Source organism: Alnus glutinosa, chromosome 1 (genome assembly GCF_958979055.1).
Source record: "Alnus glutinosa chromosome 1, dhAlnGlut1.1, whole genome shotgun sequence".
NCBI lineage: Eukaryota > Viridiplantae > Streptophyta > Magnoliopsida > Fagales > Betulaceae > Alnus > Alnus glutinosa.
This window is the reverse complement of record NC_084886.1, coordinates 16,180,059-16,468,416: the sequence shown is the minus strand read 5'-3', so window position 1 is coordinate 16,468,416 and position 288,358 is coordinate 16,180,059. Positions and strand designations below refer to the sequence as shown.

General features: G+C 37.1%; 14 protein-coding genes, 2 long non-coding RNA genes and 2 pseudogenes across 26 annotated transcripts; 7 read left to right on the top strand and 11 right to left on the bottom strand.

The window, feature by feature from the left end:
* Positions 1 to 3,622: 3,622 nt before the first annotated feature.
* Positions 3,623 to 7,679, top strand: LOC133874839 (armadillo repeat-containing protein LFR). The gene is made up of 8 exons (XM_062312726.1): positions 3,623 to 3,884; positions 5,406 to 5,575; positions 5,655 to 5,797; positions 5,931 to 6,187; positions 6,430 to 6,535; positions 6,634 to 6,772; positions 6,862 to 6,989; positions 7,125 to 7,679. Exons 1-8 carry the CDS (start codon positions 3,698 to 3,700, stop codon positions 7,378 to 7,380), a joined length of 1,386 nt encoding a protein of 461 aa, XP_062168710.1. The 5' UTR covers positions 3,623 to 3,697; the 3' UTR covers positions 7,381 to 7,679.
* A 9,682-nt stretch (positions 7,680 to 17,361) lies between these two features.
* Positions 17,362 to 31,418, top strand: LOC133874825 (uncharacterized). Its single transcript, XR_009901392.1, has 3 exons — positions 17,362 to 18,010; positions 19,023 to 19,051; positions 31,105 to 31,418. It is a non-coding gene; the product is annotated as an uncharacterized LOC133874825 (long non-coding RNA).
* Positions 19,758 to 22,422, bottom strand: LOC133874828 (uncharacterized). Of its 2 annotated transcripts, XR_009901394.1 has the most exons (3): positions 21,266 to 22,422; positions 20,253 to 20,281; positions 19,758 to 19,767 (listed from the first exon to the last, which is right to left on the bottom strand). It is a non-coding gene; the product is annotated as an uncharacterized LOC133874828 (long non-coding RNA). The 2 variants fall into 2 exon arrangements; XR_009901393.1 differs by lacking the exon at positions 19,758 to 19,767 and having other exon boundaries at positions 19,903 to 20,281.
* Positions 31,419 to 32,409: 991 nt separating the features above from the next.
* LOC133874808 (3-ketoacyl-CoA synthase 11-like) lies at positions 32,410 to 35,148 on the bottom strand. Its single transcript, XM_062312671.1, has 2 exons — positions 34,161 to 35,148; positions 32,410 to 33,392 (listed from the first exon to the last, which is right to left on the bottom strand). Exons 1-2 carry the CDS (start codon positions 34,947 to 34,949, stop codon positions 32,604 to 32,606), a joined length of 1,578 nt encoding a protein of 525 aa, XP_062168655.1. The 5' UTR covers positions 34,950 to 35,148; the 3' UTR covers positions 32,410 to 32,603.
* Positions 35,149 to 50,304: 15,156 nt separating this feature from the next.
* On the bottom strand, positions 50,305 to 56,282 carry LOC133874800 (U-box domain-containing protein 44-like). Its single transcript, XM_062312660.1, has 4 exons — positions 55,955 to 56,282; positions 53,904 to 55,314; positions 52,953 to 53,271; positions 50,305 to 52,028 (listed from the first exon to the last, which is right to left on the bottom strand). The coding sequence occupies exons 2-4, from the start codon at positions 55,134 to 55,136 to the stop codon at positions 50,536 to 50,538; spliced, it is 3,045 nt and encodes a 1,014-aa protein (XP_062168644.1). The 5' UTR covers positions 55,137 to 55,314; positions 55,955 to 56,282; the 3' UTR covers positions 50,305 to 50,535.
* Positions 56,283 to 57,712: 1,430 nt separating this feature from the next.
* Positions 57,713 to 59,209, bottom strand: LOC133858596 (uncharacterized). Its single transcript, XM_062294075.1, has 2 exons — positions 58,853 to 59,209; positions 57,713 to 57,986 (listed from the first exon to the last, which is right to left on the bottom strand). The coding sequence occupies exons 1-2, from the start codon at positions 58,979 to 58,981 to the stop codon at positions 57,882 to 57,884; spliced, it is 234 nt and encodes a 77-aa protein (XP_062150059.1). The 5' UTR covers positions 58,982 to 59,209; the 3' UTR covers positions 57,713 to 57,881.
* A 9,103-nt stretch (positions 59,210 to 68,312) lies between these two features.
* LOC133874779 (CBL-interacting serine/threonine-protein kinase 7) lies at positions 68,313 to 69,836 on the top strand. The gene has a single exon (XM_062312647.1). The coding sequence runs from the start codon at positions 68,362 to 68,364 to the stop codon at positions 69,652 to 69,654; it is 1,293 nt and encodes a 430-aa protein (XP_062168631.1). The 5' UTR covers positions 68,313 to 68,361; the 3' UTR covers positions 69,655 to 69,836.
* A 307-nt stretch (positions 69,837 to 70,143) lies between these two features.
* On the bottom strand, positions 70,144 to 73,736 carry LOC133874767 (pentatricopeptide repeat-containing protein At3g23020). Its single transcript, XM_062312639.1, has one exon. The coding sequence runs from the start codon at positions 73,544 to 73,546 to the stop codon at positions 70,949 to 70,951; it is 2,598 nt and encodes an 865-aa protein (XP_062168623.1). The 5' UTR covers positions 73,547 to 73,736; the 3' UTR covers positions 70,144 to 70,948.
* A 4,037-nt stretch (positions 73,737 to 77,773) lies between these two features.
* Positions 77,774 to 87,904, bottom strand: LOC133874748 (acylamino-acid-releasing enzyme-like). 2 transcript variants are annotated; one of them, XM_062312627.1, is made up of 10 exons: positions 87,749 to 87,904; positions 87,568 to 87,650; positions 86,919 to 86,997; positions 85,663 to 85,840; positions 80,046 to 80,106; positions 79,776 to 79,898; positions 79,178 to 79,375; positions 78,611 to 78,679; positions 78,294 to 78,370; positions 77,774 to 78,162 (listed from the first exon to the last, which is right to left on the bottom strand). In XM_062312627.1, exons 3-10 carry the CDS (start codon positions 86,959 to 86,961, stop codon positions 78,099 to 78,101), a joined length of 813 nt encoding a protein of 270 aa, XP_062168611.1. In that variant the 5' UTR covers positions 86,962 to 86,997; positions 87,568 to 87,650; positions 87,749 to 87,904; the 3' UTR covers positions 77,774 to 78,098. The 2 variants fall into 2 exon arrangements, with proteins under 2 accessions (XP_062168611.1, XP_062168617.1); XM_062312633.1 differs by lacking the exons at positions 85,663 to 85,840; positions 86,919 to 86,997; positions 87,568 to 87,650; positions 87,749 to 87,904 and adding an exon at positions 81,061 to 82,181.
* A 6,282-nt stretch (positions 87,905 to 94,186) lies between these two features.
* LOC133874723 (1-aminocyclopropane-1-carboxylate oxidase homolog 1-like) lies at positions 94,187 to 97,600 on the bottom strand. 2 transcript variants are annotated; one of them, XM_062312604.1, is made up of 3 exons: positions 96,635 to 97,600; positions 95,414 to 95,735; positions 94,187 to 94,582 (listed from the first exon to the last, which is right to left on the bottom strand). In XM_062312604.1, the coding sequence occupies exons 1-3, from the start codon at positions 97,174 to 97,176 to the stop codon at positions 94,331 to 94,333; spliced, it is 1,116 nt and encodes a 371-aa protein (XP_062168588.1). In that variant the 5' UTR covers positions 97,177 to 97,600; the 3' UTR covers positions 94,187 to 94,330. The 2 variants fall into 2 exon arrangements, with proteins under 2 accessions (XP_062168588.1, XP_062168595.1); XM_062312611.1 differs by having other exon boundaries at positions 94,425 to 94,616; positions 96,635 to 97,599.
* Positions 97,601 to 99,801: 2,201 nt separating this feature from the next.
* Positions 99,802 to 114,631, bottom strand: LOC133878933 (1-aminocyclopropane-1-carboxylate oxidase homolog 1-like; annotated as a pseudogene).
* Positions 114,632 to 123,776: 9,145 nt separating this feature from the next.
* On the bottom strand, positions 123,777 to 128,635 carry LOC133874737 (1-aminocyclopropane-1-carboxylate oxidase homolog 1-like; annotated as a pseudogene).
* Positions 128,636 to 145,642: 17,007 nt separating this feature from the next.
* Positions 145,643 to 149,094, top strand: LOC133874714 (1-aminocyclopropane-1-carboxylate oxidase homolog 1-like). The gene is made up of 3 exons (XM_062312596.1): positions 145,643 to 146,573; positions 147,486 to 147,807; positions 148,592 to 149,094. The coding sequence occupies exons 1-3, from the start codon at positions 146,032 to 146,034 to the stop codon at positions 148,841 to 148,843; spliced, it is 1,116 nt and encodes a 371-aa protein (XP_062168580.1). The 5' UTR covers positions 145,643 to 146,031; the 3' UTR covers positions 148,844 to 149,094.
* A 5,811-nt stretch (positions 149,095 to 154,905) lies between these two features.
* On the bottom strand, positions 154,906 to 199,581 carry LOC133874687 (acylamino-acid-releasing enzyme-like). Of its 4 annotated transcripts, XM_062312563.1 has the most exons (19): positions 199,350 to 199,581; positions 197,951 to 198,064; positions 189,954 to 190,129; positions 189,523 to 189,832; positions 189,065 to 189,286; positions 188,763 to 188,981; positions 188,552 to 188,626; positions 181,985 to 182,123; positions 181,273 to 181,424; positions 181,091 to 181,173; positions 180,871 to 180,992; positions 180,692 to 180,770; positions 175,938 to 176,115; positions 157,273 to 157,333; positions 157,005 to 157,127; positions 156,252 to 156,449; positions 155,687 to 155,755; positions 155,351 to 155,427; positions 154,906 to 155,192 (listed from the first exon to the last, which is right to left on the bottom strand). In XM_062312563.1, the coding sequence occupies exons 3-19, from the start codon at positions 190,102 to 190,104 to the stop codon at positions 155,129 to 155,131; spliced, it is 2,322 nt and encodes a 773-aa protein (XP_062168547.1). In that variant the 5' UTR covers positions 190,105 to 190,129; positions 197,951 to 198,064; positions 199,350 to 199,581; the 3' UTR covers positions 154,906 to 155,128. The 4 variants fall into 4 exon arrangements, with proteins under 4 accessions (XP_062168547.1, XP_062168562.1, XP_062168570.1 ...); XM_062312578.1 differs by lacking the exon at positions 199,350 to 199,581 and having other exon boundaries at positions 189,954 to 190,123; positions 197,951 to 198,156; XM_062312586.1 differs by lacking the exon at positions 199,350 to 199,581 and having other exon boundaries at positions 189,954 to 190,115; positions 197,951 to 198,156.
* Positions 199,582 to 199,853: 272 nt separating this feature from the next.
* Positions 199,854 to 215,628, bottom strand: LOC133874665 (acylamino-acid-releasing enzyme-like). Of its 3 annotated transcripts, none has more exons than XM_062312549.1 (18): positions 215,419 to 215,628; positions 213,435 to 213,604; positions 213,003 to 213,312; positions 212,546 to 212,767; positions 212,245 to 212,463; positions 212,034 to 212,108; positions 209,991 to 210,129; positions 209,236 to 209,387; positions 209,054 to 209,136; positions 208,843 to 208,955; positions 208,662 to 208,740; positions 202,956 to 203,133; positions 202,074 to 202,134; positions 201,805 to 201,927; positions 201,171 to 201,368; positions 200,606 to 200,674; positions 200,271 to 200,347; positions 199,854 to 200,136 (listed from the first exon to the last, which is right to left on the bottom strand). In XM_062312549.1, the coding sequence occupies exons 1-18, from the start codon at positions 215,553 to 215,555 to the stop codon at positions 200,073 to 200,075; spliced, it is 2,469 nt and encodes an 822-aa protein (XP_062168533.1). In that variant the 5' UTR covers positions 215,556 to 215,628; the 3' UTR covers positions 199,854 to 200,072. The 3 variants fall into 3 exon arrangements, with proteins under 3 accessions (XP_062168533.1, XP_062168527.1, XP_062168538.1); XM_062312543.1 differs by having other exon boundaries at positions 213,435 to 213,610; positions 215,419 to 215,627; XM_062312554.1 differs by having other exon boundaries at positions 213,435 to 213,596; positions 215,419 to 215,550.
* Positions 215,629 to 222,721: 7,093 nt separating this feature from the next.
* LOC133874649 (photosynthetic NDH subunit of subcomplex B 5, chloroplastic) lies at positions 222,722 to 231,603 on the top strand. Of its 2 annotated transcripts, none has more exons than XM_062312533.1 (6): positions 222,722 to 223,001; positions 223,111 to 223,171; positions 224,551 to 224,613; positions 224,700 to 224,758; positions 224,880 to 225,161; positions 231,198 to 231,603. In XM_062312533.1, the coding sequence occupies exons 1-5, from the start codon at positions 222,753 to 222,755 to the stop codon at positions 225,108 to 225,110; spliced, it is 663 nt and encodes a 220-aa protein (XP_062168517.1). In that variant the 5' UTR covers positions 222,722 to 222,752; the 3' UTR covers positions 225,111 to 225,161; positions 231,198 to 231,603. The 2 variants fall into 2 exon arrangements, with proteins under 2 accessions (XP_062168517.1, XP_062168510.1); XM_062312526.1 differs by having other exon boundaries at positions 231,161 to 231,603.
* A 2,175-nt stretch (positions 231,604 to 233,778) lies between these two features.
* On the top strand, positions 233,779 to 238,664 carry LOC133874640 (serine/threonine receptor-like kinase NFP). Its single transcript, XM_062312518.1, has 2 exons — positions 233,779 to 235,033; positions 237,341 to 238,664. The coding sequence occupies exons 1-2, from the start codon at positions 233,888 to 233,890 to the stop codon at positions 238,073 to 238,075; spliced, it is 1,881 nt and encodes a 626-aa protein (XP_062168502.1). The 5' UTR covers positions 233,779 to 233,887; the 3' UTR covers positions 238,076 to 238,664.
* A 14,348-nt stretch (positions 238,665 to 253,012) lies between these two features.
* LOC133874624 (putative ion channel POLLUX-like 2) lies at positions 253,013 to 273,666 on the top strand. Of its 2 annotated transcripts, XM_062312506.1 has the most exons (25): positions 253,013 to 253,301; positions 254,455 to 254,531; positions 260,251 to 260,360; positions 262,484 to 262,770; positions 263,492 to 263,563; positions 263,691 to 263,766; positions 263,892 to 263,990; positions 264,062 to 264,216; positions 264,310 to 264,414; positions 265,558 to 265,644; positions 266,851 to 266,935; positions 267,028 to 267,175; positions 267,708 to 267,784; positions 267,874 to 267,954; positions 269,650 to 269,844; positions 269,930 to 270,043; positions 271,029 to 271,121; positions 271,235 to 271,361; positions 271,424 to 271,500; positions 271,652 to 271,699; positions 271,804 to 271,873; positions 271,964 to 272,037; positions 272,880 to 272,990; positions 273,058 to 273,155; positions 273,244 to 273,666. In XM_062312506.1, the coding sequence occupies exons 1-25, from the start codon at positions 253,216 to 253,218 to the stop codon at positions 273,245 to 273,247; spliced, it is 2,556 nt and encodes an 851-aa protein (XP_062168490.1). In that variant the 5' UTR covers positions 253,013 to 253,215; the 3' UTR covers positions 273,248 to 273,666. The 2 variants fall into 2 exon arrangements, with proteins under 2 accessions (XP_062168490.1, XP_062168483.1); XM_062312499.1 differs by having other exon boundaries at positions 273,058 to 273,666.
* The last annotated feature ends 14,692 nt before the right edge of the window (positions 273,667 to 288,358 follow it).

Sequence of the window (288,358 nt, the reverse complement as noted above, 5' to 3'; positions counted from 1 at the left end):
TGGTGGGTCGGGATGCGACGGTGACATGGAATCCGGCCGGTCTTTGGTTTCTCTCTCTTTTTCTGTTGCACGATGGATTCTTGGTCGGATCTCTCAAACCCACGCCAGTGTGCGTGGGTTTTCGGCCGGAAATCAACGCACCCACGCACACCGGCGTGGGTTTGAGAGATCCGACCGGATCTCCCGAAAATAATCCCGAGACCGGCCGAATTCCATGTCGCCGTCTCTGTCAGAGGGTCGCCGATCGTCGAGGGGTTGGGGTCGTGGCTGGATGACCGGCCGAAGTGCTGTCCAGTTTTTCCACGTTGCTGGTCGGAGTAGATTGACGAGATCGGCATTTTTTGACTGTAGCTTTGTTTTGGATTTAAAGGGCATTTTTGTCTTATGGAGAATGCCACGTCAGTTTGTAAAGGTCTCTTTGTAAAAGTTTTGGTACACCTAGCATTTCTCATTAAACTTACCTGACAGGATAAATGGTTGGACAACTCAATTTTTAAGATAATGCTAAAAATACAACTTTAACACAATTATTACACAACTCCAAGACATATTGGGGTGTGACCCATTGTGAGTCTCATCCCAATGTGCCTTGGAGTTGTGCAATAATTGTGTTCCAGTTGTATATAAATCAGGACTTCAAATTTTATTTGGTTAGATAGGTCCCATAAATGGTCTCTCATAATCACTTATCCGAATTTAAAAAAAATCGAAAAAAAATAATTAAAAATAATCATAATCGGAAATGACTCATTTTGTCACACTCACATTATATGCATTACCTATTTTGCCCTTTCACTTGCTCGAAAGACCAAAAATATATATATATATATATTTTGCATTATAAAAATTGGAGAAACCAGCACCGGATGCTATGAATGTGATGACTGTCTTTTGGGACACCCAACACAACTCCTCGGACATTTGTTTCTTTTTCTCACGTGGTGTTTCGGTAATGAGTGTCTTTTTTTTGAGAAATGCTTGGTTGTACACTCTCATTCCACTCCTATCCCACCCTTGTGTACTTGGACCAATAATGTGAGAGATAGTAGAGAGAGTATAGTGGGACCCTATTTTTTTAACAACATTATTGGTCCACGTAGACAATGGTAGGATAAGAGTGGGATAAGAGTGTATAATCAAGCATTTCTCCTTTTTTTTACGCGTCCTTTGGCCTTTAATTTGGACTCACGTGCCGTGCAGACAGGAATGGGACATGAGAAGGACAGACGAAAGAGATTGTGGAGCAGCCACGAGGCCCACGAACACTGCGCAAAGTTTGAAGGTGGACCGTGGAAGCAACGTGGAAAGATCATTTATAATTTCCAGAATTCTTTCTTGAGGACAAAAAAAAAAAATTTAGAGCGAGGGAAATAAAGTAATCAAATCATAAATCCTCGGTTATTAAACCTTATCACTGTTTGTTCTAAAAATTTAAATCGATAAGAAAAAATAAATTTAATTATTTAATTATTACTTTAACATTTCATCACATATAAACTCAAACTATATTTTTAATCGGTAAAATCCAACATATGAAATATTTAATTAAAATGAGAAGTAAATGATGAAATTAAGGTTTGAAGCTCAAAACCTTTAACTTTGTAACCATATAAGATCCTTCGATGTATTGTTTAATCAGCCAAATGGATTAATTGGGTGTTTGTTGAATATATAATGAATTAATTTACAAGATGAACTCAATAAATAATGAATTAGTTACAATATTTGAACTTTACTTTTTTATTGTTTGCGATCTATCAAGAACGTAGAATTAGAGATAACTATTGTGTTCAGGGGCGGAGCTACATCTTTGGCTTGGGGGCCCAAGCCAAAGGTTTCCCCCCTCTAAAAAAAAATAAAAAAATAAATAAATTTTACTCCTAATTTTTTTAGTTTTGGCCCTTCAATTTTTATTTTTTTTAATTTGGCCCCTCAAAATCTAAAAGCTGGCTCCGCTCCTAATTATGTTGTTTAGTATAAATAAGTATGTATGTCAAGAAATAGCAGTAGTGAGACTGTAGAAAGAAGTTCCAAAGGGATACCTCAATCGGCTGGAGACCATACTTCGTGAAGCGGAGGTCATTAGTTTGAATTCTTCCTCCCCTTTTGTGTAAATACGTAGTAAAAAAAAAAAAAAAAAACATGAGAGCAGTTTATTTAAATAAAACTGATATTTGTCCTCTCAAATTGAAAGGTCCTTCTTTCCTACAAGTTTTTTTTTTTTTTTAATAGATAAGTGCTCTCATGTTGAGTGTAGTAATTATCTGTCTGTAACAGCTGTTTACGTTAGTAAGCGATGGTTATTGATGAAATAAACAAAGTTGGCTATTATTTTCCTGTATTTTTTTACTAGTTAATTCATATCACCTTGCTCACACATGTTATCAATTTAACTCATTTTAGTTTTTTTTTTTTGCTTTATTTTTAATGTTTACGTAACTTAATCCAAACGGTTTTATTTTGAATCAACTAGTTGAGTTGGAGGTATTATATAGAAATCCCTAAAATTCTCTAAAATTGCAGGATTTCAATACTATCCTATTTGCAATAAAAACAATTTTTTTTTTTTTAAACACAGTGCCTTCATATTCTTTATTTTTGAGAAATACTCCCCAAAAGGGTTACATAATCAGAGAAAAACGATACAAGAACAAAGCACAAAATACAATCACAACGCCCAAAGGCGAGAAACAGGACCCGAAGGCCATCTTAGTGAACTAGAGATAAAGAACCTCTACCTACAAAACTAGAAAAAACTTGACTTAAAGCAGCTACCAAACGGTAAACTGTGAACACAAGCAAGAATATATAACCAAAAAAACAAACAGAAAACCCAGCATACAGGCTACGGGAAAGAAACGACAACCGAAGTCAGTGCATGTAAAGCATGTGCCTTCTCCGAGAACCCCCTTAGCGATGAGCGATCTTCACGAGCTTAGATCGGTACTTTCTGAGATCGGAGAAAATAGCTGTAGCTTACACGCACATAAAACATAAGATCTAAATCGCCGGCTCGTGCAGGCCACACATCGACTAGAGATGAACCACACGACCTCATTAAGTGACTATCTTGACCAAAAAAGGCCGGCTACCGCAATTGGACAATTCTTGTTGGAGAAAATCCAGCCGAGAATAAAAGTTATGACTTTGAACATATCTCCACCGGAAATCTACCAACACCCACCGTTCTTCACAGGACAACACTTGAAAATCACTACTTGCAACAAGAAAACTACAGAAAAAAAAAAGAAAAAAGAAAAAGAAAAACCTAACAACCTCCACCGGTTCAAGCACCGAAAGGATCAAGAACTCTAACAGCCTAAAGGCTTGGAGACAAAAGCCACCCTTGCCCTATATGCCTGAGGGAAAACACTAGCACCGTGAGTCTCCCCCTCCCCTCTCCTTTTCACTTATGATACCACAAGTGTAATTCTCATTTGAAAATAAAAAGATAGCTAGCAATCCAACGATGAGACGGAGTTAAAGGAAGTGTACGTAGCATTACTCTTTTGTTTTAGAAGGCCCAAGAAGGAGACAAATCCAACAAAATTTTTGAGAACCCAGCACAGACTGACTTGGGCCCAAACGCTTCCAACCCCAGAGAAGTAGATCACAGATCGCTAATACTACCTACCAAATTCGCCATAAGCCGAAGCCGAAGCCGAACCCGAGAGAGAGAGAGAGAGCTGAGAGCGCAATGCAGAAGAGAGAGCAAGGCAAGTCGGCTGGAGCGGCTGGCGGGGCCACCGCTCCCGCGCCGAAGAGAGGCCGCCCATTCGGCAGCAGCAACAGCAACGCCGCCGCCGCCGCAGCCGCCGCAGCTGAAACCGTGGCTCCGTCGAACCTCCTCGGCCCGTCTCTCCACGTTCACAGCTCCTTCGCCGGTCAGTTTTTCAAAACCCTAACTCTCTGCTCTGTTTCACTCCTACAGTTAAAATTTAGTCAATCTTCTAGTTGTTGTGATCCCTAATACTTGAATTAAGCTCTAAGAAGATATTAATTTAAGAGCTAGAAACTGAACAAGTTACTGGTATTATGTAATTTTTATAAACATAAAGCTTACGATTTCGCTTAAATGCTATAAAATACTCTAGAAATTTCAAGAGTGTATCATTAGGACGCAACAATATATTAAATGCGCTTTAAACCCTAATGCATGAATTAAGTCATAAGGAACATTAATTTTAGAGCTAGAAGCTGAGTTTGCTACTGGTGTGATGTAATATTTATAAAAGTAAACTTTAGGATTTCGCTTAAATGGTGTAAAATATGCTAGGGATTTCAAGAGTGTATCATTAGGAGGCAAATAAATGTTCAATCTGCTTTAAACGCTATAGTAGTATGCTACTAATTCCGAGAGTTATTCATCTATGCATATATGTATGTCTTGATTAGGGTTGCAATTGTGATAGACCTAGATTTGACATGGTGGAGTGTAGGAGGGTCAGATCAATGCAATACCTTTTCTGTTGTATGATCGAGTTGGCATTTACATTGTTTTGCATCAAAGCCTAGCAGACTCGCATGGTGAATTGATTTATGGTTTTAGCATTCTCCTTGGGGACTGTTTAGTTTGAGTTGAATATGTTGTCGGTATTGTAACATGCATCCATTTCGAGAGGCTATGTTGAGATGAATGCATTTGCAGAGCATTTATTGGTTATTGTTGGGCACTGGTTAAGTAGCCTACACTGCATGTTTTTGCCTAATGCCAGTAAGGGTGATATGGCATAATAAAAGAATAACCACGGTGACAGGGTGGGAAGCTGAAGCAGGAGTGATTAAGTGTGTTTGAACTATGAAATGGAAGCAAGAAAAGGCAAATAGAATTTTGTGTGAGTGAGATAAAGTGGGAAATTGAATTGAAATGTCACAAGTACACTTCGGTGCAACAGATGGGAATTGTCAAGAAAGTTTATGTGGCAGACCACAATAGGAATTGTAGGAGAAGATGTAAAGAAATAAGTGTAGAATTTACATGAGTCCTATAAGGTTTGGGAAGCGAAGCATAATAAAAGAATAACATGCTTCGAGATCATTTATACTGAGTTCAATGTTATCTGTTCTGCTATTTCATTCATGCTTCCCAAGTGGTTTCAGTCTTTCTCTGAGATTTTTTTTATTTTATTTTTTGATATGTCTTTCTCTGAGATTTTCTGGGAGGTGTTCCCTCATGCTTCTGACATTCCCCTGACTTTCCCCAAAGGTTTTGTTTTCTTCATAAACCAGTTTGGACTAAATTTGCAGGTGGTTATGATTCTGATACGTTCTGCTGCATCTCTTCATTTTCTTCATTTCTCTTATCCATACACTGTCTTTCCAAGATCTTCACAATTTTTTTTTTTTTTGTCTATTTTCTATTTTAGATTGTTTTTGACCCCTTCTGAGTGTTATGCTCTTTCTAGATCAAAACAATAAAAGGATTGTTCTAGCTCTTCAAAGTGGATTAAAGAGTGAGCTGACCTGGGCATTAAATACTCTTACCTTGCTCTCATTCAAGGAAAAGGATGACATGCGCAAAGATGCAACCCCTCTTGCAAAAATACCTGGTTTGCTGGATGCCCTTCTCCAAGTTGTATGTGTTTTTGTTCGTATATCCCATGCTTACTTTTGTCATTATGACATAAGTACTCACTGCATATAAAATGGAACAGATTGATGACTGGCGTGATATAGCGCTTCCAAAAGAACACACAAGGGCACCGAGGGTCAGAACACTAGGTGTGAATTCCCTTGTAACAGGATTTGGGAATGAGTTTCAGGCATTGGGCTCAAATGGCGCTCACCTGCATCCTGGGTAAATATGACATTTTTTTTTTCCTTTTTTCTGTTTATATATGTATAAATTTCTGTGTGATCCAAGTGTTGAATACATTAAATTCACTTTTGAGTAATTGGAACCTGATTATGGGATAGTGTTCTTATGGCAGTCTAGGATCTGGTTCTTCTGTTACAGAAGCAGTAGTGCAGAACAATATGTCCAAATCTCGTTCTTCAAATTGGTGGTTTGATGAAGATGGTCTCTTTAATCTAGATGAAGAAGGGCGAGCAGAAAAACAGCAGTGTGCTGTTGCTGCTTCAAATATCATCCGGAACTTCTCTTTCATGCCAGAAAATGAACTTATTATGGCCCAGCATCGACATTGTTTCGAAACGGTGTTCCAGTGCATAGAAGATCACATCACAGGTGAGAAGTTCTGTTGTTTAAAGCTTAAGAATTTCTTTTGTGTCATCAATTTTGAGTACATAATGTCTCATCTAAAATGAGAAGTATAATTGCATTTAAAATGTATGCTTAAAAGTACAATATCAGTATCTCCTAGTATATATATATATTTTTTTAAAAAAGAAAAAAGAAAAAAATCCTTTTAATGTTTCTGTCATTATATTTTGGTGTATAATGTCTCTAAAAGTTCCCATTGTTAACAGAGGATGAGGAACTTGTCACAAATGCCCTTGAGACAATTGTAAATTTGGCTCCATTGCTTGATCTTCGAATATTTAGCTCATCAAAGCCATCCTACATCAAAATAACGTGAGAAATCTGACCAGTTTTTTCTTTGCTTTATCTCATGCTACTTTTTGATTTCTAAATTCTGGTTGATAAGTTCATTAATTATTTCCACAAAACAGAGAGAAACGTGCAGTTCAAGCCATCATGGGAGTGCTGGGATCTGCTGTCAAAGCATGGCATTGTGCGGCTGCTGAATTACTTGGACGTTTGATAATAAATCCTGATAACGAGCCTTTCCTTCTTCCCTTTGTTCCACAGGTTGTTTAATTATAATTTTCACATACAATTAGATTGAACAAGAATCTTATGGGCTACGAATATAATGACGGGTGAATGGAAAACTGCAGATACACAGGCGTTTAGTTGATCTTATGAGCTTACCAGCCCTAGATGCACAAGCAGCTGCTGTTGGTGCACTCTATAACCTTGCAGAAGTTAATATGGACTGCAGATTGAAGCTTGCCAGCGAGCGATGGTGATTTTATTTTTGTTCTTTCAAATGACTAACAGTTTGCTATTTAAGTATTCTTTTCTCTTTTAAATATTTTAAAATGGAAAATTTTCTTGCTGAAATCCATAATAGTTTCTCTTTACAATTCACTAAATTCAGGGCAATTGATCGACTGCTGAAAGTGATCAAGACACCACATCCTGTTCCAGAAATTTGCAGGAAAGCTGCAATGATACTTGAGAGCCTCGTCTCTGAACCACAGAACAGAACCTTGCTGCTAGCTTATGAGAATGCCTTTGCGGAGATACTTTTCTCAGAGGGTAGATATTCTGATACATTTGCGAGGATATTGTATGAACTGACATCTAGACCAAACAACAAAGTGGCAACAGCTCGCGGTGTTTGGGGCATGTAACTGGAAACCAGACATCTTTTGGTTATTTGGCTCTGCTTTCCAAGAATATTGGATTCATGTTGACCTATTGACGACACCTGGGATCACTGTATATATCTGCTGACATGAGTATCAATCAGAAGAACTTTTTACTTGGTCCAAATTTGATGCCTTTAGTTATTGCTTATGTTTATACTCTTTTTCAGCATCACAGGCTGTATTCCTGTGCATCTGTAATCCGTTTTTGTTGTAATTTTGATGTAAATGGAAGACGATATATATGGCTTGTACTTGTAGTTCTTTCTTGGTTGCTGCTGTTATATCTCCTCCCTCTTTGTTTTTGTTTTTATATTGCTGTTGTGCAGATCCTTGAAGAAGAAAATGTTAAAGTTGAATCACTTTCTGATCTTTCTCTGGATAAAGTTGTTGGGTCTACAATACTCAAATCATTAGTGAAATATACAGATATCAGCAATTTGTTCAAGAGATTTGGCTTGTGTATGGGAAATCTAGTTTGAGATGGGGAAGTTGTTTTTGTTGAATTTTCTTTACCGCTTTCAGTTTGCATTTATGTTTCACTTTTTTAATTAAGAGCGGGTGTAATAAGTGTAATAAATAGATGTGAAAGAGGAAAATAGAGAGTGCCGCACCTCAGTTTTGTGCCACCGAATAGAAGTAAAGAGATCAAGACCAGCTGCCACTTATTCTTAGCAAAAGAGAATTTTGTTCCTTTGTTTTGTTCCTTTTAGAAAGAATCTCTTTTATCTCATAGTGAGATGTAAGTGTATTGCGACTTTTGGTTTTGAGTAATTTTTTTTTTTAACTATTTTTATGTTTAAATTTTGGTAATGAATTTTTTCATGATTGCCTCGATCTATATGTGAACATACCTTACATAGAGAGTAAGAGAGATTCATGTAAATATTGTTGAATATTGATTGTTTTGTCTAATTTACCGTGATTGTGATATTTTGCACGACAATATTCTTTGTAGCGCCCCAGATTTTAAGTAATTAAATAAATGTCTTAAATTAGAATTTAAGACTGAATGAAATAGACTGACGGAATTATTCAGTAGACTAATTAGCATAATAATATTAATGTGTAATATTCACTGCGTATAATATTACTGTGCAATATATATTTGGTTTATAATTTATGATGTTAAAATATTATTAAGATAATAATATTATTTATGAAACGAACCCGATTAATAATTTTAATAAGGCAGACTGTAGTAAAAAGACTATGTATAAAATACCCACAGATTATATTAAATCGCAGAAGATTTGATACATTATTTCTCCTAAACAATTCGGTCCACTCATCGCCATTCCATTTTTGATATTAACTCATTCTCTTCCACTCATCATCTTCACAGTTTTAAAATGACTCAGTGTCTTCAATATACCGCATCTTCTTCAATAACACACATATATATATATATAATGACAATTAGTCTACGTTTATATTCCTTTTTATTATAAAAATTCATATGTAGTAGCCAACTTGTTAGACATCATTATATTATTCCTTTTCCTTATTTTATCTATTCTATTTCCAGCATCTTCCATCGAGCACCTTCCTTCTCCCTTTCTTATTATTATATATTTATCATAGTGGCCAACTTGCATCATAAGGTTAGGTTTCTTTCTTTTATTTTAACTCTTCTTTCCAGCACCTCTTTCCTCTTTTACTATTTTTTTTAGTTCCTTTTCTCATCTATATTCGTTCCCCTCCTTTCTTATTGTTTCTACCAATCTCTCTTGCCAAAAGCTGAGACAACCCGAGAGAGAAAAGTGGACTGATGCTGGTGCTGTCCCATGCGTGTCCAAGTGCTGCATTGTTTTAGAATTTCTGCTTTTGACCGAGTGGAATGCTGCAGGTGCTGCTTTGGACGCATCACTCATCATTCTCCCACTCACCCTCATTATTTAACTGATCGCCATTCCCTGCAAACCACGCATCTCACTCTCTTGTATGCTTTTATTTCTTTATTCTTTTCTCCTTCCCCTGTGCTCCTTCTTTCCTCTTCTCTTTAGGACTAAGTGTCAGTGACAGAATGTGAGTCTGAAAGAGAGATAAGATAGAGACTCGATTCTACCATGATCCACGGCACCGAACCCGTAGCCAGCCGTGACTTGTGCTCACTTGATCCTCCCTTAGCCGATTTCCAGCAGCAAACCGTCCAGCCCACTGACCCACCAAACAGAAGAAACCAGACCCAGCAATCCGGCATGAACCCAGCTCTACCCATTAACCCGTGAACCCCGAAACCCATGCCGCACCATTCCAGCAACCTGTAGCTCAGCAAACTCAGAAGAAACCCGTGACCCAGCCGAGCTCGACTCGTGGACGTGTGCCGGAGGTGAGACCCAGACTCTCCTGTTTGCATACTTATATAAATATATAGAATATACACTCGGTGCATATATATATATATATATATATAGATCCAAACCCTTCTCTATATAGATATATGCATACAGGTCTATATATATATATATATATACATATATTCAGTACATATATATATTATCTTATAATACTATATATATATATATATATATATATATATATATATATATATATATATATATATATATATATATATATATATATATATATATATATATATCAAAACACCGTACTGTTATATATATATATATATATATACCAAAAACCATGTTATGCCATTATATATAGTTAATATATATATGTCGTTATTCTACTTAATTTAATAAGGAACAAAGTTATTTTAAATTATTTATATTTTGGTGGTTGCTAAATCTATATAGTCTAAACTTGATTATTTTCCTAACTCTAGTTACTGCCACGAGATTAAGTTTAAGGTTCTTTTATTGACTGTGTGATATCTTAGACAATACCTCGATCAATTATGAGATATTGTGAGAAATACTATGTATTGGGTATTGACCGTAGTTTTAGGTTTGATTAAATGAGCTTGTGTCTTATTATTGACGATTGATAAGTATCATTGAAACCTAGAGTTGTATAATACTCTAAGGTATTGATTGTGTTTGATTATTAATAATTAATGAGCGATGTTGTTTAAACTAAGGGCTTGATTAATTGTAAAACTCTATAATTAAAGAATGATTTCATGAGTTTAATCATGTAATGCATTGTTTTAGGACTCGAGTGATTACTTAAGACCTAGATTAGATGTTATTCCAAAGTATTGAATTGCTAATTGATTAAGTAAACATTAAGTTTTAACCATGTTAAGTGTTCATAAATGTAAGTGATTTTCCAATTAAAAGATGATCGCTTCTATGTATGTGTCTATGTATAAAAATAGAATTCTTGTTTAGGCATGAGTTTCTAGAAAGTAATGATATTGACCTTGTATGCACATGTATATGTATTTGATGCAGATGATGAATTGAGACAGCACAAAAGGACTGTAAGTATAAATTACTTACTGAGGGTAGCACTGGATTTCAGTAATATTGTGTTTATGTTTTATTTTAATTGGATGCGTGTGACTGATTATTGCATACTGTTAATAATCAACCTATTAATATTGGGCGCGACGTCTCCCAAAGGTTCAGGATGGTAAGTATGCCTGAAACCGGAAACCATAATAATCATATTGATTGGGACGGCTTTCAAAGTACTAGAGGAGGGAGGTCTCCAATAGTGCGAAAATCAGTTAATTAAAATGTAATGTAGAGGGGACGGCCTCGAGAAAGACGTTAACCGGGGGGACGGCCCTTACAAGAGAGGAGTGTAATCACTATATGAACTGTTAAACTTTGCATGAAAACTATCACCTCATCATTATGTCATATCTGTGCCTTAAAATAACGCATAAATCATGATGTTGTTGAATGACAGTTAGCTCACTTATGAAACTATGGGATTGTGGCGGTAACCACCTTCTCATAGATGTTTGCGCAGGTACTGAAGATTATGGAATTGATTAACTGCTAGCTTAAGAGATTTAAAGCTGTGTAGTTAGGATTTTAGTACTTGTACTCATAGATGTTTGTACTATTTGCTTGTAATATGTTTAGACATTTACTTGTAATTAATAAGTTCCATGCATGCTTTAGTGTCACATGTGACATATGTTCCTTTATAAATAGTGTAAAGATTTTTAATGTATTTTCTAGAAGATGTCAGTTAAAGCTCTGAATATATCGTAAGGGAATTGTCCCTATCGGTGATGTTTTAAAAAAAAAAAGATATTCGTATTTTTCCGCTGCCAGATTTATCAACTCTGAATGGTTAATGACACGTGATTATCCAGATATAATTACTTACGCTTTTTTGTAAAAAGCGGGTCGTTACAGTATGGTATCAGAGCGGTCGGCTCTGAGTGCCTTAAAGACCTTAGGAGTCTAGGAATTACCAAAACTTGGAAATATGAAACTACCTTTGTTTGAAATTATAAATAAGTTACTAACTCAACTTGTATGATGGTTGATAAATGAAGAACAAATATAATGATAACTTAAGGATAGAATTGTTAAATCTCCCTTATTTGAAGCATATGAGATAAACATTGATACAGATTCTTTTAGATGCTATTGGTCCAAACTTATCATGTATATAGATAATGAATGTTTTAGTAAACAGCATCATGGACCCAAGACGACAACTTCCGTGCAATCGCGATCATGAGGCAAATCGTCACGATGCTGAGGATAGAGAGTTTCCACCTCCGCCACTTTATGATGGAATTCCTCAAGCCTTGGCGCAATTCATGGCTGAAACTACTAGACAGCTCACTGAAGCAATTTCAAGAATTCCACGGCCTATGGAGCGAATTGAACGCCAGGGGTGCTCCATCAAAGACTTCTCAAGCCATCACTTTCGATCATTTAATGGTAATGAAGGACCCGATGCAGCGGAAGCATGGCTTACGGACATCGATACGCTATTTGACACTCTTGGCTGCACGAGTGAACAAAAAGTACAGTACATAGCGCTGAATTTGACAGGCGAAGCAGGACGATGGTGGACTTCGAAGAAGTTATTATTGGCAGGACCGAGAAATGAAATTATTATTACTTGGGAAATGTTCAAAACAGAATATAATAGGCGCTTTTTCCCAAGGGCTCAGAGGCAACTTCGGGCCATCGAATTCCAAAACCTTGTCCAAGGCAACATGTCGGTGGAACAATATTCTGCAAGGTTCATGGAATTAGCTAGGTTTGCTCTCAATCTGATTCCAGATGAAGAATCCAAGGCGGAGCGCTTTGAGAACGGCCTGACCCCTCGAGTCAAAGAACGAGTTATTTGCCATGAAATTAAAGATTTTGCTAGACTGGTGGAAGTTGCATCTCTCGCTGAGAGAGGAATCCGCGAATCGGCAGCAGCCTACGACATGAAGAAGCGGTCAAAACAACAGATCTCATACCCTGCAAAGAGGTCAGCAGTGGGAAGTGGCTCTAGGCCTCTCGTAGAGAAGAGTTTTCCACCTGCGCGTAGGAATCAAACGACCCCATGTATCAAATGTGGTAGGCAACACGGAGGAGTCTGTAGAATGGGAAGCACAAGTTGTTTCAAATGCGGGAAGACGGGACACTACCTCAAAGATTGCCCTATGAACACTGCCGGAGGATCAAAGCAACAAGGAGGCGGATCTCAGCAACAAAACCCTGCACAAGCTCGGGTGTATTCACTTACACCTGGAGGAGTCAATGATGATGAAGGATTTACAGATGTGGTGACAGGTACCGTCCCTTTATTCGGTAGACTTGCATGTACTCTTTTTGACTCAGGAGCTACGCGGTCATTCATATCATCAACATATGTTAAGCTTTGTAGTATTAACACTCAACCCCTAGAACAAAACATAAATGTGGTTACCCCTACTGGTGATGTGATAACCTGTAGGAAGTCAGTAAATAATTGCTCAATAAGGATAGGGGAGAGGATCTTACCTGCAAACTTAGCTGTATTTCAAATGCTAGGATTTGATATCATTCTTGGAATGGATTGGTTGTCAAAGTATTATGCTAGTATTGATTGTAGGAAGAAGGAGATCATTTTCCGACCCCCTCATGAAGAGGAGTTCATATTTCATGAATCTCGAGTACGAGCTACTCCACCCCTTCTCTCCGCAATTCAAGCAAGTAGAAGTGTTAGGAAAGGTGCACCAGCATTTCTAGCTTACGTGAAAGCTAAACCAGAAGTGGAGAAAAAGCTAGAAGATATACCTATTGCGAGCGGCTACCCTGACGTCTTTGCTGAAATCTCATCAGGGTTACCACCTGAACGTGAAATTGAATTCGCTATTGACGTGTTACCGGGAACCCAACCCATTCACAAGGCTCCTTACCGAATGGCACCAGCAGAATTAAAAGAACTGAAGCAGCAGCTGCAAGAGTTATTAGACCGGGGTTTCATTCGCCCTAGTGTCTCACCATGGGGAGCACCAGTACTGTTTGTACGGAAAAAGGATGGTTCGATGCGTCTATGTATAGACTATCGTGAATTGAATCGAGTGACGGTCAAGAACAAGTATCCCTTGCCTAGGATTGACGATCTCTTTGACCAACTCAAAGAAGCCACAGTTTTCTCCAAAATTGATTTACGATCAGGGTACCATCAACTCAAGGTGAAAGAAGAAGATATCCAAAAGACGGCAATACGCACACGATATGGCCATTTTGAATTTTTGGTTATGCCATTTGGGGTGACTAACGCGCCATCTGTGTTCATGGATTTAATGAACCGAGTATTTCACATGTACCTCGACCGGTTCGTAGTCGTGTTCATAGATGACATTTTAGTTTATTCCACTAATCATCAAGATCATGGAGAGCATCTGAAAACAGTATTGGGGATTCTGAAAGAGAAGAAGCTTTATGCCAAACTCAAGAAATGTGAGTTTTGGTTGGAAGAAGTCTCATTTCTAGGCCATGTAATATCAAAGGATGGGATAGCTGTGGATCCAAGCAAAATTGAAGCGGTAACAAATTGGGAGCGGCCAACAAATGTCCACGAAATCAGAAGTTTCTTGGGACTGGCTGGATACTATCGGAAATTTGTGGAAGGGTTCTCTAAACTGTCAGGCCCCTTGACTGCTCTAACAAAGAAGAACGCTCACTTTGTCTGGAGTGAAGAATGTGAAACAAGCTTCCAAGAACTTAAGCAGAGGTTAGTGTCAGCACCTGTCCTTACTCTTCCTGTGGAATCTGAGAAATTTGTCATTTATAGCGATGCGTCTCTCAAGGGACTGGGCTGCGTGCTCATGCAACAAGGCAAGGTAATTGCCTATGCATCCAGGCAATTGAAGAATCATGAACGAAACTATCCAACTCACGATTCTAGAACTTGCAGCAATAGTGTATGCCCTGAAAATCTGGAGGCACTACCTGTTTCAAGAGAAAGTAGAAATCTACACCGACCATAAGAGCTTGAAGTACATTTTTACACAGAAGGAGTTAAATATGAGGCAGCGGAGGTGGCTAGAGCTTATAAAAGACTACAATTGCTACATCCTGTACCACTCGGGGAAAGCGAATGTAGTTGCCGATGCCTTGAGTAGGAAGTCTCAGAGTGGCACCCTTAATACCTTATATGCCTCTGATCAGCTTGCGCAACAGTTAGGAATGATTCAGTTAGATGTTACTCCAACTAAGGAGCAGGCCGCCAATGCAACGCTTGTAATTCAACCATTAATCTCAAATAGGATTAAGGTTGCTCAAGAAAACGATCTGGAACTACAAGAACTCATGGAGAAAGTTAAACGCGGTGAAGCCCCTGGATTCCACTTCACGAATGATGATTTGTTGAGAACTGGAGATGCCAGGACAGTTGTACCTAATGATGCAGAGCTAAAGAGGGATATTCTAGACGAAGCCCATAAGACTAAGTACACCATACACCCGGGGAGTACGAAGATGTACCAAGATCTAAGGAAGAAATTCTGGTGGCGCGGCATGAAACGTGATATTGCTGAATATATGGCTCAATGCCATGTATGTCAACAAGTAAAAGCTGAACATCAAAGGCCTGCAGGACTTCTACAACCCCTCAGTATTCCAGAGTGGAAGTGGGATCAGATCGCCATGGACTTTGTAGTAGGCCTACCAAAGGCACCCACAGGCCAAGATTCTATTTGGGTGATAGTTGATAGACTAACTAAGAGTGCTCATTTTATTCCATTTCATATCACAGATTCAGTGTCGAAACTGACTGAATTGTACGTAAAGGAGATTGTCAGGTTACATGGGATCCCTACCTCTATTGTGTCAGACAGAGACCCGAGATTCACTTCTCGATTTTGGACAGGCTTACATGAAGCAATGGGAACGAAGTTGAACATCAGCACTGCTTATCACCCCCAGACAGATGGGCAGACCGAAAGAACCATTCAAACCCTGGAAGATATGTTAAGATTGTGCGTACTCGACTTTAAAGGTAAATGGATTAGATATCTACCTTTAGTTGAGTTTGCCTATAACAATAGTTATCAATCGACTATTGGTATGGCCCCATATGAGGCTCTCTATGGACGTAAGTGTAGATCCCCGTTGTATTGGGATGAGGTCGGGGAAAGACAACTTGTTGGGCCAGAATTCATACAAGAGATGAAGGACAAAGTCACTCTTATTCGGAAGAGGATGTTGACAGCTCAGAGCAGACAGAAAAGCTACGCAGACAAGCATCGTCGTAAGTTGGAATTTGAAGTTGGTGACCTTGTATACTTGAAAGTTTCACCAATGAGAGGAGTGATGCGTTTTGGCAAGAAGGGAAAACTAAGCCCGAGATTTATTGGACCTTTTGAAGTAACTGAGATAGTTGGCCCAGTGGCATACAAAATCCGTTTACCTCCTGCTTTATCAGATGTGCATGATGTATTTCACATATCCACCCTCAGGAAGCATGTGCACGATCCGTTGCATATTATTGATTTTGAACCATTGCAAATACAAAAAGATCTTCAGTATGAAGAAATGCCAGTCCAAATTCTTGACCACAAGGAACAAAAGCTCAGAACGAAGACCATTCCTTTAGTTAAGGTCCTTTGGCGAAATCACAACGTAGAGGAAGCGTCATGGGAGCTTGAACAAGATATGCGAAATAAATATCCGTATTTGTTTTGAGATGCACCATGAGTTCGGGTGGGGCGGTTCAGTGGATTATCCTCCTCCCGAGCAAATTTTTAGTGATACGGAAAAACGATTAGGTAAGTATTTATGAATTTTAAATAAGTAGGATTGTTTTCCATGCATACATGTCAGAATTTAAATTTCGGGGACGAAATTCTGTTAAGGGGGGAGGGATGTAGCGCCCCAGATTTTAAGTAATTAAATAAATGTCTTAAATTAGAATTTAAGACTGAATGAAATAGACTGACGGAATTATTCAGTAGACTAATTAGCATAATAATATTAATGTGTAATATTCACTGTGTATAATATTACTGTGCAATATATATTTGGTTTATAATTTATGATGTTAAAATATTATTAAGATAATAATATTATTTATGAAACGAACCCGATTAATAATTTTAATAAGGCAGACTGTAGTAAAAAGACTATGTATAAAATACCCACAGATTATATTAAATCGCAGAAGATTTGATACATTATTTCTCCTAAACAATTCGGTCCACTCATCGCCATTCCATTTTTGATATTAACTCATTCTCTTCCACTCATCATCTTCACAGTTTTAAAATGACTCAGTGTCTTCAATATACCGCATCTTCTTCAATAACACACACACACATATATATATATATAATGACAATTAGTCTACGTTTATATTCCTTTTTATTATAAAAATTCATATGTAGTAGCCAACTTGTTAGACATCATTATATTATTCCTTTTCCTTATTTTATCTATTCTATTTCCAGCATCTTCCATCGAGCACCTTCCTTCTCCCTTTCTTATTATTATATATTTATCATAGTGGCCAACTTGCATCATAAGGTTAGGTTTCTTTCTTTTATTTTAACTCTTCTTTCCAGCACCTCTTTCCTCTTTTACTATTTTTTTTAGTTCCTTTTCTCATCTATATTCGTTCCCCTCCTTTCTTATTGTTTCTACCAATCTCTCTTGCCAAAAGCTGAGACAACCCGAGAGAGAAAAGTGGACTGATGCTGGTGCTGTCCCATGCGTGTCCAAGTGCTGCATTGTTTTAGAATTTCTGCTTTTGACCGAGTGGAATGCTGCAGGTGCTGCTTTGGACGCATCACTCATCATTCTCCCACTCACCCTCATTATTTAACTGATCGCCATTCCCTGCAAACCACGCATCTCACTCTCTTGTATGCTTTTATTTCTTTATTCTTTTCTCCTTCCCCTGTGCTCCTTCTTTCCTCTTCTCTTTAGGACTAAGTGTCAGTGACAGAATGTGAGTCTGAAAGAGAGATAAGATAGAGACTCGATTCTACCATGATCCACGGCACCGAACCCGTAGCCAGCCGTGACTTGTGCTCACTTGATCCTCCCTTAGCCGATTTCCAGCAGCAAACCGTCCAGCCCACTGACCCACCAAACAGAAGAAACCAGACCCAGCAATCCGGCATGAACCCAGCTCTACCCATTAACCCGTGAACCCCGAAACCCATGCCGCACCATTCCAGCAACCTGTAGCTCAGCAAACTCAGAAGAAACCCGTGACCCAGCCGAGCTCGACTCGTGGACGTGTGCCGGAGGTGAGACCCAGACTCTCCTGTTTGCATACTTATATAAATATATAGAATATACACTCGGTGCATATATATATATATATATATATATAGATCCAAACCCTTCTCTATATAGATATATGCATACAGGTCTATATATATATATATATATACATATATTCAGTACATATATATATTATCTTATAATACTATATATATATATATATATATATATATATATATATATATATATATATATATATATATATATATATATATCAAAACACCGTACTGTTATATATATATATATATATATACCAAAAACCATGTTATGCCATTATATATAGTTAATATATATATGTCGTTATTCTACTTAATTTAATAAGGAACAAAGTTATTTTAAATTATTTATATTTTGGTGGTTGCTAAATCTATATAGTCTAAACTTGATTATTTTCCTAACTCTAGTTACTGCCACGAGATTAAGTTTAAGGTTCTTTTATTGACTGTGTGATATCTTAGACAATACCTCGATCAATTATGAGATATTGTGAGAAATACTATGTATTGGGTATTGACCGTAGTTTTAGGTTTGATTAAATGAGCTTGTGTCTTATTATTGACGATTGATAAGTATCATTGAAACCTAGAGTTGTATAATACTCTAAGGTATTGATTGTGTTTGATTATTAATAATTAATGAGCGATGTTGTTTAAACTAAGGGGTTGATTAATTGTAAAACTCTATAATTAAAGAATGATTTCATGAGTTTAATCATGTAATGCATTGTTTTAGGACTCGAGTGATTACTTAAGACCTAGATTAGATGTTATTCCAAAGTATTGAATTGCTAATTGATTAAGTAAACATTAAGTTTTAACCATGTTAAGTGTTCATAAATGTAAGTGATTTTCCAATTAAAAGATGATCGCTTCTATGTATGTGTCTATGTATAAAAATAGAATTCTTGTTTAGGCATGAGTTTCTAGAAAGTAATGATATTGACCTTGTATGCACATGTATATGTATTTGATGCAGATGATGAATTGAGACAGCACAAAAGGACTGTAAGTATAAATTACTTACTGAGGGTAGCACTGGATTTCAGTAATATTGTGTTTATGTTTTATTTTAATTGGATGCGTGTGACTGATTATTGCATACTGTTAATAATCAACCTATTAATATTGGGCGCGACGTCTCCCAAAGGTTCAGGATGGTAAGTATGCCTGAAACCGGAAACCATAATAATCATATTGATTGGGACGGCTTTCAAAGTACTAGAGGAGGGAGGTCTCCAATAGTGCGAAAATCAGTTAATTAAAATGTAATGTAGAGGGGACGGCCTCGAGAAAGACGTTAACCGGGGGGACGGCTGTAACGACACGCTTTTTACAAAAAAGCGTAAGTAATTATATCTGGATAATCACGTGTCATTAACCATTCAGAGTTGATAAATCTGGCAGCGGAAAAATACGAATATCTTTTTTTTTTTTAAAACATCACCGATAGGGACAATTCCCTTACGATATATTCAGAGCTTTAACTGACATCTTCTAGAAAATACATTAAAAATCTTTACACTATTTATAAAGGAACATATGTCACATGTGACACTAAAGCATGCATGGAACTTATTAATTACAAGTAAATGTCTAAACATATTACAAGCAAATAGTACAAACATCTATGAGTACAAGTACTAAAATCCTAACTACACAGCTTTAAATCTCTTAAGCTAGCAGTTAATCAATTCCATAATCTTCAGTACTTGCGCAAACATCTATGAGAAGGTGGTTACCGCCACAATCCCATAGTTTCATAAGTGAGCTAACTGTCATTCAACAACATCATGATTTATGCGTTATTTTAAGGCACAGATATGACATAATGATGAGGTGATAGTTTTCATGCAAAGTTTAACAGTTCATATAGTGATTACACTCCTCTCTTGTAAGGGCCGTCCCCCCGGTTAACGTCTTTCTCGAGGCCGTCCCCTCTACATTACATTTTAATTAACTGATTTTCGCACTATTGGAGACCTCCCTCCTCTAGTACTTTGAAAGCCGTCCCAATCAATATGATTATTATGGTTTCCGGTTTCAGGCATACTTACCATCCTGAACCTTTGGGAGACGTCGCGCCCAATATTAATAGGTTGATTATTAACAGTATGCAATAATCAGTCACACGCATCCAATTAAAATAAAACATAAACACAATATTACTGAAATCCAGTGCTACCCTCAGTAAGTAATTTATACTTACAGTCCTTTTGTGCTGTCTCAATTCATCATCTGCATCAAATACATATACATGTGCATACAAGGTCAATATCATTACTTTCTAGAAACTCATGCCTAAACAAGAATTCTATTTTTATACATAGACACATACATAGAAGCGATCATCTTTTAATTGGAAAATCACTTACATTTATGAACACTTAACATGGTTAAAACTTAATGTTTACTTAATCAATTAGCAATTCAATACTTTGGAATAACATCTAATCTAGGTCTTAAGTAATCACTCGAGTCCTAAAACAATGCATTACATGATTAAACTCATGAAATCATTCTTTAATTATAGAGTTTTACAATTAATCAACCCCTTAGTTTAAACAACATCGCTCATTAATTATTAATAATCAAACACAATCAATACCTTAGAGTATTATACAACTCTAGGTTTCAATGATACTTATCAATCGTCAATAATAAGACACAAGCTCATTTAATCAAACCTAAAACTACGGTCAATACCCAATACATAGTATTTCTCACAATATCTCATAATTGATCGAGGTATTGTCTAAGATATCACACAGTCAATAAAAGAACCTTAAACTTAATCTCGTGGCAGTAACTAGAGTTAGGAAAATAATCAAGTTTAGACTATATAGATTTAGCAACCACCAAAATATAAATAATTTAAAATAACTTTGTTCCTTATTAAATTAAGTAGAATAACGACATATATATATTAACTATATATAATGGCATAACATGGTTTTTGGTATATATATATATATATATAACAGTACGGTGTTTTGATATATATATATATATATATATATATATATATATATATATATAGTATTATAAGATAATATATATATGTACTGAATATATGTATATATATATATATATATAGACCTGTATGCATATATCTATATAGAGAAGGGTTTGGATCTATATATATATATATATATATATATGCACCGAGTGTATATTCTATATATTTATATAAGTATGCAAACAGGAGAGTCTGGGTCTCACCTCCGGCACACGTCCACGAGTCGAGCTCGGCTGGGTCACGGGTTTCTTCTGAGTTTGCTGAGCTACAGGTTGCTGGAATGGTGCGGCATGGGTTTCGGGGTTCACGGGTTAATGGGTAGAGCTGGGTTCATGCCGGATTGCTGGGTCTGGTTTCTTCTGTTTGGTGGGTCAGTGGGCTGGACGGTTTGCTGCTGGAAATCGGCTAAGGGAGGATCAAGTGAGCACAAGTCACGGCTGGCTACGGGTTCGGTGCCGTGGATCATGGTAGAATCGAGTCTCTATCTTATCTCTCTTTCAGACTCACATTCTGTCACTGACACTTAGTCCTAAAGAGAAGAGGAAAGAAGGAGCACAGGGGAAGGAGAAAAGAATAAAGAAATAAAAGCATACAAGAGAGTGAGATGCGTGGTTTGCAGGGAATGGCGATCAGTTAAATAATGAGGGTGAGTGGGAGAATGATGAGTGATGCGTCCAAAGCAGCACCTGCAGCATTCCACTCGGTCAAAAGCAGAAATTCTAAAACAATGCAGCACTTGGACACGCATGGGACAGCACCAGCATCAGTCCACTTTTCTCTCTCGGGTTGTCTCAGCTTTTGGCAAGAGAGATTGGTAGAAACAATAAGAAAGGAGGGGAACGAATATAGATGAGAAAAGGAACTAAAAAAAATAGTAAAAGAGGAAAGAGGTGCTGGAAAGAAGAGTTAAAATAAAAGAAAGAAACCTAACCTTATGATGCAAGTTGGCCACTATGATAAATATATAATAATAAGAAAGGGAGAAGGAAGGTGCTCGATGGAAGATGCTGGAAATAGAATAGATAAAATAAGGAAAAGGAATAATATAATGATGTCTAACAAGTTGGCTACTACATATGAATTTTTATAATAAAAAGGAATATAAACGTAGACTAATTGTCATTATATATATATATATGTGTGTGTGTGTTATTGAAGAAGATGCGGTATATTGAAGACACTGAGTCATTTTAAAACTGTGAAGATGATGAGTGGAAGAGAATGAGTTAATATCAAAAATGGAATGGCGATGAGTGGACCGAATTGTTTAGGAGAAATAATGTATCAAATCTTCTGCGATTTAATATAATCTGTGGGTATTTTATACATAGTCTTTTTACTACAGTCTGCCTTATTAAAATTATTAATCGGGTTCGTTTCATAAATAATATTATTATCTTAATAATAATTTAACATCATAAATTATAAACCAAATATATATTGCACAGTAATATTATACACAGTGAATATTACACATTAATATTATTATGCTAATTAGTCTACTGAATAATTCCGTCAGTCTATTTCATTCAGTCTTAAATTCTAATTTAAGACATTTATTTAATTACTTAAAATCTGGGGCGCTACATCCCTCCCCCCTTAACAGAATTTCGTCCCTGAAATTTAAATTCTGACATGTATGCATGGAAAACAATCCTACTTATTTAAAATTCATAAATACTTACCTAATCGTTTTTCCGTATCACTAAAAATTTGCTCGGGAGGAGGATAATCCACTGAACCGCCCCACCCGAACTCATGGTGCATCTCAAAACAAATACGGATATTTATTTCGCATATCTTGTTCAAGCTCCCATGACGCTTCCTCTACGTTGTGATTTCGCCAAAGGACCTTAACTAAAGGAATGGTCTTCGTTCTGAGCTTTTGTTCCTTGTGGTCAAGAATTTGGACTGGCATTTCTTCATACTGAAGATCTTTTTGTATTTGCAATGGTTCAAAATCAATAATATGCAACGGATCGTGCACATGCTTCCTGAGGGTGGATATGTGGAATACATCATGCACATCTGATAAAGCAGGAGGTAAACGGATTTTGTATGCCACTGGGCCAACTATCTCAGTTACTTCAAAAGGTCCAATAAATCTCGGGCTTAGTTTTCCCTTCTTGCCAAAACGCATCACTCCTCTCATTGGTGAAACTTTCAAGTATACAAGGTCACCAACTTCAAATTCCAACTTACGACGATGCTTGTCTGCGTAGCTTTTCTGTCTGCTCTGAGCTGTCAACATCCTCTTCCGAATAAGAGTGACTTTGTCCTTCATCTCTTGTATGAATTCTGGCCCAACAAGTTGTCTTTCCCCGACCTCATCCCAATACAACGGGGATCTACACTTACGTCCATAGAGAGCCTCATATGGGGCCATACCAATAGTCGATTGATAACTATTGTTATAGGCAAACTCAACTAAAGGTAGATATCTAATCCATTTACCTTTAAAGTCGAGTACGCACAATCTTAACATATCTTCCAGGGTTTGAATGGTTCTTTCGGTCTGCCCATCTGTCTGGGGGTGATAAGCAGTGCTGATGTTCAACTTCGTTCCCATTGCTTCATGTAAGCCTGTCCAAAATCGAGAAGTGAATCTCGGGTCTCTGTCTGACACAATAGAGGTAGGGATCCCATGTAACCTGACAATCTCCTTTACGTACAATTCAGTCAGTTTCGACACTGAATCTGTGATATGAAATGGAATAAAATGAGCACTCTTAGTTAGTCTATCAACTATCACCCAAATAGAATCTTGGCCTGTGGGTGCCTTTGGTAGGCCTACTACAAAGTCCATGGCGATCTGATCCCACTTCCACTCTGGAATACTGAGGGGTTGTAGAAGTCCTGCAGGCCTTTGATGTTCAGCTTTTACTTGTTGACATACATGGCATTGAGCCATATATTCAGCAATATCACGTTTCATGCCGCGCCACCAGAATTTCTTCCTTAGATCTTGGTACATCTTCGTACTCCCCGGGTGTATGGTGTACTTAGTCTTATGGGCTTCGTCTAGAATATCCCTCTTTAGCTCTGCATCATTAGGTACAACTGTCCTGGCATCTCCAGTTCTCAACAAATCATCATTCGTGAAGTGGAATCCAGGGGCTTCACCGCGTTTAACTTTCTCCATGAGTTCTTGTAGTTCCAGATCGTTTTCTTGAGCAACCTTAATCCTATTTGAGATTAATGGTTGAATTACAAGCGTTGCATTGGCGGCCTGCTCCTTAGTTGGAGTAACATCTAACTGAATCATTCCTAACTGTTGCGCAAGCTGATCAGAGGCATATAAGGTATTAAGGGTGCCACTCTGAGACTTCCTACTCAAGGCATCGGCAACTACATTCGCTTTCCCCGAGTGGTACAGGATGTAGCAATTGTAGTCTTTTATAAGCTCTAGCCACCTCCGCTGCCTCATATTTAACTCCTTCTGTGTAAAAATGTACTTCAAGCTCTTATGGTCGGTGTAGATTTCTACTTTCTCTTGAAACAGGTAGTGCCTCCAGATTTTCAGGGCATACACTATTGCTGCAAGTTCTAGAATCGTGAGTTGGATAGTTTCGTTCATGATTCTTCAATTGCCTGGATGCATAGGCAATTACCTTGCCTTGTTGCATGAGCACGCAGCCCAGTCCCTTGAGAGACGCATCGCTATAAATGACAAATTTCTCAGATTCCACAGGAAGAGTAAGGACAGGTGCTGACACTAACCTCTGCTTAAGTTCTTGGAAGCTTGTTTCACATTCTTCACTCCAGACAAAGTGAGCGTTCTTCTTTGTTAGAGCAGTCAAGGGGCCTGACAGTTTAGAGAACCCTTCCACAAATTTCCGATAGTATCCAGCCAGTCCCAAGAAACTTCTGATTTCGTGGACATTTGTTGGCCGCTCCCAATTTGTTACCGCTTCAATTTTGCTTGGATCCACAGCTATCCCATCCTTTGATATTACATGGCCTAGAAATGAGACTTCTTCCAACCAAAACTCACATTTCTTGAGTTTGGCATAAAGCTTCTTCTCTTTCAGAATCCCCAATACTGTTTTCAGATGCTCTCCATGATCTTGATGATTAGTGGAATAAACTAAAATGTCATCTATGAACACGACTACGAACCGGTCGAGGTACATGTGAAATACTCGGTTCATTAAATCCATGAACACAGATGGCGCGTTAGTCACCCCAAATGGCATAACCAAAAATTCAAAATGGCCATATCGTGTGCGTATTGCCGTCTTTTGGATATCTTCTTCTTTCACCTTGAGTTGATGGTACCCTGATCGTAAATCAATTTTGGAGAAAACTGTGGCTTCTTTGAGTTGGTCAAAGAGATCGTCAATCCTAGGCAAGGGATACTTGTTCTTGACCGTCACTCGATTCAATTCACGATAGTCTATACATAGACGCATCGAACCATCCTTTTTCCGTACAAACAGTACTGGTGCTCCCCATGGTGAGACACTAGGGCGAATGAAACCCCGGTCTAATAACTCTTGCAGCTGCTGCTTCAGTTCTTTTAATTCTGCTGGTGCCATTCGGTAAGGAGCCTTGTGAATGGGTTGGGTTCCCGGTAACACGTCAATAGCGAATTCAATTTCACGTTCAGGTGGTAACCCTGATGAGATTTCAGCAAAGACGTCAGGGTAGCCGCTCGCAATAGGTATATCTTCTAGCTTTTTCTCCACTTCTGGTTTAGCTTTCACGTAAGCTAGAAATGCTGGTGCACCTTTCCTAACACTTCTACTTGCTTGAATTGCGGAGAGAAGGGGTGGAGTAGCTCGTACTCGAGATTCATGAAATATGAACTCCTCTTCATGAGGGGGTCGGAAAATGATCTCCTTCTTCCTACAATCAATACTAGCATAATACTTTGACAACCAATCCATTCCAAGAATGATATCAAATCCTAGCATTTGAAATACAGCTAAGTTTGCAGGTAAGATCCTCTCCCCTATCCTTATTGAGCAATTATTTACTGACTTCCTACAGGTTATCACATCACCAGTAGGGGTAACCACATTTATGTTTTGTTCTAGGGGTTGAGTGTTAATACTACAAAGCTTAACATATGTTGATGATATGAATGACCGCGTAGCTCCTGAGTCAAAAAGAGTACATGCAAGTCTACCGAATAAAGGGACGGTACCTGTCACCACATCTGTAAATCCTTCATCATCATTGACTCCTCCAGGTGTAAGTGAATACACCCGAGCTTGTGCAGGGTTTTGTTGCTGAGATCCGCCTCCTTGTTGCTTTGATCCTCCGGCAGTGTTCATAGGGCAATCTTTGAGGTAGTGTCCCGTCTTCCCGCATTTGAAACAACTTGTGCTTCCCATTCTACAGACTCCTCCGTGTTGCCTACCACATTTGATACATGGGGTCGTTTGATTCCTACGCGCAGGTGGAAAACTCTTCTCTACGAGAGGCCTAGAGCCACTTCCCACTGCTGACCTCTTTGCAGGGTATGAGATCTGTTGTTTTGACCGCTTCTTCATGTCGTAGGCTGCTGCCGATTCGCGGATTCCTCTCTCAGCGAGAGATGCAACTTCCACCAGTCTAGCAAAATCTTTAATTTCATGGCAAATAACTCGTTCTTTGACTCGAGGGGTCAGGCCGTTCTCAAAGCGCTCCGCCTTGGATTCTTCATCTGGAATCAGATTGAGAGCAAACCTAGCTAATTCCATGAACCTTGCAGAATATTGTTCCACCGACATGTTGCCTTGGACAAGGTTTTGGAATTCGATGGCCCGAAGTTGCCTCTGAGCCCTTGGGAAAAAGCGCCTATTATATTCTGTTTTGAACATTTCCCAAGTAATAATAATTTCATTTCTCGGTCCTGCCAATAATAACTTCTTCGAAGTCCACCATCGTCCTGCTTCGCCTGTCAAATTCAGCGCTATGTACTGTACTTTTTGTTCACTCGTGCAGCCAAGAGTGTCAAATAGCGTATCGATGTCCGTAAGCCATGCTTCCGCTGCATCGGGTCCTTCATTACCATTAAATGATCGAAAGTGATGGCTTGAGAAGTCTTTGATGGAGCACCCCTGGCGTTCAATTCGCTCCATAGGCCGTGGAATTCTTGAAATTGCTTCAGTGAGCTGTCTAGTAGTTTTCAGCCATGAATTGCGCCAAGGCTTGAGGAATTCCATCATAAAGTGGCGGAGGTGGAAACTCTCTATCCTCAGCATCGTGACGATTTGCCTCATGATCGCGATTGCACGGAAGTTGTCGTCTTGGGTCCATGATGCTGTTTACTAAAACATTCATTATCTATATACATGATAAGTTTGGACCAATAGCATCTAAAAGAATCTGTATCAATGTTTATCTCATATGCTTCAAATAAGGGAGATTTAACAATTCTATCCTTAAGTTATCATTATATTTGTTCTTCATTTATCAACCATCATACAAGTTGAGTTAGTAACTTATTTATAATTTCAAACAAAGGTAGTTTCATATTTCCAAGTTTTGGTAATTCCTAGACTCCTAAGGTCTTTAAGGCACTCAGAGCCGACCGCTCTGATACCATACTGTAACGACCCGCTTTTTACAAAAAAGCGTAAGTAATTATATCTGGATAATCACGTGTCATTAACCATTCAGAGTTGATAAATCTGGCAGCGGAAAAATACGAATATCTTTTTTTTTTTAAAACATCACCGATAGGGACAATTCCCTTACGATATATTCAGAGCTTTAACTGACATCTTCTAGAAAATACATTAAAAATCTTTACACTATTTATAAAGGAACATATGTCACATGTGACACTAAAGCATGCATGGAACTTATTAATTACAAGTAAATGTCTAAACATATTACAAGCAAATAGTACAAACATCTATGAGTACAAGTACTAAAATCCTAACTACACAGCTTTAAATCTCTTAAGCTAGCAGTTAATCAATTCCATAATCTTCAGTACCTGCGCAAACATCTATGAGAAGGTGGTTACCGCCACAATCCCATAGTTTCATAAGTGAGCTAACTGTCATTCAACAACATCATGATTTATGCGTTATTTTAAGGCACAGATATGACATAATGATGAGGTGATAGTTTTCATGCAAAGTTTAACAGTTCATATAGTGATTACACTCCTCTCTTGTAAGGGCCGTCCCCCCGGTTAACGTCTTTCTCGAGGCCGTCCCCTCTACATTACATTTTAATTAACTGATTTTCGCACTATTGGAGACCTCCCTCCTCTAGTACTTTGAAAGCCGTCCCAATCAATATGATTATTATGGTTTCCGGTTTCAGGCATACTTACCATCCTGAACCTTTGGGAGACGTCGCGCCCAATATTAATAGGTTGATTATTAACAGTATGCAATAATCAGTCACACGCATCCAATTAAAATAAAACATAAACACAATATTACTGAAATCCAGTGCTACCCTCAGTAAGTAATTTATACTTACAGTCCTTTTGTGCTGTCTCAATTCATCATCTGCATCAAATACATATACATGTGCATACAAGGTCAATATCATTACTTTCTAGAAACTCATGCCTAAACAAGAATTCTATTTTTATACATAGACACATACATAGAAGCGATCATCTTTTAATTGGAAAATCACTTACATTTATGAACACTTAACATGGTTAAAACTTAATGTTTACTTAATCAATTAGCAATTCAATACTTTGGAATAACATCTAATCTAGGTCTTAAGTAATCACTCGAGTCCTAAAACAATGCATTACATGATTAAACTCATGAAATCATTCTTTAATTATAGAGTTTTACAATTAATCAACCCCTTAGTTTAAACAACATCGCTCATTAATTATTAATAATCAAACACAATCAATACCTTAGAGTATTATACAACTCTAGGTTTCAATGATACTTATCAATCGTCAATAATAAGACACAAGCTCATTTAATCAAACCTAAAACTACGGTCAATACCCAATACATAGTATTTCTCACAATATCTCATAATTGATCGAGGTATTGTCTAAGATATCACACAGTCAATAAAAGAACCTTAAACTTAATCTCGTGGCAGTAACTAGAGTTAGGAAAATAATCAAGTTTAGACTATATAGATTTAGCAACCACCAAAATATAAATAATTTAAAATAACTTTGTTCCTTATTAAATTAAGTAGAATAACGACATATATATATTAACTATATATAATGGCATAACATGGTTTTTGGTATATATATATATATATATAACAGTACGGTGTTTTGATATATATATATATATATATATATATATATATATAGTATTATAAGATAATATATATATGTACTGAATATATGTATATATATATATATATATATATATATATATATAGACCTGTATGCATATATCTATATAGAGAAGGGTTTGGATCTATATATATATATATATATATATATATATATATATATATATATATATATATATATATGCACCGAGTGTATATTCTATATATTTATATAAGTATGCAAACAGGAGAGTCTGGGTCTCACCTCCGGCACACGTCCACGAGTCGAGCTCGGCTGGGTCACGGGTTTCTTCTGAGTTTGCTGAGCTACAGGTTGCTGGAATGGTGCGGCATGGGTTTCGGGGTTCACGGGTTAATGGGTAGAGCTGGGTTCATGCCGGATTGCTGGGTCTGGTTTCTTCTGTTTGGTGGGTCAGTGGGCTGGACGGTTTGCTGCTGGAAATCGGCTAAGGGAGGATCAAGTGAGCACAAGTCACGGCTGGCTACGGGTTCGGTGCCGTGGATCATGGTAGAATCGAGTCTCTATCTTATCTCTCTTTCAGACTCACATTCTGTCACTGACACTTAGTCCTAAAGAGAAGAGGAAAGAAGGAGCACAGGGGAAGGAGAAAAGAATAAAGAAATAAAAGCATACAAGAGAGTGAGATGCGTGGTTTGCAGGGAATGGCGATCAGTTAAATAATGAGGGTGAGTGGGAGAATGATGAGTGATGCGTCCAAAGCAGCACCTGCAGCATTCCACTCGGTCAAAAGCAGAAATTCTAAAACAATGCAGCACTTGGACACGCATGGGACAGCACCAGCATCAGTCCACTTTTCTCTCTCGGGTTGTCTCAGCTTTTGGCAAGAGAGATTGGTAGAAACAATAAGAAAGGAGGGGAACGAATATAGATGAGAAAAGGAACTAAAAAAAATAGTAAAAGAGGAAAGAGGTGCTGGAAAGAAGAGTTAAAATAAAAGAAAGAAACCTAACCTTATGATGCAAGTTGGCCACTATGATAAATATATAATAATAAGAAAGGGAGAAGGAAGGTGCTCGATGGAAGATGCTGGAAATAGAATAGATAAAATAAGGAAAAGGAATAATATAATGATGTCTAACAAGTTGGCTACTACATATGAATTTTTATAATAAAAAGGAATATAAACGTAGACTAATTGTCATTATATATATATATATATGTGTGTTATTGAAGAAGATGCGGTATATTGAAGACACTGAGTCATTTTAAAACTGTGAAGATGATGAGTGGAAGAGAATGAGTTAATATCAAAAATGGAATGGCGATGAGTGGACCGAATTGTTTAGGAGAAATAATGTATCAAATCTTCTGCGATTTAATATAATCTGTGGGTATTTTATACATAGTCTTTTTACTACAGTCTGCCTTATTAAAATTATTAATCGGGTTCGTTTCATCAAATCTTATTATTATCTTAATAATATTTTAACATCATAAATTATAAACCAAATATATATTGCACAGTAATATTATACGCAGTGAATATTACACATTAATATTATTATGCTAATTAGTCTACTGAATAATTCCGTCAGTCTATTTTATTCAGTCTTAAATTCTAATTTAAGACATTTATTTAATTACTTAAAATCTGGGGCGCTACAACGGCCCTTACAAGAGAGGAGTGTAATCACTATATGAACTGTTAAACTTTGCATGAAAACTATCACCTCATCATTATGTCATATCTGTGCCTTAAAATAACGCATAAATCATGATGTTGTTGAATTACAGTTAGCTCACTTATGAAACTATGGGATTGTGGCGGTAACCACCTTCTCATAGATGTTTGCGCAGGTACTGAAGATTATGGAATGGATTAACTGCTAGCTTAAAAGATTTAAAGCTGTGTAGTTAGGATTTTAGTACTTGTACTCATAGATGTTTGTACTATTTGCTTGTAATATGTTTAGACATTTACTTGTAATTAATAAGTTCCATGCATGCTTTAGTGTCACATGTGACATATGTTCCTTTATAAATAGTGTAAAGATTTTTAATGTATTTTCTAGAAGATGTCAGTTAAAGCTCTGAATATATCGTAAGGGAATTGTCCCTATCGGTGATGTTTTAAAAAAAAAAAGATATTCGTATTTTTCCGCTGCCAGATTTATCAACTCTGAATGGTTAATGACACGTGATTATCCAGATATAATTACTTACGCTTTTTTGTAAAAAGCGGGTCGTTACATTCTTAGAAGACTTAAAAATAACCTTTAGGACCCCTTCATTTAATTTCTCAACCATGGAGAGAATATCTGCTACTGCTAAGATGATTAATTAAGAGTAGGTCTCGTTTGGTTCGCAGAACAGACCCTTGGAATGGAATGGCTATTCCTATGGAATAGTCATTCTTTTGTTTGGTAGGGGTCTATTCCTTGAAATAGGTATTCCCACCTATTCTTTTACGAAGAGGAATACATATTCTTCTAAAAAAATGAGAGGAATAGCTATTCCTTGGAGTAAATGCAATATTTTCCAGAAAAAAATACTATTTTATATTTTATTATTATTTTTTAAAAAAAAACCAAAAAATTAAAAAATCAAAAAACAAAACCCTAAATGGGTGGCTGGCCAGCCAGTATATGGATCCGGGGGTGGTCGCACCACCCCCGGAACGCCTCGCGGTGGACCCCCGAGGTCTTTCGGGGGTGGTGCGACCACCCCCGGCGCTTTTGGGGGTGGCCTGTGCCACCCCTGATTCTCATCAGGGGTGGTTGCAGCCACCCCCGAAGTGAATCGGTGGGCGGCCGACCACCCCAATGGGTGGTCAGCCACCCATGGGTTTTCTTCTTCTTTTTTATTCCTTTTTTTTGTTTTGTTTTGTTTTTTTAATAGTTTATTTTCTTTTTAATTTTTTTTAAAAAAATGTGGGGGTTTTTTAGTAATTTTAATTGAATTACAATTAAAATATATGTATTCTTACCAAACTAAATATTAGGAATATCCATTCCATTCCGCTACCTTCTATTCCTAGGAATGACTATTCATTTTCCTAATGGAATAGTCATTCCGCAAATCAAATGAGGCCCGTGAATGGTTGACGAGTGGGCGCCACTAATTAATCAACAAGTCAGATTTGCAGGTATATAGGTATTAAAAATAGAAGGATTTCATTAAGACATGAAAACTATAAGAGCCATTCAATATTTATGCAACAGATTTTGGGTATAAATCACATACTCTTAACCAAGACAGTCTTACCAGAAAAAAAAAAAAAAACAATAATAATAATTCAGCCAACATGAAAAACTTAGGGACCGGACTGGCGCTAGCAAGAAATTTCAAGAATTAACATTGATGGATACGATTTTTGGCACATGAACTGGAAACTCGTGAATTTCATCCATCCAAGGATTCTTCTCCTTAGCTGGATCGATGGTCTTGAGTGCACGCCATACAGCACTGTTACACTTGAATCCAGAACCGAAAGCAATCTGCCACGTCCGATCACCCTTCCTGATCCTCCCTTTGGCCTCAGTGTAAGCCAATTCATACCACAAAGAGCTGCTAGAAGTGTTTCCAAACCTATTAAGAGTCATTCTAGAGGGCTCCATATGCCAATCAGTGAGCTCAAGGTTCTTCTCTAGCTCATCCAGCACTGCTCTCCCTCCTGCGTGAATGCAAAAGTGTTCGAAAGCCAGCTTAAAATCTGGAATATAGGGTTTTATCTTCATCTTGAGGATTTTTCTTCCCACCAAAGTTGCGAAAAATAGTAGTTGTTCAGACATGGGAAGCACTATTGGCCCGAGCGTGGTAATGTTTGTTTTGAGGGCTTCTCCGGCGACTGCCATTAGGTCCTTCGACAGCGCGACCCCGATTTTTTTGTTGTCGTCCTCTCTTTGTAACACACAGTTGTAGCACTTGTCATCGGCACCCTTGTGGGTGCGCACGGTGTGGATGAGCTGATACTTTGAGCGGCGGCGGTCAGAGGATCGGTTCGATAGGAGGATGGCCGCCCCACCCATGCGGAAGAGACAGTTTGAGACAAGCATTGAGCGGTCGTTGCCGAAGTACCAGTTGAGAGTGATGTTCTCCATGCTCACCACTAGGGCATATGAGTTTGGGTGCACCTAGTAAATAAATTAAGTGGTAAAAAGTTAGGTTAACCATATTTATCTAGCCGTTGTCACATCAACTTTTTACTATAATTTTTTTTTTCTTTCATTTTTTTTATTCTTTTTTTACGATTTATAGTTAGAGAATAGACACTTGAAAAGTATAAAAGAGGAATTTAATTGCATTTATCTTTCAGGGGTGGAAATCAATTTAGCCGTAGGCTGGAGCATTTATTGGGCGGGTAGGGTTGGAGGTGGGAGGCTAGCTGTTTAATGTTTTGCCGACGTAACATCATTTAACAGGCCACAACAAAACAGCTGGAAATGTAGACCCCAGACCAGCTAGACATGTGGCAATTAAACATCCACACGACAATTAACAAAAGAGTAACGATTGTCGTATGATTCATTTTTTTTCTTTCATCATTCTATTTTTAAAAAAGTTCATTAGATTTGTGGAGTATATGTTATATATCTCATATAGTCTCTATATATCTAATAGTAATTTTAAAAAATAAGAAAATAAAAATTTAATATAAGGAGAATATTATGTTGTGGCAATTAAAATTAATTATTAATTTTTTCTTTTACAAACTTTTTGTTAATTAATAGTTAATTTTTACTACAATATCATTCTAAGTATGACAGTTTTATTATTATTATTATTATTATTATTATTATCATTATTTTATAGATAAGTATGACAGCTTGTTAAATAGTCCATAATTTGTTTGTTTTAAAGATGAGAAAAAGAAAAAAAAAAGAAAAAGTAATGTGACCAACCTGTAATAGCTGCTTAGCAAGGTCTATGGAAATGAGGCCAGCACTGCAACCCATACCACCAAGATTATAGCTTAAAATGTTTCCTCTGAGGTTGTAATGATTCACAATCATGGCGGAGAGGGACGGGGTTGGATTGAACAAGCTACAGTTCACCACAAGAATCCCTATATCCTTAGCCTTCACTCCAGTCTTTCCCAACAGCTCATCGATGGCGCCGAACATCACAGTCTCAGCCTCCTTCCTTGCCTCCGCCATGCACGGGTTCGGAGGGACTCGCAAGACGGCCTCCGGCAAGTACGTCTTCTGCCCCAACCCCGACCTCTCTACAATCTTCTTTTGAAAGGCCAAGTTTTCGTCGGAGAAACTCCCCGTCAGGCCCGATCTTTCCATGAAAATCTCCCGAGTGCACATTCGCTCCTTCTCCGGTTTGTAACACGCGAAGTTCACCAAGTAAACTTTTCTCGGGCGGCTCGTGAAGTAAAGGGTGGCCAGGAAAACCATCAGGCTCAAGCATAGAGTCACCGAAACGAGATCAAACTGTAGCGTTTGCCATAGCTGGACGAAATCTGTGACGGTGAATGTTGAAAGATGAGCTGAAGCCATGCCGAGAAGCGGCACGAGCAAGAGGTACATGGCGTTGGAGATTAAGACGTGGTACCCAAGCTTCACGTATTTGAGTCTAACAGATAAGAGAAAGTTAGGAAGGTTAGCTTTGGTTTCCCTTCTCTCCGGCGGAGTTTCAACCGAAATCGACTCGGTTTCCGGGGACTGTTTCCTCCCGTCCGCCATAGCTAGCCGATCAAAACAACAAGTAAAACAAGCTTTTGGACAAAGGATGAGCAATACGGCAATATACCCAAGAGACAAAAGCTATGTCGTTTAGGTTGAAGACTTGGATACGAAAAGCAAAACCCAAATCAGAATTTTAGAGGAAATCTAATATCTATCATGTGCTATGCATGTGAGTAATGCTTTGCAAATGATGCACGAGCTTGGAACGAGATTTAAAGGGCACGAAGAGAGAGAGAGAGAGAGAGAGAGAGAGAGAGAGAGAGAGAGGGAGGGAGGGAGGATACAACTACCCCAACGAACTTTTGATTGTTAACCCGCGGGGGCATTGAATATGCCAACCAGGAGAATAGGCTCCATACATTTGACCTAATTCCACCAATTAATTGCTACTTTGCCACTTCTAGGATATATACCCTCCTCATTTAGTATTACGGTACCCCGGCCGGTAACCCCCAGATGAGGTTGAATAGTGGACTATGCTCTCATAACTCATAAAGTCGTAAAAAGTAAATAATTAGAATTCAATTGGATTGCAATATTTGCAGCGACAAACTTCAAACTGAAGACAATATTTTATTTTACTGTATGTAATGGTATACGTAACGACGGTAACGTACGTGATGTCATTTTTAATATTACTTTGTGCACAAGCAGGGAGTCGCACATGAGATGTCTAGATGCATGGTAGGAATTGCATGCGCCCGTTTAAGTCCGATTGAGTCATCATTTAACTTAGTTTCATAGGGCATCAGTGATCGAGACCTAAAACGCATCTTACATAAAATTCATTCCCTTTTTTATATGTCGGGAAATTTTTTAAAAAATTCATTAAATTAGATTTATTTGTTGTTTCCTAAACTAAAGAAACATTAAGGGAACCAAAAATTGTATCCTACATTTAGAGAAGCAAAAATGATTTCCTTAACATAATTTTAATATAAAAAAATTTCAATTTCCTATCTCATTAATTAATTCCTATAGCATTTATTTGAAGCAATATTTAAATGATTTATCTTAATTTCTTCTAACATTTAATTTAAAGACTATTTAAATGATAGAAGAAGCTATTGTCGAGTCCAGTTAAATAGAAAATCAAAAAGGGATTTGGTTCTCTAAATTGAAAAAAAGTTTAAAAGGAAAGCAACTCCTAGCTAGTGCTCTAATAGGATCAAGGATTCCCATTTAGGGGGAATCAAACTCTTTCTTACCCTATTATATGGCCATCCACTTTAAGAATTTTCTTAAAGCTACTGAACCAACGCTAATTAATTAAAAAAGAAGAGTAAGAATTAAGTCGATTGAGAAGGGACGGTTCGGAAGGTGGTGGCATTGATGGGAGCAAAAGGTCAATAGATATCATTTAAAGTGTTGTTTGGAGTTGGATGGCTTCAATACATGCATGTACAAGTACTCATTCTTCAGTCTCTGTCCCCACACTCCCCGTCTCCCCTTATGAGTCTGTTCAAAGCGGGAAAAAATAGTTGGATTCACACTGCAGGGGCGGCTCATTCTTAATTAAGGGAATAAAATTCCAAATAATAGTAGATGTGTATAATCAAGTTTCTTTATTGAACTTTTAAGGCCTTAATTATGATAATTAAAGAGGTTGGCTAGTCAATTCTCTTTAATTAAGGTTCAAATTATTGTAACAAATTATATTAAAAATTATTTATTTAATTTAATATATATATAAACAAGGTTCTACTTAAATTTATCCTATTAAGTCTCAAAATCTATGGAGCTTTTTTATTTTTTTAGACAGGTTGTAAGATTTTATCACAATATCCCTTTAATTAATAATTATGATAGAAATTAATAACGAAGAAAACACTCTTAATATAAAGGAAAATGGGAAAATGGGAGGGGTGGGGGTGATTAGTTAATAAAACTTTTAACTTTACTTGTGTGTACCAAATTGAGCAAGGCTTACTTGCTCTGTGACATTTTTATGGCAATCAAACGTGACTTTGAATATGTTTCTTTGTCAGAAGATGTGTTGGACTTAGTAGTGAACTTGAAATATATATATATATATATATATATATATATATATATATATATATATATATATATATATATTTTAAATGGTGATTATGTAAAAATATAACTCTAGACACGGGAGGAGACACCTAAACTAGGTAAGTCCCATACGTCTCCCCCTCATGGGGTGAGTGGCAGCCACTCCTCTAGGCATGCACATAATCTTTCTATGGACACCACTCATCTAGAAAATGTAGTCTATTTTTTTAAGAATAGTTATTTCTTTTTGTAAGGAAATAAACTTTTACCAAATAAAGTAATGAATATTCTGTATGAATAGTTATTCCATTTTAGGGGTCTAATCCACAAACCAAACGAGGCCGAAGATTCCCTTCTCTTTGTCTGGTTTCCTAAAACTCAAACTAGGACTAGATTCCTTAGCAATAATAGGAGGCACAAACACAGTCATCCCTTGTGAATTAGGTGGGTTTTGTGAAGTTGGTGCTTCTTTTTCAAAATCAACTCCACACTTATCCCCGTAGAATTTTTGAAAACTCAAAATTTTATCTAGTTTAACACTAGATTCATGTTGCACATCATGTTGAGAGCCAACCAAACAATCAATCTCATTAACAAGTTTAGAGTTTCTATTCGTAATGGATCAAAAAACATTAGTCAAATTAACAAATTTTGTACTTAAGGATTCATTTTCATATTAACAGATGCTTGGGAGTGCATCTCTTACTTAGGTTGTCTCCTAAGGAATTATCTTTGAAACATCAACCTTAGGGTTCTTAGAACCTCGTTGAATTTAACGAACTTCTTGAACTTTTTAAAATGCAAAGGTTCAACCTCTTCATCAGAGGAATTACCAATGTCACCATATTTTATCATGAGACGTTTAACTTTATCAATCAACCAGTTGTTTTTGGCTCGCATAGCATGATTGACCTTAATCAAATTCTCCAACTCATGGTTTAAGCGACCATGATCCCATTCAAGCTCCTCGAGTTTTTTTTTTTTTTTTTTTTGTTAAAAAAAAAAAAACTCTTTTACCAAGAGTTAACCAAAACTCAATGAGATTGTCTCCTACAAAGACAGTATCATAAAATACTGAGGGATAATTCCCACCCACCGAGGAAACCTCATTGTCCTCATTAGACAATTCACAACCTAGGAGTGAATCGATAATAACAAGGGTCAAGGATCACATGAAAAAATTAAGATTTTCCTACATAGTGTGTACCGACTTTGATACCAATTGAAATAGGAAAAAAAGAAAAAGAGTTGAATACAACTCTTAAACTTTATACCACAAACAAATAATAGAATAAATAAACACATAGTAGTGATAATATTGCAAAATATAAACTACTGCAAACAAACCAACAAAAATAAACATACACCGCCAATTTTTGTTGACAAAGAGGAAAACCTTGTACCAAGAAAAAACCTCCCTAGTACAGCAAAATCCATGATTCTACTCAATCAATGAAGAACTAACTACATGCAATAGTAAAACTTATATCCCTGTAAATTTACCAAGACCATCTGTAGGATGACACGCTCTTCAGGAGTCTCTACTCCTACTCCCAATTGGCGATTCTTCACCGAGCAAACTCTTTACCGATCCCCACTGATAGACTACTGTTGTAGCTTTAGTTGTGCAGTGACATCATATTGGCTTGAATAAACTTCTAAGTATCTCCACACACAAGACTTCTTGGACTCAACACTCAAGAGGCTTGTATAGTAACATACCAAGCTCTTAGGATAGGTCTCTCAAAACTCCTACAGAGGCTCTGAAAATGGTATGACTAAGAGATGTGTACAATTGACATAAAACATGCTTTAAATAGTAATCTGTGTAAACTGTGTGGCGGTGTCTATACGAATAAGTAGGGCATTTGGACGCAGCTAGGGTTTACTAATCCTTATCGAATCTGTCGTTCGGATGTACCTTACGAAGTCCGGACACACTCGGCCCCAATTTGCACTATCTACAACGACATTCAGACATCCCTGCAAACATGATGTTTCTGGAACACTTGCCATCCAGACATATTAATGTCTCGTTTGGACATCATTTAGGCCAAACTAGCTTGTTCGCTAGTTCATTTGGACTCCTCAAGGGACGGCCATTTTCTTTCACAAACACTATCCGAACACCTTTTGTCCTGTCCAGGCACTCAATTTTGTGCTCTTCTTCTTCTTCTTTTTTCAGCATTTTCTTCAAGATCCTTCAATTGCAGGCCTAAGAACACGCTACCCAAATTTCAAAAATATAAAATAAAGTTTTGGACAACAAATAAGCTAATTATAAAACCTAACACATTCAATTAATGGAGATTTCTAAATTTTAAAACCCCTTTCAACATCTTTTGTCAACCATTTTCACATGGGTGTAAATGTATATAAATTTTAGGGAAATTTCAAAACTTGAATAGTTTAAAAATATATAAAAGTTTTTTTTTTTGGTGATTTGTGATATGATATTTATATTAAATAATTGCCAAGTAATTATATATGGTGTTACAGCCGTTATCAATCAAAATTATTTGGGTTGTGTAAGTGGCCACCACCATTACATCATCATGGGGGTGCTATACCTCGGCCACATCCTCCTCAGTGAAAGTTATCAGCTCCTGCACCCGCTTTAGGGTCTTAGGAGGACTCCGCAAGGCATTTACTTTCTCAATGCAACCACATTGCATGTAATGCTTTCTTGAGGTGCTAGAGGCGAATCTAGAAATGGTGTGGATTTCCCCAACACGAGCTGCTTGTTGGGTTGTCTTGGGTTCTTCTTGGTTCGCCCTCTGTCCTCAGTTTCCCCGAAGGCTCTCGCGGTCGTTGAGCCCGCTTCACAAATGTCAAGAGCGCACCCTCTAAATAAGTTTTTCCAACTGGTTACGGAGTTTGTGGCATTCTTCTGTGTCATGCCCATGGTCCCGGTGGAAGCGACAATACTTGTCCCTCAGTCTGGACTCCAGAGGAAACACCATCCTCGGTGGCCATCTGAGTATTTTATTATTGTTTTAGATCTACATCAAAACTTCGATCATCGATGTGTTCATATGTGTGTAGCCAGTCTGCCCTGGGTAGGCAGGCTCCAGTCGGCGTAGTTGGAGCCTAGGCTAGTTATCTACCCTCCTAGGTTAAGGGTTGGAAGCTGGGGGCCTGCCTCACCGAGGGACATCCTTTTATCTTTCCTTCTAAGCAGGCCCTGCTTGCTCAGATGCTCTTCTAGTTGAATGCATGTGTGGTATCTTCGATATCAATGTGTTCATAGACTTTATCCATAAAATGTTGGAGCAAAGTGGTAGTTCGCATTGCAACCTTCTTCATCATGGGGCTTTGTGGCAGAATTCCCCCAAGTAAGGTCGCTAAGACCATCCTCTCGTATTGGTCATCCACCATCAATTTCTCTTTATTGAACAACCCCATGGAATCCTTTAAGGACTTTTTTGCCCTCTACTTCAGGGGGAGTAGGCATGTAGCCGATTTTTTCTCCTCCTCCTTCTCCCATTGATAAATAATGATAGAAACTGCTTTTCAAGGTTTTTAAATGAACCGACCAATGTGTAGGTCTTTATGTGTTCTTGGGGGCAAAGGGAATTCCACTACCTTGGTAGTGAAGGTAAAATTAGTCCCTTTGGAATTCTAGTAGGTTCTTGAATGTCGAGCTTCTTTCACCGTTAATTGCCTTTGCCATGGAGTCAAGCTTTTCGTAGAGGTCCTTGTAACGTGCGTCGACGTGGACATCCTACCCATGGGCTTCATCTCTCTCGAGCTCTCTATGTGCCTCTTCCCTCTCCATGGTATGGCTATATATGCCGATCCTCACCCTCCGCCTCCTCCTCTTGAGGATGGGTCTGATGTCGCTCTCCCTCGTGGGTGGAGATATTTTGTGGCCGCTCTAGACATTGCTTAAGTTTGTCATTTTGCTGTTGAACTTAGGCCATATTTTGGGCAAGGGTTTGTAGCTGCTCCTCCAATGTTGCTAATTGTTGGTCCTGGGGGACCTAACAGCTTCTGCTGTGATGTGTTGTGATCGGGTTCACAACATGGGTATTTTGTATAGTAACGATTTGAATCTTTACATTTTCACAGACGGCGCCAAACTGTTTATACAGTTGATCGCACCTCCGGAACCTTACCTAGTGAACCTGCAAAGACAATGAAAATAGCTATTGAAAGAAGTTGATGGTGGACACTTTGATGCCTAAGTCAGTAGGGCAATTTGGTGAAGGGTAATAGGCTAAGAGAAAGAGTGGTAAATTGTATGCATACCTTAGACTTAGGGCCTTCGTCTTCCTTTATAAGGCTACAACCAATACGATAAGTAGGTCAGATCGAGACGGTACTAGAGGTCAATGGTCTGATATGAAAGGCAGTGGATCATGGTGAAGATATTTCCTCCCAGGTCTTCCTTGTTGATCTCCTACCTTATGGGGTAGATATTTTCTTCTAGGTTCCAAGTCCAAAATAGGCAGGAAATCAATGGGTGTGGTAGTTTTTCATATGTGGCCGGATTCCCATATATGGACCATGTCGGTCATGCAGCCCCTTGATTATGTTAGCATCGGCTCGAGGGCCTTCAGGTAGGACCCTAGGGCACCGAGGGTGTATGGCCCCTTGTCCATTCTAGGGAGCGCCCTCTGGCAACCAATTGCCAGTAGGGGAATCGTTGGTCCATCAGGCTCCTTGAAAGCCTTATACTTTCAAGGGTTTGGTAGTCCGCATTCCCTTGGAGTGTGTAGTCTGTTAGTTTATTTCCTACCCTCAGTCAACCTGAAGCTCGTGGGATGCTTGGCTCGTTCTGCTAGTGCTGGGCCCCTCGGTTGCGATACCCTCGTGGGATCGTGGGACTCTTATTGAGGGACTGGGAACATCCCTGAGCCTTGGGCCCAGGGACCCGAGGACTAGTGGACCTTAACGAGCTCGAATCGTACTTTAGTATTTCGTATCACCAATAATCATCTAACTTCTAATATTCTATCAAGTTATAGCATGTAGCATAATAAGAATTTAGGTAAAGTCCCTACTAAATAGATAGTGAAGATGGTTTTCTTTTCTTGCATCTTAAAATTATAGAGAAATTACACTTATCCCCATCAATCTACCACTCCATTTGCAATGGCTCCCCAATCTTTTAATGGGTTTAATGTGCTCTACCGATCTAATAAAGGGGTGCAATGCTCTCATTTTGCATTCTCAAAGACGGTAGGGCACATTAAGCCAATTAAAATATTAATAGGATACTACAAATTAATTGGTAAATTGATGCGGTAATTGTAGTTTTATCTGAAATTTTACAATTATAGCCTATTGAAGAAAGGTAAGAAAAGGGTAACCTTAATAATAAGTGGTAGCTTAAAATTATGTCATTGAGAATTCATTGAGAAACAGATATATGTGTGTGTGTGTGTGTGTGTGTGTGTGTGTGTGAGAGAGAGAGAGAGAGAGAGAGAGAGAGAGAGAGAGAGAGAGAGAGAGAGAGAGTTCATTGAGCTAGTTTGGAAATAACCGGATTAGCAGGAGGAAGGATAGCCCCACCCTGAAACATACAAAGGTGTACGTTGTTGCCTTTAGTTAGTGATAGTGGGCGAGAACTGAAATTTCTTACAAACCGGTTTGTTGGAAATTTTCTACAACTCACATATAAATATGACATGTCCTTCAAACATGTGATAAACACATGTTTTTTTTTTTTTTTTTTTTATTTTTATTATTATTAATGCTATTAAAAAAGCATGTGAAAAAAACATGCTATTAAAACAACATGTGATTTTCACATGTCAATCTTATATGTGGGTTGTAAAAAATTTCCTACAAATTAATTTGTAAAAAATTTCTGTACATGGGGGAGTTCAAAAAAGAACCACAGTATGTAGCACAGGAGTATACCCCGAATGAAGCCAAATTCTAGAAAAGAGAGAAGCTACAAAGACAAAATACAAGGAATAGATTCACAACAATTAATTGTACGTTTAAATTTTTAGTAATTTAAATAACTAATATGAGAGAATCCATATAAAAGAAAACTCGTCTGTTTTTGAATTTTTTGAGTAGGCTGTTTCAGTAGCTATTTTAATTTTATTTTTATGCTAATTAAGCAGTACTTCAATATATCTATCCTAATTAGTAATTAGTTTGTTGTTTATATATGAAATACCCATAAATAAGTCGTCAAGTTAGGCGAATTCAGATTAATTATAATTTATAGTCTCTCCCTCTCCCTCTCTCTCTCTCTCTCTCTCTCTCTCTCTTAATGTTGGATAAACTTGAAAGAAGAAAAAGGCATGTGGGGGCCTTGGAATTTCTGGAATATCCGAACCGACGTGTGAACGGAGAGTATGGAAACTAACATGACTGGCTCATGGCTGCGCTGTGATGGATTGGGGGCCTTGGGGCTTGGCTGGTGACAGGTATGGAAAAAAGTTATTGCTGGCTTTGACCTTTCAATCAAGTCATCCACCAATCACCATTAAAGACTAAAGAGGGTCAAAATAAGGGATGCGTTAGGCTTGAGGCTTTTGCATTTCCACGATACGTTTCATTCAACAGACTCCCAACCATTCCTCTCTTTAAATGCGTAAACTTCCAACCAAATCTCCAACAATCTCACACCGACTCATCCGATCCGGTTCGTCATTCGTGTTTTGTTTTTGTTCGAACCCGGCCGACACGTACGAACGGTCGATTGGATGTTGGATATTGGATATCGTCACAACTCACATGCATGCCCTCAAAAACAATAGAATAGAATATCGATCACCGATTTGGCGATTCAGCAGCGTGCAAGAAAACATTTTTTAAGATTTAGGAAATGGTAGACAAGAAATTACGCGACACACGAAAGCCTATTTGCTTTGTTTCTTTTATTGGGTATCGCCAATTTTGTGGGAAACCTAAACTACTTTTTGTTGTTTGTCCTTACTGATTGATGCTTTAGTCTTACCAATCAATTTTATTTGGATAGATTTCTGGGTTAACATGCTCCATAAGTAATTGGGGACTTTTTGGAGCTTTCCCCTTTCCCCAGTTTCAATAGTAAATGTTGGTGCAATTTTTGGGACACTTCTCCCACCAAGATCCACAGGTGTACTTACTACTCAACATTCAACAATTTGGGGAACAACAAGATTGAGACGGACCTGTTCTTGCACTACTCATACTGCTCTTTGGCAGGAATCAAAGAAGACATTCCGATGTTTAAGTTAGCATGTTTTTTTTTTTTTTTGAGAATATCAATGATATAGAGCTCGTATGGTAAGTGAAGTTGTACCCAAATCAGCGATCGGCCTTGAAAGACCGGGCATGGGGCTGGGGCCTCGATACCTCAATGGGACCAAGCAGTACGTACTGGGTTATATTGATCATGTGGGCCGAGTTGGTGGCCCATTTCCCAACAGAAATAAATAAATTGGGGATATTTTTGGCCGGAGTTGGTAACAAGTTTTGTCCAAGCCATTCTACGAAATCCTACAGCCTGTTTTTGAGAAAAAAAAAATTAGAAGAAAACACTAGTATGGGTGCTCGAATTCGTACTTACTCTTATAATTCCTAAAGGTTCAGAGTGTTAATTATTTGCTGCGTTTTATTTGGCATATGTTAGTCTATAAAGGTCAGAGATAGAGAATGGAAGAGGCAAGAAGATCAAGTACTCGATCTACTTGATGATTTGATTGTTTACTTGCGTACATCAACATTTATACACAAATTCTATGAATCAATTAAGGAATTTACGTAAATGAGAATCTCAATCACGGTAGGTGGCGCGGTAATTGAGTGTTTGATGATTTGGAACAGATAGTAGTCAACTAATTATATTATTAAGGTGATTATATATTCATATCTAATGCAATGGGATTTTTTGTTTTCTACAAGCCAAGTGATGGGCAATATTTTGTCTTACTATCGTCATGCATGATGTTCAGGCGGTCTTAGCTAGAATCTATAAGAACGCTTAATAATTTAAAGAAATCAAAGTATGAAAGCAAGGCATAGAGATTTAAGGTGATTCGGCCTATGACTTACGTCCACACGTTAAAGCCTTTTTTGTTACGTTTTTCCTCGATAATTTGATTGTATATAAGACTCTGTTAATAGAAAAAGAATATATCTGAACGTTACACGTCTCTTCTACTTTTACATTAACAATAATAAATTTAATTTACGCAAATCATCTTTATAATTCTTCAGTTCTTATAATTCTTGTTTCAATAGAATCAAAGCATAGACTTGGTTCATACTAACTGTTCATTTGGCATGGATATGGGAGCATCATGGCAAGTTCACTTCTTATTTTTTGGATCCCTTTCGTGTCTTTAGTTCATTTGGTGCTCTTTACGATACATGGTTTGTGGACTATCATTGCAAACTTAATTCCCTGCTGCTGGATTGGATTCCGGCCGGAATCCATGGCATGGGGAAGAGTTTACCAATGGGTTTTCTTTGAATGATGACTCTCATCTAAACCTTGATCTCAAATAATTAGAGTTTTCAATCCATCCAAATTAAGGTGTACGTGTGTTGATACGATTTTTGTCATGATGACGTGGCAGCCTCCGATTCGCCTCTTCGCCTGTAACCTGCAACAAGGGAAAGACCCGCCGAGGGTTGGCCGGTGGTGCCTCCTCCGACGCCCAAGTTAGTAGGGAGAGTAAGAGAGGGTGATCATCTTAGATAGATTTTATACCTCTTAGTTGATAGGCATATATATAGACTCCTTTTTTTACTGTTGATGCATAGCAAAAGTCTTGTTATTGTACAGTGTGAACAGTGACAAGTAAGGTGTGAAGATATTAGGCATGGTGCAACATGCTGATTTCTGACCTGATTTGACCAGTACTAAGATCCTAATAAATTCTAAGGATCCTGGTGACTCCCGACCAACCATATGTCCCCGAGACCTTGGTCACTCCCGACCAAGCATACATCCCCGACCAACCATATGTTCCCGAGACCTTGGTCACTCTCGACCAAGCATACATCCCCGACCAAGCATATAATCCGAGTGGTCATTACCGACATGGCACATAATCTCGACCAACCACATATCCGAGTCCTTGGTCATTCCCGACCAAGCATACATCCCCGACCAAGCATATAATCCGAGTGGTCATTACTGACATGTCACATAATCCTGACCAACCACATATCCGAGTCCTTGGTCATTCCCGACCAAGCATACATCCGAGTGGTCATTCTCGACAGAGCATATAATCCGACACGTGCACTACCCGAGTGGGGAATAATAATTCCCCAACAACGTGCATGGGTGCCATCACTTCCACTTTGTAATGTGCATGCATATGAAGAGCCATATATAAGATAGATGCCATTGTTAATTCTCTTATGAATGCTATTCAGGCTACATGGTGACGAATCTGTGTTGTATGTCCATGATTTGGAAAGGTATCATTTCTTTGATTAACAGTTCTATTTTGCTATGCTTCTGCCGATATATATATCTTTCCCTAAGATTAAAACATAAAACATAGCGGCCTCATGACACCCAACCACCTCGGGAGTGGCTCGCAGGCCACACCCTGTCTTTTTTTTTTTTTTTAAAAAAAAAAAATTTAGTTTTTTAAGTTTTTAATTTATTGATTTTTTAAATTTTTTTATTTTTTAAAAAAGAGTGACACGTGTCATTATTCTATTAGTTATGACATGGCACAATGGAATCCGTCAAATGTTTTGACTGAATTTGATTGCATGGACTAAATTATTATTTTGGTCTACCCTGAATCGGGGTCCCCGATGACTACTCAATTATTTTTTATACCGCATGGAGCGATTTACAATTTAGGCTAACCATAAGGACTGATTTGCATTTATCCCTATAAAATATTATAAGATAACATGAATAAACCCCACAAAGAAATATAATAAAGAAGAATATAAGATATCTAACACTAAAGATATAGTTTGGTATATATAGACATCACTTTTCTTTCATTTCAAGATAAACAGTTGTTGCTATCAATTTTTTAATTTCAAAAGTTTCTTGCTACATAGTACATACCCGGCCATATAGTTAATTAGCATACACTATTGTTCATTAATAAGAAAAGAACATTGCATCTATTAAAATAATAAAAATAAAAAATAAAAAGAAGAAGAAGAAGAAGAAAAGAACATTTAGAATATGTGTGTTTTAGGCTAGCTATATTTGGAAACCATTTATGTTTTCAAATAAAAGACACTTTTCTCAAAATTATTAATAAATAATTCAAAATACAAAATCATTTTTAGAAAAGATTTCACACCTTACAGAAATATCTTTGACAAAATGTTGCTTAATTTTTGTAGGGGTAAATGCTAACTTATTGCTTAAAAAATTAAAAAACTTACAAAAAAAAAAAAAAACATATGGCTATCTTCAGTGGAGGAGAGGGATGGCCACACGACCACCTTTGTCCTAGTAAGAGGTGGCTGTGCGACCACCACAACAGGTTAGGGGTGACCTGTCCTCCACTGAGGGTGGCCATACGATCCCTCTCTTAAAAAATAAATAAATAAATTGAAAATGTTATATACCACATAAATATTCTATAAATATCCCACAAAGTTTACATAGCAAGGTCTAGTAGCCATTGGATATATATATTTTTTTTAAAACAACGGATAATCCAAAGGCTACTAAACCTTGTCACGTCAGCTTTATGTGATAGTTGTGCAGTATGTAGCATTACTTTTAAATTTTTTATAAGAAATCAACTCTACATTTGTGTTTTCTTAAAATAAGCATGTTTAATATTTGTTTCTTTTAAAATACGATCAAACAATTTTTTAAACTGGATGCCACTAAAAAGCACTTCTCACTTTTATATCACATCAAAATTCTTTTTAAAACTAAAAACAAAAGAAACTTTGCAAATTCATTATCAAACATGCAAACTCTTGCATTTTCAATTTTTTTTTTTTTTTTAAAAGAAAATACTCTTTTTATTCTTTTAAAATTAAAATTTTACCTCTCAAATATTTTTATTTTTTAGTTTTAACCCCAAACTCCAAACGCAATTATGCAAGTTCCGCCCCTGACAGCAAGCATGCTCCTTCCTTTTGCATTTTCAGATACGTACGACTAACCAAATTTTATGGAGCATTACTCTGTTAGCATAGAACGTAGAACACATGCATCACAGTCGGCTCAGCCTCCTTCCTTGGAAGGTCTAAAGAAATAAACAAAAAGGTTTATTTAAAATTACTCTTGAAAATTATTTCATAAAATTTAAGTTTGTCTCAAATTTCAAAATTTCAAGTACTTTCTCCATATTTTTTTATTTTACACTTGGTCCCGCGTTGAAAAGTTATGAGATTTATGTGTGTTTTATTAGGGTTAATCTTAATCTTATTTTAGAATAAATGTTGGGGACACACATACTAATTCTTTCACCTAGTGCGAAGCACTGACCGCTCGCACCCACGTGCGTCGCACAGTCACTTTAGATGTACTTAGCACAAGCCAGTGCTTACTATTTACGTGTGCATTTTTTTTTTGATGTGTACAACTGTTATTCTAACAAACATATATATTTTTCATTCAAATATTTTCATAAATAACTGTTTTTTCAACAGCCATTTTTTAATTGTTAAAAAAAAAAAAAAAAAAAAAAAAAAAACTGTTGTTTCAATAGTCATTTTTTTTTTAAAGTACTTAACTATTTTTTCAACGGTAATCAACTGTTTTTCAATAGTAAGAAATTGTTATTTCAATAGTAATAAACTGCTTTTGTAATTCTATAAAATATAACTTTCAGCAAATTTCACAGTACATTCTTCCTTATCTTCTTCTTCTCTACTGTTACAGAATTTCTTGTTTAGAATAATGTTAAGAATTTGCAATTTACGCACTACATTCGGACAGTATTATATCTTGATGACAAAATTGTTGTATTCCCTATTTCAAAACTTATTATATAAGTGGGAAGCAATATTTGTCCAAAAGACAAATTTATATTTGCCTTACTATCTAAAAGTTCAGTGATTTCCAACCAGTTTTATTTTATTTTCATTAATTTCCCACGTATTTATTTTTCTAACAATTACAGGTTAAGTAATGTGTTTCTTATTGGTAAATGAGTGGTCTGAAGGAGACGGAAATATAAAAAGAATAAATTTATGAATTAAATGGCTTAAACAAATCCATGACTTCCCAGCACAAGGAAAGATCTGAAGGCCCATCGTAATGACTTTAGCTTGAGTGTTTGTAAGGATCTGTACACTGAACTCACGAGTTTTAGAGTGCAAAAATTAGGGATGTAAATAAGCCAGTCCGTTCGACAGCCCGCTCGATACCCATTCGGTTTAGCCAGATCCGAACTCGAGCTCGATACTGTTGAAACTCGATCGTTACTGTTGAAACCCGCTCGATTAGTAAGTGATACATACCTGACTCGCTCGACAAAACTCGATAGGGGTTCGTGAGCTCAACTCGTTTAAAGCTCGACCGACTCGTTAGTTCGACTCGTTAGCTCGTTCATATCTTACATATATATTAGTAAATAGTAAATATAGTATAATATATATAGTATTACATATTAATTATAATACTTTGATAACAATATTTAGTATGTTAAATTAACATATTAAGTTATTAATAGTTAGTATATAACAATATAACAATATTACATATTTAGCATATATATATAAACACATATATCACATCACACACGGTTAACAATAGTTATATATTATACTTATATTATAGTTACTTAGTTATATAGAATATATTAGACTTACTATTTGTTCACATTATACATATACCATTGTTTATACTCTGTAGTTATGTATAATAACATATTATTAATTTGTTACTTATAAACTATAGTTATGTAATATATTTTATAATATGCCTTATATACTTACATATTATATATTTATGTTATTAATAAATGCATAGAAGTTGTTCATAACCTTAGGTTTGAATTCTGCTTTGATCACTCATTGAAAAATTTAATAGTTTACATCGAGTTCTAGTTGAGCCGAGCTTGTCCAGTAACCCGGCTCGGCTCGAATGTCATTTTCAACGAATTCGAGCTTGAGCTCGAGCTCGCCCGAGTTTTAAACGAGCCGAGCTCGAACATGTAATTTATAGCTCGGCTCGAATTCGAGCTCGACTATTTAGGCTCGACTCATAAACGAGCCAGTCTTGAAATCTTCAAACTCGACTCGGCTCAACTCGATTACATCCCTAGCAAAAATTCATGTGCTCTAATAAATTTCTGATAGGTTAATACATGAAGGGAGAAAGAAACTATAACATAACAAAGGCAAACAACATAAAAGTTCAAAGGACAGATTAGGAGCATGAGGTCCCATAATTGAACCAAAGGAGACAAGCAAGCTATGCGAGCCATAATGATGTTAAAAAGAATAATGTTATTTAGTAGACTGCTATACGACTAGTATACAATTTGATGGTGTAATATTGAAAATCAGTTATTGGATCAACATTTGAGAAAAAAAAAAAAAGTGCTGATATTTACGGCGATGTCATCCCAGATGTATGACAATGTTTACCAATATCCAACTCCTTGCAAAAGCCAATAGCTCAAGAAAAATTGAAGCAATCTCCCAATAACCAAAATTTTCACCCATGTAGTCCTGGAAGAAGAGATGTCGACGATCTTGAATAGCGTTCAAGTAGAGACAAGACTTTGGCAGCCTTCCTCCCAATATGGCCATTTTCATGAACAGACCTGCCAGTCACCCCAACAAGAAGTAATCTGGCTGCTGATCCATAGTTCTCAACCATTTCTTTTGACACAAAAATTTTCTCCAAGAGTCCCAAAGCCTCCTCCTTTAATTCATCTGTTCCCCACGTCAAAGTCTCTAATATGGGTTTTATGGCATCAGCCTTATGCAAGACATTGGCCCCTCTCTGAGGAGACGCTTCCAGAAGAGTGGAAAGCGTCTGAATTGCTTCATAAGCAGTAGCATGAACCTCTCCATGTAAGAGCTTTACCAAGGCAGGCAAAGCATGTGCCTCCAATAGACAGAATGTAGCAGTCACGCTACAGATACCACCGTGTGCTAAGCATAAAGGATCACGTGATGCCCGGAAGCACCAGCAACTGGATGATTTGGAGACAACAGTGAGCTTCGGGCTGCTGGTGGAAAGATTACCAATGAGTGCTGCTGCTCTTGCCTTTGCTGTTATTGAACCAGCCTTGAGAAAGTTTACAAGCAAAGGGTACGCTCCTCCTCCCACCAAAATACGCTGCGACTCAGGGTTTGTGGGATCTGAGAACCTGAAGAGTGCACTTAGAGCATTTTCTTTTGCTTCCATGGTCCCATTTCGTAAAATGTTTAAAATTGCATCAATTCCATTCAATTCAATCAACTTCATGGTGAGTGCTCTTTCTGATTTTGGTAGGTTGGCTAATAAACCAGCAGCAGCCATCTGTACATCACCCTTATCATCATTCTCAAGAAATCCCACTAAGGCCTCCAGCCTTCTTGGCTTGAGAAGGTACTCCACAACTCCTTGTGGCTCATGCTGCGAGAACAGGAAGAGCAAACTGATAGCAATCTCCCTGATTTCGGAGTCAGAGTCATCAAGAAGCGGAAGCACTAGCGATAAACCATTAGCAGTGAGAACCGCCTTCTTAACCAACCCTGCTTCAAACCTGCAAATACCAAGAAGTGCATGCAAGGCAGGCCTCCGGACATTATGGGCTGAGTAAGGTTTCTGTTGCAAAGCTAACAAATTGGTGATGATGGGTTCTAACTCAAGTTGGGTCCCTTCTTCATCAACAAAGAATTTAATTCCATCATCTTCAGAAGAAAGTTTCTCAAGGATTTCAGAGCATTTCACAACAATAAATGGGCGAGCTTGGGGAGAGAACATTAGTTTCAGAACAAGTGGAACTCCACCAGCAGCAGCCATGAGCTCTTTATTGGCATGGCAACCTGATAATTTAACCAGAGCTGATAAGGATAACTCTTTGGATTCAATATTCCCAGATACCATCTCAAGCAAAGGAGGTATAACCCCTTCCTCGCCAAGGAGCTTCAAGTTCAAATCAACTAATTCCATATTAACAATTGTTTTCACCATTGATATCCTTGAAGACTCTGGCCCTGAAAAAATTAGAATGATTAAATTAGATGACTAACCTTGCATTCAAAGGATTACAGTCAATCAGGCACAACAGCTTTATTGTGCTGACGGCTGAATAGAACAGTCTCATATAGAGATGACACAATGGTCAAACCATTTATGTATACACACACAGAAAATAAGACAACCAGTGGCATATCTGGATATTTCATGATAATGAAATCAATCAACAGTGTCCTGCGTAGGATTTCAAACCAGACGTTTATATTCTATATCATAGTTGTGCAGTGCCTCTTACTTGTTCGTTCATCAGGACACGTAATGGTGTTTGATGCTATGGGAAGCATGAAACAATGTTGTGAGGATCGATTACCACCAAATGCATTGAGAACGATGAATAATATTGCATGGATTATGTGGTAATCTGCTGATTTAGCTAATGACACATTCCCTATTATTTCTTTATACAACTGATTGAATCATCACAACGACGAATCACAAACTTTTTTTTCTAGTCAACAACGAATCACAAACTTGACATCAAAAGCTTTTTCTTTTTGATAAAGTAACATACTGTTGGAATATTAATTATATGAATAAATTTACTATTTCTTATCAGTTTAAGCTTTTGAAATAAGTGATGATTTAACATGGTATCAGAACAAAGGTTTTTGAGATAAGTGGTGATTTAATATGGTATCAGAATAAAGGTCTTGAGTTCGTACTGTATCACCATAACTCACCTCTATTCCAATTAAATATTCCACGTGTTGAGCCTCACTTACTAAGGGGGAGTTTTTAAGCCCGCATGTGAGGAGAAATGTTAGAATATTAATTAAATGATAAATTTACATTTTCCTATTAACTTAAGATGTTTGGATAATGGTGATTTAAACAAACAAAGACATGTCATCTTTAAGCCTAAAGGAAATAGATCCTCTTACCTTGGATTATGTGATCAATAAGTGGTTTATACCAGCCAGACATAGCAGCACGAGAAATGTTCTCCTCATCTATCTCAAACAGCTTCATCAAGATTTTTTCTGCAGTCTCAGCTGACTCCCTCAGAGGACCCTTTAACAGTGTCACAAGGAAAAGAATCGCACTGCATTGCTGAGAGAATTTCCTGCAAACAGACACGTTCCAACCAGATCTCTCTTGCAACAACTCATATAGCAATTCAACTGCGGCCTTTGAAGTGCTTGCATCACGGCCCAAGCAACGGATAATGTGATCCCATCCCTCAAATTCGATCACTCTTTCCTATGAAGTTGATCCAATTGTTCAACTTAGAATGAGTGTCTTGTTTTTAAAATTACGCAGTATTTCATGACAAGGGTAAACTAACAACAAATTTGACTTGCTCAGGATCAAAAATCTATGCAGTACCACATGTGATTCAGTCCAGAATGAGAGTTAATCAAACTCAAAAAGTATATCCTAGATCCAAAGCTAGCAAATTCACATTAATATTCATCAACCAAACACTAAGAATTGTCGGAGATATACTATTAACAGTGCATTACAAGCTGTAAAGAAAACTTTACTCGCATATAGAGATTCTATCCATATATGTTGTACAAATTTTTTGTTATGTGAATTAATAGAAGGCAATGGATATAAAACTCATCCATATTTGAGATACTATACTGAATGCTCTACCCAATAACAAACCAAAAAAAAAAAAAGAAAAAAAAACAGAAGAAGAAATGAAAATAATCAAGAGCATTCTTTTCTATTGCCCTAGACGATTGGTTAGTCGAACATTGGAAAATTTAAAACTTAACTGGGATTTTTATTAAAACCTCTTCTTACCTCTTTGTGAACTATGAAATACTAATTTACCTTTTTTGTTTCTACAATTCCTTTTCAATCCACAAGATTTATGAAAGTACCTTATTTCTTGCGTGCCCTTCTACAACATCCTTCAAGGTAATTAAAATCTTTCTCTTCACGTCTTTGTTGTGTGAGCTCCCTAGGATAGAGATAATGATATCAGTGAGCCCTCCAATGGAAATCCAGTCCTTGTTAATAGAATTCTCTCTCATGAGAACCTGCATTTGGCTCAGGGCCTCTTCCACAGAAGAGTCCACACCTGACAACAACTTTGCCTTGGAAGATCGTATATTGAGGCAGTAATTAAGTTCTCGCCACTCCTCTATTGATTGTCTCAGTGGAAGGTTAGACCTTAAAGAAGTATCTTCAAGAACCTCACCTGTTTCAGGGTCAGTTCTTATCCCACTGTCTAACCAATCTTCAATGGCAGCTCGCTCACATGTAGTACCAGTGCAAAGGCTGACGGGATCAACCATCACATCTTCACAGATACGACAAAGAAAAGAATTAAGTGGTGGGATACACTCTTCCTTCTCATCATATAGCTCTATGACCTGGACCCTTTGGAGATACTGCTTCTTGACTTCTTCGTAATCCCTTGCAGCATCAGCTCGAGAGAGCAGCTCAATAATCTGCTCCAAGAAGAAAACTTCAGCCCTTTCTTTCCGGTTGGCAGCTTCTTCTTTTTCCCTTCTGAAGCTCGCCAGCTCTTTGCTTATCTCTGAGGGCTCAACAGGCACCCCAACTGCCCTCGCTATTTCTTCAAGCATGTCATTTGCAAAACCCTGGTCAAGTTTCTGGTCCCTAAGACCTTGGTTTAACTTGTCAACAATTTGGAGCTGAGAATTGGAAGCCTCAAATTCCACTCTCTGCATCTCATTCTGTAACCTATTCACCTGATCAGATATCCTAGATAGAACTTCTGTATTTGCAAGGGATAATGCAGCCAAAGACCTTCCAATATCCCTTGTGACATCTTGTACCTCCTTGACAATGTAGCGGCACTTGACCAGCAAGTAGAAGCGGGCTCGGTTTTTGTACTTCTCGACCAAATTATTAGCCTTTTTAACATCTGCTTCAAGAGATTCCAGAGCAAGCCTCGCAGCTTGAGAATCATTTAATTCTTGAAGCTGCAATTCCTTTAGGACTGGTTCAATGTCAAACAAGTGCTTTGACAAGACCCTGAAACTGTCCTTCTCAATGAGAACATCCTTTGCCGCATTAGCTGTTTTGATGACCTGGTTCGTTAGTACGGCTAAGATGGTGCCTACAGGTATAAGCTCCATAGCCATTAATTAACTCTAGCAAGTCTATGCCAGATCCACTATCAAAACCAAAGAATGTAAGTTGCGTCCATGGCCTCAAAATTGAAGATCAAATCCCACGGTGCATATCCTTCCCCTTCAAGCAACTTCCTCCATTTCATCCCTCCTCCTGAGCATCAGAACTATTCCGTGTTTTCCTATTCAACTATAAAAAAAATAAATAAATAAATAAAGACCTAGAAGAAGCTTTGACCCAGAAAAGGGGGAAATAAATTAAACAACAAAAAAAAAGAAGAGGAAAGAACGAATACGAATATCAATCAAGTGCAACTTATGAATTGAGGACATTGTCAATAGGAAATAAAAAGTTGTAGAAGTGTACTCACATATTGGTGCAAAATTCAGGAGGAAAGGATGATATTTTCAAATTAAACAGGTACAAAAAAGAAAATAGCGAGTCAACTAGATGACATAACTAGACCTTTCAGACTTCAAATAAAAACATAACTTTCAGGAAAACCATAATGCTCCGTTTTGTTCCTGAGAAAGGGGTCTAATAGAATTCAGAAGAAATTAAGTGGTATAAAGTCCATAAGCAGTCCAACTTGGCGTAAAACAACCATTTTTGGCTTTTGAACCTTCCATTTCCAAGACACGAGAACTGGATTTTCAATTCTTTCCCTCAGGTTTCTCGGCTGCCAAACAGAGCGTAATCTTCACCAATATTACGTAAAAGAAAAACACAACAAAGTCCATACTTAACTATCTTCAATTCCTTCCTAGAAAGAAACATAAGAAAGCGAAAAAAAAAAAAAAAAAGTTGAAACATGGATGAGAAAATTTACCTCTTCAAGTCTTCTTTTCTTTGTATCTTTGCCACTTTGGATTTGAAACCTTGGCTCCGGTGGTAGCTGCCGACCTTAGTATAATACAGATGTTGTTGTGTGCAGTGTACGGAAGGAGACGACTTGAGCAAGTCAAGGTTCCAACGTTAAAACCCGAGACGAATATAAAAGCCTGTAATTGTGTATATTATTTTACCACGCGGTGTGGAAAAAGAAACTGAGAAGAGATTGTGAGGATGTTTCTGAGAAATTCCATCCCATTTTGTGACTTCTTCTTTCCATTCTCAGGTTTTCTCCCGCAAAATTTCGGCTTCTTTTCCTGGAAGACACGGTTGATTGGACCGTTAGTTTTTTTCTCTGTTTCAAGTTTCCTTTTTTTACCGTAAAGGTCGGGTTTTTTTTTTTTAAACTCCCCTCATTCGTTGTATAATATTTTGGAGTTCTGTTTTTCATTTGGTCAATTTAATATCCAATTTATGGAGGTTTTAAATATAAGACTTCATTTCAGTTCTTTCTCAAAAATGACATGAACTACTACTGTACCCTTCCCTTTTAACAAATTTATTGAGGAAAAAAAAAAAAGAAAAAAAAGGAAGGTGTGGCTCGAGATTTGCAAAGAGCAACCCCTCTCTCTCTTGGGGGCAGCTCATAAGTGTAACATTAAAATTTTTATGGAGTCTCTCCAAAAATTGAGATTCTATCAACATTTTATTAGGCTCAGAAGCTTTTTAATACCGCTCAAGTTCTCTTCACGGACCGAATCGTTTATTTAAACCATTTTCAATAATTCTAGATTTTATCGCATTGTCTCTAATTGTTTAGGGGCTTTTATAAGGGTTGCCCACCCATTGCTTGTTTTCTTTTATTGTAATTTCCCTTCTCTCCTTTTTTTAAAAAATAAAATAAAATAATCCAGTGAAACAACTTGAAGACGTTTATCCAAAATAAGAGGAAAAACAACAAAAAAAAGATTGGATACAGAAAATATGATCCAATGTGACAAACCTTGAATTGCAGCTTTTGGAGGCAATGGCTCTCTCGAGCCTTCCCAGTTCCCAATAGATCAGGATCCTCTCCTATTGAGAGGAACTGGAGAGGAGCCAGTCCTTTATATATAAAGGCATTTTTGTAATTTCATATGGTGTGAAATTACAAAAATGCCTATGTATAAAGGACCGGCTCCTCTCCAGTTGAAAAAAAGATCCTGATGCTCAAACAAATCGGCTTTTGGCAATGTAACAAATGTTAAATACAATGGTTCCACTTCCACTTCACATTCAATTTTCCAGTAAAAAATGCTGAATAACTTGCAAATCTTGTCCAATGAATAGCCTAATAAGAAGCACTGCATACCGCTTCAAAATGTTTTTCAGCTTCCTAGCAGAACCAAGCCAGAAGTTTACCTCATTTTGTCACTCCCAAGAATCTTACCAGCTAAAGGATTGCAAAGAGGTCCATATTTCATATGGCTTCTGTATGGAATTGCCATGAGATTATGTAGATCTCTGATGCATACAAATTTGAACGGTAGGTTCCAAACAGGGTATTGTTTAGTTTATGTTTTGTGTTAGTGTGCAGAGCATAATGGAGAACTATATTCTGCAAACAAAGAAGGCAATGATGTAACTTTGACAGCAATTCTTCCGACTGGAACTGTATATAAATATCTCCAAACATCATTGCATTATTTAAGAAGCATTCCACTAAGTCCATTAGCTTTACTAATTAAATAGATATGCATCTCCCAAGCCAAAAACAAAAAAGAAAACAGATGTATATATATATTAGTCAAACCAACCAAGTTATTTGATTTTGGAAATCAATTTGGTGATGTTCACTTCTGCATATTACACATCTCTTCATTTCTCACAGGCCCTGGTAAATACAACTGAAAAGCTACAACTTTCACTTGCAATCCAAAAGAACATCAACTGCTGTTGTTCCTCTTGCGAGCTAGTTCGCGAGCCATCTCCCTCATTTCTTCGGGTGATGGAGGCCTTGGCCCCTCTGGGGGATACACTACATAAGAACGCTTCACACCAAAAGAAAAGGTAACAATGATTCAGAACTTTGACTTTAGATCAAGACAATGATCCCACCACACCCAAAAGAAAAGGTAAAAGTAAAACTCTATAACATAGTAATTTAATTTAGCAGAAAAAGATTAGCAGTCATAATCACAGGATCAGATAATGATTAGGCATAACGAAGAGAAATGGTTCCAAACAATTCCAACTGCACTAGGAATCAGTAAATCGAATTCCAACACATGAGCCAACATCTTGGGGGCAGTTGAGGTACTGCAATATCCTCTACCACCCCAAGATGATGAAAATTGATATTCTTTGCGAAGCCTAAACAAAGGTTTAGTTGGGGAATTAAAACAATAAGCTCATTAGCTAAATGAGTATAACCCTATAACCTCTTTCTGACATGTCACGAAAGACTATCATTTTCTTTTCTAGGAATATTAACTCAAAGCTAATCAACAAATTATGCAAAACAAAAATTATGTCATACAAGCTAATCTACTAGTTGCTAACGTTGACACGGCAATTCTACTGCTACTCTGAAGCAATCATGAACAAACTCCACAAACTGCAAATAACACAAAACAATTGGTACACATTCCTCACTAACAAAAGATGTGCTTTACATTGCACTTTAAATCAAATTCTTGGAAACCCAAAACAGAAATTGTTAATTTGGAAAACTAAACAGTGCCGTCTGCCATCAATTCCCTAATAATGTTACAAATCTAAGCCAACATTTACTTCCAAACGCGTGAAAAATTCACAACAAAATTAAACAAATCCTGGTCCATATATTAGAAAAAGGAACTTTCCAAAGCAAACCCATATGCAAAAAGAACAGAGAGAGAGAGAGAGAGAGCGTTACATTTCCCATGAATTTCTGGAGATTCTTAGTATTGTTAGCGAAGGCGTACATGAGAACGATGGGAACGGACACATAGAGCCCGAACTTCGCGATCTCCAAGATTCCTTTAGATGTTCCCACAGACGACATTCTTCCCCAACTCAAATTCTTATTTCGAAACTAAACCAAAATGTCTGAGAGAGAGAGAGAGAGACCTGCGAGTATTTGTTGCTCTGAGGATGGAAACGAAGCCTTTGAAACGTGGGAGCTTCGGATTGTTACGAGTGTAATTATGAACTGGGCCGGCTGAGAAGGCCCAACCAAAGATCTGCCTAGGCTTCAAAGGTTGCGGGCTGACGTTTAGGTGGGCTAGCTTAAGAACCCGACCATTCCAAAAGTTAATAGAATATCTTAATTAAAATAAGCGTAAGTTTGTAGAGACAGATTCAAACTCGAGATTTTTGTTCTGATCGATGTTAGTGTACCATATACTAAACCCCCTTGGCAGCATGCCTTCCCTAATCATTTTGATATGACCTTAAGCCATGCCCCCAAGCAATGAAGATTACAAGCTGATCGACCGTCACTTATATTAGGCCGACCAATTTTGAGTTAATTTAGACCAGCCGGCGGCCAGACTTAACTCACTTAGGTCGATTTGTTCGAATTTGTTATAAATGAGCAAATGCATGAAGCATAAAGAGAAACTTCATCTACAGTATTTTGGCCTTGACTACTTGGATTACAAACATTCTGATACTAACAGAAAAATGACGGAAGCGTGAGCAAAGAGAGTGGGGGACACATAATCAAATTATGAGAGTCACAAGCCTCTCCATCAATCTACTATGCGTGGCAAACACTCCATAAAAGGAAATGGGTTGAATCATTGAGAGGTGAATCACTTTGATCTTTCTCTCCTCTTTACCTTAGGGGCACCATTGACTCAAATACTTGGCATGCGATCAACTGATATCTTCAACGTGTTAAATTCTCAACCTTTAAAGTTGAGCTCCACAGATCCATTGGGCTTGGGAACACAGGGTCCATATTGAGAGTATATGTCTAACACTAGTGGAACCTGAATAGGGCCGGACAAGTGTATTGTGATTGAATAAAGCCATAAAGTGTCAGTTTAATTTATAAAGATCACGGCTTCTGGTTATACGAAAAGCTATCCTTGCTTTAAAAAGTAACATTAAAAAACACCCTCTAACTATCAAAAGAAACCACACATGAATCTTGGTAGCTTTCCAGCAAACGGTTTTGCTTCAAAGCTCCATGTGACCATGTCTGTGGGTCACATTAGAATATAAAATTCCCACTTGTATTCATATGATACTATTACCATTTCTGATATTTTTGCCATAATAATTAAGTTGTCACGAGGTGAACAATAAACTTCCAAAAATATCTCTTCATCTATCAATAAATTATATTTCAATTTGCTTTCTTCATCTAACTAATTGGCCATTAGTGGAAGTGGAATCATTGACCAGCAATTAATTAGAGTATTTAAGCATCATGCATTGTCTATATTAGATTTTCAACATCTAATGATATATATACATATAATAGTACTTTTTTCTGAAATTTATTCAGAAAAAATGCTCTTCTATGGCACATTTGTAATTTAATGTATTATGAATAATTACAAATGTGTGTAACATTTTTTATAGATCAATTTCAAATAAAGTGATGCTCCTTATTGTTAGTCAAAATAGTAAGTTTTATTTGGATGATTTGGTCTAATCGTCGTAATTTGTAAATGAATATTTGGCGTCTTTTGTAGGAATGACGCTCAAGTCAATGGCATTAAAAGAGGATTACTAACGTGTATATATTATAGGAAAATGACTCTAACGTGTATATATTAGAGACATGTGATGGGTCTCATGTGATGCGTTCCACCACATAAATTCCACGTGAAACCTATCCGATATTTCTAGAATGGTGCATTGTTGTGCACCAATCACTCTTCTATATTATACGACTAATTCCAAGGAGCATCACACATTTATACTATTTTACGTTCCAAATCAAAGATAGTGATATGATATCGACGTCAAATCAAAGTCCCTCCATGTAGTGGCCTAAATGGCCCCCTCCACCAATTATTAACTAAATTTGGGTCTCAAACACAAAGGCCTCATGTTTATGGAGAAGAAGACGACAATTCCATTAAATTCAAGATTATAAGATGCATAGATTTGAGATCCAACTTCAGCATACATGTATAGTCATGGTTATATATCTTGCCCCTTTGCTTATATCAAGCAACGGAAACGTGTATAGTCATGGTTCATTCACCTTTAAAGTTCATCTCTCTAGATTCATTGGGTTTGGGAAGGCAGTGTAACAATTAATACCAAACAATCCACATTTTACGTTTTGTTTAAAAATATACATTTGGCCTGCAAAATTACAAGGCCAAATGCACATGAAAATCTACAGTTGTCTTAAGTAGCAGCTCTAGGCCTAAACAGATTAAGATGCTTTACAATTTTAAAGAAATTTTAGATTCTTAAATTATGTGAATTCATACCATTTTTTACATCGAACGGCTAAAAAAATGTTACATATTAAAGATATGACATCTTATCGAGTCAACCAAAAAAAAAAAAAAATCATTCCAAAAGACCCTTTCTTTTTTTTTTTTACTTTTAAATAGACTCTTTATTTACTAAACCAAAAGATAGTTTTTTGGTCAAAACTTTTATACAACATAAAGTGTAAGAACCTAATAAAAGTATACTCAATTATCATTGTTAACATGTCACATTTTTAATAGGTATCATTTTTTCATGTCGTTCGATGCATGAAACGACTTAAATTCACATAATTTGATAACCTGCAATTTTAAATAAATTGTAAGGGATCTTGATCCAGCCTAAACCACCTAAAAACTCAAGCAGCTTTAATAAAATTTGCAAGAAACTAGAAAGGCATATTCCTGAAAACGTATCATGACCTATCAAAAAGGAAATAGGATTCACTTCATTTTAAATGAAATTGATAGTGTCTTCATAGTTAAAATTTAAAGTTTATGCATCTAATGTTATATATAAAGTTAATATTAACACATTTTTTTAAAAAAAACTTAAATAATGTAGAATCTCTATACCATTAAATTATATACACCAACTCTATATATCATTTGAAATGGAAAGAGTCTTGTCAAAATAGAGAGAGAGAGAGTTGAAGTTCCTATCTTCTATTTTGCAGCAAACGGTTTTAGTACCTGAAGTTTCTTTTGCTTGAATTGTACAAAAACTAAGCACACATATTTGATCTTACATACTGTGAAATTGATAAGTACGTCCAATCAATCCAACTAAAATATTGAGAAATTGATGAGTGCGTCCAATCAATCCAACTAAAACGACAAGATCTATGACTCAAAATTAGAATATAAAATTCCCCCTTGTATTTTACGATACTCCACTGATCTGAGATATTGTTAGTATATAATTAATAACATCATTTTCAGTAGGTAAACATTAACTTCCAAAACCATCTCTTATTAATATATCACTACATTATTAGAGCTTACTTTTTTGCTTTCTTTATTATCTGACTAGTGGAAGAGGAATCAATCGAATATCCAAACAACATGTATGGTATATGCTTCTACAGGAACCCTCAACCCTGCCGACCTAAATAATATAAAAATAATATAAAATTTAATGTGAAAAATAGCATTATTCTTTCAATATAGGTTCAACTCATTGATTTGGCTCCTTGTTAAGGTCGGAGTTAATCCTTTGTTATCAAGTAGTGTTATTTAGTAGACTCTTATGCAATTATTATATAATTTGATGACGTGATAGTAAAAATCAGTCATTTGGATCAGCACTCAAATACTAAGTTTTTACTGTCATATTTATACGATAATTTACTAAATAAAATTAGTCTTTGTTACCTAAAAACATTCTTTTTAAACAAAGACATACATTCGAATAATGCTACACATCTCTCTCCCTCGAAATTAGAAAAAACGATAATGATGTCTACGTCAAATCTAATTCAATGGGATCGAGCACATCTAATTGGTCAAAAGGTCCATCCTCTTGCACCTATCGACTAAAGCATGAAACCAAAAGAACATATTCACACACTACTAATGGTGGTGGTTAAGTGATTTCAATAGAATTTCCATGAGGTTTAGCAAGCACTAGAAAGTAAGATCGAATCACGTAATGGGAATCACTCATTCTTGATTACTGTTAATCATTTTGGATTTCTATGGTTCAATTGGTCTTGAAGGAATAGTTACAGTTGATAGCCCATTTTACCTTTTTTAATTAAAAAATAAAATAAAATAAAAGTCATTAGGCTCATTTGTGAGTTTACACCTGATGGGTCCATTCGGCTCATTAGTCATTAGGGATGTATGTTGCGTGGGGCCGTGGGCTAATAACATGACAAAGACATGTTATTAATTTTGATAATAATTTAAATGATGTAATAAATTTTACAAATTAATCAAACAAATTTAAATATTGCATATAATAATAATAATAAAAAAGATCTGAAAGTGTATGACCTCCGAACTTCTCTGTAAACGGGATGACATTGTGGAGAATGGAGTTGAGTTCTCGAGGGAAAAATGATTGTAAGCTATCTTATTTCGTCTGGTTTGAAGTGCTTCAATCTATAATTTATGGAAGGAAAATAATAACATTAGACATGACAACTAGATACATACTGATAAGTAACTCGTTCAGCAAATTTTTAAGGATGTTAGAATGAAAATTATGGATAGATGTAGATTTTTGAGAAGTAAGGGGAATGAAGAAATATGCAGAAGATGAAATTTGCTTGAGAGTATCTCTCGATGATTTGAGAAGAGTTTAGGCTCTCTGATATGTCAGTTTCTCGCCTTTGATGGTGAAGAAATGTTTGTGCCTGTTTGTTGGTAATAGCCTAAAGCAGAGATTGTTGAGTTTGGTTGATCTAGTGATGCTCTGTTCTTTTTTTTTTTTTTGATTAAATTTGTTGTAGTTTGTTTCTGCAAAATTTGTTTAGATGCAAATGGTTTCTGCTTAGACTTTGTTGAGTGCAAGAACACTAGCAGCATGTTAAAACAATTTTCGGTTTGATTGCACAGGCCTATGAAAATTCGCTTTTGTCCTTTCCTGCAAAACAGTAAGCTCGGTAAGGATGCTTGCTTGGGGTGCCAGCTGGTCCCACTCCGATGCTTAAGTTAGTTCTTTTGATAATATGTATGAATGTCTCAATAACAATAATTTCAGTTAGAGGAATAACTGATGGTAGGTTTGTATTTATAGTGAAGGGAGAGTTGGTTTTCCCCAAAAATGGTAGGAACCAGCTCTCTGACCGTGGGTCTCCACTTTCGAAACGTGGGCAATCACGCAGTTCGAAACATGGGTTTTCATGTCTTCGAGACACGGGCTTCCACGTGTCGAGTGGGCGTGTCTCTTGTATCCAGATTATGTGCGTCCACATTCTGAGGCATGATCGACCAGGACGTGGGTCGGGACATGTTTGAGTCACGTCCCGAATATCTCAGGATTTCGATCTTCTCATGGCTTTCCATGGGTTGTGTCCGATTGGGCTTGGTTGGATCAAGCGATGGATCATATGGCTAGGCCCATGAGTTCGGGCGAGGGGCTCGATAGATGGGCCCTTACATGGCTCAACCCATGGGCCCAAAGCATGTGGCTCTGTCGATTGGCCTGGTTAATGGTCGAGCGGGCCAAGTTAGGCTTTTGGGCCCATTCACTAACTTGTGGGAATATTTCCCAACACAGCAGACACCCAATTATTTTTCTTTAATTTATGAAATAAAAGTACTTTTTATTTCTCTATCTAAAAACACTTCATAATAGCTTCTCTTAATTTTTTCCTAAACCATTAAAATATTATTTTTTTACTTTTACTTAATTTTTTTCTTTCATTTTATTATTATAACTAGAAGAGATGTGAGATGTGAGAGAAGAGAGAATCGAGTTTATGATTATAATAATTATTGAGAATGCTACAATGCTTTCCAATGTATTGGGAAGCACTGTAACATTCTCAATACTTAAGAAATCTGTAAGAAATCTCCTACTGGTGATTTTTTTTTTTTTTTTTTTTTTTTACATTTTTATTATATTTAAAGAAGAAAATTACATATAAAGTATCTGCTACTAGTGCTCTCTAATGATTGGTTGGGGAGTGAAGGGTTAACTCTTTTGAGTTAAGCTGTTGTTTGCATATTGTAACTTGGGGGGGCCATAATAGTTAGAGTGTATTGTTTTTTTGAATTTTTTTTATATGAAATGCTTATTTATAATAATAATAATAATAATAATAATAATAATAATTAAAAAAAAAAACCCTTCCTACCCCAAATTATTAGTTTTCATACGTGCATAGAGGCTATAGAGCATGTCACCACTCAATTATTTATGGTCATGCGTGCTTACTCTCTGAGTCCACAGAACCGACTACTTCGGGGGCACCAGTCATTTAACAAATAGGAAACCGGTTGACCACGTGGCAAGTTTCCTGCCGTCAACTCATTCCAATTGAAACACAGCCACTTCCTAACAATTTAACACAAACAAACAGCAACCTCGTATGTCACCACTTGCGAGTTTCGAACTCCAACATAGCCACGTTGGCAGCACAAAATTACGTAGCAACCCTTGGGCTTACTTGCTCCAAATGACTGAAAACACCATGCTCCTGATATTTGACCATGGAGAAAAAAAAAGAAGCACGTGACTTTACAACAAGGAGAAAAGTGTTTCATAAAGGGCTGTTAATTTGACTGAATTGGCCATGGGGGTCCAGATTGCTGGCTAGGTTAGTGGCAGCCAGTTAATCCCCGATGTAGAGATGTGACAGCTACAATTCGTATTCACGTGTTGAGATTGAGTTTGAATTGTATTAATTAATGTATATATAGAAAAGATTATATAGGTCAATTTTAATTTAATCAATTTAATTAAACATATTATACTTCTCAACTTTAATCCTTTTTTTTTTTTTTTTGGTTTATGTTGAGTTTGTGGGTCATATTAAAAATTGACCGTCATTATGTCGCGTGTCGGATTCAAGTTGTGTAGTGTCAATGTATGAGTATAAGACTATATAAGTTAATTTTAACCCGACTCATTTAATTAAACTGGTGAGACTTCTCAATTCTAACTCTTTAATTTTTTGTTAAATTCGCAGATCGTGTAAAAAATTACCAGTTATAAGATACCTTGCATGTCCCACTTATTGGTATAGTTTCTGATATGGTGACATAATTTTTAGCAAAATCCTTCATTGATTTTTGCAAAATAATAAATATTAACAAAGAAACTCGCTGGAGGTGTTGGCTGGAACTCACTTCGATGCCTAAGTTATTATTTGAGAAAAAAAATGATTAAGTATTTGTTTGATAGGCGTTAGGCTTAGTCGGTCTTTATGAGTTTCATATTTTGATGGGCTTAAGTGGATTCAATAAACCCGTTTATTAATTATTGGAAATATTTCCTAACACCACTAATATCATACGTTCATCAAGTTGTCCGTCATTAACGATGATTCGTGCAGATTTACTTTTTAAAAGAGAAAATAAACTTTTGTTTATGTAAAAGGTGCGTCGGTACTTAACCTTGGCATTATAGTCTTAAAGTATTTTTTTTTTTTATAAGTAATTATAGTCTTAATTGTTAGGGGCAAATACCTTTCACAAGTTGTCTTTCTCTTCCTGTTTTGGTTTTGATTTTGACTTTGTTTATGTGCCGACTTGCGTGGAAATTGCTTTTGGGTAGGAGAATAGAAAGAGAGCTCAATAAAATTATTTCCTTGACTCCTCTAAGACAATAATGTGTACTATTTATTTAAACTGAAAATTCTTAGTAGATAGAAATTACGTACAAGAGTTTAAGTGAATACATAAAAGATTTAGGTAATTTATATAAATTTTACTGTCAAATAATAAATCAATAAATAAAAGTTATTTGTTCATTTGCAAATGAAAGATAGATTAATATATAATCAAGATCATGTTTAAGTTAATGTGAGTTAATCTATCTACCTAACCTCTAATAGGTAATGACTGAAGCTGACATGGAATCTATGTGAGAATTAGGAGCTAGCTTTCTTAACCAATTATATACCCAGCATGGTTTTTAAATTTGTCACTTTTGTCTTCAAATGAAGAAATACACACCAACTAAAATTGAGAAAAATTGATTAGAAATTCTTTTTTAAAAGTTGAGTGTAAATTTATTAAGTCTTTTTTGTGTCCCCTTAAAAATAATATGATTTTTAAAATCAGTGTTTAATCAAAATTAAATAGTAATTTATCATAAATAAATTAATGATTTTAAAGGACACCGGAAAAACTTTTCCTATTACTCAAATTACTCAAGTTTTATTAGAGAGAATAAAATGTCACATTGTTTCTCAAAAGCTATACTAAACAAACATGGAGCATTAATAATTTCAGAAAAATCATATTTAGTCTATAAGTTTTTTTTATCTGATTTGGACTTAATCTTTAGGTTTTTAATTTAAAAGATAAGGTCCTTAGGTTTTGCCCAAATTTCAAATTGATCCATCTATTAATTTAATGTCAAAGTTAACGATTTTTTATTTATCACATGTGTTTTATTTGATACTCTAGGGTTCATGTTAACACCCAATACAATGTCAATGTCCATGTTAGCATCAAATTTAACGATTTTTCATCTAATGTTACAAATCTAGAAAATTAAGATGACGAAAAAGATGGTTTTTGCTTCTAAAGTTGGGTCTTTTTTTTTTTTTTTTTTTTTTTTTTTTTTTTTAATCTTTTTCTATAGATGACTTGGTGCTTAATGATGTGACATTGATATTAGGTATTGATATAGATGCTGATGTGTCAATTGAGACACACATTAAATATGACAAACTATTAATCTTGATGAAAGAAGTGGCAGAATGATCTATTTAAAATTTGTGTAAAACCTAAGGACTATATTCTTGAAATTAGAAACTCAGTTACTAAATTCAAATAAGATAAAAACTTAAGGACTGCATATGATTTTTCAAAAAATAAAAAATAAAAAAAATAAAAACATAGAGAAAAAAGATGGATCACAAATCAAAGAAAAAAAATTCCAAACCGAACCTGGAATATGGAATATGCTAAAACTAGTACCTAAAATAATGGTGTGATTTATAAGAACCCAAAAATAGGAGCATGGTGGCAAATTGAGTTGTAACCAGACGTAATTTTAGCTGCATTCCTACTCTTTCATTCTTGTCTAGACCTTCTCCTACATGTTTGGAAAAGGCTTGCTCCTCTAGTTTTTGTAGTTCCTTAATTTCGTTTTTTTTTTTTTTTCTACTTTTAAAAAAAAAAAAAAGGGAACAGGGGTAATTTCGGAAGTGGGTGCAGAACAACCCCAACTGGACTTCAACAGATGACAGCCGGGTCTTTCTCCAACGACTTTAAGATCCTATAAACCCAAAATCCCAAAGCTTTACATCCCTGCCCCGTGTGGTCTCTCTTCCTCTCTCACCCGCAATCCTTGAGAGTCATGGAAGCAGGGGTGCCGCCGCCGCCGCCACCACCACCACCACCCACCACCACCATTCTCGGGAAGTACCAATTGGGTCGGCTACTGGGACGGGGCAGCTTCGCCAAGGTCTATCAGGCCCGGTCCATGGTCGACGACACAGCCGTGGCGGTGAAGATCATCGACAAGTCCAAAACTGTCGATGCGGCCATGGAGCCTCGGATAATCCGAGAGGTCATGGCCATGCGGCGCCTCGAGGACCACCCAAACATCCTCAAAATTCACGAGGTCATGGCCACCAAGACGAAGATCCACCTCGTCGTCGAGCTCGCTACTGGCGGCGAGCTCTTCTCCAAGATCTGCCGCCGCGGCAAGCTTCCCGAGCCCTCCGCACGCCGCTACTTCCAGCAGCTGGTATCGGCGCTGCGCTTCTGCCACCAAAACGGCGTCGCACACCGCGACGTCAAGCCCCAGAACCTTCTCTTGGACAAGGACGGTAACCTCAAGGTCTCGGACTTCGGGCTCTCGGCGCTCCCCGATCAGCTCCAGAACGGCTTGCTCCACACGGCCTGCGGTACCCCGGCTTACACGGCGCCAGAGGTCGTCTGCCGGCGCGGCGGCTACGACGGCTCCAAAGCCGACGCCTGGTCCTGCGGGGTCATCCTCTACGTGTTTCTCGCAGGGTACCTCCCATTCGACGATAGCAATCTCGTAGCCATGTACAAGAAGATCCACCGCCGAGACTATCAGTTTCCGGCTTGGCTCTCGAAGCCGGCGCGCCACGTGATCTTTCAGCTCCTCGATCCGAACCCCAGTACGCGAATGAGCATCGAGGCGCTGATGCAACACGCGTGGTTCAAGAAGTCTCTGCAAGAAAAACCCGAAAACGACAAGAGTTTATTCCGTTCAGCGAGTGAATGCAACAAAAGCGAAATGTTGAAAAGCATGACCGCGTTCGATATAATATCCTTGTCTTCGGGGCTGGACCTGTCGGGGCTGTTCGAAACGACGGCGTGTGAGAGGAAGGAGAAGAGATTTACGACGAGTGTTTCGGGGGAGAGAGTGATAGAGAGAGTGAGGGAGGTGGGAGGGAGATTGGGGTACAGAGTGGAGGAAGGCGGGAAAGGTGGGAATAGCGTAGTCGGGTTGGTGAAAGGGAGGGTGGTTATGTGGGTTGGCGTCTGGGAGATTGCGGAAGGCTTGGTCTTGGTAGAGGTTAGGGTGGTGGAGGGTGGGCTGGAGTTTCAGTGGGGGGATTTCAAGGCTGGTCTTCAGGACATTTTGCTTACTTGCCACGGCAACGATTACGACTAGTATTGGTGGAGACGGTTGATTTCTGAACAGAAGTTAAGATCTTAACGTTTGTCTCATGGTTGATCTTCTTTGTACATTGAAATCATCATCAGATAGTGTTAGAACAATTATGATAGTGATTTTTCTCCGTTCCTTAGCCATTTACTTGTGCGTTAATGATGAAGGCCTGTTCTTTTTTTTTTTTTTTTTTTTAAATTTTTTTTTAACATTTTGATCAATTAAAGAAACGTAAATCCATGTATGTGCAGCGGTTGTGGCCTACAAAATTGTATTATCTGTTCTTATAAGTCTACTTGCAATCAATTTCAAGCCAACCACTTTGTGAGGAACACATCATCAATTGGCGCTACACATGTTATAATAGTCGAATCCAGATTCCAGACTAGTGAAACTCTGGGGCATAACAGAGGTGAAAAATTGACACAAACAAATGTGATACTCTGCAAATCTACACCCTGACCACTGAAATCGTGCTCATATGAGCAAAAAAAATAATGAAGATCCTAAAGCTTAAAGATGGGCAAAACAGAGATCAGTGCAAATGGGTTATTCATTTCCAGGCCATATTCAGAGAAAGTTGGTCGCATTCATACAAACTCAGAGAGACTTCTGCACCAAATCCATAGTTAGCGCATTTGTCATAGTTAGAGAAAGTTGGTCACATTCATGCAAACTCAAAGAAAGTTCTGCACCAAATCCATAGTTAGCGCATTTGTCATAGTCAGAGAAAGTTGGTCACATTCATAAAAACTCAGAAACTTCTGCACCAAAAAATGCATGCAAGGAGAGCCAGGTCAAAAGCCCATCCTGCTTGGTACAAAAAAAAAAAAAAATGATTAAAAGAGAATATTACAACAGTAGAAGACGTCACTGGCATTCTTAATTATCCCTGTCACGCAGGCTTCTCATACAAGTGAATTTACAAAATATTCAATTCGACTCGACAAAGCCATATTCTGACTACTTGGGTTTGCTGTACATACACTGTTCAGGTAAGGCCATTTGTTCTACAAGCAATGGCCCATGTGCTTTTCCTCACAGCCTCAACACATGTTCTTGTCGGACTTCTTTCTGGTCCTTCTAGTGCCTTCAGGTAAATCTACACAATATATGTTGAATACAGGATCATGGACATTTTCAACTTCACACTGATTTTTCAGCTTTACAATTGTGAAGAATTACAGTCAAGAAGCTCTCAACTAGGTAAGCACGTAAATTTCCTCAATGTAACTTTATCTTGCAACCTTAAATCAGATAGGTCATAGTCAAAACGCTGGTTGCTAAGAGAAGATATTTATAAGTCATCATAATCATCCACTACAACCACAGATGAGAGAGTTGACATCCATGCCTGCAAACCACTCTGAGCATCCTTCTTCGTAGTTACTTCCAGCTTGCTAACAGCTTGCTTTGGAACCCCACACTTCAACAGAACAACTCCAAGTAATTTGAATGTACAATTGTCAGGTTGAATACCAGCTTTTATAATTTCATTGAAGGTTTCCACTGCCTCCTTGAATCTGCCATCCATTGCATACAACCCAAGCACATTATTACAACTCAACAAATCGGTTAGAAGTCCCAGTTCTCTCATCTGCTTTGCAATTTGAATGGCTTCCTCAAACCTCCCAATTCTCTTATACATGCACAACATCATTGCATAAGTAAATTCATTTGCCTCCCCCTTTCTCTTCAAGCTGTTAAAAATATCTTCTGCTTGTTTAACCATAGATCGCTCACTATAAAGATGAATCATACAATTCGAAGAATATATAGCTGGACCCTCCTCTAATGATTGAAGCATTTTGTATGTTTCTTCTGCTTCTTTCAAGTAGCCAACTTTGGTATAAAGCTTGATGAGGGAGTTATATATAACTGTATTTCCAGGCAAACCTGCCCTTTCCATTGCATCAACATAACTGATAGCTTCTTTAGCACTTCCAGCATCGGCAAAAGCATTTATCAGTACCCCATAGACAATAACATCGGGATTCACATTAAATCTGATCATCTCCTTATATAGTTCCTCTGCAATTTCCAATTGACCTAATTTTACAAAGCCTGATATCACAGAACAATATGGGATGCAATCACTTACCAGTCCTGCCTTCTGCATTCTCCTCAGATAGGGTTTTGCAATGTGTGGCATGTCGCCACTAGCCAAAATTTGTATTAAGGAATTATAGCTACATTTATCTGGAACTAAACCATAACCACCCATACTATCAAACAACTGACATGCTTTATCATAGCACTGTCCTATTCCATAAGCTTTAATCATCACATTGAACAGAAGGACAGTCAGCTTCTTCTGTTCTTGGCAACAAATGAAAACTTTTTCAGCTTCCAAAATATGGCCACGCTCCCCATATGCATCAATATTAGCAGAATAACACTCAGAACTCATTTTCCCTGAAAGATGAAACCTCCTGAACCATAACCATGACTTCTCAAGCATTCCAGCTTCTATATACATTCTAGTCAGAGCTGATTGGGTGTATTCATCAATCTCGAGACCCCTTCCATCCATCTCTGATATCACTTCTTCAGCTTGGTGAACCATATGCCTTATGGAGTATGCATACAAGAGGGTGCGGTAACTCACAAGGTCTGGCTCGAGGCAGGCCTCCTTCATCTTTGCAAAGTAGTTTGCTGCCATGTTTATATTATCATGCCTAGCACAGAGGAAAATGAGAATATTATATGTTCTTGTGTCAGGTGGGCATCGGCACTCCTCCATTTTCTGAATCAGGGAAGCCACCTCATCTAGTTGGCCATGGTTGCCACAAATGTGAATAATGGTATTGAAAGTCACTGTGTTTGGAGCTATCCCTTCCTTGAGCATCTGCGCAAAAGTTTCAGATGCTTCTTTAAGTTGCCCAGCCTTCCCAAATGTGTCTATCAATGTATTATAGGTATGTGAGCTCAAACTAGCACGAGCATGCAAAGCACTACCCACTTCGGCAGTAGTTTTAGCACTAGCACTGTCATGCCTCAAAGATTCACCCAATGACCACTTCTTGAAAAAGTCCTCGGCTTTTTGAAACTCTCCTGCCTTCTTATACAACTGAATAACAGTCCCCATAGTAACCTCATCAGGTTCCATCCCTTGGTTGTTCATTCTCTCAAGCCAAAGAAGTGCTTCATCCTTGAGTCCGCCTTTGCTATAAACATCAATTAGAGTTCCATAGGTAGAATTTATTGGTGCAATTCCTTTAACATTCATCTCATCCCACAAACCCTCAACATGGCTCCACTTTCGTGCTTTCCCAAGAATCCGAAGCATAATGTTATAGTGAATCACATTCAATTCATAACAACCCTTTCTCTTGAACCACTCAAAAATCTCCAAGGCCCTCTCCCAACTCAGCTGCTCCTTCAAAATTATGCTCCTTTCCTTGTTACCAATCTTGTCTTCCCATGGCCTCAGAGCCTCATCCAAATCCTCAACCGTATCCAATGCTCTCAATATCCCCGGTATACATCCACCGTAATTGACCCGTTTCATCAAACATCTAGAATGCACTTTCTCCAATAATCCATTTTCACTCTCTGACCTGAACTCAACCTCAAAATTCCTCCTTTTCACAATTCTACCGCTATCCCAAGTGCTTCCTCTCTGTTTTCTATCTGGGTTTTTCACCAAATTCAGTTTCTTCGGTCCAGGTTCATGAATAACACCAGTTCTTCTATCATGGGACGGTCTGTGAACTCCGCCAGCCCTTTTGAATTCTCCATTGGGACATTCAAATACTATCTGTTCCCTGTGTTTCTTGGAAATGAGCTCAACTTGGTCCAGTGGAGAAACTGAGACTCCTATACTGGGTGAGTTCCTTGAGGAACCCAATACGTGGAAGCAATTAGCATCTAAATGCTGGAACTTGACAAGCATTTCCGCAAAGAGAATGCGCCAATTGTTTGAAGAAAAAGGTTGAGAATTATCAAAACAAGAACAGTTTGGGGAACTGGTGATGGGTTTCACCCTCTTGGAATGGTCTCGTGCTCGTTCAGGCCAAGTGTTCCACAGAATATATTTATTTTGGGAACTTGGGAAGTCCAGTTAAATTGGTGACGTTCGGGGAGTTAACGAGATGGAGAGAGGTTTGGGTGTAATTAAATCTAGACCTAAGGCGATATATTTGGCTGCATTTAAAAATTTAAATAATGTAATAACATATTCACAGCGTAATATTATATATAACATTAAATATAATAAAATAAAATTTTAACTATAAAATAACTATTCTCCATTTTTCTTTTTCTAATTAAGTAAGGAAAATAGGTTACAAGAGATGATCTTTTCTATTCCGGATCCGAATGGAAGAGAGAATGGGTGATCCTATGAGAATGCTTCTAGATACAAGATGATAAGTGTCCCATTTAGCTAAAGCATGTGCCCGATAATTGACACAACGAGACACTTTCAAAGCATTCCAACTTTGAAAAGATAATAAACTTAAACTAATATCTGAAACTACATTAGAGAAATTCGACAAAGAGAAAAGTTCAGGAAAATTAATCGCTAAGATAACTAAAAGAGCATCACCCTCAATAATAAAATGATCATATCCCGAAGATAAAGCCAACCGAGAGACCAGAAGAATTGCAAAAGCTTCACCAACAAGAATATCCGTAGAATGCAATCGTTGGGTAGCAGCCATAATAATATTACTCGAAGAATCACTAATGACTGTAGCAGCAACAGCAAATGAGTCCCTTACAGCCACATCCAAATTTCCTTTTAACATCATCAACTCCCGGAGGAGTCCAAAAGAAGGGACTAGAAGCAACATTCCAAGCCTCAAGATGAAGACCCAAAGTTGAAGAACGATGTATAATAAGCTTGGCAGGATCGGGTTGAAGATCATCATGCACCAATTTATTTCGAGAAAAGCAAATTATTATATCTAAAGTGAGAGAAACAAAAAGTTGAAATTTCCTAGCTTCTGACTTAGGAATAGCCAAGCGCTCAACGGATATAAAATGACAAAGATCCAATCTAAAATAGGCTTATCAGATAAATCAATAGTAATAAGCGGCCAAGAAGAGGATCTCCAGATAATTCTAACAAGTTCACAATCTAAAAAGATATGACACAAAATCTCTACCGGAAAATTGCAAAAAGGACAAATCCATGCATTTGTATAGAGAGAAACTTATTCTATTACCAAAAGCGCGCGTTTATCAGATAATGTTGTCCTTTTAATTCCAACTTAAAAGGCCGTGGCGGAAGCATTTTTTTTTTTTTTCTTTTCTTATGAGTATTAATTAAGAAAATAATTTTTCCAGTAAATTTGTTTCTTTCATGTAACTGATATAAACTTATTCTTCTTGTAATTTGTAAGTTGATAAAAGTCTGTGTGAAAGTTAAGGGAAAAAAAAAAATACGAACTTACTTAAATGCCAAAAAAATTTCGTTGACAAACAACTGAACAAGTAATCGGTTCTCTATTTTTTCTTCTTTTTTTTTTTTTTTTTCTAAAAAGAAAAAACTGAACAACCTAAAAAAGAAAATAAATAACAAAACCATTGCATCAAAAATCAACATAACGTGCTTAGAAAAAACAAAAAAAGAAAAAGAAAAAGAAAAAAGGGAAGAAAAATTAAATTTAGCCATGAGTTTCCAATTTAGCCATGGGTTTCCAATTTCGATAATTAAGTCCTTAGGTTTTCCTTCGGTTTTAAATAGATCCTGCCTTCAACCTATAGTCTAATTAACTAATAGTATGCCACATAAGACCAATCAATTAATATCGCGTGTCTCTTGTTTGACACATCATGTAAGGATAAAAATTTCTTACAACCCACATATAAAAAGGACACATGTCCTTTAAACATGTGAGAAACACATATTTTTTATTAATGGTATTAAAAAAGCATATAAGAAGTACAAGCTATTTAAATAACATGTGATTCTCACATGACAAGGGACACATATCAATCTTATATGTGAGTTGTAGGAAATTTCTGTCCATCATATAATATTTCGCATTTAATTAGAATTAAAGACACCCTATGTAATACTTCGATCCCATATTAGAAAGTTGAGTGGCTCACATAAAGAGTAGGTGGTTATAAGAGATGTTCATGGGTGTTAAATTATACATTGCTTACTTACTATGTGAAACTGGACTTTATAAGTAATTCTAGATAAACTCCAAATTGACTTAGACCTTTTGAGTTAATAGCGCAGATGTGACTAGCGTTTTTTCCTGAGTCGTTACACCATAATTTATGAGTAAGTGTGTTTGGTAGAGTTGGATTAACCTTAAATCCCAAAATGGGGAGAAAATGAGATTTTTAGACATTTAAGGTAATTTTTGGACAAATTGTCCGAATGATAGATAACATAAACTAGGAAAGTCGTTCAAATGTTCCATGAACTGTTCTAATGGTACACCTTAGCAAAACGTTTGAATGGTACTATAAAACGTTCGATTGGTGGCAGTCGTGGAAAAAGGCCTATTTAAGGGTCTAAGTCGAATCCTAGACGCCCATTTTGCCTCATTTCAGCCACCAAACTCTAGAAAGAGAACGAATGAGAAAGAATGGGCTTTTTGAGGTCTTGAGGTTTTAGCTTCAAGGAAGGTAACCCTATACACCTTACTCTTGAAATATTTTGGTTTCATTTCGTGGATTTGACCTTGTTTAGTTTATGTAATGTGTTCATTCTCGTGTGTGTTTCTCGATAGAAAGTTTAATTATGATAAGGTTTTGTTGTGGGATAATGAGGACTTTAGTGTTAGAGAGTAGTTTTATGAATGATATGAACTATTTTGTTTTCCTTACTATTAAAGAGTGGATCTCCTATTGTTAGAGGTGTTGTTGAATAGATCATGTGTGCAAGTGTTAAAAAGGAAATCCTTGTTTTTTTGAAAGAAATGTTGGATTTTTGGGTAAAAGATTTAGACTTTTGTGTTTGGGTCCATTTTGAGGTTTGATAGGCGCTTAGGGTAGTGAAATGAATCCTTTTTAGGCTTTAGAACGTGTTAAATGTGTTAAAAATATGATCTTTTTGAGTTTAGAAAGTTCTACACAATGACTACTCCAATGATTCGAGCACCATTCGAATGATGAGACCGTTTCAACAGTTCCTATGGTAGTTGAGATTCTAGTATAGAAGTGCAACTAGTAGTAGAATATTTCGAAGGAGTTAAGAGTTTTCGAGGAGTATCAAGAGGACCCGTATGACTAATGTGAGCAAAACTCACGTGGAAACTACTTTCTGACATTTTTAGCATGTCTTTTGATATTAACTTGCTTATTCTCTGCATGAAATGTTTTGTTATTAATGTTGTGAAATCTTTTTGTTTTTTTGTTTTTTTTCTATTCTAATAGGCAGGCGGGAGAGACCAACTAAATTCTACATTTTGTGAATTCTATATTCCTATGACATATATATATTGAAAGGTTTTGAACTTGAATGATTTCATTGATGTTCAGAAGAGTATATATATCAAAGTTTGAAATTCAAAAGTGTATAACAAAAAATATAATTAAAAAATACAGAATATCCCATCTCTAAGTTATCCGTTAGTTAGAGATTGTTTAAATGAGTCTTCAAATGAATCTGGACGTGTTGATGAATTTGGACATGAAGTTGGTGCTGCATGTGTATGAGATGAGGTGACAGATATATCGTTTACATATATATATATACACACACACTGTGAATTCTCAAATGAAATATCTAAGAAAATGAATGGATGTTCATATGATTTTGTAAACTTATGCATTGATAAGGAAATGGACAAATGGTTAATATTCCTATGACATGTTTACCACAAGAAAAATGAGTGAAGAGTTTGAACCATGTATATATGCTTGACCCTATAGCCTACGTTCATGTTTAATGTTCTCTACCCTGGATCCAACTAAAAGTGACCAATGCAACCATTTACGGATGGTGGTCACGCCTTGTGAAATCCTTAGTTGTGTGGATCATTTGAGGTCAAACAACTTGCGGTGGCTGACTATTGTACCTCCCAAGACATCTTATTGGAATATATTTCAAATCAATGAAAGAGTATTACCAACATTTGATACCTCATAGAGGTCGCTCAGGAAACCGTACAAAGGCCTTTTCAGCATCTCTTATGGTTATGGAGAACTTTGCAAATCACGAATTTTAGACCCAGTGAAAATTCAATAAGAGAGAAAATTGGTTGAGCAGCCCATAAAATGGCACAGCTGCAAGACAACTCTTCGGCTTGAAGAGGACTGGAAACGTTTCCCATGCTCCATCATAGCAAATTCTTATGCGATGGACTGAAATGGAACATTGAAATGAACACATTTCCCATGCCCCATCAAACAATTTTTGCAAGGCAAAAAATTGTGCGTTCATGTAAGGGACCTACAAACTTCCTGAAAACAATAAAACATTCAATACTTCACATTTGGACATAAAACCCATAGGTACAACACAGTTGGGCAAGGCCTGCTCATTTACAATACTTCTTGAACCAAACCCCAATATTAAGAGAGCTTTCAAAGTCAGATTGCGGCCTGCAATTCAAGGGAAAGAAAAAAAAAAACAGTAGAATTTATACATCAGACTGCAAGATATTGTGCAACATCGTTTGAGAAATTTCCTATATTGACTAGAATGTAGGGGTGCATGTAGGATTAAAGTTTACCTATCAATTGCATGAGTATCATTGGGAAACACAATGACTTTAACCACAGCACCTTTCTCTTTTAGGGCCCGGGCATACTGCATATTTCAAACATGAACATATGTAATTGTATTAAAAGTTAAACAGTGTATGCGTCAAAAGCTCCACAAACTCCCCGCCCCCACAAAATAAATACATAAATAACAAGAGAAACAGACCCTGAATTGCAGCTTAAGAGAGTGCTTTTCGAGCACTAGTAGAAGTTGGAAAACCATGAAACTGAATAAAAATATCAACAGTCTAGTTCATCATTTAAAAGAGAAACGGGAATATCTTACTTGCAATGCGTTAGAAACTGGAACACGGAGATCCTGAGCACCTAAAAGAAAAAGGATTGGTGTTTTGACCTGCAGATATCATCATCAAAATAAGTAAATTGAACCACAATTATTTCAAGTAGCAACCTACTAAATATATATAAAATTGTGGAAAGTATAGCTATTCCCAAAAAGAAGACAAGATGCAAATTTTATGATTCCTGACTGAAAAATGTAGACTTGATACTACAAGTAGTTCAACCCCATACACTATATGGCATGTATGCTGATAGAACCCTTCTCACATTGAGCAAACAAAAAAAATAAACTTTACAATATCAAGGAGCTTCAGATTTCTCGCAATCTAGTTGTTTAATAACATTTAGTTTCAAATAATAACAAAAGCAAAACTTGCAGGATTCATTTCCACAATTATTTCATTGTGGATGGACACGGGCTTTGTTGTGTTGAGTTTTATTTGGCATTAATCTTTGAGTAGGATTTCTTTTCCATTCTAATTGCTTTTACCAAAAGCCCTAAATAAGCTTCTGAATAAAGTAACAAAAATCAACCCTCCATTAAGCATACCTTTGAGAGGTGTGAAATAGGAGACTTGCTGTGAAAGAGAGTCAGTTGTTCAGCAGGAGGGGCTTCAGTAAAGCTATCTTTCCCCTTGCTTCCACAGGCCTCCACATAGCACCAACCAGAGATATCTGTCGTACCAACCATCAATGCAAGGTTACAGACAGGATTCCACACAGCTGCAGCAACAAACTTATCTGGCGCCTGTAGCATTAGAAAACAAATATGATCCAAGTAAGTTAGTCCTTGTTCACTTGAGAAGATAAATGTAAATGTACTATCACAAATCATAACATGACTAAGTTTTGTCTCCTATATAAATAAATTAGGAGAAATGAAGAAAATGCACAGCACAGGACCACTAGTCCATATATCAACAAGCAGCCCACTTACTAAGTTTGACTTGCATAAATCTCTCAACTATCTAATCCATGATGGAAGAGATCTCCTTATGAGAAACTACCAACTGGTTGTAGATAACTTTAACAATCAAATGCAAGATTGAGAATGAGTAAAAATTGAAAGGCATAAGAGAAAATATATACATATATATATTATAACAGAATATGTGCAACAAAAACTATAATTTGTGGAATTACTGCACCTGGCCAATCAAGTGGGTTGTCAAAAAGCCACCATGGGAACCACCAAGTACTGTAATTTTTGAAGGACTTGCCAGTCCCTTGTCTATTACATGATCTATCGCTGTGAGTACATCATTGACATCCTGTGCATAAATAGCTTAATGATTAGGGTTTATATGAGACCCCCAAACTAGTTTTCTGAACTAGCATAGAAAGGATTCAATTACTATCTAAGAGGGAAAAAAGAACTACCTTCACAGACGTAACGAAACTAGATAGATAATAAGTACCTGAGACCCAACTTTCCCCGGAAGAGATTGCAATGCTTCTTCACCAAATCCCAATGAACCTCTGAGATAAATTACCATGTTAGAGAAGATAGAATCGACACCAGTCATTTGATGATCTAATCTGATATTTAAAATAGTCTGTTCAACCATGCGATGATTAAAATCCTAAAGGACCCCAACAAATATTAAATTGTTTGTAATATCAGAATGTAGCAAGCGAAAAGAAATTGTCATATCTCTTTCAATTAAACCATGTATAAAGGAAAGCAAATAACACTACACAGATATTTTTCACTTTTCAATTTGGGGGGGGGGGGGGGAAAGGAAAAACTAATGCATATAACACAAAAGTTGGGCATCTTGAATCAAGATCTTGGGCATAAGACAAAAGCCTAAGGAGGCCAAGGAAACTTTTTGGTCTTCAGAAAATTACAAAGAAGACATAGTAAAACAGCCACAAATTTTATTTATTTTTACAAACTTTTAGTTTTTTAATCTCACGTTTAATGATCAAAGGCCTTTATAATCTTTCTTTCGAGCTTGTAGAAATCACTGAATTTTCTAAAGGTTCCATTCAAATCAGCTCAGCCGTTTGATGCATGGTGAATGAACCTAAACCCCTCTTTCCATGGTGGAAGAAATAGCCCCACAGAATTGGGTTTCAAAATCAATTTAGGCTTAAGCCTAAAGGCAAAATAGAAGAGAAGACTCAAAGAATGGCTTATATTCATTTTCTTGAAATCTCAGAGTCAGGCATGTATGAAAGGGCTGAATCCATGCCTTGAATTCTTTTTTCAACAGAGACAAAAGGTGTATGCAACACACGATTAACAATTCAAGGAACTTGTGTTGCAAACCTTAACTTACATAAGGAAATGACGTTTTCTATATCTTTTTTCTTCTGATTATGACTCCAACATAATTTAAGGCTTTAAAATCCTCTTGAAGATCTATATTTCAGTTTGAAAGACATTGAAAATTTAGAAAAAGCAAGTCAAACATTGCCAGAGGTGACCTGGGTGCCGGAGCTTCAGAAGTAAATGGGTCGGTGGAGATGGGTACCCGCATAGGCGATTCCTCAGTCGTGGTAGCGGATGTAGCTCCTCGTTTCGGTGATTCAAGTTTGTCCATCTATCCCAGGGCCTTGGAGTGGTCGTTAGCTTTAAGAGATGGAAGGAGTCTACCGGTTCCTAGTAAGAACATCAAAGAAAGTTGCTGTGTAGGCAAAGACTTTGACATTCGGCGGATTACCCCTTCAGCAGATTGTGTTAATGGGGTTCTCTCGTTTAGTGTAAGAGGGGATGAGCTGCACCCCTCCTCAGAGTTGGTTTTTTTTTTTTTTTTTTCCCAGGGATGAGTCTAGGGGGAGTGAACCTTTGAGTGTCCGTCCCCTTGCAGTACTTGAGGAGCCAGTTGTTCCTTTTTCTGTTTCTGGTTACTCAGATTGGGTGGTTCAGCAAGCTAAGTGCTTCTACAAATTAAAGGGGCTGTCTTGTGAGGGGTATGAAGAGGATTTGATGGCATTGCCCACCACTTTTGAATCAGGGCAGTTTCAGGGGAACCAGGCTAGTCCTTCCAGCTCTCTTTCTAAGTCAGCAAACAGAGAGCAACAAGAGTTGAAGAGGTCAGCTTGTTCTATCAATTAAGATCTTGAGGGTTGTCATCCTAGTAAAGGCAAGGGGAGGGGCTCTAGTTGTCTATCATGAAGCCTAAGATTCTGTCTTGGAACGTGAGAGGTTTGAATGATAGGGTAAAAAGATGGAGGGTGAGAAATATTCTAAGAGATTAGAAGGCTGATATCGCCTGTCTTCAAGATACAAAATTGGAGTTTGTGTCGAGGGCTGTTGTTCGCAGTTTATGGAGCTGTCATGTTGATTGGAGTTTTTTGGATTCGAGAGGAGCGTCCGGAGAGATCTTGTTAATGTGGGACAAGAGGGAGGTAGAGAAAATTGAGTGTGGAGGAATTTCCGGTTGCTTGCTCTTTTAGGACTGTAGATGATAGTTTTGAGTGGGCCTTTGCGGGTGTTTATGGTCCTAACGATGACATTGTCAAAAGAGTACTATGGGATGAGTTAGCAGGCTTACTTAGTGGGTGGGATCTCCTATGGTGTATTGGGGGTGACTTCAATATTACCTGCTTCCCTACTGAGAGATCAAGCGACACCCACTCTTCTCCAGTTTTGCTGGAGTCCTCTGAGTTTATCTTTGTTTGGGGCCTCATGAATATCCCTCTTTTTGGTGGTAATTTAACGTGTTCTAATAACAGGGAACCCGTCGTGGTCCAGGATTGATAGGTTCCTTTTCTCACTTGAATGGGAGGCCCAGTCTCTTGACATTTCTCAGAGGAGGCTCCCTAGGTTAATATCAAATCACTTTCCTTTATTGCTTGATTGTGGTGATGTTGTTAGGAGCAGGAGGTATTCAAAGTTTGAGAATATATGGTTAAAATCAAAACGTTTTGTGGAGCTTGTAAAACTAGGGCTGTCGATTCAGGTTGGCAGTTTGGGTTCGCTTGACTCGCCACCAACCCGTTAAGGATCAACCCGAACACGGCCCGTGAGTGATCCGCTTGACCGGTTTAGACCCTAAAGCGACACGTTTCCGTTTATTAAACAGGTCAACCCGTTTATGCAAAATCCCACCCTTTTAATGTCATTTTGGGTTTGCGGGTCGTGTAAAAAATTGATAGCTAAATAAAACAGTGGTGGATGTCATACAATTTTCATGGCTCCCCGAGTTACGTCTTGGCGCATAAACTGAAATCCTTGAAGTCGATTTGAAAAATATAGAATGAAGAGGTGTTCAACAATGTTGGGAAGCAGAATCAGGTTCTTCTGGATGAACTCAAGATTCTTGATGCCAATGCAAATAAAAGTCTTTATCGAATGCAGAAAAGGTGAGAAAGGATGCAATTTATAGAGATATAAGAAGGATTACTTTTTTGGAGGAAGTAAGCCGGAGATAGAAGTCGAGTACTATTTTATTGAAGAAGGGGGACAAGAATACAAAGTTTTTTCCACCATGTGGCTAATTCGAATAGAAGGTACAACACTGTGGAATTGCTTGTTGATAATGGCTCTGTTTCCTCAAATTCTTCATAGATTAGTGAGCATATTCAACAGTTTTACACCAAGTTGTATTCAAAACATTTTAGTTGGCGGCTTAAATTAGACGGTATTTCTTTTGACGTTATCGGTGCAGAGGCTATGTGGACAAAATGAGCTTTTGAGGAGAGCGAGATTTTCGAAGTGGTGAAAGCTCTGAACAGAGACAAGGCACCAAACCTTAATGGTTTTTGCTTGCCTTTGACCCAACCCACACCTCAAATCTAATAAATTTGGAAAACTTTTTCCACCCCCTTCTAATATGTTTCCAAGCTCCCACTCCAAATGTCTCTATTACTTCCTTAGAGCACCAACCTCCCCTTTACTATCATATTTAGTAAGAGTGTGCAAAATACCGCACCCCCACCCCGGCCTAGCCGGTTTCCAGTTATAAATTTGTAGGTACCGGTTGGATTTTGGTATATCCGTGCGGGGAGGGTTGGGCTTTTAAAAAACCCCAGGTCCTGCTCCGCCCCCACAGGAAACAAATAGAAAGGAAAAAAAAAACCCTAAGTTCTAGACTCTTCATTTAACCTTAGCGCCACAGCCTCTTCTAGACTCTTCATTTTTCTTTTCTTTTCAGCCTCCCCCTGTTCTTCACCCCACACAACGCACACAGCACACGATCGCACCCTCATCGACTACAACATTCAGAAGGAGTTGACCTTGCATCTGGTGCTGAGTTTGAGGGGAGGGATGCAGATCTTTGTGAAGACTCTGACAGGGAAGACAATCACGCCAGAGGTGGAGAGCTTGGATACCATAGACAACGTGAAGGCCAAGATTCAAGATAAGGAAGGGATTCCTCCAGACCAGCAAAGGCTCATATTTGCCAGAAAGCAGTTGGAGGATGGGCATACCCTCGTTGATTACAACATTCAAGAGGAGTACACCCTCCACCTTGTCCTCCGGCTCCGCGGTGGTCACCTCTAATTGCTTTTCCTTGTCTTTCCTTGTGGTATTGTGTCTGTGTTTGTGGTGGTATAGTAGTTGCTCAATGGCCGCCTTAGAAAAACCCACCCCGCCCACCCCACCCCCTGCATCAATCTAGCCCGCATAGATATAACTCATTTTTTTTCGGTTCAACGGTGGGATTTTCTAAACCCGCAGGATTGCAGGGTGGGGGCAAAAATGGCGGAAATCCGCCCCATGCCCACCCCTAATATTTAGTCTCTATCACCAATCTCCATAATGCATCTCTATCCATAGCATACTGCCACAACCACTTTCTCAACAAGGCTCAGTTGACCTGAATCAGATTTCTAACTCTCATCTTCCACTTCACTTACAAGAACAATTTCTGATTTTACTAAATTGATTATCATCCCAAAACTGCTTTAAAACATAAGAAAATACACTGCAAATGTCGAATTTGTTCGGAATTTGCATCACAAAACATTAGAGTATCATCAGCAAACAGTAAATGAGATACTACCAACTCTTCATTATTCCTCGACCCGTTGAGAAACCTGTCAAAAGACCCCTATCCATTGTGCAGTTTGAGAGAAATCAACTCCATTAGGCATAAAAATTAATTTGCATCACACTCAAGAGAGAAATTGTGCCTGATGGAGTTAATTTCCCTCGTGGGTTCATCACGCATCCATTGAGGAATTTTTATGCCTGATGCCCCTCTAATCAATTAGCATCACACTCGTCTAGCCATATCACACTCATTTGCGATTTCTAATAAGATTGAGTTACTCAGAAAAAATATGTTAGTCCAGTTTGAGGCTAAAATATTCATTTATGTATTCTATTTTGCTCCAACTTCTTAAATAGTCAGATTCCCTTCTCATCAATTAGATATCAGAATCAGTCCCACCATGATCTTATCAAGCAACACCACCTTAACAGTGATGGAACTTCTTCTTCTTCTTCTTTTTATGAGTAATGGACAATTTATTAAAAAAGCACAAGGCACTCCTAAGTACACAGGTAGTATACATAGGAAGTTCTTAACTAAAACGAGCAAAAGAAAACCCAAACAAAATAGCAAGAAAAACCCACAACACACAAAAAACCCGAAAAGCCCTGAAACCCAAACCCTCAAAACACTAAATGCCCTCAAACCCAAACCCACACTAAGAACTCAACACTAGACAGAGTGAGCCTTGCCTTTCCCATGCCTCAAGTTTTCCCACGCCTAGAGGACGTGCCATAAGCATCATAGTTGATAGAACATTCTAAATTTAGAAGCTCCCTTCTACCTGTGGGCTTAGGGTGAACACCCTCACCTTCCGAGGGTAGTCCTCTTCAATGTTCTCGATCCCCTTAACGGTGATGGAACTTCATATTGGAGAAGAAGAGGTTTTATGAGAGAGAGAGAGAGAGAGAGAGAGAGAGAGAGAGAGAGAGAGAGATGTCCCCTGTGATCAATCAGACTCTGTTGGATTAATGCAGAATGAGATAGTTGAACACAATGTCTGTCGAGCACAAAAATCTGATACTGACTCTAAAAGGCAATAACACTACTACTATTACCACTACAAATAATAACAACGATGAGATACCTGTAGTTTACAATCAATAAGTTGTATCCAATTGAAGAGAGAAATGCCAGGTCCTTTGAAAAGCTTGATATTGAGACAGCATGCGGGCCTCCATGAAGAAAAACGATTAGTGGATTACAAGCATCACTCTCCTTGGAGTTGGAAGATACAAAAATGGCTTCGAAAGGTTTGCTGGAACCTAAAACAATGTAAACACATACAGGCTATCAAAATCAATGCTCTTTTGTTTACTTCTAATATAGTTCATGAATGTTGCAAAGTTTATCATTCACTTCTTCTGGACGATGAGATGTGGCATTAACCCGATGTTTATATGCAAGTTGCATCAGCTATAGTTTCTTCAATATCGTCTTCTTTCTATTTAATAAATGCCAATGATAACCTCATGCATGATGCAAGTTTGCATCAGCTTTATTACTTCTTACTTTTATTTGTTTGGATTTATACTTGACAAAAAAAAAAAAAAAAAAAAGGCTTAAAAGAAAGATAGCTCTTTATTCTTCCCAAATTAATTAATTTTTTTTTTTCAGAAGTGCTTCTTTCTTTTTTTCTATGAGAATTATAATCCCCCTGACAAACAATGTTTTTCTTGTTTTTTTATTTTTATTTTATTTTTATTTTATTTTTTTCCAGGTGGTGGAAAGACGATATATTCAACAGAAAATCACAAATATCTCCACTGAACTATTATTAAAATTCACCAGTATCTAACTCAACAACAATTGATACTTTTACTGGTCCCAAGTACTAACTAAAATAGCTTATAGTTGATTTCCCTTCGAGGAGAAACCCAAGAGAAAAATTAACTCCATCAGGCATAAAAATTATTAAAAAAATTACAAAACATTGAGAAAACAAATGACTCACATGAAATTGTAAGTTCAACCCTGCATTTCTAACAAAAATTTTCCACTTCATGACGCAGATACTTAAAAAAATAAAACATAAATAAATAAAAAAGATATTAATAATAATAATGAAAATCAGGAGGTAAATATGCACAAAATTAAGAATTGAGGATAGGGGTGGTTGGAGGAGAAGGTCTTTTTCAAAACTTATAAACTTTAGAAACTATCTTTCTTGTCACCCAAAGCATAGGCATTTTAGGGACATTATGAATCATCAGTAACTATTATAATAGCCTCAATTAAATTTTAAGCATTGCATCACTGCAACGATACCCCAGCATAGCTTAAGCCAGTGTATTCAATATGGATGATTAGGTTTGAGAAAGAAATGAAAATGGCATTTAATACTTTTTGTGAGGCCATCAGAAACATCCTTGACTGGTATCTTCATTATACTGAACTAAAGAGATGAGAGCAAAGATTTAACCTGCAGCAAGACACTCATTCAAAAATTTGCAAGCATTTAGGATAATCTCTATATACAAAAACGATTCATATAATATCAAGGGATAATTGCACCGTTGGTCCCTGTGGTATGCCATAATTATTTTTCACTCTCTATGGTTTAAAAAGTTCATGGGAGGTCCTTGAGATCGATTTGTAATTATTGCATACCACGAGGACCTCCCATGAACTTTTTAAACCATAGGGAGCGAAAAATAATTATGGCATACTACAAGGACCAATTGTGCAATTATCCTGAAAAATAATTATGGCATACCACAAGGACCAATGATGCAATTATCCCTAATATCAATAAAAGAAAATTAAGTAAACCTTCTCAGAGCACTTAAATATGGAACTTGATACATCTAACCAACTCCATGCAGCAGCCTTAGTTGCTTTCTGAACAATGAAACCATACTTAATTTGAGGAACATTTACTGGACTGCTAGACACTTCAAACAATAAAGCACAATGTAAAAATTGTATTCCAAATTTCTACACTATTACAGGCCAGGCCAGGGTGTTGGTAAAGATCAGCATGTGATGTTACCAGCAACAATATTGTTCCCATCCAGTATAAGAACATTCCACGAAAATTTTGAATTGGCAGGGCTGATCCGTAACACTTCCCCACTGAAATTTAACAGGAGATATCATGGTGGATTATAGAAACAGCACTATAAAAGTCTGCCAACACAAGAAAAAGATATGTTACCATCCATTAAAGTTACCTCAACACATTCAGAGAAAGTATTACTCGACTGCTGTTCCATATGGAAGATAAAATCATTGTGCATCCATCAGAAATCCATGGATTGCTAAGGATACTTGAAAAGTACAGCCCCGGGAAGCAACCATCATCAGCACACATCACAACATGAATCTTCAAAGATCATATTGAATGAAATAGTTACGAGTGAAGCTACAAGAAAATTACAGAAAACAAAACTAATACAGCATGTCCTAATTCTATATTTTTTTTATAAGTAATCGAGATATCATTAAATGCGTAAGGAGCCCCCAGTACATAAGAAGTATACAATAGAACTATAGAAGCCACCTAAATAGTAGGAGCAAAAAGAACAAGAAAATCTTGATAACTAATCACCAAAGGAGAAATAAAACTAGCTGTCTAGATATACAAGGTAATGGTAGAAAACTAGTAAAGAATTCAATTAGCCAATTTAAGTGTTAAGTTTAATAAAGATAATTAGTTAAAAAATTCTTCCAATCGGGTGAAACAAATTTCTATTTTAATTGTTTATTAATCAACAAAATTACTGAAAAGCATTAAGATTATCCAACAACAAACATGCTCTATTATTTTTTTATTTTATTTTATTTTTATGAGTAAAAGCTTTTATAGAACAACAATCTGAATTCAACTCTCCAGTAAAAACTGGAAGACAAATCAAACAAGGATTTCACCCAACAACACAGGCCACTCACACCAAAGGCCAAAATAGCAGCCAATAACCAACTACATCACCTAAGGCTAAATTGAAAAGAGAGCCATATAGACCTAAAAACACCAACTAAACAAATCAAGTTCTGCAGAAACAAAACACACAAATTGCTACAAGCAGCAAAACAAAAGGCCAACTACAGATGAAGATTCCATTGATGCTTTGTTATTTGTCAAATGAGTAACAGAGTAAAATGTGTTTGAAGAGCAGAATAAAAATATGATTTGACCGTATAGTAACCTTCACAAGTCACAACCATTAGATTAACCTTCAAAAACATTAGATTCAGAGTCCACAACCACAATACAATTGAGACTAATCAAAATATAGTTTGAAAAGGAGACATGTGATGTCCCGAGTATTATTGGCTATTTTGGGAATAAAATTTATTGGGTTAGACAATTTAATTAACAAGATGACTGGAAAATATAATGGGACGCGCAGAGAATGTTTTATGGACCAAAGAATAAATTATAAAAAGAGATAATGTGTGAGAATGAAGGAGAAATTGAATAAATGCAAAAAAGGGGATTAAATAAATAAAATTAATGTGGCACGTCCAGACGGCTTGACAGGCCCGTCCGGACGGTACTATCACCACGTGGCGGACGCCTTATTCCACGCGCATCCAGACGTTCGCTTTCCAGCGTCCGGATGGTCCGCAACGCGTGGTGCTCAATCCTCTTAAATGACCGGCATCCGGACGGTAGTCGTCGTTTGACCGGACGGTCTGCTGTGCGGCGCATGTCTTCTTAAATGGTGCGCGTCCGGACGGTGATTCATGCCCGTCCGGACGGTCTATCTAAAATGGCGTGCGTCCGGACGATTTAAGATGCCCGTCCGGACGGGATTCCATTTAAAAGGGGCAGTACGCCCGTTTCTTCCTTTTCCTCCAATTTTCTTTGCTATTTCTCCACGGTTTTTCACTTAAAAACTGTGATATCTTGAAATCCAACCGTCCAATCTTAGATCCAACTTCGATAACGTAATTCTTGAAGCTCGATCTACGTTCTGACCGAATGTTTTGAAGTAAACAGTTAAACTCTCATCTTTTAGAGGTTTTTGTTAAGTCTTGTAGAAATGAGTTTAACTTGGTATTTTCTTTAGGTTTGGTGTGGTTTGGAGTTGCCAGGAGCATCTCGAGCATTTGGTCATTGCTTGGTGAATTTGTGGTAAGTTTTCCATAGGCCCTAGTTTTGGGTATTTTATTAAAATGCTATACTATTGTGGTTAACCCTAAGTTGTGCTTATGGGTTAACAATGTTGGGATTAATAAAATACTTAGGAACGTTAGAGTTGTGTGGGTAAATTAGTAAAAAGGCTTTTGAGCGATTCAAAATGCCACCAAGTGTAATTACTAGTTGAAATACTGATTAATGCAATATATTGTGTTTTAGCAGCACATTGCGGTTGAGCTTAGAGTTGTCTGGATAATTGAGAGTATAAGTGATCCAAGGTGGGTATTCCACTCACTGAGAAAATATATATTTTTATATTTATTGAATTGATAAAAATATATATATATATTGTTTATGAAACCGAACCAGCCATATGATGGAATGTATATGCTTTGAGATGATTTGATTAGCTTCGATTATGTTTAAATTATATCAATGATGTTTAAGATATAGTGCAAGAGTGAAAAGTATTGAATTGATTTAAAGAGTTAAGTTCTGCGGTTGGGATTTAAATTATGCAAATTGTTGAGAACATGTCATGTTGAAACTGTTTACGTTTTATGAAATTATGTTTTGAATTTGAGAACATGTCATGTTGAAACTGATTAGATTTTATAAAGAAATTATGTTTTGAATAATTGCAAAGTGTTGCATAAAATGTTGGATTGTTTAGTTTTAAAAGAACGTGATTTAGCAACTGCATGATTTCAGCATGATACAGTAGTGAAATATATACTAGTCAAGCACAGAACATAGAGCATGTAGTATAGAGCATACATATCCCACCAGTAACAGCATCAACAACAGTAACAGTATCAGTAGGGTAACAGTATCAGCAACACAATGAGCCATGGTCATGCATATCATGTATAGCATTGCTTTAAGAGTGATATTTTTATGTTATGAGTAGTTTTGCTAGATGTATTGGTATGCATAAGAGTCTTCATGAAAAAGATCTTATGTATATTTCTATCGGATGGTCACATGTGTTAATAGCATACAATGAACTTGAAAGTACATGGATACGTGACTGCCTAGGCGTGAGTAACGGCATGTCTATGAGTAAGAAGGTCGACTGCTATTGTTCTTCAGGAAAGACGTGTTAGCATGATTGAGTTTAACTCTAGTGCTCTCATGATCTATTGACATTCAAAGCACGAAGCTGGAATATGATTAGAGATGGTGTTGCGAGTGTTTTGTTGAAGGATGTTATCCTAGTATGGAAAAGTAAGATGCCATATTCTTTGTTTAAGACTGATGTGTATACGTGATATCTGTGATGGATTGATTGTGTGCACATATGTCTGAGCGACCAATGAAAAGTATTATCATAGAAGGGTCCGTATGTGGAAACTTCCAATGAGGGATGACTGGAACTTCTACCTATTTTCCCAGCTATTTTGTATGTTTTAAATGTTTTCTGAATAGTCGGTGTTTGCTACATTAACTGTTGGTAAATTGTGGCTAATATAGTGCTCGCACGATTAAAAATAAAATAAAGGTTGGTTCTTTGCGAAAACGCAGTCAGTCTTATAGCACTGAGGTCTTAGTGTGTTTCATGCTAAGGCGGTGAACTCATCATTTCACCTATGCGGATGTGGATACCACCACAACCGTGTAGATGATATTCCTGTGATTGCAAGTACTTTCGAGGCGGACGATGATCTGGTAGCACACTACTTGGGATACTACGATTGATACACGTAGCGACGATTGTAGTGGGGTAGGACTATGGTGTTCTTATTTTTGGGTACTTTTGTATATGGCTTAACGTATGTGTCACACATTATTTTGTATAAGCCATTCTTTTGTAATAGTTATATGCAGTTACACCTTAAACAGATAGACTTGTATTATGGCTCACATTTGTTTAGATAACGAGTGTGATTATAGTTATGTTTTTTCCGCTTTATTGATGGTATTATGATTTCTTCCGCTGTAGATGTAACTTTGTATATCAGGTGCATGTTATGGGCATGTGCCTATGTTGGTTGAGCGACACGTAGTCGTGCCACTGCGATGACTCGTTTTTACGGTTTGTAAAATAATTTTTTTTTTTTTTTTTTTTTTTTTTTTTAAAAAAAAAAAAATGGGTCGTCACAAGCCATTTTTTAGAGAGAGAGAGATTTAACTACCTATACCAACGGCAGGCGGTGGAAGTTGAAGAGTGAAGATTTCTTTAGCACAGAGGATTCGAAGCAAAAATTGTGTGGAAGATGAGTGATGGCCGACGGTTAAAGCTTTAAATAATGCAGCATCCATTAGATTTCAAACCCTAAACGGTAAAAGAAATCAAATTATTGGCTAGAAATTCTAGAATGGGAAAGAATCAGTGAATCTTAGGTTTTTTTAGGGGGAAATTTGGTTTGATGATCAGAAGATGGATGGGTCATAGGGAGGCGTCGACTTTGGTTTGAGGCACTGAGCCTTGAGAGTTGAGGGTTTCATGAGAATTTTTGTTAGGAATCACTAATCAGAGTCTTCGGGGTTTTTTGGGGGGAAATCAGAAATAGGGTGGAAACACAGGACGAGTCTGCAGATGGGAAAAAAAATTCATACCACAATTCGCCCCAAAAAACACAGATCATCAAATGATGGATTCACAATTTACAACCGAAGCTGCATATCAATCCTTTGACGGGTCGAGTCGGGTCAATGCGGATTGAATCGGTTTCACAAGTGCGGGCAGGTTCTGCTCACCCCTAGATACATCACTCTTCACTTATAGATCAAGCCCATATTTTATTTTTCTACTTATTTACTTTGATAACATTATTGTTACAGGCCTCATTTCAAGTCTTCATTCTGACTTTGCTTAAAAAGATCTTGAGCCTCTACATTATTTTTTGTTTGAGAGTTGAAGCCAAACATGTCCAAGATGGGTTTTTACTGTCAATTAGACTCGTTACATTCATGACTTGCTTCACAAGGCAAAAACGGAGGCAGTTAAGCTAATAGCTTCCCCTATGTCTTCCATTGTGAAACTTTCTCAGTTTGATGGAGATGCTTTTTTTAATCCAACTCTATACTACAACAATTTGGCTTCTTACAGTATATCTCTCTCACTCGCCCAAATTTTTCATTTGCCATCAACAAATTTGTCAATATATGCATTATCCAACTATGCATCATTCGAGTGCTGTCAAAAGAATGTTGTGATATCTTTGCAATACAGCTTATCAAAGGCTATTAATTTGTCACAAATCTACCATGGATTTGGATACATACAATGATGTTGACTGGGGTGGTTATCTAGATGATCAACACTCTACAGGTGGTTTCTATGTATTTTTGGGGTCCAATTTAGTAATGTGGAGCTCTAACAAACAAGCCACAGGTCTCGTGTTCTAGAACTGAGGCTGAGTATTGAGCCTTAGTCATTGCCACTGCAGAAGTTACGTGGCTTCAGTCCTTGTTGCGTGAACTTTGGATTTTTCTTTCACATTCACCAATTTGTGGTGTGATAACAAAGGTGCTACATACATGATTGCAAATCCTATGTTTCATGCACGAACCAATGACATAAAAATTGATTTCCACATTGTGCATGACAAAGTGGCATCCAATCAATTGCTTGTAAAATTTATTTCATCTAAAGATCAACTTGTAGATACTTTCACAAAGCCCCTTCCAATTCCGAAATTCATCAAACTTGGGGACAATCTCAACGTCAATTCTCTCTGGTTGAGCTTGAGGGGGCGTATTATGACACAAGATGATCACAATTCACAAGTCATTTGATGGCAATCAACACTATAACCGTGGGCACCAAGGGAAGAATAAAAGAGATAAATATCAACAAGATAATCAAGGAATAGATATAAGATAAAAATATAGTACTTCAATTACAATTGTTGTACAATATGTGACGTCCCACATCGCCTGGGAATGAGGATGTGCTTATATGTATAAATGCACCCTATATGACACAACGCGTTTTAAAGCCGTGATGGCAATGAACCTATCAGAACTCCGCAGTTAAGCGAGCCGCTGCGAGAGCAATCCCAGGATGGGTGACCTCCTGGGAAGTTTGGTATGGGGAGCCAAAAGCGGACAATATTGTGTCATTGGGGGTGAGTCGTTACAAATGGTATCAGAGCCATTGCCCAGCCTGAGATGGTGGGAGCGTGCACAAGCTCAAGAGGATTGCCGGCAGGCACTCGCTGGGATGCCAAGAATGGGGTGATCCCATGAGGGTCACCAGCGAGGACGCTGGGTCCCAAGGGGGGGTAATTGTGACGTCCTACATCGCCTGGGAATGAGGATGTGCTTATATGTATAAATGCACCTTATATGACACAACGCGTTTTAAAGCCGTGATGGCAATGAACCTATCAGAACTCCACAGTTAAGCGAGCCGCTGCGAGAGCAATCCCAGGATGGGTGACCTCCTGGGAAGTCTGGTATGGGGAGCCAAAAGCGGATAATATTGTGTCATTGGGGGTGGGTCGTTACACAATAGATTTACCTCATATAGATACAATGGTGAATTGACTCTTATACTTTATTAATAACAACACACAACTACTCACCAAAGTGTGGAGCTAGAATATTTATAACTGTATACTTGTTTAGTAAACACGTTACATTATTTAGCTCACAAACTAGACGGAAAATTAAAATGGGAAATCTAACTCAGAAACCATTTATTCATATCTGTTATCGGAGTTTAAAGCCTGAAATGCAGCAACGGAGAAGTCCCATCAAGGCCTTTTTCCAAGAAGTACTTGGTATAGTCGCTCAATGTGGTTTCCCTATACTTCGGAAGACTATCTTCTGATAATAACTCCTTGATGGGTCCGTAAAGTTTTGAGGTTGGCCAACGACCCGTGGAAAAGAAGCTCGCCACAGATACTCTGGGCCCAACCCGTTTTGCCAATACTCTGTGTTCAACACTTTTAAACCTATTGTTTGTTATAAGCTGGAAACATCGAAGGGAAAAACACGTAAATTAACTGCAGCCAAAAAGGAACATTCTTGTTTAGAGCATCAAAATTGACAAATACAAAAGAAATTTAGCTGGACCACAGCCGAGTTAGTTAGTATCATGGTATTTCATTTGCTTCTACATAATATGATCCTTCAAAAGTGCAAGTGAATCGACTTTTGATCTTAATCAATGTGGTGTTGAGCTAATCTACTGTTTATATGTGAATTACATTCAACAAATGCAAGTAATATATATATATATATATATATATAAAATAGACACACACAAGCAAAACAATAAGAGAGCAAAGGATAAATCCAATAAATCTACTATATTAAAACAACAATAAACCACCCTCTCCCATTATGTTCTTATTTTTTTCACCACGTCTAATGTAGCCACGTAATTAAGTTCGCCTAAACCATAAGGAAATCCTAAAACAAAAAGAATTAATATTTCTTTTGAGAGTGTCATATCTTGAAGTGGGTTTTGATAGGTTCTGATCAAGTATACATTGGACCTCTCAGAGTTCCCGTACACCATCAACATGTAGCGTTTGATCGGAAACAAAAGTCTTTTACTTGGGTGAGCTGAGATTATTATTACATGTACGAAGTCTTTAACTTGGGTGAGCTGAGATCATTATTACATGTACGAAGTCTCTCACCTACGCCATTTACAGGACCACATGGTATGTATGTAAAATTAGAGTTTACTGATGAATATGAAGTGTCATTACTAAAATTATATGAAATAAGGTGACACAACTATGATCCAAAAACAATACACCCGAACAAACGCAAGAATAATGTGAAGACTTGCCTGTAGAAGATCTCCAATGTTAACCACTAGAGACCCTGGCACTGGAGGGATGTCGACCCACTTGTCCTGATGAAGGACTTGGAGGCCACCAATATGGTCTTGTAAAAGAACTGTGAGGAAGGAAATGTCTGCATGCTTGCTTGCGCCAATTGTTAACTCTGGCTGTGGGCAAGCGGGATAGTAATGGCACGCAACCGAAAGCCCCTCAGTGCAATCAATGTCATTGAGGTGGTTTGGGTTTAGCCCAAGAGCCTCTGATAATAACCCGAACACTAAAATCGCCAACTTCATCACTTGCTTCGAGTACTGCTCCAGTATATCTCTACAGGCGGATATATTAATAAGCGCTTTAGGTGTTCATAACTTCAGATCATTATAGGTCATCCTCCAATCTTGATAGAAAATGAAAAAGAGTGCGAAAGCTACCATTATGTAAGAAAAAAGTAATTGGGAGTTGACAAAATTGAGCATTTAATACTTTATGATATCCAAACAAACAAACAAATATGATCTGCATGCGGCATCCAGAGCATTCGTATACATCACTATCATTTTTAGTGATCGGTTGAAAAATTGTTTGAAAAGTGAAAAAAGCATTTCAAGCCATGGTCTACCATTGACCGTTAAAACTAAAGTCCCTTAATCAATCAGAATTCAAATCAATATGAAGATCACATCTTCTGATAGGAACCAAAGGAAAAGAAGGCCTAATCCAAAGTACCCGGATTAGGTTTGCTTCATTGGATAGCAGATCAGGCCAACTGCTGTTCTGTGTTGATAATTGTTTCGTTTTGCTCAGTATCATTTGGAAATTCAAAATAAGATAGTTTGGATTAGTATGTTAGAATTTTTAGATGGTCCTTATGTATGAATAAAGGATCAGGTGATCCTTGTATATCAGGGGTCATTGACGAATTTCTACAAATAGATTGTATGCGGTGACTCCTACCCTGAGTGGAGAGCTCACTCTGAGATCAATCCATATCCTTTTCACTCCCACAGCCAATCACAATCGTATTTCCACAACAAGAACCCATCACCATTCATTCAAAAATGATGGGTGGATTATTTCCTCACTCAATCTAGTGTAGATGTACGTGAATAATTCAGTTGAGCAAATGAGATGATCAGAAATCCATACAATCTCTAAGGTCGTTTTTTGAATTCAAATGCCTAGATCTTAACAATAATCCAGTGGATTATATATTGCAAATCACATACCCGCATGCAGCTGGCAAGTCTTCTGCCTTTGGGGGATTAGGTGCCATTAGACAATAAAATGTATCCCTCCAATTAGTCACCGGAGCGCTATACAGATCAAAGTTGCTGTTATACACCCACGGTTTCTTGGGGTCACGCGTATACAACTCTTTCTTCACTTGAGTATCTTGCTCATGAAACCTACGCACCCCTTCCTTCATCTCCTCCAAAACACTCACAGGGATCCCATGATTGACCAGCTGAAAGAAACCCCACGTCTCCGATGCATCACGAATGCTTTCAACAATCTTCTTGCGTTTTATTACATCTTTCTCGATGCCTTGGAGATCTATGACAGGAATACTAAACTGGGTGTCACCAGAAGCTGAGACGTTGTCAAAGTCATCCGGTGTATTATAGAATATACGAGGGATCTCAATAACCCCAGCATCCACTAGTCCTTTAACGCCGAGCTTTGTGTCATCAAAAGCCTTCAACTCACTTGCTCTATCATAGTCGGGCTTAAGCGTTGCCGGAACATCATCTCTGCCGGTAACGACCATTTTGGTTCTTTTGTGAAGAAACTGTGGAAGTTCTGCTCAAATGGGCCTCATTATGTTATGCTAATTCAAAAGAAGATATTTGACCAAAAATGTAAAGAAAGCAACTTGACAAGGATATGCACCCACTACCTAGAAGCCCTTCCGAACGTCCCATTTGATTTTATCAAACACGAGGAAAAATTGTCGGCTCCCTATTGACTTTTAGTCCTTCACTATTACAGAGTAAAATCTGGACAAAATTCTTACGTCGTGTAGCAGAGAAAAATGCTATGGTTATCTTCCCGGCCGATCATCGAGTCAACTAATGATAATATAAAATAGGTGGGCATGGAAGAATGAATGTGTGCCACAGTTGTGCCGCCCTTCTAGATGGAATGAAATGAGGGTGTGCTGGGCTCAAATAGCTCAATCCAGCTTATCCAGCCGTATGTCGTGACTGATCTTCTGGTACAGTAATCAAAGCTATTTCTGTCATCAACCCCTCTTGTGACCCTACTTATGGTGAGGCCTTAGCAACTCCTCTTGCTTCCTCTTTGTCAGCATCTCTCAAGCTCTCCTCTTTCACTTTAGAAGGAGATTCTCAAGTGGTGATTTCAGCTCTCCAGCAGCCTTCTTTTGTACAAGACTGAAAAATTGTGGATTTTATTACAGAATCAATTTATTTACTTCCTCCTTCCTCCTCTAGGATGGCTAGAAAAGTTCACAGAAGTGCAAACTTCTGCACCCATCACGTGGCATATTAGGCCGCAACTTGATCTCACTCTAGCTGCATTCCCACGTGACATGACTTTTATATTCAATATTGAATTTGACATGAATTATTTTTTAATTTGGATTCAATTGTAATTTTAAAATTCATGTTACATTTGAGGATAAATAAAGTATATGAGTCTTACATTTAATATTATTCTAAAAGGAATTGGGTTTAGTAGTAAATGTCATTGTTACCAGCTTTTTTACAAATTGTCGCGATTTTTTTTTTTTTATCAAATAGCTGCAATTCACAAAGAACACCACAAAATTGACTCCTTTATTTTGGTGTTTTCTTAAAATGTCGCTAAATTGGTTAGTTTATAAGGGTGTTTTCTTTAATACTCCGCAAAATATGCATATCTATAATTGCATTCTAGGGGAAATGTCACTTAATTCAAAACATGTAATGGGCTACTTTATAGTGTGTATATATATGTGTGTGTGTGTGTGTAATATTAAAATATGTATAAAATGTACTTTGTGTGTGTGTAATGTCCAAAACATTATTTGAGTATTTAAAATATAAATTAAATTAAATAAATGATTAGAGTTAGTAAAATGGTAAGAAAATACCTTGAATGCTTAGAAAACGCGTAAAAAACAGTTTTGGGAAGCCGTGTCCGGACATGCATAGGACGACGGATTCAGGACACAAGTTCTAGAGAGTGAAAATTCACTCCCTGGAAGTCTTGTCCAGACAGGCATAAGACACGGAAAGGACAAGATTATCAACGTCTGATCTCACACTCATTCTTGATCCCTTGCTACACAAGATTATCATAAGCTTCATCAACGATTCTAAAGGCCAAGCTCACACTCGGATTTTAGTGTTGTCCACAGTAGATATGGTTCTAGCCAAAAAAAAAGAAAAAAAGAAAAATTCCTTTCTTCTCCAAACGAAAAGCCCAAACCACTATGCCAATAATAGCCGAATATAGTACATTATCCTAGGAAGGTAGATGATTCAAAGCAGAAACCAAAAGATAGGCTTTGAAGTTAAAGAATCAAGCTTTCACCTTGAGTTTGAGAGATGATGTTAGAATATTTTATATTAAGACTATTTTCTATTTCCTTGTAGGTTTATTATCTTCCTTATTTTGTCTAAGATTTCTTGTTCACTACTCCTAACCTTAATAAATAGAGATCACTGTACTATGGTTTATAATATACTTCAATATAGTCGAGATATAGCCCTAATCTTTCATCACTTTTCTCTTTCTGCTTCTGCTCTTGCTCTTTGATATTATATATCTCTACATTTTAATATCTCCTTTTTGTCCATTCCTCAATATGTTTCCAATAATCGAAAACTACACTGACCTTAACTCAAAACTTTATGCTTACTTGGTCTAATATCAAATACAACACTATAAATTAAAAGTTGAAAATAAAATTTATTTTTTTAAGCTCATTTGTTCTTTACTTTTATTTAGTAATTACTAACTCGAGTATCACAAAGGGAGTTTTGGGTTTCTAGGATAGAAGCGCTCTTGACAAACTGAAAACCCGAAAAGCTTGTTAATGGTGTTTAGCTTGGTTGAGCATAAGGGGTTTTTTTTTTTTTTTTTTTGGGGGGGGGGGGGGGGGTGGTGGGGGGGTCATTTACAGAAATTACAATAGTATAGTAGATCAACTTCATTGAAAGTAAATTCTTTTGATAATATACCAACTAACCATAAGAAGATTGAGAAGTCATCGCTTCAAGACCCATTTATTTAAGGCTACAGAATAGCAAAGATTTGATTTGGCCTTCAAACAAGGCACATAAACATCACTACTCAATCTTCATTAGCATATGGTAAATGCCTTACAGAAAGTGACACATTACGGCCACAAACCATCTATTCATCTCTAATTCTCTATTATCATAGTTTAGAGCCTGAAATGCAGCAGCGCAGAAGTCCCATGTATCAAGGCCTTTTCCTGCATAGTACACAACATAGTCACTTATTGTGGTTTCCCTGTACTTTGGAGGATCATCTGCCGATAACAATTCCTTAATGGGTCCGTAAACTTTTGTAGTTGGCTGAAAACCCGTGGAAAAAAAGCTCGCCACAGATACTCTTGGCCCTACTCAGTTTGCCAATACTCTATGTTCAACACTTTTAAACCTATCGTTTGTTATAAGCTGGAAAAACCAACGGTAAAAACATGTAAATTACTGCAGCCAAAAAGGATCGTTCTTGATTTTAGAGCATCAAAATTGACAAATACAAAATAAATTAGTATCATGTATCATGTATTCATTTGCAAGTGAGTCGACTTTTGATCTTAATCAATGTGGTGAGTTGAGCTAAACTATTGTCTATATCTGAATTACATTCAACAAATGCAACTAAAACAAATAATATATATAGTGCAAAAAGACCACAATTATGATAAATAAGACAAAACAATCTGTGAAGGTACCAGTAATGAATAATGGGCTAGATACATTCAACAAATGCAACTAAAAGAAATAAAATATATAGTGCAAAAAGACCACAATTATGATAAATAAGACAAAACAATCTGTAAAAGTACCATTAATGAATAATGGGCTAGATTATGGTGGATTCGGCTTTGTTTAATAAAGCCCATAACATATAATAGTACTTTTAGTGATAATGGGCCTGGGCTATGTGTATATAAAGGCCAATAGTCTAATTGTAGAAAGGATCGGATTAGTGATTGGTGAATTGGACGCTGAGCATCTCAAATGCTCTAAGGAGACCGGACATCTTGAAGAGTCCAATTTCATTATTGATTTCAATATAGACTTCGTTTCATCAATTTTGAAAATTTCTTCCATTATTACATCAATTCTCCAATTCACCAATCACTAATCCAATCATTTCTACAATTAGACTATTTGCCTTTATATACATATAGCCCAGACCCATTATCACGAAAGGTACTATTAAATGATATGGGCTTTATTAAACTAAGCACAGCCCATTATTCATTAATGGTACTGTTACACAATCACACACAAACAAACAAATAAAAAAAAAATCCCTATCAAAGATGGAATCAAAAATTGTGAAAAAAAAAAAAAATCACTCCAAACCCAAAAATTCAAATCTCACTAGCACACAATAAAAATTATTTCCCAAATGAAAATATAAAAGAAAAGAATAAGAAATTTCTCTTTTAGTGGAACAAACGGCGGATTTGTTTCTCTTTGTTCACTCTCACATTCCATTATTTTCTTTTCTCTCTTCTATTGGCTCCTCCAAAACCAAGAAAAAACATATTGTAGCCCTCTCTGATTTCACGTTTTTGCATGGCTTCCAAGAAGAGAAGTGAACCTCTTTTTATTGCTCCTAATTAAAGTCGATCAAGCTAGCAATATGAAATCTATACTAATTTGGTTCAAAGTCGGTGAAAAAAAGGAAGACCACTCCTTTTTAGGAGTTACGACTAACATGGACACTACTATCTTGAATTCAAGTCACGTCCAACAAATCTAAACTTTGACTTGAATTTCATCAAGTTTAACAATACAAATCATTTTTAGATATATTCATCAAAGCCCATAAGGGCAATCACAATCCCCAAGTACACTCAAGTTCATGCATCTCTTGAACTTTAGCATGAGACCTGGTTTAGACAAAATACCACATTTCTCTACAATCTCATTGGCCACAATGCTTTCTTGGCTCTCATACCACTTATTGTGCAAAAGACCAAAATTACGGTAAATAAGATAAGACAATCACACACAATAACACCAAGATTTACGTGGTTTCCTCAATGTGAGGCCAGTATGTCCACAAGCGAAGACGGTGAAATAAAGGAAAACCACTCCTTTTTGGAAGAGTTACGGCTGGGCCCCACCATCCTAAATTCAAGTCTCGTCCAAGTGGTGGTAACTCCTACCCCACTTAGGGCTATGGAGTGTTTTTTTTGTCCCTCCATGGTGTGTACCAGTGGAGGTTAGGTTTTCTTCCAGCCTTTAGGGTTGTGGAGCATTTGTTCCCCCCCAGTAGATCCGGTGGTGGCTACTCTTCCCATAGTCCTCTTAGGGCTTTGGAGATTTGTGTTTTTGTTCTTTGGTTTTTTTTTTCTTATTGTTCTGATAGGAAGGTTCTCTTCAAGACGTCTGGTGGGTGACGCTGCTTTGGTTCATGTCACCGACGAAGGGCTGGCCGAATTTTCATCTTCATCTTTTTTTTTTTAGGCCAGATCTACGTTCTTTCTCCGGCTTCTGTGAGACACGCGCCCCTCAGTTGCATTCATCATCATCTTCCGGTCTTGTCGTCGTTTGAATCGGCTGTGCGGGTCACCAGTGATCGACGTGTGACCATCACGTGCCAGGGTTCTGTTTCTTCTTGGACCGCGCGTGATGGGGTGGCACCAGGGGCTGTGGTGACCGATCTGCTGTGGGTGAATCCGGGGACTGCGCTTGTCCTACACGCACCATTTTTCTGGCGAAGACAGTATCATTTGCCGTCGGCTTGGGTTGAATTTTTTTGTCTATTGTGTTATGTATTTCCTTTGTTTTTCCATACACAGTTTGCCTTTGTACTGCTCAATTTTTACTAGAATATCTATTAGCTTGTAGCTAAATCGTCCCTCTTTTATTTTTAGAGTGTGCGTTATTGTATAGATAGGCTCAAATACTATTCTTGTAAGGTTTGCATGTGTTCTGCCTAGGCAACTATGTTTTTAAGTCAGATCCTGCTGGCTTAGAGTGTAAGAGGGTCTTATCCCTCTAATCTCAAGTTGTAAGCCTTCGGGCCCTTTGGGCTTTGTTAGTAATATATGGTAGCACATGCTACATGTTTGAAAAAAAGAAAGAAAGTATACATTCCCTAAAGTGTCATTAAAAACAACAATTAGATTTTGAATAGATCAGTATTAAATTTTTTATTCAATAGTAATTTTAACCGTCATGTAATGAGTATGAACTTAAAAATGTGAAAATTAAAATAAGAATGCATAGTATTTCTGTTTTCCTATATTTTTCACCACGCCTAATGTTGCCACATAAGTTTGCCTAAACTAGACAATGGTTATGATTCCATCAAAAATTAATTGTCTAACATACTCATGTCTTAGCTAGGCTTATGTGTCTAGACTTCCAATTGTATACTTTACTATAAGCTGTAGACATTGTAGCTTCACTATCGCAATGCAAAGAAATGGCTAACATAGGTTGTGGCCACAAATTTATGTCTAATAACATATTCCTAAGCCATTCTGCCTCTTTTCTTGCCACCGTCAATGCTATAAATTCTGATTCCATTGTAGAATACGAAATACACGCCTGCTTCTTTGATGCCCAAGAAAAGGCACCTCCACCAAGGGTAAATACCCAATCAGACATAGACTTATTGTCACTTATGCTAGTAATTCAACTAGCATCTAAATACCCTTCTAGTATAGCTGGAAACTTTAAATAATACAATCCTAAATTGATGGGTTTTTTCAAATACCCAAGGACTCTGCTGATTGCTTTCCATTGATTTATACTAGGATAACTAGTGTATCTAAAAAGTCTGCACATTGCAAAAGCAATATCTGGTTTGGTATAATGCATGGCATACATCATGCTACTAATTGCACTAGCATACTCAAGCTGTGCTATTGCCCTTCCAGAATTATCATTTAATTTTATACTAGAATCAAAAAGTTTATTTGCTTCTTTTATTTGAAGATGTTTGAATTTAAGAAGCCCTTTCTCAATATAATGAGATTGACATAGTGCATAACCCCCACTATGTTTCTTTACTTTAATTCCTAAAATAATATCTACTTTATTTAGATCTTTCATCTTAAACATTGAAGTAAGATACTTTTTAGTTTCATATACACCTTTCATGTTAGTTCCAAAAATTAGCATATCATCAACATAAAGGCAAACAATGACACAATAATCTTTTGTGAATTTTGAATAAATACACTACAAAAAAATCATTGTTTTGAGTCGCTTTTTTAGAGCCCTTTTAAGCCCTAAAAACGACTCTAAACAATTTGAGTTATTTTTTTTGAGCCGTTTTACAAACGGATCCACACCTCAAGTATTAAAAACTAAAATTGATCCGTTTCTCCATAAAACGGCTCAAACTTGAGCCGCTTTTATAAAAGCAGTTCAAACAAGTTCGAGACGCTTTAAAAAAGCGTCTCAAAACAGTTAGAGTCGCTTTAGACAAAAGCAGCTCTAACTTTTTTCTAAAGCGACTCAAACAATTTTAAGACGCTTTACAAAAGTGACTCAAACAGTTTGAGCCGGTTCAAAAAAAGCTCTCCAACCAGCTTGAGATTAATTACAACCGTTTTAAGGACCCTAAAACGGCTCTAATTTTTTTTAGAGCCGTTTTAAGGTTCCTAACGGATCTGAATAAAAAAAAAAAAAAATTGAGTCATTTTAGAAAAACGACTCTAAATAAAAAGAAATTAAAAAAAAAAAATTAAATACCGATATACCAATTTATAAAATGTGGGTCTTGCAATTTGCCGTTTTCTCAAGCCAGTACCAACAGACAAAATTGTATGAAGCAAGTCATTGTCTTTTACCACACACAGCGACTCAAACTCACCCAGAAAATGATAAGCATACACAAATTAAATCATGGAAGTCATTGTGCAGAAACAAACCGGAAATGAAGTGTTCTGGAAATCATGGAAGTCATTTTTTCTTTTCTTTTGATGAACTAAAAGCTTAATAACCAAACACAACAAACTACACTCCAATCAAAACTGGATTCGAAGTTCAACAAGAAACAAAGCCTGGAAGCCTACATCAAAATAGCAAACCAAGACACACCCAGCTCAACAGCAGAGCATACACCACAACAAACAACACACAACATCCAAAGAAGCAAGAAGCACACAGCTACACAACTCAAGAAAAATCAAAACAGAGTAACAGCCACTGCCAACAGATTAAAAGCAAGAACGTCCGGAAATCATGGGTTCCGACTTAACCCCTTGCCCAGTTGCTGGAAACCGCTTCTAATCGCCGGAAATCAGCTTCTGGCTCCACTGGTTGTCTATCCATGGAAGATCGGGTCTTTGGGTCACGGGTTCGCCGGATCTCCTCTTTACTCTGACCGGCGTTTCTCTTGGCTCCCAGCTCTCTCGCTCGAACTCCCTCACTCTCGGTCTCTCCTTCTCCGTCTCACCCTCTCTCAGACTCTTCTCTCTCGATCTCTATCTCTCAGTCTCACCCTCTCTCAAACTCCCTTTTCATCTCTCTGGTTTCGGGTGAGAAGAAGAGATACAAGAAATTAGAACAGAAAAAGAAAAAGAAAGCAAAAAAAGGAGTTGCGTGGGGGCAGGCCTAGTGGGCACATTTTATAAGAGAAAAAGAAACAAAAAAAAAAATTGAAAAATTTTGAACAAAAAGATTAGGGCGCGCTGGACACGAAAATTTTCGTGTCCCGCGCGCCCCCAAGTCAGGCACCCCCTCAAAACGACTTGGAGTCGTTTTGGGGGAAGACGACTTCAGTTGGAGTCGTTTTCGCCCAAAAGGGCTCCAACGAATTTTATTTTTTATTTTTTTTATTTAAAAGAAAAACTAAAAAATAAATTAAAAAATTAAAGAAAAAATGAAAAACAAATTTTTGTTTAAAAAAAACCTGGAAATTAAAAACAAAACTGAAAATTATTAAAAAATAAATTAATAAACAAACGAAAAAAAAAATAAAACCAGTTTTTATTTATTTATTTATTTTCTATATATATATTTTTTTTAATCTTATATATATTTTTTAATTTTAATAATTTTGTGAAATGTATTTTTGTCATTAGAGGGAACATTTATATTTTTTTGGTAGTTTCTGGGGGAACATTTAACACATGATCGATCGTTGTACGATCTAAGTGATCGATCGTGATACGATCTATGTGATCAATTGTGGTACGATCAATGTGATAGGGCATGGTACGATCAATAGTTCGTAATACGATTTATGTGATCGGTCGTGGTACGATCAATGTGATAAGTCGTTGTACGATCTATGTGATCGGTCGTGGTACGATTAATGTGATAGGTCGTGGTACGATTTATGTGATCGGTCCTAGTACGATCAATGTGATAGGGCATGGTACGATCAATAGGTTGTAGTACAATTTATGTGATCGGTCGTGGTACGATCAATGTGATAGGTCGTTGTACGATCTATGTGATTGGTCGTGGTACGATTAATGTGATAGGTCGTGGTACGATTTATGTGATCGGTCCTAGTACGATCAATGTAATAAATCGTGGTACGATCAATGTGATAGGGCATTGTACGATCATTATGTCGTGGTATGATTTATGTGATCGGTCGTGGTACGATCAATGTGATAGGTCGTTGTACGATCTATGTGATCGGTCGTGGTACAATTAATGTGATAGGCCGTGGTACGATTTATGTGATCGGTCCCAGTACGATCAATGTGATAGGTCGTGGTACAATTAATGTAATCGATCATGGTATAATCTATGTGAACAATCTATATGATCGATTGTGGCGCGATCATGTGTGATCGATCGTGGTACGATCATGTGTGATCGATCGTGGTACTATCTAAGTGTGATAGATCGTGGTACAATTTATGTGATCAATCGTGGTATGATCATCTGTGATCAATTGCTTTGATCAAGATGGCTCCATTTTGAACTTTTTTGTTAAAACGACTCAAATTAGAGCTGCTTTAATTAGAGCCGTTTTATAAAAGAGGCTTAAATTAAAGTCGTTTTTGTTAAAACGACTCAAATTAGAGCCATTTTAATTAGAGCCGTTTTAGAAAAGAGGCTTAAATTAAATTCGTTTTTGTTAAAACAGCTCAAATTAGAGCCGCTTTTGATAAAACAGCTCAAACTAATTAGAGCTGTTTTAATAAAAACGGCTCAAATTAGAGCCGTTTTAACCAAAATTGGAGCCGTTTTGGTTAAAAAGGCTCAAATTAGAGTCGTTTTGGTTAAAAGGGCTCAAATTAGAGCCGTTTTAACCAAAATGACTCTAATTAGACCCTTTTAACAAAAACGGCTCCAAATAATTTTGAGCCGTTTTAAAAAAGCGACTCTAATTAGAGCTGTTTTGGTTAAACGGCTCTAATTAGAGCCCTTTAAAAAAAAATATCTAATTTGAGCCGCTTTAGTTAAAAATGGCTCGAATTAGAGCCGTTTTGTTAAAATGACTCCAACAAAAACGGCTCAAAAAGCTGTTTTTTTTTTTTTTTTTTTTTTTTTTTTTTTTTTTTTGTAGTGATATACTTATCAACTCCATTATGTTTGAAATGATTAGATAAAATAACAGTATCAAACTTTTCGTGCCATTGTTTAGGTGCTTGTTTCAACCCGGCCATATAATGACTTAATTAATTTATAGACTTTCTTTTCATTTTTAGGTAGAAAAACCTTTCTGGTTATTCCATGTATACTTCCTCATCGAGATCACCATTTAAGAAATCATTTTTTACATCCATTTGATGCACATACAAATCATATATAGATGCAAGAGCCATAAAGCCATAAGAACACAAATAGATGTGATCCTTGCTACAGGTGCATTGGTATCGAAATAATCAGTACCCTCATTTTGTCTAAAGCCTTTTGCAACTAACCTTACCTTAAAAGTTTGAATTGATCCATCATAATTATATTTCCTTCTAAATTTCCATTTACAGCCAATAGGTTTGGAACCTAGAGGTAGATCCACTAGTATCCAAGTATTATTTGATAATATTGAATCCATTTCATTATTTACAACTTCTTTTCAGAAGGCTGCATCTCTATAAGTCATAGCTTCAATAAAACTTTTTGGATCTTCCTCTGTGTTAAGTGCAATGGGTATTTTATTAAGGATTATATCCCTATTTCCTTTTACAAGGAAAACTATAGCTTAGAATGAAATAAAATCAAGACCAAAATTCTTTTCATTTCTAACTCTAACTCTTCCTTTGTTCTATTGGCAAATCTGTAACTAATCTCTTATCATTGTTAAGAGAAGTACTAAGATAAGAGTCAGATACTTGTGTTTGATTAGGTTCTGAAACATATTTAGAATCATAGTTGAACTTATTTTCAATAAATTCAACATCCCTTGATTAAACTATGACATTAGAGCTTAAGTCTAATAAGTCTATATGCCTTGGAATTTTCAGCATAACCTACAAACACACTTTTGATTGCTCTTGATCCTAATTTAGATCTTTATGGATCAGGAACTTTGTGAAAGGCTAAACCGCCACACTCTAAGATAATCCAGGTTTGGCTTTCTATCGTTCCATAACTCATATGGTGACACTTGCATTTTAATAGAAGACACTCTAGTATGAATATGGCATGTTGTAAGTAGTGTCTCTCCCCATAAATTAAAATGTAACTTTGCGCTTAAGATCATGGAATTAATCATGTCTACAAGTGTCCTATTTTTTCTTTCAGCCAAACCATTCTGTTGTGGTGTGTAAGGTGTAGACTTTTGGTGCACAATTTCATGTTCTTCACATAAGTAGAAAATTCATGTGGAAAGTATTCTCCACCTCTATCAGTTCTAAGAAATTTTATTTTCTTCTCTTTTTTATTTTCTACTTCATATTTGTAATGTTTGAACATGTCAAAGGCCTCATATTTAATATTTATATCGTAATTGCTGTCAGTTACATGAAATGAAAAGTTATGACTTTTCATATGTGCCCCTTCAACATTTATAAATATAATCTTTCTCCTCCGATTTTATCATCCAGTTTTTCATTCTCAATTTTAGAAATTCACAACTGAAATTATAGGAATTCTTCAGAATTGCTTTCTGTAGAATTTATAGCTTTGTTGTATCCTAGAGGCGATTTGCTAGCAACTTATTAGCAAACTCATTTAGAGTGGGGGAAAATATCGTCTTAAAGATAACGATTCATCGTACCTCAAAACTATCTTTTTGTTTCAGATTTTTGTTCTTTCTCACATAATATTTTGGTAACAATTTCAGTGTTTTTGTTTTGATTCTTCTTCTTATAACCTTATATTTCTAACTTAAGTAGTAACTTGGCAGACCCTTTTACCAAAGGTTTATCTCTAGAATTGGTAAGGGTAACATCTATTGGAATATGACTAAAACTCTTTCAAAAGAATCACCAATAATGGTAACACAACTTTTTTTTTTTTAAGATCTATTCTTATAAAAGGTTTAATAGGTAATAACAAGTGATTGATAAGTGATTAGTTTAGCACTGGAATAATTAAGTCTCATTCAGGATGGATCAGTGCTGATTGTTATGATTTCGAAGGATAAGCTGCACTCTTAATGAAGTTCAAATCTAGAAACAAATGTCTTAGTAACAGGGACATAAAAGGAACTTCACATATGAACAACGAAGTTGTGCCACTTCTAACAAGAGTTAAAGTTTACTCTTGTAAATGCTCATTAAATCGAGATGTAGCACAAGGCCATAATAGTGTTAACAATTATGAATTTCTTATGTGAATTAGATAGTTTCATGTGTATGTTATTTCCGGTTATGAATTATAAAAGTTTTGGTTTAAGCTTAGGCCACCACTAACTTTCTCATAACTTTGAAATGACTATACTAATAGAAGATTTAAGTCAAAAGATACCATCTTGTATGCATGATAATATCAATACTAAAGTTGAGAATTAAATATCACAATCTAAGTGGGGGATTTTTATATATTATTGTCAAATTGTAATATTATAAGTGTGATTTGGTGGCTAAGTGGTTTAACAGTTTTTTATTCTCTTGAAGAGCTGACATTTGAATCTTATGATCAGCAAAATGTTGGTTTTGATGTATTTATTGGCTAAAATATTTCAACTGCAATTATGCTGTTGTGAGGATTCGAACTCCAGCTCTTCAAGATAATAAAATACTGTTAAACCACTTAGCCACCAAATCACACTTATAATATTACAATCTAACAATAATATATAACAAAAGGAAGTACTCCTAAAACAAAAAGAATTAATATTTCTTTTGAGAGTGTCATAACTTAATAGCCACCAAAAAAAAATTACCCATTATTTGTGGATTTTGATAGGTTTTAATAAGGTATGGATTGCACCATCAACATGTAATGTGTGAGTTTTCTCTCAAACCACCAAGCTGGCTATGCACCGATTCCACCCCACATAGCCGGCTTTGCACCAGATTTATCTCTCCCTTTTCCTGCTTTCTTCTTGCTTTCCTCCATCCAACAGGCTTGTTTTGGTCTATCCCCCTTCATCCACCATGTTTTTGGAGTTTGGATTTGGTTCTTTGGATTTAGATCTGCTCACTGTCATCCGCTCTCTCAAGACAAGCTCCTCAGCAATGGGTACACCAGAGTCTCTGGAGTCCACCGGTGGTCTTCCTCATCTCCTCCGTCACCTAGAAGATGGTGCGTGCTTCCCACGTGCCAGCAAGCTCATTGACTCAACCGGCCTGTGGAGCCTCATACAGCACCCTCCTCCACTTTTTGCAACATCCCTCGGTGGTTCAAGACGATTCCGCCGTTTCCAACAGCTGAGAGGCCATCCCTGGGCGGCACGTGGTTCTCACACGCCAACCAGGAAGGCTCCCACCCTGCCAGACTTACTGCTGCTATTTTTGTATTTGTTTGTTTGTATTACTGGGCTTATTTGTTGTATCTCTCTCCCATTGTTTACTCCTATTTTGGTGTTTAGGTCCATGTGACTAAATACACATGTCAAATCACCTTCAATGGTGACCCCGGCTTTGTTGCATCCGTGCCTTGAGCCACAGGAACCGCATCTTTAGAAGCTTTACCTTTGTATACTTTCGTTCTTAAATTTCTTTTTGGGTTGCCCAAGCCCTATTGTCTTTTTTCTTTCTTTTTGTAATTGGTTTCTTATGTATCTAACAAAAAAAACATGTAGTGTGTGACAGGAAATAGAAGCTATTTGCATGTTCGAACTCTTTTACTTGGGTGAGCTATAGCCTGAGATCATGATTATACTGCACCAAAACCACCTCTGGCCTATGGCTTCTGTAACGACCCACCCTCCACGACACAATATTATCCGCTTTTAGCTCCCAAAACCAAACTTCCCAAGAGGTCACCCATCTTGGGATTGCTCTCGCAGAAGCACGCTTAACTGCATAGTTCTGATAGGTTCATGGCCATAAACGGTGCATTTATATATATAAGCACATCTTCATTCTCAGGCGATGTGGGACATCACAATCACCCCCTCTTTGGACCCAGTGTCCCCGATGGTATCTCTCATTGGGCTTGTGCACGCTCCCACCATCTTAGGTTGGGTAATGGCTCTAATACCATTTGTAACAACCCACCCCCAATGATACAATATTGTCTGCTTTTGGCTCCCCAAACCAGACTTCCCAGGAGGTCACCCATCCTGGGATTGCTCTCGCAGAAGCACGCTTAACTGCAGAGTTTTGATAGGTTCATGGTCATCACGGTTTTAAAACGCGTTGTGTCATAAACGATGCATTTATACATATAAGCACATCATCATTCCTAGGCGATGTGGGACGTCACAACTTCAAATCCCGAGTCCTAATCTCTCAAAATAAGCTCATGTGGAAGCGCCTAGTTGTCTATGCCATTTATAGTGTAATATCTGAGACATTATTTAATAATTAGAGTATAAAATTTGAGTAAATGATTAATTAAAATTATTTTAGTAGTATTAAAAATGCAATTGAATATTTTTAAAGTCTAAATAAAATAAAAAATAGAAATAATAGAAAAGAAATTAGAAATGAAAAATAAAATTAAAAAGAAGCATGGGGCACAGGTCTGTGCCCCACACTCACTCAAATGGCCACTTGGCCATTTAATATAGAAATGGCCAAATGGCCATCAAATAAAATTAAAAATATATATATAAAATTGGTGGCTGTTATAGTGTACGCATGACTAGAAATGAAAAGTTGATTCTTTGCAAAAATTCAGTGAATAGTATACTTCTGAGGTCTTAGTATATTTATTTATGCTAAGGCGGTGGACTCATAATTCCACCTGTATGGATGCGGCAACCCCCTCAACCGTACAGACGTTTATACTTTGGTTGCAGGTTTTGCAGATATAGATATTGATTCGTCCACCTAGCGTATGGGATGCTATGATTGGAGCTTATCCAGTCATAAGTCACGGACTCATGGGTTGTCCGCATTTTGGGTATTTGTTTATGGCTCGTGTCCTACGTGGCACATGTATTTGTTGAGCCTATATTTTAATATGTAGTTAATGTAACATGTTTTATAAGCCTTAAATAGATAGACTTGTAAATGGCTCTTGTTGTTGATAACACTGATGTATTAGATGTAATCCCGCTATTGACATGTGTTCCGCTACACATTGATATTTATATTCCGCTGTGTTAGATGAAACTCTGAATATCAAGTACATGTTATGAAACGTGTACGTTATGTTGGTTGAGCGACATGTAGTCGTGCCACTGTGAAGATCCGTTTGTATGTTTTTGAAAAAAAAAAAAAATCGGGTCGTCACATATAGGACCGCATGGTGTCACAAGTACGAAATTAAATTTAAAGTTATTTTATGAATATGAAGTATCATTACTAAAATTAAATAAAATAAGGTGTCACAAATATGATCCAAAAACAATACACCCGAACAAACACAAGAATAATGAGAAGACCTGCCTGTAGAAGATCTCCAATGTTAACCATTAGAGACCTTGGCACCGGAGGGATGTCAACCCACTTGTCATGGTAAAAAACTTGGAGGCCACCAATATGGTCTTGTAAAAGAACAGTGAGGAAGTCATTTTCCGCATGCTTGCTTGTGCCCAATGTTAACTCTAACTGTGGGCAAGCAGGATAGTAATGGCACCGAACTGCAAGCCCCTTAGTGCAATCAATCTCATTTAGGTGGTTTGGGTTCAGCCCAAGCGCCTCTAATAATAACTCGAACAATAAAATCCCCAACTTCATCACTAGCTTCGAGATTTGCTCCAGTATATCTCTACAGGCATATATATATATAATATTAATAAGCGCATTAGGTGGTCATTAAGTTTGAATCAAGGATCAGTTGATCCTTCAATAAAATGAGATGAGCTAGGTCCATCAGGGGTCATTGAGGAATTTCTACAAACAGATTGTGTGCGGTAACTCATGCCCTGAGTTTAGAATGAATTTTAAATTCAATCCATTTCCTTTATATAACCACAGCCAATCACAATCGTATTTCGACGGCAAGAACCCATCACCATCTCATTCGAAAATGATGGGTGAATTATTTCAATATTTCCCAACTCAATCTAATCTAGATGTGTAGAAATATTTGATGGACAAATAATATGAGTGAGAAAGAGAACTGACGCAGAAAGAGAAAGAGACTGATGATAGATTAGGAGTAATTCTATACGTCATATTCTTGTTCCGCTTGTATCCCTCTAATAATGATGAGCATTTTAAAATCATCATTGGACTTGTACTTAATCATTATTGATCAAACAATAATTTTAAAAGCCACATCATTATTAGAGGGATACAAGAGGAACAAGAATATGATGTCTAGAATTACTCGAAGGACTAGAGTCTATAAAACAAAGTAATGCTACAAGGAGGTCCTCCTTTGTCTTCCAAAAAAATGTTACGTGACTTTCAAATCACCTTAGACCAAAATCTAATAATGATCCTATCAAATTCAATGGTAATTTTAAATGACATTTGGGAGGACCGAATTCCTCCTTATAATATTATCCAATTTAACAAGTAAGCTAAAGCTAAATAAGGTAAGAAATAAATAGAATATTAGAGAATATTAAATATTAATTCTAACAAGATGTATGTGAATAATTCTGTTGAGCAAATGAGATAATTAGAAATTCATACAGTCATTAAGGTCGTTTCATGAATTTTAAAATGCCTAGATCTTAACAATTATCCAGTGGATTATATATTACAAAGAGCTGTGATTGGTGCACAATACAATTGCACAACACTTACACAACACAAGACACATGGGACAAAACCCATATGGTAAATTCACTCACATGAGTCTCACTCTATGTGTCTTATGTTGTATAAATGTTATGCAATTGTGTTATGTAAAAATATTTTTCCTATTGCAAATCACATACCTGCATGCAACTGGCAATTCTTTAGCCTTTGGGAGAGCAGATGCCATTCAACAATAAAATGTATCCCTCCAATTAGATGCCGGTGCGCTATACAGATCAAAGTTGCTGTTATACACCCACGGTCTCTTGGGGTCACGAGTATACAACTCTTTCTTCACTTGAGTATCTTGCTCATGAAACCTACGCACCCCTTCCTTCATCTCCTCCAAAACACTCAAAGGGATCCCATGATTGACCAGCTGAAAGAAACCCCACGTCTCCGACGCATCATGAATGCTTTCAACAATCTTCTTTCGTTTTCTTACATCTTTGTCGATGCCTTGGAGATCTATGACAGGGATATTAAACAGGGTGTCACCAGAGGCTGAGACGTTGTCAGTGTCATGTGGTGGGTGATAGAATATATGAGGGATCTCAGTAGCCCCAGCATCCACTAGTCCTTTAACGCCGAGCTTTGTGTCATCAAAAGCCTTCAACTCACTTGCCCTATTATAGTCTGGCTTGAGCGTTGCCAGAACTTCATCTCTGCCGGTAACGACTATTTTGGTTCTTGGGTGATGAAACCGGGAGGAAGTTCTGCTCAAATGGGCCTCATTATGTTTTGCTAATACAAAAGAAGGTATGTGACCAGAAATGTAAAGAAAGCAACTTGACAAGGATATGCACCCACTAGAAGCCCTTCTGAAATGCCCCATTTGATTTTATCAAACACGAGGAAAGATTGTCGGCACTCGGCTCCCTGTTGACTACTTTTAGTCCTTCACTATTGCGGAGTAAAATCTGGACAAAATTCTTACGTCGTGAAGCAAAGAAAAATTCTGTGGTTATCTTCCCGGTGTTAAGCATACTGAAGTTTCCGCACATGCAGCCTCAGCCGACTTGCCATCTCAACACCTTGCCAATATTGCAACCATCAAATCAGGAGTGATTAGCATCAATTCTGGAAAGGATACAGTCACCAAATCAGGAGATACTGAGGCCACCAAATCAGGCATTGCAGCCACCGAGTCTGCAATACCATCCGCAAATCATTCTGGAATGAGTGCTCTCCAAGACAAGCATCAAGCAACCTATGGAAAGAACCTAGTCGACAGAATATGGCAATATCCTGCAGCTTATGGAAACATGCAGACCCTTGGCACTCAAGACAAATCTACAAGATCCTCCTCACCACTATTAGGCAATGACAGCATGCGTTACTCTCCAAATATACTCACTGATGGAATTAGACCAAGATAGAAAGATCTGTGTAATTTAATTTATTTCTTATTATGCTTTTATGCAAACATGTATATAATGATGTAAACCTCAGTTGATTGAATCAAGGAAAACATTCCTACATTTCAAAATTTCTTTCATGGTATCAGAGCTCTAAGGCACACGCCCAAATTCTCCTCTGTCTTGCTTCCCGAACCTCTCCACTTCTCTCTGCTTCTTCTACCTTACCCCTATTTTCTGAAATGGCAGCCTCCTCTTCCAACAACCCAGCTACTACCTTGACTACCTCCCCTCCTCCAAATCTAGCCTTTCACGAAAAACTAGAAGGACCTAATTATCTCAGCTGGATCACTCAATTTGGCCCCATTCTCCGTAGCCAAGACTCCATGGGTATTGTTGATGGAACTGAACCATGCCCACCCCAATTTCTCCTTGATGCTGAAAATAAGGAGATCCCCAATCCAGCCTTTGCTATTTGGCAAAGAAAAGACCAAACTATCTTGAGTTGGATCAATATTACCCTCTCCAAGAAAGTCCTATCCACTATCTATGGCCTGGAAACATCAAAACAAGTGTGGACAGCATTAGCAAACCAGTTTGCTAATCAGTCTAAGTCTCGAGTTGCCAATCTCAAAACAAAGTTGCAGAGTCTTCACCAAGGCTCCAAAAGTTGCTCAGACTATATTCAATCTGCCAAGGAGTGTGCAGATCAACTTGCAGCAGTCGGCAAGCCTGTCCCCGACGAAGATTTGATCATCTATCTTACCAATGGTCTCAATCCTTCCTTCAACAGCTTCATTACCACGATTAACATCCTATCCCGAGATAAGCAGATGACATTTGAGGACTTCCAGGATGAACTTCTCAACCATGAGATGCTGCTCAAGCATCAACAAGTCCAAACTGTGGACACTTCCACTTTTGCTTTATTCAACCAAAAGCAAGGCAGCCGACCCTTCCCTCACAAACCTCGAGGGGGACTTTCTCCACGGTTCCCTCCTCTCAGATTTTCTCCTTCCGGATATTCCCCTAGAAATTTTGGTCCCAGACATGATGCATCAGCACCTACCACCCGCTACAATGTTGTCCCTCCTCCTGCCAAGTATTCTAGTCCATCTAGATATCCTGCTCCCAGACCAGCAGCAGATTCCAGACCTATTTTCTCTCATGTCCCTCAAGTCCCATGCCAAATATGTGGTAAGCTCAATCATATAGCTCTTGATTGCTTCCACAGAATGGACTATGCATTCCAAGGTAGACGGCCCCCTTCTCAACTGCAGGCCATGGTTGCTAACAGCAATGCTATCTATGAGGATCAGGAATGGTTTGCAGACAGTGCTGCCAATGCTCATATCACACATAACCTGGACACCCTTCAAATTCAGCACCCATTTCAGAATAATGAAGCTGTAGCTGTCGGGAATGGATCTGCTCTTGCTATAGCTAACACTGGTTCAACTCAACTTTCCTCTTCTCAGTCCTCCTTTAATCTTCATAATGTTCTTCACTGTCCTAATGCTGCAGCTAACCTCATCTCTATCCAACGGTTTTGTCTAGACAATGCATGTTACTTTATTCTTACTGCAACTCACTACTATATTATTGACCTGCAGACACAAACACTCCTGCTGCAAGGGCCGAGTGAAAATGGCATGTACCCCCTTCGGTTTGGCAAGACGCTTCATCAAGGCAGCAAGGCTTTTACAGCTATGATAGGAATAAAGACCTCCCATTCGGTTTGGCACTCTAGATTAGGCCATCCCTCCCCTGATATTGTATCCCGTATTGTTAAAGAAAATAAGCTGCCTTTATCTTCTTCTGAAATGAATAAAACTGTTTGTGCTTCTTGTCAAATGGGTAAAGGGAAGAAACAACCTTTTTCTGTCTCAAACCGTGTCTCCACTTCTCCCCTTCAACTCATTCATACTGATATTTGGACATCACCTGTTCCATCTATCACTGGTTTTAAATACTATGTGGCCTTCATTGATGATTTCTCCCGATATACTTGGATCTATCCACTCTATTACAAATCAGACACATATGACACTTTTGTTAAATACAAAACACTTGTAGAAAACCAATTCTCCACCACCATTAAACAATTACAGTCAGATGGTGGAGGGGAATACACCTCCCTTCAATTTCAATCATTTTTGGCCCAACATGGCATTGCATTCAGAAAAACTTGCCCCTATACCTCTCCTCAAAATGGGGTTGCCGAAAGAAAGTTAAGGCATATTCTTGAGACCGGTTTGACACTCCTAGCACATGCTCATTTGTCAAACAAATATTGGGTAGACTCGTTTCTCACTGCTGTATACACCATTAACAGACTTCCCACTCCCAAACTTGACTACCAATCCCCTTATGAAAAGCTGTTCAAACTGTCTCCAGATTATCAAAAATTTCGTGTCTTTGGTTGTCTATGCTATCCCCTGCTGCGCCCCTATGTTTCTCACAAACTAGAATACAGGTCCAAGCCCTGCATTTTTCTTGGATACCAGTTTGCCGGTTACAAGTGTCTAGACCCAGTTACCAACAAAGCCTATCTATCGCGACATGTTGTGTTTGATGAAGCTGTCTTCCCTGCCAAGGACTGTGCCACTTCACTCTTCCCTTCTCAGCTACCATGCACAGGTGAGACTCCTCTCTCTTCACTTATCTCTTCCTCTCATTTATTCATTGCTACTAATCTTGTGCCTCATGCAACCTCATCACCTTCACACACTGATTTACCAACCGCCTCAGCCGATGACTCTATCCCAGAATCCTTGCTCGCACCTCCTTCACCTGCTGCCTCCCACTCACCCTCCCACTCACCTCCTACCACATCACCTCCTCTCCCCTCATCTTCTCTTCCCCTCCCTTCTGATGCTGCTACCTTTTCTTCTCCTCCACAATCACTTTCTATCCCTTCTCCCCTTACTGTCCCAGAGTCCCATTCCATGCCTCTTTCTACTTCTGTCAGTGAACCACCACTTCCCGCTCCGCCATTGGTCCAACCTCCTTCACATCCCATGACAACTCGATCTCACACAGGCTCCCTCAAGCCCTCTTCATTTCCAGGCTTCAAACTTTACCGCTCTAGATACCCTTTTCTCAACTATTCCTCTGTTCTCTCTGAATCTGAACCCTCCTGCTATAGCAAAGCAGCCTCCGACCCCCGTTGGCAAGCAGCAATGACTGCTGAATTTGATGCCCTCACCTCCAACAGCACTTGGACACTCTGTCCCCGTCCTCCTAATCAACATGTCATTCACTGCAAATGGGTCTACAAGATAAAACGACAGGCTGATGGCTCTGTGGACAGGTTCAAAGCTCGCCTTGTAGCTAAAGGCTTTGAGCAACAGGCTGGGATTGATTACACAGAGACTTTCAGTCCGGTTATCAAGCCTGCAACAATTCAGCTTTTACTTGCATTAGCAGTTTCTTTTGACTGGCCCATTCGGCAACTAGACATCTCCAATGCCTTTCTTCATGGGAGTTTAACTGAAGAGGTCTACATGGAACAGCCCCCAGGCTTTGTCGATACCCAGCACTCGAACTTTGTGTGTAAACTACATAAGGCCATCTACGGTCTTAAACAGGCACCGAGGGCTTGGTACACTCGGTTGTCTCAGTTTCTGCTTGATCTTGGGTTTACTGCATCCTTGGTTGACACGTCCCTTTTTATTCATATCTCTGGCAGCATTAAAATTTTTCTCCTCATCTATGTGGATGATATTATTGTCACAGGTACACATGCCCCTCTTATAAGTACTCTCATTTCTTGGATGCAGCAGGAATTCCCTGTCAAAGATTTGGGGCCGTTGCATTATTTTCTTGGTATTCAGGCTACTCGCACTTCCAATGGACTCCATCTCTGTCAGTCCAAATATGTGGCTGATTTGCTTACTCGAACAAAAATGCAGGATGCCAAACCTGCATCTTCCCCATGTGCAGCTGGTTCCAAACTTTCCAAGTTTAATTGTGAGACCTTGCCTGACTACTCAGAATATAGAAGCATTGTTGGAGCTCTTCAGTATTGTACTCTTACTCGTCCAGACATAGCCTTCTCAGTGAATCAACTCTGCCAGCACTTGCATCATCCTACTACAGCACACTGGACAGCTGCCAAGCGTGTCCTTCGTTTCCTTAAGCACACCAGTAACCATGGTCTCTTTTATTCCACAAACAACTTGCAACTCAATGCCTTTTGTGACTCTGATTGGGCAGGGAGCCCAGATGATCGTCGTTCCACTTCTGGATTTGCTGTCTTCCTTGGGGATTCTCTCATCTCTTGGAGTGCTAAGAAGTAGCCAGTTGTCTCTCGGTCTAGCACGAAAGCTGAATACCGTTCTCTTGCTATTGTTACTGCCGAACTTTACTGGCTTCGGATGTTATTTTGTGAACTCAGTGTCCCTCTTCGAGTTGCCCCTGTCATCTGGTGTGACAATGTTAGTGCTCTTGCCCTTGCTTCTAACCCTGTCTACCATGCTCGCACCAAGCACATTGAAGTGGACTACCACTTTGTGCGAGAAAAGATCCTCAACAAAGATATCTCCATTGCTTTCATCTCCACAGCCGACCAGGTAGCTGATGTATTCACCAAAGGTCTCTCCATTGCCCGGTTTCAATTTCTTAAACTCAAGCTGAAGGTGCTTCCACCCCCTGTCAGCTTGCGGGGGGATGTTAAGCATACTGAAGTTTCCGCACATGCAGCCTCAGCCGACTTGCCATCTCAACACCTTGCCAATATTGCAACCATCAAATCAGGAGTGATTAGCATCAATTCTGGAAAGGATACAGTCACCAAATCAGGAGATACTGAGGCCACCAAATCAGGCATTGCAGCCACCGAGTCTGCAATACCATCCGCAAATCATTCTGGAATGAGTGCTCTCCAAGACAAGCATCAAGCAACCTATGGAAAGAACCTAGTCGACAGAATATGGCAATATCCTGCAGCTTATGGAAACATGCAGACCCTTGGCACTCAAGACAAATCTACAAGATCCTCCTCACCACTATTAGGCAATGACAGCATGCGTTACTCTCCAAATATACTCACTGATGGAATTAGACCAAGATAGAAAGATCTGTGTAATTTAATTTATTTCTTATTATGCTTTTATGCAAACATGTATATAATGATGTAAACCTCAGTTGATTGAATCAAGGAAAACATTCCTACATTTCAAAATTTCTTTCACCCGGCTGATTGTCAAGTCAAGTAATGATAATATAAAATAAGAGGTGGGGATAGAAGAATGAATGTGTGCCACAGTTGTGCCCCCCCTTCTTGATGGAATGAAATGAGGGTATGCCGTTCTAAAATTTCTCAATCCATGCCAGCACATCCAGCAGTATGTCGTGACTCTTCTGGTATAGTAATCAAAGTTGTTTCTGTCATCAACTCCTCTTGTGACCCTACTTATGGCGAGGCCTTAGCAGCTCCTCTTGATTCCTCTTTGTCAGCATCTCTCAAGCTCTCCTCTTTCACTTTAGAAGGAGATTTTCAAGTCGTGATTTCAGCTTTCCGGCCAGCAGCCTTCTTTTGTACAAGGCTGGAAAATTGTGGATTGGATCTTACTACAGATTCGATTTCTTTAGTTTCTCCTTCCTCCTCTTGGATAGCTAGGAAAGTTCACGAATGTGCAAACTTCTGTTAAAGTATTTTCAAAATTAATATGTGTATATATTTATTTTGTGTCTTGGGAATGATTTCAAAGGAAGGTGTTAAAAAGCATTAAATGAAGATAGTCCCACATTGGAAAAAGAAAAACTGAAGTTGGCATCTATAAGGCCCAACACACATTAAGTATTTAAAGTAATCCTTGGGTGTATACTTTAGTACGGTGCGAAGTAATGGACGAACGCGGGCGTGCGCGTGGCAGTGGGGTGTAGGGTGCTAGTGGCGCTTTGATGGCGCACTTGGCACATTGATCTAATGGTTGAGATTAAGGTCAAATAAAATTTGATCTAATGGTTATTATTAATCAATCATAGACAGTTATTTGATCTGATGGTCAAATTTAAGTGTCTGTTAAAACAGCAGTTTATGACTGTTACTTAAGTAGTTATGGACGGTTGGATTAGCAGTTATTTCAATATTATGCAGAAGTAACTGTTGTCCAGTTATCAAAAATATACAGAAATAACTGTTGTACAGTGTTTATTAAAAAGAAATAATTTTCTTTTATCTTCAGTGCTTTTTCTGATACCTTCTGTATTTAAAATTAAAAAGTCTCTGTCTGTCTCTTACTATAATAGAAAAATTTGAAAGTGTTCGGGTTTAATTTTCGTTAGTGCAAAACGCAATTAAACAAACAGAGGATTTTGGGCTCCATTGTATCGTGGAGAAATTTTTGTTGTAACCCTTTGCATACCTTTTTGGTGGGGGCAAATAATTTCTTAAGGAAAGCAACATTGTAACGCGCCTTAGGAGCATTCCGTTTTTTAGCTTTCGTTTACTTTTTTTAACAACTTCTGCGTCCACCATGTGGTATATTGGGCCGCGGCTAGATCTCACTCTACTGCATTCCCACCTATTTTCCTCCTCCCCCCTCTTTTCCATTGTGTAGTGGTAAAGATCCACCCCGTATTTTATGACTTAGCCTTTGTTATGACTAAGGTCCTTTTATTGTTTTCTCTTGTTTCTTTGAATGTACTTAAAAAAGAAATAGTCGAATTCTCTTCGCCATTCACTCTAAAATTCTCAAAACGTGGCATGACTTTTATATTTATTATTGAATTTGACATGAATTACTTTTGAATTTTGATTCAATTGTAATTTTAAAATTCATGAGGATAAATAAAGAAATTACTTTTAAATTTTTATTCAATTGTAATTTTAAAAATCATGTTATATTTGAGGATAAATAAAGAATATGAGTCTTACATTTAATATTACTCTAAAATGAATTGGGATTAGCGACCAACTATTTTAAATGTCATTGTTACTGGCTTTTTTACAAATTGCCTAGATTTCTTTTTATCAAATAGCAACAATTCACAAAGAACACCACAAAATTGATTCCTTTATTGTAGCGTTTTCTTCAAATGTCACTAAATTTGTTAGTTTATAGGGGGTGTTTTCTTTAAAACTCCGCCAAATATGCATATCTACAATTGCATTCTATGGGAAATGTCACTTAATTCAAACATGCAGCAAGCTACTTTATAGTGTGTGTGTGTGTGTGTGTGTGTGTGTGTCTATATATATATATATGGGTGTGTGTAATATTAAAATATGTATAAAATGCATGTACTTTGTGTGTGTAATGTACAAAACATTATTTGAGTGTTTAAAATATAAATTAGATTAAATAAATGATTAGAGTTAGTAAAATGGCAAGAAAACACCTTGAATGCTTAGAAAACGCGTAAAAACGAGTTTTGGGAAGTCGTGTTTGGACAGGCATAGGATGGAGTTAGGTCGCAAGTTCTAGAGAGTGAAAATCCACTCCCTGGAAGTCATGTCCGGATAGGCATAAGACAGGGACAAGACAAGATTATCACCATCTGAGCTCACACTCATTCTTGATCCCTTGCTGCACAAGATTATCTTCAGCTTCATCAACGATTCTAAAGGCCAAGCTCACACTCGGATTTTAGTGTTGTCCCCAATAGATCCAGGTCAAGCCAAAAAAAAAAAAAAAAATCCTTTCTTTTCCAAACGAAAGCCCAAACCACCATGCCATAATAGCCGGATATAGTACATTATCCTAGGAAGGCAGATGATTCAAAGGAGAAACCAAAAGATAGGCTTTGAAGTTTAACGAGTCAAGCTTTCACCTTGAGTTTGAGAGATGATATTAGAATATTTTATATTAAGATTGTTTTCTATATCTTTGTAGGTTTCTTATCTTCCTTATTAAGTCTAAGATTTCTTGTTTACTATTCCTAACCTCAATAAATAGAGATCATTGTACTATAGTTTATAATATACTTCAATATAGTCAAGATATAGCCCTAATCTTTCATCACTTTTCTCATTCTGCTTCTGTTCTTGCTCTTTGATGTTATATATTTCTATATTTTAATATCTCCTTTTTGTCTATTCCTCAATATGTTTCCAATAATCGAAAACTACACTGACCTTAGCTCAAAACTTTATGCTTACTTGGTCTAATACCAAATCCAACACTTTATAAATTAAAAGTCCAAAATAAAATCCATTTTTTTAAGCTCATTTGTTCTTTACTCTTATTTAGTAATTACTAACTCAAGTATCACAGGGGGAATTTTGGGTTTCTGAGAGGGAAGCACTCTTGACAAAATGAGAATCCAAAAAGCTTGTTAATGGTGTTTAGCTTGGATGAGCATAAGGGTCTTTTTTTTTTTTTTTTTTTTTTTTCTTTTGGTCATTTATAGAAATTACAATAGTATAGTAGATCAACTTCATTGAAAGTAAATTCTTTTGATAATATACCAATTAACCATAAGAAGATTGAGAAGTCATCACTTCAAGACCCATTTATTTAAGGTTACAGAATAGCAAAGATTTGATTTGGCCTTCAAACAAGGCACATAAACATCACTACTCAAGCTTGATTAGCATATGGTAAATACGTTACAGAAAGTGACACATTACGGCCAGAAACCATTTATTCATCTCTAATTCTCTATTTTCAAAGTTTAGAGCCTGAAATGCAGCAGCGTAGAAGTTCCATCAAGGCCTTTTCCTATGTAATACGCAACATAGTCACTTATTGTGGTTTCCCTATACTTTGGAGGATCATCTGCCGATAACAACTCCTTAATGGGTTCGTATAGTTTTGTAGTTGGCTGAAAACCCGTAGAAAAAAAGCTCGCCACAGATACTCTCGGCCCTACTCGGTTTGCCAATACTCTGTGTTCAACACTTTTAAACCTATCGTTTGTTATAAGCTGGAAAAACCAAAGGGAAAAAAAAAAACATGTAAATTACTGTAGCAAAAAAGGATCATTCTTGATTTTAGAGCATCAAAATTGACAAATACAAAATAAATTAGTATAATGTATCATGCATTTCATTTGCAAGTGAATCTACTTTTGATCTTAATCAATGCGGTGAGTTGAGCTAAACTATTGTCTATATATGAATTACATTCAACAAATGCAACTAAAAGAAATAATATATATAGTGCAAAAAAACCACAATTATGATAAATAAGACAAAACAATTTGTAACAGTACCATTAATGAATAATGGGCTGGATGATAGTGGACTGGGCTTAGTTTAATAAAGCCCATATCATGTAACAATACCTTTAGTGATAATTGGCTTGGGCTATGTGTATATAAAGGCCAATAGTCTAATTATAGATATGATCGGATTAGTGATTGGTGAATTGGAGAATTGATGTAATAATGGAAGAAATATTCATAATTGATGAAACAAAATCTATATTGAAATCAGTAATGAAATTGGACTCTTCGAGATGTCTGATCTCTTAGAGCATTCGAGCATGGACAACAGTCCTTGGAGTAAGGGGCAAAGGTTCATGGCATGGGCACAAATGAAAGTCTCTAAAGTAGTGACGAAGGTGTATGGCCCGGGCAAACTCATATAGCCCACAAGTAGTCCTAGAGACGGTGGATACAATTGACAAAAACAAAACAAAAATAAAAAAATAAAAAACAAAAGCAAAAAACAAAAAAATAGAGCTTTCGTTTGAGGGGGAGTGTAGCAATTTGGTGACAGCCCTGAAGGGGAAATTGTGGAGCTTACACGTTTGAGTATAAAAAGATTGAGTCTCACATTGGAAGGGTGTCACAAGTTTGACCGCCTAATATAGCATAGTTGCGTTGCTTAAACTTTTGGGTTGAGTAGTGTCTCAACATGCTATATTATGGGTTCATTAGAAGACTCCTCAATGTATCAATCTCCCTCATGGGACTCGCACCGTGCACATTTGTCCCTACTATAGGATCCTTGTCCAAGTCCATGCTGTAACGATCCACTCTCAATGACACAATATTGTCCGCTTTTGGCTCCCCATACCAGACTTCCCAAGAGATCACCCATCCTGGTACTGCTATCGCAGAAGCATGCTTAACTGCGGAGTTCTGACAGGTTCATGGCCATCATGGCTTTAAAACGCGTTGTGTCATAAAGAGTGCATTTATACATATAAGCACATCCTCATTCCCAGGCGATGTGAGACGTCACAATCACCCCCTCTTTTGACCCAGTGTCCCCGCTGGCGTCCCTCATTGGGCTTGTGCACGCTCCCACCATCTTAGGCTGGGCAATGGCTCTGATACCATTTGTAACGACCCACCCCCAATGACACAATATTGTCCGCTTTTGGCTCCCCATACCAGACTTCCCAGGAGGTCACCCATCCTGGTACTGTTCTCGCAGAAGCACGCTTAACTGCGGAGTTCTGATAGGTTCATGGTCATCACGGCTTTAAAATGCGTTGTGTCATAAATGATGCATTTATACATATAAGCACATCTTCATTCCCAGATGATGTAGGACGTCACACATGCCCTGAAGTACTTTTTGCCCCTTATTCTATGGACCTTCGTCCATGCTTGCACTTCGCACCTTTGTCTATACTCCAAGGACGTGTGCCTATGCCAACACCACTCTACCATACTACACACCACCATTGGCTCTCATACCACTTATGGTGTAAAAAACCAAAATTACGGTAAATAAGATAAGACAATCACACACAATAACACCAAGATTTACGTAGTTTCCTCAATGTGAGACCAGTTTGTCCACAGGTGAAGATAGTGAAATAAAGGAAAACCACTCCTTTTTGGAAGCGTTACGGCTAGGCCCCACCATCTTGAATTCAAGTCATGTCCAATAATATACAAGCAAAGCAATAGGAAAATGATATACACACTCTCACTTTCACACTTCTAAGTGCACATTTCCTGACGTGTCAGTAAAAATCACCATTAGATTTTGAATAAATTAGTATTTAATTTTTATCAAATAGTAATTTTAATTGTCATGTCAATGGAGTATGAACTTAAAAGTGTGAAATTAAAAATGAGAATGTATAGTATTTCTGTTTTCCTAAAATTTTCACCACGCCTAAAATTGTCATGACTTAAAATTGTCATTGCCTAATGTAGCCACATAAGTTTGCCTAAACCAAAAGGAAGTACTCCTAAAACAAAAGGAATTAATATTTCTTTTGAGAGTGTCATGACTTAATAGCCACCAAAAAAATTTACCCATTATAAATGGGTTTTGATAGGTTCTAATCAGGTATGGATTGGACCTCTCAGACTGCCCGTGCACCATCAACGTACATGTAGTGTGTGATAGGAAATAGAAGCTATTTACATGTTCAAAGTCTTTTACTTGGGTGAGCTAAGATCATGATTACACTGCACCAGAACAACCTCTGGCCCAAGGCTTCAAATCCCGAGTCCTAATCTCTCAAAATAAGCTCATTTGGAAGCGCAGGACCGCATGGTATGTATGAAATTAAAATTAAAGTTATTTTTTGAATACGAAGTATCATTACTAAAATTAAATGAAATAAGGTGTCACGAGTATGATCCAAAAACAATACACCCGAACAAACACAAGAATAATGAGAAGACTTGTCTGTAGAAGATCTCCAATGTTAACCACTAGAGCCCCTGGCACCGGAGGGATGTCGACCCACTTGTCATGGTAAAAAACTTGGAGGCCACCAATATGGTCTTGTTGAAGAACAGTAAGGAAGTCACTGTCCGCATGCTTGCTTGTGCCCAATGTTAACTCTGGCTGTGGGCAAGCGGGATAGTAATGGCACAGAACTGCAAGACCCTCATTGCAATCAATCTCATTTAGGTGGTTTGGGTTCAGCCCAAGCACCTCTAATAATAACTCGAACAATAAAATCCCCAACTTCATCACTAGCTTCGAGTACTACTCCAATATATCTCTACAGGCATATGTATATAATATTAATAGGCGCATTAGGTGGCCATTAAGTTTGAATCAAGGATTAGTTGATCCTTCAATAAAATGAGATGAGCTAAGTCCATCAGGGGTCATTGAGCAATTTCTACAAATAGGTTGTATGCGGTGACTCCTGCCCTGAGTGATGAATGAATTTTAAATTCAATCCATTTCCTTTATAACCACAGCCAATCACAATCGTATTTCGACAGCAAGAACCCATCAGCATCTCATTCAAAAATGATGGGTGAATTGTTTCCTAACTCAATCTAGTCTAGATGTGTAGAAATATTTGATGGATGAATAATATGAGTGGGAAAGAGAAGAACGTATGCAGAAAGAGAGAGACTGATGATAGATTAGGAGCAATTCTAAACGTCATATTCATGCTTCTCGTGTTCCTCTAATAATAATGTGGTTTTTAAAATCATTATTTGATTAAAATTCAATAATGGTCAAGCATAAGTTCAATAATAATTTTAAAAGACACATCATTATAATTAGAGGAATACAAGGGAGACAAGGATAAAACGTCTAGAATTACTCGAATAACTAAAGTTTATAAAACAGAGTAATACTACAAGGAAGTCCTCCTTTGTCCTCCAAAAAACGTTACGTAACTTTAAAATCACCCTCAGACCAAAAAATGATCTTATCAAATTCAATTAATAGTAATTTTAAAAGCCACATGACATTTGGAAAGACTTAAGTCCTTCTTATAAAATTACCCAATAAAACAAGTAAGTTGAAACTAGATAAGGTGAGAAATAAATAGAATATTAGAGAATATTAAATATTCTAACAAGATGTATGTGAATAATTCTGTTGAGGAAATGAGATAATTAGAAATCCATATACACAATCTTTAAGGTCGTTTTATGAATTTCAAAATGCCTAGATCTTACGAATAATCCAGTGGATTATATATTGCAAATCACATACCTGCATGCAACTGGCAAGTCTTCAACCTTTGGGGGATCAGGTGCCATTTGACAATAAAATGTATCCCTCCAATTAGACGCCGGTGCGCTATACAGATCAAAGTTGCTGTTATACACCAATGGTCTCTGGGGGTCACGCGTATACAACTCTTTCTTCACTTGAGTATCTTGCTGATGAAACCTATGCACCCCTTCCTTCATCTCCTCCAAAACACTCACAGGGATCTCATGATTGACCAGCTGAAAGAAACCCCAAGTCTCCGACGCATCGCGAATGCTTTCAACAATCTTCTTGCGTTTTATTACATCTTTCTCGATGCCTTGGAGATCAATGACAGGAATATTAAACTGGGTGTCACCAGATGCTGAGACGTTGTCAGTGTCATGCGGTGGGTGATAGAATATGCAAGGGATCTCAGTAACCCCAGCATCTAGTAGTCCTTTAACATCGAGCTTTGTGTCATCAAAAGCCTTCAACTCACTTGCCCTATCATAGTCTGGCTTGAGCGTTGCCGGAACTTCATCTCTGCCGGTAACGACCATTTTGGTTCTTGGGTGATGAAACCTTGGAAGCTCTGCTCAAATGGGCCTCATTATGTTTTGCTAATACAAAAGAAGATATGTGACCAGAAATGTAAAGAAAGCAACTTGACAAGGATATGTACCCACTAGAAGCCCTTCCGAAACGCGCCATTTGATTTTATTAAACGCGAAGAAAGATTGTCGACACTCGGCTCCCTGATGACTACTTTTAGTCCTTCACTATTGCGGAGTAAAATCTGGACAAAATTCTTACGTCGTGAAGCAGAGAAAAATGCTATGGTTATCTTCCCGGTTGATCATCGTGTCAAGTAATGATAATATAAAATAAGAGGTGGGGATAGAAGAATGAATGTGTGCCACAGTTGTGCCCCCCCTATTAGATGGAATGAAATGATCGAGGGTATGCCGTGCTAAAATTGCTCAATCCAGCACATTCAGCAGTATGTCGTGACTCTTCTGGTACAGTAATCAAAGTTGTTTCTGTCATCAACTCCTCTTGTGACCCTACTTATGGTGAGGTCTTAGCAGCTCCTCTTGCTTCCTCTTTGTCAGCATCTCTCAAGCTCTCCTCTTTTAGTTTAGAAGGAGATTTTCAAGTCGTGATTTCAGCTCTCTAGTAGCCTTCTTTTGTACAAGACTGGAAAATTGTGGATCGGATCGGATGATCTTATTACAGATCGAATCGATTTCTTTACTTCCTCCTTCCTCTTGGATGGGTAGGAAAGTTCACAGAAATACAAACTTTTGCGTTCATCATGTAACATATTGGGCTGCGGCTAGATCTCACTCTGGCTGCATTCCCACTTATTTTCCCCTCCCCCCTCATTCCCATTGTGTAGTGGTAAAGATCCACCCCCTATTTTATGGCTTAGCCTCTGTTATATATGGCTAAGGTCCTTTTATTGTTTTCTCTTGTTTCTTTGAATGTACTTAAAAAAAAAAAAAAAAAAAAAAAAAAAAAAAAAAAAAAAAAACTAGTCGAATCAACTTCGCCATTCACTCTAAAATTCTCAAAACATGGCATAACTTTTATATTTATTATTGAATTTAACATGAATTATTTTTGAATTTTGATTCAATTGTAATTTTAAAATTCATGTTATATTTGAGGATAAATAAAGAATATAAGTCTTACATTTAATATTATTCTAAAAAGAATTGGGTTTAGTGGAATTTTTTAAAAATAGGTGGTCGCAAAAACGACGGTAAATGCCATTGTTACCGGCTTTTTTTACAAATTGTTGCGATTTTTTTTTTTTTTTTTTTTAATCAAATAGCTGCAATTCACAGAGAACACCACGAAATTGACTCCTTTATTTTGGCGTTTTCTTAAAATGTCGTTAAATTGGTTAGTTTATGAGGGTGTTTTCTTTAAAATTCTGCAAAAATATGTTAGAAGTGGCACCACTTCGTTGTTCATATGTGAAGTTCCTTTTATGTCCATGTTACTAAGACATTTGTTTCTAGATTTGAACTTCATTAAGAGTGCAGCTCATCCTTCGAAATCATAACAATCAGCACTGATCCATCCTGAATGAGACTTAATTATTCCAGTGCTAAACTAAACACTTATCAATAACTTGTTATTACCTATTAAACCTTTTATAAGAATAGATCTTAAAAAAAAGAAGTTGTGTTACCATTATTGGTGATTCTTTTGAAAGAGTTTTAGTCACATTCCAATAGATGTTACCCTTACCAATTTTGGAGATAAACCTTTGGTAAAAGGGTCTGCCAAGTTACTACTTAAGTTAGAAATATAAGGTTATAAGAAGAATAATCAAAACAAAAACATTGAAATTGTTACCAAAATATTATGTGAGAAAGAACAAAAATCTGAAACAAAAAGATAGCTTTGAGGTACGATGAATCGCTATCTTTAAAACGATATTTGCCCCCACTCTGAATGAGTTTGCTAATAAGTTGCTAGCAAATCGCCTCCAGGATACAACAAAGCTATAAATTCTACAGATAGCAATTCTGAAGAATTCCTATAATTTGAGTTGTGAATTTCTAAAACTGAGAATGAAAAACTGGATGATAAAATCGGAGGAGAAAGATTATATTTATAAATGTTGAAGGGGCACATATGAAAAGTCATAACTTTTCATTTCATGTAACTGACAGCAATTACGATATAAATATTAAAGATGAGGCCTTTGACATGTTCAAACATTACAAATATGAAGTAGAAAATAAAAAAGAGAAGAAAATAAAATTTCTTAGAACTAATAGAGGTGGAGAATACTTTCCACATGAATTTTCTACTTATGTGAAGAACATGAAATTGTGCACCAAAAGTCTGCACCTTACACACCACAATAGAATGGTTTGGCTGAAAGAAAAAATAGGACACTTGTAGACATGATTAATTCCATGATCTTAAGTGCAAAGTTACATTTTAATTTATGAGGAGAGACACTACTTACAGCATGCCATATGCATAATAGAGTGTCTTCTATTAAAATGCAAATGTCACCATATGAGTTATGGACCGATAGAAAGCCAAACCTGGATTATCTTAGAGTGTGGCAGTTTAGCCTTTCACAGAGTTCCTGATCCATAAAGATCTAAATTAGGATCAAGAGCAATCAAAAGTGTGTTTGTAGGTTATGCTGAAAATTCCAAGGCATATAGACTTATTAGGCTTAAGCTCTAATGTCATAGTGCAATCAAGGGATGTTGAATTTATTGAAAATAAGTTCAACTATGATTCTAAATATGTTTTAGAACCTAATCAAATACAAGTATCTGACTCTTATCCTAGTACTTCTCTTAACAATGATAAGAGATTAGTTACAAATTTGCCAATAGAACAAAGGAAGAGTCAGAGAGTTAGAAATGAAAAGAATTTTGGTCTTGATTTTATTTCATTCCAAGCTATAGTTTTCCTTGTAAAATGAAATAGGGATATAATCCTTAATAAAATACCTATTGCACTTAACACAGAGGATGATCCAAAAAGTTTTATTGAAGCTTTGACTTATCGATATGCAGCCTTCTGAAAAGAAGTTGTAAATAATGAAATGGATTCAATATTATCAAATAATACTTGGATACTAGTGGATCTACCTCTAGGTTCCAAACCTATTGGTTGTAAATGGAAATTTAGAAGGAAATATAATTCTGATGGATCAATTCAAACTTTTAAGGTAAGGTTAGTTGCAAAAGGATTTAGACAAAATGAGGGTACATATTATTTTGATATGTAGCAAGGATCACATCTATATGTGTTCTTATGGCTTTATGGCTCTTGCATCTATATATGATTTGTATGTGCATCAAATGGATGTAAAAACTGATTTCTTAAATGGTGATCTCGATGAGGAAGTATACATGGAATAACCAGAAGGGTTTTTCTGCCTAAAAATGAAAAGAAAGTCTATAAATTAATTAAGTCATTATATGGCCGGGTTGAAACAAGCACCCAAACAATGGCACGAAAAGTTTGATACTGTTATTTTATCTAATGGTTTCAAACATAATGGAGTTGATACTTGTATTTATTCAAAATTCACAAAAGATTATGGTGCCATTGTTTGCCTTTATGTTGATGATATGCTAATTTTTGGAACTAATATGAAAGGTGTATGTGAAACTAAAAAGTATCTTACTTCAATGTTTAAGATGAAAGATCTAAATAAAGTAGATATTAGTTTAGGAATTAAAGTAAAGAAACATAGTGGGGGTTATGCAATATGTCAATCTCATTATATTGAGAAAGGGCTTCTTAAATTCAAACATCTTCAAATAAAAGAAGCAAATATATTTTTTGATTATAGTATAAAATTAAATGATAATTCTGGAAGGACAATAGCACAGCTTGAGTATGCTAGTGCAATTAGTAGCATGATGTATGCCATGCATTATACCAGACCAGATATTGCTTTTGCAATGTGCAGACTTTTTAGATACACTAGTTATCCTAGTATAGATCATTGGAAAGCAATCAACAGAGTCCTTGGGTATTTGAAAAAACCCATCAATTTAGGATTGTTTTATTTAAAGTTTCCAGCTATACTAGAAGGGTATTTAGATGCTAGTTGAATTACTAGCATAAGTGACAATAAGTCTACGTCTGATTGGGTATTTACCCTTGGTGGAGGTGCCTTTTCTTAGGCATCAAAGACATGTATTTCGTATTCTACAATAGAATCAGAATTTGTAGCATTGACAGTGGCAAAAAAATAGGCAAAATGGCTTAGGAATATGTTATTAGACATAAATTTGTGGCCACAACCTATGTCAGCCATTTCCTTGCATTGCGATAGTGAAGCTACAATGTCTACAGCTTATAGTAAAGTATACAATGGGAAGTCTGGACACATAAGCCTAGCTAGGACATGAGTATGTTAGACAATTAATTTTTGATGGAATCATAACCATTGTCTAGTTTAGGCGAACTTATGTGGCTACATTAGGAGTGGTGAAAAATATAGGAAAACAGAAATACTACGCATTGTTATTTTAATTTTCACATTTTTAAGTTCATACTCATTACATGACAGTTAAAATTACTATTGAATAAAAAATTTAATACTGATCTATTCAAAATCTAATAGTTGTTTTTAATGACACGTTAGGGAATGTCTACTTTTTTTTCTTTTTTTCTTTTTTTTTTTCTTTTTTTTTCAAATATGTAGCATGTGCTACCATATATTATTGACAAAGCCCAAAGGGCTCGAAGGCTTACAACTTGAGATTAGAGGGATAAGACCCTCTTACACTCTAAGTCAGAAGGATCTGACTTAAAAAATTAGTTGCCTAGGCAGAACACATGCAAACCTTACAAGAATAGCATTTGAGCCATCTATACAATAACTCACACTCTAAAAATAAAAGAGGGCCGATCTAGCTACAAGCTAATAGATATTCTAGTAAAAATTGAGCAGTACAAAGGCAGACTGTGTATGGAGAAACAAAGGAAATACATAACACAATAGACAGAAAAATTCAACCCAAGCCAACGGCAAATGATACTGTCTTTGCCGGAAAAACGGTGCGTGTAGGACACGCGCAGTCCCCGGATTCACCCACAGCAGATCGGTCACCACAGCCCCTAGTGCCACCCCTTCACGCGCGGTCCAAGAAGAAATAGAACCCTAGCGCATGATGGTCACGCGTCGGTCACTGATTCCCGCACAGCCGATTCAAACGACGACAAGACCGGAAGAAGATGATGAACGCAACTGAGGGGCGCGTGTCTCACAGAAGCCGGAGAAAGAGCGTAGATCTGGCCTAAAAAAAAAAAAAGATGAAGATGAAAATTCGGCCAGCCCTTCATCGGTGACATGAACCAAAGCAGCGTCACCCACCAGACGTCTTGAAGAGAACCTTCCTATCAGAACAATAAGAAAAAAAAAAAAAAACCAAAGAACAAAAACACAAATCTCCAAAGCCCTAAGAGGACTATGGGAAGAGTAGCCACCACCAGATCTACTGAGGGGGAACAAATGATCCACAACCTAAAGGCTGGGAGAAAACCTAACCTCCACTGGTATACACCATGGAGGGACAAAAAAAGCACTCCATAACCCTAAGTGGGGTAGGAGTTACCACCACTCGGAGGAGACTTGAATTCAAGATGGTGGAGCCCAGCCGTAACTCTTCCAAAAAGGAGTGGTTTTCCTTTATTTCACCGTCTTCGCTTATGGACATACTGGCCTCACATTGAGGAAACCACGTAAATCTTGGTATTATTGTGTGTGATTGTCTTATCTTATTTACCGTAATTTTGGTCTTTTGCACAATAAGTGGTATGAGAACCAAGAAAGCATTGTGGCCAACGAGATTGTAGAGAAATGTGGTATTTTGTCTAAACCAGGTCTCATGCTAAAGTTCAAGAGATGCATGAACTTGAGTGTACTTGTGGATTGTGATTGCCCTTATGGGCTTTGATGAATATATCTAAAAAAGATTTGTATTGTTAAACTTGATGAAATTCAAGTCAAAGTTTAGATTTGTTGGACGTGACTTGAATTCAAGATAGTGGTGTCCATGTTAGTCGTAACTCCTAAAAAGGAGTGGTCTTCCTTTATTTCACCGACTTTGAACCAAATTAGTATAGATTTCATATTGCTAGTTTGATTGACTTTAATTAGGAGCAATAAAAAGAGGTTTACTTCTCTTCTTGGAAGCCATGCAAAAACGTGAAATCAGAGAGGGCTGCAATATGTTTTTTCTTGGTTTTGGAGGAGCCAATAGAAGAGAGAAGAAAATAATGGAATGTGAGAGTGAACAAAGAGAAACAAATCCACCGTTTGTTACACTAAAAGAGAAATTTCTTATTCTTTTCTTTTATATTTTCATTTGGGAAATAATTTTTATTGTGTGCTAGTGAGATTTGAATTTTTGGGTTTGGAGTATTTTTTTTTTTTTTTTTTTCACAATTTTTGATTCCATCTTTGATGGGGATTTTCTTTTTATTTGTTTATTTGTTTGTTTGTTTGTTTGTTTGTTTGTTTGTTTGTTTTTTTTTTTTTTTTTTTTTTTTTTTTTTTTTTTTTTGTGATCGTAGAAATACTTCATATTGAGAGAACCATGTAAATCTTGATGTTATTGTGTGTGATTGTGTAACAGTACCATTAATGAATAATGGGCTGTGCTTAGTTTAATAAAGCCCATATCATTTAATAGTACCTTTCGTGATAATGGGTCTGGGCTATATGTATATAAAGGCAAATAGTCTAATTGTAGAAATGATCGGATTAGTGAAAGGTGAATTGGAGAATTGATGTAATAATGGAAGAAATTTTCAGAATTGATGAAATGAAGTCTATAATGAAATCAATATTGAAATTGGACTCTTCGAGATGTCCGGTCTCCTTAGAGCATTTGAGATGCTCAGTGTCCAATTCACCAATCACTAATCCGATCCTTTCTACAATTAGACTATTGGCCTTTATATACACATAGTCCAGGCCCATTATCACTAAAGGTACTATTATATGTTATGGGCTTTATTAAACTTAGCCCAATCCACCATAATCTAGCCCATCATTCATTAATGGTACTTTTACAGATTGTTTTGTCTTATTTATCATAATTGTGGTCTTTTTGCACTATATATATATTATTTCTTTTAGTTGCATTTGTTGAATGTACCTAGCCCATTATTCATTACTGGTACCTTCACAGATTGTTTTGTCTTATTTATCATAATTGTGGTCTTTTTGCACTATATATATTATTTGTTTTAGTTGCATTTGTTGAATGTAATTCAGATATAGACAATAGTTTAGCTCAAATCACCACATTGATTAAAATCAAAAGTCGACTCACTTGCAAATGAAATACATGATACATGATACTAATTTATTTTGTATTTGTCAATTTTGATGCTCTAAAATCAAGAACGATCCTTTTTGGCTACAGTAATTTACATGTTTTTACCGTTGGTTTTTCCAGCTTATAACAAACAATAGGTTTAAAAGTGTTGAACATAGAGCATCGGCAAACCGAGTAGGGCCAAGAGTATCTGTGGCAAGCTTTTTTTCCATGGGTTTTCAGCCAACTACAAAACTTTACGGACCCATTAAGGAGTTGTTATTGGCAAATGATCCTTCAAAGTATAGGGAAACCACAATAAGTGACTATGTTGTGTATTACGCAGGAAAAGGCCTTGATACATGGGACTTCTGCGCTGCTGCATTTCAGGCTCTAAACTACGATAATAGAGAATTAGAGATGAATAGATGGTTTGTGGCCGTAATGTGTCACTTTCTGTAACGCATTTACCATATGCTAATGAAGCTTGAGTAGTGATGTTTATGTGCCTTGTTTGAAGGCCAAATCAAATCTTTACTATTCTGTAGCCTTAAATAAATGGGTCTTGAAGCGATGACTTCTCAATCTTCTTATGGTTAATTGGTATATTATCAAAAGAATTTACTTTCAATGAAGTTGATCTACAGGAGCACTTCTATCCTAGAAACCCAAAACTCCCCCTGTGATACTCGAGTTAGTAATTACTAAATAAAAGTAAAGAACAAATGAGCTTAAAAAAATAAATTTTATTTTTGACTTTTAATTTATAGTGTCGTATTTGATATTAGACTAAGTAAGCATAAAGTTTTGAGTTAAGGTCAGTGTAGTTTTCGATTATTGGAAACATATTGAGGAATGGACAAAAAGGAGTTATTAAAATGTAGAGATATATAATATCAAAGAGCAAGAGCAGAAGCAGAAAGAGAAAAGTGATGAAAGATTAGGGCTATATCTCGACTATATTGAAGTATATTATAAACCATAGTACAGTGATCTCTATTTATTGAGGTTAGGAGTAGTGAACAAAAAATCTTAGACAAAATAAGGAAGATAATAAACCTACAAGGAAATAGAAAATAGTCTTAATATAAAATATTCTAACATCATCTCTCAAACTCAAGGTAAATGCTTGATTCTTTAACTTCAAAGCCTATCTTTTGGTTTCTCCTTTAAATCATCTACCTTCCTAGGATAATGTACTATATTCGGCTATTATTGGCATAGTGGTTTGGGCTTTTCGTTTGGAGAAGAAAGGAATTTATTTATTTATTTATTTATTTATTTTTTTTTTGGCTAGAACCATATCTACTGTGGACAACACTAAAATCCGAGTGTGAGCTTGGCCTTTAGAATCGTTGATGAAGCTGATGAAAATCTTGTGTAGCAAGGGATCAAGAATGAGTGTGAGATCAGATGTTGATAATCTTGTCCTTTCCGTGTCTTATGCCTGTCTGGACAAGACTGTAACACCCCAGATTTTAAGATAGGGCGTCTTAAATAGAATTTAAGATCTATGGCGATTAATCGCAACTAGCTCGTAACCCGTGCTATGCGCGGGTTTCTTCCTTATAATTCAGTTTCATAAAATAATTAAAAAAAAAAAAGGAAGAAGAGAAGCATAGAAAATATAGATAAAAAATGAAAACTGAAAAACACTAATATAATATAATAGGGACAAAAATTTTTTATAAACTGGTTTATAGGAAATTTTCTACAACTCACATTTAAAAAAGACATTTATCCTTTAAACATGTGAGAAACACATGTTTTTTTATTAATGCTATTAAAAAAGCATTTACGAAGTACATGCTATTTAAATAACATGTGCTTCTCACATTTCAAATGACACATGTCAATCTTATATGTGGATTGTAAGAAATTTCCTACAAACCGGTTTATAGGAAATTTCTGTCCATATAATAGTGTTATCTTTTTTGTATTACACAAAGTAATAAAAAAACTACTCAATAAACATAATACGCTAAAAAATCATCATACCCCGTACAAAAAACAACCATAGGAAACTCTCTCTCACCATCATTTTCTTGAATTTAGTATAAAATTTACAAAAGATAAAATAAGTAATTTGAATGAAAAATAATATATTAATTACATAAAAAATAAAGAAAAAAAGAAGAAGAGAGGAAATGAAATAAGATAACCATAGAAAATATAGACAAAAAATGAAAAATAAAAAATACTTATAGAATAAATTAGAGTTTTCTTTTCCATATACTTTTCTGGTTCATATGAAATCTTGAAAATTAATATTGTCTATCAATTAAGCACGTTAACAATGTGCATTATACAGGGAAAAAAAATCAGTGAACAATGTAAATTAAAAAATCGTCATACCTCGAACTCAAAACAATAATTAATGTAAACTCTCTCTCTCCATGGTTTCCTTGAATTCAATGTAAAATTTAGAAAAAGGAAAAAGAAAAAAGAAAAAAGCAATTTGAACAAAAAAATAATATAAATTAGGAAATAGGGACAAAACAAAAATGTAAAGAAAGAACAAAATCATAGAAAATAAAGTAAAAAAAAAAATGATAACCACTAATATAATAGAAAATAACTATTTTTTTATATACTTTTTCCAGTTCCAAAGAAATTTGTAGGTATAGGAAGAAACTACGGTCAGATAGATATTTTTTAATTCGACCATCATTCTTATATATAGCATAATAGAAACTACTTTTTCAACAAAAATAAAAAAAATAATATAAATTATCAATGCAAAAATAAGGATAGAAAATCAAATCAGAAAAACAGAAGCACATAAAATAAATACAAACATATTATTTACAATTCTATTGAACACAACCCGACAAACTTGAAAGTCAAACTAAAAAAAAAAAGGCTATAGCAGTATTACAAACAAAAAGGTTCCAACAATAGCAAAAACTTCGCTCTCTTTGCTTTGAGCACCACTCTCCGGTAACGTAAACAACTTTGCAGTTTTGCATAGCCACAAACCATTACTTCTCCATATATTTATTTGAGAAAGCGAGAGATATTGGAGTGACTTTTGACATTTCCCAAAGAAAAAAAAAAACTGACATTTAACTCTTTGAGGTTTAGTTTGTAACGGACATTTAGTGGGAGTGGAAGCAGTGTTAGAGTAAAAGATTTTACTTAAAGGAAGAGAGAGAGGTAGAAATTAGTGAGAATTTAATGACAACAAAATTAAATGTTTCTATTCATTTTCTATTCAATGGAAGAGATTTGATTAGGAATACGTTTCTTTTCATTTTTTATTCAATATAAGATATTTAATTAGTCATATTAAATGCACCATTTATTTTACTTGAAATACACAGACCGGTTTAGTTTTACTTAAATTGCCAGTTTTTTACTCAAATGGCCGGTTCAATATTTAAAAGTATAGATTCATGCCACGTGTCCTAATTCTAGGCCAACTCTAAGTTAGAACTCGGCTTTTAAAAATGATATGATATGATATGATATGATATGTTTCAATAAAAATAAAATCCATATAATTTTGAACATTAAAAAAAAAACATTTCAAATTTAATGTTTAATTAATTCTTTAGTGTTTTAAAAGCATTTATATTCCTTTTGTGCACAATAATCAAATAAAATTTTGCATTTTTTGACTTTCAAAAGCAGAATAACACTTACAAAAAATAAGTGAAAATCGTAAAAATCACATAAAAGAAAAACAAATATCCCATAAAACATTTAAATCAATTAATACATAAGACCCTTATTTTCAGTTTAATTCATATAAATTAAAACATGTTAAAATATTTATTCACATAGGTGTAGTTTAGAATGAAAATAAGTATGAAGAAGAAAAATAGCAAGAAGAAAATCACGATTTTGATTATCAAAATATAAAATAGAAAATTAGTAGAAATTTTTTTTGATGTTGGTGTGATACCTATTATATTTCAATCCTATATAATTCTGAACATTCGAAAAGGCAAATGAACAAAAAAAATCTCATAAACATTCAAACGAAGAATTGTTCAATCACAAATTTCACAAACAAAATGGAAACATATTTAGATTTCAACCAAAAATATAAAAATACCAAAGAATCATACTTATATAATTAATTGAGAGAGAGAGCCTACTTGTATCATTAATAGAGAGAGAGAGAGATTAAATAGACCGGTTATATTTAGATTTCAACAAAAAATATAAAAATACCAAAGAGTCATAGTTATATCATTAATTGAGAGAGAGATGGGCTACTTGTATTATTAATAGAGAGAGAGAGAGAGAGAGAGAGAGGGGAGAGATTAAATAGACCGGTTCAATTTTATTTAAAATACCGGCAAAAAATAAGTGAAAATCGTAAAAATCACATAAAAGAAAAATAAATATCCCATAAAACATTTTAATCAATTAATACATAAGACTCTTATTTTTAGTTTAATTCATATAAATTAAAACATGTTAAAATATTTATTCACATAGGTGTAGTTTAGAATGAAAATAAGTATGAAGAAGAAAAATAGCAAGAAGAAAACCACGATTTTGATTATCAAAATATAAAATAGAAAATTAGTATGAATTTTTTTTTATGTTGGTGTGATACCTATTATATTTCAATCCTATATAATTCTGAACATTCGAAAAAGCAATTGAACAAAAAAAATCTAATAAATATTCAAATGAAGAATTGTTCAATCACAAATTTCACAAACAAAATGGAAACATATTTAGATTTCAACCAAAAATATAAAAATACCAAAGAATCATACTTATATCATTAATTGAGAGAGAGAGGATACTTGTATCATTAATAGAGAGAGAGAGAGAGAGAGATTAAATAGACCGGTTATATTTAGATTTCAACAAAAAATATAAGAATACCAAAGAGTCATACTTATATCATTAATTGAGAGAGAGATGGGCTACTTGTATCATTAATAGAGGGAGAGAGAGAGAGAGAGAGAGAGAGAGGGGAGAGATTAAATAGACCAGTTCAATTTTATTTAAAATGCCGGTTCAGTATTTAAATGACCAGTTTAGTCACTAAAAAGTATGGGTTCATGCCACGTGTCACTATTCTATGTCATTCTAAGGAAAAACTCGACTTATATATATATATATATATGATTGAACCGGTCTATTTAATCTCTCCCCTTCTCTCTCTCTCTCTCTATTAATGATACAAGTAGCTCATCCCTCTTTCAATTAATGATATAAGTATGACTCTTTGGTATTTTTATATTTTTTGTTGAAATCTGAATATAACCGGTCTATTTAATCTCTCTCTCTATTAATGATACAAGTAGCATCTCTCTCTCAATTAATGATATAAGTATGATTATTTGGTATTTTTATATTTTTGGTTGAAATCTAAATATGTTTCCATTTTGTTTGTGAAATTTGTGATTGAACAATTCTTCATTTGAATGTTTATGAGATTTTTTTTTGTTCATTTGCTTTTTCGAATGTTCATAATTATATAGGATTGAAATATAATAGGTATCACACCAACATAAAAAAAAATTCCTACTAATTTTCTATTTTATATTTTGATAATCAAAATCGTGGTTTTCTTCTTGCTATTTTTCTTCTTCATACTTATTTTCATTCTAAACTACACCTATGTGAATAAATATTTTAACATGTTTTAATTTATATGAATTAAACTAAAAATAAGGGTCTTATGTATTAATTGATTTAAATGTTTTATGGGATATTTTTTTTTTCTTTTATGTGATTTTTACGATTTTCACTTATTTTTTGTAAGTGTTATTCTGCTTTTGAAAGTCAAAAAATGCAAAATTTTATTTGATTATTGTGCACAAAAGGAATATAAATGCTTTTAAAACACTAAAGAGTTAATTAAACATTAAATTTGAAATGTTTTTTTTTTAACGTTCAAAATTATATTGATTTTATTTTTATTGAAACATATCATATCATATCATATCATATCATATATAAAAGCCGAGTTCTAACTTAGAGTTGGCCTAGAATTAGGACACGTGGCATGAATCTATACTTTTAAATATTGAACCGGCCATTTGAGTAAAAAACTGATAATTTAAGTAAAACTAAACCGGTCTCTGTATTTCAAGTAAAATAAATGGTGTATTTAATATGACTAATTAACTATCTTATATTGAATACAAAATGAATAGAAACGTATTCCTAATCAAATCTCTTCCATTGAATAGAAAATGAATAGAAACGTATTCCTAATCAAATCTCTTCCATTGAATAGAAAATGAATAGAAACATTTAATTTGGTTGTCATTAAATTCTCACTAATTTCTACCTCTCTCTCTTCCTTTAAGTAAAATCTTTTACTCTAACACTGCTTCCTCTCCCACTAAATGTCCGTTACAAACTAAACCTCAAAGAGTCAAATGTCAATTTTTTTTTCTTTGAAAAATGTCAAAAGTCACTCCAATATCTCACGCGTTCTCAAATAAATATATGGAGAAGTAATGGTTTGTGGCTATGCAAAACTGCAATGTTGTTTACATTACCGGAGAGTGGTGCTCAAAGCAAAGAGAGCGAAGTTTTTGCTATTGTTGGAACCTTTTTGTTTGTAATACTGCTATAGCCTTTTTTTTTTAGTTTGTCGAGGTTGTGTTCAATAGAATTGTAAATAATATGTTTGTATTTATTTTATGTGCTTTTGTTTTTCTGATTTGATTTTCTATCCTTATTTTTGCATTGATAATTTATATTATTTTTTTTTTTATTTTTGTTGAAAAAGTAGTTTCTTTTACGCAATATATAAGAATGATGGTCGAATTAAAAAATATCTATCTGACCGTAGTTTCTTCCTATACCTACAAATTTCTTTGGAACTGAAAAAAGTATATAAAAAAATAGTTATTTTCTATTATATTAGTGGTTGTCATTTTTTTTTTTTACTTTATTTTCTATGATTTTGTTCTTTCTTTACATTTTTGTTTTGTCCCTATTTCCTAATTTATATTATTTTTTTGTTCAAATTGCTTTTTTCTTTTTTTCTTTTTCCTTTTTCCTTTTCTAAATTTTACATTGAATTCAAGGAAACCATGGAGAGAGAGAGTTTACATTAATTATTGTTTTGAGTACGAGGTATGAAGATTTTTTAATTTACATTGTTCACTGATTTTTTTTTCCCTGTATAATGCACATTGTTAACGTGCTTAATTGATAGATAATATTGATTTTCAAGATTTCATATGAACCGGAAAAGTATATGGAAACGAAAACTCTAATTTATTCTATAAGTATTTTTTATTTTTCATTTTTTGTCTATATTTTCTATGGTTCTCTTATTTCATTTCCTCTCTTCTTCTTTTTTTCTTTATTTTTTTATGTAATTAATATATTATTTTTCATTCAAATTACTTATTTTATCTTTTGTAAATTTTACACTAAATTCAAGAAAATAATGGTGAGAGAGAGTTTCCTATGGTTGTTTTTTGTACGGGGTATGATGATTTTTTAGCGTATTATGTTTATTGAGTAGTTTTTTTTATTACTTTGTGTAATACAAAAAAGATAACACTATTATATGGACAGAAATTTCCTACAAACCAGTTTGTAGGAAATTTCTTACAATCCACATATAAGATTGACATGTGTCATTTGAAATGTGAGAAGCATATGTTATTTAAATAGCATGTACTTCGTAAATGCTTTTTTAATAGCATTAATAAAAAAACATGTGTTTCTCACATGTTTAAAGGATACATGTCTTTTTTAAATGTGAGTTGTAGAAAATTTCCTATAAACCAGTTTATAAAAAAATTTTGTCCCTATTATATTATATTAGTGTTTTTCAGTTTTTATTTTTTATCTATATTTTCTATGCTTCTCTTCTTCCCTTTTTTTTATTTTTTTTATTTTTTATTATTATTTTATGAAACTGAATTATAAGGAAGAAACCCGCGCATAGCACGGGTTACGAGCTAGTTTTTATAAAAGTCAGGTTTAGGTGTTATTATTGAATAATAATAATAATAATAATAATAATAATAATAATAATATTATGTAAAGAAGTTATATAAATAGAATTAAGATTTGTGGATGACGATGTTAACACTTTATGTGTATATATATGCATTTATTGCAGATAATGAGTTAAGAGACTGCGGATGTAACAGTAAGTATCTCTATACTTACTGAGGACGAAGCTGGTGAATTTTTCCATAATATTGTGTTTACTGCTTTATTTAATTTGTTTGTGCATGTGAATTTACATGTTTTATATTTTAATTAAATTGATTAATAACAAAGCTGGTGAATGCAGCGGGGGGCGAAGGTATTGCCAGCTGGGACCGTAGGTTCCCACAACACGCTAATCCGGACCGTTGGTTCCATCACGAGAGGAGTGCAAAAATTGATAATTAAACTTTAAAACTGTCATGCTATTTCCTTATTTTATTTCATTGTGTTACATTTCATAAATAAATCAGCATTCATTGTATTATTGGAAACAGCGGACTCACTTTGGTATTTTGTACTTTTGTTTCTATATATATGTATATTATGTTGGTGCAGGTTTAATAGACAAAGATTAGAGCTCAAGAGGTCTTAAAGCTAAGGATACATAGTTTGTATTTTGTTTGTAGTCTTCTGTGACAAGATTGCTAATGATTTCCATGTATTCTTTTGTGTTACTATTGACACTTGTTTCCATGTAATTGTTCTAAGTATTTTCTTTATAAATGTTTAGAAGTATTCCAGTTAAAAGCTCTGTTATGTTATTCCAAGCCAATTGGATATATTACATTCCACTGCCAAATTTTAACTCTGATGATGTTGTAGTAATGTCACATGTAAATTGACATTACTCGGTTTGCCAAAGACTTCCAGGGAGTGAATTTTCACTCTCTAGAACTTGCGTCCTGACTCTGTCGTCCTATGCATGTCCGGACATGGCTTCCCAAAACTCGTTTTTACGCTTTTTCTAAGCATTCAAGGTATTTTCTTACAATTTTACTAACTCTAATAATTTATTTAATTTAATTTATATTTTAAATACTCAAATAATGTTTTGGACATTACACACACACAAAGTACATTTTATACATATTTTAATATTACACACACACACATATATATACACACTATAAAGTAGCCCATTCCATGTTTTGAATTAAGTGACATTTCCCCTAGAATGCAATTATAGATATGCATATTTTGCGGAGTATTAAAGAAAACACCCTTATAAACTAACCAATTTAGCAACATTTTAAGAAAACACCAAAATAAAGGAGTCAATTTTGTGGTGTTCTTTGTGAATTGCAGCTATTTGATAAAAAAATAAAAAAAATCGCGACAATTTGTAAAAAAGCTGGTAACAATGACATTTACTACTAAACCCAATTCCTTTTAGAATAATATTAAATGTAAGACTCATATACTTTATTTATCCTCAAATGTAACATGAATTTTAAAATTACAATTGAATCCAAATTAAAAAATAATTCATGTCAAATTCAATAATGAATATAAAAGTCATGTCACGTGGGAATGCAGCTAGAGTGAGATCAAGCTGCAGCCTAATATGCCACGTGATGGGTGCAGAAGTTTGCACTTCTGTGAACTTTTCTAGCCATCCTAGAGGAGGAAGGAGGAAGTAAATAAATTGATTCTGTAATAAAATCCACAATTTTTCAGTCTTGTACAAAAGAAGGCTGCTGGAGAGCTGAAATCACCACTTGAGAATCTCCTTCTAAAGTGAAAGAGGAGAGCTTGAGAGATGCTGACAAAGAGGAAGCAAGAGGAGTTGCTAAGGCCTCACCATAAGTAGGGTCACAAGAGGGGTTGATGACAGAAATAGCTTTGATTACTGTACCAGAAGATCAGTCACGACATACGGCTGGATAAGCTGGATTGAGCTATTTGAGCCCAGCACACCCTCATTTCATTCCATCTAGAAGGGCGGCACAACTGTGGCACACATTCATTCTTCCATGCCCACCTATTTTATATTATCATTAGTTGACTCGATGATCGGCCGGGAAGATAACCATAGCATTTTTCTCTGCTACACGACGTAAGAATTTTGTCCAGATTTTACTCTGTAATAGTGAAGGACTAAAAGTCAATAGGGAGCCGACAATTTTTCCTCGTGTTTGATAAAATCAAATGGGACGTTCGGAAGGGCTTCTAGGTAGTGGGTGCATATCCTTGTCAAGTTGCTTTCTTTACATTTTTGGTCAAATATCTTCTTTTGAATTAGCATAACATAATGAGGCCCATTTGAGCAGAACTTCCACAGTTTCTTCACAAAAGAACCAAAATGGTCGTTACCGGCAGAGATGATGTTCCGGCAACGCTTAAGCCCGACTATGATAGAGCAAGTGAGTTGAAGGCTTTTGATGACACAAAGCTCGGCGTTAAAGGACTAGTGGATGCTGGGGTTATTGAGATCCCTCGTATATTCTATAATACACCGGATGACTTTGACAACGTCTCAGCTTCTGGTGACACCCAGTTTAGTATTCCTGTCATAGATCTCCAAGGCATCGAGAAAGATGTAATAAAACGCAAGAAGATTGTTGAAAGCATTCGTGATGCATCGGAGACGTGGGGTTTCTTTCAGCTGGTCAATCATGGGATCCCTGTGAGTGTTTTGGAGGAGATGAAGGAAGGGGTGCGTAGGTTTCATGAGCAAGATACTCAAGTGAAGAAAGAGTTGTATACGCGTGACCCCAAGAAACCGTGGGTGTATAACAGCAACTTTGATCTGTATAGCGCTCCGGTGACTAATTGGAGGGATACATTTTATTGTCTAATGGCACCTAATCCCCCAAAGGCAGAAGACTTGCCAGCTGCATGCGGGTATGTGATTTGCAATATATAATCCACTGGATTATTGTTAAGATCTAGGCATTTGAATTCAAAAAACGACCTTAGAGATTGTATGGATTTCTGATCATCTCATTTGCTCAACTGAATTATTCACGTACATCTACTACACTAGATTGAGTGAGGAAATAATCCACCCATCATTTTTGAATGAGATGGTGATTGGTTCTTGTTGTGGAAATACGATTGTGATTGGCTGTGGGAGTAAAAAGGATATGGATTGAACTCAAAGTGAGCTCTCCACTCAGGGTAGGAGTCACCGCATACAATCTATTTGTAGAAATTCGTCAATGACCCCTGATATAGAAGGATCACCTGATCCTTTATTCAAACTTAATTAATGACCATCTAAAAATTCTAACATACTAATCCAAACTATCTTATTTTGAATTTCCAAATGATACTGAGCAAAACGAAACAATTCTCAACACAGAACAGCAGTTGGCCTGATCTCTTATCCAATGAAGCAAACCTAATCCTGGTACTTTGGATTAGGCCTTCTTGTCCTTCGGTTCCTATCAGAAGATGTGATCTTCATATTGATTTGAATTCTGATTGATTAAGGGACTTTAGTTTTTAACGGTCAATGGTAGACCATGGCATGAAATGCTTTTTTCACTTTTTAAACAATTTTTCAACTGGTCACTAATAATGATAGTGATGTATACAAATGCTCTGGATGCCGCATGCAGATCATTTTTGTTTGTTTTTTTGGATATCATTAAGTATTAAATGCTCAATTTTGTCAACTCCCAATTACGTTTTTCTTTCATAATGGTAGCTTTTGCACTCTTTTTCATTTTCTATCGAGATTGGAGGATGACCTATAATGATCTGAAGTTATGAACACCTAAAGCGCTTATTAATATATATATCCGCCTGTAGAGATATACTGGAGCAGTACTCAAAGCAAGTGATGAAGTTGGGGATTTTAGTGTTCGGGTTATTATCAGAGGCTCTTGGGCTAAACCCAAACCACCTCAATGACATTGATTGCACTGAGGGTCTTTCGGTTGCATGCCATTACTATCCTGCTTGCCCACGGCCAGAGTTAACAATTGGCACAAGCAAGCATGCAGACGGTCCCTTCCTGACTATTCTTCTACAAGACCATATTGGTGGCCTCCAAGTCCTTCATCAGGACAAGTGGGTCGACATCCCTCCGGTGCCAGGGGCTCTAGTGGTTAACATCGGAGATCTTCTACAGGCAAGTCTTCACATTATTCTTGCATTTGGTTGGGTGTATTGTTTTTGGATCATAGATGTGTCATCTTATTTCATTTAATTTTAGAAATGACACTTCATATTCATCAATAAACTATAATTTTACGTACATACCATTTGGTCCTGCAAATGGTGTAGGTGAGAGACTTCGTACATGTAATAATGATCTCAGCTCACCCAAGTAAAAGACTTCGAACATGTAAATAGCTTCTGTTTCCGATCAAACGTTACATGTTGATGGTGCACGGGCACTCTGAGAGGTCCAATGTATACTTGATCAGAACCTATCAAAACCTACTTCAAGCTATGACACTCAAAAGAAATATTAATTCTTTTTGTTTTAGGATTTCCTTCTGGTTTAGGCGAACTTACGTGGCTACATTAGGCGTGGTGAAAAAAATAAGAACATAATGGGAGAGGGTGGTTTGTTGTTGTTTTAATATGGTAGATTGATCGGATTTATCCTTTGCTCTCTTATTGTTTTGCTTGTGTGTGTGTCTATATATATATTTTACTTGCATTTGTTGAATGTAATTCACATATAAACAGTAGTGTAGCTCAACACCACATTGATTAAGATTAAAAGTCGATTCACTTGCACTTTTGAAGGATCATATTATGTAGAAGCAAATGAAATACATGATACTAACTAACTCGGCTGTGGTCCAGCTAAATTTTATTTGTATTTGTCAATTTTGATGCTCTAAACAAGAATGATCCTTTTTGGCTGCAGCTAATTTACATGTTTTTCCCTTTGGTTTTTCCAGCTTATAACAAACGATAGGTTTAAAAGCGTTGAACACAGAGTATTGGCAAACCAGGTCGGGCCCAGAGTATCTGTGGCGAGCTTCTTTTCCACGGGTTCTCGGCCAACCTCAAAACTTTACGGACCCATCAAGGAGTTATTATCAGAAGATAATCCTCCAAAGTATAGGGAAACCACAGTGAGCGACTATGCCAATTACTTCTTGGAAAAAGGCCTTGATGGGACTTCTCCGCTGCCGCATTTCAGGCTCTAAACTTTGATAACATATATGAATAAATGGTTTCTGAGTTAGATTTCCCATTTTAATTTTCCGTCTAGTTTGTGAGCTAAATAATGTAACGTATTTACTAAACAAGTATACAGTTATAAATATTCTAGCTCCACACTTTGGTGAGCAGTCGTGTGTTGTTATTAATAAAGTATACGAGTCATTACGCCATTGTATCTCTAACAGGTAAACCTATTGTACAACAATTGTAATTGAAGTCCTATATTTTTATCTTATATCTATTCCTTGATTATCTCTTTCATTCTTCCCTTGGTACACACGGTTATATTGTTGATTGCTATCAAATGACTTGTGAATTGTGATCATCTTGTGTCATAATACGCCCCCTCAAGCTCAACGGGAGAGAATTGACTTTGAGATTGTCCCCGAGTATGATGAATTTCAGAACTGGAAGGGGCTTTGTGAAAGTATCTGCAAGTTGATCTTTAGATGAAATAAATTTCACAAGCAATTGTTTGGATGCCACTTTGTCATGCACAAAGTGGAAATCAATTTGTATGTCATTAGTTAGTGCATGAAACATAGGATTTGCAGTCATGTATGTAGCACCTTTGTTATCACACCACAAAGTTGGTGGATGTGAAAGAAAAACCCCAAGGGAAGGACAGAAGCCACGTAACTTCTGCAGTGGCAATGACTAAGGCTCAATACTCAGCCTCAATTCTAGAACACGAGACTGTGGCTTGTTTGTTAGAGCTCCACTTAACTAAATTCGTAGGCGCTCGTTTAAGTGTGCAATTTCTTAAAAATTATTCAAAATTTTGGATAACGAGAAAATTTAGTTTTTAAAAGTATATTTGGATGGTTTAAAAAACTTGAGATAAAATTAAAAAAAAAAAAAATTGATTAAAATCTTAATAGAATTTGAATTCTAAAAAACAGTATGTATTTGAAAAATAGAAATCACCTAAACATGCTCTTAACTTTTTTTCATTCCCCATGTTCTATTTCCAACTGTTGATGGTTTTGAGAGAAAAGCCTTGCCTTAAGTTCTTGAAATTTAGCACTTTAAAGGAGTTTGAAGACACTATAATTACCACAAATCCATTTAGTATCAGCTAAAATTAAAGGAAAAATTTTACTTACTCCTAAACTATTAAGATTGACAATATTTGACATGATTCAAGAACTCGACACGAACTCAAAGTGAAATTAGAGAGCGCTGCAATATGTTTTTTTTCTTGGTTTTGGTAGAGCCAATAGAAGAGGGAAAAGAAAATAGTGGAATGTGAGAGAGAACAAAGAGAAACAAATCCGCCGTTTGTTCCATAAAAGAGAAATTTTTATTCTTTTCTTTTGTTTTTTCATTTGGGAAATAATTTTTATTGTGTGCTAGTGAGATTTGAATTTTTGGGCTTCAAGTATTCTTTTCACTATTTTTGATTCCATCTTTGATAGTAGGTTTTTTTTTTTTTTTGGTGATCATAGAAATATCTCACATTGAGAGAACTACGTAAATCTTGATGTTATTGTTATTGTGTGTGATTGTGTAACAGTACCATTAATGAATAATGGGCTGAGCCTAATTTAATAAAGCCCATATCATGTATTAGTACCTTTAGTGATAATGGACCTGGGCTATGTGTATATAAAGGCCGATAGTTTACTTGTAGAAAGGATCGGATTAGTGATTGGTGAATTGGAGAATTGATGTAATAATGGAAGAAATATTTAGAATTGATGAAACAAAATCTATAAACATGAGAAGCCATACCACCATCAGACTTGAATATCCATGCCTTGTCAATGTTGGATATACTAGTGAACTCTTGAAGTAACTTAGATTGTGAAGCATATTCTTCCTCCATTGTTGCATCTAATCCCAGTGGCATTTCCTTTATTGGGCCAGCTTTAGAATCATCCATGGCTAAAGAGGCTGAAAGTCTTTTACTAAGTATCAAATGGCAAAGAAAATTAATAAGCAGGATAAAAGCAAGAATAATGCGGCAGAAAATGGGGGAAAACAAAAGACCCCAGGACAGGAGAACAACAACAAGAAACAGCAAACTAGGAAAACTATAAGAACATGATAAGGTTCTTAATGTCAACAGAAAGTTGTCGAGCCTATAAGTTCCAAGGAGCAGTACAAGAAAGAACTCAAATAATCTGCGGCGCTTGACTAAATCAAAAGTACCCATTATGTTTGTACCACCCTTCCCGCGTCAATCAATAATGTATTTCGTATGTGTAAAACTAAAAGTCTAAAAGGTATAAGAAATGGAGGTGGAAAATGGAACAAAGTGATGCAGGGTTTCTGTGTTCAAGAATAGAAAACTGAGAATCTTATAGGAATTGAAACATAGAACAACTAAGAACTCATTTCATAGGCTTTTTGATTGAAATGAACTCTATCACACTAGGTCTTTGCTTCAGTGGAATGTAGCACCTTTTTTTAGTAGGTTTGACAAGAACATAGTGCGTATTGGTACAAAATTTAGCACGTTACGCCTTTGTTTCCTCAGAAATCAGAATATCCAAAACTAACACAATGCCGGTTAAGAGAGAAGAGAGAACTCACCTTGAGAGGAGAGACGTTGGTCTTAGAAGAGTGAGACGACGAGATAAGATAGGAGGAGGGAATGGAGCGCGAAGCAAGTTCACGCACCAGTACGAGGAGGTAGTGATGCATTGCAACCTGGCCATACGGAGATACATCTGCTTTTCGTTTTAGGATTGACTCTTTTGACTCTTGAGATGGACATGGTCACCATGCCCCACTTTACTTTTCCTCTCTTGAACCGTCGCTATATAATTTGGCTTTATAGACTGACATTTGATTTTAGGCTTATTAGCCCTCATTTTGTTACGAAAACAATTTAGGGGTGTGTATCGGACATGTCCGTGTCGGAAACATCTTCACTGATTTTTAACCGATATTGTCAGAAAATTCGGGTAATTACCCGACATTTTTCCGTGAAGAACTAGTTTCGAAATTATCAAATAATTCAAAAAAAAATTCAGAAAAGTCGGTTATTGTCTTTTGGAAAATCGGGTAACAAATACATCTCAAATTATTCTCAATAACAGGGATCATATTATACAAGTGTTTTTTGCTTGTGGAATCGGACACAGGGATTCAAAAGTTGAACAACTTGAACTACAAACCTCATATCAGAAGCTCAAATCCGCAAAGATGAAAAAAATAAACAAAAACAAAAGAAAACCCCAATATTTTTTAATGTGTGATCCGAGCGGATTTTAAACCCGAGTTTGTGAACAACCTCTATAAATTTATCTGTAGTATAAATATATAATATGTAACTATATAAGACATATTATACAATATAATATATAACTATAGTCTATTGTTAACTAATTAACAATATGTTATTATATATAACTAGAGAGTAAAAATTATAGTATATGTATAATGTGAGCAAGTAATAAGTCTAATATGCAATATATAGCTAATTAACTATAGTATAAATATAGTATATAACTATTGTTAACCATGTGTAACGTGTCATGTATATGTTTATATAAATAGTTATATACTTATATGCTAACTATTCATATATTTATATTGTTATATGCTATTTATGAACTAACTTGTTAGTACATTAATTATATATATACAGACATTGATACATACATTCATAGTAATATTATTATCAAAGTATTATAGTCAATATGTAATGCTATATTTACTTAGTATAGTTAGCTATTAAGTAACTAACTAACTATGTTATGCTATGCTTATTTGGTATATATATATATTTTAATCAAAGTGACCTATAGGTTATAGTTAACTGCTTAACTATTCTTACATGGTTAATTAGTTACTTAGTAATATTAAGTTTGTATCCAACTTGTCAATAACTTAATATGTTAGTTAATACTAAATTAGTATATATTTATACACACCAATAAACTATGTATACAAGCTAGGCTCGTAAGCTTTAATCGAGTTCGAGTAAGCGAGTCAAGTAGAGCTTTATATGAGCTAGGCTCACAAGCCTTAATCAAGTTTTATCGAACGAGTCAAGTATCTGTCACTTAATTATTGAGCGGGTTTCTACAATTACGAGCGGGTTTCTGCAGTCACAAATCGAGTTTGAATCAAGTTTAAACGAGCAGGTATCGAGTAAGTTGTCGAATGGACTGCTTTATTTACAGCCTTGTGTGTGTGTGTGTGTGTGTGTGTGTGTGTAAATCAACTATTGGATAAGCCAAAAAAAAAAAATATGCAAAATCACTTTTTTCTCTCATGAACTACCACCATTTATAACTTGGCCCCATGAAAAGGCACATGTCACACTAGCCACATTAAACTATCATTTTGTATTAAATTAAAAAAAAAACCCCATATGTCAGGCAAAATCATTAAAAACGTAAAATGACTAAAATAACATAAGTTTCTAAACAAAATTTACATTAAAATACCCTTAAAATTAAACAAATAATAAAAATACACAAGTTCGCGATATTTACAATCGAATTCGGCCTCAATTAAGCATGTAGGGCTATATAACTTTGGTTAAGGTTCTCTTTGCATGTTTAATGATCAAGAACACGTTATTGATGTTATTGATTAAACCTCCATATATTCTCTTTGATTACTAATTATGACAGTGAGTGTGGATTCACAAACTATTCTCAAATCAATAGAATAGGTAGAAGCATAAACTTGAGAAAACCAAATATTCTCTCTTGAATATTTCTCACGATTCTCATATTTTTGTGTCTTTCACAAAAATATTTATGAAACTTGAGTCTCACAATTTTTCAACTTATCAATCGATTAATAATTTATGTTTCACTATGGTCTTTTATTTATAGACTTGGATTTACAATCATAATTGAGATAAGAGATAAACTGGAGTTGTAGTACAATTAAGACTAAAGCCATAGTAGAACTAAGGCTGCTAGTCCTAATCCCTAGGGTGCATGACTAATGGGAGAAAATTACTCCCCTTGCCCCTGCACGATACGGCCATGGGGAGAAATTCTCTATACGCACCATAGCCCACTACTACTCACTTTTAAGCATGTGCTTGAGTTTTATCCCTTAGGTTCAATGCTCATTTAATTCCACTTAAGCCTTTTGGCATAAATTTCGAGAGCGCAAATCTCTTTAATTGCTTAAGCCCTTAGGAATTAAATTTTTAAGCCCAATCATCTCTAAGTAATAAACCGCTTAGGAATTAAATTCCTTTTACCCATGTTTTATCAAATAAAACAATCCAAATAAATAAATGCATAACCGAGAAGCAAATTAAATAGTTCATTTACATTGGTTCAAAGAGGGACCTAAATGAAAAAAAAAATACAATTAGTTTCAATAAACCCGGCTAAAAGTGACCAACGCAAACATTTACGGATGGTGGTCACGCCTTACAATATCCCTAGTTGTGTGGATCATTTGAGGTCAGACAACTAATGTTGGCGGGCTATTGTAACTCCCAAGACATCTTATTGGAATATTTTTCAAATAAATGAAAGAGTGTTACCAACATTCTTTTTTCTTCTTTTTTTTCTATTCAAGATGGGGAAGGGAGGAAAGGGGAGTATTTCCAACATTTGATACCTCATAGAGGTCGCTCAAGAACCCGTACAAAGGCCTTTTCAGCATCTCTTATGGAGAACTTTGCAAATCACGAATTTTAGACCCAGTAAAAATTGCAATATGAGAGAAAATAGGTAGAGCAGCCCATAAAATGGAACAGCTGCAAGACAACTCTTCGGCATGAAGAGGACTGGAAACTAGATAGGATTCAAAGCCTGCACCAATTTTGCTTTCATTGAAGCATTTATTTATTCAGCTGCAAATCACCTAGAAACATTTCCCACGCTACATCATAGCAAATTCTTATACGGTGGACTGAAATGAACACAATTGGAGATGCTAACTATATGAAAAACAATTCATTTCCATGGGACAAACAAATGTCCCATATATGATCATTCAATTTTTTGCCGTGTAGATGCCTAAGTCAAACAATTTTTGCCAGGTCCAAAATTTAGAATTCATGTAAGGGATCTACAAACTTCCTAAAAACAATGGAAGTTTATGAAGCAAACAATGATGGCTTAAGAAACATATATGTTATTCTATTGAATGTCGTTACATCAATAAGAGTTTATAGAATGTCCTTCCATCAAGGACTACGGCATAGAGAATGATCTCTAATAAGATCCAAGGTAAAGAATTTCATTGTAAGTGGATTCCATACCCTTTTAAGTCACTAAAACATTCAAGACTTCTCATTTGGACTTACAACCCGTACAACACAGTTGGGCAAGGCCTGCTCATTTACAATACTTCCTGAACCAAACCCCAATATTAAGAAAGCTTTCAAAGTCAGATTGTGGCCTGCAATTCAAGGGAAAAAAAAAAAAGGAAAAAAAGAAAGAAAGAACAAAACAAAAGAGGAGAATTAATACATCAGACTGCAAGATATTGTGCAACATCCTTTGTGAGATTTCCTATATTGACTAGAATGTAGGAGTGCATGTAGGATTAAAGTTTACCTATTAATTGCATGAACATCATTGGGAAACACAATGACTTTAACCACAGCACCTTTCTCTTTAAGGGCCCGGGCATACTGCATATTTCAAAAATGAACATATGTTATTGTATTAAAAGGTAAACAGTGTATGCATCAAAAACTCCACAAACCCCCTGCTCCAGCGAAAAGAAAAAAGAAAAAAAGCAAATAAAAAGAATTTGCAAGAGAAACAGACCCTGAATTGCAGCTTAAGAGAGTGATTTTCGAGCACTAGTAGTAGTTGAAAAAACCATGAAACTGAATAAAAATATCAACAGTCTAGTTCATCATTTAAAAGAGAAATGAAATATCTTACTTGCAATCCATTAGAAACTGGAACACGGAGATCCTGAGCACCTAAAAGAAAAAGGATTGGTGTTTTGACCTGCAGATATCATCATCAAAATAAATTAAATTGTACCACAATTTTTTCAAGTGGCAACCTACTAAATATATAAAATTGTGGAAAGTACAGCTATTCCTAAAATGAGACTAGATGCAAGTTTTACAATTCCTGACCGAAAAATGTGCGACTTGATAGTAGAAGAAGTTCAACCCCATACACTATGGCATGTATGCTACTAGAACCCTTCTCACATTGAGCAAACAAAAAATAGACTTTACAATATCAAGGAGCTTCAGATTTCTCGGAATTTATTTGCTTAATAACATTTAGTTTCAAATACTGACAACAAAAGCAAAGCTTGCAGGATTCATTTTCACAATTATTTCATTGTGGACGGACACGGGCTTTGTTATATTGAGTTTTATTTGGCATTAATCTTTGAGTAGGATGTCTTTTCCACTTTAATTGCTTTTGTCAAAAGTCCTAAAGAAGCTTCTGAATACAGTAACAAAAATCAAGCCTCCATTAAGCATACCTTTGAGAGGTGTGAAATAGGAGACTTGCTGTGAAAGAGAGTCAGTTGTTCGGCTGGAGGGGCTTCAGTAAAGCTATCTTTCCCCTTGCTTCCACAGGCCTCCACATAGCACCAATCAGGGATATCTGTTGTACCAACCATCAATGCATGGTTACAGACAGGATTCTTCACAGCTGCAGCAACAAACTTATCTGGCGCCTGTAGCATTAGAAAAGAACTATGATCCCAAGTTAATCCTAGTTCACTTGAGAAGATAAATGTAAATGTGATATCACAAATCATACCATAGTCTTCTAAGCATTTGTCTGCTATATAAATAAAATAGCAGAAATGAAGAAAATGCAAGCCACAGCACCACTAGTCCATATATCAACAAGCAGCCCACTTATTATTATTATTTTTTTCTATAAGTATATTTCAAAAAAGCGCAAAGGGACGTAACCCAAAGTACACAGGATGTATACAAGAAATCCCTAATCCATAGAGAAAGAAGAACACAAATTTAAAAAATCAGAAAAGGTACAATCAGACATAGTAGTCCACGTAAATAAGGTTTGTAGTACCAACTTCTTCAAATTCACATCAAACACAAAGGAGGCATTCTCCAAATCTGCACCAACAGACGGTTGCCCATTTGCCCCCTCCAACTCCCCAACAACAAGCAGCCCACTTATTAAGTTTGGCTTGCATAAATAAAAAAATTATAACAGAGAATATTTGCAACAAAAACTACAATTTGTGGAATTACTGCACCTGGCCAATCAAGTGGGTTGTCAGAAAGCCACCATGGGAACCACCAAATGCTGTAATTTTTGATGGACTGGCCAGTCCCTTGTCAATTACATGATCTATCGCTGTGAGTACATCATTGACATCCTGTGCATAATATAGTTTATAGATTAGGGTTTATAGAGATCCCCAAACTTGTTATCTGAACTAGCATAGAGAGAATGCAATTACTATCTAAGGGGAAAAAAACCCACCTTCACAGGCGTAACAAATCTAGATAGATAATAAGTACCTGAGACCCAACTTTTCCTGGAAGAGATTGCAATGCTTCTTCACCAAATCCCAATGAACCTCTGAGATAAATTACCATGTTAGGGAAGATAGAATCGACACCAGTCATTTGATGATCTAATCTGATATTTAAAATAGTCTGTTCAATCATGCGATGATTAAAATCCTAATGGACCCAAACAAATATTAAATTGTCTGTAATATCAGAATGTAGCACGCAAAAAGAAATTGGCATATCACCTCCAATTAAACCATGTATAAGGGAAAGCAAATAACACTAGATAGATAGTTTTCATTTTTCAATTGGGGAAAAAAAGAAGAAGAAGAAGAAGAAGAAAGAAAGAAAAAGAAAAAGAAACTAATCCATTTAACACAAGAGTTGGGCATCTTAAATCAAGATCTTGGGCATAAGACAAAAGCCTAAGGAGGCCAAGGAAACTATTTGGTCTTCAGAAAAATACAAAGAAGACATAGTAAAACACCCACAAATTTTATTAATTTTTTACAAACTTTTAGTTTTTTAATCTCAAGTTTAATGATCAAAGGCCTTTTAATCTTCTTTTCTAGCTTGTAGAAATCACTGTGAATTTTCTAAAGAATACTCTTTTCCATTCAAATCAGCTCAACAGTTTGATGCATGGTGAATGAACCTAAACCACTCTTTCCATGATGGCAGAAACAGCCCCACAGAATTGGGTTTCAAAATCAAAGTTAGGCTTAAGCCTAAAGGCAAAATAGAAGAGAAGCCTCCAAGAATGGTATATATTCATTTTCTTGAAATCTCAGAGTCAAAGGCATGTATGAAAGGGCTGAATCCATGCCTTGAATTCTCTTTTCAACAGAGAAAAGGTGTATGCAACACCCGATTATCAATGCAAGGAACTTGTGTTGCCAAGCTTAACTTACATAAGGAAACGATGTCTTCTATATCTTTTTTCTTCTGATTATGAATCCAACATAATTTAAGGCTTTAAAATCCTCTTGAAGATCCATTTCAGTTTGAAAGGCATTGAAAATTTAGAAACAGCAAGTCAAACATTGCCAGAGGTGACCTGGGTGCCAGAGCTTCGGTAGTAAATGGGTCAGTGGAGATGGGTACCCCCAAAGGCGATTCCTCAGTCGTTGTAGCGGATGTAGCTCCCCATTTCGGTGATTCAAGTCTGTCCGTCTTTCCCAGGGCCTTGGAATGGTTGTTAGCTTTGAGAGATGGAAGGAGTCTAGTAAGAACATTGAAGAAAGCTGCCGTGTAGGCAAAGTCTTTGATGTTCAGCGGATTACCCCTTCAGCAGATTGTGTTAATGGCGTTCTCCCATTTAGTGTAAGAGGGGATGAGCTGCACCCCTCCTCGGAGTTGGGTTTCTTTTTTCTTTTTCCCCGGGATGAGACCATGGACAGTGAGCCTTTGAGTGTCCATCCCCTTGCAGTACTTGAGGAGCCAGTGGTTCCTGTTTCTGTTTCCGGTTACTCAGATTGGGTGGTTCAGCAGGCTAAGAGCTTCTATAAATTAGTGGGGCTGTCTTGTGAGGGGTATGAGGAGGATTGATGGCGTTGCTCACCACTATTGAATCGGGGCAGTTTCAGGGGGACCAGGCAAGTCCTTCCGGCACTCTTTCTAAGTCAGCAAACAGAGGGCAGCGGGAGTTGAAGAGGTTAGCTTGTTCTATCAATTACGACCTTAAGGGTTTTCATTCTAGTAGAGGTAAAGGCAAGGGGAGGGGCTCTAGTTGTCTATCATGAAGCGTAAGATTCTGTCTTGGAACGTGAGAGATTTGAATGATAGGGTAAAAAGATGGAGGTTGAGAAAACTTCTTAGAGATTGGAAGGCTGATATTGTTTGTCTTTAAGATACAAAATTGGAGTTTGTGTTGAGGGCTGTTGTTCGCAGTTTATTTATTTATTTTTTGATAAGTAATGTCAATTCATTAACAAGGCGCCGAGGGGCGCAACCCTAATACACAGGAAGTATATAAGAGTACTCCTAATAGGAACGAACAGAAAATAAATTTAAAAATCTGCATAAGTAAAAACACTCAAACTATGATGAGCCGCTATCCAAATATATAGCATGTTAAGCAAACGCTTCTGTAATTCTAACATCGATGTCTTCACATCTTCAAAATGCCGTGCATTCCGCTCTCGCCAAATACACCACATTATACACAACGGACCGAACCGCCAAACTTCCTTAGTTAGACCATTAAGGCATTATCAATTTATCACAACAACATTAGTATTGCTAATGAAGGGCTATTATTCCTCTGAATCATACTTGATCAAAGGCTCGAAATCCTGCACTTGAGCGTGAGTTGTCTCATTAAATGCCGCTATTTATATACAAATGAAGGGCTAGGATTGCTCTAAGTTGTACTTGATCAAAAGCTGGGAATCCTGCACTTGGGCATGAGTTGTCTCAGTAATCATCAATCTTGATAATATCTCTAATCTCTAAAGAACCAACAATTAAGCTCTAACTAAAATGTAATGTAGTTCTTAAAGCTTTATCGTTAAGGTTCTTTATTCTCCAAGGTTTGGAATCAACGGTTACGGAGGTGCAACGTGGGTAGTGAGTCATTGTACGAGTCATAGCATGCAATGATTAGATTCACCAAAAATCAGAGACACTTGTTCGATGCAATCTGCACTCCGCAATTCTATGGCGATTGAGCGTCGAGTATCGGGGATCGATCGCCGTGTGGATCGATCGCTTGTTTTTGGGGATGGATCGCCGTTGCAATCGAGCTCCACTTCTTGCCGATCGAGTGCCCTCCTCAGCTTAGCTATTTATAATATCGTGTTTTGTTCTATATATTTTTTTTTTGATAAGTAAAAATATGGGGTGTAAGCCTCAGACATCAAAGGAAGGATAAAGTTCAATATATATAAAATATATATAGTTGCAATATGTTTTTATTTCTATTTTGATTTATAATCATAAACGTGCCTCAAATACTAATGAATATTTAATCCTATAAATATTTATATTAAACATTAACGAATATTTATTCTTGTAGATATTCATATATTCTTTTGTCAATAGGTCTTCAATTTCAATTTAAGACGTTATATTCTATGTCTTAAAATCTGGGGCGCTACATGCTGTATGTGTAAAAAGAGTAGGAAATCCGTTGAACATCTGTTACTTCATTGCAAAGTTGCTCACAAAGCACTCTCTCTCTCTCCCTTGCTGTCTCTCTTGGCCAGCCTAGTTATATATGTGTTTAGAGCCTTTTAAAATATCTTAATCCTACTTTGAGATACTTTGGTAAGCTTCTTAAAGCTCAGTTTATAGTATTTTCAAAAGAGTTGTATTTAAAATAAATACGTTGTTATAATGCCCAGATAAAAATAAGTATTTTATAAAAGTGTCGTTATGCTGCTCAAATTTTAATAAGGATTATTTATATTTATTCCGTGATGCCGCCCGTATATTTCTAAAAATATCATACCCGTTATTTATATTAATGGGGTTGCTATTACTATTTTTGTACAAAAATAATTACATTTTTAGCATACTAATGCTGTTGTGATGCTTGTAATAATGCATTACAAGCATCATGTGGTCATGCAACCGGCCACATGTACTAAACTGTATTGCAGTGATTAGCATACTAATGCTGTTGTGATGCTTGTAATAATGCATTATTACATTATCACAACCCATAGGTGTTTAGCAATTTGTACTAATACACTATCACATGTACTAAATTGTATTGCAACGAACACTTGTGTGAATATTTCTGAAGCAGGAAAGGACTGCTATAAGTACAAATTACTTACTGAGAGTGATACTAATTTCCATAATCTAATGATTATAGATTTGTTAAATTGTATGTGTGAATGGAATATTGCATATTATGCATGTTGTTGTAATTAATGGATTTGTTATAAATAAATAGACTGGGGGTTAGAGGCCCACGACACCAATAAAGAAAGACCGGAGATGGTTAGAGACCCACGACACCAATAAAGCAAGACAGGAAATGGTTAGAGGCCCATGGCACCAATAAAGAACAAGACCGTATCATGAGTTAAAGTCTCATGGCACCAATAAATATCAAGACTGTATCATGAGAGTCTCATGGCACCAATAAATAAAATTGTGCATATAGAACTGTCATAATATCATTGCATTATGTGTTTTTAAATAAGCTAGTAACCATTATATTATTGAAATAGTTGACTCACACAATTACAGTATGAGATTATGGAGTTATCCACGATCTTATAGATGAATGTGTAGAAATGGAAGGAGTGGAGTACTAGGACTGTCAAGATACTTTAACCAACCCCGATATATGTGGATGAGGCTAACTACTGCCTCTTTTGTGTGATAGACTACCCTGTTTAGTCTATCTATTGAATATATGCTAGACTTATCATTTACATATTTCTTTTAATATGTAATGTTTTACATTATGGTTTGTATTAGGTTAAAACAATGGTTATGTAATATCAGCCGCATGTGGCACATATGTAAGAATACTTTGTTCATATTAATTTATATCTAGAGGTATTTCAGTCAGCTCTAATTTGTTATATTCCTAAATTTTAAAAAGAAAAATATATTCCACTGTGAGATTTTATCGTCTCTGATGTAGTAATGTCACGTGGCTTATTAGATATAACCATTTACACCTTTTTATAAAAGGCGGGGCGTTACACAGCACCACTCAATCACCACGACACTCCTCTTTTGCAGATTGTCATGCATCAAAATTTTACCCAAAGCTGTTGTCCATACAAAGAAAGCCACCCTTGTAGGAGCCTTAACACGCCAGATACTCTTCCAAGGAAATGAAGGGCCATCTTTCCTATTTAACACTTCATAATAGGACTTCACTTCAAATAGACCCCTTTTGGAAAGGCTCCAAACTAACCTATCATCCACTCCATGTCAAACCAAAATAAGAATAAAGCCGAGCGAAGAAAGAAAGTACCATCTCCATCTCCCAATCCTGGACTGGACACATAAAAATAACATTCTACTGAATAACTCCATTTTGAACAACCAAGTTACCTGCTACCATCGCATCTTTATTCCTCACAATACTAAACAACTCTGGAAAACATTGCTTCAAAGATCTATCCTCATACCATCAATCATGCCAGAAACTTACATTCGACCCAACCCCAACCTCAAAATGAACAAGGTTACGAAACTTATCACATCCCCTCCTAATATGTTTCCACACTCCCACTCCAAAAGTACCCAACACCTCTTTAGAACACCACCCACTCCTTAGACTCTCAAATTTGACATCAATCACCAATCGCCATGATGCCCCCCTCTCTCCCTACCATACCTCCACAACCATTTCCCCAGAAGAGCTTGATTAAAGTGGATGAAATTGTGAACTCCCAACCCGCTTGATTGTAATGGACTACAAATCTTGTTCCAATTTCACTAAATGAAATTTTGCCTCATTTCCAATGCCACCCCATAAAAAATCCCTTTGAAGTTTATCAAGTCGATTAGTTACGCCCACTAGAATAAGGAACAACAAGAAGAAATACGTAGGAAGGTTAGAAAGAGTACTTTTAAGAAGAGTCAACCGACCACCATTCGACAAATACATCCGCTTCCATCCAGCCAACCGTTATTCCATTTTCTCAATGACACCATTCCAAATAGAAACGGCCTTATAAGAAGCACCCAACAGCAAACCCAAGTATGTCATAGGTAAATATGCAACCCGACATCCAAGGAGTTGAGCCAACCCTTCGACATCCTCCACCTCACCAATAGGAACAATTTCTGATTTTCCTAAATTAATCATCAATCATGAAGCTGCCTCAAAGCATAAGAAGATACAGTGTAGATGTCTAATTTGTTCTGCTTAGGCACCACAAAAAATCAGAGTGTCATTGGCAAACAATAAATGATTCACAACTAAAGCATCAAAATCCCTAGGTCCCACTGAAAACCCTGTCAAGTTACCCTGATCCATTGCAGCAATCAGCATCCGGCTCAATGCCTCCATAGCTACCACAAACAGTAAAGGTGAAAGTGGGTCCCCTTGTCGCAATCCATGAGTGCTATTAAAAAAACCAAACAGGGTTCCATTCGCAAGAATAGAAAATCTCATCGTAGAAATACAAAATCGTATCCAAGCCGTCCATTTCTCCCCAAAACCACAACGCTACAGCAAATAGAGCAAGAAGTCCCAATTAACATGACCATATGCCTTTTCCAAATCAAACATACACAACAGCCCAGATTCCCCCGATCGAATTTAACTATCCAAGCATTCATTAGCAATAAGCACTGAATCCAAAATTTGTTGACTGCCAATAAAAGCATTCTGTGTGTTGGAGATAATCTTGCCCAATACTGACTTAAACCTGCTCGCGAGAACCTTGGAAATAATCTTATACATCCCTCCCACCAAACTAATAGGGAGAAAATCTTTCACATCCATAGCACAAGTCTTCTTTGGAATTAGAGAAACAAAAGTAGCATTAAGACTCTTCTCAAACTGACCTCGGTTATGGAATTCTACAAATACAGCCATAAGATCCTTTTTCAATATTTCCCAACACTTCTAAAAGAAAGCCATTGTGAAGTAGTCTAGACTCGGTGCCTTGTCTCCATTCATAACCTTGACCACATCCCACACCTCCTCCTCAAACTCTCTTTCTAACCAAATACTCTCATCCACATCAATGAATAGGAAAGATAGACCATCCACCCTTGGCCTCCAAGAACACTGCTCAAAATACAATTTGTTGTAATAATGTACTATATGCTCTTGTATCTCCACAGGATTCTTGGACGTTGCACCGTTTATATTCAAAGAGTCCACATGATTGAATTTACGATGGGAGTTGGCCACCCTGTGAAAAAAATTTATATTCTTGTCCCCCTCCTTCAGCCACAAAGCTCGTGATTTCTGTCTCAAGTTCATTTCCTCAAAAAGGAGAGTTTTCTCCAGCTCTCTCGACATATCTATCTTTCGAACCCTTTCCTCCTCCTCTAAGCAATGGCACTCTTCAACTAAATCTCGCTCGCGAATACCCTCCAATAATTCATTCTTTTTCTTCCCTACATCACCAAACGCTTCCTCATTCCATTTCTTCAAGTCCGTCTTCAAAGCTTTCAACTTATTAGCCAAAACGTAACTTGGTAATCCATAAAACTCATAGGACATCCACCAAGTTTTAACCTAATCAACAAAACCATCCGATTTCAACCACATGTTTCAAATTTAAAATACGCGCTCCCTCCACTTGGCGCCCCACAATCCAACAGCAAAGGAAAGTGATTGGACAAAAGTCTTGGCAATCTCCTCTGTGTCTCTTCAAGAAAAAATTCTTCCCACTCTGAAGAAATTAAGAACCTATCAATTCTAGACCATGTTTGATCTTCTTGATTATTTGACTAAGTAAACTAACCACCTTCAAGCGGAAGATCCACCAAACTCTGCATGAATATGAAGTCTAAAAACTCTTCCATTGGTGTAGAATAGCAGGCAACACCTAACCTCTCGCTTGGAAATCGAACCACATTAAGTCTCCCCCAATAAACCATGGCATCTTCCACCAACTCAACAACCCAGCTAACTCATCCCATAGTTCCCTCCTATCCCTGTCATAATTCAAACTGAAAACCCCCCCAAATGCCCATACAACATTATCACCAGTATTGCGCAGAGAGCAAGCAATTGTATATCTTCCCACACACTCCTCAACCTTCTCTACCACCCGTCTATCCCACATTAACAAAATCCGCCTTCCAATCCCTTGAGATAACTGCCATCTTCGTCTCCACCAAACAGAGCTTCACTTGTGAGGGAGGGAAGATGGATCCCATCCTCCCTCCCTCCTCCTCTTCTGGTTCCTCTCCGGTCTAGGTTCTCTTAGCTTTTCTTCTTCGCTTGGGTCTTTTAGTTTTGGGGTTTTCTTTTGTTGGGGGTAGTTCTCAGTGGTTGGGTTTTCCGGCACGCTCGCGCCCCGCTCGTGACCTCGCCGGCTTGTTCCGGTCCTTGCCGATGTCGCCGTCTCTATGGTTGCCGCCGCGCCGTTGTGGGTGGCTGTTTTTGTTCATGCACTTCTTGGGTTGTAGATCTACGGGTTTTGGGGCCTCCTCGCCGTCCACGTGCCTCTCCGGAGGACTCTCCGTCGTGGTCCGACTCTTCTTCGCCGTCGGCACTGCTACTGGCGGCCACCACGAGCCGTTCCGGCGCGAGTGGCTGTGGGTGTTTCTGTTTTTTGGGTGCTAGATCTGCGGCGTATAGGACCTCTCCTGCTCACACGCGCCTCTCCGATGGCTTCTCCGGCAATTTCCGCTTCTTCCGGTGGTCCTTCCGGCTAGTTTCTCGCCGCTCCGGTTGCGTGTTTCTACACGTGCCGGTGGCGCACCAGTGCGCATGGCTCCACGCGCCACTGTTTTTTTTTTTTTTTTCCCTCCTGTAGCTCTGGCTTTTCTTTGTATTTTGGGTTTGCTTTCTTGTATTTGGGGTATTGTTGTGTGGGTTTTGGGGGTATTGTTTGGGGGTTTTCTTGGGTTTAGGGGTTTTCTTCTTTGGGGGTTTTTTTTTTTTTTGTATGAGGGGGGGTTACTTTGTATCGTGGGTTTTATTGTATTATGGGGGGTTCTTTTGTATCTTGGGTGTTTGATGGGGGGTTTCTTTTAAATCTTGGGTTTTATTGTTTTATGGGGGATTACTTTGTATCTTGGGTGTTGGATGGGGGGTTCTATTGGGTTTTATTTTATTATGGGGGTTACTTTGTATCTTGGGTGTTTGTTGGAGGGTTTCTATTGTATCTTGGGTTTCATGTGGGTTTTGGGTGTTGTGGGTATGTAGTTTCTTATGGGTTTTTCATGTGGGCTAACTGGGTTGCTCCTGTGTATACTTCCTGTGTACTTAGGGGCGTCTTACGCTTTTTTAATGAAATTTTCTTACTTATAAAAAAAAAAAAAAAACAATATCCGCCTTCCAATCCCTTAGTAGCCCTCTAATCCGCAACCTTTTATTAATCTCATTTAACCCTCTGGCGTTCCACATTAAGATTTTAGGCTTCATAAAAAACGAGATGAGCCCCTTCCCCTATGTCGGCCTTTAATAGATTGTACCCCCTTCTTCTCATAATTAAGGGACCAAGCCAAACTATTTAGTTCCCGCTGACCTTTTGCCCCTAGTGTAGACGGAATAGTATTGGTATATTCTGCTATTGATTGACCTCGGGCAGCTTCAATCTCCTCAAATAATGCCAACAGTTTATCCTCGTAACCTTCACAAGATAACCCTACAAATTGATAAAATCCCTTAACTCTTTCCACCACCCACCTAGTTGACACCCTAGGATGATGCCCATCTCCCACATCCATTGCCAGGGGTGTGAGTAACAACAGTTCACACCCCTCCAAATCCCCCCTTATATCATCTTCTTCATACTATAACAAAAGGTCTTTGGTAGATACTCCTGCATGTCCAAAGAATACTAATACAGTACTCCCTCCTCTCCCACCGCACCCTTGGACGTAGACCCAATCTCCATTTTACCACCACTGCTCTCCCGGAAAAAGCTCTCCACTTGCTTCCCCCACTGAAATGACTTCTACTGTGTTGCCTCCCACCTTGACCTCTACTAATGAACTATTGACCAGCTTGAGTTTCGTGATTCCTCCACCAATGTCCAAATTGTCTTCTGCAAGAAGTCTTGGAACGTGAGAGGTTTGAATGATAGGGTAAAAAGATGGAGAGTGAAAAATATTCTTAGATGATAATTTTGAGTGAGCATTTATGGGTGTTTATGGTTCTAATGATGACATTGTCAGAATAGCACTATGGGATGAGTTAGCATGCTTACTTAGTGGGTGGGATCTCCAGTGGTGTATAGGAGGGTGACTTTAATATTACCTGCTTCCCTAGTGAGAGATCATGCGACACACTCTTCCCCAACTATGCTGGAGTTCTCTGAGTTTATCTTTGATTGGGACCTCATGGATATCCCTATTTTTTTATGGTAATTTCACATGTTTTAATAACAGGGAACCCGTCGTGGTCCAGGATTGATAGGTCCTTTTCTCGCTTGAATGGGAGGCCCAATCTCCTGACATTTCTCAAAGGAGGCACCCTAGGTTGTTACCGGATCACTTTCCTTTATTGCTTGATTGTGGCGAAGTTGTTAGGAGTAAGAGGTATTTAAAGTTTGAGAATATGTAGTCATAATCAAAGCGTTTTGTGGAGCGAGTACAACAGTGGTGGGTGTCGTACAACTTTCATGGCTCCTCAAGTTTCGTCTTGGTGCATAAACTGAAAGCCTTGAAATCAATTTGAAAAAATTTGAATGAGGTGTTCAACAATGTTAGTAAGCAAAAACAGGTTCTTCTAGATGAACTCAGGATTCTTGATGCTAATGCAAAGGAAAGATCTTTACTTGATGCAAAAAAATGTGAGAAAGGATGCGATTTATAGAGATTTAGAAAGGATTGCTCTTTTGGAGGAAGTAAGCTACAGACAGAAGTCGCAGACATTTTTTTTTCTTCTTTTTTTTATAAGTAATGTCAATTCATTAATAGAGCGTAGAGGGGCGCAACCCTAGTACACATGGAGTATACAAGAGAACCCCTAATAGGACAGAACAAAAAATAAATCTAAAAAATCTGCATAAGTAAAAACACGTAATCTATGATGTGACGCTATTCAAAGATATAACATGTTAAGCAAACGCTTTCGTAGCTCCAACATCGATGTCTCGACATCTTCAAAGTGACAAACATTCCGTTCCTGCCAAAGACACCACATTAAATACAACGGAACTAACCGCCAAACTTCCTTAGCTGGACCACCCCAAATGAATCACCCCAACTAGTCAACAATTCCAGCACCCTTCGCGGCATAACTCACTCTACCCCAAATAAAGAATGTAACTCCATAGATCACGAGCAACTTCGCAATGAAGTAACAGATATTCAATAGAGCCCGCACTCTTTTTACACATACAACACCACTCAATCACCACGACATTTCTCTTTCGCAGATTCAATAGTTTTACATTCGATTGTACTCAAAACAATTTAGTTAGCGGCCTAAAGTAGACGGTATTTCTTTTGATGCTATTGGTATGGAGGAGGCTATGTGGATAGACAAGCTTTTGAGGAGAGCGAGGTTTTCGAGGTGGTGAAAGCTCTGAACAAAGACAAGGTGCCAAACCTTGATCATTTTTCCTTGGCCTTCCTTCAGTCTTGTTGGGAGATAGCATCAAAATAAATAATGACGAGCTTCTAGTTTCCCATTTAATATTTGCAGAAGATACCTTGATTTTTTTAGAGCAAACCCGGAACATCTCTATAACTTGCAGTGTCTCTTCTTAAGCTTTGAAGCTGTCACGGGTCTAAAAATTAATTTGATTTCATGTCAAAGTTAGTTCCCCTGGACAAAGTGGATTATGTTGGAGGATTGGCTAGTATTTTGGGATGTAGGGTGTCCTCTCTTCCCATGAAGTAAGTTGGGCTACGTTTAAAGCAAAATCAATTGGGGATGGTATTATTCAGAAGTTGGAATGTCGCTTGGTGGGTTGGAAGAGATTGTATCTGCTTAAGGACAGTAAGCTCACTTTGATTAAAATTTGTATGTCTAAGGGTTGGAAGAGGCTGAATTTGTCTAAGGATGCCTACTTCCCCATCCTCGTTGGAGTTGCAAATCATATTGAGAAACTTCAACAAGAGTTCTTGTAGGGTGGAGTTAGAGAGGAGTTTAAATTCCATCTAGTCAGTTGGTCTAAGTTTGTACCCTAATTTCCTCATGCAGTTTGGGGGTTCAAAATCTACTCTTCTTTACCCGAGCTCTCTTGGGAAAGTGGTTATGGCGCTATGCCACAGAGAGAGAGAGAGAGAGGCTTTGTGGAGATCGATGGTGGAAAGTAAATATGGCAACTTGTGGGGTGGGTGGTGCTCCAATGTGGTTATTGGTTCCTTTGGGGTTGGGGTATAGAAAAAACATTGGGAGCGGTTGGGGGGAGTTCTCCAAATTTGTGATTCGAGGTGGGAGTTGGGTCTAGGATACGGTTTTGGCACAATGTATGGTGTGGAGATCAAACCTTGAATGAATCTTTCCAACAACTCTCAACAGTGGAATGTCTCCTTTATCAGGGTAGTGAATGACTGGGAGGTAGAGTTGATCACTTTGTTTTTTAATCTTTTGTATTCTCTCAATTTGGTCCGACGTGGTGAGGATAGAATGTGTTGGATCCCTTCCAAAAGGTGAAGGTTCAAGGTCCCCCCAATTGCACAACTCTCCCTTTTTGTGGAAGAGCATTTGTAAGAATAAGGCTATCGCAAGAGTGTCCTTCGTTTGGACGGCTGCATTAGGGAATATATTGACTTTAGATATATAACCTGAGGAAGAGGCATGTCATTGGGTCATTGTGATGGACTAATGTTGTATGCGCAGGAGGAGCGGAAAATCCATTGATCATCTTCTACTCCATTGTGAGGTTGCTAAGGACTTCTGGGTTCCGGTCTTTCTTCTTTTTGGGATAGAGTGGGCAATACCCCATCAAGTGGCGGAGTTGTTGGCTAGTTGGAGGCGTCAGTTTGGAAGTCATTGTAATATAGAAGTCTAAAGGATGGTTCACTTGTGCTTAATGTGGCGGAATGGCTAGAACGCAATGCACGAAACTCTGAAGATTGTGAGAGCTCGATGTTAGAGTTAAAAACTTTCACGTTCAAATCCCTCTATGATTGGACGGCGGCACATAGTAGCCTTTTATTTTCTAATTTTCAGGGTTTTTGTGTTCTTTTTCTCCCTAAGTGAGCTTATGTATACTCCATGTGTACTTGGGTTGCGTCCTTCTATGCTTTCTAATAAGATTGAAAATGTTAACCTCAAACAGGACTAACATATATATATATATATATATATATATATAAAATGTTAGTCCTGTTTGAGGTTAAAATATTCATTTCTGTATTCTATTTTGCTCCAGCTTCTTAAATAGTCAGATTCCCTTCTTGTCAACTAGGTATCGAAATCAGTCCCACTATCGTGTTGAAGATGGAAACTACCGACATACTATGATTCTTCTTTATTTATTCTGATTGTAATATTGTCTTTATTTCTTTCCGTATTAATCCATAGGTTTCTTCTATTTAAACCTATGCAATCGTATGAAACAATTACAAGCAATAAGAATTTCTTTCTCTCTTTTCGTTCTTTATTTTCTACATGGTATCATAGCCGAATTAGGCTTCCTTTGTTTTTGGGTTTCTTCTTCTCTCTCTCTCTCTCTCTCTCTCTCTCTCTCTCTCTCTCTCTCTCTCTCTCTCTCTCTCTCTCTCTCTCTGTGTGCCCGTGGTTGTGAGACTACATCTTTGGGATTATGCAACTAGATTTGGCTCACCATCATCTAGGTCAAATGATTGACAAAAGGTACCATTGGCGTTCTCCGGGCTGTTCCTCTAACGAACGGTGGCGATTTGGTGAGCACTCGATTCATCATAAACACTAATCACTGTGTTTGATGGATCGATTGTAAACAAGGTGGTCTTCCCTGGCTTGTTCGGCAGTTTCTAGTTTGATCTGGAGTTTTTAAGGCCTACCGGAGTATGTGAGCGGCGCCGTGTGGACCTTTGGCGACGGCAAGACGGTTCTGTTCTGCATGACTAAACGCCACATCGTTTCGTGACTATTGAGAACGACACGTTGTTTTGTGACTGTTGAGAACGACATATCGTTCAGAAGGGATTTCCTGGTCTGCTGTTCAACCCTAATGCCAACAACTTGCAATTCAAAACTAGAGCAAACTACATGTATGACCTAAATGACCTGCAGTTTAGCAAAAAAAAAATGCAGATGCTAATTTCAGAATAATCAATATTTTTTATGGTTAAATTTTAGTATTCTCTTTTACTTGTAATCTTTTTTGAGCCCACCGGTTGTGCTGGAGCAATTTATTTGGTTGGATGTCGGAGACAAATCAGACGAAAGGGGTAGAGAGTCAGGTGATCTCCCATGGTGAAAATCCAACTCTTCAAATCACAACTGTCAAATTAGATGGGGTCAATTATCTTGCTTGGTCACAATCTACTCTTTTTTCTATTAAGAGCAGAGGGAAGATGGGATACTTGAATGGCAGAATTCAAGAACCAAAACCCAATGATCCTACTTAAGATAAATGCGAATTAGAAAATTCTACTGTTATGTCATGGTTGCTACATTCAATGCAATAGGAAATCAGTCAGGGATACTTATTTCTTCGTACGACAAAAGAGGTTTGAGATACTGCTGCTCAGACATATTCCAAAGTAGGGAATGCTGCACTGAAATATGACTTGAAGCGACGAATCCATGGACTAACCCAAGGTGATTGGCTAGTAGCCACTTATTTTCATAAGCTCCATAGTTTGTGGCAGAAGTTAGATCATTATCAGAATTTGCAACCTGAGTGTGTTGCTGATGCTGTTAAAATTAAGAAGATGATTGAAGAGGAACGCATTTATGAGTTCTTGGGCGGATTGAATTTAGAGTATGATCCTGTGCAGGCTCAGATTTTTGGGAAGGAACCTCTTCCATCACTACAAGAGTTTTTTTCATACATTCAAAATGAGGAGAGTCGTCATAGCACCATGCTTCATCCCAGTTCACAGACCCAATCTGCTCTTGCGGGTACATCTCAACACACTTTGAGAGATAATTTGAGAGTTTGAGATAGTGGCAGAATAGCAGATGCTACCTCAGATGATAGAGACAAATTATTCTGTGACCACTGTAATAGGTCGCAACATACTCGGGAGACTCGCTAGAGACTTCATGGCATTCCTACCCAAGGTCATGGGTGTCGCACAGGTGGAGGAATCAGGCCTCGATCCCATCATACTTCCACAGTTGAGATGGCCATTCCCACACTCGATACTCATTCCTCTACTACTGATATGGGGGGACTGACTAAAGACGAGGTAAAAGCACTCCGTCGACTTATATCTCGATTGGACACACCCGCGACTACATCCTCCTCCACTCTTACAGGTAATTTAGCCACTGCTCTGAATGCATCTACTACTCCCTCTGATGATCCATGGGTCATTGACTCTGGTGCCTCTGATCATATGACTAGTAAGTCTCATTTATTTTAGTCAAATCCTTGTTCAGGTAGAGACAAAGTTAGAATAACTGACGGTTCTCTGTCTCCAGTGTCGGGTAAAGGATCTGTTTCTGTCACCCCCTCTATGACCTTGGCCTCTGTCCTTCATATCCCTAATCTTGCTGCTAATCTATTATCCATTGCACGTATTATCATTGAGTTTAATTGTTGAGTAATTTTTTACTGTTACTATTTCTTCTTTCAGGACCTAGTCACAGGGAAGATGATTGGCAGTGGTAACTTGAAGGATGGCTTGTACTATCTGGACCCTTAGCCTAACACACAAGGTCAGCTCATACAGGCTTATCATACGGTTCAGGCGGATGACTCTGCAGCTAGAATCTGGCTCATGCATCAACGCTTAGGGCACCCTTCCTTTTAAATTTTGCAACCCATGTTTACTGTGTTATTTTTGCATAATAATGTTTCTAAGTTTCAATGTGAAACTTGTGAACTTTCAAAACACCACCGTGTGTCTTTTTCTCCTAGTATCAATAAAAGTGATGCACCTTTTGTTCTCATTCATACTGATGTGTGGGGCCCTTCACGAGTGGTCTCTTTATCTGGTATCAGTAGTTTGTCTCTTTTATTGATGATTTTTTCGGACCACATAGATCTACTTGTTAAAGGACAACAGTGATGTGTTTTTGTGCTTAAGATGTTTCACAAGATGGTTCAGACTCAAGTTTAATACCAAGATTAAAATTGTTCGTTCTGACAATGGAGGTGAATATATGCCTGGTAATCTCGAGACGTATTTTTGAGAGCAAGGTATTATACACCTAACCACATGTGTCGATACTCCACAGCAAAATGGTGTTGTTGAACGAAAAAAAATCGGCATCTTTAGAGGTAACTCGTTCCCTTATGCTTGACACGCATGATCCTAAATCTTATTGGGGGGACGCCTTACTCACTACTACATATCTCATCAATAGGATACCTTCTCAGGTATTAGATTTCAAAACACCCCTCGAGGTGTTGTCCCTACCTTTCTCTACTTCAAAAGGTGTTTCTCTAAAAGTTATTGGTTGTGTTCCATATTCATGGTCTTGCTAGGAGTAAGTTAGACCCTCGAGCCCTCAAATGTGTCGTTGTGGGCTATTCTCCTACTCATAAAGGGTATAAATGTTATCACTCCCATCAAGAAAACACTTTTTCTCTATGGATGTCACTTTCTTTGAACCACAATCATACTTCTCTTCATCCCAAACTCTTCTTCAGGGTGAGAGTAAGATTGAAGAGGATTTTTTGACTCCGTTACTTATCCCTACTCCTATGCCGGAGCCGAAGCAAGAACAGCTTACTAATGAGTCTCATACTGAACCTACTGATATGACATCTGGGCCGCCTGTGGAAGAGTTGAGAGTTTACTCCAGACGCCAGAAAAATAAGACCATTTCTGATGCTACATGCCAAACATCTGACCCTGGCTCAGGTAATACTACTTCTACTTCTGATATAAATTATGTAATACCTGTTGTCAATGATACGAGTCTGCCCATTGCACAACGCAAAGAAGTTAGGTCATGTACACACCATCCAGTTTATGATTTTGTTTCTTATCAACACATTTCTTCACTATATCATTCCTTTGTATCCAAATTGTCTTCTGTGTTTGTCCCTAGAAATCTACAAGAGGCACTTAGTGATCCAAAACGGAGGACAGCGATGCAAGAAGAGATGGAAGCTCTTCACAAAAACAAGACTTGGGATTTGGTTAAATTACCTAATGAAAAGAAGGTTGTTGGCTGCAAGTGGGTGTTCACTATCAAGCATAAGGCTGATGGTTCTGTGGAACGATACAAAGCCAGACTTGTTGCAAAAGGCTTTACTCAGACCTATGGATTGATTATGAAGAAACATTTGCTCCAGTAGCAAAGATGAACTCAATTAGGGTTCTACTGTCTATAGCTGCAAACTTAGATTGTCCTCTACATCAATTTGATGTGAAAAATGCATTTCTTCATGGAGACGTAGAAGAAGAAATATACATGTAAATTCCCCCTGGATTGGAAGATTCATCCTCAATAGGAAAAGTGTGCAAACTAAAGAAGGCTTTGTATGGCTTAAAACAATCTCCAAGAGCATAGTTCAAGCAATTTTCCCGAGCTATGTAGAGATTTGGTTACAAGCAAAATCAAGTTGATCATACACTCGTCATTAAGCATTCCTCTCAAAGAAAGGTAACAGCTTTAATTGTGTATGTTGATGATATTGTCTTAACAGGAAATGATGATGGGGAGATAGAGAACTTAAAACATCATCTTGCTAACGAGTTTGAAATAAAGGACTTGGGGAGTCTGAAGTATTTTCTCGGCATTGAGGTAGCAAGGTCAAAGCATGGTATATTTATCTCCCAACGAAAATACGTACTTGATCTTCTTATGGAAACAAGAATGCTCGGATATAAAGCCACTGACAATCCAATAGAGGTAAATGTTAAACTGGGAGAAGGTAGCGAGAGCCCTTTGGTGGATAAGGGCAGATATCAGAGATTGGTTGGACGGTTGATTTATTTATCTCATACCCGTCCAGACATTACATATGCAATTAGTATGGTGAGTCAATTTATGCATTCTCCGCGAAAGATTCATATGGAAGTAGTTTATCGCATTCTTCGCTACTTAAAATCCTCACCAGGTAAGGGGCTGTAGTTTTCTCAACATGATCATTTGAAAATAGAAGCCTATACAAATGCAGATTGGGCTGGCTTGATTATGGATCGACGGTCCACATTAGGTTATTGCACATTTGTGGGAGGTAATTTGGCTACATGGCAGAGCAAGGAAACAGTCTGTGGTTGACAGATCTAATGCAGAGGCAGAATTTAGAGCTATGGCTCAAGGAGTGTGTGAAAAATTATGGTTGAAAATACTCTTGACAAAGCTTGGATTTGACTCCAAGGACTCAATGCGATTGTATTGTGACAATAAAGCGGCGATCAGTATTGCTCATAATCCAGTCCAACATGATCGAACCAAGCATGTTGAAATTGATCAACACTTTATTAAAGAAAAACTTCGAGAAGGTATCATCTGCACACCATATGTGAAGATAGGAGAACAACTAGTGGATATGTTGACAAAGAGTGTGTCTAGTAGTATTCTTCATTTAGCCTTATCTAAGCTGGGCATGTGAGACATCTATGCCTCAACTTGAGGCGGAGTGTTGAAGATGGAAACTACCAACATATTATGTTTCTTCTTTATTTATTCTGATTGCAATATTGTCTTTATTTCTTTCCATATTAGTCCACAGGTTTCTTCTATTTAAACTTATGCAATCGTATGAAACAATTACAAGCAATAAGAATTTCTCTCTCTTTTTGTTCTTTATTTTCTACACATGGTCTTATCAAGTAACACCACCTTAACAATGATGGAACTTCATCTTGGAGAAGAAGAGGTTTTAAGAGAGAGAGAGAGATGTCCCCTGTGATCAATCAGATTCTGTTGGATTAATGCGGAAAGTGATAGTTGAAAGCAATGTATGTTGAGCATAAAAATCTGATACTAACTCTCAATAGCAATAAAACTACTACTATTACTACTACAAACAATAACAAGAATGATGACATACCTATAGTTTACAATCAATAAGTTGTATCCAATTGAAGAGAGAAATGCCAGGGACTTTGAAAAGCTTGATATCGAGACATCATGTGGGCCTCCATGAAGAATAACGATTAGCGGATTACAAGCATCGCTTTCCTTGGAGTTGGAAGATACAAAAATAGCTTCAAAAGGTTTGCTAGCACCTAAAACAAAGTAAACACATACAGGCTATCAAAATCAATTCTCTTTAAAGAAAGAATATTATGATTAAGACATCACACAGTTCCTAGTGAAGGACTATAATATATATTCACTAAAACAACCCATGAGTTGTTTCAGTCTAATATCCAGCTAAAGGACAATGGTTGTATGAGTAAAGCATATGATTCATGAATGTTGCAAAGTTTATCATTCACTTCTTCTGGACAATGTGATGTGGCATTAATCTGAAGTTTATATGCAAGTTGCATCAGGCTATCCAGCTATAGTTTCTTCATTATCATCTTCTTTCTATTTAATAAATGCCAATGATAACCTCATGCATGATGCAAGTTTGCATCAGCTATATTACTTCTTACTTTTATTTGTTTGGATTTATACTTGACAAAAAAAAATGGCTTAAAAGAAAGATAGTTCTTTACGCTTCCCAATTTTTTTTTTCCCTAAGTGCTCCTTCCTTTGATCTATGAGAATTATTGTCCCCTTACCAACATTTTTTTTTTTTTTTTTTTCAGGTTGTTGAAAGACAAGATATATTCAACTCAAATCACAAATATCTCCATTGAACTATTAACATTCACCAGTACCAGGGCTGTAAATGAAAAGCTTGAGCTCGACTCGATTATCAAACGAGTCATTTGTAAACGCAAGATTAGGCTCGATTATTAAATGATTCATACTCGTGTAAAACTCAGCTCGATTAACGTTCCTGCAAGCTCAAGAGAGCACCTCCCACCCTATAAGCTGCCATATTTTGAATCCACCAAAATTCTCCACCAAGTGTCTCTCTCAAAGATGGCTTCCTCGGTTACTATCTGATCATTTCCTGTTGTTGTTGGATTTTGGAGTGGGGAGTCGGGGTAGGAGGTCTTTTACAAGATTACAGATAAATAAGGTTTTCTAGATGATCAAGTTTTCTGAAAAGAATAAATCTCTCTCTCTCTCTCTCTCTCTCTCTCTCTCTCTCTCTCTCTCTCTCTCTCTCTCTCTCTCTCTCTCTCTCTCTCTCTCTCTCTCTCTCTCTCTCTCTCTCTCTCTCTCTCTCTCTCTCTCTCTAATGTCGGAGCGTGAGAGCGCGTTATGCTAGGAGTCCCGAACTTTCTACTTCTGTTCTTCTCGTCGTGCAGTCGGGGTGCAAGTTTCGTTTCTTCTGGTTCTTGGGTTTCTCTTGTTTTGCGTGTAGGGTTTTCTTCCAGTGGTTTCTCTTTGTGGGTTCTTCTTCGCCTGCGATTATGTAGAGTACACTGGGTCGACCGTGCTGTGGGTTGGGGGTGTTCTGAGATGGAGAAAAGTTTCATCGTGGAGTCGAAGATTTTCGTCTTCTCAATTCTGGATGGGGCGTCGAGGCTGAGGGTGGGGGAGAAAAGAACTTTTTCCGGTGAGATCGTCATTAGTTCTCAGTGCTCGGAGTGGCTCGCATTGACGATGGAGATCCTATTGGGTTACCCGGAAGATCAAGAGTTCATCAAATCCTTCAGGCAAGGGTCGAAAACCGTGATCACTCGGAGAGGTAGTAACCAAGCTGGCCGTTTCCTAGAGGTAGCAATTTTCAGGCTGGGTGGTCGGAAAGGGTTCATTTTGATCATCCCTGAGGGCCGTGGTGGGTGGGGTTGGATCAAATTCTCAGATGAGATGAGAAAGGCAGCTACTTTTCTTTCTGGCAAAATGGATAGCGATTCTAGGTCTCCAACTGTGTAGATCAAAAACGAGGGGAAGAAAGAAGAGCCAAAGCTGGGTTTGGCTCCTTATTGGAGGGACCCTCATTTTGTGGAGGTCTAAAGGTCAGGCACGGGCCGTATCGCGGGGGGTTAGCCGTTCCAGGTTGTTTCATGCTTCGGCGGAGCCGTGTGATCTGGACCTTCTCCTGTCGGTAAGGCAATCAGAGGAAGAGCTCAGAACGGCGGTGGATTGTTTCTCTCTGGAAGCACCTCCGCCAGAACTGATGGGTCTTGACTGGCCTTTCTGTCCGCCGGGTAAGAAGATTCTAGCACATCCAAATTTGAATTTTAAAATTTCAAAACGTCGCACGTGGAGCAAGCTGGTTATTGGGTCTAACTTGGCTCTGGGCCAAGCTGTAAGAAAACTTTTGGCCCGTTTTGTTGGGACTAGTCTGGGTCATAATTCAGGTTTCCGCTTAGCCCGACTCTTCCCGAAACCTGTTCTTTCCCATCCGTTGAGCATCCTGCTGGAGATGTCGCCGGAGATTTCTTCTAGGTCTCCCTTGGATCGCCTTTCTACTGGTGTCTTGGCGGACACTCCGTTGGAAACCTCTGAGAGTGTGGGTATGGCATCGTCAGGCTCTCCTAGGTGTCTTCTTCAACTAGAGACCTTGTCGTCTCCTCCTCTGCCGGAGATAACATCGCCTGCAGACTCTGGGGTGATATTGGGTTTGTCTTCTTCCGGGGGTGGGCCTAGCTGTCGGCACCTTGATCCAGACGGTGATGTGGGCTCGGGTCCGACAAAGATTCAGCAAGACACTTCGTCGAAGATTTCTTTGGGGCAGAATATGGGGTGCCTTCAGTGGGTGTGGATCCGTTGGACGTAGATGGGGACTCGGGTTCTGTAGCCGGGCCAAGTCTTCCTTCAATAATCCCTGGGTTTTCGGGTTTTGTAGTCGGTGAGACTTCTTCTCTTCTTCCAGCACTAGAGACGTCTTCCATGGTTTCTCCGATTACCCATACAAATTCACTCTCTCCGGCTGAGATGGATGAGAAGTTGACGTCAAAGTGGGAGTTAGATGTTAGGAAGAAGGCTGCTGGGTTTTGGGAGAGGTTGTCCCAGGAGTATGCATGGAAGGTGTCTGAGGAGCATAACGAGAGGTTCAGGGCTATTACGGAAGAAATAATTAAGCATCAGAAGACTAAAGGGAAGAAGGAGCTTCTGAATCTGCAAAGAAGCTCCTGCAAAGCTTCGTTAATTATGGTGACTCTAAAACTTCTTCTAAGTGTAGGAAAGGCCAGACCCATGTGATGTAGGGTTGTATGCCATGGGGGTTTTTGTGGTTTGTTTCTCAAGGCCTTAGGTTTATTTTTTTCCTGTTGCTTTGGTTGTCTGATGGGTTTTTGGGTTAGTTTTGGTTCTTTTTTGTATACCACATGTGTACTTAACGGCGCCTTACACTTCATTTCTTAATAAAATTTTAATTACGTATAAAAAAAAAAAAAAATAGAGAGACCTAGTACCTCGTTAAACAATGTGAAAACCTTTTTTTTTCTTATTCTAATCTAAACAAAGAGAGACCTAGTATTAAAAAATATTTAGTGTGCCTCAAATTGGAATCATTTTCTCATTCAAATCTGATGAGAATTCCTTGGGCAACGGGCTAATTAATGGTTGTGAATGGACAAAGGTTGCATGATTCAAGCCAAATATTTCTCCCACTTCTGAAATCATGTTGCTCTTTCAAACCGAACACTGCATCCTTGAGTCGCGCAGCTGAAAGTGTGTCAGGACATACGCATATCATGTGGTTTTCTATAAACTCGGTGCCATACACGTATACCTTAGTTTTTTTTTTTTTTTAGAAAAAAAAAAAAAAAAAAAAAAAAAAAAAAAAAAGCATTTTGGGAAGCTTCCCCAAGGAAAGGAAATTAAAACATAAAAGGTGACATTTGGGCGTTGACAAAAAAGAGTGAGAAAGAAGGGGAAAATGCAGGAGAGGGGAGAAAGATCAGGGCTGAAAGGGCAGCATCAGGCGCAACACCGGCCACCGCGCCGTGTGATGGCTGTGTGTTGCCTTCTTCGGACTAGGGGTAGCGTTGCTGTTGGGCGGAGCATCGATTTGAGAGAGAAATCGAGATAAAAGAGGGAATTTGTAGGTGAATTTTTGTGGCTGACGTTAGTGGCTGCACTACTGCACAGTAGTCTCCGGCCACGGAGCACGTCAGGCTAGCTGTCACACGTGGTTGCCAGCCTTTGGGAGGTGGTCTTGTGCCGTTTGGGGGTTGGAGAGGGTGGATTTTTTCTGTTACTCAAGCCGAGTACTCAGGAGGGCACTCGGCTCAGCTAATGGGCGAGCTCGACCTCGCACAAGGTTTTCCGCCTTGGCGAGCCGAGCCAAGGTTGCACAGGACTACTCGCCTAAGCTCGGCTTGATTACATCTAATTCAACATCAATTAATACTTTTACTAGTCCCAAGTACTAACTATAATAGCTTACAATAGTTTATTTGCCTTCAAGGAGCAACCCAAGAGAGAAATTAACTCCATCGGGCAAAAAAAAAAAAATAATACAAAAATACCAAAAAATAAAATAAATAAAAATAAATAAATAAATTCCACTTCATTAGGCTGATACAAAAACAAAAATCAATGAAAATCAGCAGGTAAATATGCCAAAAATTAAGAATTGAGGGAAGGGGTGGTAGGACTAGGAGGTCTTTTTCAAAACTCAAAAAATCTTGCAACTATCTTTCTTGTCACCCAAAGCATAGGCATTTTAGGGTCATTATGAATCATGAGTAAATATTACGATAGCCTCAATTAAATTTTAAGCATTAAGCCAGTGTATTCAATATGGATGATTAGGCTTGAGAAAGAAATCAAAATAGCATTTAATACCTTTTGTGAGGCCATCAGAAACATCCTTCACTGGTATCTTCATTATACCGAACTGAAGAGATGAGAGCAAAGATTTAACCTGCAGCAAGAAGACACTCACTCAAAAAATTGCATGCATTTAAGATAATTTATATACAGAAACGATTCATATAATATCAGTAAAAGAAAATTATGTAAACCTTCTCAGAGCACTTAAATATGGAACTTGATACGTCTAACCAACTCCATGCAGCAGCCTTAGTTGCTTTCTCAACAATGCAACCATACTTGATTTGAGGAACGTCTACTGGACTGCTAGACACTTCAAACAATAAAGCACAATGTAAAAATTGTATTCCAAATTTCTACACTATTACAGGCCAGGCCAGGGTGTTGGTAAAGATCAGCATTTGATGTTACCAGCAACAATATTATTCCCATCCAGTGTAAGAACGTTCCATGAAAAATTTGAATTGGCAGGGCTGATACGTAACACTTCCCCACTGAAATTTAACAGGAGATATCATGAACTGGTTATAGAAACAACGCTATAAAAGTCTGCCAACACAAGAAAAAGATATTTAACCAGCCATTAAAGTTACCTCAACACATTCACAGAAAGTATTACTTGACTGCTGTTCCATATGGAAGATATAATCATAGTGCATCCATCAGAAAGCCATGGATTGCTAAGGATACTTGAAAAGTACAGCCCCGGGAAGCAACCATCATCAGCACACATCACAACATGAATCTTCAAAGATCATATTGAATGAAATAGTTATGAGTGAAGCTACAAGAAAAGTATAGAAAACTGAACTAATACAGCATGTCCTAATTCTCTGTTTACAGTCTAAATAAATCTTTATTGTATGTAAGTAATGAAAATAATAGAAGAAATATGTATGATATATTTTACATGAGTATCATGCAAAAAATTCTCACACTAAAGTATGGGCTAGAAAATTTGCACACTTAATTCCAGATTTGGGGGGGCTTCAAAAACTAATCCAAAATAATTTTTCAAGCATCAACTCAGTCTTAGCTCGTTTGGATCTATCAATTAATTCAGCTCCATTGGAACAATCATGAGTTACCTCAGTATTAGTAAACATTGCCATTTAGCACTCAAGGTGCATGATAGCAACATAAAATGTCAAGGCGTCATAAAGAATGCTTCTAGTATATATAACATGGTAGCAATAGAGCAAAATCTTGTCCAGTCAAAAGCAGCAGAGGTATACCATATATAAGTTCGCATCCTTGAGATGCAAATTCTTGTGCACAAGCTCAACAAGGAATTTAAGCGCTCACCACATCAACAATTTTGGCAGATGGCCACAACTTTACATCTGTTGGCCAATCAATTCTGTGAAGTGACTCTGTCGCGTTATGTGCCCCAGAATCCACAGAACTTCTTGCGCTTAAAAACACTAGGAAATTTCCATCTGGGCTGGAAAAAGAAAGACAATGCACTTACAATTGTTGAGAAAAATAAATGATGGGCTTATATTATTTTTATCCTACACTTATGTTAACTATTTATAAGAGAAACATTTCAACATAACGATAAATATAACAAACATAAACAAACTGGATTAGCACCAAACCAAGATAAAGATAAATACCACTAAACCTAGATAAAAATAACATAAGGATAAAATCCTCTAACACTCCCCCTCAAGTTGGAAATTATCATATAATCCCAACTTAGAACAAAATAAATGCAGCACATCCATGACAAAGGGCTTTTACGGAGTAAGAAAATCTACTTGTTGCAAACAATTTATCACGAACAAAATCAACGAACTGAATAGGATCTGAAAAACCAATGAATCAGCTGAAAAACCAACTGAACCAGCCTAAAACAAATAGAATTGACCGAAAAACATTCTGAATCGGTAGAAACAACACCATACTGGCTCAACAAAACACAGCAAAAAACAATGGGAACCAGTTGAACAACAACTAAACTAGCTGAAACACCCACAAAACTCGTTCGAAAACAACCAAAATAGGCCAAAATACAACTAGACTAGTCGAAAAAGCATTGAACTGGCCAAAACTCACAATACTTTGCTAAAAAGCTCCCCAATTTTTTTTATAAGTAATTGAGATATCATTAAAAGCGTAAGATACCACAGGTACACGGAAAATATTTATAAGAAAACACCAAGCTAGAAAGAGAAAAAAGAAGAAGAAAATCATGATAACTAATAACCAAAGCAGCTGTCCAAAGATACAGGGTTAAAAAAAAAGAACTTAATCCCCTCCAAAGTCCCTTCATGGTTCTCAAAACTTTTGTCATTCATTTCGCACTATAGACACCACAAAAGGCACGAAGGCACCTCCACAATTAACTAGACTCACATGAAACACATCGGTAAGTAACGGAAACTAACCACAACATACAGCTATATAGCTACAAACAACCGATGATCAACTATACCAATGAGGTCGACAGTGACAATATACACCGTCGTTGACGTCCAATCACTAAGCCCACAACATAACACACGGGAAGAAAGAAAACAAAGAACAAAAAAGAAAAAAGCTCTGATGCCATGTTGAGAAAAATAAATGGTGGGCTTATGTTATTTTCTCCCACCCTTAATGTTTATTGTTATAAGAGAAATACAATTCAAGATAACGATAAATATAACAAACTGAACTACCACCAAATCTAAATAAAGATAAATATCACTAAATTGAGATAAAGATAAACTCAACTAGAAAAAAGATAAGAATAAAATCTTCTAACAACAATCATCAGATTCCAAAGTTGTTGTTTATAGTATGTTTAGTAGATACATTCAACAACTTATATAGCTTCATAGTTCATATACTGAAATACGGTTTATTCGAGACATGTTACTAGTAAAAAGAAACCAGTACTATATACAATAACAGCGTTATATGAAGAAATATACAAGCACTTAATAATCAAATCAAGAATCCAAGAAAATCAATGAATTTAATAGCACCAAATAGAATGTTAATTGCATTCTTGACCAGTTAAACAAGGTTACAATGATAATGTTTTTATCGAAAGCCACTTTAAACTGGGAAGGAGAGGAACTGCAATTTAATAGCAGTGATTTTTTTTTATGAATAATAATAAGTTTTATTGAAGAAAAGGGAAAATTCTCGTACACGAAGAGTATACAAGAAAACAAGAGCACCAAAGAACTAGCTGCTATACAAGAGAAACAAGAGCACCAAGAACTAGCTGTTGTTACAATCTAGAAAACAAATCAAATCTACCAAATTCCCCGAAGAGAATGTAGGAACATGAGCAAGGGCCCAATCCAGGAGAGATCTCAGGAATGAGGATTTAAGAAGTAGGACATTGGACTCACTATCCTCAAAGATCCGACGGTTCCTTTCTCTCCAAATGCTCCACATTAAGAGGGCTGGAATAACTTTCCAAATAGCTTCTCTATGATGTCCATGCCCAATGAATTTCCAACAATGGAGCAGTTGAGGCACGTTACCAGGTGTGACCCAAGAGACCCCAAAGTTGATAAGCACTAAGTGCCAGATATCCAGAGAAAACTCACAATGGTGGAGAAGATGATTAATAGTTTCCTCGTCCTTCTTACAAAGGCAACATTGATTAATCAGCTGAAACTCCCGCCTTCTAAGATTGTCTACCGTGAGGATTCTACGCAGAGCTATGGCCCGTAAGAAGAAAGCAATGCGCAGAGGGGCCTTCACCTTCCAAATTCTTTTCCACGGGAATGAACCAGGCTCTTCACTCCTAGGAGAAGTTAACATAGTGTAGTAGCTTTTGGCTGCAAAACCATGCCGACTTGAAGAAGTCCACACCATGCTATCCATAGCTCCCGAACGTGGGTTCATAGAGTATAAAAGAGTGAGAAAAGAATCCATAGATTCAATTTCCCAATATTGAACATCTCGCATGAAATTAAGATTCTAAAGGGTGTGTGGACTGGAGCAATCCATGTACTCTAAAACCAAAGCCTCCTTGTTATGAGCCAAGGCAAAGAATTCAAGAAAAGAACACTTTAGAGCACTATCACCACACCAATTATCATGCCATAAACGGATGCAAAAGCCATCCCCAACCTCAAAGGAAATATAATAGGAAAAAGCTCCCCAATTTTTCCTAATATACCTCCAAAGACTAACCCCATAAGAACCTCGCGCTTCCTCAGAGCACCACCCCCCTCTCTGGATCCCGTACTTCGAAGCAATCACCTGCCTCCATAAATAATCTTGTTCATTCCCGAACCTCCAAAGCCATTTACTGAGCAGGGCTTTGTTAAGCAGAGTAAGGTTTTTGACGCCTAATCCCCCTCTCACAATTAGGGAGCAAACAGTCTTCCAGTTTACCAAATGTAAATTGTGTTCTCCGCCTGGACTGTCCCACAGAAAATCTCTTTGAAAACGCTCAAGTCTTTTGGCTATGCAAGCTGGTACGGGGAAGAGAGATAGAAAATAAGTGGGAATACTTGAAAGTGTACTCTTGATGAGGGTAAGACATCCTCCCTTGGACAAGTAAATCTTCTTCCAACTTGCCAGCATTTTTTCCATTTTCTCAATTACCCCATCCCAAATGGCTTTAGATTTGAAGGAAGCAAACAGTCTTCCGGTTTACCAAATGTAAATTGTGTTCCCCGCCTGGACTGTCCCATAGAAAATCTCTCTGAAAACGCTCAAGTCTTTTGGCTATACAAGCTGGTATGGGGAAGAGAGATAGAAAATAAGTGGGAATACTTGAAATTGTACTCTTGATGAGAGTAAGGCGTCCTCCCTTGGACAAGTAAATCTTCTTCCAACTCGCCAGCATTTTTTCCATTTTCTCAATTACCTCATCCCAAATGGCTTTAGATTTGAAGGGAGCAAACAGTCTTCCGGTTTACCAAATGTAAATTGTGTTCCCCGCCTGGACTGTCCCACAGAAAATCTCTCTGAAAACGCTCAAGTCTTTTGGCTATGCAAGCTAGTACAGGGAAGAGAAATAGAAAATAAGTGGGAATACTTGAAAGTGTACTCTTGATAAGAGTAAGGCGTCCTCCCTTGGACAAGTAAATCTTCTTCCAACTCGCCAGCATTTTTTCCATTTTCTCATTTATCCCATCCCAAATGGCTTTAGATTTGAAGGAAGCAAACAATCTTCCAGTTTACCAAATGTAAATTGTGTTCCCCGCTTTGACTGTCCCATAGAAAATCTCTCTGAAAACGCTCAAGTCTTTTGGCTATGCAAGCTGGTACAGGGAAGAGAGATAGAAAATAAGTGGGAATACTTGAAAGTGTACTCTTGATGAGAGTAAGGCGTCCTCCCTTGGACAAGTAAATCTTCTTCCAACTCGCCAGCATTTTTTCCATTTTCTCAATTATCCCATCCCAAATGGCTTTAGATTTGAAGGGAGCAAACAGTCTTCCAGTTTACCAAATGTAAATTGTGTTCCCTGCATGGACTGTCCCACAAAAAATCTCTCTAAAAACGCTCAAGTCTTTTGGCTATACAAGCTGGTATGGGGAAGAGAGATAGAAAATAAGTGGGAATACTTGAAATTGTACTCTTGATGAGAGTTAGGCGTCCTCCCTTGGACAAGTAAATCTTCTTCCAACTCGCCAGCATTTTGCCATTTTCTCAATTACCTCATCCCAAATGGCTTTAGATTTGAAGGGAGCAAACAGTCTTCCGATTTACCAAATGTAAATTGTGTTCCCCGCCTGGATTGTCCCACAGAAAATCTCTCTGAAAACGCTCAAGTCTTTTGGCTATGCAAGCTAGTACAGGGAAGAGAGATAGAAAATAAGTGGGAATACTTGAAAGTGTACTCTTGATAAGAGTAAGGCGTCCTCCCTTGGACAAGTAAATCTTCTTCCAACTCGCCAGCATTTTTTCCATTTTCTCATTTATCCCATCCCAAATGGCTTTAGATTTGAAGGAAGCAAACAATCTTCCAGTTTACCAAATGTAAATTGTGTTCCCCGCTTGGACTGTCCCATAGAAAATCTCTCTGAAAACGCTCAAGTCTTTTGGCTATGCAAGCTGGTATAGGGAAGAGAGATAGAAAATATGTGGGAATACTTGAAAGTGTACTCTTGATAAGAGTAAGGCGTCCTCCCTTGGACAAGTAAATCTTCTTCCAACTCGCTAGCATTTTTTCCATTTTCTCAATTACCCCATCCCAAATGGCTTTAGATTTGAAGGGAGCACCAAGAGGAAGACCCAAGTAACGCAACGGAAGAGAAGAGATATTACAACCGAAGATATTCGTCAGCCCCTCAATGTATGGGACCTCCCCCAGTGCAACTAACTCGAATTTTTTAAGGTTCTTTAAACCCGAGATGGCCTTAAAGCACAAAAGAACGTGGTCCAAATTATGAATTTGATCCACGTCAGCATCACACATAATAAGAGTATCATCCGCGAACAATAGATGTGAAATCTCCAAGGGGAAGTTGTTGAGATTGTCAACTCGGAAGCCAAAAAGAAAGCCCCCCTCCATTGCTCTAGAAAGCATCCTACTGAAGGCATCCATGACTAAAACAAAGAAAAGCGGAGATAGAGGGTCCACTTGGCGAAGACCCCGAGAACTACCGAAGAAGACATGTGGGCTGCCGTTGATCAGGATCGAGAAGCGAGCCGTGGAAATACATGCCGAAATCCACTTCCTCCATTTAGGGCCAAAGCTTGTACGTCTCAAAATATAGAAAAGGAAGTCCCAATTAACATGATCAAAAGCCTTTTCCAGGTCAAGTTTGCATAAAACCCCAGGAATTCCTTATATCAATCTGTTGTCCAGACATTCATTGGCTATAAGAACAGAGTCTAGAATCTAACACCCCCCAATGAAAGTATCCTGGCTGTTGGAAATAAGGTTTCCCACTATAGGCTGCAATCTATTCGCTAGAACTTTTGCCAGGATCTTATAAACGCTCCCTATCAGGCTTATAGGTCTGAAGTCCCTTGCCTTCAATTGACCAAGCTTCTTAGGAATAAGGGTAATGAAAGGGGCGTTAAGACTCTTCACAAACCTCATGCTCATGGAAATTATGAAAGAAATTCATAAGATCAGCCTTCACAATAGACCAACATGAACGAAAGAAAACAATGGTGAAGCCATCTGGACCCGAAGCTTTGTATACCTCCATACTCAGCAAGGAATGAAAAATCTCCTCCTCTTGAAATGGTCTTTACAGTCAAACCGCTTTGGATGAATCTAAACAAGGGAACGCTAGACCATTGAAAGAGGGACACCAAGGAGCTAATTCGGTTAGGAGGTTCGAGTAATATTGGGTGATAGATTCTTTTATCAACTCTATCTCAGAAGTTTCATTTCCATTGATGCACAGGCTAGCGACAAAATTGTGTCTTCTATGAGAATTAGCAAGACGATGGAAGAACCCCATGTTATTGTCACCTTCTTTAAGCCAAATAGCCCTAGATTTATGTCTCCAACTAATTTCTTGCATAAGGGCCACTTCTGCCAAATCATTTTTGGCCTTTTCCTTCCTAACTCTCTCCTTTGCTGCCAGTTCTCTCTCCACTTCTGAACCATCAAGAGATTGAATTTCTTCCAATAAGTTAATAGCAGCGAATTGCTCATTAAACTCACATTTTATATGAAGATATTGATTTGAACCTTGAAAATGAAAGAACAACATGACACATACGGAAATGAACTTTCAGGCCTATTTGTAGGCCAGGCCAGCACTTCAAGAGGAACTCATTTTGACCAGAAAAAATATCTTGGGAGGCCCTATAGATATTTATAAAAGTTTCTTCAAAATGCCGGAAAAAAAAAATGAGGCACTCTATATAAGTTATTATGCACTTGATTGGGTAGAAAAGTTTCTACAATCCCCAGTGATAAAACCTAGTATGTGTGATAAGTAGCATACCTGAACCGTGGCAAGAAGGCACTGCTTATGTGTTGAGTTAGATTAACAACGGGCATATCTTCATTTGAGCTATCTCTGGACCATTACAAGAAATTCATAAGAATTTTCTACATTTAAGTAAGAACACTCCATCTCAAACATGTAATAATTCACATGAAGAAAGGTGTAATGGTGAAATAAAAAGAAAGACAGTTTTAAAAAAGCAACTCACTTGAGTTCAAGTCCACTGGCTTCTGACTTATAAAGTGGTGCCCTAACTGCATATAATGCACAGGGCCTGTTAGAGCAGTACTTTATACCAAGCTTTCTTGTATCCGATGACCACCCAACAAAAACCAAATATTGACAAACGCCTCTAGTTGATGGAGCCCACACAACTTGGCCAACGCTCAGAGACTTCTCAATTCCTTTAACAGCCTGTACCTCTCCACTGCACAACACAGGTAATTTCATAGTAACATTCTTCCAACTAAAGAAAAGCTCTTATAAACTTATAAAGCAATGATACCCAACCTGTTAATATTGATGACAAAAAGCGCAGGCTGCCTTTTTCCTGCGTAGGTTTCTCCCCAGTCCTCCTCCCAATCCCCTTGACCTTTCCAGCTACCGTAATCCTTATCAGTGGAACCACCTTTCTTGTAGCCGAGGTAATTAAAGGTGGGCTTGGAGGGGGATGGTTCCTCAGCAACATACGCAACGAGAGTTTCATCAGAATTCCAAGAAACCCCCTCAAACCTACACCAACAAGAGTCTAGGTCTGTGAGGATGGTATAGCATAACTATAACTATATTTGAACTACAAGAATTACTAGCATGACTACTCGTACACTTGCTGCCGCTACTAATACAGCTATGAGTAGTATTATTGCCAAAAATTGGACAACTTCTACCACTAAAGGCATATGCAAAACAAAGTCAATAGTAAACCAGGTGAACATCATCAGAAAAACGAGAGTCGTATTATTAGTTACCATCCATCAGTATATACTGAGCCATGAACAGATTGAGGAATGTGGAACTCCTTTTCTAACTGAGATGAACTCCAAATTTCAAATTTAGAAGCAGACTCATTTTCAGGGTTGCGAACTACAAGTAGCTTTGAACCTGATGGTGATGGAACAATTGTAGACACTCCTGTCATCTCAACAGGAAATGGGGCCCATTGAAAGCTTATTGTACTCTTAGTTTCTTGAGAGATATGAGCAGATACAATAAATTTCCTCCTCTTGTTTGCCAAAAGATTTGCTTGACTAATTGAAAACATTGCCTGAGAACCTATTCCTGCAGCAAAAGTTTCAAGGGCAAAAATTATTGCAAGCAACTCCTGTTGGCTGAGTTGGCTTGGAGGAAAGAAGTACCAGATATTGGAGAACAAAAAATCTACAAACATGAGAAGCCATACCACCATCAGACTTGAAAATCCATGCCTTGTCAATGTTGGAGATACTAGTGAACTCTTGAAGTAACTTAGATTGTGAAGCATATTCTTCCTCCATTGTTGCATCTAATCCCAACGGCATTTCCTTTATTGGGCCAGCTTTAGAATCATCCATGGCTAAAGAGGCTGAAAGTCTTTTACTAAGTATCAAATGGCAAAGAAAATTGATAAGCAGGATAAAAGCAAGAATAATGCGGCAGAAAATGGGGGAAAACAAAAGACCCCAGGACAGCAGAATAACAACAAGAAACAGCAAACTAGGAAAACTATATGAACATGGTAAGGTTCTTAATGTCAACAGAAAGTTGTCGAGCCTATAAGTTCCAAGGAGCAGTACAAGAAAGAAACAGTAGCTCAGAAGTCAGAACTCAAATAATCTGCAGCACTTGACTAAATCAAAAGTACCCATGATGTTTGTACCACCCATACCCTCTTCCCCTCCCACATGAATCAATAATGTATTTTGTATGTATAAGACTAAGTATAAGAAAAGGAGGTGGGAAATGGAACAAAGTGATGCAGGGTTTCCGTGTTTCAAGAATAGAAAACTGAGAATCTTATAGGAATTGAAACATAGAACAACAGCTGAAAATGACAGTTAAGAACTTGTTTTATAAGCTTTTTGATTGAAATGAACTCTATCCATGGCCAGCTCATTGGTTAGGCCAATTAGGTGGCCGCCAAAGGCCCCCAGTGGAATAAGGCCCCAATTAACTATAATATAATTAAGTTTAGTTTAACAAAAAAATCTTTTAAGACCCAACTATGGTAGAATAGTTAGTCAATGCTCTTCAATTAAAGCTCAATTATGGTAAAGAGACTTTAGAGTGAAAGAAATAAATAAATGGAAAGTTACATTATTGGCACCCTAAAGCAGTAAGTAATTTTCCCTGTATGTAAAACTAATATATCGACTAAGTCAATTCATTAAAATAATGTTTAGAATAAAGTAAATTTAGATCATATGATTAGATAATTATATGTATTAACATTAGAATTAGATCATATGATCTAATTTTATTTTATTTTTGATAAGTAAGAAAAGTTTTATTAAAAAAGCATAAGGCGCCCCTAAGTACACAAGGAGTATACACAGGAACAACCAAACCAGCCTACAAAAAGAAACCCAAATAAACCTACAAGGACCTAAGCCCTTAAACCCAAAACCCACAAAGAGCACTCAACACTACAGCACGTGAGCCTTTCCTTTCCTTCGCGTAGAGGGCACGCTTGCATCGCCATAGTTAATGGAGCTATTCAGATTCAACACCTCTCCCCTCCCTTTGATCTTGAGACATGCAACCTTTTTAACTCGATGGAAATCTTCTTCAATGACATCCAAAATCGGGAAGGACGGATCTTTATCTTCAACACCATCTGACACCCAATTTAAGGGCATGTCGGGAAGATAGACACCCAAGGGGTAAAGGGAGTCTGCATCCTCCCCAACCCAAACCTCATCGCCCTGATCCCACACAACAATCTCTCCAAACGGGTCAAAACCTACTGGCCACTTCTGAGATTGAATCAAGTCGTCCGACCTGAGATTCACACCATTTTCAGTGATTGGAGAAACGCAACCACCCAAAGGGGAGGGAACACTCAAGAGAAGGAAGCCTCACCGAAGAAGGCTAGACGAAGGATACTTACCGACCACTCCCCCACCTGGCTTCAGTGAGGACTAGACAACGGTCCCGCCCAAGGCCTGAGAAGAAGCACCCAAAGATGGAGTAGTCGGAGAACTGAGAGCTATCACAGCCTCGTCAAACAAAGAAGCATCCATTTGAGCACATTTGCCTACCTTTGATCTCCGGTGATATCTCAGCACCAATTTGGACTCGGACGAGTAGATGGGAGCCCCACACTCTGACATTACCAGAAGAGAAAAGCGGAGCCTTTCTCCCAACGCAGTTGCCCCAAAAGAAGAGACACCGAAGGAATCTAACCCAACTTCAGAGAAGTCGAGTGCTGAAGAAAACCCCTCAGAAACCGAATCCACCTTAACAGCCACACCCACATTCTGACCAGCTCCTGACGAGCGCCCAAAAGGGACACTCACTGCTTCTGGAGGCGGAGCAGAGGCAAAGGAGGCTATCGCAGAATGGGACCCAAAAAATGCCGAAACAGGACCAGAGATCGCCAGCAACAACATACCTGGAAACGCAGAGGCTTTCACGGGAGAGGAGGCGTGCATAGAATTCTCCGGAGCAGAAGAATCTAGCCCAGACCCTACCGACATCAAAAGAGAAGGCTCAACTTCTACCGTCCGTTCTGCAAATCCCTCAGAAACAAGCGAAGAGAGATCAATGGCCAACGACGTGTTCAAGCAAGAGCCAGCGCCTTCAGGAGGAAAGGACAGTGGCCTCACAGGAGTATCTTCAACACCTTCAGACATCTCAAAACTGGTCGGAGCAATATAGGTGGAATTATGAGCCCACCGTCTTAGCATAAATAAATACACTAAGACCTCAGAGGTACACTATTCACTGAGTTTTTGCAAAGAACCAACTTTTTATTTTTAGTCATGCGTACACTATAACAGCTACCAATTTTATAACTTTTGTTTGAAAACTCTTATAGCTGATATAGCAAACACTGACTAATAGAAAACATTTAAACATACTAGGCAGCTAAGATTATACGTAGAAGTTCTGTTGTAGAAACAACTACGTACGACCTCACCTACAATAATACTTTATGGTTTGTTTGCTCAAGCATTTAAATCATGCAACCATCCGATAGAAATATACATAAGCTCTTTTCCATTGAGACTCTTATGCATACTAATACGTCTAGCATAAAAACTACAATATTCTATATCATGAAAACATCACACAATTTAAACAATGATATGCATGCTCATGATAGTCTTTTTATTCGTTGTGAGGCTTACCCTCTCTTTCATTATTATGAGGCTTACCCTCTCTTCATTATTATGAGGCTTACCCTCTCTTTCGTTATTATGAGGCTTACCCTCTCTTCGTTATTATGAGGCTTACCCTCTCTCTTGTTATTATGAAGCTTACCCTCTCTTCGTTACTATGAGGCTTACCCTCTCTTCGTTATTATGAGGCTTATCCTCTCTTCATTATTATGAGGCTTACTATCTCTTTCATTATTACGAGGCTTACCCTCTCTTTCGTTATTATGAGGCTTACCCTCTCTTTCATTATTGCGTTCATGCTTTATGCTTTAAAAATTCAAACTCTATACTTCTATTCTTGCAAATCATGCTTTCTTCAAATACGATAAACCAATCAACATGTAATTTTTATCATTCTACTTAGCATAATTTAAATCTCAATCACAGCACACATTTTTTTTTTTTTGATAAATAAGAATTCATTAAAAAGCGCAGAGGGACGCAACCCTAGTACACAGGAAGTATACAAAAGTGCCCCTAAACAGAGAAAAGGAAAGAACAAGAAAGTAAAAAGTCAGCAAACAACAAACTACCCAGGCTATGCGCCGACACCCAAAGATATAACAAATTAAGCACCTTTCTACAAAGAGCCCTAACCGAAACCTCCACATTCTCAAAAAGACTAGAATTTCTCTTACGCCACAAGCCCCACAAAACACATAAAGGAACCTGCTTCCAAATACGAAAAACAGGCCCACGACCCAGCAAAGTGCTCCAACCACTCAATAAATCCACGACACTACTAGGCATAACCCACTCAACCCCGAAAAAGCTATAAAAAAACTCCAAACAACCCGTGCCACATCACAATGAAGAAGAAGGTAATCAACGGACTCCCCATGCTTTTTACACACAACACACCACTCAACCACCACAATACCACGCCTACGTAAATTGTCATGAGTTAAGATCTTTCCTAAAGCCGCTGTCCAAACAAAGAACGCCACCCGCTTCGGCGCTTCAATCACAGCACACATTCAAACATTTTAAATCAATTCAACTCCTTTCATTCATCCATCATTTCATAACATCATTGATATTGTTTGAACATAATAAAAACTACTCAAATCAACCAAAACGGATATATTCAATATACAGTTGGTTCGGATTTATAAAACAACATATATATTTTGCAATTCATTAATATATGAAAATAATAGTTTCTCAGTAAGTAACCCGCCACCCATGGCAACCACCGTCGTCACCCCCGGCCGTTGAAGACCCGATGAAGACCCAAAACCCAAAGAGAACTCAAAACCCGCTTCAAGCTCCAAAGGGAGTCCTTGACTTGTAACCTCTGTCTGCCTCTTAGATTTGGGCTTTGTCATAACCCAGCCTAGGCGGAAACCTTCAAAACTGGAAAGTGGGTTTTAGACCCAGCTCGAAAGCAAACAAACGACCCATCAACGACCCGACCCATCATCCTCACTAGAAGGTTCTTCCACGTACGCAAATTCAAAGGAGGCAAAATCTTCCTCGCTAATCCTGGAGTGCCTTGGGTAGAGAGAAAATGTGCTAGATGTTCCTTGACTTGTGGTTTCAGCAGCAAGTCCTTACCCAATGGTTCCATCTCCATCACAAAGCAGTCCAGCGCCAATCTCACCTCCTCCGAGGCTGTTGGTCTCACCATCAAAATAAGATCAAGGTCACGCACTCAACCAACGAAACCCATAACTTGACAGCGCGACAAGCCTCTGACCTCACCACCTCCACAAACGACGGTAGAGCACCACCCACAAAGGGCCAAGCCCCACCCAAGCTTGGGGAGGAGACCTTCAAACCCAAAACCTCCTTCCCATCTTTCTTCTCCACCGGAGACAACACACCAACGAGAGAAGACCTAGACGTGGTTTCCAGGAAAATCATCACCTTGCACAACTCATCAACCAAACTGTTCCAGCCCCGCCCTCCTCGTCCCTCTAGGAACAAGATAAACCCTCTACGGCCACCCACTGCATAGACCGCCAGCTCCAAGAAGCGGCCAGCCTTATTACAGCTTTTTCAAACAATCCAAGCCTTCGAATCTTCCCTGAAGGATTTGACAAAATCCTCGACCCCCTGAGACTGCAAAGCCTCCTTCACCGCTGCGACAACCCAAGCAATACACTACAAACCCAATAGCACAACCCCTAAGAAGCCTTTCCTTCTCTCTTCTATTCTAGGCACAGACTTACCTTCCTCCACCAAGAAGATGAAAGTTTTGGCCTCATGATGATTATTTTAACAACCCAAAATCTCCCAATATCTCTTAATGCTTTCCACACGTCGCCCATGTATTTTCTAGCTTCTTGAACTTTGAATTTAACCTTCCAACTTCTTCGTCTGTTCCGCTTTTTTTTTTTGTTTACTATACTCTATATTTCTAACTCTTCATCTACCAATGGGGAAGAAAAACTACTACATAACTTGGCCAACTTCTCTAATATTCTAACAGTGGTGAGTATGGTGTTACACTTAACAATCTCCAACCCTAGGGCTTTCTCTCCTACATTTCTACAAGCCCAATCATGGATGAGCATGGTGGCGGACTGGAGGTGACCACGGTGGATTTGAGCGAGGCTTTGGTGGTGGTTGCCGATGGGAGAATGTGGCACAGAGGCCGGCTCAGAGCATGTCGTGGTGAGGAAGAGAAGTGGGTGTCAGTGACGAAGCTATTTGTTAATTTCGTTTTTTTTTTTTTACCTTAATCGAGTTGAGCCGAGCCAAATACTCGATAAGGCACTCGTCTCGGCTAATAGGTGAGCTCGAGCTCGATCTCACACAAGGTTTACACCATGGCGAACTGAGCTCGAACCCAATTTCTTGGCTCGTCTCGAGCTTGTGGAAAACGTAAATGAGCCGAGCTCGAACAAGGGATATTTGCTCAAGATCGGCTCGTTTACAGCGCTAGGCATACTAATATACCCAATAAGTTAAGACTGCAAAGGCAGCAAGGGGTTTGAAAACTATAATGAAGTCAAATTGAAAGATAACGTATAACATAAGGGATTCAATTTTAATTCCATAAATTGGATTCTAAGTTTTTGGAATCTCACTTTGACGTAATTTGATTGTTTTGGTCGATACATAATAGACAAACAACAAGCTAATCACACAAGAATTTCTTTGTTCAGGTTCTTTTCCTGTCAATTTGTCGCTCTTTTTTTTTTTGGATGAATTAAAACTTTTATAGACTAAACACAATCAATACAAACTCTCTAGTGAAAACTGGAACAAGTTTCCAAAACAAGGAAAGAAACACCTACACCCAGCTAGACATCAGCAATATAATAGAACATACATAAACCAACTCTTACAACAAAGACTGCAGATTCCAACTATACACAAGATCTAACTGCTTATCAATTATTTTGACATTTCCCTTAGCCAGAATTCTTGATCTCACTTCCCACTTGATATGAGCCACAATAACCTCCTCAGTTCTAGGTGTATTACCATGCAACAGATCATTCCTTTGTTTCCAAAGGTGATAAACAACTGCTCCAAAACAGAGTCTTCCCAAGCTGGACTTCAGACTTTTGCCATGTAACACTGCACCACCCCAATCAGCAACTCTGTCCCATTCCAATGGCGGATCAAAACATGAACAAGCAGCCATTAAATCTCTCCAAATCCTCCTACTAAAACTGCAGTGAAAGAAGAGATGCTCCCTACTTTCCTGCCAGCCATGACAGAACAAGCACTCACTATCACCTGTGTAGCCCCATTTGCACATCCTATCCTTGGTTACAATAGCGTCCCAAAAAACCAACCAAAGAAGGAAGGAATGTCTGGGAATAGCCAAAGAAAACCAACAAGCTTCCACCAAGTCACAACAGGATTCATGCCTCTTAAACTCTCCCAGGTTTCTGCACACAGGCATATCTGCACCTCCTAGTTCAACTTCAAGGAGACAGCTTTGAATCTCCACCACTTTATCAAACTGCACTCGGCCAAAACCAATCACCATCTCGGATAATGGAAGAAAGTTTAGAATCAACAGAGCTTCCTGAATCATAGACAGCCTGAAAGCCAAACGTTTCAAGAAGATATCCTGCAGGATGCCAATGATCATACCATAAAAGAAATCCTGCTACCATCACCAACTTTAAACCAAATAAAAGTTTTGGCAACCTCTCAGAGTTTCAAGATCTTCTTCCAGCTCCAAGAACAAGCTTGTGGGATAGAAATCTGCCACAAACTTTTCCCCTTCAACCAATTAGCTTCTACCCAAGCCACCCAAAGAGAACCGGCTTTTGAAAACAAGTTCCATGTATGATTCAGCATAGATGCTTGATTCCACACTTCTAATCTCTTAATTCCCAACCCACCTTCTCTCTTAGGAACACAGAGCTTGTCCCAAGCTACTTTAGCTTTTGCCTTAGAATCGTTTCCACACCATAAAAACCTGTTGAACTTTTGCTCCAACATGCGGATAACTTTCTTAGGAAGAATGAAAACTTAGCCCAAAACACCTGCAAGCTAAGAAGCACAGAAGACAGAAGTAGGAGCCGACCAGCAAAGGATAACTTCTTAACAATCCAAGAATCAATCCTGGCAGAAATTTCAGCTAACAGTCCCTCACAATCAGCAGCAGACAGACGCTTGGTAGTGAGTTGAACACCCAAGTATCTAACAGGAAGGGAACCCTCCGGCATCCGCAATAAAGTCGAGACATTCTCCTTTACTTCTAGGGAAACCCCAGCACAGAATAAAGAGCTCTTAGTGGGATTTGCCTTCAACCCCGAGAGTGCTGTCGATCAGTCGCTCTATTTTCCAGCTACTTCTACCTATTCACCTCCAATACTAATTCTCAATCTAAGTTCAATCATTCAAATTAACATGGAACTATAAAATCCGTCCAAATAAGATCAAACCCATCGAAAAAATAACAAAAGCATTCAGCCAATGGTTAAAAAAACAAGAGATCATAGATACCCAGAAACTAGTATGCGAAAATGCTCAGCATTCAGCAAATAGAAAACGACTAGTCAACTTAGCATCAGTGAGAAAACGGAGCCTTAACACAATGCCGCGTAAGAGAGAAGAGAGAACTCACCTTGAGAAGAGAGAAGTTGGTCTTAGAAGAGTGAGACGACGAGACGAAATTACGAGGAGGGAATGGACGGCGAAGCAAGTTGGACTAAAAGTTCACGCACTATTAACGGTCACACTACTATAATCAAAACAATTCACCAAATCACTAAAAAATATTTCCAAATCAAAGCAATTCACACTACTATAATCAAAACAATTCACCAAAACATTAACCCTTTTTTTTTCATTCTTTTTTTCTCCCCCCACATCTCTATATGGTTCTACAATGTTTTAGGCTAAAAGCATTTTTTTTTTTTTTTTCTGTTACACTACAATATTTTCACATATTCTAACAGATTTTGTGAAATTGTAGGGGCATGTATTGGTAGTATTTTATTTTTGATCATTTTTTAAAAACATGTTTGGGCAAGTTTTCTAAATTTGAATTCTACTCAAGTTTTATTAAATTTTTTTTTAATTTTGTCTCAAGTTCTCTAAAACATTCAAACATAATTGTAAAAAAATAAATTTTTTCGGGATTCGCATTTTTAGATATAGTAAAGAATAATATAATATAATACAAATTTTGAAAAATATGACCATTAAAATAAAACAAATATTCAAAAATATGATCGTTAGGAAAAAAGCAAACATTCAAAAAAAATTAAATAGATAAATAATAAAGAAATCTGAAAAAATAAAAAATAAAAAATAAATTTAATTTAATTAAATTAAATGGAATAGTGATAGTGAATAGTTAAAATAGTAAGGTTGTGTCATTAAAGGTGAATCGTTACAAATGGTGTTAAAGCCATTGTCCCCTTAAGATGGGGAGCGTGCACAAGTCCATGAGAGTCACCAATGGGCACTCGTTGGGATGCCAAGAATTGGGTGATCCGATAAGGGTCGCCACAAGAGAGAGTGATTGTGACATCCCACATCGCCTAGATATGAGAATGGAGATATGCTTATATGCATATTCACACCCTTTTTGACACAACGCGTTTTAAAGTCGTGATGGTCATGAACCTATCAGAGCTCCGCATTTAAGCCTGCTTCTGCAAAAGTAGTACTAAATAGGGTGCCCTCCTGAAAAATCTGGTTCGATGGAGCTAAAAAATGACAATATTGTATCATTGAAGGTGGGTCGTTACAAGGGACCTAAAGGACAAAAAAAAAAAAAAAAACCAATTAGCTTCAATAAGCCTGGCTAAAAGTGACCAAAGCAACCATTTACGAATGGTGGTCACGCCCTGCAACATCCCTAGTTGTGTAGATCACTTGAGGTCAAATAACTAACGGTGGCTAACTATTGTAACTCCCGAGACATCTTTTTGGATTATATTTCAAATCAATGAAAGGGGAGTATTACCAACTTTTTTTCTATTCAAGATGGGGAAGGGAGGAAAGGGGAGTATTACCAACATTTGATACCTCATAGAGGTCTCTCAGGAACCCGTACAAAGGCCTTTTCAGCATCTCTTATGGAGAACTTTGCAAGTCACGAATTTTAGACACGGTAAAAATTGCAATAAGAGAGAAAATAGGTTGAGCAGCCCATAAAATGGCACAGCTGCAAGACAACTCTTCGGCTTGAAGACGACTGGAAACCAGACAGGATTCAAAGCCTGCACCAATCTTGCGACCGTTGAAGTAGCTGCAAATCACCTAGAAACATTTCCCACGCTCCATCATAGCAAATTCTTATACGGTGGACTGAAATGAACACAATTGGAGATGCTAACTATATGAAAAACGATTCATTTCCATGGGACAAACAAATGTCCCATATATGATCATTCAATTTTTTGCCGTGTAGATGCCTAAGTCAAATAATTTTTGCCAGGTCCAAAATTTAGAATTCATGTAAGGGATCTACAAACTTCCTAAAAACAATGGAAGTTTATGAAGCAAACAATGATGGCTTAAGAAACATATATGTTATTCTATTGAATGTCGTTACATCAATAAGAGTTTATAGAATGTCCTTCCATCAAGGACTACGGCATAGAGAATGACCTCTAATAAGATCCAAGGTAAAGAATTTCATTATAAGTGGATTCCATACCCTTTTAAGTCACTAAAACATTCAAGACTTCACATGTGGACTTACAACCCGTACAACACAGTTGGGCAAGGCCTGCTCATTTACAATACTTCCTGAACCAAACCCCAATATTAAGAAAGCTTTCAAAGTCAGATTGTGGCCTGCAATTCAAGGGGAAAAAAAAGAAAAAGAAAAGGAGAATTAATACATCAGACTGCAAGAAATTGTGCAACATCGTTTGTGAGATTTCCTATATTGACTAGAATGTAGGGGTGCATGTAGGATTAAAGTTTACCTATCAATTGCATGAGTATCATTGGGAAACACAATGACTTTAACCACAGCACCTTTCTCTTTAAGGGCCCGGGTATACTGCATTTTTCAAACATGAACATATGTAATTGAATTAAAAGTTAAACAGTGTATGCGTCAAAAACTCCAAAACCCCCTGCTCCCGCAAAAAGAAAAACGAAAAAAGGTAAATAAAAAGAACTAGCAAGAGAAACAGACCCTGAATTGCAGCTTAAGAGAGTGATTTTCGAGCACTAGTAGTAGTTGAAAAAACCATGAAACTGAATAAAAATATCAACAGTCTAGTTCATCATTTAAAAGAGAAATGAAATATCTTACTTGCAATCCATTAGAAACTGGAACACGGAGATCCTGAGCACCTAAAAGAAAAAGGATTGGTGTTTTGACCTGCAGATATCATCATCAAAATAAATTAAATTGTACCACAATTTTTTCAAGAGGCAACCTACTAAATATATAAAATTGTGGAAAGTACAGCTATTCCTAAAAGGAGACTAGATGCAAGTATTACGATTCCTGACTGAAAAATGTGCGACTTGATAGTAGAAGAAGTTCAGCCCCATACACTATGGCATGTATGCTACTAGAACCCTTCTCACATTGAGCAAACAAAAAATAGACTTTACAATATCAAGGAGCTTCAGATTTCTCGGAATTTATTTGTTTAATAACATTTAGTTTCAAATACTGACAACAAAAGCAAAGCTTGCAGGATTCATTTTCACAATTATTTCATTGCAGACGGACACGGGCTTTGTTGTATTGAGTTTTATTTGGCATTAATCTTTGAGTAGGATGCCTTTTCCACTCTAATTACTTTTATCAAAAGTCCTAAATAAGCTTCTGAATACAGTAACAAAAATCAACCCTCCATTAAGCATACCTTTGAGAGGTGTGAAATAGGAGACTTGCTGTGAAAGAGAGTCAGTTGTTCAGCTGAAGGGGCTTCAGTAAAGCTATCTTTCCCCTTGCTTCCATAGGCCTCTACATAGCACCAATCAGGGATATCTGTTGTACCAACCATCAATGCAAGGTTACAGACAGGATTCCTCACAGCTGCAGCAACAAACTTATCTGGCGCCTGTAGCATTAGAAAACAAATATGATCCAAGTAAGTAGTACTAGTTCACTTGAGAAGATAAATGTAAATGTGCCATCACAAATCATAACATAGTCTTCAGGTATTTGTCTGCTATATAACTAAAATAGGAGAAATGAAGAAAATGCAAGCCACAGGACCACTAGTCCATATATAAACAAGCAGCCCACTTATTAAGTTTGACTTGCATAAATCTCTCAACTATCTAATCCATGATGGAAGAGATCTCCTTATGGGAAACCACCAACTGGTGGTAGATAACTTTAACAATCAAATGCAAGATTCAGAATGAATAAAAATTGAAAGGCACAAGAGAAAAACAATAAAACAGAAAAGAAACAAAAAAACAAAAACAAAACAAAACAAAATTATAAGAGAATATGTGCAACAAAAACTACAATTTGTGGAATTACTGCACCTGGCCAATCAAGTGGGTTGTCAGAAAGCCACCATGGGAACCACCAAGTACTGTAATTTTTGATGGACTGGCCAGTCCCTTGTCAATTACATGATCTATCGCTGTGAGTACATCATTGACATCCTGTGCATAATATATTTTATAGATTAGGGTTTATATGAGATCCCCAAACTAGTTTTCTGAACTAGCATAGAAAGAATGCAATTACTATATAAGGGGAAAAAAAACCACCTTCGCAGGCATAACAAAACTAGATAGATAATAAATACCTGAGACCCAACTTTCCCTAGAAGAGATTGCAATGCTTCTTCACCAAATCCCAATGAACCTCTGAGATAAATTATCATGTTAGAGAAGATAGAATCGACAACAGTCATTTGATGATCTAATCTGATATTTAAAATAGTATGTTCAATCATGCGATGATTAAAATCCTAATGGACCCAAATAAATATTAAATTGTCTGTAATGGCTCTATGCCATAGAGAGAGAGAGAGAGAGAGAGAGAGAGAGAGAGAGAGAGAGAGAGAGAAGCTTTGTGGAGATCGATGGTGGAAACTAAATATGGCAACTTATGAGGTGGGTGGTGCTCCAATGTGGTTATGGGTTCCTTTGGTTATGGGTCCCTCTATGATTGTATGGCGGCTCACAATAGCCTTCTATTTTCTAATTTTTCAGGGTTTTTTGATTTGTGTTCTTCTTTTTCTCCCTAAGTGGGCAGATGTATACTCCATGTGTACTTGAGTTGTGCCCCTCTACGCTTTCTAATAAGATTGAATTACTTATAAAAAAAAATTTTAGTCCAGTTTGAGGTTAAAATATTCATTTCTGTATTCTATTTTGCTCCAACTTCTTAAATAGTCAAATTCCCTTCTCGTCAACTAGGTATCAGAATCAGTCCCGCCATGGTCTTATCAAGCAACACCACCTTAACAGTGATGGAACTTCATCTTGGAGAGGAAGAGGCTTTATGAGAGAGAGAGAGAGAGAGAGAGAGATGTTCCCTGTGATCAATCAGATTCTGTTGGATTAATGCAGAATGTGATAGTTGAAAGAAATGTATGTTGAGCATAAAAATCTGATACCGACTCTAAATAGCAATAAAACTACTACTATTACTACTACAAACAATAACAACAATGATGACATACCTATAGTTTACAATCAATAAGTTGTATCCAATTGAAGAGAGAAATGCCAGGGACTTTGAAAAGCTTGATATCGAAACAGCATGTGGGCCTCCATGAAGAATAACGATTAGTGGATTACAAGCATTGCTTTCCTTGGAGTTGGAAGATACAAAAATAGCTTCAAAAGGCTTGCTGGCACCTTAAAAAAAGTAAACACATATAGGCTATCAAAATCAATGATCTTTAAAGAAAGAATATTATGATTAAGACATCACACAGTTCCTAGTGAAGGACTATAATATATATTCACTAAAAAAAACCCCATCAGTTGTTTCAGTCTAATATCCAGCTAAAGGACAACGGTTGTATGAGGAAAGCATATGATTCATGAGTGTTGAAAAGTTTATCATTCACTTCTTTTGGACAATGTGATGTGGCATTAATCTGAAGTTTATATGCAAGTTGCATCAGCTATAGTTCCTTCATTATCATCTTCTTTCTATTTAATAAATTCCAATGATAACCTCATGCATGATTCAAGTTTGCATCAGTTATATTACTTCTTACTTTTATTTGTTTGGATTTTTACTTGACCAAAAAAAAAAAAAGGCTTAGAAGAAAGATAGCTCTTTATTCTTTCCTAATTTTTTTTTTTTTTTTCCAGAAGTGCTCCTTCCATCTATAAGAATTTTTTTTTGATAAGTAATTGCAATTATATATAAAAAGCGCAAAGGGGCGCAACCCTTATACACGGGAAGTATACAAGAGAACTCCTAAAATGAACGAACAGAGAATAAATTTAAAAAGTCTACATAAGTAAAAGCACTCAAACTATGATGGGGCGCTATCCAAAAATATAAAGTATTGAGCAACCGCTTCCGTAGCTCCACCATGGATGTCTCTACATCTTCAAACAGTCGAGCATTTCGCTCCCTCCAAATACACCACAGCAAGCACAAAGGAGCTAACCGCCAAGCCTCTATAGCATGTCCACCCCCAATCGCCGCCCCCCAACTATTCAGCAACTCCAACACCGTACGTGGCATAACCCACTCAACCCCAAATAAAATAAGGACGTAGCTCCAAAGAGCCTGGGCGACCTCGCAATGAAGCAACAAGTGATCAATAGACTCCCCACTCTTCTTACATAAACAACACCACTCAATTACTATCACCTTCCTCTTACTCAAGTTATCATGCGTCAATATTTTGCCCAAAGCAGCTGACCAAACGAAGAAGGCCACCCTTGTTGGAGCCTTAACACGCCAAATATTCTTCCAAGAGAAATACGGAACAAATGAGCCATCTTTCCTAATAAGCTCTTTGCAGAAGGATCTCACCTCAAATAAACATTGTTTAGAGGGATTCCACACTAACTTGTCACCCTCCCCATGTCGAGCCGAACTGGAGTATAGACGATCGAAGAAAGAAAGGACCATATCCAACTCCCAATCCTGGATTTGTCGCGTGAAGAGAACATTCCACTGAATAACACAATTATGTACCACCAAATTATCTTCCACTATCGCGTCTTTATTCCTTGCTATACTAAAAAGAGCTGGAAAGCATTGCTTCAAGGATCTATCCCCACACCACCAATCTTGCCAAAAACTAATATTTGATCCATTCCCCAGTTCAAAACGAACAAAATTACGAAATTCCTCCCACCCCCTCCTTATATGTTTCCATACACCTACTCCAAATGAACCCGAAGCCTCTTTCGAACACCACTCCCCCTTTAAACTCTCAAATTTGGCATCAATCACCAAACGCCATAAAGCCTCTCTCTCCCTACCATATCTCCACAACCACTTACCCAAGAGAGCTCGATTGAACTGGATGAAATTGTGAACTCCCAACCCACCTGTATGCAAAGGTGTGCAAATCTTGTTCCAATTAACTAGATGAAATTTGGTCTTGTCACCAATGTCACCCCAAAGAAAATCCTTTCGAATTTTATCAAGACGATTAGCCACCCTCACTGGAATAGGAAACAAAGATAAGTAATATGTGGGGATGTTGGAGAGCGTACTATTAATAAGAGTCAACCGGGCACCCTTCGACAAATACATCCGCTTCCAACCCGCCAACCTCCTTTCCATTTTTTCAATAACACCATTCCAAATAGAGGTGGCCTTATAAGAAGCACCCAACGGCAAACCCAAATAAGTCATAGGCAAAGAAGCAACCCGACATCCAAGAAGATTAGCCAGCCTTTCGACATCCTCTACTCCAACAATAGGAACAATTTCTGATTTTCCTAAATTAATTCTCAAGCCAGAAACTGCCTCAAAGCATAAGAAAATACATCTCAGATGTCGAATCTATTCTTCTTGAGCGCCACAAAAGATCAAAGTGTCATCCGCAAACAGCAGGTGATTCACAACTAAGGCCTCGGAATCCCTGGAGCCCACTGAGAACCCTGTCAAATTACCCTGATCCAATGCGGCAGTCAGCATCCGTTGTGGGGTCTATCGGGTATCAAGACTATAAGAATTATAGTCCCCTGACCAACAATGTTGTTGTTGTTGTTGTTTTTTATTTTTTTAGGTGATGGAAAGACAAGATATATTCAACTGAAAATCACAAATATCTCCACTAAACTATTAACATTCACTAGTATCGGGGCTGTAAATGAACAAAGCTACTTGTGAACTCACTTGGGCTCGGCTTAAGCTCGACTCAATTATTAAATGAATCATCTATAAACGCGAAATTAAGCTCGATTATTAATCGATTCAAACTCGTATAAAACTCGACTCGATTAACGTTCATGAACAAAGCTTGTATAAGGCTTTACTAGCTTGTTAGCTTGAGAGAGAGAGAGAGAGAGAGAGAGAGAGAGAGAGAGAGAGAGAGAGAGAGAGAGAGAGAGAGAGAGAGAGAGAGAGAGAGAGAGAGAGAGAGAGAGAGACCTAGTACTGCAATGACCTAGTCAAAACTAGTGCCCCTCAAATTGGTATAATTTTCTCATTCAAATCTTATGGGAATTCCTTGGGCGATAAATGGTTGTGAATGGACAAAGGTTGCATGATTCAAGCCAAAGATTTCTATAGAGAGAGAGAGAGAGAGAGAGAGAGAGAGAGAGAGAGAGAGACCTAGTACTGCAATGACCTAGCCAAAACTAGTGCCCCTCAAATTGGTATAATTTTCTCATTCAAATCTTATGGGAATTCCTTGGGCGATAAATGGTTGTGAATGGACAAAGGTTGCATGATTCAAGCCAAAGATTTCTCCCACTTTTATAATCTTGTTGCCTCACCTTGGACAATCTCAGAAAGAAGCGTGTCATTGTGATTGATAGATGTTGCATGTGTAAAATGACCGGGGAGACTGTGGATCATCTTCTTCTTCATTGCGAGGTTGCACGCGCTCTTTGGTATGTCATCCTTAGCCGGTTCGGTTTGCATTGGGTGATGCCTTCTCGGGTGATAGACTTATTTGCATGTTGGTGGTCGGGGGGACGGTCCCGTAGTGCGGTCGTGTGGAAGATGGCTCCTTGTTGTCTTATGTGGTGCTTGTGGACGGAACGCAACGATAGACAGTTTGAGGACAGAGAAAGAACCATAGAGGAGCTCATTTCCTTTTTTCTCCATTCTTTGTACTCCTGGACGGCTGCGCATTTAGCACCTCTAGAGATTAGTTATAACGATTTCCTTGTATTGCTTTCTTCTTCTTCTTCTTAATTGTCTCTCTTGTATACCCCCTGTATACTTGATTGCGTTTTTCTAATAAAATTTTCTTCTTACTTATCAAAAAAAAAATAATCTTGTTGCTTTTTCAAACCGAACACTACACCCTCAAGTCGCGCAGCTGAAAGTGTGTCAGGACATGTACGCAAATCATGTGGTTTTCTATAACCTGGGTGCCATACACATATACCTTAGCTTCTTCTTCTTTTTTAATTAAAAAAAAAAAAAAAAGGGTTAAATACATTTTTAGTACCTAAGGTTTGGAACTTTATTTTTTAGTGCCTAAGTTTCAATTCGCATCACAGATGGTACCTTAATTTTGAGAAAATATCAAATTAGTACCTCAATCAAGTTTTCCATCCAAAAACTAACAGCCCACCAGGTGTCGGCCCCCTGAGGGTTGACACGTGTTTTAGTATAAAAAAACAAAAAAACAAAAAAAAATAAAAAAATATATTAAAAACTTAAAAAAATATATTAAAAACTTAAAAAAAAAATTGAAAAAAAAAAGAAAAAGAAAAAGAAGACTTGACAGGTCTGGGGTCGCCAAATCACCCCATGGGGGGTGGTTTAGCCACCCCATGACAGAAAAAAAATAAAAAAATAAAAAAATTGTTCAAAGGTTTTGGCCCTTGGCCCCCAAGGGCCACAGAAGTGGTTCGGCCACCCCAGATTGGTTAAAAGGGTGGCTCTTGGTCAAAATGGGGGTGGTCAGCCACCTCCATGGTGGCCAAGGGGTGGCTCAACCACCCCTCTTCTTTTCAATTTTTTTTAATTTTTTAATATTTTTTTAATTTTTTAATTAATTTTTAAAGATTTTTTATTTTTTATTTTTTTATACTAAAACACGTGTCACCTGGCGGGCTTTCGTTAGTTTTTTGACAGAAAACTTGACTGAGGTACTAATTTGGTCTTTTCCTAAAACTAAAGTACCATCTGTGATGCGAATTGAAACTCAGATACCAAAAAATAAAGTTTCCAAAACTCAAGTACTAAAAACGTATTTAACCCTTAAAAAAATGCATTTTGCGAAGCTTCCCCAAGGAAAGGAAATTAAGACTTAAAAGAAAGGGACATTTGGGCATTGAGAAAAAAGTGAGAAGAAGGGGAAAATGCTGGAGAGGGGAGAGAGAGATCTAGGCAGCATAGGGCGCGTCGGCTGGGTGATGGCCGTGTGTTGGCGTCCTCGAACTAGGGGGAGCATCGGCGTTGGGTGGAGCATCGAGTTGCGAGAGAAATCGAGATATAAAAGGGAGTTTGTTGGTCAGTTTTTGGGGCTGGTGTTAGTGGCTGCACCATTGCACAGTGGTCTCTGGCCACGAAGCACGTCAGGGTAGCCGTCACATGTGGTTGCCAGCCTTTGGAGGTGGTCTTGTGCCGTTTGGGAGTTGGAGAGGGTGGATTTTTTTCTTTTACTCAAGCCGAGTACTCGAGAGGGCACTCGGCTTAGCTAATGAGCGAGCTTTACCTTGCACAAGATTTTCCGCCTTGGCGAGCCGAACCAAGCTCAGCTTTTGATACTCATCACGAGCTCGAGCTCGCAATGATGAGTGTAAACAAGCCGAGCTCACACAGGCACTACTCAATTGAGCTCGGCTCGATTACATCTAATTCAACAACAATGCCTATGCTTACAATACTTCATTTCCCTTCAAGGAGCAACCTAAGAGAGAAATTAACTCTATTAGGCATAAAAATTATTAAAAAAAAAAAAAAAAAATTCCACTTCATTAGGCTGATACTAAAAAAAAATCAACGAAAATCAGCAGGTAAATATGCACCAGATTAAGAATTGAGGGTAGGGGTGGTTGGAGTAGGAGGTCTTTTTCAAAACTTATAAATTTTGCAACTATCTTTCTTGTCACCCAAAGCTTAGGCATTTTAGGGTCATTATGAATCATCGGTAAATATTATGATAGCCTTAATTAAATTTTAAGCATTACACCACCGCAACAATGCCCAGCATAGCAATTAAGCCAGTGTATTCAATATGGATGATTAAGTTTGAGAAAGAAATCAAAATGGCATTTAATACCTTTTGTGAGGCCATCAGAAACATCCTTGACTGGTATCTTCATTATACTGAACTGAAGAGATGAGAGCAAAGATTTAACCTGCAGCAAGAAGACACTCATTCAAAAAATTGCAAGCATTTAGGATAATCTCTATATGCAAAAACGATTCATATAATATCAGTAAAAGAAAATTAAGTAAACCTTCTCAGAGCACTTAAATATGGAACTTGATATGTCTAGCCAACTCCATGCAGTTGCTTTCTCAACAATGCAACCATACTTGATTTGAGGAACGTCTACTGGACTGCTAGACACTTCAAACAATAAAGCACAATGTAAAAATTGTATTCCAAATTTCTACACTATTACAGGCCAGGCCAGAACGTTGGTAAAGATCAGCATTTGATGTTACCAGCAACAATATTGTTCCCATCCACTGTAAGAACATTCCACGAAAAATTTGAATTGGCAGGGCTGATACGTAACACTTCCCCACTGAAATTTAACAGGAGATATCATGAGTTGATTATAGAAACAACACTATTAAAGTCTGCCAACGCAAGAAAAAGATATTTAACCAGCCATTAAAGTTACCTCAACACATTCACAGAAAGTATTACTTGACTGCTGTTCCATATAGAAGATATAATCATAGTGCATCCATCAGAAAGCCATGGATTGCTAAGGATACTTGAAAAGTACAGCCCCGGGAAGCAACCATCATCAGCACACATCACAACAGGAATCTTCAAAGATCATAATTGAATGAAATAGTTATGAGTGAAGCCACAACAAAATTACAGAAAACTGAACTAATACAGCATGTCCTAATTCTATATTTACAGTCTAAATAAATCTTTATTGTATGTAAATATTGAAAATAATAGAAGGAAAATGTATGATATATTTTACACGAGTATCATGCAAAAAAATCTCACACTAAAGTATGGGCTAGAAAATTTGCACACTTATTCCAGATTGGGGGGGGCTTCAAAAACCAATCCAAATTAAGTTTTCAAGCATCAACTCAGTCTTAGCTCATTTAGATCTATCAATTAATTCAGCTCATTTGGAACAATCATATGAGTTACCTCAGTCTTAGTAAATATCTCCATTTAGCACTCAAGGTGCATGGTAGCAACATAAAATGCCAAGACGTCGTATAGAATGCTTCTAGTATATATAACATGGTAACAATAAAGCAAAATCTTGTCCAGTCAAAAGCAGCAGAGCACAAACAAAAACCATAATTTGAGTTCTGCTAATTCCAGAGGTTGACCATATATAAGTTTGCATCCTTGAGATGCAAGTTCTTATGCACAAGCTCAACAAGGAATTTAAGCGCTCACCACATCAACAATTTTGGCAGATGGCCACAGCTTTACATCAGTTGGCCAATCAATTCTGTGAAGTGAATCTGTCGCGCAATGTGCCCCAGAATCCACAGAACTTCTTGCGCTTAAAAACACTAGGGAATTTCCATCTGGGCTGGAAAAAGAAAGATAAATGATGGGCTTATATTATTTTTATCCTACACTAATGTTAACTATTTATAAGAGAAATACATTTCAAGATAACGATAAATATAACAAATATGAACAAACTGGATTACCACCAAACCTAGGTAAAAATAACATAAGGATAAAATCCTCTAACACTCCCCCTCATGTTGGAAATTATCATATAATCCCAACTTGGAACAAAATAAATGTGGCACATCCATGACAAAGGGCTTTTGGGGAGTAGGAAAATCTACTTGTTGCAAACAATTTGTCACGAACAAAATCAACAAACTGAACAGGATCTGAAAAGGCAACTGAACCGGCCTAAAACAAATAGAATTGACCGAAAAACATTCTGAATCGGCAGAAACAACACCATACTGGCTCAACAAAACACAGCAAAAAACAATGGGAACCAGTTGAAACAACAACTAAACTAGCTGAAACTCCACGAACCTCATTCGAAAACAACCAAACTAGGCCAAAATACAACTAGTCTAGTCGAAAAGAAGTTGAACTAGCAGAAACTCACAATACTCTACTGAAAACCTCCACAATTTTTTATAAGTAAATGAGATATTATTAAAATCGTAAGGCACCCCAAGTACACGGGGAAATAAGCATAAGAAAACACCAAGCTAGAAAGAGAAAAAAAGAAGGAAGTCATGATAACTAATCGCCAAAGGAGAAACAAAAGCAGCTGTCGAAAAATACAAGGTACAAAAGAAAAAAAAAATATGACTTAATCCCCTCCGAAGTCCACTCACGGTCTTCAAAACTTCTGTCATTCATTTCCCTACACGAAATCACAAAAGGCATGAAGGCACCATCTTATACACGAAAGGCACGGAGGCACCTCCACAATTAACTAGACTCACAAGAAACACACTGGTAAGTAATGGAAACCAACCAACACATACAGCTATATAGCTACAAACAACCGATGATCAACTATACCAATGCGGTTGACAATGACAATATACGCCGCCATTGACGTGCAATCACTAAGCCCACAACACACACAGGAAGATAGAAAACAAAGAACAAAAAAGCAAAAACCTTGGATACCATGTTGAGAAAAAAAAATGGTGGGCTTATATTATTTTCTCCCACACATAAAGTTTATTGTTATACGAGAAATACAATTCAAGCTAACGATAAATATAAAAAACCAAAACAAACTGAACTACAGCCAATCTAAATAAAGATAAATATCACTAAATCTAGATAAAGATAAACTCAACTAGATAAAAGATAAGGATACAATCTTCTAACAACAATCATCAGATTCCAAAGTTGTTTATAGTATGTTTAGTAGATACATTCAACAACTTATATAGCTTCCTAGTTCATATACTTCAATACGGTTCATTCGAGACAGGTTACAGTAACAAGAAACCAGTACTATATACACAACAGCGTTATATGAGGAAATATACAATCACTTAATAATCAAATCAAGAATCCAAGAAAATCAATGAATTTAATAGCACCGATTAGAATGTTAATCGCATTCTTGACCAGTTAAACAAGGTTACAATGATAATGTTTTTATCAAAAGCCACTTTAAATTGGGAAGGAGAGGAACTGTAATATAATAGCAGTGAATTGCTCATTAAAATGAAGATATTGATTTTAACCTTGAAAATGAAAGAACAACATGACACATACAGAAATGAACTTTCAGGCCTATTTGTAGGCCAGGCCAGCACTTCAAGAGGAACTCATCATGACCAGAAAAAATATCTTGGGAGGCCCTATATTTATAAAAGTTTCTTCAAAATGCCAAAAAAAAGAGGCACTCTACATAAATTATTATGCACATGATTGGGTAGAAAAGTTTCTACAATCCCTAGTGATAAAACCTAGTATGTGTGATAAGTAGCATACCTGAACCGTGGAAAGAAGGCACTGTTTATGTGTTGAGTTAGATTAACAGCGGGCATATCTTCATTTGAGCTATCTCTGGACCATTACAAGAAATGCATAAGAACTTTCTACATTTAAGTAAGAACACTCCATCTCAAACATGTAATAATTCACACGAAGAAAGGTGTAATGGTGAAATAAAAAGAAAGATAGTTTTACAAAAGCAACTCACTTGAGTTCAAGTCCACTGGCTTCTGACTTATAAAGTGGTGCCCTAACTGCATATAGTGCACAGGGCCTGTTATAGCAGTATTTTATACCAAGCTTTCTTGTATCCGATGACCACCCAACAAAAACCAAATATTGACACACGCCTTTAGTTGATGGAGCCCACACAACTTGGCCAACGCTCAAAGACTTCTCAATTCCTTTAACAGCCTGTACCTCTCCACTGCACAACACAGGTAATTTCATAGTAATATTCTTCCATCTAAAGAAAAGCTCTTATAAACTTATAAAGACATGATACCAACCTATTAATGTTGATGACAAAAAGCGCAGGCTGCCTTTTTCCTGCATAGGATTCTCCCCAGTCCTCCTCCCAATCCCCTTGACCTTTCCAGCTACTGTAATCCTTATCGGTGGAACCACCTTTCTTGTAGCCGAGGTCATTAAAGGTGGGCTTGGAGGGGGATGGTTCCTCAGCAACATAAGCAATGAGAGTTTCATCAGAATTCCAAGAAACCCCCTCAAACCTACACCAACAAGAGTCTAGGTCTGTGAGGATGGTATAGCATAACTATAACTATATTTGAACTACAAGAATTACTAGCATGACTACTAGTACACTTGCTGCTGCTACTAATACAGCTATGAGTAGTATTATTGCCAAAAATTGGACAACTTCTACCACTAAAGCCATATAAAAACAAAGTCAATAGTAAACCAAGTAAACATCATCAGAAAAACGAGAGTCATATTATTAGTTACCATCCATCAGTATATACTGAGCCATGAACAGATTGAGGAATGTGGAACTCCTTTTCTAACTGAGATGAACCCCAAATTTCAAATTTAGAAGCAGACTCATTTTCAGGGTTGCGAACTACAAGAAGCTTTGAACCTGATGGTGATGGAACAATTGTAGACACTCCTGTCATCTCAACAGGAAACGGGGCCCATTGAAAGCTTGATGTACTATTAGTTTCTTGAGAGATATGAGCAGATACAATAAATTTCCTCCTCTTGTTTGCCAATAGATTTGCTTGGCTAATTGAAAACATTGCCTGAGAACCTATTCCTGCAGCAAAAGTTTCAATCGCAAAAAATTATTGCCAGCAACTCCTGTTGGCTGTGTTGGCTTGGAGGAAAGAAGTACCAGACATTGGAGAACAAAAAAACTATAAACATGAGAAGCCATACCACCATCAGACTTGAAAATCCATGCCTTGTCAATGTTGGATATACTAGTGAACTCTTGAAGTAACTTAGATTGTGAAGCATACTCTTCCTCCATTGTTGCATCTAATCCCAGTGGCATTTCCTTTATTGGGCCAGCTTTAGAATCATCCATGGCTAAGGGGGCTGAAAGTCTTTTACTAAGTATCAAATGGCAAAGAAAATTAATAAGCAGGATAAAAGCAAGAATAATGCAGCACAAAATGGGGAAAAACAAAAGACCCCAGGACAGGAGAACAACAACAAGAAACAGCAAACTAGGAAAACTATAAGAACATGGTTAAGGCTCTTAATGTCAACAGAAAGTTGTCGAGCCTATAAGTTCCAAGGAGCAGTACAAGAAAGAAACAGTAGCTCAGAAATCAAAACTGAGATTTTGTTAACCACTTAACTGCTTTTCTAAAAATCATTTTTTTCAAATTGCATATTTTAAAATTGTTATTTTTAAATAGCAAACCCAAACAGACCCTAAATCAAAAGTATCCATGATGTTTGTACCACCCATACCCTCTTCCCCTCCCGCATGAATCAATAATGTATTTTGTATGTATAAAACTAAGTATAAGAAATGGAGGTGGGAAATGGAACAAAGTGATGCAGGGTTTCCATGCTCAAGAATAGAAAACTGAGAATGTTATAGGAATTGAAACATAGAACAACAGCTGAAAATGACAGTTAAGAACTTATTTCATAAGCTTTTTGATTGAAATGAACTCTATCCATGGCCGGCTCATTGGCTAGGCCAATTAGGCGACCGCCTAAGGCCCTCCAGTGGAATATGGCCCCAATTAACTATAATATAATTAAGTTTTGTTTAACAAAAAAAAATCTTTTAAGGCCCCAACTATGGTAAAATAGTTAGTCAATGCTCTTTAATTAAGGCTCAATTATGGTAATAATAATAAAAAATAAAAAGGAATCCCAAAATATTGAGATTTTAGAGTGAAAGAAAAAAAAAATGGAAAGTTACATTAATGGCACCCTAAAGCAGTAAGTAATTTTCCTTGAACACAAAATTAACATATTGACAGTTCATTCATTAAAATAATGTTTAGAATAAAGTAAATTTCATTTTCTGCAAATTAAATTTCACACAAAAAGAATTATATGTAGCTCAACACAAAATATTTCACTCGTTGAAACTAAATGTCTTGCAACATAGATGAATTCTAGATGTTATTTGAAAAAAATTAAGAGCAAGATGCAATAAAAACGATTTTTTAATTAAAAAAAAAAAAATTTAAAATTAATAACCTTAAAAGTGGCATACTAATATACCCAATAAGTTAAGACAGCAAATTGAAAGATAACGGATAACATAAGGCAATCATTTTTAATTCCATAGATTGGATTCTAACTTTCTGGAATCTCACTTTGACGTAATTTGATTGTTTTGGTCGATACATAACAGACAAACAATAAGATTATCACACTAGAATTTCTTTGTTCAGGTTCTTTTCCTGTCAATCTGTCGCTCTTTTTTCCAGCTACTTCTACCTATTCACCTCCAATACTAATTCTCTTGGCTTTCAGTACATTGACTTTATATACTTTTGAGATTCGCAAAATCATAAGGGGCTTACACCACTGGATTTTTCAACACTCCCAAAGCCAACCTATATCAGTATATATATATTCCAACACTTCACATGAACCGTACTGAAAGCCAAGCCAATAAATGACTGAGCAAATAAAAAACGGAAACACCAATTCACAATCTAAGTTCAATCATTCAATAACATGTAACTATAAAATCCGCCCAAATAAGATCAAACCCATCGAAAAAATAACAAAAGCATTCAGCCAAGGGTCAAAATACAAAAGATCATAGATACCCAGAAACTAGTATGCGAAAATGATCAGCAAATTAAAAACGACTAGTCAACTTAGCATCAGTGAGAAAACGGAGTCTTAACACAATGCCGGGTAAGAGAGAAGAAAAACTCACCTTGAGAAGAGAGAAGTTGGTCTTAGAAGAGTGAGACGACGAGAGGAGATAGGAGGAGGGAATGGAGGGCGGAGCAAGTTGGACTTAAAGTTCACGCACCAATACGAGGAGGTAGTGATGCATAGCAACCTGGCCATACGGAGATAACATATTTGCTTTTCATTTTGGAAAAGGCTCTTTTGACTCTTGAGATGGACATGGTCATCAGTCAGGATTAGGTTTACATGCGGTTATAAATAAGCATGTATGCTCGTCATTTGCCACATAGGAAGTGGACCATCAAAGAGTGGAGTAAGTGGAACCGTTAATGCTTTTTCTCCTACATGGTGTCTCTTCCGATAATGCCCTTCAAAGCCCCCTTCACCATCTCCGGTTGAACAGTAACTGGAGACAACCAAATTTGGCCAACCCGGCGACCTCGTTCTGGCTGGGGAGCGGCCAAATTCTGGCCAACCAGCTGGGATCCGACGGATCTGTCCATGGAACAACAAGAGGTGGCAGATTTGGCCTGAGAATGGTTGAAGGTGGGCTGAGTTCTACCAAACCTGGTAGTGGAAAAGGAGGTGTGCTGGGAGCATTTTCGTATCTAGCACAACAACATACATGCTATTATAAAAATAACAGCATGTAAGCCGAATCCCATTGGTCACTGTGCCCCACTTTACTTTGACTAATTCTACGTGCCATATAAATGTTCATCAAGTATCCCTCTTGTGTGGACATGTCAAAAAAAAAATTGATATCTATCAAATAATGAGGTAGCTTTTAAAATTACTATTTATTCAAATTCATGATTTGATCAATCACATGCCTAATGGTAATTTTAAAAGTCATTTCATTATTTAATAGACATTTATATAACATGTAAACTGACATTTGATATATTCAGCCGCATTGAACTATCATTTTGTTACAAAAACATGGATCCGGCTTCCATGCTGTTGAGATAAGTACCGGATATCTGCTGTAAAATAAATAAACGGTCAAGATTCATCTCCAACATATTTTAACTCAAACGACGTCCCAGAGAAACATTTAATGAAACACACCTTAACGCCGTTTCAAAGGGAAGGAAAAAATACATCGACGTTGTTCTACACAACCCAAACATAGCCACGGATGAAGCTGCAACTTCATGCTTCACGTCCTTCGTCAACAGAGCTTTTCACGGAATTTTCTTCCTTATTTACAGAAGCATTCACTTACTTACACCCACCAAAAAGCCCTTAATACTTGTTTTCGTTTTGAACAACGGATCAATGACTAACTCAAACATGTCTACCTCTTTAATACTTGTAAGCAATTCATTGACACTGAAAAACTTTGCTTTACCAAGCCCAAAAATTATACTCTCTGTTTTTCGTTTTTCGCTTTAGTAAGTATTTAACACAAGCCCATCACAAAGAAAAAGGAAACGAAGGAGATAATGATAAAAATTAAAATATAACAAACTTCAATTACTGTGATGCAGAATCAAAGAACATAAAAGAGAAAGAGAAATCTGTCTACGCATGCTAGCTCTCAACACCTCTCTCACTCTTTCACTCACCAATAAAAGGGACCTCTTCCTCTTCCCTTTCGTCTTTCCTTCTCATTAGCCTCTCTCTTCTTCCCTGACACTCTTCCTTCTGTCCCTTGTTATATAACTATACATATTTCAAGCTCAAACACACAAATAAGAACCAATCCATAATATTTGTTTAGATTTGTTTACCAAATACACTGAAAGATCAGAAAGAAGACGCGGTGCCCTCAGCAGGGTTTTCTTCTCATGGTTTTCTGTTTTCTACAAGTGCTTCTTGTCACACATGAATTTGCTAATCATGGCCTTTGATGAAGGGTATACCCAGCTTTTCGGGTATGATAATCAGGTCGTCCTTAAGGACGGGAAAATGGTTCATCTTTCTCTGGATGAGAGGGCAGGTTTTTTGTTGGTTTTAAATTGTTTGGTATGTTATATGTGTCTGGTTGTCTGGACTTTTGAGTCTTTGATTGAAATGGAAGTGTTACTAATTTGGAAGAGATTCGAAGACCCATTCCTATGTGTTAAAAGGAGCAGGATAAAACATGCGGAGAGTTTTAAGCAACTAAAGTTGGCCTCTACCAAAGACCTGAGAGATGGAGTTTACAGGAAAAGTTATTGTGCCACTTCATGCGTGGCCTCTGTTTAGGTTGGGTATAACAGGGGACAACAGAGTGACGTTGTGGGTTTTGAAAGGAGGCAACGTAAATGTATTTTTTCCTGCCCTTTTGAAACGGCGTCAAGGCATGTTGCATTAAATGTTTATCTGCGACGTCGTTTGAGTTAAAATATGTTGGAGATAAATCTGGACCGTTTATTTATTTTACAGCAGATATCCGGTAATTTTCTCTACAGCATGGAAGCCGGATCCCAAAAACATTCTTATATTTGAAAATCTCGTTAAAATTGATAGCACATTTCTTTTTTAGATGTGTTAAATCTCGTTAAAGGACAAAAACATCCTCGAATAGAAAATTAAAATATATATATATATATATTCAAAACTTAGAAAAAAATACCACATTTAAAAACTAAATAAAAAATTAAAATTTAAGAATTAAGTAAAAACTAATAAATAAATAAATTCCTAACTTGTTTTTTTTTCTAGATTTTATTTTTTAAAATTTAATTCATAAAACACTTAAAATATATTATTTTAAGATAATGGGGCAAAAAGACTGACGTGGCACTAACGGATTTCAAAATTTTGGACATAATACCTCTTTCAAATCCGCAAAAAAATTAAGGAGTAAAAATTAATTTTTAAAAAGTGATGGAGTGATTTCAAACCGCGCGTTGACTCAAGGATTTATGATACATTTACCTTAAAAAAATAGCAAAATAAAAATTAAAGAATTAAATAAAAACAAAATTAAATAAATAAATAAATAAAACGTTCATTTTAAAATTTATATATATATATATATATATATATATATATATATATATATATATATATATATATATTAAAAAAATCATGAGAGTAATTGAATCACTCACATGTATTGGAGGTGTTGGGAGGTGGATCAGCCACCCCCGAAATCCATAAGGGTGGCCAAGCCATCCCCAAGTGTTGCGAATAAAACTAGGGTAGTCTAGCCATCCCTGAAAATTTATTGGGGGCTCTTATGAATTTAAGGGGTGGTCGATCCACCTTGAACCACCGGGGGGTGGTCCAGCCACTACCTCCAACACTTGAAGGGTGGTTCAGCCACCTTTAGGATATTTTTCCTTTTTTTTTATTCTTTGGTGTTTTAAATTTTTATTTTTATTTTTTTAATTTTTTAACTTTAAGGATATTTTTTGTAAATCTCGTTTCTAAACTTAAGGTATTTGCGTCTTTTCATGTTTTTAACGATTTTGACTAATAGAGGGAGTATTTTTGTAACAAAATGGTATTTCAATACGACTGAGTGTGACATGTGTTAGTTCATGGGGTAACTTATAAATTAATGGTAGTTCATGGAGCAAAAGGTAATTACACATGATTGTGTAAAAATCAGCTATTGAATAAGCACTTGAAAAACCCCATGAATTACCGCCATTAATAACTTGGCGCCATGAACTAACACATGTCACACTCAGCTGCATTGAACTACCATTTTATTATAAAAACCAATCTCTTTTAATCAAAATCGTTAACATACGTGAAATTACTCAAACACCCTAAGTTTAAAAACAAAATTTACATAAAATATCCTTAAAATTAAACATTTCATAAAAATAAAAAATAAAAAACTTTCATAATGCCAACAAGGAAAAAAAAAAAAAAAAAGCTTTTGGGGTGGCCAAACTACTCCCACGTGTTGGGTGGTTGAATCACCCACAAGTGTTGTTTAGGGGTGACTTGACCACTCCCAAAACTCATTGTAACACCCCTCGTCTGATTTAGAGGTGGTCCAGCCACCCCTGCAGGCTTCAGCCCGAACCACCTGGGAGTAGTCCAGCCACCACTTCCAATACCTAGGGATGGTTCGACCACCCCGGAATCTTTTATATACACATATTTTAAAAAAAAAAATTAAAAGTTTTAGTTTTTTTTTAAAAAAAAAAAAAAAAAAAAAAAAAATTCTTAAGTTTTAATTTTTGAATATTTTAAGTTTTTAATGTTTATATATTGTTTATTTTAGGGTATTTCTGTCTTTTAACAAGATTCGCCTGATTTAACGAGATTCCCTAACTGTAAGGGTTTTTCATAATAAAATAGTAGTTCAATGTGATGGAGTGTGACATTTATCAGTTCCGGAGGCCAAGTTATAAAGGAGTTGTAGTTATGTGTGCATTTTAATGATATTTCTCTTACTTATCAAAAAAAAAAAAAAGGTTATGTGTGCCCCAAATAAAAACTAATGATTTTAAATAATAAAACTAGCCCAATAATCTACCACCAAAAATATTTTAAAATGCTTTCCTTTATAATGTTAAGTCACTTCGAATGTTCGCCATGCTCGAACGTTTGAAGAAACCCTTGAGCGAACATTCGAAATTCTGCTCGCGAACGATTGAAAATCCCACCACGAACGTTCGATGATGTGATGTATTGTATGTCAAAAGGTACACCCCACGTTTTCTGTATTTACATCGAACGATCAAATTATACGACGAACGTTCACGTAACCCTAAATAGCACACAAACGTTCGAGCCTTGAGTACCGAACATTCGACATGTGGCAAATCAGCTAATTCTTATCCTCTACAATTTTTCCCTTATAAATACCACCCCTACCTACGTATTTCCTTCACCAATTTCCCTCCATGCACCATGTTCACCTCATTTCTTATCTGTAAGAGAGAGAGAGAAAGGAGATTTGAGGATAATTCACTCTCACCAAGGTAACCCTTGATACCTAACTTATCTTTCATGTTGATATTGTATCTATATGAGTTTTGTGTTTTTACAAATTTTAAACACGTAAACTTTATATATTATTTTTGAGGAAAATGTTTTTATAAACAAAGTATAAATTTAGTCTTAATCAGTCACATTAATATGATTTAAAAAATCATTTTTAGGCTATTAAAAGTTTTGATTATGAGTTATTACGATTGGGTAGAGTGTCTTTAAATTTTGTATGCATCCTGGTACTATCAAAAGTTTCATATCCTTGAACAAACGTTCGACATCCGTGGATCGAACAATTGATTCTAAAGTCAGAATGTTCGACGAATGCCATAGTTAATGAATTAAGGATTTTAGTATTAGTTAAGTGCAGTATCAAGAATTTGAGATGTCCAAGCTTGTAGATGAGCAAACAAAGTAAGTAAAATACTTAAAAAACTAATCACACTGTAAGATGTGATCAGTTAGCTGATTGAGCATGATTTACTCTTCTTAATGACATGTCATAAGCTTGTTAAATTCCCATAACATTTTATAACTGTTTCAAGACGAGTATTACCCACTGGAAGAACATCCTTTCACTAGCTTTGGGAATGGACAAGCATCTCGAATTTAAAAAACGGACGAAAACCACATGTATCTTAAGTCTTTCACTCATGAAAGAGAAGGGGCATAACGGGTAGTTTAGGCAAAATATAGCACGTGTGTCCCACATGAGAGGGTTTCTATTAGGATTTAATAGAAAATCCTTACAGATAGTTGAAAGTGAAATTTTTTAAAAAATGAATACTTTAAATTGACACTTTTTAAAGCTATCACTTCCTAAAAAGCATCAATTTAAAGAGAGAGAGAAAGTCTCGTCTTTTTAGAAAGAGAAAGCCCTTTAGTGAATAGTGTTTCTCGCCGAGGGAGGGAGGTTTACGCTTCCCTCCTCCTAGTCTTTTGGTCCTCATAGTTTCCTAGGAGGCTTTTTTGCCCCTTCGTGGTTTTTATCATTAGAGTGTAGGTTTCCTTCTCCTTGCCATTAGGGTAGGGAGTATGTTCCTCTCGGACTTGTCTCCGGTGGAGGTTTTGTCTCCTAACCCTTATGGGTGAGGAGTTTTGTTTTTGCTTTTTCTTTTTTCCTTGTGTTTTAACAGGAAGGCTTCATGTTTTAGTGTTGGTTTCGGGGATCGGCTGTCATTCTTGTGTCTCCAGTGGATTTCTGGATGAGCCACAATAGCATTCATCTTCGTCTTTCCAGCTCTGCGTTTATCCACTGGTTGTCTTAAGACACACGTTTTCTAGCTGTGTTCACTGTCATCATCTAGTCCGGCCACCTCAAGTCGGTGGCTTTGTCGTTCTTTCTTGCCGGCGCGTGGTCTGCACGTGGGGGGATCTTTCTCCTGGAATGGGCGCGTGTGGGTCACGCCATCTTGTCAGGTCATAGTTGGTGGTGGTTGGTGATCGTTGTTTTGCAGCTGGGGAGTCTTACGGGACGGCGCGTGTCCTTCACGCGCCGCCTCCGGTGGCGGTTTGTTTTCCTCCAATGCTTCTGACAATGATGGTGCTTCTTGTTGTTGTATTTGTTTGTGTGTATTCTCTAGTTTTCTTTGTATTTCACAGTGTATCTTTGTAATATACAAATATTTATTGGACTTATTTGTAAAGTGAGGCTTTAAAGGGTGTTCATGTAATATTTGTTATACTGTTTAAGCAGCTGCTTTGTCAGATTTGTTTCTGATTGTAGATGTAGGGGTGACTTGTATCCCTTATCTGTCTTTGTAATGCCTTAAAAAAAAAAAATTGATACTTTTTAAAATTTAAAAATATAATTGCAAAAATAATAAAATATGGGGATGGCCCCGTTTGAAACCCCTTACCCCTCCCTCCCCTTTCCTTATTTTCACTTATCCCACAAAACATAAACTTTAAAATATTCTTAACTTTTTTTCACTTTTTATATCACATCAATATTTTTTTATTATTTTTTAAATAAAAAAATCACTACAATACAAATTTATTTATTATTTATTTTATTTATTTTTCATTTTTTTATATGAATTATTTCAACTTTATACCACATCAATCTTATTTTTTAATCATTTAAAAAAAAAATTATAAGAGGAAGGATAAGCTTTTCAAACGGGGCGATGGTAAATAAAGTTCTTAATAAAAATTGATTACATAGATTATTGAGACATGACGTTTTGGATGTATGGCTATTTTTTAAGTGACGCTAAAGTAACGGAGCAAAGCGCCATCTTTACTCGCACCGTGACTCCAAACCCAGAAGCCTAACGGCGGAGTGCCACTTAAGCGCCAAGGAAGACAGACTCTCTTGTAGCAACACCTGTCACGATATAACTACACATTCTCTTATCCAATAGAGACTGACCGTTACGCGGGCATTATCCTACCGTTGCGAAAACAAGGCGCGCATTTAAAGCCTTACCAAATCACCAAAAAAAATGAAAAGATAACAAACAGAAAATGGCGGTCTGTTCTTCACTCTCAGTTCTATCTGCCAATTCAGCCCCAAGAGTCATTTCCAATCCCTTAGAAACTAGGGTTAGTTTTTTGAACCTCCCCAAAACCCTATCTCCTATGCCCTCCAAATTGTGTGGAAACCAGTGGAAGAATCGCAGGCTCACGAAGTTAAACCGTGCTGGACTTTCTCAGATTGAGCCCGATCTCAACGAAGACCCGGTTGACCGTTGGGCCACCAACAGTGTTTCCCCTGTACTCTCTCTCTCTCTCTCTCTCTCTCTCTCTCTCTCTCTCTCTTTGTGCCACTTACTACGTTAATATTTGTGTGTCCGACTTTTTGTGGTGCACTTTGGTGTTTCAGGACGATTTCAAGTACGGGGAGTATGATGGGCACCACACGTACCACGAAGGCGAAGAAAAAGGTATTTTTGCTCGCTTTTCTTTGTTTACAGGGGCTTGGAATTTGAATGTTGAACTGGTGGTGATATATAGTGTCTTTGGGGTCATGAAAATTCGGCGTTAGACAAATTTTTGAGGATTTATTTTCATGTTGGTATGGAATTAAAGCTCCAATTTGTGTCTACTATTACGTTTCTTGGGTTCTAGGAAATTGGATCACGATGTGGGGTGTTTGTTAAGGTTAATATTACAATATATGAAGATTAGGCTGCATGCTTATCATGTTTACCACGTGCTTGATTGAAGAAGCAAGCATGTTTACCACGTGATTAATTGAGCTGGCACATTCTGTTTCTGTTGTTAGTTTTGATTATCAGATTAGATAGTTTAGATGAGATTTTTTCTCTTGTAATTGAGCAGTATATATATATCTAAAAACTCTTGTATCTTTTTCATTACGTCAATACAATTGGAAATCCTTTCCACAAGTTTTCTCTCGCTTTCTCTCAACTACATTCTAGTTTCTGTTAGTTAAGAAACCTTGCTATTGATGGTAAATGTTAGGGGGTCCAGTTTTGGTCCTAGAGGAAAACTAAATTGCAAGAAGAAAACAAAGTTCAAATGGTTTGAATGACTAGTAATTGTAGGCTCTCTCTTTTACGCACATCTGCTAAAAAGCATTAAATTGCGTTCTTGTTTTTTGCTGCACCTATCTGCATTACAAAATACACCATTAACCAATACTTAATTATCATTTTTTTAATAAAAATGACAGAGGAAAAAAAAAAAAGAGGAAAGGAAACCAGTACGTTATTAATGCATTTTTACAAATATTATGAATGTGGGAAGTTTTTGTTTTTCTTATCCTTTTTTGTTTTGGTGAATTGTTAGTTTCAGTATTCCCGAAGCTCAGGCCACATTACTTGTTTTCAGAGTGAGTTTAATTTAATTTTACGTGTAATTTGGGGAGTGGGGTAGCAGGTGAAGACAGTGTTCAAGCTCGTTAGAGACTTGAACCTAGACATACGGTACAAACAACCAACAGACTTTCGTCTTGGTCCCATATAAAACTGCTTCATGTAAGTGTTGCCAAACCATCAATTCAGTCACTATAAGCTAGAAGGCATTTTTTTTAAGAGAAGTCATGACCTCTCTGTTAGTGAGACTAGCTCACAATTTCTCGTTTTGAAGATTAAAATCCTTGCTTTCTGATTGTTTTGAGCAGGGGCTTTAGCAACCCCCCCCCGGGGCAAATGCTAAAAAACCTGTACAAATTCTTTTAAAATTAACTTTTTACCCCCACAAAAGTGTTTTTTTAGTTTTGCTCCCCACAAAATTCTAGTTCCACCCCTGGTTTTGAGTCTACTTATGCTGATTAGATTTGACTGGAATCTTGACTCAGGAACTTTTTGGGGACTACTAGCAGAAGAGATTGCAGGTGTAGGACCTCCTACGGGTTTTCAGGGTATAAATGAGTGCCATTGACCTTTGACAATTTACTAACTTAAAATTAATGATACTAAAGATCTTCTGGGTTGATTTTCTTGGCAGGGTTTATTTCATGGCTCTTCCTCCCAGCAATTGCTGCTGGGATGTTCTTCCAAGTCCCGGTAGTAAAAAAGTCCATATTTAACATTAAATATCAGATCATTCAAGCCAATTTACTGTATGACCAAAATGGTCTAAGTTTGTCACGATTGCGAAGTCATTCTCTCATTGCTTGTCTTTCAGATGGTGTACTTGTTCATAGGAGCAGGCTTGTTTACAATAGTATTTACCATAATTGAGCTGGATAAGCCAGATCAACCTCACAACTTCGAACCTCAAATATACAATATGGAGAGAGGAGCTCGTGACAAGTTGATAGCTGACTACAATACCATGAGCATATGGGACTTCAATGAGAAATATGGGGACCTCTGGGATTTCACTGTGATAAAGGATGACATAACAAAGAGATAGTTTTCCCCTTAGCATATGGCGTCATGAGAGTAACCAATTCATGTATGAAAGGTATTTTCCCCAGGTTTTTCAGTGACTTTTCTTATACTTCGTATATCTTCCACTTTCTTATGTTTATGCAGCAAATGAATCCATCTTAAGTATTCGTTATTCTAAAAGCAAGCATTAGCATTTAAATGATATATGATTACATCAAATCTAGCCATTATAGCCTTGATTTGTTTAATTTTCTAGAAATTATGATGAAAGAGAAGAATAGATTGTAAATTCTTTCCTTAGTTGGTACTAGGCTTTGTAGAGTCAAGCTGGTGAAATCTTCTAGAAATTTCAAACAATTAAAAATTCAAGTAATGCTGTACTTTTTTTTGGTGAATTTTGCAATTGCATAGCTAATAATCATATCATATAGCCTCCCAGAATTTGTGGACAGGACCAACTATAACCATATTGGATGTCTTTTTGAACTGTGAATTGTTCAAGAAATCATGGTAACTAATGCAGTATCAGGATCATATGCATCTTCAAATTGGATGCTTTTTAAGTTCAATAGGATTATGAGTTTTTTTTTTTTGTGTGTGTTTTTGTTTCTAAAGTTTGTTTATGCTAAACTGCAATGTGCAGTTTGATGAGATTATACATGATTAAAGGTTGTATTTACAATGTGAAACTGTTGGAAGAGCCTGGCTTATCCAACCCCTCCCAACAAAAAAGTAAAAATAAAAAAGACAGTTTGGAAACAATCAATTCAAGCTCTTTGCCTTCATAAGTATGTATATGAGGCTTCTATTAATTGATAAACAATCCAGTCTTTAAATCCCAACTAGCATTTTAAAATTCTTCTTTTGAGTTGTTTGATTTAATCATTCAACACCTGATTGTTCATCAAACTTGCCTCACTTAGTTTCTTATGTATACTTATTTTTTTGATAAGTAATGATAGTTTTATTGAAAGCGTAAGGCGCCCCTACGTACACTAGAAGTATACAACAGGAAACACCTAACTAGAAAGCGAAAAAGAAGCAAGAAATTCAGCAAAGCTGATAGATAAAGGGTACAAATAAGCCATCGACCAGACATACAAGGTATGGAGAAATAACTCTAGCACCTCCTCTAGGGAGCTCTCTAGATTCTCAAAATACCTAAGGTTTCTCTCTCTCCAAATACACCAAAAAAGGCAAATAGGCACCATCTTCCATGTAGTAGCGCTCCCAGATCTCCCAGACTTCCACCAACAAGCAACTAAGTCAAGCACACTCCTAGGCATGACCCACGAAATACCAAAGCGGGAGAAAATGTTGTTCCAAAGAGAAGAGGCTAGATCGCAATGCAGAAGGATATGGTCCACTGATTCCCCATCCCGCTTGCAAAGACAGCATCTATCCACAATAATAATGTGCCTCTTCCTAAGATTGTCCACGGTAAGAATTCTGCCTAGAGTTGCAGACCAAGTGAAGAAGGCTGCCCTCGGGGGAGCCTGAGACCGCCACACACACTTCCATGGGAACCACGTACCTCCAGAACCCATCATAGAACCAAAATATGACTTCACCCCGAACACACCTTTCTTGGACGGGACCCATTTGAGACAATCATCCCTCTCAAAGTTCACCTTGGTAGCGCCCAGCACCTGGAAGAAAGAGGCAAAAACATCGACTTCCCAATCATGAGCCTCTCTAACAACGCTCACGTTCCATTGAATGGACCCACCCAAACTCTCCAAATTATCAGCCACTGACGCATCCTTCACCCGAGCAATGCCAAAGAGATCAGGAAACACTTCTTTCAGAATCGAATCTCCACACCACAAGTCATGTCAAAATCTAATCCTGCTCCCATCCCCCACCTCGAATCTAAGGAGTTTGGAGAAATTCTCCCATCCTTTCCTTATAAACTTCCACAACCCTACTCCAAACGCCCCAGCCACCTCTCGGGAGCACCACCCACCCCACAAACTTCCATATTTGGAATCCACCGCGACTCTCCACCAAGCATCTCTATCCATGCCAAAACGCCATAACCATTTACCTAGCAATGCTCGATTGAACTGAACCAACTTCCTAATGCCCAGCCCCCCCTTCGAAATAGGAGTACAAACCTTCTCCCAACTCACCAAATGGTATTTAAAATCTTCACCCATTCCACCCCAAAGAAAATCGCGTTGCAACTTCTCAATGTGAGAAGCAACACTCACCGGTATAGGGAACAAAGACATGTAGTACGTAGGTAAGTTAGAGAGCGTACTCTTGATAAGGGTCACTCTCCCTCCCTTAGAGAGGTATAACCTTTTCCAACTAGCCAACCGTTTTTCAACCTTCTCAATAACTCCATCCCAGATACGAATAGACTTGTAAGGAGCCCCCAATGGAAGACCCAGATACATCACAGGCAAATGAGCAACTTCACACTCTAAAATCTCGGCTAACCTTCCCACATGAGCGACATTCCCCACTGGAATAATGCTGGATTTGGCCAAGTTAACCTTAAGACCCGATACAGCCTCAAATAAGAGCAAGAGACCTCGCAAAGACCGAATCTTTGAGGAGCTTGCATCATAGAAAATCAATGTATCATCAGCGAACAAAAGGTGGGAAAAAGAAGCTTCCCCCACTCTGAAACCATCCAACACACCCCCACTCACTGCCACAGTAATCATCTGACTCAGCGCCTCCATAACAAACACAAACAACAGGGGAGACAAAGGGTCTCCTTGCCTAAGGCCTCGCGAGCTGCTGAAAAAGCCATATGGTGAGCCATTAACTAGCACCGAAAACTTTGCAGAAGAAATGCACCGAGCTATCCACGAACACCACTTACCCCCAAAGCCGCATCTCCTCAACATATACAACAGAAAATCCCAATTGACGTGATCATAAGCTTTTTCTAAATCCATTTTGCAAATGACTCCCGGCTCCCTTGATTTAATACGACTATCAAGGCATTCATTCGCAATAAGGATTGGATCAAGAATCTGCCTCCCTTTGATGAAAGCACTCTGGGATTTGGAGATAACCTTGTCCAAAACCGTCTTCAATCTGTTGGCCAATACTTTAGCAATAATCTTGTAGATACCTCCTACAAGGCTTATAGGCCGGAAATCTTTGAGAGACAAGGCTCCTGGAGTCTTAGGAATAAGAGAAATAAAAGAAGCATTCAAACTCTTCTCAAAAACTTCTCTAGCATGAAACTCAGAAAAAACCTCCATAATTTCCAATCGCACCACCTCCCAACAAGCTTGGAAAAAAGCCATTGTGAAGCCATCCGGACCCGGCGCTTTGTCGCCATTCAAAGCAAACACTACCTTTCTAACTTCCTCCTCCTCAAAGTCTCTCTCCAACCACCTAGCTTCTGACTCTAAAATGGCATCAAAGGAAAGATCATCCAACCGAGGCCTCCAACTGTGCTTCTCAGAGAAGAGATCTTGATAGAACTGAACCACATGCTCCCCTATCTCTGCCGGATTAGAAGAAATGGAATCTCCAATCAATAAGGAATCAATAGAATTATACCTCCTGTTTGAGTTGGCTATAGAATGGAAGAATTTTGTGCATTTATCTCCTTCTTTCAACCACTTCACCTTGGACTTTTGCCTCCAACAGACCTCCTCCAACAGTAAGCATCTCTCTAACTCACTGACAATCTCCAGCTTCTTTTGAATTTCCTCCTCAACCAAAGCCCTACTACCTTCCACTGTCTCAACCGCCTGAAGCTCCTCAAGAAGCTTTCTCTTGTTCCTCTCCACATTACCAAAGACCTCTACATTCCAAGTCTTCAAATTCGATTTGAGGGCCTTTAGTTTACAAGCAAGCACAAAGCTAGGAGAGCCATGAAAAGAGAAGGAATCCCACCATTGTTTCACTAACCCCACAAAACCATCCACCTTGAGCCACATATTCTCAAACTTGAACGGCCTCCTACTTGCAGAAGAGTGAGCACAATCGAGGAGAATAGGAAAATGGTCAGAGAAAAGGCGGGGAAGCCTCTTTTGAGACGCCTCAGGAAACCTTTCTTCCCAAGCAGGAGAGACAAGAAAACGATCAATTCTGGACCAAACAGGAGGATCGCAGGAAATCGACCACGTAAAAGAACCTCCAACGAGCGGAAAATCCATAAGGCCCTGGTCAGAGATAAAATCACAAAAGTCCCTCATGGCAGACACTCTACCATCTCCAGATCTTTCGCTAGGGAACCTAGTAATATTGAAATCTCCCCCTATACACCAAGGCAAACTCCACCAACTCATGATCCCAGCCAGCTCCTCCCAAAGACCCCTCCGATCAACCCTGCAATTCGGACCATACACGCCCACAAAACCCCAGTCAAAGTGATCATCAACATTCCTGAAAGAAACTGCAAGTGTGAAGCTCCCCACGCACATATCCACCTTTTTCACCACCCTCTTATCCCACATGATAAGGATACCCCCTGACGCCCCTCTAGCATCCAACCAACACCAATCCACATAATTACACCCCCAGAGACTACGCACAAATTTCCTAGTAGGATTCTTAACTTTTGTTTCTTGGAGGCAAACAAGATCCACCTTCCAATCTCTGAGCAAATTACAAATCCTTAAGCGTTTACTCCTATTATTCAGCCCCCTTACGTTCCAAGAAAGAATCTTCGGCTTCATGGCACTACTAGCCCCCTCGCCCTCCTCTTGCCGCTAATCAATCCGGAACCTTTAGCATCATAGTTAATAGAGCTCTCCAAATTCTTAATCTCCCTCTTACCTTTCGTGCGTCCTTTACCCAAGCGACGCTCCTCTTTCCTCTCCTCTTCTATACAAGTAAGGAAAGCTAACAATTGCAATTTATGTCCCACGTACGTCATCCCAACAATGGGGTAGATTTCGTTAGCACTCTGCATCACCCAATCCGAGTACCCCAAGCCACCCAAGTCTAGAGAGTAGGCATTGAGAGGAGAAAACACATCACCAGCCCCTCCCCCCTCCTTGAACTCCACCCAACCAGCACCCCCTGGAGTAAAGCTGCTAGAGGCCTCACCCACCACTCCAACCTGCAGACCAGGGGACACCGAGTCCACCACTGGCCCCCCCAACCCCTCACAACCTTCCCCTCCAGCACTGCCAAGGCATGGAACCATCTCCATATCCACCGTTTCATGCCCACACACATCCCCTGTCAACTCCCGAGACACACTCAGCAAATTCACACTCCTCAGCTGCGAAAATGTCGAGTCCTTCACCTTCACCAGACCACCCTCTAGACACAAGACAGGGACATTGGATTGTATACTTACTGTTCATCAGAGCATCTTGTGGCATTGGATTGCTGCCTAGGAGGTTGATAGTTCATTAGTCTCAAGGAGTCCTGGTTTTATATCAGTGACAGTCCTTGGGGACTATCATAGTCTTCTCCTCCACCCCAAAGAAAAAAGATGCAGATGTGTCTTTTGATCTTCATATCTCTCTTGTCCAGATTCACACTTCTTACCTACATCAGTATCTCTAGTTGTCATTTTATTCTTGTAGTTAGTTATAAATGCCTGAAGTGTGTAGGAGGGCATTTATACTGGGTATAAAACCTTGTCCTGCTACCACCAACCTGTGAGCTCTCAATTAGCATCCCTTCCATGGGCTGATCTTGGTTTTCCTCAAGGCAGTGAAGCCCTAGTGTGTCTACTATCAAATAAGGGGTCACATTTATTTCAGGGTAGCATTGTCAGCCTGCTCCTCAAAGACTTCTTGAGTGTGTCATAATTGCCTCTATTAGATGTGATTGCTCACTCTAATGGGACACAGCTACTAGCATTAACATGGTAATGCATTAGACTCGCGCCGCTTAGCTTGTGTAAACTGGCACATTTTTTCCCTAATTAAGGTAGGTTGTTAAAACGTGGTATAAATCTGGTTTTTTATTTTAATGTTTTTGGGCTAAAGCTATCAATATGGTTGAAACTGCCCTTTCTGTTTTATTTCTGTTTCTTTATTTTCTTACAATCTGTCTCTGAAACCATGACTATCTAAAATTTGTATTTTTGTATGTAAATCATGTTTTTGACAATCTTGGTATGATGGCATGGCTTGAAAGTGGTGTATGAGTGATGGTGGTGGAATGGCTATCACAGAGGTTGCACGTGGCAGCACTGGTAATATTGGAGATCACTGGGACTAGTTTCATTTGCCAGCTGGGAGAGAGGAGGTGGTAGGGGTGGCCGGGTGGGTATACATTAGGCTTTTATAGTTACCATTTCCAGTTAATTATGCACCATGGAATATTACCAGTCAGTTGAATAGCTTTATGAGGAGGGCAACATTGTTTAGATGCCCTGAGCTGGCTTGATGATTCTCTCTTTACATACTAATATATACCATGTCTTCTGAATTCTGCTCTTTTTCATATTGCAACAATATCTCTTCTCGATGTTCATTGTAATTTTCATGGTTTGTGTTGTTTATTCAAGGGCTTCAGCAAACTATGTGTAGGCCTTTGAGTAACAGCGCGGTGAAAGAGCAACAGAGGTTCTCATGATTGATATTATCTTTTGGGGGTAATCACCTTTTTTTCCTATGAACTATCACCTTCTATCAACATGCCTCAATAAACTGACAATTAGACCAAAATAGAATATTCAATTACCATGTTTACAGGTTTTCCCTCCTTCCGTTGGTCAAAGGCGTTATTTTGGAGGGTAAACCCATCAAGTGCGCCTCACATGCCTTTTTATTATCTTTTCTTCCTATTTTGCCCACATGCTCTATTTTGATAAAGTTGTCAATTTGGATCTTCTAAAGCTTATTTCAAGAAATGACTATTCTTTTTCCGATGGAACTTACATAGTTGGTTTTGGAAAAGATGTTTTTTGCCGTTTCTGAAGATTTACTCTCATCCCTGGTTTAGAGATTGTGGAGTTTGTGTCATGATTAGAGAAGGTGCGATATCAATGAAGCTTATTATCTAATTCTGTCACTTTGGAGAAGACTAAGTAAAGGAGAAAAGTCAGGAACCACGGCAAGTGGAGATATGTTAAAGAATTTTTTGGTGCCAAAAGTCATGAGGATCAGATAACTTGATTAGAAAAATTCACCTTCTCACGTCATTAAATGTGAAATTACCTTCCAATCACTACTTGGATTCTAGAAGTTGGACTTTATGACTGAATTGTGAGATAACCAAAGCTTGGTTCTTTGTAATTTCATGTCCATGTCGAATGTCAGATTTGCTTGTCTTACCCTTACGTAGAGACTAACTGAAATTCGTGGTCATATTTGTCGTGTAGGCGATTTAGATTGGAAAAAATGGTTATCAGACAACCGTGTGGAATGCGTAAATTAGAAATGGGCCTGTCGTCGGGTGCATTTGTTCAGACTAATGGGCGAGGACTACAGACTTTTTAAGGGTGACAATTCGTGTTCATGTGTTGGATTCGAATAGTGTTGAAATAGGAGTGTTAGACCATATAAGTTAATATATTAATAAGATGTATTTAATTAAATTCTTAGACACATCAATTTTAACTGGTTAATTTCGTGTTAGGTTTATTTTGAGTTTGCAAGTCGTGTAAAAAATTATCAGCATGAAGTCTGTCACGTGTTGGGTTTGGGTTGTATTTATGTATATAAGTATAAGAATGTGTAGGTCAATTTTAATTCGATTCATTTAATTAAACGAATACTATTTAATCTTAATTCACCGAATTTATCACTATTTAATCTTAATCCACTGAATTTATATTGAATTTCTAAGTTGTGCTAAAAATTGTTAATTCTAAATATAGCTCGGTTTCACATGTGTGGGCCCAAATGATTGCTGCCAATGACCCATGAGTCAAGGTCCTTTAAACTCTTAATATCAAAGGTCATGGTATTTTATGGTTCAAAAGACGAGCTACGGACAAGATTACAGCCATTCGTATGACCTCTCGGTTCAAAATTTCTAGTCCTAGGATTACCTTGCCGGCCGCATGCTGCAAAGGACCTGCTTGTAAAAAATATATTTAACAATAATAATAATAATAATAAAAAAAATAAATCTTAAAGGAACTTTATTTATTTATTTATTTATTGGATAGGGGAAGGAGAAATAGGATGAAATCACACACATCGAAAATGAATTAAGATTTTTCAAAAGAATTGCTGCACCCCATACGGACAATATAATTTTTTAACAAAATGAAATGAATAACACCTCATTGGGAAGGACTCGAGAAGAATGCCGCTAGATGTTATGACATTTCTTTCAAATTTCATAATCCAAGTAGGCTATGGGTTATTTTATCAAAAAAATGATTTCTTTACAACTTTCGTACAATAATTTTCACACAACTCATTCTCACATTTTGTAAAACTCACATGTGAAATCCATATGCTTGAGTCCTCCACAGTGTGAGAAGAATTATGTAAAAATTGTAAGAAAAGGATTGTGAGGAATCACTTTCGTATTTTGTCTGATGTGATTATTGTAGTTTTTGCTCGTTGAGCAATTGTACAAGAAGAGTTTAGACGACGGAAAATTGTAGATATTATCTTAAGTCGAATAGAGTTATAACATTACTGTTGAGCTGATTAGCAATATCCGAGCCAATGAGGTGACAAACCGAGCGCTTTCTAGTGCCCTCATTGAAAAGTCCAATTATTGTTGGTGGATACATTTATACAAATAATACAACCATGTTGACCAGAAGGTAACGTGGAAATTATTTATCGGTAGACCAGTGTGAAACTGATGGGAGAAGGGGAAAAACAGAGTTTCTCTTCTATATAATATGGATCAGGCAGACTGTCCGTAATACTGCCGGGTTGGGAAGGAAAAGCCATAATGAGAAGTTCTTCTCACCTGCTCTTCTTCTTCTTCTTCTTCTTCTGCCTTCACCTTCTCCGCACATCCAATGGCCAACCAGAACCAAACACCACAGGCATCACCTGCACAAACCAGACTGCCTCTCCATGCCAAACCTACGCCTTCTACCGCGCCACAGCCCCCGACTTCCTCGACCTGGCCTCCATAGCTGACCTCTTTTCCGTCAGTCGCCTAATGATATCAAAACCCAGCAACATATCCTCCCCTTCCACCGCTCTCGTTGCTACCCAGCCCCTCTTCGTTCCTCTTACATGCTCTTGCAACTCCGTTAACTCTACCACTACCATCTCTTATGCCAATATCTCGTATACAATCAATTCAGGCGACACGTTCTACCTTGTCTCCACCAATAAATTTCAGAATCTTACAACCTACCAGTCTGTTATCATTGTCAATCCCACTCTCGTCCCGACCAACCTTTCTATTGGCGTTAACGCCATATTTCCCATCTTTTGCAAGTGTCCTAACAGGACCCAGTTGCAAAATCAAGTCAATTATCTGGTCTCCTATGTGTTCCAGCCTTCTGATAGCTTATCATCAGTTGCTTCAACGTTTGGAGTACAGCAACAGTCTATAATTGATGTTAATGGAGATAGCTTTCAGCCTTTCAATACGATATTCATTCCGGTCACTCGGCTTCCAGAACTGTCACAGCCTGTTGCTGTGGCTCCTTCTCCTTCTCCTCCTCCTCCTCCTCCTGCCTCTGAAGAGACTGATCAGCGGGAAGGGGTCGTTACAGGATTGGCAATTGGGTTGGGAATTACCGGGCTTTTGCTACTTTTGCTTAGTGGATTGTGGGTTTATAGAGAGACTGTGTTGAAGAACAGGAGGGCCATGGAGGAAGATAAGGAGAAGCAGAGCCAGCTGCTGCGTAAGGAAGGGAAGGGGTTGAAGAAAATGGAGTCGAATTTGATGGCAGATGTTTCAGATTGCTTGGACAAGTACAAGGTGTTTAAGATTGAAGAGTTGATAGAAGCTACTGACGGGTTTAGTGAGAGTTCCTTGATTCAGGGGTCTGTGTACAAAGGGTGCATTGATGGGGAGGTCTATGCCATCAAGAAGATGAAGTGGAATGCCTATGAGGAGCTAAAGATCTTACAGAAGGTAAAAACCCTCTTTTCACATATTTCAGTCTTTACTGTTAATTGGGTTACCAATAATAAGGTAGCTTAGATTAATAAAGACACAGGAATTATGTGCTTAAATCGGGAAATCTCTCTAAGTTTACTTTCTGATTTTAGCATTCACATTGGGCTAGCCAAAATAGGTAAAATGTTAAGCCACTCATCAATTCAAACCACTGATTTTTGCAAATTTTCAGCCAAGGAAGCTCAAAAATCCCATTTTAGTATCCCATTATGGCGAGATAATTGAGGGAATGATATCATCTATTCATTTTGTTTTTTGTTTTTTGTTTTGTTTTTTTTTTTGTGTGTGTGTGTGTGTGTGATTTTTTTTTTCTTTTTTTTTTTTTAGAAAAAAAGAAAAAGAAAAAAGACATTCATATGGGTTTTAGCTTTTGAAAATACTTAAAAAAAAAAAGAGTATGAGATTACACTTAAATTTGTAGAACCATGCACTTTCCCAATAAATGAATCAGTGATATACTACAATAGAGCTTTATCTTAATTATGTTTGGATTTGAAGCTTTCCAACAGATTAGTCTCAATGACATGAGTCCAGGAGCATTATAATATCCTAATTCTTTATTGCCAAAGGAATATAAAATAATGGTTAGGTGAACTGATCTGTCTATAAAAAATGCTAAGGTTTTAAAAAGTACTATGTTAGAGCTATGTCACCATGATCCACTTGTTTAGATGCCCATAGAAATGACATTATTCTATTGTAATGTACCATAGTGCTTGATGCATGATACATGCACTTGGAAATGTTAATGAAGATGTTATAATATGATGAAGGGAGTTCTACAAATTGAACCATCACCAAAAATGAATTAAGAAATGCAAATTATTGTCATCTATGTAGGAAGATAGTTCCACAGAAAAGATTATTCCATTAACTTCCAACTGTGCCCTAGAATCTGTATTTTAGCCATTATCAAATGTTATTTCATTGGCTGGGTCACATTCTGACTTCATTCTCTAGCTGGGAATCTTTTCAATCTTTGTCTTATTTTTTAACTTGATCTTAATTACATAATAGTTTGGGTAAGCTTTTCTCTTTTGTTTGTTTTTGCTCAAGGGAAAAAAGAAAAAACAGATAAGCTGTTTCTTTCCTTTGTTTTTTTTTCCTATGATTTGGAAAATTTTTAGCGGACAAACGGACAAACAATAAGCTAGACTGCTGGAGGGAAACGGACGGAAGAAAAAGGTCCAGGCCTGAATTCTAAAGAGGCCAAGAAAGCCCAAAACTTGGCATTGAGGCTTAAAAGCTTGGCCATTAACCAAGCAAGGCAGAAAGCCATCTATGCTCTTAGGAAATATATGGGCTTTGTGCGCAGAACTGTATAAAATTGGCTAGATAATGACATTTTTTATTATATCTTTTTGTTTAATTATCTAGCTAATGATAATCACACCCATGTCACACCGGCTAACATGGCATAGCTTACACTTTTATTTTTTGAAAAAAAAGTTGTACAACAATCACTTCTCAATACTAAAAATACTACACACGGGTAAGAAAAATGTTAAATTTACAACACCAACACAACAACCACACAATAACCTATCAGATGAGGGTGGGCCCCACACACTAGGGCCCACCCTCATGACTCTCATGTGAGAGGTTGTGTGGTTGTTGTGATAGTGTTGTGTATGAATCAAATCCCCACGGGTAATTATTTTTTTACATCACATTGGTGTACATCAACTCTACACCAAGGCACATAAGGTGTGGGACCCATGCATATGGGTCCCATACATGTGGGTTCCACATGCATGGGTTCCACACTCAATGTGTCTTGGTGTAGACTTGATGGAAACTAAAGTGATGTAGAAATAATACATCCCACTGCACACACATCTCATTAAGCTGATGTGACAATGCCCGTTAGTCCAGTGGGATGCGTGTTGTATGTAACAGGGAAAATTATACAAATCCATCTCCTACCAATTTCATTTTCAAATCCACCATTGGATTTGTAGGACTCACAAATCCAATGATGGATTTAAAACTTGATTGTATAGAGATGGTTATGTGGTGAATGTCTAACATGTCTCATGTAACAATACTCTTGTTTTTTAAGTGTTTGATATTATAAGTCACTTAAAACATGTCATATTAGCCAATGTGGCATGGGTGTGAACATAAGCATTATTCCACAATCTTTGTTCTCTCTTTTCTTTTCTTTTCTTTTTTTTCCCCTATAAAATAGCTTTTTATCTTGGATGAAGTAAGTTTAATCTTTTGAATTATCAATGAGAAAACCATGGTTGTCTTGTGCAGGTAAACCATGGGAATTTGGTGAAGCTAGAGGGCTTCTGCATAGACCCAGAGGATGCGACTTGCTATCTAATCTATGAGTATGTTGATAACGGATCTCTTCAACTATGGCTGCACGGAAACAAGCAGGAAAAACTGAACTGGAGAACAAGGTTACGAATAGCCATTGATGTTGCAAATGTTCTCCAATACATACACGAGCACACCAGGCCACGGGTTGTACATAAAGACATCAAAAGCAGCAACATTCTCCTAGACACAAACATGAGAGCCAAAATTGCCAATTTTGGGCTGGCAAAATCTGGATGCAATGCCATAACCATGCACATCGTTGGAACTCAAGGTTATATTGCACCAGAGTATTTAGCTGATGGGGTGGTCTCAACAAAAATGGATGTGTTTTCTTTTGGGGTGGTCTTGCTGGAACTTATTTCTGGGAAGGAGGCCATTGATGAGGAGGGGAATGTTTTGTGGGCAAAGACTAGTGGAATTCTGGAGGGCAATGAAGAGAGGAAGGCAAATAGAGTGAAGAAATGGATGGATGAGGTTCTGAAGGCAGAGTCATGCTCCATGGACAGTGTGGTGAATGTCATGAGCATTGCCATTGCTTGCTTGCATAGAGATCCGTCAAAGCGGCCAAGTATGGTGGATGTTGCTTATGCGCTGTGTAAAAGTGATGATTTGTGTTCTGACATCTCGGATGATGGAATGTCATCTACACTGGTATTGGCAAGATAATTAGTCAACGAACTGTTTGAGTATGCTAGTTGATGGAATCTGTATAAGAATAATGTGAACGGTAGATTTGTACGTGTGAAATTTTGTAATGCAATATAATTTTACTTTTCTACACCAAGAAAAGTGGGAGCCACGCCACAAGAGGATGGTAGTGACGACTGAGTCAAGTCTGTGTCTGATTCTTGGTGGTGGCACAAGAAAAAGATGCAAACCAACAAAATGGACTGAATTCCTTGTGCTTATTATCGCATATGGAGAAAATTAGTAATCTTTACCATTAGTTCTGGTCATGCAAGTCCAAAACCATTAAAAATTTGCCTGTTTCAAAAGGAAGAATTAGTGTTCCATTTATAAACCCCTTTTATGTCTTTCTCACCAAATCATAAAAGAAAGTGGGAAGTTGCTGCTCTAGTGCTTTAGGTGTTGTGAGTGCAAGAATATCTTCATGATATTCTCACAATAATTACCCTATTTACAATGTGATTATGTAGGAGATTTTATTTTCATTCTACTATTATTATGTGCATTGTATCAACAAGTTATCCTTGACTATAAAATTCAATAAAATTCACTTTTCTATATTTTTCTCGTTCCTTTTACATGGTATACAGTCATTTTTCTGTGGTCTTCTCTAGTCTGTCTAGAAATCACTACCCCACAGTTTTCCTAAAATTCAAGGTGTCTTCTAGACTGCCACGATTTATACCGAGCCGGCAGCCCACGCTCTCTCACGCGCCCCAAGAATACCTCGCCGTGCAGCCCACGTGCTCCACGCTCTCACGAGCCCCAAGCCTATTGGAGGTACAACATATGAACATAGCAGATCTTTTTCTCAACAGTCTTAGTCTTAGATAACAACAAAGCTCAATTGTTTGCGTCAGGGACCAGGTCAGTCCTTCTAAGATGAATTGCCTCTAAAAACAACTATCTTTGACTAAGCCAAATTTACAATGTTTGGTTATTGCCGCACAATTCGTCAATTTTTTTTTTAACTAAATCTTTACTTTCTACTGGTCCGACCATATACGTGGAGTGACAATTTTTAATATGACCCGTGAATTCGATATGAACTCAATACAAAAGTAGCGGGTTATAGTTTTGTATAATCGAGTTTAGGTTAATTCGAATCAACCTAAATTGACTTGTTTAATAAATAGGTCAATCACGAGTCAACTCCTTAACCCATGAGTAACCCGCATAACCCATATAAATTAAATTTGATTTTTTTTTTCCAATTAAAAAACAAAACCCTAAAAAACTAAAATTCATATAAATTCATTTCTATATAAAATTCATAAATTCATATAAAATAGATTTTTTTTTTATTATTTAAATCATATACAAGTCGAAATAGGTCAAACAGGTTGTGCTTGGGTTAACCCAACACAATTTGTTTATTAAATGGATTATCAAGGTCGGGTCAAACCAACACGAACTATTTATTAAACGGGTTAGCAAATCGTGTCATGTCATCCTCTAATTTAAATGAGTCGTGTTAGAGTTGAGAGATTTAACCCGTTTAATTAAATGTGTCAAAATCAGGATGACCCATATTAAGTTGGTCCATGAGTTGACCCGACCCACCAATACAAATTGCCAGCCTTACCATCTATACTGCCAATAGTTCCAATTTCTATGTTAGTAAGTTAGTAACATAGGTTCATCATCTACCCACAGTTATCTGTCACTAATACCTACTTAGTTCTGAACCTGTCATTAAATCTTTTGTATGTTGGAGTTGGACAACTTTGTGATGAGCTTGGCCTTGAATTACATTTATCTAATCAAGGTTGTGGTGTGCAGACCCGGGTCAGCTCGTTGGGAACGATCGTTAGACCGAGAGTCTGTTTAAGCTCTCCTTATATGTTTCTCCCAAAGTGTTCGTTGCTACTCAAACTCACTCGTCATTTGTCTCCCTCAGTTTGTTACACTCTCGTCTAGGTGACCATGCAATCTTTAAAGTTCATTCCTTAGTTTTAAATGGTAATTTAGGTTTCGTTTGGTACGTAGAATGACTATTCTACTAAAAAAATGAATATTTTCTTTTTTACGATTAAATACATTTGACCTCCTTGTGGTTTAAAGACTTTATTTTTTGCCTCATGTGGTTCATTTCGTATCGTAGATGGTAACTCGTTTATGGTTAAAGAAGGAGATGGTACCTATGTCCAACTTCCGTCAAAAATTTGACGGAAGTCCACGTCAACACTTCTAAAAAGTTGACACGTCTCTTATACCTAATTAAAAAAATAAAAACTTAAAAATAAGAAAAACTTCAAAAAATAAAAATAAAAATAAAAGTTTTAAAAAATTAAAAAAGAAAAAAGAAAAAAAGAAAGAGGAGTGGCTTGAGTCACCACCATGGCTGGTTTGGGAGTGGCTGAACCACCTCCATGGCCCTTGGGGGCGGTTCGGCCACCCCCAAAGAGCAAAATGGGGGTGGTCGAAACCACCCCAAGAGTGTTGGGGGTGGCTCGGCCACTCCCATTTGGCCTAAGGGTAGGTTTGGCCCATGAGGGTGGTTCGGTCACCCTACAGGCAAAAAAAAAAAGAAAAAAAATGTTTAAGGTTTGGCCCTTAGGGGTGGTTCGACCACCCCCATGACCGGCTGGTTTGGGGTAGCTTCAGGCCAATTGAGGGTGGCTCAAGGCTCTTGAGGGTGCTTTCGGTCAAACCCCTAAGGGCTATGGGCCTAAGCCACCCCTCTTTTTTTTTTTTTTTTTTTAAAAAAAAAGTTTTATTATTTAAAGTTTTTTAAAATTTTTAATTAGGCATATGACATGTGTCAGCTTTTTAGAGGTGTTGACGTGGACTTCCGTTAATTTTTGAACAGGAAATTGGACAGAGGTGTTATCTCCTTCTTTAGCTATAAATGAGGTACCATCTACAATACGAAATGAACTACACTTGGCAAAAAATGAAGTCTTTAAATCTTATGAGACAAAAACGTATTTAACCATTTTTTTTTTAATTGAAAATAGAAGAATGTTGACATGAAATAGTTTTGAAATAGTCATTCTCATGATTATTCCATATGTTTTTTTTGAAGTTAAAGATCCCTTTCAATAGATTGAAACGAGACCAAATCGGTCTAATGTCCAGGGTTACAAAGAATCCCTAATAAACTAAGTCAGAGGCACAGGGTTAGAGTATCCTCCACCCAGGCAAGGTCAGACTTAGACCACCATAACAGACCACAGCTGCTACAAAATAACCTAGACAACAGAAGATACCTCTACGTATACATAAGCCTCTACAAGATCGATGAGAGGTCACACAATCTGTGCTATACACTAGCTTTTACAGACCAGGTTTGATCTAAAAATACAGAGCAACTGTCTTACAATACAACAAACACAACAGGGAACAAACGACAAATCCGGAACAAAACTGGGTCACGCCATCAAACCGACCAGAAGAAACCGGAACCAACACCTGGCAAACACGCCCCCACGAGCATGCCCGAAAGAAACCCCTGTATACAAAGAAATGCCCCTCTTGCATGGAAACGATTCCCCAAAGAAAATAACCGTCACTCGAGCCAAAGATCCAAACCCGCAAGACCATCGAAAAAACAAACAGGGGCATCAACAGACAAAACCGTCAGAGTGGAAAAAAATGCCAGGTTCGGCACTAGTGTCCACCAATCAAACCGGAAATCCAAGATGTAAAGCCCTTCCCGTTAACAAAGCCCCCAAAGCACGGCAAAAAAAAAAAGCCCTATACACAAAAAAAAACCCCTTTAACAAGAAAACCGGTAAATCAGAGAAGGAAAACCATCCCCCGAACCACCAATTCGTCGCCGGTGAATCCAATTAGACCAACAGGGCAACTTCAGTCAGTGCCGCCAATGTGAAAAAACTCCAGAACTTAGACCCAAAATCAGCACCGGTGGCCACAAAACAAGTCCCCAACAACTGTCGTTAACCCCAACAAACCAACACTACAACAACCTTCTCAAACCAGAAAAGGCCGAGAAAAACAAACCATTTCTCCTCTAGGGTGCCGACGACGCCTAAAGAGAGAAAACTTTTATTGAGAAAACAAAACTTAAACAAACAAATGGGGGAGGAGGGAAGCGTAGGGCTTCCCTCCTCCAAAAAACACTCCACAAAAAGACGATTCCCTCATAGGCTGAAAAATGGTTATTCCATATGTTAGATCATTATCATATACTTTAACACTAATCTCATTTAGTTTGTGAAATGAATATTCCATTGAAAAATAAAATAATTATTACCAAAAATAAAAGAGAGTGGAATGGAATGACTATTCATACTCTTTAGTTTGGTAACAATTTTATATACATTAATTAGAATTTAATCAAAATTACTAAATAAACCCCCCACATTATTATTTTTTTTTTAATAAAAAAATAGTTTAAAAAAATCAAATAATAATATATATTTTTTTTTGAAAACTAGTGGGTGGTCGACCACCCCCAAATACTCATCGGGGGTGGCCTGTGCAACCCCCAAATGCTCCGGGGGTGGTCGCAACACCCTCGGAACGCCTCAGGGGTCAACCACGAGGCGTTCCAGGGGTGGTGCGACCATTGTAAATAGGGTTTTGATTTTTTTTCTTTTTTCTTTTTCTTTTTTTTTTAAAAAAAAACATGGAAAGAAAATAGAAAATAATCAGTGGTTTTTTATGAAAATGTCTATTCCTTTCATTTTTTAGAGGAATAAATATTCTTTTTCATAAAGGAATAGTTATTCCAATGGAAATACTATTCAAAGGAATAAACCTCTATTAAACAAAGTAATGACTATTCTATAAGAATAGTCATTCAATTCTAAAGGTCTATTCCGCGAACTAAACAAGGCTTAAGGTTATTGTATTCTACCTTTTTTCATCCCTAGCAAAAACTATATATATATATATATATACAATAATTATTCCACGTACCAAACATAACTTTAAAATTATTAATTGATAATATTTCGATTGTATTATAATAACTTTGCAATATAAGCATTTTAGCATTGGAGCTCATCAAACTTGGAATTTGCACTATGACTTTCAATAGTGATCAATTTGGTCACCCGATTTAGTTGGTGGCCTAAGATTTTAAGAGCATTCTTTGCAGCTACCCATTCATTTTTTTAGAATATAGAGAACAAAACTGCTTTTTACTTCTTTATCAAAATACACCCTATAATAGTTTCTCTTTACTTTTTCTTATATCAATTAAAAATTATTTCTTTATACTTTATTTTATTATTATTATTTATGTTTTTTCTACAGCCATCGCCCCCAAGCACGAGATTCTCTCTTCTTTCAATTTCTCTTTTCTACAGCCATCCTTTCTCCAGGAAATGATACTGACCACTGACCAGGGGTGAGAAAAAGTTTATTTGCATCTTCAACATGAAACCCATTACTTTAATCTGTTAAAGCATCCATATAAACTTAAAGAGAGCAAAACCCAGATGCGTTTTCCTCTACCAATTTTTTACTGAAAAGTAGATGCGCCAGCTTACAGCATAGATGCGCCAGCTACAGCTGTAAGCTATACGTAGCGTTCGAAATTTTCCTCCACGAAAGTTTTTATTTTCTTTTTAGATTTCATTCCCGCATTTAACCATCATAATAAGTGTATAACAATTCGTTTATATGAGGGTGGATCTCAGTGTATGGAGCACACCCTCATGTAAGGAGTTGTTGTACACTTGTTGTTTTAGTACGTGTTATAAATCTAACATATATATTTTTTTTTTTTTAAAAAAAAAAGGTGGCACAATTCACGTTTTTGTGTTTTTATTCGACAGAATTCTGGTACAATTCACGTGAAAGTACACATCATTCCTGTTTTTTTTTTTTTTCCCTCTCCTCAAAACACTTTCATTTATTTTAATGCAATTTACAATAACTTACTTTAATGCCACCTGCCTCACCCACCCACTACTCTTCCTTACTATTGCAGGTTTCATTTTTCCGCACCACATTATATAAGTCTAAAGTCTCTTCACTACATCGTAGGTAGACATTATTTCTCCATCTAACTTAAGAGCATTTCCGATGAATTATGCAACTCTTACTTTTAGTTAGAATAGTTAAGCAAAACTATAAAAAAGCCTTTCATTTCATTATCTACTAAAAATACAAAATAAATTTGTCCTCAATTTGTAAATAGTGTAACTCCACGTGTAGAGTTATACTATTTACAAATGCATCTTTTTTTTTTTTTAAATTTCTCTTAGGCCTCTCTCCTCTCTCTTTGGCTTTTTTTTTTTTTTTTTCCTTCTTTTCTCACTGTTGCTTGTGATTGTAATTAATTAGTAGTTATTTTTTACTTCTTCACAAACAAACAAAAAACTCGTATTGGCATTTATAACTTTTTCCAAATTCATTCATGATATTAGTTTTAATCAAACTTCGCCACTACAGTATAAACAATTCAAATATTGCAATTCTTTCTATAGTAGGGTGCATAATAATAGCGAATTTTAATGATAGTTAGAAAAATAACTTTTAAAAAAATTATTGCGTTAGAAAAATGACCGTTTTAACGAAACGACCATTGTAAAAAATGACCGTTATGAAAATAAAAAATAAAAAAAGTTTGAAAAAAAGGACAATAAAAAAAATACAATGTAGTACTTAAGATAAAATGGAGGGATTTATCTCCTGTATATAAAGCCAATATATTGCAGGTTTATTTCATCAAGCAAAATATAATTTTTTTTGCAGAGTTTTTTAGTTTGGAATGAAATTTGGCTTATAGCTTCTTCAATTCTAAAAAATGTCCCATATTTTTTCAATCTTGTAATGCATGACCATTATTTGGTTTCTTGTGATGATTTTTGGTGATACTGTGTAGGTGGTGATTATGCTGCTAGAGATGAGAGTTTTATTTAGTGTTTTTTTTTTTTTTTTTTTTTTTTTTTTTTTTTTTTTAGAGATGGGTTTTTAATTAAAATTAATAAAATATTCTAAAATTTATTATTTTTAATAAAATAGAGAAGGAGTTTAAATAAACTATTGGAGTAAGGTCTTGAAATGTGGTTAGCTAAGTTAGCAAAAGCGAGGTTTGGTTAGTCATTTTGCATAAAAAAATTTACATGAACCATTGTGATGAGTGTTCTTACATACTTATTCTTGCTTGCTCTATTAGACCTCCAATGGCAAATAACCGGGAGGCACTTTGGTAGGAAGGAACTAAACAAAAAACGATGCATCTTACCTCAAGAATTGGTGGTTTAATTTGGGAATAGCTAGAGGTAATACTTTATGTCATAGTCTATCCTTCTTTTCTTTGAGTAACTATGGCTTGGATAAAGTTTGATTTATGGTATTTTTGTAAGTACTGCTTGGATAGAGTTTGATTTATAGTATTTTGATGAAATTTATCTGAAGCTATGATCTTGTTTGACATAAATATATACCATATTTAGCTTGTTGGGGGCACTCTCATTAGATCATAAAACACTTGTGATCGATGAATAGGTCAAAATCATTATCATGTTATTTGAGACTAGGAGCATGGAGATCCTTGCTTAGTGGATCTTTTGTCGAACATGGAGGGTCGATCATGAGTACTTCATGATCAGTTCTGTCCTTTATGTGTGTGTAGTTGTATTAATTTTCCCATAAAAATATATATTGTTGATGCTAAATTTTTGAAATGTGACGTGTCAGCTTCTGATTGGTCAATGGACTCCGGATTGCTTGAGACAGTAAACCTCGAGGGGATTTCTTCAATGCCCTGCAAGACAAAGGGTCGGCGGGGTTTCCCTGTCACGCCCTCTCCGACGATCAAGGTAGAAGAAATTTAACGAGAAGGAATTGAAGGTTTTTTTTTAGGAAAAGAGAGTTTTTTGCCTGTGTTTTTGTTGTGTCTTTTTCACCTTTTATCTGGGCACCTTTTTCTTCTTTCCTTATCCGTACAATTATTTATTACTCTAAGATGCTTATCTTTTCCCTAATTAATCCTCTCCCGCGGACCCAAATTGTCATCTCCTGCTACAGCTCTTGCTTTCCCAACTGGCAGCGGTTGGCCTCAAGTGATAAGCCAAGGGCTTTAAATGAAGTGATTCCCTCATTTAAAGCTCTCATTTAATGTTTGACTTCTCCTCTTCCTCTAGTCGTACTCTACGTATAGCCGTTGAATCCTACCTTGTTTTGGTGCTTCCAACAGTATCACTGGGAATTTCCCTAACATATATATTCAGGGAAGCAGCTATTTATTTTAGATTATTGTATTTCATGTCCTCTTTCAACATTTATTAATTTGTTATATTTTAGATTACCATTCGCGGTAAGGTTTCAACCACATGGCATGGTTGCATGCAGTTGGGAAATACAACCTTACTATTCATTTCCATGCATATTCCATATTCTTCCTCTCTTTCATTGTCCATATCCAACCAATGTCTATGTTCATCATCATCGCCTTTTGCTTTGTATCTTCCTTATCGGTAACACCTCTTTGAAGTTGAAGTAAAGAGGGACAAATAACCGCTGTCCAGAACGAGAATTTAGACAAGTAGATGGCATCTGATCGTGATCACAATTACAACCCTGTTGATTAGGAATCTCAGCAGTACTCCAAGGGCTCCTGCCCGTACGTTGGCTGTCTGTCCAATATTGGACCAGAAAGAGGAACTAGGGACCTACACCGGGCACGGGCGTCTGCTATACATATTGATATTACATATACCGACTGTAGATCTGTGCAGTTTTACGGATAATGCAGGTCATTGTGGCATACTTGGGCCACAAACATCAACATGAACATGTGAAGTGTGAACCCCACCTTTCTACTTGCGCAAAGGTACGGACGTTGTCCTTGCTTTAGGTGCATTGGTGTCAGCAACTAGTCAAGGTGTGCAGACAAGTTTTCGAACGTTGACGTCGGTGCAGATCACATCTTCAAAGAATCAATAGTTGCGCAAGAAAATAGGAAATGAACAGTCTAAAATGGAAGTTGGAATATTCCAACCACAAGCAATATTATTATTGGAAGAAAACTCTATTCATGATAAATACGACCAATCGCACAGCAGTTTGTTTTTTATTTTTTATTTTCTAAATTTAAGAAATAAAATTATTTTTTACTTTTTGATCTAATTAAACTATACAATAACTTATTTTATATTTTTTTATACCATTAAAATATTATTTATTTATAAAATATAAATTCCTTACTTACTTTCAGATTATTTTATAAAATCACAATATAATCTCCAATGATTTACAAAAAAATAGATAAGAAAGTTAAAGTGATATCCACTGCATTACATAAGACTATATTTACAGTCATATGCGAGCTAAAAAAATAAATAAATGAATAAAAAAGTCATACTTGATAGTTGGGTTGAATTTGATGGATGACGACATTGACTTTGTTGGAGTTGACAATGATTAGACCATTGATGGGTGAAACTTATTTGGCTGGGTACTTCATTAGCATTTAAAATTTAGCATTATTTCTTGTTAATTTCTTATTTGCTTAAGTTAGAGAGTAGCATAGCAAAGGAGAGAAAGAAATGAGACTAGTGAATCTTGTCCTAAGGAATAATTTCATGCGACATGTGTCCATGTAACAAGGGACGGAGATATACATTTTAATGGGAGGGTGTCAAATAATTTTTTTTTCTTAAATAGGGGTTAAAGTATAAATATAAAGGTAAATTTTAAGTAAATTAAATATAACCCAGTTTTGATATTTTTATTATTCCCTTTAAATTAAAAATCAATAAGCAAAAGTGAAAAGAGTTTATTGGAAAAAAAAAAAAAAAAAAAAAGGTAAAGAAAACTGCTGTCCAAAGATTCAGAAAATGAAAAATAAAAAATGTCTTAGTTTTTGTACTGAAATCGAGAAATTTCAGTTTGATAAATTGTGTGCTTCTCGGCCTTCTCACAAGGCTTTACCTAAATGACATGGCTCTTGAAGCTAACATTCTCTTGTTCTTTTTGTTAGAACAACCCACTCTAACTAGCACAATAGCCTACTAACTGCTATACAAAACACAATATATTCTACACAAAATACATTTTGGTAAACACAACACAAAAATAAATGAAACGCATATTTTCTAGACTTTTCTAATACCATCTAGCTATTTTTGCCAGTTTTACGTTATTTTTGCCACACATCCTTAGGAAATCGAGCTTTATAAGGCGTGTGACTCCTCAAATCCACACATGTCTTCTTCCAATGCAGTGTTTTACTAAATCTTTTTTCATTTACTTTGAACAAAGCCTCTACAACTTTGTAAAACTGCTTCCATTGTTATCTTCTCAGACATGTCTATTGCTACCCGTTAAATATTAAAAGAAAAAAATTTGACAATAAAGCTATCGTTTCAAATGGGATGAAATCAGTTGAAGAGATATAAAAGGGAATGGCCAAAGGGCCAAAAAAAAATTTCTTGCTAAAGGCCAGTATGCAAAAAAAAAAAATCTTAATTTTTACCTTAATCACCCCCGCCGGCGTTTATCTCCGTCATTGCATGTAACTGATATTAAAGCACACTCCAATGTAATACGCCTACATAATTGCGCTCATCTAAATTAGGGCTCATTTTTTTTTTTTTTTTTTTTTTGGTGTAAATTTTTTTTATTTTCTTCGGTATTTGGTGCGATAAAAAGTGATTGTCAAACCGAGAAATGCAAACTTTTTTAATCTTTTTGTTGATGCTAAATTATTGGTATGTGACGTGTCAGCTTCTGGTTGGTCTTCGGACTTCGAATTGCTTGGAACAGTAAACCTTGAAGGGACTCCTTCTATGCCCTGCAAGACAAAGGGCCGGCGGGGTTTCCGACTACGCCCCCTCCGACGGTCAAGTTAGTATGAACTTAACGAGAAGGAATTGATAGAATTTTTTTTAGGATCAGGGAATCAGAGAGTTTGCTTATCTTTTCTTTTTTTTTTTTTTCCAATTGACCACCTTTTATCTGTTTTTCTTCTTTTTCCTTCCTTTATCCGTACTGCCATTTATTATCCTGAGATGCTAATCTTTTCTCAATTAATTCACTTCCGCGGACTCAGATAGTCATCTCATGCTACAGCTCGTGCTTTCCCAAATGGCGGCGGTTGACATCAAATAGCAGGGCCAGTGCCTTTAATGAGGTGATCCTCTCATTAAAGCCCTCATTTAATGTTATAACCTTCCTCTTCTTCCGTCTGGATTTACCCTTTTTGTAGCCGTTGAACTTTGCGCTCTTCCGGGGTACCCAAAAGTGTCGTTGAGAATTTCCCTAACACTTTTCAAAAAATTGTTTCCGTTTTTTAATATCATAAATTAGTTTCTGAATTCGAACTTACTTTTCGTTCATTGTTAACCGCGGTTGAAAGTTGCGAAATACGCCGGAAGTTGTCCGTCATTGTCAGCAGCCAGTGCCACATATAAGAAGAAGAAAAAGTATCGAAGGGGGGGCCGGCCGGGGTTATAGGATGAGAGGGAGGAGCCACATATGATCGTCTTGAAGCAGTAATGATTAGCTGGAGAGTTGGGTCGGACCCATCTTGTTGTTGTACTGTTAATAGATTATGCCCCACCTAGAAAATCAAGTTTTAGACGCCTATGACGCTGACACAATTCAATGATTCGAAGGGGACAACTTTTCGTCCGCCCTACTCCAATGTGTATTCGTATTCTTTTTGGGTATTTGTATTTTGATCGGTAAATAAGATTTTATTCAAGGATTTGCTTGTCGTAATGTTGGTTGTTGCCATCAAAAAAGCCTAGGCGATTGGATAAGGTTGATTTGCAAGAAGAATACAAAAGCTGATCCCTTACCTCGCCTACAGGCTACAAGTCATTACTTTGGCACTCCTTTTAGAAATATGCTAAAAAACATCCCTTCATCCTCCTTCATTTCCCCTTTTTTATTAAATAAACTGATTTTTACTACTATTCAAACAAATATTCCACGATTACAATTATTTGCCAAACAAACTCTTTGTGTTTCCTCACTCCTTTAACTGTTGCTAAGGATTCTGCTCTGCCCAAGTTTATTTGGGTTTGTTTGGCGAATATTGTTGTGTTAATTTTTTTTTAGTAATTATAAAAAATGATTAATGTGATATAAATTAGAAATAAGTTTTATAAAAAAGAAAAAGAATTTTGTATTGTAGTGAATTTTTTATTTAAATAGTAATAAAAAATTATTAATGTAATTTAAAAAGTAAAAAAAAATTATAATGTTTTGAAATTGATTATTTTAAAACAAAAAATAAAATGAAAAATAAAAAAACTATTAATGTTTTTACCCCAAATGGCCAAAAAGAAAATAATAATAATAAGAAGAAAATAAGTTTTGGCCCTTGAGGTGGCCGAGCCACCCTCATGGGCCAAAACCCTCCAATAATTTTTTATTTATTTATTTTATTTTTTATTTTTTAAGTCCATAGGGGTGGCCGGGGGTGGCTAAGCCTCCCCCTTGCCCAAAATGGGGGTGGGGGTGGCTGCCTAGAGGGGTGGATCAACCACCTTTTTTTTAAAAAAAAAAAAAAAAAGTTTTATTAATTTTTAAAGATTTTTTTTATATTTTTTTTTTATATTGTGTTACATGTCAACCCTTTAATTGATCAACATGTGACAACCTGTTAAAATTTAGACGAAAAAATAGACGGAGATATCAAGTTTGTCTTTTTTCAAATTTCAGGTACCATTTGTAATGCGAAATAAAAAAAAAATTATATTGTTTTGAAAATGATTATTTTAAAAAAAAAAAAAATATGGGAATGTTACCAAACACCCCGGAACGATTCTCTGCAACTAAAAGTCAAATTGCAAAATCACGTTCATTCTTGACTATTAACTGAACATCACATTTTTTTTTTAAGATCTTTGGATTCCCGGGTACTTAAAATTTTGAAAATGCGTCTCTATTCATTCCATATATTTTTAATAATTTGTTAAAAAATATATACTTTTTTTAAGTAACATCTGAAAAGTATATATTTTTTTCAAATATTTTAATACTATTAAAAAATTATATACTTTTCATATACTTAAGGACACATGGCAATTTCACTCAATTATTTTAATACTATTAAGTATATACTTTTCATAATTTAGATTGGAGAATGTTTCTCCACTCAGTTTAAAGGAGACAGATACTCTATCGGCATCAAAAAAAAAAAAAAAAAAAAGACAAAAGGGAAATGGATGCTGTTTATCTTTGTTTAATTAATGTTTAAAGTAGTATACCTTTTCTTGGATAATCTGCCGCTTTATTGGGTGCAAGAAAATTGTAGAGCAATGCACGTGCTCGACCGCTGGCATTAGTGAAAGCCACGTGAAAAACCAGTGACTTCCCCACGTGAAGTCTTTTAATATATAAAATTTTCTCTGCTAATGTGCACCAAGCCAATCAAAACTTAAGAGCGTACTAAAATATGGGCCAAATTGTAGTTGTCACCTAAATTGGATCCGGATTACATCCGATTAAAATAATAATTGGGCAAAAAGATAGGAAGAGTAGGAGGGGTTGTTGGTTACTTTATGTGATAGTTAAATATCTTTATTTTTCTACTGCAGATTTGATATTGAATCAATATATGTCTAACTAATGGTTTGTTTTCAAACATGTTTTCCATGCGTTTAATTAATGTGTTTGCTTATGTATTAGGAAATACACGTTTTGTCACGTAATTGTTAAATGGAGAGTTTGTTACATTTTATGTGTTTGGCAAATTATAAGTTGGCGATCGCAACCTTAATTGAAGCTATATTGTATTTCAAGTTTCAATGAAAAAACCAAAATGTCTCGATCGAACCTCATTCAAACCCAACTGAATCTTAGTATTTTACAATTTTCATAGAAAGCCCCTATCGCAATCACTATCGAAGCTTGTTCAATCAATGTTGAACCATGGTGTTTCACATAATGCCTCGATTGCAGTCTTGATTGAACCGTGTTTCGATTGAGATGATCATTAAGCGAGAATCAAGACCATTGATCGAACCATGTTCAATCGCCGCTATGCAATCCTAGTTTGCATTTGAATGAGGTTAAGTCTCACTCGATGGAGACAATCATACCTTATTTAATTTCTTAATCGACTTACTCATTAAATCCTATGTTTCTCTACAACCATATAAGACCATTAAACCACAAATTTCATAAGGCGTGGAGGCTATATTTCATTGTTCTTAGAGATGTTCCTAAATATCTTTAAGCTTAAACAATTTGATTCATATCCTTCTTCTACATCAATCAACCCACTGAAATTCCTTCAACCATTATATTTATGGATTGTAGCAAAAAAGATTTGTTCGTGAATGTGATAATTATGGAAAAATGTCAAATGTTATGGAGTTACTGCGGTAAGAGGTGAACGGTTTTTTCTTTTTAATTGGGGTTGCAAATTGATTCACTAGTTACAAAGGTTTAATAAAAGTAGATCAATTTGTAACATAAAATCTTTTATGGTGATATTTTAGGAGTTGACTCGCCTTCGAACTGGTTTTTGTTTTGAAAAGTTCTTCAAAAGTTTTAACTTTGTTATCAAAATTCATGTATCTGAATTTGTATATGCTTCATGTGGTTTTTTGGAAATTTTTGTGAATTTTTCCTATATTTAAGAAAGGAAAAATGCTTTAGTGAAGCTGCTAGAATGTTATAGGGAAGCTTCCCTCATCCTAATTTTATTAAATAAATAAAAAAGGCTGTTTTTCTTTTGCTTTTTCTTTTTATATAACATTAATTTAAAAGAATATTTAAATAATATAAAGAATTGATAAAAAAATTTATTGTGAAGGGTATTTGAACAAGAAAATAAAAATGAATTTGGCTTTCTAAACATAAACAAAATAAAAGAGAAGCGGGTGGAGTGCTGGGAGGACAGTGGTCCAGTAAAATTCTGTCGTGGACTTTAGAAAGGGAGTGGTCAGACTTTTTGACGACATCAATGAAATCCCATGGCCATGAATTAATCAATTCCTCAGTGCTTTGTTTCAGTGTTTTTTGACTCCTTTATCTGTCCCTCCCACCTTTTTTTGCAGTTTGCACATTTGTCTAGCGAGTTTACTTTCTAGTTTGGTTTCTTTTTTCCCACCAAGAAAAGAAACATTACTGGTGAGTCCACCGCGTTCTGTTGTGCTTTGTATCCAAAAGTCTGATACTCTCTGTTCCTCACACACACAAACGCAGAGGGAGAGAGAGAGAGAGAGAGAGAGAGAGAGATGCTTCTAAGTCAACTGCAGAGCTCGCAGCCATGGATTTTACCCTCCCGAGTTCCAAGGCACAACCGGGTTTCTTCTTCCAGGAGGTGAATTATTCATGACCAAAGTCTCTTTCTTTTTCTATTATTTTTTTTCTGGACTTGTCTTTCAATCGATTATTTGAGTTGAAAGATATGGCATTGACATCCATTTTGTAGTTATAGAGCTGTGTTATCCTGAGTTTTGCATTCAGATTCACTGAGCTTATTTTCCTGGTTCATATATCCACCTATGCCATTAAACTATCTCCATAGTTCATTAACTTACACAAATTTTCACTCTCTCTCTCGTAAATTTGTGAAGTTGAGGAAGTATTCTAATTTTCATTTATATTTAGAACAGAGGATCATATATAGATTGGTTGACCGCTTGCATGTTGAATCCCTGATTATTTTGAAATGAAAAGATTCAAAAGACATTCCTTTCTTTTCGGAGGGGGATGTCGATATATGTGTGTGTATATTCTATAGTAAGAAAGAAATTGTTTTTGTTTTGTTTTCGGGAAGCATTTATGATTATGAGCTTATACCATTATCAAAGTAGTAGGAAAGGATATGATCATTAAGAAGGCATTTGAGACTCTTCTTAGATAGGGCTGAATGTTTAAAAAGGATTCGTGCAGGAGGCTCCAATTAAGGAGAGATATTCATAAAGCCAATTTGTCGATCTTCTTTCCTAGTGTTAAAGTTGGCCTAATGTTCTGGTCGATGATCTCACCGTCGTGCTTGTTCACTGAATGTGTCCACTCAACCTCTCTCACTGTTTTGGCTGTTTCTTCAGGCTTTCTGCCACCTGTTGTTTCTGCAATATTTTCACATTCATCTAGTTACCTGATTCTTTTCTTCAGAAAAGCATTTGTTCTTGGAGAAAATTTGTTGAGTGAGGTTTAGTTTATTCCCAACTGTTATAATAGTTGAAGAACAGGTATAATGGAGTATTACATTGAATTTTTTTATGTAATATTATTCTTTAGTATCATGATTGAAATTTTGCTCGTTTTACACTGGAAAATATCACCATGTGTCGTATGGCATAATAAACTGAAAGTGTTATGCTGATGCCTGTTATTGTTGAATGATGACAAATATTGCTCACATGTACATTTATAAAAAGGTTTTGTTATACGTGAAGTGCTTTTTCTCATGAATTTTATTGTGATCTGGAGCTATAAGAGGCTGACATTGACCTGATACTTTTCAGGATAGCAATACCAGGCCACTTCTGGTGGATCAAACATTCGGCTATACATGCATGCAGTTCCATAATACACAATGGAGGTGAGTATAAGCTGTCTAAAAAACAGAACATATATTTATCCCTGTACATGTCTATATAGAGAGATAAATTAATCCATTCAGTTCCTGTAACGTATAAAATGATTCTTGCTAAGTTCTTGACTTATATTTGTCCACATTTGTATATAGTTTCAAACAGGTCATCATGCTATATTGGGGTAGTTCTTACTGGTTTTCAATTAACTGTCAACTGTTTGGTTAAGGACACATTAGCTTCTTTGTTTTTGTGTTTTTTTATGGTGACAATATGATTTGTGCTGGAAGTGATTCACTTCTTGTCTGTTTCTTAGGGAGTACCTACAGGTCTATGTTTGCTGATTATCTTCAAAAATTTATTTATTTTTTCTTAAATTTTTGTGTATTATTTTTGCTATGAGATTGGCTTCAATTTCATGCCTCATTTCTTTACAAAAGATATTCTATTATGTTAATCTTTTGCACTCATCTGTCTCTCACTGAGCTTCCTTTGGAGTATTTATTGCATTGTGGTTATTATTGATGTGATTATTTGCGGTCCTTTTGTTGGGCAACTTCATGTGTTGATGTTGCCTACTTTTTTTTGCCCCGTTGACAACTGTTTGCCCTCACTCTATATATCATAGCTGCCGTTTTCCAAAGTAACTTAGATCAATCACATGTTGATTGGCTGGTGATGTACCACTTGATGCAGTATGCATTTTGACTATTCATCTAATGTTGTAATGGTGTCATGCCAACCACTACCTTTAAGTTGATTTATTTTATTTTTTTCCATTCAATGTCTTGTCTTGACTAGGGAACATGTTGGCCCTTAATAACCATAAGGTTGATTCCCAATTAGAAGCGTTCTTGCATTTTGCAAGGGAATTAATAGTATCATCCGTTATCATTATTTGTTTGCCATGATCATTTGGGTCGGATGCCTTTGTTGCTCGATCACTCTAATAAACTCTATGTTGACGTTGGGTGACTTAAAACCAATCAAGTCCGTGGGCCCCTTAGTGGACTTTTATTCTCCAAGTAGGAAAGTGTTTAGTTAGCCAACCTTGTTGTTTAAGTCCTACACGATTTTGTAGTCTTGTGGTTAACCGATAATAAAACCTTATAGAAGGGACAATTTGTTGTGACAATAAATATAGGATCCCCAAAGAAGCAGAAAAGAACAGAATAGAAAATAAACCAATCACACAGGATACTGAAATTTACGTGGTTCAACTTAATAAGCATACATCCACAGGTGGAAGCAATCCCAAAGAAATTCACTATCAAAGGATGGAATACAAAGAGTAGTATGGAGAAAACACTCAAAACCCAACACTTGAATACACCCAAATCTCACTCTCACACAAAAGAGGACAAAAGGGAAATCTCTCTAATTCTCATTGCCCTCCGACACTCCTTTAATTGAGATGAGTTTGCATGGTGTCTCTTTCTCACGTTGTCAGACGAAGGAAAAAACCTCAAACTGAGAAAAGAGTGCAGCTATTTCTCCCTCTCTTCCACTGTTGCTTGATGCCCTGTTATTGAAGTTGAAGTCGGTTGAAATAGGTCTCCAAATTCGTCCAGAATAAGAAGTCAAAGTCGGTCTAAAAGAGAAGACCAATTCCAACTCGTAGTAGTTGCTTTATGCCACATAAAACTAGTAGAAGACAAAATACTAAAGCACCTTTGCTAGGCCCTAATAAAAGACTTGTGAAAGGCAAATCATTCACGACACAATTTTTGCATAGTGCCAAATAGAGTGTGAGAGAAGCAGGTGCCGCAGAAGCATCTTTTTTTGTTTGGTTTGAGCGTTAGCGTTAGTACGTAAAAGAGAGGCCCTACGTACAATGAGAGAAAAAAAGAAAGATATCAGCCGCCACTCTATCCCAGCAAAAGAGAAGTTTGTATTATTGTCTCTTTATTTCTTTCTTCTTCTTCTTCTTTCTTTCTTTTTATTTTTTTATTTTTTATTTTTTTATTTTTTATAATTTTATAATTTTGTACTCCATCTTTGATAATGAATTTATTTGTGATCGCCTCTGCTTGTGGACATACTTCACATTGAGGGAAACACTTAAATCTTGGTGTTATTGTGTGTGATTGTCTTGTCACTTTTATCGTAATTGTGGTCTTTTCCACTCCAAGTGGTATAAGAGCTAAGGTTCGGTATTTCAAATTGATGATGACGGTAAATATGACGAGTACCAAGCATGAAGTGGAGAAGTTCAATGGGAAAAACATTTTCTCTCTTTGGCAAAGGAGGATGAAGGATCTTTTGATTCATCAAGGAGTCTACAAGGCGGAATAAGGCGAATGATGAGTGGGAAGAGATGAATGAAAGTTGCTAGTGCGATCTGTCTTAATTTGTCAGATGAAGTCATTCACAATGTGATTGATGAGGATAAAGCATAGTCAATTTGGCATAAATTAAAGAGTCTGTATATGGTGAAGAATTTGACGGTTAAGTTGTTCGTGAAGAAGCAACTATATGAATTACAGTTGGAGGAAAATATAGATTTGCTAGAGGACCTCAACAAGTTCAACATGTTGAATACACAGTTGTTGAACTTTAGAGTGAATATTGAAAGAGAAGAGGATAAAGTGATACTTCAGTTGACATTGCTTCTCCCTTCTTATGATCATTTGGTCACTGCATTGTTGTATGGAAAAGAAACTCTGGAGTTGACTGGATCTCTCTTATCACATGAAACATGGAGAAAACCTGTCAATGATCAAGCTAATGGGCTTGTGGTGAGGTTTGAGCTAAAGCGCGGAAGGGATAAGTCAAAGGGAAAGAATGGCAGAGGTAAGTAGTGTCGGTTTAAGTCATGTTTGGCAGAGGATGAAGAATCTTAGTCAGATGCAAAAGATGTGGAATGCTATTATTGTCACAAGAAAGAGCACTACAAAATATTTTGCAGGGTGTTGAAACAAGGCCTGAAAGATAAAAAGAATTAGAAAAGTTTCATAGATTTAGTCAGTGTTGCCAATGACGAATCTGATGACAGTAAGGTTAGCTTAAATCTTCTTTCAATTTGATAAGGTACAAATTCTCTTATAGATTTTTGGGTTTTGGGTTTTCATGTCATATGTGTCCGAATAGGCAATGGTTCGAGACATTTAAATCTTGCAATACTGGTACTGTTTTGATGGCTAATGATGCTAGGTGTAAGGCCATTGGAATAGGTACCATAAAGTTAAGATGTTTGATGGGGTTGTGAGGACACTCACTAATGTTAGATATGTTCGAGACCTTAGGAAAAATCTGATTTCCTTAGGCACATTGGATAATTTGGGCTATGGTTATTCAACAAAAAATTGGAGTTATGAAAATAACTAAAGGTGCTTTGGTGGTAATCAAGGGTAACATAATTGGTGATTTGTATAAGTTACTCGGGAACACAGTTACAGGTGGAGCTGCAACATCTACTTTGGCAGAACCAGATAATGATGATACGGTTTTCTTGCATATGCGGCTTGGCCATTTAGGCGAGCGTAGTATGTTTGAGCTTCACAAGCGGATTTTGTTGGAAGGTGTGAAATCATGTAAATTGGGTTTTTGCAAGTACTGTGTGTATGAGAAGCAATGAAGAGTCAGTTTTAAGGTGGCGTCTCATACAAGCAAAGGTGTTCTTGACTCTGTTCCCTTAGCTGTTTGGAGACCAGCAGTAGTGTCTTTGAACAGAGGTGTGTATTATTTTATCAGTTTCATTGATGATTTTGAAAGAAAGGTCTGGGTTTATTTTTTAAAGCACAAGTAAGAGGTTTTTATCATTTTCAAGTAGTGGAAAGCGCAGGTGGAAAATCAGATTGGAAGAAAAGTAAAGTATTTGAGATCCGATAATAGATTGGAGAAAGACACTGAATTCTGCAAACAGAATGCATTTTTGGTCACTTGACAATTAAAGGGACTCCACAGCAGAACAAAGTTGCTAAAAGGATGAACAGAGCACTGCTGGAAAAGGCGAGATGCATGAGGTTGAATGTGTTAAATTACCACTTATCCTAAAAGTTTAAACTGATAGAAAGAGATACATTTAATTATTTAATCAATATTTTAACACTCCTCCTCACGTGTGAGCTCAAATTCCCTTTTAATATGTGAAGCCCAACGCGTTGAATACTTAATTGAAAATGGGTGAATGACAGAATCAAGGTTCAAACTAAGACCTTTGACTTTGATATCATGTTAAATCACCACTTATCCTAAAAGCTTAAGTTGATGGGAAGAGATAAATTTAATCATTTAATCAATACTTTAACAGAATGCAGGCTCAAAGAGTTTCTGGGCTTAGGTAGTTAATTATGCATGCTTCGTGACCAATTGATCTCTATCTGCAATGATTGAGTTCAAGGTTCCAAAAGAAGTATGGTTAGATAAATTGGTTGACTATTCAATTTTGAAAATATTTGAGTGTCCTGCATATGTTTAAGTGCAAAGTGAAGAGAAGTCGGAATTAGATCCAAAGTCAAGAAAGTGTATATGTCCTAGTTTGGAAGTTGGTGTGGGTTTCGGGTCAGAGGGCTTTTGGTGTTTTCTGGGTTTCGGGTTGGAGCGCTTGTCGGGTTTGAGGGCTTTTTGAGTTTTGTGGCTTTCTATTGTTTTCTTTGGGTTTTTGTTAGGTGCTTTTTTTGTATACTGCTTGTGTACTTAGCAGCACCTTATACTTTTTTATAAAATTTCCATTACTTATTAAAAAAAAAAAAATGTTGGTGTTAATGGCTATAGGTTATGAGATCCAGTTTCAAAGAAGAAAATTATTAGTAGAGATGTGTTGTTTTATGAGGCCTATATGCTAAGAAAAGCTGAGGATGAAGTATCAACTGACAGCCAAAAAGGGAAACAAGTCGTGGAGGTGAAGTTTGATGATTAGAGTTAACCCATGAATATATGTGATGACAAACAATTTTCAAGAGACTCACAACACCAAGAAGAGCCTTATTCTTTAGCAAAAAGCATAGGGAAATGTATCGAAAAGCATCAGATATGTATGGATTTGAGGATGTGATTTCTTTTGCTTTAGTAGTTAGTATGCCGAAAGAGGTGGAATCACTACAAAGTGAGATTTGGGTGTATTGGGGCTTTGGGTTCTAAGTGATTTTCTCTTCACAATTTTGTACTCCATTAATAGTGAATTTATTCGTGATCGCTTCCGCCTATGGACGTACCTCACATTAAGGGAACCACGTAAACCTTTTTTTTGATAAGTAATAAAAATATATTAAAAAAAGCGTTAGGCACCCCTAAATATACATATAGTATACATAAGAACAATCAAACTAGCCCATAAAAAGAAACCCAAAAAACCCAAGACCCACGTAAATCCTGATGTTATTGTGTGTGATTTTCTTTTCTTATTTGCCGTAATTGTGGTTTTTTGCACAACACTCTATTAGTTTACTTTGTTTTTTCTATATATATATTTTAACTTCATGAAGTCTCATGAACATCAATGATTGACGAATCACGTGGTGTATGTTCCCTGCTGTGAACTTCGATAAGTCTTTTGGGATGAGTGATCAGTTGGTGTATGATCCGCCAATTCCATAAGTTCAATTAGGAAGGGGAACTTTGGGGTCATATGTGTCAGATTCGTTTGAAGTGGGAGATGCTTGAGTTTTTTTCATTTATGAGATTCCATAAATATGCTGTATATTCTCCAATGGTCCATAGTTGGATTTTAACCACATTATTTTTTTGGTGCCTAATCACTTTATAATTATGACAATATCTTTACAGGGAAATGGGGGGCCAATTCTCCAAGTACTGGGGATAGGTTAGACTCCACTGTGCACATAAATGTTTCTGATGACTTGAATGCCAAATTTGACTGGAATAATGGTTCTCAGGTAAGCATTTAATGAAGGATTCGGAATACAGATAATTTTTTGTTGTTTTCTTTTTCTGGATATGTTGAATTCTAGGTAGTGATTTTATGTTCAGAATGTTGAGTTGCATAATGTTCTTTCACTTCACTGCGAGGACTTAAATATTTGATTTTTTTTTTTCCTTTGCCAGTTATAGTGCTTCCGATTTCTTCAGTCAAAATCACATTAATGCAATCTTTGTTGCGATGATATTTATATCTGTTGGTTCACAGTTTCTTGTTTAAATGCTTGTGGTTGACTAGATTGTAAAAACTCTAATGGTATTCCCATCATCTCAGTTGTTATGGTGGGGAATAGCAGTAAAGATGACTGAACTTGACTGAAAAAATAATGCTGTGAAATTGCTTATCACTTTGTGTTTATGTTTGCATTCTAGAATTATGAAAGTAAGGGTTGAAGTAATGGTGTATGGAATCCTTGGTATTAACCTCATCTCAACTCGTAGAAGAATGAAGTTTAGGTTTTTATGGAGCACGTGTCAGTGCAAGAAAGGAATATTATATTGGCAGAAACGTGCCAATTATAATAATAACATCTTCATAATGACTCATCAAGGAACCCTGAGCTCAAGATTATAAGTTAATGCCAGATCTTTATCACTGGCTACCATTTGGTAGTGGCGGTACTCGGTCAGATGGCATTGGGGGATTAGTATTGTGATTTCTTTTCCCTTCTTCTGGATTGGGGTGGAGCGGGTTGTGTGGCAGGGTTAATGATAGAAGTTGATAAATCTGTATGCAGTAAAAACACAATAGGGATAAAGTGAAGAAAGTTGGGAATCTGCGAGAAAAAAGAAGAAAATAACTTGGTATACATGCCAGTTAAAGGTGGCATAAGACGCTTCTTTAACCTATCAATGTGTCCTAGACATTCCTGTGCAGAAGGAAGCTGTAAAGGATGATATTCGATGCATCTATAGTCATATGTTCTTTAATTGTAATCCAAAATCTATGCATGGACAGTTTGCTGTAGAGCATCTGGTGGAATACAAATGTACAGAGTAAGAGGAGACAACACTAGTGTTTGTATATTTTAATGTTTAGCGGCGATGGTAAGTGTCTCAAAGAAGAAACTGACAGAAGAAATGTTGAAAGTAAATTCCTCTAACAAAGAAAAAAAAATAGAAGCAAAATGAGGATGATGCTGACATATTCAATAAAAGCTAACATGAAGAAGGTGGCATAATTATTTTTAAGTAATTAAAAAAAGAAGAAGTAACATTGACTTATATCTGGTCAGGAAATTAGCTTCCTCTTTATTTTGGGATCTTCAATGATGGATAATCAATCCAGAAGTTTTAGATCTTGTAAGAGAGAGATATACAGCTACTTCAAGGAGATTCATAAGCTTTGGGTGGCTTCCAAATTCTTTAACTGATCTATGTGTTGAAGAGCTGATGAAACTTGAACAAGTTAACGAGGCCTTGTTATGTACCTGTAAAGTTGGGTCAAATGATCAGCTCAACTTTTTTCAGACACTGTCTTGATAATTTCTATGCGATATCTTGCTGAAATTGACTAATAGAAAAATTCCATGTACAACTACAATCATGGACTTGCTTCTCTGAAGATTGAAGTTATTGGAAGAGTTGTAAAGTTGAAGAGAGTAAAAGGAAAAAAAAATTCTTGAAATAATTCAAGTTTGAGCCATGCATGCAAGACCCCTAATCTTTGCAAGAAAATGCATGTCAAAGTCCATGTTCCATTGGTGATTTTATTTTTTTAAGCTTAAGATGATCTGAATTCCATAACTTTCTAATCTATTGACTGGTACAATAAACTGTGTTGGTCATCTATTTTGACTGCTTTTTTGGATGAGTGGAAGATTGCACCTAGTTTTATGACCCTTGGAACTGCTCCTCAAACTCTTTATTTATTGGCCAAGAATTCATCTAGATACTTGATTTAGTTGCTTGTTCTCTGTTAACAATGAGTTTTACCATGAAAACTTGTTTGAACTCATTCTGGAATAACCCTCTTGGGTGAAGGAGAACCAATGAGGTTCAACTTATACGTTTGATACGTTGGCTGTGCTGCTGGTGTTAAAAATATGTGGTAAATGTCTTCATGCAATGCTCTGTGCAGGATTATCAAGCTAAGATCATGATGGAGTCGATGTCATTCTATTTCATACTGAGACTGACACAGATAAATTTTGCTAATTCATTGATAGAGATGGTCCAACGAATTCTTCCCTCTGTGGTTCAGACTTTTGGGGCAGCAAGCTTGCCTTTTGCTTGTGCATCTAATTCCCTGAATAAACCCAGGCCTCTTCAATTGGATGTGTCCTTGCCTTCATTTCAAGATATTAGATGGAGCATTTCACGGTTATTGTACTTACTCGATGTCCGACTTGAGAAAAATGTTGCCACGTAAGTGAAAGATATTCATTGTTCACTAGCCAGTGAATTTTTTATCAACTGTTCCATGAGTAAATTCTTGATTTGTTGAGATGATTTCATGGCAGTTTTTTTAACAATATTATCCAATCTTCCTTGCAACCAATGCTACCTATTGATTATTGATCCTCAATTATAATTTGAAGCCATACTCAATTCCATTGTGCATGCCGACCAAGAAAATTCTTTTGTGCAAGCATTCATCTGTCTTTGGAAAATTGGGGAAAACTTGGCAGCTTTAGGAGAATGACAATGTTGGGGTTATGATCATCACGTAGGTTTCAAAGGAGAAGCTTAATGTCTTGGGGTAGACTAAAGAATGTCAAAAGGCAATTTTATCAAATGTTGTTTACTGTCACTCTAATTCCGAAAAAAAGTAGTTATCCTCTAGCTCTATGGGCAAAGAATGCACCTTCCTCATGTGGACAGTGAAGAATTTTGTTGAAAAAACTCCATGACCCGAAAGAGGTTCACTCTGATTTGATATCTGTAATGCCTCTCCTATAGTCTAAATTTCAGTGATCAGATTAATTTTGTTAATATATGCTTGCCACTTGTTATAGTTCATAGATGTTGCCAATATTCTGCTTTTACGTCTGCTGTATACTCAATGGATGACTTCATGAATTCACAACTGTCTTTATGTCCTAATTATCTAATTGATGTGCTGGATTGTACTATTGATGTTTCATAGGATCTTTGTAGTGCTCCTTGTAGCATGCTTCTCATTCGTTGTCATTGGTGGTATCCTGTTCTTCAAATTCAGGTAACCTAAAATCTACCAATTTTGGAAGAAATTTTGATGTGTCCTTAGTGGTTGCACTTTTCATTTGGTAGGCGGTCATCTTATGCTTGTTTGCTAACTAAGGTATGTCCAACGTTGAATAAAATAGGGGTAGCTCGCAATCTCTTGAGGACTGCTGCTGGGAGGCTTGGGCATGCCTGTGTTCATCATCTACTCATTTAAAAGTATGATAGTCGCTTGTGAATTTGATAATTTGGTTAACTTGCTAATTTGCCACTGCTTTTGAATTGCCTATGTCATCATAACTTTGTAGGCATTGTTACTAAAATAGCATCTTTATGTGTTGCAGCAAAGGACGCGTGCTGAACGTGCTATTGGCTTTAGTCTTGCGATATGGGGCATATTGTTTTACACTCGCCTGTTGAGCACAATGACAGAACAGTTTAGAGTAAGCTATTGAAAAACATTTACTGAAGCTTGCTTATACGTACCTGGCATCCTTTTGACTTTTTTCAACAGAACAATATGCAAAGGATCAGAGAAGGGGCCCAACTGCAAGTAATGGAGACTGATCATATCATTGTATGTGGAGTGAACAGTCATCTGAATTTCATACTAAAGCAGCTAAATAAGTATCATGAATTTTCTGTCCGCTTAGGTACTGCTACAGCTAGGTAATTTGGTCTTGTACTGCCAGTTTGGTTCTATATCAGTATCTTATGATTAAATTTCCAGCTCCTGTTGACCTCTTTTCTATGTAATTACAGGAGGCAGAGAATTCTTCTTATGTCTGATCTTCCAAGGAAGCAGATGGACAAACTAGTTGACAATATTGCTAAAGATCTTAATCATATTGATGTCCTTACAAAGAGGTAATTACTGAGTAATTTCCTTTCTTCTAATCATGCCAGTAACTTGAAGAAAGCACCCACTTTTCTCTTCACTGGGAATGTGCCTAGAGTTTCCTCAATTATTACTTTCTTGGTTTGGAATCCCTTGATATTTTTATTTTTTATTTTTTATTTTTTCCCAGTTTCCATTGAGAGATATCCTAAACTAAGAAGTAAGCTGTAATAAAAAAGGAAAAAAAAAAAATCCTAATTACTACATGTTGGAACAAGTGGCTCATATTTTCTCAGGCATAGAAAGTAATATGAGTGTAATTAAGTTTATGTTGGCCTGGGGACAAATAGGTTGTGGGGGTGCGGGGGCAACGCCCTCGCAGTACGGTACAAGGTATTTTGGGATTTTCCAAAATACGTCCGTATAATTATGGTTTTCTTATATATTATGATGTAACCCTAAATCATATAGTGAAAAATATAGCCACACTCCTGTGGACATAGACACATTGCCAAACCACGTGAATCTGTGTCTCAATTTTCTCTTGCTCTTTCTCTTTTTCGATTCCGTATTATTCATTATTGTTGTGCACGATAACAAGAAGTAGTATTGAAATTATTTGCAAAAATCATTCAACAGAAGCTGAAATTCTTGAAATAGCTACTTTAAAAGTATAAGCGTAAGCCTGTTACTTTTGTAGCCAAATTCCGTCACAAATTTAAAATAACCATTCAATTAACCATGATGGATATGCCTTTTTCTATGTTGCTTTTGCTGATCTGGATGACTTTAAATTGAATAAAACACCTGCGGACATTTGATGTTGCTTTATTTGTAAAACATGTATGGTGCCCACTATTCAGATTGGATGCTACCTGTACAATATGTATCAAGCAATTTATAGATTTTTTCTGACAAGGTGAACCAAGTGGTGCTTTATTATTAAAGGCTGACTGCTTGAATGACTTTTGTCAAATCCTTTCTGTTTCTCTCAAAAAGCTAGTTTCTTTTGGGAATGGGGACTTTATCAATCATAGATATCATCGCTTGTCAGTCTGGTTTCAGCTTTTTAAGTATTTAAATGACTAGATGATATGAAATGTAATTGGATTAGATATACTTATCCAAATTTGAATTGCTTCCATCTCTTACCTTTAGATATACTTTCACAGTTGCAGCCTTAGCTTAACAAATTCATTTGAAAGAGCTGCAGCCAATAAAGCTCGTGCAATAATTATACTGCCAACAAAGGGAGATAGGTAAGAACCTGATAACTTAAAAGAGCTGATTGGGCTTTTGACATTTAATCTACAGTTTGGTTAAAAGCCGCTTGCCTTCTGTATCAATTGATTGTCCAAGGATACACCAAACTTGCTTTGCCATTAATGGAATATATTTTATATTAATAAGAGTTATGGGGGAATGCTAAATTCTAAGCATTTGCTTGTTACATTATTATCCAGATTTGAATCATCACGTAAACATAAGGTATACTAGCTTGATAATGAAGAAATTCATGAGAGCAAATTTGTTTTGGATTGCTTTAGGCAAAGACATATAGTGGTGATTTTCTGTCTCAAAATGGAGTGGATTATACTTTGTGCCGTTGCATTTTTATGTTGTTTTTGAAAGCAGATATAATTATTAATGGACATTCCTTGGTGTTATATTGAAGCTTTGTTTTTAGTATTTTAGACATCTCAATATATGACTCCTGTTCATCAATTTAGCAACTAAGATCACTTGCTAAGAATGCATAATCTTGTTAAGATTATTGACAGTGGTTATTTTCTTGAAATTTTCAGATTGAATTATATAGTGCCTGTAAAATTTGTTCTAATTAATACACCTTAAATTAATTTGCATCTCAAATGCTACAAATTATACTATTTAAATCTCATTACAACATGAGAGCCATATCTTTTTGAAAAGTGGACTTTTAAATTATTTTCATTGTCTCACCCTGTGCCATTTTTAGCACTCCTCTCACCCTTCAACTGTTTGATTATGCTGTCATTTATTTCCTTCTACCTGGATGATTCTAACTATTTCACTATCTCCTTCCTTCTCAAAAGATTAGGTTAAGGTGATCTATTAGGATAATAATGATAGAGCTAAATCTAAATTCATTGGTGAATGAGGACTTGGTTTTATCAAACAAGTAGGACGAAATAAATTGGTTAAGAAGCTTTGTCAATGATTAGCAACAAATTATTCAACTTTGATTGAAGGATCTCGAAAATAAAGGGGGAAGGCTGTAAAGGATGCTGGTTGTGATTAAGAATTGGCATGATCGCATCTGATTTAAGACACAATTGGAAGCACTGATTAGGGCCCCCTCTTTACTCATCTATATCTGTAGCTGTTTGGATTATTTTGTGTAGAGTAATAACATTTTTACTTCAGCGAAGATTCTTAAAATTTCACTATTGAGTTTTAATGACTCTAGATCCTCAATTGATTAGGTATGACGTTGATACTGATGCATTTCTATCTGTACTGGCCCTTCAACCAATCCCGAAGATGGAATTTGTCCCCACCATTGTTGAGGTAGACTAATTATTGGTAGCCTCTAATTGAGACTATATTCTAAGATTTACTGTGTTTTTCTGAGTTGAATATATCCTCTTTAATGAATGCAGGTGTCAAGTCCCAGTACATGTGAGCTCTTAAGATCAATAACAGGATTGAAAGTAGAGCCAGTAGAAAATGTTGCATCCAAGTTATTTGTTCAGTGCTCTCGACAGAAGGGGCTCATAAAGATCTACAGGCACTTGCTTAATTATCAAAGTACAGTACAAATTCTCTAAGGATTATGATACAGTACACTTATAGAAGTTTCTCGCACAAATTTTGGTGGCCTATCTATTCAATACTCTATCATTGAAGGCTCTACTTATAACATTCTAAATCAGAATTTTAGACTTATTATTCAGTTGAATGCTGGTACTCAATTTATTTGGAATGGCCCCACCAAATAATGTGTTGGTTTTCTTCAGATTTATAAACAAAACTAGTAACAAACTATCACTTCAACACCCTATTTCAATCTCATTTGGGTTGCTTTGCATTGAAATGGTTGTTTCCTTATCAGGTTAGTTTGGATTTTGGGTTGATGGAATCATCTCCCATTTCAGTTCTGGGGTGGTTACATGAGTTCCATCTTGATTCAACCCAAACGAAGTTGCGCCTATATCATATAGTATTTATGATGCAGCTGTCAGAAGCAATTCATTGTTTTTCAAGTGTGATTACTCTTCCATCTACAAATGTTGTAGTTTGTACTCAAAACACTAATTAGTATTATGTTTACTCATTGCAGAAAATGTATTTAATCTTTGCAGCTTTCCTGATCTAGCTGGAATGAACTATAGGCAGATAAGGCGTGGGTTTCAAGAGGTAATTCCAAATGTAACTTTTTTTTGCTTGTAGAGAGCTTATATAGGTCTACTTGTTTTGACCCTTTCTCTGAATGGATTTCGTTTCAGGCAGTTGTTTGTGGTCTTTATCGGAGTGGAAAGATATATTTCCACCCAAATGATGATGAAGTTCTGCAGCAAACTGATAAAGTACGTAGATACTATGGATTTCTAAACTTAGTATTATGTTCCTCTTTGTTGGAAATAAGATTAGCACCATGGTTTGGAGATTTCTTGTGACCTGTGAAACTGATCGTACAGATCTTCCTCTTTCAGATGTTTGACTGGTTGAATGGTTCTGTTTATATGTTTAGACCAAGGTTGGATGACAAAAAAAAAAATCGAAATTCCTCATTTCACTAATTTTCCAATTTAGGAGGTGAGAGTATGCATTCCAAAGTGTACTTATGGTTGAGTGGTTTTATTTATATTTTTTTTTTTTTGGATCAATAAGTCATTCTCAATAAGTAATAAAGTTCAGTACACAGCAAACAACTTCACACTCTTAGCACTTCTAACTCACTCCTAACCACTCATTCAAAACTTTACAGCACACTGCTCATTTGCTCAAAACAGAAAGGGGAATTCCCGATACAAAACAAAGAACTCTATTCAACAAAGAATTCTTAAAACCCTTCTTAGAAAACACACTATTTTTTGCATCCCATAAAATGGCCTTCATTATGCTTTCTTCAGAGTTTACTTGCCCTCTAAAAATTATGTAGTTCTTTGCAACTAAATAGGGTATACACTTGCCCCCAGTACCTGCTTGCATATTACTGCCCTTAACCCTTTTTCCTTTTAGCTTCTTCAATTCCCAATCCATTTTAGGAGCACCCCTCATACATTTCCTCATTACTTCCCTCCACAGTCTTTTAGTAAATCCACATTCAAAGTAGAGGTGATCTCTACTCTCAATACAGTTCCTGCAGAACACACATTAAGAGTCAACTGTATATCCCCATTTCAGCATCCTATCTAGGATAACAAATCTAGTTTTGATTGTCAATGAAAGTATAAAAGCATGCTTTGGGATTGCACATGGAAACTAAACAATTTTCCACCATAAAAATATCCAAGTGAGAGATCAGGAGATACTAGTTACTCTTCAGCTATGAGGGAGTTTTCAGATTTTATATTTGAACAGGGGCTCATGGACACTCCTCCTGTGGGTGGTAAGTTCCCTTTGTCAATTGGACTGAATACCTCTCTTTGTGAGGGTTCTTGTATTTATAGAAAGGAAAACCATAATTACAATGCTGAATATCAGCAATTACAGCAAACAGTGTTACGCTTGCTTACCTGCTAATTTGTTAAATAAGATTCTATGATGCTGGCGAGACCATAGTGTTAAAGTATTGATTAAATGATTAAATTTACCTCTTCCTATCAACTTAAGCTTTTGGGATAAGTGATGATTTAACATAGTATCAGAGCAGAGGTCCTGAGTTCGAACCATGTCTCCTTCATTTACCTCCCATTTCAATTAAATATTTCACGTGTTGGGCCTCACCTATTAAAAAAAGAGTATGAGCCCACACGGGAGGGGGAGTGTTAAAATATTGATTAAATTATTAAATTTACCTTTTCCTATCAGCTTAAGTTTTTGAGATAAGTGGTGATTTAACATATAGTCTGCATCAAATTTTATTCATTACACTGTTGTGTTTCTGATCTGTTCATGATTGATTGTCTAATTCAAATTTGATTACTTTTTCTTGTTATGATGAAATATAAGTTTACCAATAAATTGTTTAATGTTTTGTTTTGATGACTGAGTTCCTGACATTCCATCATTGGATCTTATTTGTATACTCTAAAACTTATTTTACTTTGCTGTTTTAGATTTTGTTTATTTCACCTGTTAATGGGACGAGAAAACTACGTGCTGCATATGTAAACATTGTCAAACAAGGAAGTGGTTCCCTTGAAAATCAAGTGGTTCTAGAAAATAATGGTGATAATGCAAATCTTACATCTGAAGTGAAAAAAAGAAGACTGGAAAATATTGTGATACGTCCCAACAAATCAGGTTCCAAAGTAAGTGTTCCCTAAACAGATGCTTTGAAGAGATTTGGATGTCACTTTGATGTAAGTATGGGTAATGTTTTGTCCATGAATGCAGGCATCAGACTGGAATCTTGGACCAAAAGAATACATTCTTTTGATTGGGTGGCGCCCAGATGTTGTAGAGATGATAGAAGAATATGATAATTATCTTGGACCTGGCAGTGTAGTGGTATCCTCGTATATTCCATTTGGAACCGTCACTCTGTGTTTACTATATGCTATGAACTTGTACATTTATTAGACATAAAATCTTGGAGTTTGAGGAAGTAAAAATTAGGCTACTTACATGCACCACGGAGAGGCATTTGTTATCATAGTGGTTGAGCCTGTGATACACCTACAACGATAATTTCTGTAAAAATGTTATGGTTAGTGATTTGGGATATATTCTTGATAATTCAGTTGAGTTGTGTTCTCTCATTGTCAGAACGATCTATATGATTCGATGAAGAATGTATATATATACTCATACTAGCTTTTAATTATTGCAGGTCTTTCTGTAAAGTACTCCTCTGTCTCAATTTAATTGTTCTGTTTTCTATTTTCAGATGTCCCAATATACATGTCTATTTCTAAAATTGGAAGTTTTGGATTCCTCAATTTCCTATATAACCTTATCTTTTTTTAAGAACCAAACTAGTGTTTATATTATAAGTCATGTCAACTATGATATAAAGTAGAGGATATCCTAGGGAAATTACTATCTTTTTATCTTTTATTAATAATCTTGTCATTTCCCATCAAAAGAATATAAATTGGGGCGGAGGTATGTCATTAATACATATCCCTCTAGTCCATATCAAAGATACTATTGTGCTTCACTTAATATATTCAATTGTTGAATTTTCCCACCGGAAACTTGACAGCCAATATGCATCACTTACTGAGGATGGCCAGATTGGTGACCTACCTTTTTGCTGTCAATCAGTTAAAAATAACTCCTCTCTAAGATGCACTTTGCCACCAAATGATTGCTACCTTCAGAAAATATATGTTTGACAAACAATAGGGATATTACTTTGGGAACCACAAAAGAATTAACATCATTGTTAATTATTGAGGCTTGATGGAACATGGTTTCGCATTCAGGTTCTAGATCATACATGCATTCATCTATGGTTCATAGCTCTTTATCTCTACCTATATGTATGCAGGAGATATTGTCAGATGCACCATTAGATGACAGGAACAGGGCAAGAAAGATTGCTGGTCAAGGCAAACTCAAAAACGTCCGGGTTTCTCATAGGGTACCGACTCACTCAGTCAACCCACAGAGTTGAACCATTGTCTCCTAATTTCTTCGTTTTTTTTTTTTTTTTTTCCTTTTCCTGCTTTCTTTCTAATCCTTTTTCTGCTGCAGATTGGAAACCCCATGAACTATGATACCTTGAAGGAAACCATAGTAAACATTCAAAATTCAGTCAACAATGGCGAAGATGTTCCTGTGTCAATTGTTGTCATATCTGATAGAGAGTGGCTACTTGGAGGTAATGATGCATGATGTTTCAGTTAGCTGAAGGTTACCTTGCATTAACTATCCTGTCTTCAGATCCGACCAGGGTAGACAAACATTCCGCATATTCGCTTCTCCTTGCTGAAAGTATCTGCAAAAAGCTTGGAGTGAAGGTGAAAATAGATCACTTACATTAACTTTTATCCTATTGATCCCCACATCCAATTTCCCAATATTAATTTCTGGGATTTATTAGTATGAGAGTCGTAGCAACCGTGAAATTTTGTGAGACGAGAAGTAAGATGATGAATGATTGTATTGCAGGTGCAAAATCTGGTCGCAGAGATTGTTGACTCGAAATTGGGCAAACAAGTAATACTTCTTCTGCAGACATAGTTTTTTCTTGTATGAAACTTTGTAAGCCTTTATAGTATTTTTCAACATAAATATATACTGAAATCTTGTGAATCCTACAGATTACCAGAATCAAGCCATCCTTGACTTACATAGCAGCAGAGGAAGTAATGAGCCTCGTTACAGCTCAAGGTCTTGAACCTTCTATTCTACCTGCTGTCAAATTTTTTTATAAAGTTGTACTTTTATATTAGGTAGTAATTATATGTTCCTGCATAGCAGTGGCACAGAATAATGAGCTGAATGAGGTTTGGAAAGACATTCTGAATGCAGAGGGTGATGAAATATATGTGAAGGTAATTGTGTGTGTGTGTGTGTGTGTGTGTGTGTTTAATGACTTTCTGTAGTACATTGATTTTTCTGAATCAATGATAATGAGGTGATTAAGGATTAGAAGATCTTTGGTGTATTTACCAGGAGAAGGTGCTGCCTTGGTTGCGGTATAGAACAAAGGCTGGTTATTCTCTTGTTTTGTGTACTTACAAATTAGATTGTAGAATAGAAGGGTGAGAAAAAGATTGTCACAGCACCTGACTTGGCACAGACTACTGATGTTATTTGACTTGGTATGTGGGCTTAGGTAATTATCAAATTGTTTGTTGTATCATTTAATTGATGGGATAACTTCTCCAGGCCTGATCTGTCATATTTTTTTGGATGATCTGTCATATTGCTATCACGATAGGTGAGTGGACAAAAGCAGAGAATAGGTGAACTTGAAATTATCAGCATAATTGCTAGGAAAAGAACTTCAACTAGATACCTTTAAGGGACTGCTAACGTTCTAAATCATCACTTAAATTTAGAGATGCTCACAAATAGATCAAATGGTTTTCATCCCTACTATTTCCCTCTTAAACATATTGGAAATCTCTAGTCTATGACCAGTGATGGTGTCAACCATCATTCGTGACCACTATTGCTACTATTCATCAAACCCCTTGAGCCACTGTGGTATGTGCATTGCTATTTTTATCGAAGAGATTGGAACAAAATTCAGCTGTTAGTTAAAAGCAAGTTGATTGTGTTAATATTCTGCCGTAACCAGAGATCTTCCAACGGTAACAATCTATGTGATAAACAACCCATTGATCCACTGTAAATGCATATTTTACTTGCCTCTCTCTTTTCCTGATAGGATATTAGCCTCTACATGAAAGAAGGCGAGAATCCCTCATTCTCTGAGCTCACTGAAAGAGCATATTTACGGCGAGAAGTTGCCATAGGTTACATGAAAAACAACCAGAAGGTATAATCTTAATTTGGTTTTGAATAAAAATTGTTTAGGAATCTTATTCAACCTTATGTTATTGCAGGTAATTAACCCAATTCCCAAGTCAGAACCCCTCTCCCTTGATTTGGCAGACTCATTAATAGTTATATCTGAGCTTGAGGGAGAACAACCGATCATTTTGTAAGATATACAGTTCAATCTTCGTGTTCCCTATTTCTTTTTCCATTGTTGCAGGGGCATCAATGTCACTATCTTGTATGAATTTCAGCTGAAACTATCACACGAATTTTCTTCATAGCAGACTGAATAGCGAAAGATTCGAAGCAAAGGAAGTTTTGACTGTGAAGTAGTGTTCTCTAAATTTTTATCATTTTTATTGTGAATTTTAGCTGATTACTCATTTTCCAGTCTTCTAAAAGATTTCCCATTCAAATTATTGTTTTACATAGGTTAATTATTTGAGGTGGTGCACTCTCAAAATTGATGAATTTGAAAGGTTGTATATCCTTTAAAGAGGATTGAATTAGTACTATGAAAGGGGAATATAACAAAAAGGGGAAGGAAAGTGGAGACAGTACATTGGAATTCAGGACGCATATACCAATATGAATAATGTTATTTTGTAGACTCTTATACGAGTACCATAACAACTGAAATAACGTGGTAATGAAAATCAACCATTGTTTTTTTATTTTTTATTTTTATTTTATAAGTACTTATTTGATTGCTGATTTCATTGCCACATCATCAAGTAAGTTGTATAACAGTCGTTTAATAGTTTACTAAATAGCACTATTCAACCAATATTTGAGAAGCATTTTTATTTTTATTTTTTATCAAATGTCATAGTATGTTACATAGTAGGGGTAGCCTTTTCTTTCCCATATCCCTTCCCTTGGCCTAAACGGACTTCCCCCTAATAGAAGGAATCAAGGAATGTCCCAATTTACTTTTAAGGGCCAGTGGTTGGATCAGATTATAACATTGCCAAGTGCAACATGCACTCTACTTCAAGATATGGTTTCTGCATAACTTGGAAACTCAGTGGTATGATGGTCTGGTTTAGTCACCCTGCTTGAAAAAACACAATTGTGAATTTTTTTTTTCTCCCAAATATTTGCCTTAGATCTATGATCTATAGGTTCATACCAATCTAATCAAGGTCGTGAACCAACCATGCATAACAATTTCTCTCTTTTTTTTTTTTTTTTTATCATTATTATTTGATGTGAGGCTTTATATGCTCAAACATGCATTCTAATAATCATGATATGTTTTGATCGGTTAGACAAAACTAAACAAAAAATAAAAGTAGCGAATGTTGCTTTTTTGTAGCCATTATTTTCTATAAAATTCCAGCCAACTAATGGTATGAGATGGGTATGTCATATGTGTTTTCCAATTAATAGAAGAATCTGCACTTTATGGAGCCCATCACAAAAATTCACTTTTTGATTGAACTTTGGCTTATTTCTTTGTTGTTTTTTCCAAAAAAAAAAAAAACATGTTTATAATGAGAAAATTAACTCGAGCAACGACTCTTACAAACAGTATCACAAATATTCTCAAATAAAATCAAATGTAAAAGCAAGAGAAAACGTATAATTTCATGCTTGCATAGCAATGAAACCATAGGCACGTTTTGCTTACCATAAGGAATGATTATTCACTTTTTAAAACACAATGAGCTATTTGTCAAAATTCTAAACCACATGGACCCAAAATTGATTTATCCCTTATGTTTTAATTGGTTTTGTGTTGTATAATGAGGAAGGGATTGGTAGGGAAGAAACTCGGGTATTTTGAGGTTTTCATGTTGAAAGTTTTATTTCAATGAGATCCTGTTCAAACAAGAAGTTATTCGTTCGAACAAAAACACCCCCAGAATGCCTTAGTCGCAATTGTGATCAAAGTTCGTTTGAACAAGACGACCTCTGAATGCCTCAATCACAACTTCGATAGAAAACATTCGAAAGCGTCAACCACAAAGCGCCTCATTTGAACTCGCGATTGCTCGAAGTTGAAAAATAGGGTTTTTGCCCAAGGAGAGAGGAAGTTGTAAGGAATTTAGGGAGATAAGTTTCACAAGGAGGTTCAGAGAAACTTAGGAGTAAAGTAAAACCTAGGGTGTTGGCAAGTTGGAACCCCAACTAACATAACAGTTTTAAATTTTTTTTAACTAAGACGATTATCATATGGTAATAACCAAGGAGTTTAACATAGCTTAGTTTTAAGAAAATTGATAAATGCTACATGGGAACTAGTAGATGGTTAGCTATGAAATAGGGTTTAGGGTAAGAAATTAAACCACGACTTACGATACGATATAAATCACATGTGACAAGCAAGACGCACAATGACGAAGGATTTAAACTAGACAGATAAGTAAACCCCTTTTGAAACTAGTTGAAGTTTTATTACATGAAAATGCATTGTAATATATATATATAAGTATTATTATTGTGATATGTGTCAAAAATGATTTTGTTCTGAATGTCTCTCCTTCTGAGAGTTGCTCACTTAATATAGATATTGTCGGGCTAATTACAAGGCTGAAAATCAGCCATTACATCGAACTATGCAAAGTAAGAATAAATGTCTATCAATTATATGCCTATATACAATGTACTCTTCTATATATAGCTAGACAAAATAAAGTAAAATACATGATGCCTTAATAGACCAGGCCAGCACATATCCAACTGTCAATTCTGCTAACATCCCCCCTCAAATTGATGTTGTCGATCGAGAAGCATTAATTTGTCAATCAGGAACTGATGGCGAGGACGAGAGAGAGCCTTGGTGAAGACATCAGCGGTTTGGTGTTCAATTGAAATCTGTGGAAGAGTAATCTCCTGGCAAGCAAAGGCTTCATGAATGGAATGACAATCCACTTCAATATGTTTCGTGCGCTCATGAAAAACGAGATTGGCAGTAATCTAAATAGTATTGGTATTATCAGCATGAAGATGAGTAGGAGTAAGCTGCGGAACTCTAAGTTCGCCTAACAATCCACGAGGCCATACAATTTCAGAACATGCAGACAACATAGCCTGATATTCAGACTCGGTGGATGACTTCGACACACGAGCTTGCTTTTTACTCTTCCAAGAAATGAGAGCATCGCAAGAAACATACACCAACCCGTAACAGAACGATGAGTATCCGTACAACCAGCCCAGTCAGCATCATTAAAACCCTCCAACTATAAAGAATTCCCTGAAGGAAAAAACAAGTTGCGACTAGATGTCCCTTTGAGATATCGAAGAAGACGACGGACAGCGGTCAAATGTGTCTGGCATGGAGCCTGCATAAACTGACTAACCTGCTGAACAATAAACGAGATATCAGGTTGAGTAATGGTCAAATATTTCAAACTGTCTACCAGCTGCCAATACATCGAAGGATCATATAAGGAATCACCACTCGCCTGATGTAGCTTCAAATTGACCTCCATAGATGTAAGAACCGAATTGCCGCCTTGAAGGCCAGCTAAAGAAAGAAGTTCTTGGGTATAATTATACTGATGTAATAGCATGTCATTCAGACAATGTTGAACCTCGAGCCCAGGAAAATACTGTAGTGGACCAAGATCTTTAATATGAAACGAAGATTTGAGGCGCTGTTGGAGCTGCTCAATTAACTAGAGATCAGATCCAGTGATCACAATATCATCAACATACACAAGAAATATAGCGATCCCAAGGGTAATCTTGCGAAAGAAAAGAGAGGAGTCATACTGACTTTGAGTAAAAGTGAAATCTAGTAGAGTAGTACGAAACTTCTCAAACCATGTCCGCGGTGCTTGCTTCAAACCATATAGAGACCACTTCAAGCAACAAACCTCAACAGAAGAGGAAGGAAACAAGCCAAGAGGAGGAGACATAAATATTTATTCCTTTAGATCACCATGTAAAAACGCATTCTTTACATCCATTTGGCGAAGCGACCATCCTTTCAAAAACAGCAATGGCCATAACAGTGCAGACAATAGTCATTTTGGCCACGGGAACAAATGTTTCCTCATAATCAACCCCATACTCCTATTGATTCCCGAGTGCCACCAAACGAGCTTTATGTCTTTCGATAGAGCCATCGGCACGTAGCTTGATGGTGTAGACCCATTTGCACCCAATAAGCTTAACTCTAGCAGGACAAGGGACAATGTCCTAAGTGTGATTGTCTTGAAGAGCATGAAGTTCATTCTGCATAGCTTGGCGCCAACACTCTTGAGTAGAAGCCTGAGAAAAAGACTTAAGAGCAGAAGAAGAAAAACCATACCAATTTGGGGGCCGGGAAACCTAGTAGACCGGCGGGGCTCATGCAAGACAAGATCAGGTGGCGGTTCAAAAGAAGGAAGAGGCAGTGGGCGATGTCGCTGATACACAACACCTAGCTTAAAACAAGATGGAGTACTATACACATCATCAAAAGAAGAAAGTGAAATAGAGGAAGAAACAAGATTAGTATGAGGCAAAGAAATATTGATTTTTTTCAACAAAAAAAAATCACATTGCGAGAAATATGAAGCTTGTTAGCATCCGCATCATAACACACAAACCCCTTATGAGAGCTACTATAGCCAAGAAAAGCACACTGAACAGATTGAGCAGCAAGCTTGTGATGTTCAATGGGAGGTAAGTGAACAAAACAAACGCAACAAAAAACATGCAAAGAATTATAATCAGGATGAACACCAAACAAACGAGAATACAGAGAATCAAGATGCAAGGTAGGAGAAGGCAGACGATTAATCAAATATATAGCCATAGATATTGCTTCTACCCAAAATCTAGGAGGGACAAAAGATTCAAGCATCAATGTACGAACAACATTTAAAATATGTCTATTATTACACTTGGCGATGCCATTTTGTTGAGGGGTGTAAGGACAAGAACACTGAGAGAGAATACCCTTCTGTTGGAGAAAAGATTGAAAAGCATGAGACATGTATTCTTCCCCAAAGTCTGAGCGTAAGATCTTAATACAGGTAGAAAATTGGGTTTCTACATAGGCAACAAAAGTTTGGAAGGTGGAAAACACATCAGCTTTAGAATGAATAAAATAGACTCACATGAAACGACTGTAATCGTCAATAAATGTCACAAAATACATGTATTGAGTATGAGAAAGAACATGACTCATACCCCAAACATCAAAATGCATAATTTCAAAACAAGTAGAAGCACGACTACCCTGCAAAGGAAAAGGTAAAGATTTACTTTTTCCAAGTTTACAAGGGGCACAATCAAAAGATAAGGAAGAAAACGCATTTATTTTACTCAAATAACCATGTTTCATACAATGTGCAAAATTACAGAGTTGGGATGACCCAATTTCTTATGCTAAAAATGGCTATTATTATTAGCAATAGCATAATAACCAATAGAAAGTGAACGAGGAATGGAAAATGACTGAAGAGGAAAAAGATGTCCCACTTTCGGCCCATTTGCTATCTCCTGTTCCGGCGCTTGATCCTGCACACGACAACCAGAATGATAAAAAAGAGAGCAATTTTCTTCTACTATTTGTCCAACAGATATAAGATTGGCAGATAAATCAGGAGACACGAAAACATTAGTAAAGGAAGACCCTAAATTTCCAACTGCAGTAATTGGAAGAGTACTGCCATCGGTGATCTGAATATGTTGCTCACCATCATACTTATGAACATCATGTAAAGATGCTGGACTGCCAGTCATATGGTTGAAAACCGCAGAGTCAATTAACCAAGGAGATGTTTCTTACCTTGGAGACCAAGAGCAGAAAGGGCGGAAATAACCATCTGTTGAACCTGCTCAAGAGTAATGTTGGAAGAAGAACTCGGAACAGCGGGCTGAGCGGAAGAGGTAGGCACAAAAGTGGACTGAACAGCAGTATGAAAAGCAGGAGCGGATCAATTCTGAGGGCGTACACGACAATCCTTAATGACATGACCCTCATTCTTGCAATAATTGCAGAATTTCTTGTTGCAATGTGCCCAATCTCCTTGCCATTATAAAATTGTGGCGGAGATTTAGATCGTTCGTGGCCTTGAGCAGCTTAGGCCACATTAATCATCTCATAACCACCAACGTCTTGAGCAAGGCCAAGCTGAAAGGCGAAACACAGTTCTTCACGCAAGAGTTCACCCAAGCAAACCTCCAAAGATGGGACAAGTGTGCAATTGATTAACCCAGCTCGTGCACTTTCAAACTCAGGTAGGAACTTCATCAAGAATTGATCCCGCTAGCTCTCAGAGTGAACTGCTTGTAGTGCTGCTAAAGCTTCTTTGGGAACCTGAGAATGCACCAACCCAGAATAACTCCATAAATTAATAAAACCGAAATAAAATTGCTCAATAGAGAGGTTCCCCTGGCGATAGTTTCCGATGTCTAACTCCAATTGAAACTTTCGGGCAGAATTATCTTGGTAATAAATTCACAGAAGGTAATACCACATCGTCTTAATAGTAGTGAACCCACAAAGATTGTTGACCATATGAGGTTCAACAGAGCTGGGTAGCCAGGAAGCAATTTTGGCATCTCTGCCTTCCCATGAACTAAGTTCATTGGGATCAGTTAGAGCCATTAAAGACCCATCCAAATGACCCCATAACTCATTCCTTTTCACAAACATCCTGAACTGGAATTCCCAACTGACGTAGTTCTTGCCATTAAAGCGAACAATAGAATTTTCTCTAGACATAATAACCACACAAAAAAAAAATAAAAATTGACAGAGCAGAAAAATCACAACAGTTACTAGAACTAGATTATCGAGCAAGATTTCCTAACAACACCAAAATTACAACAACCCAAACTAGAATGTGACAGGTGCAGACAAAAAAAAAAAATCCAACAACGCCAAAATTGCGACATCCCAATCCACGACAGTTGCAAAAAAAAATTCAACAGCCAAACCAGAATACGACAGTTGCAGAAAAAAAAAAAAAAAAATCCAACAACACCAGAATTATGACAGCCCAAACCACGACAGTTGCCAAAAAAAAAAAAAATAAAATAAAATTGGACAGCCACACACCCAAACCAGAATTGCAACAGAAAATATAATCAGGTATAAAACTTGATTCACCAGCAACGCTCCAAGACTGCACAAGACCTGCCGGCAAGCACCAAGAATTCTTCACAACCAGAAACACTATAGCCGATAGCCACCAAGCAATGTAAACTCCTGCTACCTTAAAAAAACTACCGAAAAAACCAAGAAACTAAGTATTCAGCCAAGCTGAGAGAAAACCACAAAAATAATTTGGGGCTTTGATACCATGTCAAAAATGATTTTGTTATGAATGCCTCTCCTTGTGAGAGTTGCTCACTTTATATAGAAAATGTTGGACGAATTACAAGGCTGAAAATCAACCATTACATTGAACTATGCAAGGTAAGAATAAATGCCTATCAATTATATGCCTATATACAATATACTCTTCTATATATAGCTAGACTAAATAAGGTAGAATATATGCTACCTTAATGGACTAGGCCAGCACATATCGAGCCGTCAATTCTGCTAACAATATGAGCCAACGTTTTTTTAGAAACCTTATGCATGTTTTGATGATTCCATTAAGTTTTATGACTAGTAGAAAAGTCAAAGTTTTAAAAACTAGTTTTGAGACTTGTTTTAACATAAGCATGTTAAGGTTTGTTTTGAGATAAAAGGTTTTTAAACAGTTTGAGATAAAGGTTTTTAAGAGAAGATTCCAATAAGTAAACACATGACCCAAGTCGAGCGGATTGTACGCTCGATGCCCTAGGTCAAGTGGGGTTGTACGCTCGACATGCCCTAGGTTGAATGATGATTATACATTCGGAACTAGGTCTAAAGGAAGGCTTAGTAAGATTAAACTAACCCGAGGTTGAGTGAGGTTGTATGCTCAACATACTAAGGTCGAGTGGAGATTGTATACTGGATGCCCTAGGTTGAATGAGGTTGTACTCTCAACATGCCTAAGTCAAAACGAGGATTGTTCGCTCGATGCCCTAAGTCAAGTGTGGTCGTACACTCGAAAAGCCCTAAGTTGAGTGGGAATTGTACATAGGGGTGTGCACGGGGCGGGGCGGGGCGGATTTCCGCCCTTTTTGCCCCCGCCCCGCATTCCTGCGGTTGCGAAAATCGCACCCGTAGCCGCAACTATGTTTACTGAAGCCGCAGGTTCGCAGGGGGATGCAGGGCGGTTTCTGCAAGTGCGGGTTTGACGGGTTTTGCGGGTTTTGGAGGGAGATCGATCTTAGTCAGACTCAGAGAGGCGGAATCGATCTGGGAGATTAGAAGTGGTCAATGGAGGAGGAGAAGAAGAAGAAGAACACCAGTAAATGAAGAAGGATATGGGGCAGTTTCGTAAATATAACCAATAAATGAAGAACAAGAATAAGCCACGTGGACTTTTGGTTCTAGATCCTTCCAGCCTTCCTATTTTAGCATTTTACTTTACACTTTAATCCTTTTTTTCCTTACAAGTTACAATTGTATTTTTTATTTTTATTTTTTTAAGAACTTACGTAAATGAACTAAAGCAAGTCACATGGGTATTTGTTCAAAACAGCTGTAATCCACTTTCTTCACAGTACGAAGGATTCAGTAATAAATAAATGAAAATTGCTTACATCATTGGTTCAAAACGCAAATATCCATTCGTTTTGATTCCTTTGAACCAACGCATGGCTTCCTTATTTTGACCAGAGACTGCCACAGTGCCACGTACCTTTCTTTCTAGTTCTAGAGTCTTCTATGATTTTCTCTGCAAGCCCTTCTCCTTTCAATTCTTTGGTCGTCCTCTTGCTCAGAGTCAGATAACGAAAAGAAGATCAGAAGATAAGCTGAACGAACTCAACGAAGAGTGAAGAGAATAGCAGAGAAGAGAAGAATGAAGAAGACTTTAGAGGCTGTGGCGCAGAGAAGAATGAAGAAGACAACGTTTTTTTTTTCTTTTTCTTTTTTTTTTCGTTTTTCTTCCTTCCTGCGGCGCGATGGGGGGGGGGGGGGGTTTAGGGTTTTTTGTTGTATAAGTATAAGATGCGAGGCGGTACGGGGCGGGCCGGGGATCCTGGGATTTTTCATCATGCAACCCGAGACCCGCCCCGCCCCACATGGTTTGAGGAAAACTCAAACCGTGACCGCACAGAACAATGTGAAAATCGAAAATCACGGGTCGAATCGAGGCGGTTGGTACGGGTCGGTGCGGATCCACGGGTATTTGCCCACCCCTAATTGTACACTCGAAAACCCATGGTAGAATAAGAATTATACGTTTGACATTAGACTTAAGAGAAGGATTAGTTCGATTTAAACAATAAATTTCAGTAAATCAGTATTTTAGTTTTGTTTTAGTATTTTTCACTATTTCTTATACATGTAAGTTTTGTTTTACATTAAAGTATTTAATTTTAGTATTTATTGTTCGTAGAGATTTGATCAATAAGTGTTTCCATATTGGTTTCAGCTATTTTACGTATGAAGGTAGAAAAGCTAGCGTTTGAGTTAATATGAGTTTCAATTTCAGTTTTAAGTTTTTAGTAAATAGAAAACTCTTTCTCGTTGTGTTTCAAGAAATAGAATTTTAGGTAAAAGCAAATCACCTTATTGAGTTTCCAAATAAAAGGAGTTATTTACTCAAACGGGTTTGTACCTTGATTTTATAAAATGAAATTTAGTGTTTGTAGTATAATAAAGTGTTGGGACTGGAGTCCAAAGATTCAATTGCATTAATGTTGCTTTTCTATAAATTATATAATATTGAACATTGAATATATATATTATTGCTTTACATGTACATATTTGTTTGAATATTTCATATGATATACATGTAAGGTCCCTAAGTTACATTGTAGTTGACTAATGTCTGTGCTACCTAGATAGTATGGATTGGAATTGCGGTTCTCCTATGACTTCAATCATATCTATGCTACTACTCTTTCTTATCTCCTAACTCTATTATAAGTGTAAATCCAAGTTTATAAATAGAGGACCATAGTAAAGTATTCTTTACTAATTCACTGCTTCAATTTCTGAGTCCACACTTACGGTCATATGCAGTCATCAAAGAGAAGAAGAATACGTTCTTCACCATTCAACTTGCAATGAGCAAATCAACCAAAGTCAACTGGCCCTAGTTGCCAAGGAGAGGCCGATTTCGATTGTAAGTACCATGAACATGTTAGTTTAATTAATCTAGACTTGTTTATCTTGAATTTTTTTTTTTCCTGTGATCGGTATTCTACTGCACATACTTTGATTAGCACATGATCCCAACATAAAGTAGAGAGAAATTATGAGAAACAAGAGGACTCACATCACACACTAGTTTGTTTGGGTCTCTATTTACTGAGCTATTGATTCATAGTCCTACTTATAAAACGTTGTTTTACATAAAGTTATCACATTAGAGTGTGGAAGGATGAGCAACTAGAGAAATCTATAGGTGAAAGTTTCGAGGGTATTTTTGGTATCAAAACTTTGGCTTAGTTAGAGGTACAAATCATGGTATGCAAATGTAACTAGTGTAGATATTAAGTGGATTATGATGTTTTGTTAAAGTTTTAAGTTGAACAAAGATGTAATTGTACACCTATGAACATGCTTAATATATTTATGCTTAGTATTCCGGTGAATTTTTAAATGATGTCATTAGTTTACAAAAAGAGTACTCTAATTAGTACGCCCTAGGGGGCGTCTTATTGTCATAAAGAGTACGCTTTCTAGTATTCCCACATATTTTTTAAGGATAAATATAAAAAAGCCCTCCATATTGCCAACCGTTTTTAAAGTAGCCACCTGAACTACCAAGTGTATTAATATGATCCCCCAAACTACCAAAGAGTGCAACAAGGCCAATTTTGTAGAAATATTCATATAATTCCCTTGCCACGTGTCATATATTCAATTAAAAAAATAATAAAAATTAAAACAATTTAAAAAATTAAATTAAAAATAAAAGAAAATGGTCCAAACTTGTGCATGTACGGACAATTGGTGGTTGATATAAAAATGGTTCTCTCTACTCAACAGAGTTGGCAAATTAGCCACATCTGTAGAGTGGCAAATTTTGTGGCCCATGGTCTTACTAAGACAGCGGTAAAACAAATCATGGATAGAGTATGGATTGAAGAAATTTATGAGGGTATCCGTGATGTTGAATTTTCGAGCAATCTGCTCGTATTTCATAGAGTGTTAGGATCTTGTTCATTTCTAGAGTTTTTGCTCTAGCTTTCCCGATTGGGTTGAATAAAGTTATAAATAAAAAAATGATTTACATCTCTATTAATATCACATAAAATATTTTGACAACGGCGGGTTATAATAGTTGCCATTCAAGTCATATTAATCTTATTCATAAGGCTATTAATAACCAATTTTAAATCTCCTATGGTATAAATCTTATGTGTACATTTGTCTCAACCCTAAAGTAAATTCGCTACTGAATCAGAAATAGGGATAATTGCACCGTTGGTCCCTGTGGTATACCATAATTATTTTTCACTCCCTATGGTTTAAAAAGTTCATGGGAGATCCTCGTGGTATGCAAGAATTACAAATTGATCCCTGGCGTCAAATTCTGTTAAAATTTTTAACAGATTCCGTCAAATGCCACGTCAGCGACACGTGTCGCCATCTTATGGCGACACGTGTCCATCGTAATAAAAAAATATAAATTTATTAAAAAATAAATAAAAATACTTATTTTTAAAAAAAAAAACAAAAAAAAAAAAAAAGAAAGAAAGAAGAAGAAAGCTGAAAGGGCTGGCCACTCTGGGGTGGCTGCGCGCCACCCCTAGTGGCCTGGGGTGGCCACGCGCCACCCCCTGCGGCCACTGGGGTGGCGCGCGGCCACCCCCACCCAAAGGGGTGGCCGGCCAACCCTTTCAGCTTTCTTCTTTTCTTTTTTCTTTTTTTTTTTCTTTTTTTTTTTTAAAAAAATAAGTATTTTTATTTATTTTTTAATAAATTTATATTTTTTTTATTACGATGGACACGTGTCGCCATCTTATTGGCGACACGTGTCGCTAACGTGGCATTTGACGGAATCTGTTAAAAATTTTAACAGAATTTGACGCTAGAGATCGATTTGTAATTATTGCATATCACGAGGACCTTTCATGAACTTTTTAAACCATAGGGAGTAAAAAATAATTATGGCATACCACAGGGACCAACGGTGCAATTATCCCTCAGAAATATGATATTCTATTAAAATTAGTCTAATAAAAGTAGAAGAAAACCAAATGTAGGTCCAATGTTTTTTTTTTTTTTAAAAAAAAAAAATCTACATAGGCATGATATCCAAAATGTATACATAAAAAATAAGTTTAAATTTGAAATTAGGTGACTTCAAATATGAAAAATGATGTATTCAAATTCAATGATAATATACATAGTTAAATTGATAACTTTACATATCTTCCCTTCATTCATAAAAAAATTAGGAAACTATATTTATCCCCACAATCTACTACTTAATTTTTAATATCTTTCAATATTTTAATTTGGTTAATGTGCTATACCAATCTATTATTAGAGTTGCAATTAGGGGTGAGCAAAAACCCGCAAACCCGCCCCGCCCCAAATATAGCGGTTTTGGAGGGTTCTTATGCGGGTATGAGTTTGATTTTGTCCAACCCGTGCGGGGCGGGGCGGGGCGGGTTGCAGGTTGGGGTTTTAAAAAACCCCGGGGACCCGCCCCGCTGAAAGGAAAAAAAAATAATTAAAAAACCCCTAACCCTGTAATAACCCTAGGCACACACCGCACATCTCTTCATTTTTTTTTTCTTTACTCTTCAACGCCTCAGTCCCTCACAGTCACACACCTCACGCCTCACTTTCATCTTTTCTAACCCTAGCGCCGCTTGGAGGCTCCACAAGTGTTCGTCGACCATGGCGATCCGGCTCGCGAGAACAACCATGACATCTCCGAGTTCACGATCTCTGATCCGGAGATCGATGGCAGGGGTGGCCTTTGGTGGGTCCAGACCTAGGTAGGCCTCCTCCTCCTCCTCTTCTTCTTCATCAACATCGATCGTTATAGCGTTAAAATTTAGGCTTGGTGAATGTTTACAAGATTTGATCAATGGTGGAGGAAAAATTGAATACGGAAGTTTCTGTTGAAGAAAATGGGACTGCGGTGCCTGTGAATGGCAAGGAAGAGGCCTCCGAGCCTTCTTCGACCTTGGAAAAAGATGAAAAGGACTAGATGAGGGGAAAAAAGAGGAAGACGAGGGAAAAGGCAATGGTTTCTTGTTAGATGATTCATTGGCTTTCTTCTTCTTCTTCGTATGCTTGTTGCTGCTTGTGATTATATTTAGTTGTTTTTTGTGTTATCTATGGAAGAATTAGATACCTAGATTAGGCATTGAACTGGGTGAGGAATCCCCGCGGATCCCCGCTAACCCCCGCCCCGTGCATCCCCTCCCCATCCCCAACTGCCTCGCACGAATGCAGGAAAATTTTAGCGGGGTGCGGGGCCAAAAAAGGGGCATCCCCGCCCCCCGCCCCATGCTCAGCCCTAGTTGCAATGGCCTTTTTTCACACTTTAAAAAGACAAAAATATCTTTAAAAATTTATGCTCCGTTTGTTTTCGGCGTAAAATGATTTTTGGAAAATGATTTCGGTATTTTCCGGTGTTTGGTAGGGGCGAAAATAATGGTCAACCGGAAAATGATTTCTGTTTGACAAAAAATGCTTAATAAATTTCGGAAAATGATTTACGCTTTTTAAAAGTGTAAATCATTTTTCCGTAGATGATATATGCAGTCGACTCTTTTTTAAACAACGCAATCGACTTTTACATTCAAGCAGTTGAATATTGTCGGATTTCGACAAGCCAAATTCTGACTCTAGTCGGTGCCGGAATCCGGTGAAATCCGGCAGACATTGTCGGATTCCTGAGATACTGTGCCAGATTCCGGCCAAACTGGCCGGAGCGGCCGGGTCTCCGGCAATCTGGCCGGATCCCGGCCCGGATCCGTCCAGATAGCCAGATCATCGGCCATCTGGCCGGATCCGGCCGTTCTAGCAGAATCTCCGGCCAGTCCGGCCGGGATCCTCCCAGAACGGCGGGATCCCGACCAGTTGGCCGAAAACTGGCCAGGACGGCTGGTTTCCGGTCAACTGGCCGAGATCCGGCCGTTTTCTGCCGGAATCCGGCAAAAATGGCCAGATTCCGGCAACTTTGCCTGAATTTGTATTTGCCAAATATTAAAAAAATATTTTTATATTATTTTATATTAACATGTTTTAGTTTGTGAATAAAATTTATTTTTTTAAATTAATATGATTAAATTAAACTATAAAAAAATATTTGTAATTTTCTGTACGCGCCAAACACCAAAAAATGATTTCGACAGAAAATTTTTTTCTGAAAAATAACTTCCCTGAAACTATTTTACGACGGAAACCATTTTACACCGAAACAAACGGAGCATTAAAATAAAACAAAAATACCCTTAAAACCCCCAAAAAATGGCACAAAAACATTTTAAAAATTTGGTGGTCTAGAGACCCAAGGCATCTTCGTGGATTTTTGTTTTAATGTTTTTTTGTTGAATTTTTTTTTTTGGAATATTGCAATCCCACTAGTAAATTAGTAGGATATATGAAACCAATTAAAAATTGAAGTACAGTGCAAATTCGGATAGATGGAAGTAAGGGTGTTAGATGAGCCCGGTTGCTCGTTGTTGGGAAATATTCCCAATAGTTAGTAAATGGGCCCGACAGTCCAAGTCCCATTCACTATTTACGGTCCCAAGGAAAGCCAGTTATACGGTCCGTTAACTAGGTCCATCAATTCACCAAGCAAGCCGGGCCGCATGATCAACTGTGTCACAGATCCAAGCCTACTCGGAAACAATCCGCAAAGAGCTCATGGAGAGATTGAGCCCCCGAGATACATGAAGGTGTCTCGAGATGTCGAGCCCACGTTCCAAATACATAGGCGCCCATTTCTCCGGAACGTAGAGGCACACGTTCCTAACATGTGAAGGAACACAATTCGGACGTGTGGAGATCCCACGTTCGGATACTGGAAGACTCACTAGCTGGACGTGTGGAAACCCCACGTTCCGGACACTGGGAAACTCATGATTAGAGGATCAATTCCCCCTATTTCCGGGAGAAACCGATTCTCACCCTCACTATAAATACCAACAAACATCCAGGTATGCTCTAGCTGAAATTATTGTGATTAAGGCATTCATATACTCTCTTTTTGAGAACAGACTTAAGCATTAAAGTGAGACTAGTTGGCACCCCCAGCAAGCATCCTTACCGACCTTTACTGTTTTGCAGGAAATACAAGAATTTTCTAGAAGCTTGTGCTATCGATCGGAAACTGTTTTAACACTCGTGAACTCGACTCACTTAAACTCAATTCGGTCTTAGTTTGAAAA

Bases quoted from the DNA above. Each gene is read 5' to 3' on its own strand.
- LOC133874665 (XM_062312543.1), bottom strand. From the start codon at position 215,555: ATGGCCAGGTTGCTATGCATCACTACCTCCTCGTATTGGTGCGTGAAC. The intron at 212,768-213,002 runs GTAACTAATAAT...TTGTTGGTGTAG, and splicing joins TCAGTATATACTGATGGATG to GTTTGAGGGGGTTTCTTGGA. The intron at 200,137-200,270 runs GTAAACTTTAAT...CTTGAATTGCAG, and splicing joins GATACTCATGCAATTGATAG to GCCACAATCTGACTTTGAAA.
- LOC133874714 (XM_062312596.1), top strand. From the start codon at position 146,032: ATGGTCGTTACCGGCAGAGATGATGTTCCGGCAACGCTTAAGCCCGAC. The intron at 146,574-147,485 runs GTATGTGATTTG...ATCCGCCTGTAG, and splicing joins GACTTGCCAGCTGCATGCGG to AGATATACTGGAGCAGTACT. The intron at 147,808-148,591 runs GCAAGTCTTCAC...TGGTTTTTCCAG, and splicing joins ACATCGGAGATCTTCTACAG to CTTATAACAAACGATAGGTT.
- LOC133874839 (XM_062312726.1), top strand. From the start codon at position 3,698: ATGCAGAAGAGAGAGCAAGGCAAGTCGGCTGGAGCGGCTGGCGGGGCC. The intron at 3,885-5,405 runs GTCAGTTTTTCA...TGCTCTTTCTAG, and splicing joins CGTTCACAGCTCCTTCGCCG to ATCAAAACAATAAAAGGATT. The intron at 6,773-6,861 runs GTTGTTTAATTA...GGAAAACTGCAG, and splicing joins TTCTTCCCTTTGTTCCACAG to ATACACAGGCGTTTAGTTGA.
- LOC133874808 (XM_062312671.1), bottom strand. From the start codon at position 34,949: ATGGCGGACGGGAGGAAACAGTCCCCGGAAACCGAGTCGATTTCGGTT. The intron at 33,393-34,160 runs GTTGGTCACATT...TTTATTTACTAG, and splicing joins TTGCTAAGCAGCTATTACAG to GTGCACCCAAACTCATATGC.
- LOC133874748 (XM_062312627.1), bottom strand. From the start codon at position 86,961: ATGAAGATACCAGTCAAGGATGTTTCTGATGGCCTCACAAAAA. The intron at 85,841-86,918 runs GTATTAAATGCC...ACATTGTTTTAG, and splicing joins TTCTGATGGCCTCACAAAAA to GTTCCAGCAAACCTTTCGAA. The intron at 78,680-79,177 runs GTATGCTTAATG...TGATATCTGCAG, and splicing joins CTATTTCACACCTCTCAAAG to GTCAAAACACCAATCCTTTT.
- LOC133874687 (XM_062312563.1), bottom strand. From the start codon at position 190,104: ATGGATGATTCTAAAGCTGGCCCAATAAAGGAAATGCCGTTGGGATTA. The intron at 180,993-181,090 runs GTAACATCAAAT...TATTGTTTGAAG, and splicing joins TGGGAATAATATTGTTGCTG to TGTCTAGCAGTCCAGTAGAC. The intron at 155,756-156,251 runs GTATGCTTAATG...TGATATCTGCAG, and splicing joins CTATTTCACACCTCTCAAAG to GTCAAAACACCAATCCTTTT.
- LOC133874723 (XM_062312604.1), bottom strand. From the start codon at position 97,176: ATGGTCGTTACCGGCAGAGATGATGTTCCGGCAACGCTTAAGCCCGAC. The intron at 95,736-96,634 runs GTATGTGATTTG...ATCCGCCTGTAG, and splicing joins GACTTGCCAGCTGCATGCGG to AGATATACTGGAGCAGTACT. The intron at 94,583-95,413 runs GCAAGTCTTCAC...CGATGTTTCCAG, and splicing joins ACATTGGAGATCTTCTACAG to CTTATAACAAACAATAGGTT.
- LOC133874640 (XM_062312518.1), top strand. From the start codon at position 233,888: ATGAGAAGTTCTTCTCACCTGCTCTTCTTCTTCTTCTTCTTCTTCTGC. The intron at 235,034-237,340 runs GTAAAAACCCTC...TGTCTTGTGCAG, and splicing joins AGCTAAAGATCTTACAGAAG to GTAAACCATGGGAATTTGGT.
- LOC133874767 (XM_062312639.1), bottom strand. From the start codon at position 73,546: ATGCTTGTCAAGTTCCAGCATTTAGATGCTAATTGCTTCCACGTATTG.
- LOC133874624 (XM_062312506.1), top strand. From the start codon at position 253,216: ATGCTTCTAAGTCAACTGCAGAGCTCGCAGCCATGGATTTTACCCTCC. The intron at 263,564-263,690 runs GTAACCTAAAAT...TGAATAAAATAG, and splicing joins ATCCTGTTCTTCAAATTCAG to GGGTAGCTCGCAATCTCTTG. The intron at 269,845-269,929 runs GTAAGTGTTCCC...CCATGAATGCAG, and splicing joins CCAACAAATCAGGTTCCAAA to GCATCAGACTGGAATCTTGG.
- LOC133874800 (XM_062312660.1), bottom strand. From the start codon at position 55,136: ATGGCTATGGAGCTTATACCTGTAGGCACCATCTTAGCCGTACTAACG. The intron at 53,272-53,903 runs GTACTTTCATAA...TCAACTTCATAG, and splicing joins AAGGGCACGCAAGAAATAAG to GAAAGAGTGATCGAATTTGA. The intron at 52,029-52,952 runs GTAAGAGGATCT...TAATTTTTTCAG, and splicing joins TATTGATCACATAATCCAAG to GGCCAGAGTCTTCAAGGATA.
- LOC133874779 (XM_062312647.1), top strand. From the start codon at position 68,362: ATGGAAGCAGGGGTGCCGCCGCCGCCGCCACCACCACCACCACCCACC.
- LOC133874649 (XM_062312533.1), top strand. From the start codon at position 222,753: ATGGCGGTCTGTTCTTCACTCTCAGTTCTATCTGCCAATTCAGCCCCA. The intron at 223,172-224,550 runs GTATTTTTGCTC...ATCTTGACTCAG, and splicing joins CCACGAAGGCGAAGAAAAAG to GAACTTTTTGGGGACTACTA. The intron at 224,759-224,879 runs GTAGTAAAAAAG...CTTGTCTTTCAG, and splicing joins GGATGTTCTTCCAAGTCCCG to ATGGTGTACTTGTTCATAGG.
- LOC133858596 (XM_062294075.1), bottom strand. From the start codon at position 58,981: ATGTCGTCTGTGGGAACATCTAAAGGAATCTTGGAGATCGCGAAGTTC. The intron at 57,987-58,852 runs GTAACGCTCTCT...TTTGGTGTGAAG, and splicing joins TCCAGAAATTCATGGGAAAT to CGTTCTTATGTAGTGTATCC.